This window comes from Hemicordylus capensis, chromosome 2, assembly GCF_027244095.1.
Source record: "Hemicordylus capensis ecotype Gifberg chromosome 2, rHemCap1.1.pri, whole genome shotgun sequence".
NCBI classification, from domain to species: domain Eukaryota; kingdom Metazoa; phylum Chordata; class Lepidosauria; order Squamata; family Cordylidae; genus Hemicordylus; species Hemicordylus capensis.
This window is the reverse complement of record NC_069658.1, coordinates 214,639,381-214,902,138: the sequence shown is the minus strand read 5'-3', so window position 1 is coordinate 214,902,138 and position 262,758 is coordinate 214,639,381. Positions and strand designations below refer to the sequence as shown.

The following is a 262,758-nucleotide window of genomic DNA, read 5'->3' as shown; positions in this document are numbered from 1 at the left end:
AACTCAAGTATGTAGTACACTGCTCTGGGCTCCTTGGAGGAAGAGCGGGATATAAATGTTAAAATAATAAAAAATCATCATCATCATCACTTCCAGTGCTATAAAATGGGCCTGGGTTAAATTTAGGTCTGGATGAGGCGGGATATTGTCAAACATAAGAAAAGCCCTGCTGGATGAGGCCCAAGGCCTATCTAGTCTAGCATTCTGTTTCACACAGTGGCCCACCAGATGTCTTTGGGATGCCCACAGGCAAGAGGCGAGGGCACGCCCTCTCTTCTGCTATTGCTCCCCTGCAACATTTTGTCTAAGCCCCTTTTAAAGCCATCCAAGCTGGTATTTAGAAACATCTAGCCTCTGAAGCTGGAGGTGACCTATAGCCCTCAGACTAGTAGCCCGTGATAGACCTGTCCTCCATGAATTTATCTAAACCCCTCTTAAAGCCATCCAGGCTGTTGGCTGTCACCACATCTTGTGGCAGAGAATCCCATAGGTCAGTTATGGGCTGTGTGAAAAGTACTTCCTTAGACTGTGGTTTCCACTGGGCAAAGACTGGGCATAAAGGGCACTGCGTAAGAACATAAGAATCAGGCCCAAGGCCTATCCAGTCCAGCATCCTGTTCCACACAGTGGCCCACGAGATGCCTCTGAGAAGCCCATGGGCAAGAGGTGAGAGCATGCCCTCTCTCCTGCTGCTGCTGCCCTCCTTCAACTGGTATTTTGTCTAAGCCCCTTTTAAAGCCATCCAAGTTGGTGGCCATCACCACACCATGTGGCAGATAATTTCATAGATTAATTATGCACTCGGTGGGGAAAAAAGATTTCCTTTTGTTTTGTTCCTAAATTTCCTGGCAATCAGTTTCATAGGATGACCCCTGGTTCTAGTTTTGAGAGGGAGGAAAATGCATCTCTCTCCATTCTCTCCACACCATGCATACTTTTATCAACCTCTATCATGTCTCCCCTTAGTCATTTCTTTTCTAAACTAAAAAGCCCCAGGTGTGGTAGCCTTGCGTCTTAAGGAAGGTGCTCTAGGCCCCTAATCATCTCTTCGTTGCCCTCTTCTTCACCTTTTCCAGTTCTACCATGTCAACGTTAGTGCGTTCTTTGTTATTACTTCCCATGAGCCATCAGGAGAGGTTTTTGGAGGTATTAACTGGCTCCAGTTTAGTACTGGAGAAAGATGCTCTGCGTGTGCTCAGAGGCACTCTTCTTTGCTATTGCTTCTCCAATCCCAAGGCTGAGCCCTGGTGCAAATTTAGTAGTTGGGGGCAGGGGAGCGTTCTTTACAAGCTAAAGGGCATTGCCTTCGTTGTGAATACAGTTGCTCCTTTCAATAATCTTCCTTCCTTCCTTCCTTCCTTCCCTTGGAATTCCCTCTCAGCCCACCTCCTTAGTGCTCCATATCTCTCTTCCTTCATTTCCCCCTTTGGCAGCCCACCTTCTCCATGAAGCCTTCGACATACAGTCAACCCTTGCCAGCCGCGGTTTTACCAACCGCCCGTTTTGAGTATAAGCGAATGGGGAATTGTGGGAGATCCTTGCCAGCTGTGACCCACGTATCCGCGGTTGGCGAGGTTTTTTAGTGCTTAGGTAGGGGTGGGGGGTTAGTGATTGTTGTGGGTTGAGGTTCAATCTGCTCATTCCTCTTGGTGACCCTTGCCAACCCCTAGCGATTTAAAGTGAATTTCAGTGATGGGGGGTGGGGGGTTCAAAATTTTTCCAAGAGGTTCAATCTGGAACATAGGAACATAGGAAGCTGCCATATACCGAGTCAGACCATTGGTCTATCTAGCTCAGTATTGTCTTCACAGACTGGCAGCGGCTTCTCCAAGGTTGCAGGTGGGAATCTCTCTCAGCCTTATCTTGGAGAAGCCAGGGAGGGAACTTGGAACCTTCTGCTCTTCCCAGAGCGGCTTGCTTCATCCCCTGAGGGGAATATCTTGCAGTGCTCTCACTTCTAGTCTCCCTTTCATATGCAACCAGGGCGGACCCTGCTTAGCTATGGGGACAAGTCATGCTTGCTACCACAAGACCAGCTCTCCTCTCCCATTCTGGAGAGCCTCTCCTCTGCTCATTCCTCTTGTTGACTCTTGGTGATTTTAAGGGATTGGGGGTAATTTTTTTTTTAACATTTCCCCTTTACTTTTAGGGGTTTTCATGGTTGCGGTTCCCCTAACTCCGTTTCCCACTAATTCCTATTGCTCGCTCACCGCGAGCATAACCCTCATAGAGGAATGTCTGTAATCCTTTCATCCTCAGCCCAACATGCCTAAGGGTGTGTGTGGCTGCATGTCCTCACCTCCATCCCTTGCAATCCTTGCTTCCCTCCCATTCCTCTCCTCCACACTGTTGATGTTTAGATGGTAAGCTCCTTGAGGGCAGAGACCTGTCTCCTTTGCTTTAGCTTTTCTTTAAGCACCATGAGAACCAAAGGAGTAATAATGCTGCAGCTAATAAAACTGGTGGTGGTGGTGGTGGTAATGGTTTTTAAGTACATATTCCAGAAACCGGATCTTGGGGTGGCCCCATGACAGACAGGATATACAGGTGAAACTCGGAAAATTAGAATATCGTGCAAAAGTCCATTAATTTCAGTAATGCAAATTAAAAGGTGGAACTGATATATGAGACAGACACATTACATGCAAAGCGAGATAAGTCAAGCCTTAATTTGTTATAATTGTGATGATCATGTCGTACAGCTCATGAAAACCCCAAATCCACAATCCCAGAAAATTAGAATATTACATGGAACCAAGAAGACAAGGATTGAAGAATAGAACAATATCGGACCTCTGAAAAGTATACAGTGTACTGTGCTTGATTGGCCAGCAAACTCGCCTGACCTGACCCCACAGAGAATCTATGGGGCATTGCCAAGAGAAGGATGAGAGACATGAGACCAAACAATGCAGAATTGCTGAAGGCCGCTAATGAAGCATTCTGGTCTTCCATAACACCTCATCAGTGCCACAGGCTGATAGCATCCATGCCACGCCGCATTGAGGCAGTAATTGCTGCAAAAGGGGCCCAACCAAGTACTGAATACATATGCATGCTTATACTTTTCAGAGGTCCGATATTGTTCTATTCTTCAATCCTTGTCTTCTTGGTTCCATGTAATATTCTAATTTTCTGAGATTGTGGATTTGGGGTTTTCATGAGCTGTACGCCATGATCATCACAATTATAACAAATTAAGGCTTGACTTATCTCGCTTTGCATGTAATGCGTCTGTCTCATATATCAGTTTCACCTTTTAATTTGCATTACAGAAATTAATGGACATTTGCACGATATTCTAATTTTCCGAGTTTCACCTGTATACATAGTGTGAGCTGTTTATAAGCAGGTAGCCTGCCGTGAACGTGAGGAATAGGCCCGCTTGAAATGGTGGCTCAGACTCCAAATGACAGTTCCAGTGTAATGGCTAACATAAGTCCTTTCTCACAATTCCGAACACCAGGAACAGGATCTTGGAGTGAACCCTATAATGGCCCTCCTGACAGGGTCGGATGGCTGGCCCCAGAACAAACCCCTTTGTACAACAGCACACCCCAAACAGCTAGGCTGTGGTGTTAATGGTGCTGCTCGTGGGGAATTGGCAGCCTCCCCTGACTAATTTTTGGGCTTGTGTGGGGAACTATCAAGAGTGAATAGAGCAGCCACCTCAGAATAAATGTGTGCAAAGCTTCGGTCTTGGAAAGAACTGACAGAGAGTTTGATGTTAAAAATAGAATAAGGTTTATTTTAGGATTTAGGGGTACAGGAAATAAAATATTGGTTATTAGGCAACACAATAGTAACTAGCAAAACTCACAAGACTAACAAATCAATAGGACTGAGTTATGGCTCACGAAGAGGCAATTTGGCTTGAGATCCAAATTAAGTCTGGTCAGTCAAGGCTGACCAGAGAAATTTACTTATTTATTATTTATTTATTTATTACATTTATATCCCAGTCTTCTTCCAAGAAATGGAGAACAGCTTTGGATTTTAGAGGGAGCAAGAAAGGAGGGGAGTAAGAGGCTTGCGGGCAGAGATTAGTTGTACTACTAACCAGCATAGCGTAGTCAGCATAGTATAGGGGTTGGACTAGGACCGGGAAGACCCGAGTTTGAATCCCTATTCAACTATGAAACTCACTGGGTGACTCTGGGCCAGTCATGTATCTCTCAGCCTAACCTACCTCACAGGGTTGTGAGGATAAAAATAACCATGTACACGACTCTGAGCTCCTCAGAGGAAGAGTGGGAAATAAACGTAATCAATCAATGAATGAATTCTTAAGTCTGTCCAGTGGGGTGCATGGACCCTTGCAGCTCAGCTGATGCCGAGAGGGACCTCTCTTCTCCAGGACAGGCAAGAAGGCAGAAGGCAGGAACGGGGACCCAAGGGCCAAGCGAGGGTCCAGGAACCAGGCGAAATCCAAAGGGTCTCTGATCTCAGGAGACCAATATATTGCAGGCTGCGCAGATTGGGCTGGAACAAGGGCTGATCTGGAGGCAACAGGTGGAAGGAGAGCAAAAGTCCAGGCAAGGCAAGGCAAGATGGAGTAGCCAAAGCCTGAAACACACTAACACACAACTAGTGAATCCGAGGAAGAGACGCGCTGATTTTTTTCTTGACTGGAAATAGACAGCATCTTTCTCTGAGGCGGAATGCTGACCACACCTTTCTGCTGAAAAGGTGGGCAATAGCTTTATTATTATTATTATTATTATTATTATTATTATTATTATTAATTCGATTTCTATACCACCCTTCCAAAAATGGCTCAGGGCGGTTTACAAAGTGAAATAACAAACAAATAAAATGGCTCCCTGTCCCCGAAGGGCTCACATTCTACAAAGAAACACAAGATAGACACCAGCAACAGTCACTGGAGGTCCTGTGCTGGGGGTGAATAGGGCCAGTTACTCTCCCCCTGCTAAATAAAGAGAATCACCACAGTAAAAGGTGCCTCTTTGCCCAGTTAGCCCGGCATAGACTGAAGAATACATCTTTGTTCAGTTCAGCATTTCTGGGTGTGCTCTGTGAGCACAAACAGTGAATAGGTTTGAGAAACCTGTGTGGGGTGACATGAAATGGGCACATCGGCACATCAGAGCTTATCTCTGTAGAAAGCCTTGGGAGCGGCTAGGAATGTTTTAACAAGCTAGCTTCCCACAATGGCCCCAAGCTACTAGCCATTGACACGTTTGTTAACAGAGGAGATGAGCTTGTTACCTCTTATCTGTCCCTTCCTGCCAAGGGGATAAGATTGAACTAATCCAGGGCTGGTCAACTTCAGCCCACCTGCAGATGTGGGCCTACTACAACTCGCATAATCCTGAGCTATTGGCCACTGTGGCTGGGGATTCCACTTAATAATAATCCACTTGTGGAATTCTCTGCCACAAGATGTGGTGACAGCCAACAACCTGGATGGCTTGAAGAAGGGTTTGGATAACTTCATGGAGGAGAGGTCTATCAATGGCTACTAGTTGGAGGGCTGTGAGCCACCTCCAGCCTCAAAGGCAGGATGCCTCTGAGTACCAGTTGCAAGGGAGTAACGGCAAGAGAGAGGGCACGCCCTCAACTCCTGCCTGTAGCTTCTAGCGGCATCTGGTGGGCCACTGTGCCAAACAGGATGCTGGACTAGATGGGCCTCCTTGGGCCTGATTCAGCAGGGCTGTTCTTATGTTCTTATGATTATGGTAGTCCAAAAACAGCTGCGGGGGGGGGGCACAGTTGAACAGGCCTGAACTAACCCGATGTGCCAACATAGGGGAGAGTATTTGGCTAGTTCTTGAGAAGCATCGTGCTTCATTAACCCGGGTCCACTCCAGCTTCCCCACCTGAAAGGCAATTAGGGAGACGAGCACAGGGATAGTCCTCCTACAGCGTCAGGTTAAACTTGACCTAGAGCTACTTTTTCCCAGGCTACATGCCAGATGACATACCCCATCAGTTAGCTTATGTGAACCAAATGGTGAGCCCACAATCCTGAAAGGCAAAAATGGAAACTAGAAGCCTGTAGCTCCAAACCAGGGATAGGGGTGCTCCTGCGAGCCCCCACCCCCAAGTGAGGCCCCCCAGGGATCTGTACTGGGACCGGTGCTTTTCAATTTATTCATAAATGATCTAGAAGTAGGGGTAAGCAACGAGGTGGAAACCCCCAACTCCAAGTATATGTTGATGGGATCTGAGCTGTCGGTGATTGACCATGAGAAAGATCTTGGGGTCATGGTGGACAGCTTATTGAAAGTGTCGACTCAATGTGGGCCAGCTGTTAAAAAGGCCAATTCCATGCTAGGGATGATTAGGAAGGGGACTGAAAATAAAACGGCTAATATTATAATGCGTTTATACAAAACTATGGTGCGGCTACACCTGGAGTACTGCATACAATTCTGGTCACCACATCTAAAAATGGACATTGTAGAACTGGAGAAGAGGGCAACCAAGATGATCAGGGGCCTAGAGCACCTTTCTTATGAGGCAAGGCTACAATACCTGGGGCTCTTTAGTTTAGAAAAAAGACAACTGCAGGGAGACATGATATAGGTCTATAAAATCATGCATGGTGTGGAGAAAGTTGAGAGAGACAAATTCTCCCTCTCACATAACACTAGAACCAGGAGTCATCCCATGAAATTGATTGCCAGGAAATTTAGGACCAGCAAATAGAGGTACCTTTTCACACAACGTATAATCAACTTGTGGAATTCTCTGCCACAAGATGTGGTGACAGCCAACAACCTGGATAGTTTTAAGAGGGATTTGGATAACTTAATGGAGGAGAGGTCTATCAACGGCTACTAGTCGGGGGGCTACAGGCTACCTCCAGCCTCAAAGGCAGGATGCCTCTGAGTACCAGTTGCAGGGGAGTAACATCAGCTGAGATGGCATGCCCGCAGCTCCCGCCTGTAAGCTTCCAGTGGCATCTGGTGGGCCACTGTGTGAAACAGGATGCTGGACTAGATGGGCCTCCTTGGGCCTGATCCAGCAGGGCTCTTCTTATGTTCTTAAAGCTATCTCGGTAACAGTGGGCAGTTTTGGAATTAGGCACACTAAGGCGGAACCTTCTCTGTGGCTGCCCCAGGACTTTGGCATGCTCCATGTCAATACAAGAGTTTCTCCATATCTGGCTGCCTTCAGAAAACCACTGATGGCACATCTGTTTCCTCAGGCCTTTGGCAAAAACTATTTTTAAACATGTTTTTTGTTAAAACTGTGTTGTTTTTTAATTCATTATTTTAACGTTGTTTTAATAGTTTTTACAGCATTATTTATTGTTTTAAGTTGTGTACATCGTCTTGAGACTTAAGTGTGGAGGAGAGCTGGTCTGTGTGGGTAAGACCTGGTCCACCCTGGTTGCATATGAATGGGAAATTACATGTGTGAGCACTGTAAGATATTCCCCTCAGGGGATGGAGCCGCTCTGGGAAGAGCAGAAGGTTCCTAGTTCCCTCCCTGGCTTCTCCAAGATAGGACAAGATTTATTTATTTTTTATAGGACAAGATTTTTCATTGAACCAACAAACTACCAAAGCATACAGTACATTGCCAAAGCACAATTATATACGAAGTGGTTGTTTGTACATGATATATCTACAAAGATTTACACACAAGGATTTGGAAACCCACAAGGTTATGAAATATATGCAGGCAGTACCGTAACTCGGGGGTGGGGGATTTCAAGGCACATCAGGTAATGGGGTTTTTTTTACGTCCAACGTCCATTTCCACAATTTGTTCCATTGCTGTTTAGAAGAGATACTCTTGTCTTTTTGCACATAACCATACAAACTTTTCCAGAAGAGATTTACTGTCTCATCTGCGTGAACCTCTTGGTCGCGTCTTCCCTCCCTATTCCTATGCAGGAGCATTGCATAAATGACATACAGGTTTACTAACCTGATTACGAGGAGGGGAACATTCCAATTCCCTAGTATGGGGGCACCCGTTCCGTCCCGTTTCCTTGAAGGTTTCTTTCTGGGACCTCGAAAGGAGGTTCTATCGCTCAAACCCAAGGTTAGTTCTTCCCAAGTCTGTTTTTCCAAATCAGGCCACTCTTGCTTACTCCCTGCCAAGATAGGGCTGAGAGAGATTCCTGCCTGGAACCTTGGAGAACCCGCTGCCAGTCTGTGAAAACAATGCTGAGCTAGATGGACGAGTGGTCTGACTCAGTATATGGCAGCTTCCTTTATTCCTAGTTGTTGTGAGGTTAATAAAGATCATACATCCATGAGTGGTTTATTTTAGCAATGGGGTTGTGTTTGAAGAGGAGATGGGAGGGGAGGAGAAGTTACATCACTGCACATTAAACCAAAGATAATCAGGAAGCTAACTAGCCTGAACTAGCAGCAGATCCGTGTGGCCTAACCCAGGAGTCAAGTGAGATTGCATGTTGCATCTGTCTCCAAGCTCCACCAGGCAGACGGACTCCTCCTTCCCCTGAGTTAGACGCTTCCCTTCAAAGTCTACAGCAGGCATCCCTGTGGGCAGGGGCAGGGCCCAGCCAGCCAATCCCTGCAAAGCTGCATCCAAGGTTTTGATTGCAACATTTTGCTAAACACAGGCCAGTGCAAGTATTTAGGACTTCATTACAGCGGCTAGCCACCCCTGCCTCAGATCAAAAGCTGCTTCTACTACCCCAATGTATTCCTTGTGTTTGCTCAGGGGCTCCCCCTGCTGCAGGCTTGTGGGATCATCAGACATCTCTCTCACCTAGTTTCAAAGAGTCCAGGTAATAACAGAGGTAGGAGGTTGCCAGGTTTCGGAAGGCTGCCTTGCCAGCCATTCCTCAGGATTGCAACATCTGCCCTTCTGCCGCTCCATCGTGACTGGGCAGACCAGAGAAGGCGAACTCCTGGACCGGCTTCGCCTCTTCCCCCTGTCACATGTCGGACAATTACCTATATTAGAAGGTGTGTCAGCAGGCAAAGTTTGCAGCGGAGCCCAAGGAAGGGAGAAGAGCAAAGGTAAGCTTCTTGTAATTTCCATGTACTGGGAGATATCGGGTGTGCAGTTGTGTCCCTTGGTGTCCGGGACAAACCAAGGGATTGCGGTGCCTAAAGCAAGGTACGAAATGCCATCGTGCCCCGGTGGGGGCTGCAGGATCCAGAGGAAAGAGTCGTGGCGCAGAAAGGGTCAGGCGGCGGAGTAGAACCAAGAACTTTAATCGTTTGAGATAAGCATTGGTGCCAGAGGTGCTCTTACCCCTGGACTTCAGGGCAAAGTCCAGGGCCTCCACAGTCCCTGGGGGCCCCCAAATCCTCTTTAGTCTGTCCTGGGTGGTGCGGTTGCCCGGTGGAGCATGATGATGCTTAATTTGCAGGGGACAGGGGCCTCCAAAGGCCTTTAGGTCCAGGCTCCAAAATTACCTAGGCGCACCTCTGATTGGTGCTTGCTGTAGCTCCTTGTTTGTCTGTCCCACCTCCAGCCCAGGACTGGACTAAAAAGTAACTAAAGGACCAGTCAAGAGTTGGCCTGGATCAAGGAATGGGTTAACCCGAAACAGCACATCAACCAGCTCCCTTGCAGGTCTGGAAAGAGCACTGGGGGGCAGGGGGCGGTTTCCAGCAGTCTCCCCTACTCTCCTGGTACTCTTTGCAAGCTTTTCGAGGAGTGTGAGGAGAGAGGTGCTCCTTGCTGAGCATGCCAAGGTCGGATCGGTCCCAGTCGGATCGGGCTGTGATGGTGATGCTGGGAGCGGGGGGGGGGGGCCTTGCCGCCCTGCTGGCTCTCCAATAATCTGCCGCCTGAGGCAACGGCTTTGTCTGGCCTCGTGGAAGGGCTGCCCCTTCTTGGTGTGCAAGAACCAGGAGACCATCCATCACTCACTCAGAAACTCAGCTTCTAGGCTGAAAGAATTCTAGTATACACACTAAAAAAAAAACCCCAAATATTAGACAGGTATATTCCTCTCTACAAAAAGATATCCAAAGGAGAGGTAAAGTAATACCAGGGTGTCGCCAAACATGAGCTGCGAAGCTTAGTCGTTAAGAGTATTGGTGATACTCTTAAAGTATCGGACTAGAAGATCTGGGCTCGAATCTCTGTTCAGCCTGAAGCTTGCTGGTTGATCTTGGACCAGTCACCATTTATTTATTTATTTATTTATTTATTTCCCAGCCTAACGTCCTGTGGGCTTCCCAGCTTGGGAAGTCTGGTGGGCCACTGTGTGAAACAGGATGCTGGACTAGAAGAGCCTTGGGCCTGATCCAGCAGGGCTCTTCTTCCCTCTCTGAGTTGTTTTGAGAATAAAATCAGAGGGGGACATGTGTGCTATGCAGACCTCCTTGGAAGAAAGGCAGAATAAATATGCAGTTAAACCATAAATTGATCTGGTCACCATAATTCACGTCCTAGTCACATCCAGGTGAGGCTGGTCCTCATGGGGGTTGCCCTTGAAAAGAATTTGGAAACGACAATTTGTCCATTATTAACTGGAGGGTGACAACATGGAAGAGATGAGAACATCAGAACAGCCCTGCTGGATCAGCCCAAGGAAGCCCATCTAGTCCAGCATCCTGTTTTGCACAGTGGCCCACCAGATGCCGCTGGAAGCCACAGGCAGGAGTTGAGGGCATGTCCTCTCTCCTGCTGTTACTCCCCTGCAACTGGAACTCAGAGGCATCCTGCCTTTGAGGCTGGATGTGGCCCTCAGCCATCCGACTGGTAGCCATTGATAGACCTCTCCTCCATGAAGTGAGCCAAACCCCTCTTCAAGCCATCCAGGTTGTTGGCTGTCTCCACATCTTGTGGCAGAGAATTCCACAAGTTGATGATGTGTTGTGTGGAAAAGTGCCTCCATTTGCTGGTCCTAAATTTCCTGGCAATCAATTTCATGGGATGACTCCTGGTTCTAGTGTTATGGGAGGGGGAGGAGAATTTTTTTCTCCACACCATGCATGATTTCATAGACCTCTATCATGTATCCCTGCAGTTGTCTTTTTTCTAAACAAGCCCCAGGTGTTGTCGCCTTGCCTCATAAGAAAGGTGTTCTAGGCCCCTGATCATCTTGGTTGCCTTCTTCTGCACCTTTCCCAGTTCTACAATGTCCTTTTTTAGATGTGATGACCAGAATTATACGCAGTATTCCAGGTGATACTAATTGTTCCATTATTAACCGGAGGATGACAACATGGCACATACCTCCAGCTGGTGTCAACTTCATGGGCTCCCAATTATTTTCTGAGACCACTCCAAGCCCTGATTTTGACCTCTAAAGCCCTAAATAGGGAGGGACTGCTGTCTCCCATATAAACCACACTCACTTATATTATTCCTGAGGCCCTAATGCACACCTCTCCTCTTCTGGAGGTTCAGTGTGTTGCTATGCAAGATGAAGACATCTTGGTACCCGAATCTAATAAGCTTCAGCTGGTCCAGAATGCTGCCACAAGAATGCTCATGAGTTCTATCTATCTACATTTATATCCCGCTCTTCCTCCAAGGAGCCCAGAGCGGTGTACTACATACTTGAGTTTGTCTTTCACAACAACCCTGTGAAGTAGGTTAGGCTGAGAGAGAAGTGACTGGCCCAGAGTCACCCAGCAAGTCTCATGGCTGAATGGGGATTTGAACTCGGGTCTCCCCGGTCCTAGTCCAGCACTCTAACCACTACACCACGCTGGCTCCAGAGTTCTAGTCACTGTTCAAGTATTACACCCATCCTAGGGAAACTTCACTGACTGCCAGTTTGTATCCAGGCTAGATTCAAAGTCCTGGTTTTGATCTTTAAAATCCGACACGTTGTATTCTGTTTTATCTAGTAATATTTTATGTTGTGTTGTTGAGAAGTTTGTCCCAGTAAGGACTCTGTAGAGAGTGTGGGGAGTGGAGTCAGAAAGAAAAAGGGAGGAGAAGGAGAAAATGGAGTTGTTTCTGAATAAACCTTTAGTTAAATCTACATAAGATTTGCATCTATGCGGGAAGCCGCTATAAAACACACAGCTTGGAGCTGGGGTATCTATCAGACCACATTTGCCCATTTGAATTTGCCAGTGTCCTTTGCTCATCATCTTGAGCCCTGCTTGCGGCCCTACCATAAACTGGGATTCAGTTGGTGGGGACAAGAGACAGGGCCTTTTTGGTTGTGGCCCGTCGGCTTTGGAATGCCCTCCCAGAAGAGCTTCAGCATGCTCCTTCCCTTAGGGTTTTTAAAACAGATCTTAAAACTTACTTTTTAAAAGAGGTTTTTTTAATGTGGCTTACTACAGTTTGGTGGGTTTTTAATTTTAATTGTGTTTTATTATGTTAAATTTTATATTACTTATTTTTATTGTTGTGAGCCAGCCCTGCTAACTGGGCAAAGAGGCACCTTTTTAATGTGGTGATTTTCTTTATTTAGCAGGGGGAGAGTAACTAGTCCTATCCACCCCCAGGACAGTACCTCCAGTGACTGTTGCTGGTGTATCTCTTATGGGTTTTTTTTTAGATTGTAAGCCCTTCGGTGACAGGGAGCCATCTTATTTATTTATTATTTCTCTATAATTAGGGATAATTAGGTGTCCCTAAGCCCTAGCTGGCGTTGCTACATTCCTTTTGCTGCTGCCGATCTTGTAATATTGCTGTTTCGTCATATATGTAGTGGTTTGTTTATAAATTGTTGTGAAGTCATCTTGTGGATCCCAAAAGGTGGCAAGATGAAGCAGAAGTACTGCATTCTAAATAGAACATAAATGAATCTGAGCCAAAAAACTGAATATACATTCTCAGACTAAGCCCCTGTGGGTGGTTTGGTGAACACAGCTCTCCAGTGTGGAACATAGGAAGCTGCCATATACTGAGTCAGACCATAGGTCCATCTAGTTCAGTATTGACAACACAGGCTGGCAGCAGCTTCTCCAAGGTTGCAGGCAGGAATCTCTCTCAGCCCTATCTTGGAGATGCTGCCAGGGAGGGAACTTGGAACCTAGATGCTCTTCCCAGAGTGGCTCCATCCCCTAAGGGGAATATCCTACAGTGCTCACACTTCTAGTGTGAAGCAGCAGTTATAGCTGAGGACCTTCTCGACTTCTACTTCCAAGAGGTTTTTAGAGGACATGGAGGAAGAGAAAGGTGATACACAGTGAGGACTGAGGAAACAGGAGGAATTCCGGCCTCATTCTGAACATAGGAGCTGCTGCTCTATGCTGAATGAGACCATTAGTTCGTTGAGGCTAGTGCTGTGTACCGCTGCATTCTCCAAACACCTGGTAAAACCCACTTGAAATTGGAGCTTCGCTAGTATGCCCCAGTTGACAAAGAATGTTTGAGAGTAAGAATTGTCCAGCCATAGACAAATTGAATGATTGAGGAAGGGCTAGATCTCACTGGCACAGGACCCACTTTGCATGGAGAATGTCCCAGGTTCAATCTCTGACAGCATAGGAACATAGGAAGCTGCTATATACTGAGTCAGACCATGGTTCCATCTAGCTCAGAATTGTCTGCTCTTCTCCTCTTCCCAGAGCTAAGCAGAGTCTACCCTGGTTGCATTTGAATGGGAGCACTGTAAGATAGTCCCCTTAGGGGATGGAGCTGCTCTGGGAAGAGCTACTAGGTTCCAAGTTCCCTCTTTGGAATCTCCAAGACAGGGCTGAGAGAGATTCCTGCCTGCAACCTTGGAGATGCCGCTGCCAGTCTGTGTGTAGACAATTCTGAGCTAGATAGACCAATGGTCTGACTCAGTATATGGCAGCTTCCTATGTTCCTATGTCGTTCAGCAACAGCTGGAGAACAAAGTTTGCGCACCTCTGCCATACCCTGACTGGCCGCAATTTTCCAGGGTTTCAGGTAGAGGTCTTCCTCAGCCCAACCTGGAAAACTTCCAGGGGATGAACCTGAGATCTTCTGCATGCAAAAAAGGTGCTTTACCACTGACCTACTACGGAGGTTCCTCCCAGCCATTATGCAACACTATAATTATTAAACATTTTCACATGACCAGCGTCCCTTCCATCTTCAGGAACCTTGTGAGCTCCTGATTTTCAGTGCTAGGTGAGTAAAAAGCAAAGTTGGAGGTAGGGAACGCGATTGTCTGCTAAGTCCCAGCTGGGTAGAAGGAGCAGACCCTACCCAGATTCCATCTCCAGCTTTTGAAGGGGGTAGAAGGAAAAACTGCCCTCTCCGGCTGACGCTTGGCAGATGAGAAGGACAGGCTGAAAGCCCACCTAGTCCAGCATCCTGTTTCCCACAGTGACCCACCAGATGCCTCTGGGGAAAGCCCGCAGGCAAGAGGTGAGGGCACACCCTCTCTCCTGCTGTTGCTCCCCTGCAACTGGTATTTGGAAGCATCTTGCCTCCGAGACTGGAGGTGGCCTATAGCCACCAGACTAATAGCCATTGGTAGATCTTTCCTGCATGAATTTATCTAAACCCCTCTTAAAGCCATCCAGGCTGTTGGCTGTCACCACATCTTGTGGTAGAGAATTCCACAAGTTGATGATGCATTGTGTGAAAAAGTACTTACTTCTGTCGGTCCTAAACGTCTTGCCAATCAGTTTCATGGGATAACCCCTGCTTCTAGTGTTGTGAGAAAGGGTCAAAAATTTCCCTCTATCCACTTTCTCCACACCAGGCATTATTTTATAAACCTCTACCATGTCTCCACCTAATGGCGTAGCGGGGAAGTAACTTGCCTAGAGAGCAAGAGGTTGCTAGTTCGAATCCCCACTGGTATGTTCCCCAGACTATGGGAAACACCTATATCCGGCAGCAGTGATATAGGTAGATGCTGAAAGGCATCATCTCATACTGCGCAAGAGATGGCAACGGTCAACCCCTCCTGTATTCTACCAAAGACAACCACAGGGCTCTGTGGCCACCAGGACTCGACGGCACAACTTTACCGCGTCTCGTCTTTTTTCTAAAATAAAAAACCCCAGGTGCTGTAGTCTTGCCTCATAAGGAAGCTCCCAACCTTCTAGCTTGCTTTTGCTAACACGCAGCTGAAAACTGGGAGCACCCACAGCTCCCAAAGTGGGGTAGGATGCTTTACCTACCCAGTTAACAATCATGTGAACAAGCGTACCCAGTTCTATGTTGAATTGTTGATATCTGCAGTAGAACAATTATGGCCTGGTTCACACAGTAATTTGAATCTAGATGTAAGCATAAGCATGCTTATGTGAACCCACACCAAGGTGGTTTTTGCCCTGAGATGAGTCTGAGATTCCTGCTTTGGTGTTGTTCACACAATTGCGCTATTGCCAGTGACCCACATTAAACCTAGATTAAATTGATTGCGGGAAACAGGCCTGAGTTTCCTTTCCCTCACCTTAGTGTATCTTTAACGAAATGAACAAATGCCCTGTGGGTTTAGGACAGCACAGCACAAGCCATAGCGAACAGCCCATGCAGTGCCAGAGAAGAAGGATCTTTACCAAAGTATGATGGTGTGGGTGTGGGTGGGTGTCCAGGCAGTTATTTTTGGCATAAGAATTGGGACGGATTACGAAGGTTCACTTGTGGGATGCTGAAGGGTGTTGCCACACTTGAAAACAAAAAACTGAGTTGCTTACTTAATGAGGTCTAGTAGCCCATTATATAAACTGGGGCATCAAGGTGGGTGGTATGGGTGTGGCGCCTTGGACAACAAAGGGCACGTTATGAAGTCACAGGCCGTGTGCCCACAGGTCTCCACCGAGCACTCTCTGCTTTCCCAACCACCCACCCACCCACCTTCCTCAGGCTGAGTAGCTCCCTGACAATAAAACCCATGGCATCATGATACACTCTTTTGGGCAGTCCAATCACACCCCTATCAGACTCCTCTGACTTTAGTCCATCTAAGTCAGTGTTGTCTGCTCTGGCTGGCAGCAGCTCTTCGAGGGTCTTTTGCAACCTAGCGGGAGAGGCCCAGGGTTGAACTTGGGGCCTTCTGCATGCAAGGCAGCGGGTGCTCTACCACTGAGCAACAACGGTCAGTCTAAAGAGCAGGAGTTCAGTTCCCCATCTGCCGTAGATGCAACTACCCACTGCCTCAACCTCAGAGCAGCGTTGCATGTGGTTGGGATGTGGGGAGGACTGGGGAAGTGCCTGTCAGTTTGGCTTCCTCTTTTTTGCATCGCTGAGCTACTTTCTCTCCTGTGAACTGAGGTTTGGGCAGAGGGCTCTTTAAGCTTTTCACAGTGGCATCCGCAAGAAAGCCTCTCCAAAACCCTGTCCATACTTTGCAGCTCAGCCACTCACTGCCCTATGAGAGGAGAGCCGGTCTTGTGGTTGCAAGCATGACTTGTCCCCTTAGCTAAGCAGGGTTTGCCCTGGTTGCTTATGAATGGGAGACTAGAAGTGTGAGCACTGCAAGATATTCCCCTCAGGGGATGGAGCCGCTCTGGGAAGAGCAGAAGGTTCCAAGTTCCTCTGGCATCTCCAAGAGAGGGCTGAGAGAGACTCCTGCCTGCAACCTTGGAGAAGCTGCTGCCAGTCTGTGTAGACAATACTGAGCTATATGGACCGAGGGTCTGACTCAGTATATGGCAGCTTCCTATGTTCCTAAAACTCACTCTAACACTCTGCCACAGTGTGTAATACGGGCAAAGGGCGCTGCCAAAGCTTCTGTTGCTGTTTGTGCTGGAGAGGAGTGGGGAAGAGCCCTTTACCTTGGGATTCAGAGTAGACAGAGCCACTATTGCTAGCCTGTAAATGACTTGCCTAGCAAGTATGACGTTGCCGGTTCGAATCCCCGCTGGTATGTTTCCCAGACTACGGGAAACACCTCTATCGGGCAGCAGCGATCTAGGAAGATGCTGAAAGGCTTCATCTCACACTGCGCGGGAGATGGCAATGGCAAACCCCTCCTGTATTCTACCCAAGACAACCACAGGGCTCTGTGGGCGCCAGGAGTCGACACTGACTGGACGGCACACTTTACCTTTAAATATGAATCGTTGCAAAGGTCTTCAGGTTTTCTGCTTTTTGGCTTCCTCTACAGTTGCATTGGACTTCGTCATGGCTACCAACTTAGGAGATAGCCAAGAGGCTCCAAAGATCGAGGTAAGTATATCCACACCCCATTATTGTGTGTCAGACATATGACCCCGAAGCAAAGGTGGAAAGACTAGACAGAAGGAATCATTAAGTGCAGATCTGACCCAGAGGGTGCAGCCTATCAGGAAGAGTACGACACCTTCCTATTGAAATGCAGAAGAGCAGCCCGTTTTCTGAGAATCCAAAACAAAAGGAAGTTTCTAGTCCTTAAGACTGAACGTATGCGGCGGGCAAGGGTGGCCCAGGTTATTGTGGCAGCTCCTGAGGCGAGGTGCAAAATACTGCTTTAGCCCACAACCCTGGGCAGGCCCCTTTCAAAACCAACCCTAACAAACTTTGAAAGTGCGTGGGGGGCAGGGAAGGGGGAAGGCTTTCTGCAAGGGGGTGAAGTTGTAAGAGGGTGAAGGCGTGTGAAAAAGAGGTACTCCTTGCAAGGGTCAGATCAGTACCAAAGAGATGCTCTGAGAGCAGCTGCAGCAGCAGCAGCGGGAATCTTGCTGATCAGCCACCCGAGGCAAATGCTTCATCTCACCTGATGAAAAACCCACCCCTGAATGGGGGCATTCATCTGATCAAGGGAGAAGGGGAGGGGGGAACAAGCACAGGAAGGAAGGGATGAAAACCACGGAGCACAACGTTGATTGATTCTGCTCAGTGTGTTTGGATGAAAACTCTTCATCGGGGGGCACTCCAGAAACAACTCGCCGTGGGTCTCCCACCAGCTAGATTGGGGTGGGGAACACAGGAAAACTGCCGTATATTGAGCTACCACAAGACCAGCTCTCCTCTTCAAAAACATAAGACAGACACCAGCAACAGTCAAAGGAACATCGGAAGCTGCCATATACTGAGTCAGACCCTTGGTCCATCTAGCTCAGTATTGTCTACACAGACTGGCAGCAGCTTCTCCAGGGTTGCAGACAGGAGTCTTCCTCAGGCCTATCTGGAGATGATACCAGGGAGGGAACTTGGAACCTAGATGCTCTTCCCAGAGCAGCTCCATCTCCATATCTGACAGTGCTCACACATGTAGTCTCCCATTCATATGCAACCAGGGCGGACCCTGCTTAGCTAAGGGGACAAGTCATGCTGGCTACCACAAGGCCAGCTCTCCTCTTGCAGCAGGAGGTGGGGGAGGTGAGAAGAGAGGTGATAGGGGTTGACTGCTGCCTTGGAGGGGCTGCACAGATCTAGGAAGGAGATCCTCAGGAGCTCAGGGGAAAGGAGATCTTGACTGGTGTCCTGGGTGATCTTGACACTCTTGTGCTCTTCCTCCTCTTAGAACATTGTGACCAGGGTAACCAGCCTCCCCTTGGTCAGTTCGGCATACGACATCTGCAGCTCCTTGTATAACTATGCCAAGGGGACTCATCCATACATCACCACCGCCTGCAGCATCGCAGAGATGGTGGTGGCCGTAGCCGTGGGGGGCGCCATTGGGGGCGCACAGCCGCTCATCAGCCATTTCGAACCTCAAGGTGAGTGCCAAGGCCTCGGCAGCCAGTTAGAGGGTGAGGCAGCCCCACGATCCTTGCCCGAAGCCTTGGAGTTAGAGAAGACAATACTGGACTAGATTGACCCGTGGCCCAGTTTGGCAGCCCTTAATGGAATGACAAGACGAAGCAGCTCGCTTCTCTGAAGTTCTGCTCAGTATGCGGCGCACAGTGCCAAAACTGCACCGCCAAGGTGCTAGCCCTCATGTTTAAAAATATACAGGCAGTGGCTTGTACGGAGGCCTTGCCACTCTGCTGCTTATTGAGTAAAAAAGCACCTAATTCTAAGGCTATGGCTCTCTCCCTTCTGTCTTTGCGATGTAACTCTGCAGTTTGGACTCTCAGTTTCACACTGATGGATGTTTCCTAAACATTATTACCGCAGCAGCAAAAATAGCCCAGTGTGTGGGGCAGACGTCAGTCTTGTTACTAGCCTCAACTTCCACTCACTGAGTTGCAACGTTTGCTATCCTAACCCGGTTCAGAGGTGGCAACTCAAAAATGTGCCTATCTCTTTCTGCCCAGTTGCAGCAGCGAATGAGTATGCCTGCAAGAGGCTGGATGACCTCGAAGAGACCCTGCCATACCTTCACCAACCAACTCACCAGGTAATTGTGTCCTAGGCAGTTCTTGTGAAGGATGCTTACATGCTTTCTGTGTTGGGTCTATGATGTTGTATTTTAATTATGTTTTATTGTAACCCACTCTGAGACCTGCGGGGAGACATGAAAGAGGTCTATAAAATCATGCATGGAGTGGAGAAAGTGGATAGAGAAAAATTCTTCTCCCTCTCACATCACACTAGAACCAGGGGTCATCCCATGAAATTGATTGCCAGGAAATCTAGAACCAACAAACAGAAGTACTTTTTCACACAACACACAACACATCATCAACTTGTGGAATTCTCTGCCACGAGGTGTGGTGACAGCCAGCAACCTGGATAGATTTAAGAGAGGTTTGGATAGCTTCATGGAGGTCTATTATCATCTATCAGCGGCTACTAGTCGGAGGGCTATAGGCCACCTCCAGTCTCAAAGGCAGGATGCTTCTGAGTACCAGTTGCAGGGGCGTCACAGCAGGAGAGAGGGCATGCCCTCAACTCCTGCCTGTGGCTCCCAGTGACATCTGGTGGGCCACTGTGTGAAACAGGATACTGGACTAGATGGGCCTTGGGCCTGATCCAGCAGGGCTGTCCTTATGTTCTTAAGCAAGGCAGCCAGAGACACAAGCCCACAAAGAAAGCTGTTGAACCAGCAAAAGGCTGATGCCCACTGCAGGTATTATATAGCTGCTGCTACTATGAATATTTATGTTGGGGGTTGTAATTTTTACCCCCAAGTAATTAGCAGAGCACTAAAGAATCTACCCACTCCAGTTACAGAATAGTTGCAGAGTTTTGTTGTTGCAGCTATTTAGAGAAGATACATGGAGATCCTTGTAGAACTAAATACTAAGTATTAATCGGTGAAGTACACTTTGGATAGGAAAGACCTAACCCTAATATATAGAGCTACATACTGAATAGGTAGGGAGAGAGAGAGAGTTGTTTCCATCTGCTCTCTAAGAGGAAAAGCCGGGATTTTGACTCTCAACAGGAAATACCTGAAGAGTCAGATCAGGGGTCATAGAGTAGAGACAGGTAGAACAGCTAGGGAGACCCTTACTCACTATCTCTACACCATGCAAGCATGACTTGTCCACTTAGCTTAGCAGGGTCCACCCTGGTTGCATATGAATGGGAGACTTGATGTGTGAGCACTGGAAGATATTCCCCTCAGGGGATGGAGCCACTCTGGGAACAGCATCTATGTTCCAAGTCCCCTTCCCTGGCAGCATCTCCAAGATAGGGCTGAGAGAGATTCCTGCTTGCAACCTTGGAGAAGCCGCTGCCAGTCTGTGAAGACAATACTGATCTAGATGGACCAAGGGCCTGACTCAGCAGAAGGCAGCTCCCTATGTTCCTATCTTCTGACGTTACCATGTGAGGGGACTAGGACCTCTTGATCTGAGCCTTCGGGGAGAGCTGGGTGGTCCCTCCCCAGGGTTGGGCTTTCTAATTTCCTGGGTCAGGGTGGGACACCCCTCGTCTGAGGTTGGGTCTGCAAGAGGCAAAGAGTCTAACTGTGGTGTGACCAGGGGGTCCAGTCAGTGGGTTCACATCCAGGGGGTCTGCTGCCCTCCTCAGGTGTGCAATTTCATTGGGACCCTCTTTAGCTCCTGTCCCCTGTTGGGAATTCTCTCTGGCAAGAGATACCCTTCTATTACAGCAGAGTGCACAGTGGCAAAACACAGCAGAGTCTGCCTGGGCATGTGTGTTTGCTGAGAGCAAAAGAAACTTGGAGCCAGTTCATAGTTTCAAATCAATATAAGGAGTCTTTATTGGAGAACTCCATTCTAGATAGGAAAGTGGAGAGATAGGATCTCTAATCTAGCTAGCTAGCTGGATGCAGAGAGATGGTTTCTGCATCTCTGCACACGTGGTGCAAGGAGAAAGGAGGGTGCATGTGTGTGGCAAAGGAGAAGAAAAAGGGAAGAGGAAGAGGCAGGTAGGCAGGAAGTCCCTGAGAGTAGCAATCTACATATCAAAGGGATAGTGTCAGAGCAGTAGAGAAGGGATGACCAATGTCTTGACCTCTCTAGCCCTCTGACTCACTAGTCTGTCCCCCTCTGTCATTGAGACATGAGACAGTGCAGAGTCCTTCATTTCCAACATCCCCTAATCTTGCTGAGGCCCCTCCTCATCCAGGAGCTCTCTCAGGGCCAGTTTGGAGAGTGTGTTTGAATCACTCTCTTCCCTCACCTCCTCCTTGGGGGAACCAGGGTGGATCCTGACACTGTCGTCCCAGCCATGTGGTACCTGAGAGACAGTCCTACAAGGTAGGACTAGATGGATTGTGGAATGTGCTCCCTGCTGAGTTACGATCCTCCCCATCTCTGGCTATTTTTTTTTAAAAATTGAAAACTTTTTTTTTACCCAAGCCTTCTCAGGTTTTTAATTAAAAAGTACTGTTAATTTTATGGTTTTTAAATTAAGGTATTGTTTTAACTTTTATATGTGTTATATGTTTAACTGTTTTAACTTTTATATGTGTTTTAATTGTTGTTAGCTACCCAGAGACGTAAGTTTGGGCGGGGTATAAATTTAACAAACAAATAAATAAATACATATTCTCCTCCTCCCGCCTGAATATTCTGTTGCCTGATGCTTTGTCTCCTTCTCCGCTCCACCTTTCTAGGTCTTTGAAGATGGTGTCAGCTTGACCAAATCAGTGGTCTCTTCCACAGTCAACATTGCCATGGACGCTGCCAATGTGGCCAAGGAAATGGTGACCGAGAAAGTGACCAAAGCTGTGGACCTCAGCAAGGACATCGCCCAGGACAGCATCACGTTGACCAAATCGGTGGTCAACAACGCCGTAAATGTTGCCACCGAAGCCAAGGACCTGATGACCCATAGGGTGGCTGATGTGGTCAATTTGACCAAAGAGACCGTCCAGGACAGTGTCGACTTGACCAAATCAGTGGTGTCTTCCACAGTCAACACAGCCCTGCAAACGGCCCATGGAACAAAAGATGCTGTGACCGGCAAAGTGAACAGGGCGGCAGGGAAGCGCTGTGGGGCCATCCAAGAAGGCCTGGAGATGACCAGCTTCATGAGACAGAGGGTGGCAAAGAGAGTGGATTCCATGCTGGAAAAGACGGAGGAGATGGTGGATCACTATTTGCCCATAACTGAGGAGGAGCTGGGTAAGAACAGGGTTGGGTGCAGGGGTGTAACTATGATAGGGCAAGGGGAGACAGTTGTCTGGGGGCCCACTGCCTTGGCCCCCGCCCCCGAGTCAAGTCATATGACTGACTCCCCCAGCTGTGCACCCGCCTGGGCTTCCTTCAGTTGTATTCATCCTCCGAAATTGATGTGAGTGTTAAGACCAGAACAGCTTGTCTTTCTCTAGTACCATTTAATGACTTGCATCATCCACAATAGATTTCTTTACTTCATGAGCTGAGCTTCAGTGATGGGGGCCCATTTTAAAATCTTGTCTCTGGGCCCACTCCAACCTTGCTACGCCCCTGGTTGGGTGCTTTGTACTGGCCAACAACAGTGCCGTCATTTTATGTCTTCTAGATTGAAATGCAGCTGTGGCCTCGTTCACATACATCCGTAGTGGTGTGGGAACTGCTTCTCCTGGTGTGATCCCACCCTAATCTGTCGCAACCCTTCAGATTCTATCCTGTCCCTGCCCTCCCCACAACCAAATTCCTTTATGCTCTGCCCCCCACGGTCCCCCATGCGAGTATTTTAAAAATCAACTCTTCAGAGAGCCTTATTTGCTGTTCTTTCTTTCTTTTGCAGTGAAGTTGTCCACAGAAGTTCAGGGCTTCGATACGGCTTCTGCGAAGGACCAGAAGCAGCAGCAAAGTTACTTCGTCCGGCTGGGGTCCCTCTCCAACAAAGTCCGTCATCGGGCCTACCTGCATTCTCTGGACAAGCTTCGCCTTCTTAAGGAAAATACTCAGGATACGCTTTCCCAGCTCCAGTTGGTAATTAACCTGGTAAGGCCTGCTTCTCTAACCATTTCTCCTCCTGACCAAGGACAGTCTCAGTTTCTTGGCCAGCAGAGCCAGACAATTTGGGGGAGGCCACAGGCAGGGTATGAAACCAGCAGCTGTCTTCCATTATCCCCCCCACCCCCAGCAACAGGTATTCAGAGGCACACTGCTCCTGAGCATGGAAGCTCCATTAAACTATCATAATTATTAGCCAGCTGGTGGTCTTTAGGTTGCCTTTTGTACTCCAGCCTCAGGCTGGTACTACACTCTTTTTGTGTTTTGTAATAAATGTTTTAATTCGTTTTAAAATTGTTTTAAATGTTTACTTTAATGTTTTAATTGTTTACATCTGTGTTTGCTTCCTCCCTGGTGTTTTTTTGTTTTTTTACCAACTTATAGCTCTTTATTTGTTCTGTCATATTTTAGCCTATGTATTTGTTGTTGTTTATATTCTGCTTTTAACAAGAAGTCTTCTAAGCAGTTTATGTAGGGGAGATAAGAAGAAAGGTAAGCAGCTTCGAAAGGCGGCTCCAAAATTCATAGCTGCATGCATGCATTGCTATTCCCTTTGGCTGTTCCTACCCACTGCTTTCTTTCTCTACCTTGGCAGATTGAATATGTGAAGCAGGGTGTGGGGCAGCAGTTCCAAGACGCCCAGCAGAAGCTGCAGGAGCTCTTGCTCCAGATCCAGCCGACAGAAATCCAGGCCACAGGAGACACACCGCCAGAGGTATCCCTTGTTCCAATGAACGTTCTGCAGGGATACAGAAAGTCCGTCCTAAAATGTCCTGCCCGTCCTGGAATTGAGTGTAAAGGGCCCCTCAAAATCAAACATCCCTCTAGTTTTAATAGCTTTATTTTTACATACAATGATAACCCGCTCTTGGAGGCTCACTTGGAGAGGGTTGCAGTTCAGGCAAAGATCAGAGCACAGGAGCATTCCCTAACAGGACATTTAGCTCGCTTCTCCACCAGAATGGAACGTAGGAAGCTGCCATATACTGAGTCAGACCCTTGGTCTACCTAGCTCAGTATTGTCTTCACAGACTGGCAGCGGCTTCTCCAAGGTTGCAGGCAGGAATCTCTCAGCCCCACCTTGGAGATGCTGCCAGGGAGGAGACTTGGAACTTAGATGCTCTTCCCAGAGCGACTCCATCCTCTATGGGGAATATCTTACAGTGCTCACACATCTAGTCTCCCATTCATCTGCAACCAGGGCCGAAGTCCAGGGCCTCCACAGCCCCTGGGAGCCCCCAAATCCTCTTTAGTCTGTCCTGGGTGGTGTGTTCACTGGAGGAGCATGATGATGCTTAATTTGCAGGGGAGGGTGGGGGCCTTCCAAAGACTTTTAGGTCAAGGCTCCAAAATTACCTAGGTGCACCTCTCATGGAAGGTGTGCGTTCACACATTGGTCGGATTCATGCTGAAGTCCGTGCTTTACTGCAGGTTTACTGTGAGACTTTACTGTGAGTTCGAATTTGCCCCAAAAACCCAACCCAAAACCGATGCAAAAAGCGAATATCTTTACCCCAGACATAAATCGGGCTAGACTCTAATGCGCAATGAAAAACCTGAATGTGTGTGAAGTGCTCCTCAATATCTCACACATACCCAGCTGGGGTACGCCTCTTCTCTCCCCCTTTCCCCCAAGGGACACCCCTTCCGCCACTGCCTGGCTTGGTGCGTCGTCTGAGAGCACGTGTGTGGCACTATCGGTGCCTTGGCAGATTAGCCAAAGGATTCTGAGCATCCACCTGCAGATGTGGGAGGGACCTCAGGTAGCAAAATGCCCTGGACTGCCTCAGAAGCGAGAGCAATGCTTAAAGAGCATAGGAAGCTGCCATATGAGTCAGACCCTTGGTCCATCGAGCTCAGTATTGTCTACACAGACTGGCAGCAGCTTCTCCAAAGTTTCAGGCAGGAGTTTCTCTCAGCCCGATCTTGGAGATGCTGCCAGGGAGGGAACTTGGAACCTTCTGCGTGCAAGCAGGCAGGGGCTCTTTCCAGAGCAGCCCCATCCCCTCAGGGGAATAACTTACAGTGCTCACGCATGTCATCTCCCATTCATATGCAACCAGGGCAGACCCTGTTTAAAAAAGGGGACAATTCATGCTTGCTACCACAAGTCCAGCTCTCCAATATAGGGGTTCAGACCCATGAGGAGTCCTGTGTTTTTCATATGTAAAAGTACGAGGAGAAAGTTGCAGTTTATTTCTTCATTATACTTATATCCCACCCTTGTACCCTCAGCAGGTCGAGTCGCACACTCTAGTGCTGCTTCGTGTGATCACCCAAGACCTGGGACCAACCTTCCAGAGGATGGTCTCCATCATTGAAGGCCTCCCCAAGAACATCTATGAAAGGCTGGACCAAGCTGTCCACAACATCCATCAGCTTCACACTTCTTTCTCCACCGTCGCTTCCTTCCAGGACTTGACCACCACTGTCCTGACTCAGAGCCAGGAGAAAATTGCCCAGACCCGCGAGGCTCTGGACGCCCTGGTAAAATACGTTGCAGAGAACACGCCCCTGAACTGGGTGGTGGGACCCTTCTGGCCCTCACCAGTTGCGGCCACTGAGAAGCTGATGGAAACGGAAACGTCCAAGTCTGACAGTCAGGAGATGGCAAAGACGACTCCTCAGGATGCAGGGGAGGCAATGACTGAGATGAAGGAGGTTACGGCCCCCAAACCGATGAAGGTTGTGCCCAAACCAGCAAAGGAGAAGGAGAAGGAGAAGGAGGAGAAGGCAGGGGACGTGAGAGAAGGGAAGGCCAGAGAAAGCACCAAGGCCTTGCTGGAGGAGGCGCCGTCTGATGTGCCAAAGAAAGCAAAGAAACAGATAACAGAGGCGGCAGCAGAGAAGGCAGGCAAAAGTTCTCTGAATATGGCATCCGAAGCTCCAAATGAGGGGCCATAAATGTTGCAATGATTTCAACAGGAGTTGCTGCCTAAAAGGAACGGGCTTGTCTTTCAAAATGACAGTGTAGACCAGGCATGTGTCTCGATTATTCTCCTATTGTGTGCCGCGCAAGAACAGCCTATGCAATCGGCCCTTTCTGCCCCTTTCACCTGAAGCCCCCTCCGACACACGTCTAAAATTTCTGCTACCTAAAATGGCTCTGCCCTTTCTCCCTTGCTTCCCCTTATGCCTGGAACTCCCTTCCAGGGTCCTCATAGAGTTCCTGCTCCTTTAAATTGCTCTCCTTTCTCTCTTGCTGCCCCATAGGTCTGGAACCCCCTCCCAGAGCTTTATTATTACTATTATTATTATTATTATTTTTACATTTATATCCCGCTCTTCCTCCAAGGAGCCCAGAGTGGTGTACTACATACTTGAGTTTGTCTTTCACAACAACCCTGTGAAGTAGGTTAGGCTGAGAGAGAGAAGTGACTGGCCCAGAGTCACCCAGCTAGTATCATGGCTGAATGGGGATTTGAACTCGGGTCTCCCCGGTCCTAGTCCAGCACCCTAGCCACTACACCATGCTGGCTCCCTTAAATGAGACTACCCACTCTCCCTTCCTGCCCTTTATGCCTGGAACTCCCTCCTGGAGCATCTGTCTGGTACTACCTTTCTATTTGCCTCCAAATCTGCATAGCCCACCGTTTAACCTCTTAGCTCACACTCTCAGCTTCAACAAAGGCTAAAGTAAATGCATCCTGCGTCACTATTGTCTCTCCCTTATTTTTCATTTCCATTGGTTGGCGGCCTCCCTGTCGGTTGGGGGGTGGGGGGGATAGATTGTAGGGCAGAGAATGTGCCTCTCCAGGGATGTCTTTTACATAGTTAGCTGCTTGATGGTGCCATATATTATAATATTATAATAATGTACCCCATGTCTACGAGTCTGTCTTTCTCCTGAGTTGCTTGTTGGTGCAGGTGGCAGAAGTACTTTCTGAAGGGTGCGGGGGAGATAACAGACTGTATTTGGGGAACCTGCTACATTTAGTCTGGAGGAAAGCCCCCCCACACCCGATTCACCTTATTTTCTGGTAACTGTGTAGAAGAAATAGCAATCCTTTCTCCTGCTCTAGGTAGACAGAAGTGCCTTTGTGACACTAGCCGGTCCATACCTTCCTCTCAGGTCTATCTGCATGTCCAGCAACCAAAGCACCACATATGAAGAGGAACAGAGTTTCATGCTTAACAAGAACAGAAGCAAATACGGACAGACTAACATGAGCACAGCTATTCAAAAAGGATTCCCATGATTTGGTGCGCGTTTGACCAGTAAATACCAAACTACTGGTTAGTCTGGGGAACTGTTCATACTAAAAGGATGTACAGAATCCTATGAGCAGGATTTATTGTGACAGCGGTGAATTTGGCCCTGTGTGTGTGCACAGCACTGTCCAAGCGTTGCCCACAATTTCCCCTGTGTCTGCCATTCAGATAGGCACGCACAACATGCCAGCATGGTATGACACACTGCAAAATAAAGTCGCTACTGCTTTGAAACGAAGGCCTGTCATTTTCTTTCTATTGTCCAGCTTGGAGTTTGTGGGAACCTGGTAGGGAAGAAGGGGGAAAGTTCTGGTTCTCACTTTAAGGGAGATCCACAGTGCAAATTGTCGGTCCATGCCTGTTTAGGTAGGAAGAAGCTGCCTGCCTTATACCAAGAGCTCAGAATTGTCAGCCCTGCACATAAGGCCCAGGGACCAGATCCGGCCCACAAGGTCATTTTTGATGGCCCAAGTAGCCAGCAACAGCAGGAGCCCCAAACATTTGTGCCCACTGACTGAACAAAGACAGGGCTTATTTTCTGACCACTGTCCTTGGTTAAAATGGTGGGTCCCTGCAGAGAGGGAATGATCTACAACTAACTAGTAATTGCTTTAATATTTAATTAATGTTACTGAAATATTCAATGCACTGAAAATTGACTTCGCCCCTTCCCCCCCTATACATAATCATTTTTTTTTCCTGGCCCACTGGGACATGTGAGTTGTGCACCCCTGGACACTGGCTGGCAGTGGCTCTCTCAAGGTTTCAGGCAGAAGTCTATCTTCGCTCTACCTGGAGCTGTGACTGGGGATTGAAGCTAGCATCTTCTGCATGCCAGGCGCATACTCTGCCACTCAGATCGGGAGTCTCTCCTAAACAGATGAAGTCACCGTGCACTGAGTCAGGCCCTTGGTCCATCTAGCTCAGTACGACCTACACTGACTGGCAGCATCTCTCCATAGTTTCCGACAGGTATCTTTCCCAGCCCTAACTGAAGGTGCCAGGGATTAAACCTGGAATCTTCTGCGTGCAAATCAGGTGCTTTACCACTGCGTTATGAATGTTCCTGATGAACACATATGGAATCAGACCCTTGGTCTGTCTAGCTCAGTAGTGTCTACACAGCCTGGCAGCGTCTCTCCAAGGGTTCAGGAAGGCGTCTTTCCCAGCCCTACCTGGAGATGCTGCCTATCTGTATGGTTGCTAAGAGTCGACACTGACTTTAAAAACTATATAAAACACCATTTCTATCTGGCTCTTCCTCCAAGGAGCTCAGAGCAGTGTACATGCTTATTTCATCGACACCAACTTGACGTCACTTAATCAATCAATCAGTCTCCCACTCATAGGAACATGGGAAGCTGCCATATACTGAGTCAGACCATTGGTCCATCTAGCTCAGTATTGTCTTCACAGACTGGCAGCGGCTTCTCCAAGGTTGCAGGCAGGAGTCTCTCTCAGCCCTCTCTTGGAGAAGCCAGGGAGGGGACTTGGAACCTTCTGCTCTTCCCAGAGCGGCTTCATCCCGAGGGGAATCTCTTGCAGTGCTCACACATCAAGTCTCCCATTCATATGCAACCAGGGTGGACCCTGCTTAGCTAAGGGGGCAAGTCATGCTTGCTACCACAAGACCAGCATCTCCTCTCCAAGCTCTCAATCACCCATCAGCACTTGGAGAAGGAGGCACCCCTCTGGAGGAGGGAAAAGGGAAAGAGAGGCAGAGATAGGAATGAGTGAGTAGCTTGAACAGAGAAAAGGTTTCTAGTTGGGAGTCAGCTGAAGCTAGGGTACAGCTTTTTGGTGCCAACTGTGCAGGCTGCTAAAAAAAGCGAATCTGTGCTCTGCTTGCACATTTGTAAGCCAAGCAGATATTCTAAGGACTTCAGAAGTCTCTAACGTGCTCCTATCCAAACTCCGCAACTTTTTTGCAGCCCTTGGGGAAGTGAGGAACAAATGCCGCCTCCCAGGATTGATTTCTCCTGCAACAGAGTTGCAAGCCAAATTTCAGCAAGGGTGCAGACTATGGCGGATTAACGTAGTAGCAAATGTAGCATTTGCTGCGGGCCCTGCGTTTCCGAGGGCCCTGCACGCCTGGCTTCCAACTGGGAATTAAAGTTAAAACTTTACCGGTTTTATTTGGTCCATGTTAGATAAAATATCCCTTTTCTGCTAAATGTGCCTTTTAAGAGAAGGCCCAGCACAACATCTGTCTAGTGGCTGTCGCTGGTGCCTACCACAATTTTTCTTTTTAGAGTGTGAGCCCTTTGGAGACAGAGAAGCATCTGCCCGCTCTTTATTTTTCTATGTAAACCACTTGAGAATTTTGATTGAAAAACGATATATAATAAATGTTCACCGTTGTTGTAGTAAGTGTGAGTTTGTGGCTTGGTCTCCCATACTCCCAAATATAGCAAATGAAAAAAGTGAATCACTTTACTATGCAAGTAAATAATTTATGTCTTAATATTTATGTGCATTAAAAAAAAAAATTAGGGCCCCTTTATAACATACGCTGCAGGCCCCGCACTAGCTCACATGTGGCACCCCCCCAAAAAAGAAAGTTGTTTGCACTTTAGGGAAGGGAAACCCAGGTCCAGTTCGATTCCTGCCGCTGACTTGTTCCTGTTGAATCACGACTCCCTCTTAGCAGCACCCTGTCACTGCTGCTGCTCAGTGTGGGACCAAGTTTGCCCGCCAACTTCCGCCTCTCAGTTCCTCCTCCTCCGCCGCCCAACTGGAGCTTGAAACTTTGCAGAGGAAACTGACCATCCCCTCCATGGCCGCTTGGCTTTGGACTGCCAGGTAAGTCAATCTGCTTAGCGGACCCCAGGAGAGGGCGCGGGGCGCGCGGTATGTTCCCCACCCCCCTCCCTCTGGGTACAAGATTCCCTCCTTTCTCCTCCTCGGGTAGGAAAGTGGACGTGACTCTTTTAAGGAATTGGAGTGTGCGTGCGTGCGTGCGTGCGTGATATAGATCACAAGATTATCAGACAAAGAAATCTTTAAAAGTGGCGGGGAAAGGAGAGAGAGAGAGAGAGGGCTGAGTGTATGTGCCCGCTCCTGACGTCACTCTTCACCCAGATTTGCCTCCTTTGCGTCATGAGTGTGATGGATTGCCCGCCCCCCCCCCTGCCACCAGCCCAGAGTTCAGACGGAGAATTGAGGACGGAGAAGCAACCCCGTCCTCAATTAAATTCCTGCGGGAGAGAGGAAGGACACTTTGGGAAAGAGGGGAAAACGTGTTTTGGGGGCTGAAGATAAAGGCCCTTAAGCTTTGGCAGAGGAGGGAGTTCAGCAAAACGAGGGGAAACTCTTCAAATGGTTATTAATTTATTAATGGTGATGGTGATGATGATAGTTCGATTTCTATACCGCCCTTCCAAAAATGGCTCAGGGCAGTTTACACAGAGAAATAACAAACAAAAATTAAATGGCTCTCTGTCCCCAAAGGGCTCACAATCTAAAATGAAACATAAGATAGACACCAGCAACAGTCACTGGAGTGCTGGGGGTGGATAGGGCCAGTTGCTCTCCCCCTGCTAAATAAAGAGAATCACCACGTTCAAAGGTGCCTCTTTGCCCAAGTTAGCATGGTTGGTGGTGGGATGGGGGGGGGGATATCTGCATCCCTGCCCCCCCTGTCATTCACTGCACCAAGTCTTTGGATAGTTTGTAGCCACAACTGGTAAATTGAGCCTCCATGGTCAGAGGCAGGCTACCACTCAACACCAGCTGCTGTATTTGGTCTCACACATTTATAACCAGGCCTTCCTCCAATGATCCTCCCCACCCATTTTATCCTCACACCAATCGTGTGAGGTGGGGTAGGCTGTGAGAGAGGGGTTAGCCCAAGGTTCCCCCACTGAGCTTCATCTGAACCCAGCTCCCCTTCACTGCACTGCCTCTGTATTGCCTGCAACATGCCCTGCTGATGGTTTTCCCATCAGCCGTGACAGGAGTAGACTGCCTTTTGCCCTCACCTGCCTGCCTAGATTTCGTCAGCGTGGCAAAACACAGGAACATAGGAAGCTGCCATATCCTGAGTCAGACCCTTGGTCCATCTAGCTTAGTATTGTCTACACAGACTGGCAGCAGCGGCTTCTCCAAAGTTGCAGGCAGGAGTCTCTCCCAGCCCTGTATCTTGGAGATGCTGCCAAGGAGGGAACTTGGAACCTCAGATGCTTTTCCCAGAGCGGCCCCATCCCCTAAGCCAGCATCGCATAGTGATAGGTGTTGGACTAGGACCAGGAAGACCCAGGTTCGAATCCCCATTCAGCCATGAAACTCACTGGGTGACTCTGGGCCCATCATGTATCTCTCAGCCTAACCTACCTCACAGGGTTGTTGTGAGGATAAAAATAAGCATGTACTCTGAGCTCCTTGGAGGAAGAGAGGGATATAAATGTAATAAATAAATAAAATAAATAAGCAGAACATCTTTCAGTGCTCATACATGTAGTCTCCCTTTCAAATGCAAAACAGGGTAGACCCTGCTTAGCAAAGGGGACAATTCGTGCTTGCTACCACAAGATCTGCAACCCCAAGTTACCCTGCCTCTATCCTGTTGGACTCGCAATGTGGTTAAAAAAAGGGCAAAAAGGATGCATTTCTCCAACCCTTTTCAAAAGGGTGTCATATAAACTAGCGCGACATTGAAATTGAATTAAATAAATAGGGCTTCAGAGACTGAGCTGCAGACCAGGAATTCATCTGCTCCGAATCTCGCCTCACGGCCACTTGGTGCATCTCACGGACAGATGCACCCCACTTGCAGTACCACCTTACAGGGTTGTTGTGAAAGCATGTAGGTGCAGAGCACTGGACACTCAAGAGAGCTGTGAAAATGAGCGGAGGCAGGATGGGTGGGTTATTGCTTTTATTATTTATTCTAGTCGGGGCAGGGCTGTGGCTCAGTGTTAGAGAACCTGCTTTGCAGGCAGGACAGGAGGTGACAGATCTGAAACCCTGGAGAGGTGTCATCCATCTGCGCAGACAGTCCTGGGGAAAAAGAAAGAAATTGCTCTGCACGGGGTGGTGACATTGACCACGATCCTGCTAATCGGAGTGCCAGGACAGAGTACCAGCCACAGGGGCAGGGGGTGGACACAGCTGGCTTTGTACACTACACATGCAGAGGTCTCCAGGTTAAATTCTCAACATCTTCAGGGAGAGCTGAGAAAGCTCCCCGTCCCCGATAGCAGTTGCCAGTCAGTGCAGGCAGAGAATAAGGCAACTTCACACGTTCATTTTATCTTTGCGGGAGGTTTTCAGATGGAGGCCCGGCAGCCATCTGTCAGGGATGCTGGAGCAGATTCCTGCCCCGAGCAGGGGGTTGAGCTACAAGTCCTCTAGGGTCCCTTCCAACTCCAACATTCTATTATTCTATTATTAGTTCTAAAACATCTTCTCTCTCTCATACAGTATATATATATAGTTTCTTGCACAACAAAACTAAGTAACACCATCTAAATTCATTAAAACGGCATTAAATTGCTCTCAGGTATTTTTTGATTGGTTTTAAATGGCTCTGAAATGTTTTAAATTTGCTTTTATGTTGTTTTAAGCAGTTTGTTTTAATGGGTGTTTGTTTTGGGTTATTTATTTATTTATTTGTGGTGCACTGCTCAGAACCTTTGGATGGGGCGGTATTAAAATAATTGATTAACTAAGCTGTGCAAGATAACTGTGGAATGACAAAAATCACAGTTTAACAATTAAAAACGAGTCACTGAGAAAAGGTCTTTGCCCAGTATAAAAAAAACAGTAGAGTAGGAACAATGGGAGAAAGAATGCCCTAAAGGGGGCACTGAAAATGGCCATTCTTGAGAAGTGTGTCCAGAATGGGGTATTCTTCTGTGTTGCATGCCAGAGAGATGTCTCCAAAGTTTTCTGCTTTTTAATTGCAGGTCTACAAAGCCACAACGAGAAGCACATTGGCAGATTCCACCCACCACGCCCCCATTCCACCCACCGTACCCACCCCACCCAGGAACAGTGAAGATCTGAGCGAGACAACAAGAGGAAATCTCCCAGGGAGCAGGCTGATTCATCATGCATAGCCTCCCCAGTGCCTGTACAGAAGTGAGCCTCTCCTCCACTTTGCCCATCCAAGTTGTAACATGCTCTTCCCGTGGGGCGTTGCTTCTCTGAATCCTTGGCAAGATGGAGGAGAGCTCTCAAGCTCAGCCGAGCATCGAGGGGATCTTCCGGATCCTAGCCACGATCCCAGACGAGGGGCTGGTCAACTACAAACACAGACTCAAGTGCAGCCGGCAAGACAGGAGAAGCTGCCAGCTCCTGCAAGCCATGATCCTGCTGACTTTGAAGCGGGAAGCAGAGGCCAGGAATCACTTGGATGCTTTGCGGGAGGACGTCACAGCAGCCCACCTCTGCAGAAGTCGCTGGGGCAATGCTAGGGCAAGGAACAGTGATCCAATGTCCCCGAAAGAGGAGGCAGAAGTGGCACTAGCCATGGCTCAGATGTACTCACTTTTGGCTGACGAAAAACTGTGCGGTTCCCTGGCCAGGGAGGAGGCCTACCGAGCGGCTATTGAAGCTCTTCAATCCAGCAACGGGACCCAGAAGACCAAACTGGCGAGCCTCTTGGCGGAAGCTCGGGATAAGTGTGGGCTGAATTTCACTCCTAGAGCGGCCGGCAACAATTTCGGGGCTCTAAGATCCGATGCAGGGAAATTCCCAGCCCCGGCTTCAAGTGCCCCTCTGCCAATTAAGAACCCATCAGAGCCTCACTCCCTGCATAGCATCAGCCCTTCTGGCTCCTTTGCCAGCCGCCTGGAGATCAGCCAGTCCCCAACGGTGCCGTTTCTCACCCGTTCTATTCACCGGCGTGGGATCCCCGGGTCAAGCAAGCAGTGTGGAATGGCCTCCAGCCAGTTGACACCGCAGGGCGAAGCGGGAGGCAGCCTTGAGTCGCCCGCGGAGTCCCAGCCCGAGAGCCCAGTGGACTCCTCTATGCAAGACAAGCTGGAAAGCAAAGGAGATGGCCGTCTCCAAGGCCACGACACTCCCGGCTGGGTGGTTTCGCCTAACCTGGAGGAGTCCGTGCAGCACTCTTTGGAATGTACTGAACCCCCCACCACAGTGGCAGAAGAACCACAGGATCCTAAAGGAGGAATGCCCCAAAATCCGCCAACCTCACCCATTCCACAAACGAGCTCAGCTGCTGGAGAGTGCAGCCAAAAACCCATCGGAAAATCCAATTCCCCAGCACAGACCACTGAACTGGGACCTCCTTCGCCTTCAAACTCCATCCCTGCTCCTCTTTCAACAGACTCTTCCACCCTAAAGCCTCAGTATGACGAGAGAGAGTTCTTCACTTTCGTAGTCCTCCATGCTGGCGAAGACGAGACCCTTGCTTGCCAAGTGAAGGATCGGCTAGAAAGCTTGGGCGTCTCCAACGGGGCCACGCTGAGCGAACATTTCCTGGTTCCCGGACACTCCCAGCTCTCTTGCTTCCAGAATGCCTTGGACAACTCAGCTTTCACTCTTCTGCTCCTGACACAGAACTTCAATAGCCGGCTCTGCAGGTACCAGGTGGACGTTGCTTTGATGGACTCCCTCACACGCTCCGTCAAGTCCGATTCGGTGATTCCTTTTGTGCCCAAAGAGAGCCCCATCAAGAAAAAAGAGATGCCCATCCTGCTGAACGGGCTCGTGCCCCTAGACGAGAACTCGCCCGTTTTCATCAAGAGGGTAAAGAACACTTTCACGCCAACGGTGCTTAAACAGAAGAGGGTCCAGTGGAGCTACATGCGGGAGATCCAGGAGAGAGAGAGGTTGTTGCTCCAGCAGGAGCAACATCGGACTTATCAGCAGATGATACAGCATCTGTCCACACTCCGCCTCCCACCTCAAATGCCTTTTCCAGCACCGCAGGCCCACTTCTCCGGATTTCACCACGCCCCAGCTGGAGGCATTCCACAACCGTTTCTTCCTCCCAGCTTTCCTGCACCCGGAATGCCACAGCCTGGGCCTGCCCAACCCTCTCTGCCATTTGCGGTCCCCTTAGGCCCTCCCAGCCTCATGCCGGGGGCAGCTCAGCCCCACCTCATCATTCAAAACGCCCAAATGATTCAGATCGGAGACTACAACCAAATGCACGTAGAGAGGACCCAGGCAGCACTCGGCATGGCCGGTGAAGAGGTTGGCGAGAACTTGTGAACAGAATAATTTGTTGCAGGGAAGAGACGCAAGGGTTGGAAACAAAACACCCACCATCTATCAAGTTGCTACACAAATCTGTGGGGTGGCCTCACTTAGGATACTGTGCACAGTGCTGGTTGTATCATCCCCCCAAAGATTTGGGGCGCCCATGGGTGGGATGGGAACAGGGCTGTAGCTTGGGTGTAGAGCATCTGCTTTGCATGCAGAAGGTCCCAAGTTCAGTCCCTGGCAGCATCTCCAGGTAGGCCTGGGAAAGACTCCTGCCTGAAACCCTGGAGAGATGCTGCCAGCTAGTGTACACAAGATAAACTCATGGTCTAACCATTGACCACGAGGCAGCTCCCTATGATATTAATGGGAAATAAGAAGAGGGTTATAGAGCACTAGCCAAAAAAGAAAAGACGGGGTGGAGTTCTGGGTATAATATGCCAATCATTACCTTAAAGAGAGTTCTCTCATTTGAAGGTGCCTTCTACTGAGACAAACCATTCTAGTTCAGAATTGTCTACTACACTGACAGATAGGGAGTTCTCCAGGATCTCAGACATGGTAGGGTCATTCCCAGCCTCACCTGGAAATGCTGCCAGGGATTGAACCTAAGACTGATTGCATGCAAAGCAATGCGATCCCGAGTCAGACCTTTTGGGCCATCTAGTTTGCCCTGCAAACTGAGAAGAGAGGCACCTTTTAAAAGTGGTGGTTTTCTTATATTTAGCAAGGGGAGAGCAACTGGCCCTATCCAGCCCCAGCACAGCATCCCTCCAGTGGCTGTTGCTGGTGTCTATCTTACGCTTTTGTTTGTAAGACTGTGAGCCCTTTGGGGACAGCGAAGCATTTTATTTATGCTGTCTGATTTTCCTGAGTAAACCGCTTTGAAAACTTTGGTTGATAAGTGGTATATAAACATGCGTAGGAGTAGTTTAGAGTTGTCTGTGCTGCCTAGCAGTAGCTTCTCAAGCTCTCAGAGACGGTTTAGGAACATAGGAAGCTGCCATATACTGAGTCAGACCATTGGTCTATCGAGCTCAGTATTGTCTTCACAGACTGGCAGTGGCTTCTCCAAGGTTGCAGGCAGGAATCTCTCTCAGCCCAGAGTCCAAACTGAAGTGGGTAGATACAGTAAACATTTTGGGGATTGAATATGGGATTAAGGAAAAAGTATGAGGGGGAAATTGGACAGATTGGGAAGAAAAAGTAATGCTTAAAATCACCATGTCGAAAAAATGGAGCCTCACCATGTGCCAGAAAGCAGTTTACATCCGGACTTACCTAATACCCCCAGTGCATAACCTGGCAGTAATCTATCCTCCCCCGCTCGATCTCCTTCGGAGAGTTGAAAGCCAGATCTTCCGTCTAGTATGGCACACAGCGTCCTTCCCTTTGGCCCGTGCGGTAGCATTCAAGGAGGTTGAGCGGGGAGGCCTAGCCCTACCTGTCCTGCAACCCTATTTTGTAACTGAATTCATGTCCTACAATTTTGGAAACTGGATTTTCGTGAATGTCCATCCTCCTGCAAAAAACCTGGGTCTCGCTTTTCGCTCTGCGTTGGTGCAAGTCAGCATGGGGCATACCATGGTGGGGGAAAGGATCTTTCAATGGCAATATTACACAAGTATTAAAAAGAGAACACCCGGACTACTTGAGAGATTTGTTATTCACACTTAAAAAATGGAAGTTTGAACCGGATCTATTTAAAGGATCCTCCTCAGTTAAGCAGCTAAGGAAAACAATTTATGGAGAGATTCTAGAAGTGGGTTTCTTAAAACCTGATTTAGAACGTAAACGCTACAAACAACGCACTTCACAGTACTTGTTGCAACCCGATCACCCTATCGCTCTCTTTAAAGAGAAAAAAGTCCCTTTCCATTTATGGGAAACAAGGTGGCGCTTATACCATCAAGTACTACCACTTAATGCGGCTAAGCCATGGCTCCCAGAGGACCAGCAAGAGTGCCCTAAAATCACCTGCAAACAGAAAGCTAGTGAGCTGGGCAAAACATTCAGGGAAACCCACTCACATTTCTTAAAAGAGTGTGTGGTAGCCAAAAGAGTGTGGCAGGGAGTAAGCAAGCTGTTAGAGTGGCCTGATTTGGAAAAACAGACTTGGGAAGAACTAACCTCGGGTTTGAGTGATAGAACCTCCTTTCGAGGTCCCAGAAAGAAACCTTCAAGGAAACGGGACGGAACGGGTGCCCTCATACTAGGGAATTGGAATGTTCCCCTTCTCGTAATCAGGTTAGTAAACTTGTATGTCATTTATGCAATGCTCGTGCATAGGAATCGGGAGGGAAGACGCAACCAAGAGGTTCACGCAGATGAGACAGTAAATCTCTTCTTGAAAAGTTTGTATGGTTATGTGCAAAAAGACAAGAGTATCTCTTCTAAACAGCAATGGGACAGATTGTGGAAATGGACGTCGGACGTAACCCCCCCCCCCCCCCGATTACCTGATGTGCCTTGAAATCCCCCACCCCCGAGTTACAGTACTACCTGCATATACTTCATAACCTTGTGGGTTTCCAAATCATTGTGTGTAAATCTTTGTAGCTATATCATGTACAAACAACCACTTTGTATATAATTGTGCTTTGGCAACGTACTGTATGCTTTGGTAGTTTGTTGGTTCAATAAAAAAACTTGTCCTATTAAAAAAAATAAAAATCTTGCCCTATCTTGGAGATGCTTCCAGGGAGGGAACTAGGAACCTTCTGCTCTTCCCAGAGCGGCTCCATCCCCTGAGGGGATATCTTACAGTGCTCACACATCAGGTCTCCCTTTCATATGCAAGCAGGGTGGACTCCGCTTAGCTAAGGGGACAAGTCATGCTTGCTACCGCCAGACCAGCTCTCCTCTCCAAAAACTGGTTGGAGACTGGTTTCCCCCAGCCCTATCTTGAAATGCCAGGTATTGAACCTTGGACCGTCCTCCTCCCCACCATGCAGAAAAAGCACTGCAGGCACTTTGCTCATCTTCAAAGCGCACACTTTAAAACATTCTTGCAGGGTCTAGGTTAATTTTGTAAGCTTGCCACACCTCTTCTTAGAAAGGCATGCTATCTTGATATTATTCCTCATATGGTGCGGGCCTCATTCTAGTGAGGCCAATGAAGCTTAGGTAGATGCGCGCACATACACACACACACACACAGCTGCAGAAATCCACTAGTCTACTACTCTGTGACGAGTGAAAAATGATGCTGGATGAGTGAAAAAAGTCCTGATGAGCAATGTACCAACATAGCTTGACAAGTAAAATATTTTGTCTGGCTGATAAACTGAGTCAACATTTCTTCACCCCTGTGTGTGTATCTCCCCCCTCTCTGTTTCTCAGAAATGAGGAGCAGACAGGAATTGCACTGCTTTGCAGCATTTTCAGATCTCTCTCCTCTGGAGAGGGAATTCAAAGCCATCAGCAGCAACCTAATTGCAACCTCATTGCCATTCGCTTCCAGTGTTCTCTCTAACAGGGATTCCCAGATGTTGTTGACTACAACTCCCAGAATCTCCAAGCAAAAGCCATTATAGCTGAGAATTCTGGGAGTTGTAGTCAACAACATCTGGGAATCCCTGTTAGAGGGAACACTGTTAGGTTCCTTGCTGTGGATTTGAGAATTGATCTGAAGCCAGAGTTGGGCCCCTGGTTCGAAGCCAGTGTCCTCTTTCTTAGAACCACAGTGGGGGTCAGTGGTGGGTGGGAAGCTGTGGCTGATCGCCTAACACATGAGAAAAATAATTTGTAGTGTAATGTCATTCATTTATGGGTGGAAGCAGCTATTGCCAGATAGATAGCCCCTTCCGGGAACTTTTCATCACACTTGCCTGTGTGATAATGTGTGTTTCCCCACCCTCTTCCAGCAACCCTGTGGACTGGAGGTTATTTAATACAAAATTTCTATTCTGCTCCTCCCCTCAACAGAAGGTCCAAGGAGACTCCCAGAACAGCAGCTGCAGAAAGTGCAGAGAAAGCTTTAAAAAAAAACACAAAACACCAACATTTAATGGAGGGCAGACAATTTATGCGTAAAGATCAGTGTCTTCTTTGGCCTCTGCCAGAATATAGTCAAAGAGGGAGCCAGTGTCACCTCATGTGGCAGGGAGTTCCACAGGGAGGGGGCCACCAGAGAGATGGCCCGCTTGTATGTCACTGCCAATTACACCAGAAGGGAATGAAACATGCAAGAGGGCTTCCCTCTTGGATCTTAAGGGGTGAACAGACTTGTGGGAGAACCAGTGCTAGTCCGTCAACAGTCTCTAAAATGTCAAAAAATGGGGACGTATCCCTACATAGTACAGAAGGAGAACTCAACACCAGGTTGCTGGTACAGGCAGCTTCTAGGAATGTCTGTCATCCTGCCTTACTAATAAACCCGAGTGCTTAATTGGATAATAATAATAATCCTCACAGCAGGAGTAGTTGCTGAACTAAACAGCAGTGTGCTGCATAACAACCGTCCCACAAAGCTTACAAATGTGCTGCATAACAGCAGTCCCACCTTGATGAGTGTGGCGCTTTACAGAGTAACAGCAGGAGGACAAGTCCCTGCCCCAAGGTGTTTACAATCTAAAATTCAACAGAGGTGGAGGCAGCAAAGGGAGAAGACAACAGAGTAAAAGGTACTCAGATCATACTTAAACATTATATAGCCATAAAGGCCAGTCACGATTATCTCCATCCCATAGTGGGGGTGAAGGTAAGAGGCAGTAGGGCTGGTCTCACAAGCAAAACAGGGTAGGAGGAGTGCCCTGCCAGGGTGGGAGGGCCACCATGGGTGCAGGCAGTCTGGCAGTTGTGTGCTTGCAAAGAATTTATTTATTTATTTATTTATTTATACATTTTATCTCCCGCTTTTCCTCCAAGGAGCCCAGAGCGGTGTACTACATACTTGAGTTTCTCCTCACAACAACCCTATGAAGTGACTGGCCCAGAGTCACCCAGCAAGTCTCATGGCTGAATGGGGATTTGAACTCGGGTCTCCCCGGTCCTAGTCCAGCACCCTAACCACTACATCACACTAGTGGGAGGAGGGGAGAGTGAATGTGTGGGAGCCGGGTGGGATGGCTTTTGGCCCTCCCTCGATGCATGCCCGGGACAGAATGGGGGCTGGCCGTGCCCGTCCGAACCCAGCTCCTGCCTCCCACATGAATGATCTCTCCCCTCCTGCTACCTTGGTTTTTGAATTCGCATGACCGCAGATCAGGGGTGTGCAATGCATGGCTCTCCTACAGCTGTGAGGATAGCCCTCCTGGCTTGCTTAGGGAGACCTTATCAGCTGGTGACGGGAGGTGGGAACTGGGGACCTGGCATCTTCCAGACATGGCTGCATGCTGTGAAACGCATTGTTTGGCTTTCCAGTTTATTGGATTTTTAATTCCAGCGGTGGGGAGGGGGAATCAGGATTCAGAACATAAGGCGTGTAGGGATTACATCGCTCTCTCCGGCCACAGTCCTGCAGAAAATCCCCCTCCCCGTCACTGCCTGGCAGCTAAATGACCATGAGGGAAGCTGTCGCTGGCTCCAGCGCTAAGTAGCTCTGCAATACTTGCTATTCTGCATTCACTGGTCTGGAATGAAGGAGGTTTCCGTAGGGAACTCTCCCTGACCAGATACACATAGGAGGAACACAAAGAAACTCGAAAAAGGCAGGGGGGCGAAAAGGGTTCTTCCAGCCTCTCCTCACCCATGGCCAAAACACCACTTGCACCCAGTTTCTTGTTTCACAAGCAACATCACGGTTGCTTGCTCCAAATTGGGCCCAGTCCAGCACCACCGTTATTTTTAACTTCTTCGACCCAGCGAAGGTGAACGATGCCGGTCACCCAATATAGCTGGCACTCTGAGCTTCCAACTGGTGCGTTTGGAAGCGAGAGGAACTCTTCCTTCTCTGAACTAGGCAGGGTGTTCCACACGGCCAAGCACCATCCTTCAAGTTGTCCTTTGTGTGTGTGTGCAATCCATTAGCTCTGGCTAGCTATCCCAGATGCTGCCAACTGAGTTGAGTGAGACCACCGGCCCGTCTTTCTCAGGATTGTCTGCACGGACTGGCAGTGGCTCTCCCAGGTTCCAGATGAGGGTCTTTCCCAGTCCTAACTGGAGATGCTGCCAGGGATTCAATCAGGGACCTTCTGCATGCCACTAAGATATGGGCCCACTCCAAAATATATGACTTACAAAGCCGCTTTATGCGAAGCCAGATCCTTGATCCTGGCAACAGCTCTTCAGAATTTAAGGCAAAGAAACATCTTTCTCAGCCTGAATCCAACAGTAAGAGCAGAGTATGTGTAGGATTTAGAAGAGAAGGCTAAGGGGCCATGACAGCAATAGCCACCTTCAAATAGCTGAAGGCCATTCTATGAGAATGGATGCAATCTTGTTCTCCGTTGCAATCTTGCAACGAGGATGCAATCTTGTTCTCCGTTGCTCTGGAGGGCAAGTCTGGAACCAATGAATTGGAATGGCAAGGAAGCAGATTCAGGCTAGACATTTGGAGGAATTTGTGGACAGCAAGAGGTCTGCTTGACAGTGGAAATGTCTGCCTTGGGCAGTGGTGGGCTCTCTTTTGCTGGAGGTTTTCAAACAGAAGCTGGTTAGCTATCTGTCAGGGATAGTTTAGCAGTTTTGTACGTACGTACTTACTTAGTTTCTAGAGCAGCATATAAATATCCGTTGTCATCATCTCCTGCACTGAGCAGAGGGTCCCTTTCCGTTCTAAAATTCTATGATCTAGTGATGGCTGTTATACATGGAAGCTAAACGGAACCTCCATGTCCAGAAGCACTCTACCTCCAACTGCCAGATGCTGGGGACAGGGTGAGGCTGGCACTTTCAAGCCCTACTCTTGAGCTTCCTGGAGAACCTGGCCAGCTCTTTTGGAAACAGTATTCACATACAGGACTAGATGGACCCTCAGTCTGACCTTGCAAGTTGATTCTTCTGCTCTCAACCAGCTTTCCCATGGATCTGGATCCTCCTGCCAGATAAAATACACCTCCACGACATTAAGCAAGACACACCTTTGCGCGCACACGCAATAACAAGCAAGTCTGAGGCGCCTGTGTTCTTAGCAGCAGGTTTCCTTTTAAAGTGTCGGTTTATTCAGTTCAAGTTAGGAGCATCGGCTCACGTGTTTAACACATTCTGCTTTTGCAGTTTAAAAAGTCTCTCTCCCCACCCCCCACCCCAAGTTGCTAAATTAACTATTTTTATTTGCAGCAAGACAAAAACAATAAACAAAACCCGAAACCACCTCGCTTTACAAATCAAACTCTCAAATAGTTGCTTGTTTGTTTTTCAACACTGCAGGAACGAAACAGGCCAGTTCTTGGGATCCTGTGGAAATGCTCAAAGGGCGGAAAAATTGAGGTTTATGGTTCAGCTAAGCCGTTAAGTCACAAGCAGAAAAGCAGTTAGCAGTTTAGCCTACAGAGCACCTGCCTAACCTCAGAGCCGTGAGTGGCAGGGGGAGACGCAGGGGGTTGGTTGGCATCCCTCTCTCACAAAGCGGGCCCCACTTTACTTAGTCATTTAGTGCACAAGTCTTGTGCCCACACAACGTACCAAAATCTTTCTACGCAGGTTCATACTCCAACCCAACCTGATCTAACCTTCTGGCGGGCAGCAGAGCTGGCAGAACTTCCTTTCTGTCTCCCCATCTACCTTCCAGTGCTGTGATTTCAGAACTTTGTTTTCGCCCCCTCTGGACGCCAGCCTGTGAGTCCCTCAGCCACAGAGATGGATCTGTGTGAAGCCCTTATCCCCCACCGATGGGGAGCGGCTGCACTTTTATACTGAGCCCAAAGGGACCCCGTGCCCAATGCTGGGACAAGTGTCACAGCTTTTGCTTTGACGATGGACTTGGGTAAGTGTCAAAAGTCAACCGGCTTTGGAGAGCCTCACGCACTGGATTGTTGTGGACCAATCTGCACACTCCCCACCCTCGACGTACAGCGTCGCAAAAGTGAATTCAAAATGAGAGATTAGTTGTTCACTAGAATTCCACCTCCTCTGAAGCCAACGCAAGGGAGGCTCTCTAAAGGGCCAGATTTCAGCAATTCATACTCTCTGGGGTGACAGAATATGTGACTTGGTGTACCGCACTGTATTGGTGGTCTCTTCCTTCCTGACCCCTACATGGCCTACCTGAAGTAGCTGGCCCAGAAGACCCCACAAAGCAGCTGTGGGAAAGCCTGAACAAGAGCGACAGATGCCCCGTTTCTGACAGGAGAAGCCTCTAAAAACAGTGCTGGCAATTATGCCAAAGCCTGTCACCCCACCCCCAGCAAGTATGCCTGGGGTTTGCTGGGGCTCAGCCACACACAAGCATTGTGGGCCCATCAACACAATGTGACACCAAGTTCCTTCCTTGGCACACCTTGCTTTGTTCTCCCTCTCCCTCTCCAAAGCAGCACTCGCCTTCCTTTCCCCTCTCAAGACACAACATAAACCCCCAAGGCACCTTCGCGACCCCCTTCTTGAGGATCTGAGAACAGGAGAAAAAGAGGCAACTCTCCTAGGAAGATTTTAAGCCTGGTGCTTCCCAGTGGTTGGTGGCTGGCAGAACAAAGGGTGGGTGCAGCTCTTCTGAAGAACGATGGCCTTTTCCGGACACCTAATCACGGGCCTCTCTACAATCCGTGCAGCTCCCCCAAGTTGTGACCCACGGAACCAAACCTGGCCGCACTTCAAATGGTAGTCCTTGGGCATCTGAACCACCCATCCCTGCCCAACACTGCAGAGTCAGGGGGCTATTTGGCAGCCCCAAATCCACTCCTGATGAGCCGAGTTTGGTTTCGGGGGCCACACGCCTTGTTACAGAACAAGATTTCATACCGGAAAGCAAAGACAGCATACAGGACACCTTTTCTTCTGTTTCCTGGGCGCACCACTTCTCACCTGCTGCAGTCACCGGGCAAAGGAGGAAAAGCACACAGCAGCGTCCACTAGGCACAGCAGCTGTTGAAGCAGGGAAGATTCCCCCCTGAACCAACCACCAGCCATCCCAGAGAACACCCCCACAAACAAATTGGCTTTGTGCTCTGTGGATAGGACCATCTCAACAGGAAGCGTTGGTAGTGATTGCTGCTAACACAGGGGCAAGAGTGGACAGGATGCAGAAGGCCCTTGCTGGGAACTCCTGACATCTCTCCCAAAAAACATCGGTACATGTGCAGGAGGTCTGGATTGGGGTGTGGTGTGGAGGCCAGAGGGACTAACCCTTGGCCCTGAACCAAATCTCCTCCCTCCCACTCCCTGACTGCTATTGGCTACGGAAGAGGCATTGTGCCTGTTAACATTGTGCCTGTCAAGGTTTCCCGTTAGTAGGGGAAACAGCAGCTCAGGGGGATTGGTTTAAGTTAGGGAAAAGAATAAATGGGAAGAGATTAAAACGCCCCTCACCTTGATCAAACCACCATCACCACTGACTGCTTTTTTGGGGGAAATCCAGTGACATAACTTCTACCCGACATCTAATGTGGGCCTCAAAGCAATCCATTAGAGACTGATCCTTGCTTGCAAACAAGCAGTAAACAAGACACTGTCCTAGCAGTGCCCTCGCTCTCGCTCTCAATTTATTTATTTTTGGTGGGGCACAGGATGGGGCAGGTGCTCCTCAACCCAGCTCCAGAGCCTGGGGCAGGGACAGAAAAACTGTCAAGGAAATGGGGGGAATCAGCCTTTTAAAAAGACAGCCAGCAAAATCTTAGCAATACCACACGGCCATGAAAAACAAGAAAACCAGAATGCAACCAAGCCTCACCACACCCAGCTTGTTAACGGCACAAGGAGCAGCTCAAGAACCTTCTCCAGAGCATCAGCCAACCAGCTCTCTGGCTTATGGGCTAAGCCCCAAAAGAAAGGGCGACTTAAGACTGAGAGCTGTCTTGTGGACTGCCTTGCACCCTTCTCGCTTTTGTTTCTGTGTGTTCAGAGAAGGGAGAAGGTTTGCTTTCCCCCACTTCCTCCCTAAAACAAGCTATTCCAAAGAGTAATATTAGCAGGCTGAATTTCAAAGAGCAGGATATCAGACACACTTAAAGAACTGTGATTTCCACCCTGCTCCTTTAAAAAAAGAAAGAAAGAATTAGTTGGCAATGAGGGGCAGCCCCAGCAGCCTGACCTCCCAGCCACCCCCTAGTTGGCACAGGACCCTGCCAGCCAGGGCTTGGGCGAAGAACAGCCACCTTGCATCTCCGTGCTCCGCAGCTGGGTGGGGAGACAGAGGGAAGGGATGGAGGTTGTAACCTGGCCCAGGGCAAAGCCACATTTTTAGAACTCTGGGCACAGGCCAACTGGGACTCCCACTCGCCCCACCATTCCCCACCATGATCTGGCTACCGGGGCTGCGGCCCTCTTCCCTAATGAAGTTCAATGAATGCTTCGAGCTCTTCCGGGATGAAACCCTTGTAAGGGATCTTGTGTTTGTCCAGGGCCCGAGCAGCAAGGCACTGTAAGGTGATGTAGTTGAAGGGCTGCATCATGGCCTTGGTGAGGAGCTTCTCATCCAAGAGCTCGTACGCCGTCTGCTTGAAGGCGTTGGTGGCGTCCATATGGGCTCCGGCCTCCATGAGGGTGCTCATGATGAGGGGGCAGTTGTTCCGGGCCGCCACGTGCAGCGGGGTGTTGTTGTCGTAGTCGCGGCCGTCGGGGTCAGCCCCGCACTCCAGCAGGAGGTTGACCACGTGGAGCGAGGGGAACTTGCCCACGGGGTAGCGGCCGACGGCCGTGGTGTCCTTGTCCACCGCCATGTGCAAAGGAGTGAAGCCATTCTTGCCCCGCGGGTTGCACTTCAGGAGGCGGTAGATGGTCTGGCGCTTCTGGTGCTCTTGGTCTGGGGTGCACTCCACTTTCTCCAGCAGGAAGACCAAGTGCAGGATGATGGCCAGGGCCTTGGTGAACTGAGCATAGTCTGCCACAGGGTCCTTGCGATGCAGCAAGGCCCTTTCGACCTCACGGACCCCTTTGCTCAGAACCCCCATGAGGTCAGAGAAACCCAGCTGGGTTGCGATGCTGCCCTTTGACCGATCCTGGAGCACGTACGAGAAAAGCTCCGCAAAGGAGAGGAAGCTGCTGGCCGTCATCGGGCTCAACGGCTCCAAGTTGCCTTGCTGCATTTCCAAGGCGTATTTCCACAGATTAATGCAGCGCTCAAAATTGCCCGAATCGGCATAGACGGCCCCCCGGTAGCGAATGTAATACGAGGTGTCTGGATGAGACGGGCCGAGGATACGCTCCCGGATCAAAAGGGCTTGCATCCGCATCTCATCCGGATCCGTCACCAGGGATTCCAGCTCCTCCATCGTGCTCACCTCCCGGGAATAGTCGTAAGCCAAGACCAGCTGCCGAGGCTGCGGTTTGGTGAGGTAATGTCCGCCTTTGTGCCGGAGGTCCATAGCCCTCCGCCAGTGCTTGAGAGCCCCCAGCAAGTCACGCTTCTTGTCCACAAAAGTGGCTCCCAGGAGCTCCAGTGCTTCCACCGCAGCTTCCCGAGTGCAATATACTTGGCGCAGGTCGTCACACGGGGCAGAGCAACTGTCGTGGTCTTCCTCGCACCCCACCCCATTGCAACCAGCCTCGCTCTCTTCCCCCTCTTCCTCGTGCCCCGCCGCCGGCTCCTCCACGGCTCCCTCTATGAGGTATTCCACAATATTGGTGTGGCCAGTAACACTAGCAGCCAGCAGCGGTGTCATTCCGTAGCCGTCCTTCTCCATGCGTGCTTTGGAGCCAAGCAACAAGCGCAGGATCTCCAGGCTGCCGGATTCGGCGCAGTCGTGCAGGGCGGTGTTGCCTTTGACACTGCGGCGGTTGACGTCGGCCCCTCTCTCCAGAAGGTAGCGGGCAATCTCGGAGTGCCCTTTGTAGCAAGAAATCATCAGGCAGGTGTGGCCATGGCGGTTGGCCACCTCCAGGTCGGCGCCCCGCTCCCCAACCAAGTAGCGCACGATCTCCAGGTGCCCGTCGAAGCAGGCAGCCCGCAGCGGGGTGGAATTAGTCAGCGTGGTCTGGTTCACCGAAGCCCCCCGTTCCAGAAGGCTACGGACCACCTCCAAGTGCCCGGCGGCGGAGGCCGCCCACAGTGGCGGGGCGCCCTCGATGGTCTCACCGTCAAAGTTGACCGAGCCGCCCACGTCCACTCGGGCGCCGCAGTGATCCAGCAGGTACTCCACCACTTCCCGGTGCCCATGGCGGGAGGCGATCAGCAAGGGGGTGCCCCCTGCGCCTTCTCCCCCACCGGGGCCCGCCGTCAGCTCTTCCAACTCCTCACGGCTCCGGCTTCCCAGTAGCTTCTGGAGGAGTTTCAGCTTCCCTTCTCGGGCTGCGTTGTAGACCGCCATGCGGAGATCCATGGTGACAGTGCTGGCCACGGGGGCCACCCCTTGCCCATAGGCCAGCTGTGGCTCTGCTTGTTCCTCCACAAGGGATTAAGGGGCTAAGGCTAGAAAAGCCTGTGTGTGCATATATACTGCATATACTCTCTATATTTATATATTTATAGGAAGGCTTGCGGGGAGGGGCGTGTTAGGTGGTAACCTAGCAACGGAGCCTTCCCCTTCCTCTCCGGGCAGCAGCTGCTGAAGCTTCACCAGCAACCTTCAGCCTCCCTCTCCACCACCGCCGCCATCTTAAGCAATCAGGCGAAACAAAATGGCTGCCCCTCCTCCCTCCCAGGAGAGCAACAAAAAAAATTGGCACGAACAGCATGCTAGGAATTGTAGTCTGGCTCACCGGTTCTGCCTCATTGGTTTCAAAGCAGTCCCCGGCAGAAAGAAAACTACATTCCCCAGAAGGTCTAGGAACCGGTAGCAGGGGCGGCCGGATGGGCTGCTGGGATACTGACGCGCAAGGTCCCCTGGGGAATGTAGGCCAATCGCTGCGTATTTACCAAACACGGCTCGTAGGAGGGAGGAGCCAGGGGAGAAGCAAAGGATTGTGGGACATCGAAGGGCGCGTAAGACTGGAGGCTCATGGGAAGAGTAGTCCAGGGCTGCTCTGCTTCTAAGACGGACTGGTTCGAGAGCAGATGTGGTGCTCTTTTAATTTCTTCTTTTTTAAAATGCCGCTTCGCAACAATGACCCCACTTTGGGGCGCTTACAGTGCAATCCTATGCATGTCTACTCGGAAGTAAGTTCTATTGAGTGCAATGGGGTTTACTCCCAGGTAAGGATGCATACGACTGCAGAGTTAATTCTACGCGAGTCTTAAAAAGGAATTAGCGTGCATGGAATCTGCCCTCCTCTAGAAGCATCAAATGACCTGACGGCCATGAAAAGCTGCGGGACTCTTTCGTAAAGACGTATCGCTGCGTTCCCATCCGAAACCAGACCCCAAAAGACCATCTGGGCCAGCAGGCTCCTGTTTCCCGAGAGACCCTTTAGACGGGATGGCTGCAGAGAGCCCGCAAGCAGCGCATCAAGGCAACAGCCCATCCCTGTTGCTGGCCCAAAGCAGCTGGCAATCGGAGGTAGACTGCCCTTGTGCGTGGAGGTTCCATCCAGCGATTGTCACTAACAGCTATTGATAGACCGATTCACAGCACATTTTGCCGCTCCCTGGCTGTTTTCCTGCCCAGGGGGTAATGTAAGGGGAAAGCAGGAAGAAGAGAGAAAGCAGCCCAAAGGGCTTTCCCAGCATCAAAACTTTGCAGTCCGCCACCCGCCCCAGCAAATCTATCTTCTGCCAAAGATAGTTTCCCCAAAATAAGCACACCTAGGAAACGATCAGAGCACTCAGGAACTGCATGATTGTAGCACACCCTCCTCAGGCCCTCTCCCATTTATACATAAATCCACTGTGCATGTGTCAACGAAAACAGAAATGGATCAGGTTCAACATGGGATTCGTAGAGCACAAAGGTCCCCCTTCTAAAATATTTGTCTGAAGAAAATAACCGTGCCACAATATATGAGGAGAGAGAGCAAACAAAGTAGACTCAAGGAAGACAGTTCTGGCACCACCTGCTAGCCATGACTGCTGAATGGAACCTCCATATTCAGGCGCAGTGTATCTGTGAATCCCAGACTGGTGGGGGGGGGCAGACTGTTGCCTTCATGCCCTGAATGTGCGATGTCCAGGAGGCATCCAACTAGCCACTATAGAAAAAGGATGGTGGTCTAAAAATCACATTTTGGTTTGACAGAACAGGGCTGCAAAGCATGTGATCTGCTTCTGGCATGAGGAAGGACCAGAACAGATTCTCTATTACCAGCTTCACCCAGAACAAGCCACCCAAGTCTGCGTATGAGTGCATTTCAAAGTTTATCCTGCCACTGCAGACCTGTCTCTCTTGGGGAGAATGTTCTGAGACCTCTTCTGCTCGTCCCAAACTCTTCACCGTTATTTTATCCATTGTTAAATTTGTATACCAACTTCCATTAAAACAATCCCAAGGCGGTTCACATACAGAAAAATTAAAACAAGCCTATAAAAATTACACAAAATATCCAGCTAAGAAATAAAAGCAGAGATCTAACCAAAAAGATTTAAAAATACATGCATAAAATAACCATACAAAATGCAAAGAAGCAGCAGAGGGGACAATCACATAAAAGCCTGGGTAAAAAGTCAAGTTTTCACATGCTTTCTAGAAGCCATGATGGAGACTGAGGAGTGAATAAGCACCGGGAGAGCATTCCAAAGTCTGGGGGCAGCAACAAAGAAGGCCCTGTCCCACGTGCACGACAACTGAGCCTCCCTCATTGTCGGCACGCAGAGCAGAGCCCCCTCAGATGACCTCGTCAAGCGGGCAGCAACCCTTGGGAGAAGGCGGTCCCTCAGGTATCTCGGGCCCAAACCATTGAGGGCTTTAAAGGTCAAAACCAGCACCTTGAATTGGACCCAGAAACAAACTGGTAGAGAGTGCAACTCTTTCAAAATGGGTGTGATGTGATCCCAACGGGCAGCTCGAGATAAAACCCTAGCTGCCACATTTTGCACTAGCTGCAGTTTCTGGTTTCTTCAAGGACAGCCCCACGCAGAGTGCATTACAGTAATCCAGCCATGACGTGACTAAGGCGTGGGTAACCGTGGCCAGATCTGCCTTCTCGAGAAAGGGACGCAGCTGGCGCACTAGCCAAAGCCGTGCAAAGGCACCCCTGCCTACTGCCTCCACCTGAGCTTCCAAAAGCAGAGCCGGGTCCAGCAATACCCGCAAGCTGCCTACTTGCTCCTTCAAGGGGAGTGCAACCCCATCCAGAACCGGTAGAATCTCCTTGTCCCGATTGGCTCTCCTCCTGACCAACATGACCTCCGTCTTGTCCGGATTCGGTCTCAGCTTCTGTCTCAGTTCTTCCGATAGCAGAAGAGGCCTCCCTGCCTGAGTGAGATAATATGATTCAGTATTGGGGTCGGGGTTGGTGTCCATACCTATTGATTCAAGGAGGCGAAGTGGGGTGCACAAGGCTCCAGATGTGGAGGAGAAGCAAAAGGTTGGAGCAGAGAGGATGGGGAACTCTCGCTGTAGTGCTGCAAAGGGTTGACCTGTCGAGACTGACCCATTTATATATATATGAGGCTCAGATAAAAAGACAATTCTTCGCTAGGTGGCAGCAGACCAAAAGAGTTGCAGTTAGTGGATATTCCCCCCCAGCAGAGGCCAGCAGACAGAAATAAAAGGCGCAGACAACTACTGTAGTAGATTTGTTCTGCAGATGGCAGCATTGCAACAGTTGGAGGAGGAAGGTCTCTTTGGTCTCCAGAATCCCACACGGGTTCCCTGTGTCAGTCTAAGCTTGAAGGGGCTGGCTACAGAGCTTGCAAGAAAAGCTCTTGTTTGTATGCTGAACTGGATAAAGACGCTTTCCCAAAGCTGAGGCAGACAGGCTCTCTGGACCTGGAAGGCTTTCTTACAGGTGGCCAGAAGTGCTTTTTGTCAGCTTCAGCTGATACGTCGGCGACGTCCATTTCTAGAGGCGAATGAACTGAAAACAGTGGTACGTATGCTGGTAACCTCCAGGCTTGACTACTGTAATGCGCTCTATGTAGGGCTGCCTTTGTACGTAGTCCGGAAACTACAATTGGTACAGAATGCGGCAGCCAGATTGGTCTCTGGGACAACACGACGGGATCACATCACTCCGGTTTTGAAAGAACTGCACTGGTTGCCGATATGTTTCTGGGTGAAATATAAAGTGCTGTTTCTTACCTATAAAGCCCTTAACAGCTTAGGTCCAGGCTATTAGGAAGAGAGCTGGTCTTGTGGTAGCAAGCATGACTTGTCCCCTTAGCTAAGCAGGGTCTGCCCTGGTTGCATACAAAGGGGAGACTAGAAGTGTGAGCACTGGAAGATATTCCCCTCAGGGGATGGAGCTGCTCTGGGAAGAACATCTAGGTTCCAAGTGCCTTTCCTGGCATCTCCAAGATAGGACTGAGAGAGACTCCTGCCTGCAACCTTGGAGAAGCCGCTGCCAGTCTGTGTTGACAATACTGAGCGAGATGGACCTATGGTCTGACTCAGTATATGGCAGCTCCCTATGTTTCTATTAAAGAGAGGGCCTCCTTTGTCATAAACCCTGCCTCCTGTTACAATCTTCTGGAGAGGTCTGGTTACAGATGCCACTAGCTCGTTTGGTGGCGACCCAGGACTGAGCTTTCTCTGTGGCTGCCCCAGGGCTTTAGAATATGCTCCCTGCTGAAATAAGAGCATCTCCTTCTCTGTTTGTTTTCAGGAAGACCCTCAAGACTTTGGCAGGCTTTAAAAAAATCATTTTAGTGGTTAGAGTGCTGGACCAGGACCGGGGAGACCCGAGTTCAAATCCCCATTCAGCCATGAGACTTGCTGGGTGACTCTGGGCCAGTCATTTCTTTCTCAGCCTAGCCTACTTCACAGGGTTGTTGTGAAAGAGAAACTTAAGCATGTAGTACACTGCTCTGGGCTCCTTGGAGGAAGAGCGGGACATAAATGTAACAACAACAACAACGATTTTATTCTATTGTTTTTATTGTCATGTATTTTAATCTATGAATTTTAAATATTTTAAATGTTGTACACCGCCTAGAAATGTACATATCTGTCGGTATAGAAATAGGATAGATAGATAAATAAATAAATGTCTAGCCTGAATCTGCTTCCTTGCTGTTTCAACACATTGACTCCCGTACTGCCATCATGTGCAACAGAGAGCAAGTTTGGTCTGCCTCCTATCTGGCAACCCTTCAGTTATCTGACGACAGCTACCATTATCTTCCCTTAGTCAGATGAACTGAAGAAACTCCATCTAATTTGATTCAACACCTGAATTCAGCCATGCAGCACATGTTAGGGCCCAAGTATGAGGTCTCTGCATTTCACAGCCTCAACCTACTTGGCCTCTCCAAGCTCCCTTCCTTTGTGTTAATGTCCCACATCTACGACTACCAATATTTATACTCCGCTTTTGAAATGTATATACCGCTTTTGCTAGTTGCTCAGCTCTGGAGTCAATCATGACGGTGTGTTTCAGCACCAACTGCTCCAGCCTTTTCCCATCAAGTGAAGGGTCAGATCCTGTTACTAGAGTCTCTTAGTAAGATAGGTTTGGACAAAAGGATAGGTAAGTTAGGGCAGAGCCAGGGGGCACAAATTCATGGAGGACAAGTCTATCAATGGCGACTAGTCTGAGGGCTATAGGCCAGGCACAGAGGCAGGGTGCTTCTAAATTCCAGTTGCAGGGGAGCAACAGCAGGAGGGAGGGCATGCCCTCACCTCTTGCGTGTGGGCTCCTCAGAGGCACAGGAAGCTGCCATATACTGAGTCAGGCCATTGGTCCATCTAGCTCAGTAATGTCTTCACAGACTGGCAGCAGCTTCTCCAAGGTTGCAGTCAGGAGTCTCTCTCAGCTCTATCTTGGAGAGTCCAGAGAGGGAACTTGGAACCTTCTGCATGCAAGCCTGCAGATGCTCTTCCCAGAGCGGCCCCATCCCCTCAGGGGAATATCTTACAGTGCTCGCATATAGTCTCCCATTTGATTGCAAACCAGGGCAGACCTTGCTTAGCAAAGGGCACAATGCTGGACTGGATGGACCTTGAGCCTGATCCAGCAGGGCTCTTCTTATGAGTTTAATGAAAAAATAGATGCCAACTCACAAGAGAGGGTGCTATGTACAAATTATGGGGCTATATACAAGTTAAAGGGCCTGATAAGGAACCCAAATATTGTGAGGATAGCCTTTTTTTTTTTTTTTTAGTATATACAATACAGTCATCCCTTGCCAACTTTTTCCAAACGCGGTTTTGAGTATCCGTGACCAGGAAATTGTGGCAGGTCTCACCAACTGCAACCTGAGTATCTGCGGTTTGGTGAAACACCATCACCACCCCAATTTTGGGTTTTTTGGGGGGGTGATTTTCAGGGGTCATGATTTTTGGGGGTTGGGGTCATTTTCAGGGGTCCCCTTCACTCCTCACTGACTCCTGGTGATTTGGGAGGACCCCCCCCATTTTTTTAGTATATTTTGCAGTCTTTTCTCGACCACAATTCCCCTACCCCCCTGCCTGCCATTGCTTTCAATGGCTCTCCAACCGTGAATTTGCCAACCACGAGGTTTTCCCGAAATGGAACCCTCACGGTTGGCAAGGGATGACTGTATTCCCAGGATAGTGCCATGGTTAGATTTCTAGACACCGTGGCTCCTTGCTGCCTGGGATTTGTCAAGCCCTAGTGTAGGCAATCCTGAGCAAGATGAACCAAAGGTCTGGCCGGGTATAAAGCAGTTTCCTATGTATGCATGTCCCTATGGGTAAGTTGTTCGGGGTTTTTTGTTAAGGGTTTTTCACTTGGACACTATCCATGGGTTTAAATCTTTTACTGATGGTTGACTTTGGGCCTGTCACCTGTTTCTCAGCCTAACCTGCAGCTCACAGGATTGTTGGGAGGATAAAATACACATCACCTTGAGCTCCTTGGAGGAAGAATATGATAAAATGAATATATGGTCGCTGCAGCAGCAGCAGCAACATCGTCTAGACCTTCAAGAGACTCACTCCATTACCAGATTACAGACTGGCAGTGGCTGGTTCAGAAGGCAGGGCAGGGGCCCAATCCTGGTAAGGCTGAATTTGTGGGTGTTTGGAAGGAAGGAAGGGATTCTCTTAAAGAAATCTGTAGTTGCTGATAACAGCTGCCCCTCAAGATGCAAGGATTGCTTATGACAGGAGCAGGGGTTGGGTACTTTGGGAGCGACTGGTAGCTTCTGGGCATTTCTGGAGTAGTTCTCCAGGCACTTGGGTTTGCTTTGCTTCTCCCTCCCTTTCCTTCCAGCCAATATTGCAAATCTGATTAGCTGGCTAAGCAGAGACGTGGCTGACCCTTTCTCCATCCCTCTGAGCCAGGTCTCACGATCCGTGAGACCCGGTTTTGCAGGGTGAGCGAGATGGAGCCGGCGGGGGCTAGGGGGAGTGGGGGCCAATTGGGCTAGCGCACAGGGCATGCTGGCGAGACCCCCGGAGCCAGGAGGGGGTTTTTCGCCTCCCCTCTGGGGGTCTCCTCATGAGTAGGCGTAGCGCAAAGCCACACCGTGGCTACTCATGATTATTAAAACCAGGTTTGCAGAGCGCTCGCTCTGCAAACCTGGTTTTAGGGCAGGGGTTCTTGATAGGGATGTGCATGGACCGGTTCGGAGGCCATTCTAAAGGCCTCCAGACCGGTCCGGACATGGGGTGGTTCGGTTCGGGAAGATGCGGTGGGGGGTTCCAATAAGGACGGGGGGGCCTTTACTGCTCCTTTTAGAAACTGGGCGGCAGGAGAACTCCCTTCTTAGAAGCCATTTGCAGCCGAGCAGGCAAAGGGGTGGCAGGGAGTTCTCCTGCCGCCTCTTTGCAATGGGGCACTGGGGAGAAGGGGGCAGCAGGGGTCTTGGGGGCAGCAGGGGTCTTGAAGGGGGCGGCCGCCAGCCGAGCGGGGTTTTGAAGGGGGCGGCAGGAAGGTATCCTGCCGCCTGATTCTGAATACTTCAGGAGGAGCCACAGCCAAGCGGGGATTGAAGCGGGCGGCAGGGAGGTATCCTGCCGCCCGATTGCTCTAGGAAATACGGCGCGGTTGTTGGGAGGAGTAAGTAAAGTCCCCCCCCGTCAGTGCTCCACGGTTCTGTGCACACCCCTAGTTCTTGAGCGGGTTACCTGCTCCAGAACCACCAGGCTCGCAGCTGAGCCCGGTAGTTCTTACAATCGGCAAAAAGCCTAGCCCGATTTTTGCCAGTCGTCAGAATAGCCCCTCTGTCTTCAAGTGAGCATAAGTACAGCCCTGCTGAATCCAGCCCTAGAAGGCCCATCTAGTCAAGCATCCCGTTTCACACAGTGACCCACCAGATTTATTTATCTAAGTACTGCCAAAATGCAAGAACATCAGAACAGCCCTGCTGGATCAGGCCCAAGGAAGCCCATCTAGTCCAGCATCCTGTTTTGCACAGTGGCCCAACAGATGCCGCTGGAAGCCACAGGCAGGAGTTGAGGGCATGCCCTCTCTCCTGCTGTGACTCCCCTGCAACTGGTACTAAGAGGCATCCTGCCTTTGAGGCTGGAGGTGGCCTATAGCCCTCTGACTAGTAGCCATTGATAGACCTCTCCTCCATGAAGTCATCCAAACCCCTCTTAAAGCCAGCCAGGTTGTTGGCTGTCACCACCTCCTGTGGCAGAGAGTTCCACAAGTGGATCACGCGTTGTGTGAAAAAGTACTTCCATTTGTTGGTCCTAGACCTCCTGGCAATGAATTTCATGGAGTGACCCCTGGTTCTAGTGTTGTGTGAGAGGGAAAAGAATTCATTTTCAGCACTTCCTGCTGAGATTAGAGCTGCTCCATCCCTGTAGGCTTTTAAAGGTAAAGGAAAGATTGTGCCGTCGAGTCGGTGTCAACTTGTGGCGACCACATATCCCTGTGGTTTTATTTGGTAGAATACAGGAGAGGTTGACCATTGCCATCAACTCCTGCGCTGTATGAGATTATGTTTTTTAGCATCTTCTTATATTGCTACTGCCCGATATAGGTGTTTCCCATAGTCTGGGAAACATACGAGTGGGGATTTGAACCGGCAACCTCTGGCTTGCTAGTCAAGATTTCCCACTGCGCCATTAGATGGCTGTCTGTAGGCTTTTAGGAAACAACTAAAGACACATCTCTCCAGCCAAGCTTTTTAGCTATTTGGTAGTTTTTATGGGTATTTTAATTTGATCGTTTTATATATATTAACTGTTAATATTTCTTGGTTTGTTTTATTGCTGTAAACTGCCTAGAGACTTTTTTAGTGGGCGGTATACAAATATGTTAAATAACATAACATAAATAAAAAATTTTAAAAAAATTCTCTCTTGTTTCTTCTCTCACTCCCCTCCTGTCCTGCATCAAAGTTCTCCCATAAATTCAGGAGGTTCTGCCTCCTCAAGCCAATATTTTGTGACTGACTCCTTGAAGAATTTCCCAATAATCCTTTTTTGTTCTGGTGGTGCCCAAGGCTGCAGTTAAATAACAACAACAGCAACAACTAGCTGGGCCGGGTGCTGAGCATCTGCATCTCTAGTTTCCCCTGCCGCTGCTTTCTTTCCCAGCCCACCGCCGCCACTTCTTTGTTCCCACACCCTCTGCCGCTTTCTTGCCTGCTGCCGTCATTTTCTCCCCGCCTGCCCCTGCCACCACTGTTACCATTTTCTCCCTCTGCTGCTGCCATTGCCATTTTCTCCCCTCTCCCCCACACTGCTGTTTTGCCCCCCGCCCACACACACACACACCGCCGTTAGTTCCTGCCTCACCTCCAGTGCCTCTGCTTTCCTCCTCCCCTACTGGCAGCTTGCTTGCGAACTCTCACGAGAGCTGCCACACATGGGATTAGTAACAGGTACACCTAAGAGATATATATATATATATATAGAGAGAGAGAGAGAGAGAGAGCGAGAGCACCAGTGTGGTGTAGTGGTTAGCGTGCTGGACTAGGACCGGGGAGACCCGAGTTCAAATCCCCATTCAGCCATGGTACTAGCTGGGTGACTCTGGGCCAGTCACTTCTCTCTCGGCCTAACCTACTTCACAGGGTTGTTGTGAGGAGATACTTAACTATGTAGTACACCGCTCTGGGCTCCTTGGAGGGAGAGCAGGATATAAAATATAATATAGATAGATACATAGAGAGATATAAATAGAGCTCCCACCAACCTTAAGTCTGCCCATGCTTAGACATAGTAGAGACCAAGAGCAACCAGACAGGTACTTCAGCACTCTGGACAGATCCCAGGGAGCAGATTGTTCAGTGAGTTCCCAAATCCAGCCAAGGCCTTATCTCCTCCTCTGACTTGGCCACCTTTCCCAGTCTCTGCCCCCTTCCTGAAGTGAGGAGAGCCTTAAAGGCGTAGTAGCCCCTGGCCTGGAGCCAGACACTCCATTGCCCTTCTGCAAGACGAAGCTGGAGATTGGCAGGCTTTTGGTGATGAGAGTGATAGATCCCCAAGGGTGGATTTCACAGCCTAAACCCACTGGGCCTCTCCAAACTCTCTTCCTTTGTGTTAATGTCCCACCACAACTACCATTATCACTACGGCTTCTATTATTTGGATAAACCAATCGATTTAGAATGCTCCAACACAAGCGAAGTTTATGAGTATGCATTGCTCCTGGCCGAATTTCCTTCAGTTTAAGTCATATATTTTTCATCCGGATATAATAAAGTAAGCTAATAGAAAACTGATTATGTTTGAAGTATTACTACTAGACATTCCAGAGTCCTCTAAAGGCCTAATTTCTAAGTTGTATGATATTATAATAAATCAAATGAATAATCCTTTAATTGGCCTTAAGCCGAGCTGGGGAAATGATCTACAGCAGATTATTAGGGATCTGCTAGGGAACAAGATCTGGAAATGGAAGACAGTGGCTTCGACCTCAGCCCGAATTAAGGAGAATTCTTAAAAACCTTTCCATAGGTGGTATATGACCCCTTCCAGGTGGTATAACATGACCCCTTCTTATATCAAAAAAAGTGTTTCCCCTCTCTGTTGGAATGGTTGTGGGTCTAGGGGGGACATATTTTCACTTATGGTGGTCCTGCCCACCATATTTTATTTATTTATTTGTTTATTTGAAAGATTTAATATACTGCCCACTCCGAAGACTCCGGGAGGTACACAAAAACATGCAAATCAAAACAACACTAAAAATTACATTCTAAGTTAAAAACTAAAGTAACTAACTCAAAAAAATCAAAAACAAATAAGTAAACTACAGGGCAAAAGCCTGGCAAACAAGAAAAGTCTTCAACAGAGATTTAAAAATCAGTAAGGAAGGGGCTCAACAAATCTGAAGGGGAAGAGAGTTCCAAAGAAGTGGGGCAGCAACTGAAAAGGCCCCTTCAAATATTTTGTTCTGGTGGTGCCAAAATGACATGTTCTTTCATTTTAGACAGATGTTTTCTCAGGTATGAGTAAAATTATAAGGCAGAGGTTAAGTTTTAGTCCAGAGTGGGCATATCTATCTATCTATCTATCTATCTATCTATCTATCTATCTATCTATCTATCTATCTATCTATCATCCCTGCTAACTGGGCGAAGAGGCACCTTTTAACGTGGTGATTCTCTTTATTGAGCAGGGGGAGAGTAACTGGCCCTATCCACCCCCAGCATAGTACTTCCAGTGACTGTTGCTGGTGTCTATCTCATTTTTCTTTTTAGATTGTGAGCCCTTTGGGGACAGAGAGCCATTTTATTTATTTATGATTTCTCTGTGTAAACCGCCCTGAGCCATTTTTGGAAGGGCAGTATAGAAATTGAATAAATAAATAATAATCTATCTATCTATCTATCTATCTGTCTGTCTGTCTGTCTATCACCCCTGCTAACTGGGCAAAGAGGCACCTTTTAACGTGGTGATTCTCTTTATTTAGCAGAGGGAGAGTAACTGGCCCTATCCACTCCCAGCATAGTACCCCTCCAGTGACTGTTGCTGGTGTCTATCTCATTTTTCTTTTTAGATTGTGAGCCCTTTGGGGACAGGGATCCATCTTATTTACTTATTATTTCTCTGTGTAAACCGCTCTGAGCCATTTTTGGAAGGGCAGTATAGAAATTGAATAAATAAATAATAATCTCTCTCTCTCTCTCTTTCTCTGGTGGGGGGAGGGTTAACTCAGAGTTGTCATCTAAGGACTTGACAGTATTGATGTGAACAGCTGCCAGATTGTCTATTGCACAACACTGTTGGTAAATTTCCAGAGCAGACCACAGAGGTGCCTCGTCAATGCCACTTGGCATATGAGCAACTTCCATTGCAACCGTTCCTTATTAACCATGTACTCACTGCCCAACTGAAACTCTACTCCGTGGTCCTCCTGACTGCTATTATCTCCCCAACATCCTTTCCAAGAAAGTAATCTTTGTACTGATCATTGCTGCGAGCCCTGAAGAGATCGTAGATACAGGAGCAGGAAGATGAGGAAGCCACGCCACGCAGTTCCCAACCAGCACTGGCGGGTCTATAAAATGTAGAGACGTAGGAAGAGGGCAAACGTTATCTTGGTCCAGTGGTTCTGGAGGAGGCAGAAATGGAGCCGCTTCGGAGTCTGTGCTTCTTCCTTACAGCACTATCGTGCATCCAGTTGGCATCTGGTGGTGAGTAATAGATGCTTCTGCTCCAGCCTCGAGAGTTGCTATTAAGGAATGATGTGATAATTCTCACATTATGATCCTACTCTGTTCTTCGTAGGATACATAATGGAAATCCTTTAGGCACACAGGAAGCTGTCTTATACTGAGTCAGACCCTTGGTCCAGCTAGCTCAGTATTGTCTACACAGACTGGCAGCAGCGGCTTCTCCACGGTTGCAGGCAGGAGTCTCTCTCAGATCTATCTTGGCGATGATGCCAGGGAGGCAACTTGGAACCTTCTGCATTTGCAAGCAAGGAGGTGCTCTTCCCCAAGCAGCCCAGACCCCTAAGGGGAATATCTTACCGTGCTCGCACATGTAGTCTCCCATTCAAATGCAAACCAGGGTGGGCCCTGCTCAGTAAAGGGAGTGATGTTTGCTTGCTACCACAAGTCCAGCTCTTACCACAAGGTACAGGTTTGGCCAATAGCTTAGACAGCCCTTTAAAGAAAAATTAGATAAAATCATGAAAGACAGGTTGACAAGCCTCAAACAAAGGAAACCCAAAATGCACGCTTCTGTGTCTCCCAGGCACTCTACGCAGCCAGATTGTTGGAGGACATGAAGCCACGCCTCACTCGCGACCTTATGCAGCAGCCCTGAAAGTGGATGGAAATTTTGGCTGTGGAGGGTTCCTAATCGCCCCCCAGTGGGTGATGAGTGCCGCCCACTGCAATGGGTAAGTTGCTACCTTGAGCCCCAAACGCCCATCAGGTGGCAGCCACTGTCTGTAAGAAGGGGTGGAGCAGGGGCGACCCTTTCATGAGGTGAGGTAAGGCGGTCGCCTCAGGCAGCAGATTTCTGGGGCCCCACCAGCTGCCATCACAGCAGTTCTGCAAGGAGCACCTCCCCTCATAACCTGTGCAATGCTTGCAAGGGTCAGTTCTGGAAGGGAACAGGCCCCATCAGGGTTGTGGGGCAATGCAACGTTTGGCACCCGGCCTCAGGTGGCGCCACGCCTTGGGACACCCTGCGGTGGGGGGGCGGCGGCATCCATGAGTGTGGCACAAGAAGATAAAGAGCAGTGGTTTTGGAGTTCTGGGTGAAAGTCCATCACGACGGTGCAAAAGGCATTTGGTGCAAACAGTTGCAGGCCAGAGCTTGGAATCAGCCCTGCCCTTTTGTGTTTCCGTTACTGTGCGCAGAGACATCTCAGTCATTCTGGGAGCTCATGATTTGGATGCCGTAGAAGATACCCAGCAAGTGTTGGCAGTCGAAAGCTCCCACCCACATCCAGGGTATAAGATCGTGTACGGCACACCGTTTAATGACATCCTTTTGCTGAAGGTAAGCGGGAAAGGGGAACGAACGGCCACCAGCTGGTGCCTCATTCCTCACCACCTCTTTGAATATAAGTTGGAGACGGCTCAGCAATAGGAAGTTCTAGGCAGCATTTCTGCCAAAGTCACTGTGAGAGGGGTGTGCTGGAACTCCTGATAGATAGCTGCATCGGAAAGGGGGAAAGAAACGCGTAGAAGATCGTGAGGACATTCGCACAATCAAAAATGGTGTTCTACCCGGGTTTGGGAGCTGTGTGTGCTCCCAATTTTCAGTTGTGTGGAAGCAAGGGAGGAGGAAAACCTGGATAGAAGTGATTGTGTGGAAGCAAGGGAGGAGGAAAACCTGGGGAGCTATCCCTCCTACCAAGCTTGCTTCCACACAATCACTTCTACCCAGGTTTTATTCCTACTTTGCTTCCACAGAACCAACAATTTGGAACGCACACAGCTCCCAAACCTGGGTAGGACACAGTTTTTGATTGTGTGAATGAACTCAATGTATAGCAGAGAGTGAGGCTCTTCTCATGATCAAGTGAGAAGAGCCAAATCGGGTTTGCGGGGAGAGAGGGCTAAGCCCGCTCTCCCTGCAGACGATCAGTAAGCCCTCCCTGGGCAGCCGCAGCAGCCGCCCACATGACTGCCGGCTCCGTCACGGAGCCCGTGGGGGCTTGGGAGTTCAGGGGCCATGTGGTCCGCTGAAGTTCCGGCATGCCTTGGAAAGACCCCGCAAGCCGGGAGGCTGTTTTTTAGCCTCCTGGTTGGGCGTCTACTTGTGAGTTGCTGCAGCACGGAGTCGCGCCACAGCAACACACACATAAAAAAACTTGCGGAGTGCTCGCTCCGCAAACCCGCTTTAAGGGCAGGGGCAATTCAGTGGGTTACCCGCTTGTAAGCCACCGGGCTCGCCTGCAAGCCCAGTGGTTTACACGACCAGCAAAAATAGGGCTAGGCTCTCCTAGCCCGATTTTCGCTGTTCGTGAGAATAGCCTCAATGTGTAGGAAATAATGCACATTATGAGTTTGTTAAACTGCTTCTGGAGCCCACTGTGCTTATGACATTGGGGACCAATCCATTATGGGTCTTGTTTCATCTCCAGCAGCGATTCCATAATAATGAACCAGGGTCCCCTAGAGAGCACATGTGAGTGGCTAGCTTGCCGGCCCATGGGGATACATTAAAGCCTCCTTTGGTTCCCAAGAGGGCTCCCACAGAGAAGCCTGCATACTGTGTCTCTGAGTGATCCACTGCTCTGCATTTCCCCGCCTTCCCGTCCGATTCTAATTCAGCCACACCCGAGCAAGCAGCTGTGACCTCGTGACCCAACCACCTCGGAGGCATCGCCACAGCAGAATCCCCCCTCACACTGGGCCGCTGCACCTCCGTGAGGCTGTTCGCACGTGCCGCCTAACCCCATGGAGAATCCTGCCTCCTAAACGAGGCTCCCTGTTTTCTTAATTGTGTGCAGCGCCAGCTCCTTTTAGCTAGCTCTGTAGCAGGGACAGGCGCTGCAGGGATCCCCACAATGCCCTGCACATCACGTGGAGCATTATGGGATGCGTCCCAGCCCCTGACCCTCCACATTGCCTGGGGCACCGGAGGATCGTCTGGGCATGTGGTCATCTGGGCATGCACGTCTGGGATCGTCTGGGCATGCACGCCCAGCAACGGCGGAGTGGTTGTCTGCAGGGTAGGTAGGTTTAAGCAGCCTTCCCCACTGCCTGCCTGGTAGCCCTCTCACTCAATTGTGCGAACGGGCTCTGTATGTCATAGTTCTGTGTTGGCTTCCTTCCGGTCAGGAGCCACATCCAGGTCAGTAACTCCTGCAGGAACATTGGGAGTAGATTCCTAAGAGGGCATGGAATTCTTGCATTGAAACAGGGCTTCACAACTTTGGCCCTCCAGCTCTTCTTGGACTACAGATCCCATCATCCCCAGCCGTAGTGGCCAGTGGTCAGGTATGGTGGGAGAGCCGAAGCTGTGCAGCCCTCCTCTCAAAGCAGATCTCTAGGCGTAGGGAGGAGGAAGGAGAGCTGGTCTTGTGGTAGCAAGCATGACTTGTCTCCTTAGCTACGCAGGGTCTGCCCTGGTTGCATTTGAGTGGGAGACTAGAAGTGTGAGCACTGAAAGATATTCCCCTTAGGGGATGGAGCCGCTCTGGGAAGAGCAGAAGGTTCCAAGTTCCCTCCCTGGCAGCATCTCCAAGATAGGGCTGAGAGAGATTCCTGCCTGCAACCTTGGAGAAGCCGCTGCCAGTCTGTGAAGACAATACTGAGCTAGGTTGACCAATAGTCTGACTCAGTATATGGCAGCTTCCTATGCCCCTATGTAGCAGGTTCCCCGTTTTAACTTTGCTAGCAGACTGAAAAGAGTGGCCTAGAATAAATATCCTCCGCCCTTCCTTTCTCAAAGCTGGAACGCGAAGCTGAGCTCAACCAGTACGTCCAGCTCCTTCCTCTGCCGAAGACCGACAACTTCCTCCCCAAGGGCACGCGCTGTTTTGTAGCGGGATGGGGCCGCATCGACGCCAGGTGGGCACCTTCATCCAAACTGTTCGAGACCAACGTCACCACGCCCAGCCGCAGGACATGCCTCCAGTTCTTCCCAGAGCTCACAGACGAGATGATGTGTGCGGGGAACCGCGCCAGGCTCTGTGATGTCAGCAACGTGAGTGCTTCCGTTTTGTCGTCCTCTTTCCCCTACCATGCAAAGCTTAACCAGCCAGAGGCTTCCCTTGGGGAGGAGGCTTCAGGAGTTAAACTCACGGGATTTTGGAGTCTGATAGGACCCTAGGAAGCTGCCATATACTGAGTCAGACCATTGGTCCATTTAGCTCAGTATTGTTTTCACAGACTGGCAGTGGCTTCTCCAAGGCTGCAGGCAGGAATCTCTCTCAGCCCGATCTTGGAGATGCCGCCAGGGAGGGAACTTGGAACCTAGATGCTCTTCCCAGAGCGGCTCCATCCCCTTAAGGGGGAATATCTTGCAGTGCTCACACATCAAGTCTCCCTTTCATATGCAGCCAGGGTGGACCCTGCTTAGCTAAGGGGACAAGTCATGTTTGTATAGGTAAATCTAAAGTTTCATCTCAAAGAATAGCTCAGTGGACGTGTGTTGTAGGAAAGACCGCAAGACCAGCTCTCCTCTCCTTGGAGGTCCTTGAGTCCCACCCTCCTGCTCACTGTAGGAATCTGCTACACAGAATCCCTAGCAGGTGGTCTCTGCTTGAAAACCTACTGTGAAGGAGAACCCACTACTGTTCCCCTGTCAAATAACTCTTGTAGTCAGGAAATCTTTCCTAATGTCTAGCCTAAGTCTGCTTCTTTCTATTGTGTTGGTTCAAGAGTGTGGGGTGTGTGGGAAATGTTGGTGGCAGGACCCATCCAGGACAGGAGACCCTCTAGGACAGGGCTGCTCAACTTTGGCCCTCCTTTAGATGCTGGCCTACAACTCCCATAATCCTTGGCTATTGGCCACTGTGGCTGGGGATTATGGGAGTTGTAGTCCATAAACAGCTGAGGGGCCTGTTGAACAGGTCTGCTTTAGGAGAAGAAAGGAGAGCTGGTCTTGTGGTAGCAAGTATGACTTGTCCCCTTAGCTAAGCAGGGTCTGCCCTGGTTGCATATGAAAGGGAGACTTGATGTGTAAGCACTGCAAGATATTCCCCTCAGGGGATGAAGCTGCTCTGGGAAGAGCATCTAGGTTCCAAGTTCCCTCCCTGGCAGCATCTCCAAGGTAGGGCTGAGAGAGATTCCTGCCTGCAACCTTGGAGAAGCTGCTGCCAGTCTGTGAAGACAATACTGAACTAGATAGACCAATGGTCTGACTCGGTATATGGCAGCTTCCTATGTTCCTAACATGACATCCTGAATTTTAGAGAGGAGAGCTGGTACTGTGGCAGTAAGCATGACTTGTCCCCTTAGCAGGGTCCGCCCTGGTTGCATATGAATGGGAGACTTGATGTGTGAGTGCTGTAAGGTATTTTCCTTAGGGGATGGAGCCACTCTGAGAAGAGCATCTGCAGGCTTCCATGCAGAAGGTTCCCAGTTCCCTCCCTGGTGGCATCTCCAAGACAGGGCTGAGAGAGATTCCTGTCTGCAACACTGGATAAGCTGCTGCCAGTCTGTGTAGACGATACTGAGCTAGGTGGACCAAGGGTCTGACTCAGTATATGGCAGCTTCCTATGATCCTATGAGGAGGAGGAGCACAGCTTGATTGCAATCCCTGGAGCTTTCCCAGACAGCAGGCTTCACCGCAGGTTTTCTACGAGGCTTTACTGCAAGTTCGAAGTTGCCCCCCAAAACTAACTCAAAAAGTGGTGTGTTTTTTTAAAATCACAGATATAAATTGGGCTACATTCTAATGCACGATTTAAAAACCGAACTGTGTGTGCAGTACTCCCCGATAGCTCTCAGGGACCTTGGGGTAAATGTGGCTGACTAGTGAACGCACACCCTCCATTCTGGAGGAGATGCAAACTAAAAAGCCGGATGTGAAAAACTTCCAGGCCCCAACAAAAGCCTCCTAGATCCATCAGACCGCCCGCCCCCCCCCAGCAGCCAGAGCTTGTCACTTCTTCAGTTGACCCCTCATACGAGTGGCGTCCCATTGCCCCCCAACAGGGCTCTGGCCCTAGTCCTCTACCCCCCTCCATCATTCCCGCAGGTCTCCAGGAGCAGTGGTGATGGTGTGCAGGGCCCAGGCAAGCGGCAGAGTTGCTATTCCTGCTATGAATATGTATATACCACTTTTCACCCAAAATTCTCAGAACAGTTTACACAGAAGAAATACAACAAACAAGGCAGTTCTCTGCCCCTAAGGGTCTACAAGCTGAAAGAAACATAAAGTAGGCATGAGCCACAGCCCCTGGAGGGATGCGGTGCTGAGGCCGGATCGGGCCAGTTGCTCTTCCTTTGCTAAAAATAAGAAAACTACTTCTTTAAAAGATGCCTCTTTGCTCAGTTAGCAAGGTTGCTCAGGGCCTCCCAATTATTATTATTATTATTATTTTATTATTATTATTATTATTATTATTATTATTATTATTATTATATTTTATATCCCGCTCTTCCTCCAAGGAGCCCAGAGCGGTGTACTACATACTTGAGTTTCTCCTCACAACAACCCTGTGAAGTAGGTTAGGCTGAGAGAGAAGTGACTGGCCCAGAGTCACCCAGCAAGTCTCATGGCTGAATGGGATTTGAACTCGGGTCTCCCTGGTCCTAGTCCAGCACTCTCACCACTACACCACGCTGGCCCCTCAGGAGGAGAGAGAGGCCAGCTTAGGTGTCAGCTTTGCATCAAGCCTGCCTTAGAACCAGGGACAGGGGAGGCTTCCTGGCTACTCTATTACGCTTCTATTTGGACCTAGGCTTTGCTGAGTCAGCAGTTCTTTCACGGATTCAGTTGTTGCCATCTACTGAGTCAGACCATCTAACTCAGTATTGTCTGCTCTGGCTGGCAGCAGTTCTCCAGGCAGGAAATGACTGGCAGAAACTACCACTGAGCTACAGCCTCATACCCCTTGCTGGACCCAGGCACAGAGAGGTGGCCACCAGCAAAATGGCAGCTAGGCCCCCTCCTTTCTCTCCAGGCAGCCTGAGGGTAATAATCGGGCTCCAGCAGCAGCTGTTGATTGTGGGCTTCTATAGAATGCCAGGTCAGGCTTTATCCGCCAAAAATTGGCTTCCAAAGCAGGTTAAAAACTGGCACAGTGTGCTAGGGAGAAGAGTTCTCAGCTGGGCCTGGATATGCTGTCCTGTTTGTGAAAGCAGTTCATAGATCTATGACCGAATTCGAATGAACAGAGTACATTATGTGAGAGGGGACATGCATAAAAGATGGGGTTATTACCTTCAAAGCCCTGGATGGCTATGGTCCAGGTTACCTTAGAGAGCATTGCCTTCTTCTCTGCATGATCCCTACCGCACGTCAAGGTCATCTGAGGAGGTCCGTCTCCAGTTACCACTGGTACGTCTGGTGGCGACTCAGAGGCGGGCCTTCTCTGTCGCTGCTCCTGGGCTCTGGAATGCACTCCTGGCAGAAATCCGTAATCTGAATTCATCATTGGCCTTCAGGAGAGCCCTTAAAACTTATCTGTTTGGCCTGGCCTTCCAGGGTTTTTAGTTTGTTGTAAATGTTTTTAACTTGCTGTAACCTGGTTTTCCATGGTTTTTAAACTGTTTTGAATGTTTTAACTGTTTTATGGTGTTTTATAGTCTCTGTTTTTAGTTGTTAATTGATTTTAATTGTTTTGTTTTAATGTAAAGTGCCCTGAGCCATTTTTTGGAAGGGCGGTATAGAAATAGAATGAATGAATGACTGAATGACTGAATAAACTAATTTCACATCATCCTAAACCTGAGTTTCCCCCCTCTCCTCTCTTTTGCTTAGGGGGATTCTGGAAGTGCCTTGGTGTGCAACGGAGTTGCCCATGGAATTGTTTCCTATGGCTTTCAGGTCCCACCGTCTATGTATTCACGGGTTGCTGCCTTTCTTCCCTGGATCAAGGAGGTTATGGGGTGAGGGCTGGAAAGGAGATACTTCACAGGGTTGTTGTGAAAGAGAAACTTAAGTATGTAGTACATCGCTCTGGGCTCCTTGGAGGAAGAGCGGGGTATAAATGTTAAATAAATAAATAAACGAACAAATAAATAAATAATTTTTAAAAAACCCCACCATTGCAATTCCCAGCTTTTCTATGTCTGTGAGGTTATCTACCCAGCTTTTCCTTATCTGCTAAATTATCTGTCCCTGCTAGGACCTGGGAGAATGTGAACAGATGTGATATGCAAATCCTGTAATAATTTCGAGTCATCCTGTGAGCCAGGCGGCCTCCTGTTTTCATAATTTGTGTGAATGTTTTATTGTGACCAGCTGGGACAGACCTCACTCCTGCTCCTCTCCAAATGCTGCCTTGAAGTGCCACATATATATCTATTAATGTATTCGCTGACCAACATTATTTTTAAAAAACATACAAACCCTGAAAAAGTAACTTCTCTGGGGATGGCAGTGAGGTGTTTTGGTGATGCAACAGGCACTAGCCAATTGGCCTCCCTCCAGGACTGTCTCCCTCCCCTATTCAGAGCTTGATCCTGAAAGGGACCACTTGTGTTTCTCGCAGATGTGCACCTAGGTAATTTTGGAGGGGCCCCACCGCTGCAACTGAAACATCATACACACACACACACACACCGTGACACACACAGTATTTTTAACACATGAGTTCTTGAGGGCACAAACAACTGAACTCACAAGAATGTAAGAATATAAAACAGGTCTATTTGTGCAAACATGCATTAGCAGAAACAGTTCAACACACAACTTAACATGTCTCTATCCCACATATTTCTTTTCCCACTCCCTGCTCTGTCTCTAAAGCAGAGGTCATCGCTTGGTGCAGGTCACGGTCACACTCAGCTGTGCAGTGTGGCACGGCAACCACACCACCCGGGACAGACTAAAGAGGATTTGGGGGCCCCCATGGGTGTGGAGGCCCTGGACGTCCACCTGGAAGTCCAAGGGTAAGAGCGTCTCTGGTTCCTAGTGCTGAATACAGCAAGGGCCCTTTAAAACTAGACTCATGCTGAACTGCAAACGTAGTTATAGCCATCTTTAACTTGTGCCCATTTCTCCTGGGAACTGCTATTTGCTAATGAACAGTTCTTGAAACATGTTCTGTACCTGAGAACAAAATACCTTTGCATTGTGCCAGATATGAAGATCACATGCAAGCATCAGTTGGGGCATCTCGCTACAAAATTCTGTCTGCACAGACACACTTCTGGTCCTAACTTCAACAGGAGAGGAGAGTTGGTTTTGTGGTACCAAGCATGAGCTGTCCCCTTTGCTAAGCAGGGTCCACTCTGGTTTGCATTTGGATGAGAGGCTACATGTGAGCACTGTGAGATATTCCCATTAGGGGATGGGGCCACTCTAGGAAGAGCACCTGCATGCTTGGAGGAAGAAAGTTCCAAGTTCCCTCTTTTGCATCTACAGATGGGGCTGAGAGAGGCTCCTGCCTGCAACCTTGGAGAAGCCTCTGCCAGTTTGTGCAAACACTCCTAAGCAAGGTGGACCAAAGGTCTGACTCAGTATATGGCAGCTTCCTTTGTTCCAGCACTAACGGCATCAGTCTTTATTGCTATACTTAACTAAAGAAACAAAACCCCTGCAGTCCAATTCTCAGTGTGCCTAATGCTTTTTCTGCTGTTCCAGGTTCTCTCTCATCTTCTTAGGCTAGCGTTTCCCAAACATCAGAGAGCTAAGACACACTTCCCCCTTAGACGCACACTAAACTAAGGAGCACACATGAACACTTGCACTTTAAAAATGTTAATTTTGGAGTTCGTAAGAATATGCATTACCAAATAAGCGTATGCGTTTGTGAAACACTGTCCAGAGCGTACCACTTTTCATCAGACGGGGAAGGGCTATTCTCACGATTGATGGGAACTGGGCTAAGGGAGCCCAGCCTGGATTCCATCGATGGTGAGAACCACCAGGCTTGTGGGCGAGCCTGGTGGTTCAGTGGAGGCTAGCCTGCCTAAATAAAGCACTCCTTTAACCTTGTTTTCATGATCGCAGCCGCGGCAGACACACTTGGGGCTGTGTATTCCTGGGGCTTCAGGGGCTGGGGCGCCACATGGCAGCGCTCCCCGACTCCCAGAGCTCCCTCAGGAGTGCCCGACCCCTCAGGAGTGCCCGAATGAGGCCACCACTCATCTGAACAGCGGAATCAGCTGCCCAGCAACGAATTACTGCTCCTCTGTGGGGAGAGTGGGTCAAGCCCACTCTCCCCGCAGAACCCCTTAAGGCTCTATACACTAAGAACATAAGAACAGCCCTGCTGGATCAGGCCCAAGGAAGCCCATCTAGTCCAGAATCCTTTTTCACACAGTGGCCCACCAGATGCTGCTGGAAGCCTACAGGCAGGAGTTGAGGGCATGTCCTCTCTCCTGCTGTTGCTCCCCTGCAACTGGTACTCAGAGGCATCCTGCCTTTGAGGCTAGAGGTAGCCTTTAGCCCTCTGACTAGTAGCCGATGATAGACCTCTCCTCCATAAAGTTATCCAAACCCTTCTTAAAGCCATCCAGGTCGTTGGCTGTCACCACATCTTGTGGCAGAGAATTCCACAAGTTGGTTATGCGTTGTGTGAAAAAGTACTTCCGTTTGTTGGTCCTAGATTTCCCGGCAATCAATTTCATGGGATGACCCCTGGTTCTAGAGTTATTGGAGAGGGAGAAGAATTTCTCCCTATCCACTTTCTCCACATCATGCATAATTTATAGACCTCTTTCATGTCTCCCTGCAGTTGTCTTTTTTCTAAATGAAAAAGCCCCAGGTGTTGTAGTCTTGCCTCATAAGAAAGGTGCTCTAGGCCCCTGATCACCTTAGTTGCCCTCTTCTGCACGTTTCCCAGTTCTACAATGTCCTTTTTTAGATGTGGTGACCAGAATTGTACACACTACTCCAGGTGTGGCCGCACCATCGTTTTGCATAAGGGCATGATAATATTAGCCGTTTTAAGGCTCTACACACTGATTGTGTGTAGAGCCTTGGAATGTCACAGGGCTGGCAATTCTACAACAGGGAGTTACCAGTGCAAGGACTGACAAGTCTGACAGTGTGCACATCCCTCACATCTGCATTGAGAGAAATGCAGAAAGAACTACAGGAAAGCCATCTGTTTCTAGCACAGGCCAGTTTAGAAGACAACAAGGCAGAGCGGAGATTCATGCACAGATGTGGCAGGAACCCTCTTGTTGTGTATTTAGGTACATTGTGCTTTCAGTAGAGTTTAATTACTTACCTTTTTTTTTTACCACAACACACAGGCATTTCTGTTGAAGCACATAAAAGTTGGAAACAACTATCAAAGTTCAGTAGTAAATTCTGTCGTGTGCAAGCTATCAAACTCTGTACCTAGCCATAGCAAATAATGAAATCAAACAGCTTGAGATGTCAAACACATACCATTTCTAAAAAAGCAAAACAAGGACAGCCGCTTCCCAAGAACAGATACCAAAACACTGAGACGTTATTCATGCTTTTGTTGGCATTAGCTTTTGCCTCTAGTACTATCTCCACTTCTTTTCCAAATGGCCTCAGCAGGGAAGGTAAACTTGATTTCCAAATCTCTGGGGCCCGGAAAGGACTGGAAGTGGGACAGCCCCACACATTGCAGCACGTGAGGCAAGGCACCAAATGCTGCCTTGCTCCACAAACCTGGGAGTCAGGGCCTTTTCCAAACCAATGCTGCAGGCTTTGGAAGTGGTGCAGGGAGGAGGGAAGGTTGCCAGCAGCCTCTCTTTTCTCCTTGCGCTTATTGCAAGCTTTGCCAGGAGTGAGTGAGAGAGAGAGAGATGGGACTTTTAGGGATGTGCACAGAACCGGCGTGGGGAAGTCCGATGCCTTTAAGGGCGGGGGAAGTTGCACTTACCCCTCCACATGCTGGGCACTTCGGCTTACTTCCGGTCCGTTGTGGGGACAGGGCAGCAGGGAGGTACACTGCCGTCCTGCTGGACTGGTTTACAATGCAGCGCCGGTGGCAGGAAAGCGGTGGGAGGGGTAAGTGCACCCTCCGCTGCCCTTAAAGTAATCCCCCGCCTCCGAACCGGAGTTCGGACCGGTTCGGAGGCCCATAAAGGGGCCTCCGAACCAGTTCCGTGCACCTCCCTAGGGGCCATAGCTCAGTGGGAGAGCATCTGCATGCCAAAGACCCCAGGTTCACCCCCTGGCAGCATCTCCAGGTAGGGCTGGGAAAGGGCTCCTGCTTAGAACTTTGGAGAGCCACTGTTGGTCAGTGTGTGAACAATACTGAGATCGATGGACCAAAGACCTGATTCAGTATAAGGCAACTCCCTATGTCCTTGTGCTCCTAGCACAGCTTGCAACAAGGGTCAGATATCAGATTGGTCCCAAAGGGTTGCTCTGACAGCAGTTGTGTAGGGCATTTTTGCCACCCTGGTAGCACCTGGGTAATCTGCCACACCTTGCCTCACGAAAGTGTCGCCTCTGGCTGGAGGCAAAGCTACATCATGCCCAGGCCCTGCATCAGTGGTTCGTATGGCCAGGGACCTAGTGATGTACCAGCCAGCGTGGTGTAGCGGTTAGAGTGCTGGACTAGGACCAGGGAGACCCAAGTTCAAATCCCCATTCAGCCATGAATGGTTGACTCTGGGTCAGTCACATCTCTCTCAGCCTAATCTACTTCACAGGGCGGTTTATTTATTTAGCATATTTTTATCTTTCCCTTCTCTCTCTCTTTTTGATTGGGAGACTCTTTGGAGCAGGGAGCCATCTTCTCCTTCCTTCTCCTACAGGAGCTGCTTTGGGAACCTTTTGTGCTGAAAAGACAGACTGGACAGTTTCTAATAATAAATAAGTACCTCTCTCAGGCAGGGTTAACCTCCTTAAGTGGCCCAAGAGGCACCTTTTTATTCTTCTATTTAGCAGGTAGAGAATAACTTTACCTATTCAGCCCAAACTATCATACTTCGGACACATTCTGCGAAGACCCAGCTCCCTTGAGAAGTCCATAATGCTGGGAAACATTGAAGGCAAGAGAAGAAGAGGACGACCAGCAGCAAGTTGGATGGACTCAATGACGACAGCCATGAATGCACCACTGAGAGACCTTCAAGGCCAAGTTGAAGACAGATCATCCTGGAGCGAATCTATCTATGTGGTCGACACCGACTTGACGGCATTTAATCAATCAATCAATTCAGCCCAGCATAACTAACACCCTCCCAGCAGCCATTGATGGGTTCCTATCTATCTATCTATCTATCTATCTATCTATCTATCTATCTATCTATCTATCTATATTATTTATACTGCCCAAAACTTACATCTCTCACCAGTTATGGGTTTCTTTTAATATTCCAAGTACTTTTGGGACAGGGGACCACTTTTTCTGCTGCGTAAGCCACTTTGCAAGGGTTTTTGTTGGAAAGCAGCAAGGTTGCCGGTTAGAATCACCGCTGGTACTATATCGGGCAGCAGCGATATAGCGGGGGCATAGCTAAAATTGAGCGAAAGGGTTCAAAGAACACGGGCCCCCAGTTCCTGAGGGCCCTCCAGCTCCATCCCTCCCTATTATCTCCGTCACTCTGGGAGGCCGCCAGAGAGAGGGATGAACACGGGCCCCCTCTCCCCTACCTATGCCCCTGGATATAGGAAGATGCTGAAAGGCATCATCTCATACTGCATGGGAAGCGGCAATGGTCAACCCCTCCTGTATTCTACCAAAGACAACCACAGGGCTCTGTGGGCACCAGGAGTCAAAATCGACGTGATGGCACACTTTACCTATTTACCATACCAAACTGATAGGGCCTGACTGAACCTTAGTCACTATCCCTTCTAGACTCCATTAGTCCCACTTATGGGGGTGGGGGCTTAGTATGTTAGCATGCACAACCCCCCCCAAAAAAATTCATACCTCCTCTCCTCCATCTTTTAACCTGGCCCCAAAGAGAACAGAAAGTCAGTCTGTAATTTTCAGCCAACGGCCTAATCAACTGTTGGGGCCCTGCTCAGAAAGAGCTCAATCATAAAGAGCAGACCTCGGATATCTGCAAAGGTTTATCGGTGAAATCTCATGATCTTCAGAACTCTGCTTTGACAAGGATCTGCTCAAAAGTTCTCTTCACAACCTCCAAGATATTTTTGACATTAAACTGTTAAAGCAACGCCAATATGTTATCAGTTCTAAACAGATCTGTTCTCACAGATGGCATGCCAGACACAGTGCACACTCTATAGACAAATATATTTTAGGGTTTGGGTTTTTTTGCAGAAAGAAAATGACACTGGGGTGGATGGCTTCATCATTATCTTATAAAATGAATGGTAATATGAAAGAGAAATTATTCTGTCTTTCACAGTTCTAAGAACATAAGAATATAAGAACAGCCCTGCTGGATCAGGCCCAAGGCCCTTCTAGTCCAGCATCCTGTTTTGCACAGTGGCCCACCAGATGCCACTGGAAGCCACAGGCACGGGTTGAGGGCATGTCCTCTCTCCTGCTGTCACTCTCCTGCAACTGGTACTCAGAGGCATCCTGCCTTTGAGGCTGGAGGTGGCCTATAGCTCTCCGACAAGTAGCCGTTGATAGACCTCTCCTCCATGAAGTGATCCAAACCCCTCTTAAAGCCATCCAGGTTGTTATCTTGTGGCAGAGAATTCCACAAGTGGATTATGCGTTGTGTGAAAAAGTACTTCCATTTGTTGGTCCTAGATTCCCGACAATCAATTTCATGGGATGACCCCTGGTTCTATTGTTATGGGAAAGGGAGAAGAATTTCTCTCTATCCACTTTATCCACACCATGCATGATTCTATAGACCTCTATCATGTCTCTCCGCAGTCGTCTTCTTTCTAAACTAAAAAGCCCCCGGTGTTTTAGACTTGTCTCATCCACTTGGGCTTCATCCAGTTGATAATTTGTGCTGTGTTCAGGGCGAAGGGAAATACTTCTCCCCATAGCACCCAATTATAATATGGAATTCCCTGTCAAAAGATTTTTTTTTAAAAAAAGAATTAGACACATTCAAGGCAGATGAGTTGTCTTTCAGCAGACATTGGCCATGATCAGGGCATCAAGCCATAAAATAATTCAATTCCGTTCTGGTTTGAGTTCATCAGTATTTTATTTCAGCTCTTGTTCAACTTTAAATTTAAATTTAACAGGTTCCACAAAGCCCTGTGGTTGTCTTTGGTAGAATACAGGAGGGGTTTACCATTACCTCTGGGAGGCTGAAGGCATGCCCTCTCTCCTGTTGTTGCTTTATTTACCTAATGGCTAATAGCCAGTCATGGAAGCCACCTAATGGCTCAACGGGGAAATGACTTCATTAGCAAGCCAGAGGTTGCCGGTTTGAATCCCCACTGGTATGTTTCCCAGACTATGGGAAACACCTATATTGGGCAGCAGCGATCTAGGAAGATGCTGAAAGGCATCATCTCACACTGCACGGGAGGAGGCAATGGTCAACCCCTCTTGTATTCTGCCAAAGACAACCATAGGGCTCTGTGGGCACCAGGAGTTGACACTGACTCGATGGCACAACTTTACTTTTAATAGCCACTCATAGGCATATCGTCAGAGCTGGATTAACCTAGTAGCAAAAGTAGCATTTACTACAGGCCCCACATTTTCGAGGGCCCCGCACTAAATGTTTGCAAGATTTTCTCCTATTCCTATAACCTCCTCTCGTGTCTGGAGATCTCTCTTCCTCTCTGTTTCTGCAATTCACCCTAGGCGGGAAAAGAGCTGTTGTGGTCTTAGTGCTCATCGTCACCCAGCCCTCGCAGCTTCACTCATTCCTGTTGGAAGGGAAAGTTCGCTTTTCTGCCCAGGCAGTGCTCCAAATGGCAAAAAGCTGGGGCTGGCCGCAGCCTGAAGGATAAAGCCTGTCCATTGGAAATTTCTTGTCACGCTCACTTTAGGGCCCCTTTATAACACATGCTACAGGACCCACACTAGCTTAATCCGGCCCTGCCTATCGTCCAGGAATATACAGCATTCCTGTTTAAATCTGTCCTGTGTCAAGCTACACATCACTTCAAGGACATGCTACATCCTTGAAATCTAGGACCAAAAACACAGTGGAATTCTCTGCCACAGGTTGTGGTGATGGCCACTAGCTTGGCTGGCTTTAAAGGGGGCTTAGACAAATTCACGGAGGACAGGTTTATCAGCGGCTACTAGTCTGGTGGCTATAGGCCACCTCCAGCCCCAGAGGCAAGATGCCTCTCAATACCAGTTGCAGGGGAGCAACAGCAGGAGGCTTTATACACAGGGGTTCTAACCCGAATCTACTTCAGAGGAGAGTGTGTGTGTTCACACACCAGCCAAACTTACCGCAAAGTCGCTTCCAGATTCTTGGACCCACTCCGCACACAAATCAGGCTTTGAGATGCAAATTCTATCTTATCTTGATGTGTTTCCAGATTTTTAAAATGCTGCTTTTAAGCTACTGTTTCTGAAAACACCTGAGCGGATAGAGAGAGGCACTGATGTAGAATCATTAGCATGACAAGAGGGATGTTCTCTTTAGAAATGCAGATAATATCACTCTTAAGGAAGCCCTCTCCCCCGCCCCTTCATGGGCTAGAAGGAAAGCATGGAGCATGCCATGTGAACTTGTTTCAAAACAAAAATCCGAGAGCAGAGAGCTGCTTCCCTCAATGCCACGAGTCTAGTTCAAAGTGGCTTCACTCAACATTTACCCCGAAGCATGAAGCTATGTGCGAATAACTCCCTGGAGAGAGGGCACGCCCTCACCTCTTGCCTGTGGGCTTCTCAGAGGCCGCTGGTGGGCTACTGTGAGAAACAGGTTACTGGACTAGATGGGCCTCCTTGGGCCTGATCCAGCAGGGCTGTTCTCATGTAGCTGCATATCTGTCTGGGGATTCTTTTGGTAACATGGTAGGAGGAGACCCAATGCAGATTTGGTCAGTGGTAGGTGGAAGGGGGGTGAGGGCTTTAACCTGTTGCCCTCACCGTGACCCCGATCAGACACTGTCAAATGTGTGTGGGGGGGTCTGTTACATTCTGTGTCAAATGTACCTTAATGCTGATTATCTAGTATTTGCACATCTCTAGATATAGAAACACTCAAAGAATAATTGCCTTCCACCCTGTCAAAGGACGCTGGTAGTGCTCACTTTGCCTAAGAGTTAGGCAGGTCCTGATAAAACCTGAAAATCCATGAAACACCACCCCGCCCCCCGCCCCGCCGAGCAGCAGCTTTCAATACACATTTTCTGACTGTTTTACCTAGCAGGTAAAGATTACTGTGCCTAAGGCACGGGAGCATGGAAGTGGTAATCAGATCACAGTGTGTTATCCATTCAAGATATTAAAACAAACAAACAAAAAAAAACCACCTGCAACTTTTTGGACTCATCCTGCCTAATGCTAAGACCACTCCTGAAAAAAGAGAATAACTCTTAGAAGCAGAACAGGAGACACACTTTCTGAAAGTTTTTATCTAGCGTGGTTGATCTGTACACGACTTTCAACGTCCCTGCCCCAAGGGGCTTACAATATATAATTTGACACAGGGTAGGCAGGGGAAAGAGACAGCAATGAAGGCTGGGTAAGCAGGGGAATTCAACACATTTATTTCAGTTAAAACATAATTAGCTTAATTACACTGGGGCCTGAAGCAGAGAAATGGCACTTAAGTACGGCGAGATGCATTTTGCTCTTACACATTTAAATTATAAGCTTGGGCCAGCCACTTGTCTAACTCCTTTTGTTACTCCACAAAACATCTTGTATGTTGATGGCCCTCTTGTCCTGAAAAGCAGTAGTGGTGGTAACTGTTTTCCCGTTAACAATTCTTACAGATCCTTTGTGTAGTCAGATTGTTGATGGACACGAAGCTATGCCTCTCTCCTGGCCATACATAGCAGCTGTGAAAAGGGGCCAGTTTGGGTTGTGGTGGATCTCAAGCGCCCCCACCCTGCCAGTGGGTCTTGACTGCAGCATACTGCCTGCAGTGAGTACAATGCCAGTTCCTCCCCTTTCTAGTGGCCATAATGGCTGATAGCCATAAAGAATTTTTATTTTTGAATTGGAAAGTCAAAGAGGAGGTGCTATTCTTTGGCCTATATGGAGGAGAAGCCGATTGCTTAAAGAATTTTGAATTATGCAATGATGTGCATGCCAGGAGATTTTACAGACAGGGCTGTTATCCCAAATCTCCTGCGGAAGAGAGTGTGTGCGTTCACACACCAACCAAACGTACCCCGAAGTCCATTCGAGATCCTTGGACCCACACCACACACAAAGCGGGCTTTGTCTTCTGAATTCTAGCTTATCGTGATGTATTCCTGGGTTTTTAAAATGCTGGTTTTAAGGGAGTTTTTCTGAAAACGCCCGGAGCAAAGAGGGAGAGGCACTGAGGTAGAATCATTAACATGCTAAGAAGGATTCAGTCTTTCGGAATGCAGATATAGACTTTAGAAATCTATCTCCCCCCCACCGCCCCCATTGGCTAGAAGGAAAACACAGAGGCATGCAGTGTGAACCTGCACCAAAATAAAACCCGAGAGCAGAGGGGAGGGGCCACTTCCCTCAATGCCACGAGTGCAATTCGAAGTGGCTTTGCTCAACCTCTACCCCAGAGTATGAAACCATGTGCAAATAACTCTCAGAGTAGATAACCTGTAGAAGTGATTGTGTGAAAGCAAGGTAGGAGGAAAAGCTACCCAGGGTTTCCTCCTCCCTTGCTTCCACACAACCAAAAATTGGGAGCACACACAGCTCCCAAACCTGGACAGAACATAGTTTTTGATTGTGCAGTCTCCAAAAAAATCCGTGTGTGGTGTTGGAAATCCCAGCCAGAGGACGGGTAAGTGACCGTGTGTGAGGGGGAATTGGGCATCACATCTATTTATTTTATTTATTTATTTCATTTATTATATATACCGTCTGATATATGCATCCCTAGGTGATGTGCGTACGTTAAAATACAACAAATAAAAAACAGTATAGAATGATTAAAACAATTTTACGATATAAAGACAAACCTTTTAACATGAATTAAAAGCCTGAGAAAAGAGGTGTGTCTTATGGGTCCCCTTAAAAACAGCCAGAGATGGAGAAACTCTGATCTTGATCTGGAGTGCTTTCCAGAGCCCTGTGGCAGCCACAGAGAAGGCCCATAATAAATAAATTATACAATTTTATTTCATTTATAACATTTATATACTGCCCCATATGAAATCTCTGGGCAGATCTTCAGAACTCTGAGCTTTGACAGCCTTCCACTCAAAAGGTCTTCACATCCTCCGCAAGATATTCCTGACTTCCATGTTAGGGCTATCTCCCACTATGACCCCATTACTAAACAGAATTGCTCTCGGATATCATGCCACCCTCTCTATAAATGTAAATATATTTTAAATCACATTCTTGACAAGAGGAAAATGAGGACTAAGGCAGGGCATGGCAGAAGCTTATAAATTAACAAGGATTGATTTGTATGTCTCTTTCACTGTTCCAGAAATCACAGAGTGTGAGAGCTGGAAGGGATCCTAGAGATCTTCTAGTCCAACCCCCCCTGCTCCGTGCCGGAATCTGCTATAGCATCCCTGACAGATGGGCCATCCAGCCCATCAGTCAACGACCCTTGTAGCTGAATGGATGGGCATATTTTCCCCCAAGTGATTTCTATCTCTTTCCCATAGCCCTGATTGGATTGCTGACACAGGGCCTATTCCTGATCTGCTTCCAGACCTATTCAAGATACTGTTGTGCTGCTAATATTTTGTGAAGTTCCTGTAACCCTTGCGAATTCCCTCCTTGCCCCCTCCCCACGACCCTGCTCCAGAATACGTTAGCTGTGACTAAGGCTCTTTGGTAGGGCTTAAGTTGACTAATTCATCTCCTTGGTTTCAATGGTGCTCAGTCATGACTGACCAATCTGGTTGCTCCCGGTTACTTCTAAACTATAAGTGAACGGGAACAACCAGACTGTATACTCGGCTTATGAAAAAATAGTTCTCAAAAGCAGTTTGCATAGTAAACGAAATGAAAAGATGGTTCTCTGCCCCAAAGAGCTTCCAATCTAGAAAGAGACACCAGCAACAGCTACGAGAGGGGCATTGTGCTGGGCTGGAAAGGCACAGTTGCTTCCCACTTGCTCAATAGAAGAGAGCCCCCACTTTCAAAGGTACCTCCTTGACCAGTTGGCACAGATGAACCTCAAAACTGTGGGTCACAACAGGGCCTGAAGATGATTCCCTGCCCTCAAAGGACTTACAATCTAGAAACACAAGGAAAATATCAGCGACAGCTGCTGGTGGGGTGGGACGCTATGCTGGGCTGAAGAGGGACAGTTGCTCCCCTCTTCTAAACAGAAGACCACTACCTCCTCCTCCTCCTCCTCTTCTTCTACTACTTATATAACGCTTTTCAACAAAAGTTTGCAAAGCGGTTTGCATAGAAAAATAAATAATAAGATGATCCCCTATCCCAAATGGCTCACAATCTAAAAATAAACATAAAGGTAGACACCAACAGTAGCCACTGGAGGGATGCTGTGCTGGGGCTGGAGAGGGCCAGTTGCTCTCCCCCTGCTAAATATAAGAGAATCACCACTTTTAAAAGGTGCCTCTTTGCTCAGTTAGCAGAGGTCTCTTTGATTTCACTTGTAAAGCTACCTCCATGCTGACAAAGCAGCCACGACCCTGAGCTCTGTGTGCCACCAGAGCACCCGAAGATAATTCCTTGTCCCAAAGGGAAATCGCGGTCTAGAATCACGAGGCAGACACCAGCAGGAGACATGAGAAGGGATGCAGACGACTACCGTATTTTACGGACTATAAGACGCTACGGACTATAAGACGCACCTTAATTTTAATCCAGTTTTTCAGAGTTTTAACATATTAAACTGTTAAAACATATAAGACGCTCCTGAATTTTGGCGGATATTTTTTGAGGAAAAAAGTGAGTCTTATAGTCCATAAAATACGGTAATTAATTTCAGAGAAAGATGGCTGTGATGAAACAAAATAAGAGAAAGTCACACGTTTGCATGAATATATTCAGGGGGCAGAAACTTCACTAGCTGGATGTCAATGTTGCCTACACAGCAGGCTTCGGATCTGGCACATTAGCCGCAGGGTATAAAGCTGAAGCCACCTTGCTAAAGCTAAGTAGAGCTGGATCTGGTCAGTGCCTAGATGGGCGGCCACTGGTGTGCTACCTTTAATTCCATGAGGCAAGATACGAATGCAGTAAATAAAATACACCCTGCTGCCTGGATCCCAGCACAATAAATTGCATGCATGTGCAAGCACACACACACACAACACACACACAAAACACACACACACACACATACACACACTATCAGATTGCCATTTAAAGAAGGACTATTCCATGTGACCACCCAAAAAGATGGCACACAAGTTAAGCTGCCTGAAATCCTGCGATTAGATTGCACGTGCAGCCCTTGCGGCTTCCTTGCGGGTGAGTCAAGTTGAAGGGTCGCTATAAATCCAATGAGGTGGAGCAGCTGAAGTCTTAAGCACTTTCCCGCCTGGGAAAAACTGGACATCGAGATGAGCCAACTCCTCTGGCCTCTTCTGCTCCTGCTGTTGTTCTCCTCGCAGGCCCAGCCTGGTAAGTTGTGATGAAAACTTGTGAGCTCATTTCTGCCATCGGAATGGGCCAAGGGAATATTTTCTTGTCTTACTCTAAACATGCTATGGGGCAAGAGTCCCAGGTGAAGGCAGGCATAAGAACCTGAGTCCAGCTGGATCAGACCAAATCTAGTGTAACATGCCATTTCCCAGCAACTAGATTCCTCTAGGAAGCAATAACCCACAGCTGGCGTTGACCACGATTCAGAGGTAGACTGCCTTGGGACATGGGTGTTCTACTTAGCTATAGGATTGCTCATCTTCTGGGTAGCGCTGCTGCCACTAGGGGTGTGGCTATAATTGAGCAGATGGGTTCAAAGAACCCGCCCCCCACCTCCTCCACTCCCTATTTTCTTCATTATCTCCTTCACTCCAAGGGGCCCCTGGGGATAGGGGTGAACACAGGCCCCCTCTCCCCTAGCGAAATTCCTGGCCGCCACAACACAGGCTCTTCGACCCTCCGAGACAAATATTATTATTATTATTTTACATTTTATATCCCGCTCTTCCTCCAAGGAGCCCAGAGCGGTGTACTACATACTTAGGTTCCTCCTCAGTCACAACAACCCTGTGAAGCAGGTTAGGCTGAGAGAGAAGTGGCTAGCCCAGAGTCACCCAGCAAGTCTCATGGCTGAATGGGGATTTGAACTCGGGTCTCCCCGGTCCTAGTCCAGCACTCTAACCACTACACCACCCTGGCTATCACAGGTCTTATGAAAGACTTGCAACAGAGCTTATTGATTCTATATTATAATTCTCCAGTATGATAAGTTACTGTGGCCTGTAGTTTGGCGAAACACTTCTGATGAACGTGGGAGAGGAAAGGAAGCACTCTAGCAACTTGGTAACACTGAAGAAACAGGTTTTATTCTATGTTAACTTGTTCAGACGACATTGAGCCAGTTCTTATAAATGCAATGCTATCAACATAAAAACTGATAACTTAAAACATGTTGAAGTTTTATGAGGTTTTAATGGTAAGATTCCTTCTCTGTGATTTTCTGTTTTAGGGTTAAGGTGACTTGCTTGTTTATTTATTATTTATTTATCATATCTATATACCACCTGATACAGTATGTGTATCTCTGGGCTGTGTTCACAATTTAAAGCACAACCAATATAAAGCAGAGTAAAAAAAAACAATTTAAACAATTTCACAGAATAGCAATAGCAATAGCACTTACATTTATATACCGCTCTATAGCCGGAGCTCTCTAAGCGGTTTACAATGATTTAGCATATTGCCCCCAACATTCTGGGTACTCATTTTACTGACCTCGGAAGGATGGAAGGCTGAGTCAACCTTGAGCCCCTGGTCAGGATCGAACTTGTAACCTTCTGGTTACAGGGTGGCAGTTTTACCACTGCGCCACCAGGGGAATAAAAAGTTTAAACAATTTCATGAGATAAAAACAATTAAGCCATTTAATTAGATACTGTTTTAATTTTGTTTTAATAGTTTTCACTTTTAAATTTTAATTGTTGAAATGTTTTAATCTTTTTATTGGTTGTTTTTATTCTCTTGTAAAATGCCCAGGAACTTGCGTTTTGGGCGGAATAAAAATATGTTAAATAAATACATACATACATACATACATACATACATACAAATTAATTTCTGTTAAAAGCCTGAGAAAACAGGTGGGTCTTGAGAGTCTTTGTTTTGCTTCTCACTGATTGTGAGAAGAGCTTCACAGTTTTCTGATCCAACATTTTTTTAACCCATCCAATCATTACAAATAAAAATTCCCTCCATTTTTCAAAATCTCTTTTCCCTCTAAAATAAAACTGCCAAACTGACGTTCTAACTGTGAAAACACACACACACACACACACACACACACACACACACTTTTGACCCTGCCAGGTTTTTTCATGCATAGGGATTTGCAAACACAGCAATCCGATTCACAATAATGCAGAGGTTTTTAAGAATCTTAATGCAATTTATAACTTATTTTTAATACAAGGGAAGTAAGAAGTGGGGTCCCCCAGGGATCGGTACTGGGACCGGTGCTTATTAATTTATTCATAAATGATCTAGAAGCAGGGGTAAGCAGCGACGTGGCCAAATTTGCAGATGATACCAAACTCTTCCGGGTAGTAAAAGCCAAAATGGATTGTGAGCAGCTCCAAAAGGATCTCTCCAAACTGGGGGAGTGGGCGACAAAATGGCAAAAGCGGTTCAGTGTTAACAAGTGTAAAGTGATGCACATTGGGACAAAAAAACCCAACTTCAAGTATATGCTGATGGGATCCGAGCTGTCGGTGACAGATCAGGAGAGGGATCTTGGGGTCATGGTGGACAGCTTGTTGAAAGTGTCGACTCAATGTGCGGCAGCTGTGAAAAAGGCCAATTCCATGCTAGGGATCATTAGGAAGGAGATTGAAAATAAAACGGCTAATATTATAATGCCCTTATACAAAACTATGGTGCGACCACACTTGGAGTACTGCGTACAATTCTGGTCACCACATCTTAAAAAGGACATTGTTGAACTGGAAAAGGTGCAAAAGAGGGCAACCAAGATGATCAGGGGTCTAGAGCACCTTTCTTATGAGGCAAGACTAAAACACCTGGGGCTTTTTAGTTTAGCAAAAAGAAGACTGCAGGGAGACCTGATAGAGGTCTATAAAATCATGCATGGTTTGGAGAAATTGGAGAGAGAGAAATTCTTTTCCCTCTCACACACACTAGAACCAGGGGTCACTCCATGAAACTGATTGCCAGGAGGTCTAGGACCAACAAATGGAAGTACTTTTTCACACAACGCGTGATCCACTTGTGGAACTCTCTGCCACAGGACATGGTGACAGCCCACAACCTGAATGGCTTTAAGAGGGGTTTGGATAACTTCATGGAGGAGAGGTCCATCAAAGGCTACTAGTCGGAGGGCTGTGGGCCACCTCCAGTCTCAAAGGCAGGATGCCTCTGAGAACCAGTTGTAGGGGAGTAATGGCAGGAGAGAGGGCACACCCTCAACTACTGCCTGTGGCTTCCAGCGACATCTGGTGGGCCACTGTGAGAAACAGGATGCTGGACTAGATGGGCCTTGGGCCTGATCCAGCAGGGCTGTTCTTATGTTTTTATTTCCAAAAAAGAAGAGGTTTTGGAATATTAATGCAACAACAATACAGGGGATTATTTACCAAGAGGGTCTAGCCTTCATTCCTGCACACTCCGCCAGAGCATTGATGCTGGTCTCACCCACTCTCATTTCCCCCTTCCTTTGATAGCTTCCCACAAATGACCCAACGTCAGCTTTTGCTCACAAGCTCACTGGAGTAACTTTTTCGTTTTTCTCCCAAATCTTCCAGCAACGGATAGGCAGCATCTTAGAGGGGCGTTAAAAAAAGAGAGTAGACAAATTAATGGAGAGCTATCAATGGCTCATCAATAGAAACCCCATGTTCAGGAGCAGAATACCTTTTAAGCCCAGACTCTAGAGACAAAAGACAGGGGAAAGCTTTGCCTTCCTGCCCTACAAGTAAGGATTTTCATGGGATCATTGAATTATAGTGTTGGAAGGGAGCCTGGAGGTCTTCCAGTCCATCCCCTTGTTCAGTGCAGGTATTGGCTACAGCATCCATGACAGGTGACCCTCCAGCCTCTGTTTGGAAACCTCCAGCAAAGGGTGGTCCACCACTGCATGAGGCAGGCTGTTCCACTGTCTAACAGCTCATACAGTTAGGCAATCCCTCCCAATGTCTAGCTCAAATCTGTTTCCTTGTCATTTTGTCCAGCTGGGTCTCATCCTGACCTCAAGAAAAGAGAACGACTACTACTAGTAGTTAAATGCCACTTTTCAACAGAAGTTCTCAAAGTTTACAGAGAAAAATAAGCCCACTCTGCCCTCCACGTGACAGCCCCGCAGATATCTGAAGGCAGCTCCTGTATCTCCCTTTGGTCTTCTCCTGAGAAAACAGGATAACCGGCAGTCCCTTGGAGAGAGGGCACGATGCACATTTTTTTGGAAGGCATTATTATTTATCTAGGACAATCGCTTTGCAAAGCAGAAAAGGATAGATCTGTACCCTAAGGGCTTTGCTATTATAATTTGATACAGAATAGACAGAGGAAGGGACGAGAAGTGGAGGAAGGGTAAACAGGAGAAAAATACACATTTATTCCAGTTACGCTGACTGAGCTGCTTTACACGGGGCTGGAGGAGATGAGCTATTTATTTATTTTAAATGTTTATACCCTGCCCTTCCAGTATACTACTGCTCAGGGCGGCTCACAACATCAACAAAACAGATACAGTATAAAGTAAAATTTTAATAAAGTTAAACAAGTGTATAAGACCAAGCTAAAACCACATTTAAAATTACACTTTTTTCTTAAAATTAAAAGTTAATAAAAAGCTAAACAACAACAACAACAACAACAACTAGGGGAGGGGGAGCATGGTAAAGCTCTTCCTGGAGGGTGTTCCAAAGTGGAGGGTCCACAACTGAAAGGACCCTGTCTCTAGCCCCCGCCTACCGGATCTCCCTGGCAGGTTCATATGGGCAAATGCGGGCAAACAGGTACCCCGGCCCCAAGCCATGTACAGCTATAAACGTCAAGACTAGGACCTTGAATGTAGCCCGGAAGCGGACCAGTAACCAAGGAAGCTGCCGCAGGTTGGTTGTGGCACTCATGAAGCGACTTGCGCCCACGAGCATCCTTGCAGCAGCATTCTGGACCAGCTGAAGCTTCCAAGCCGCCTTCAAGGGCAGCCCCATGTAGAGCATATTACAGTAGTCCAATCTGAACTTAACCAAACCATGAGTGACTGAAGTCAGGTCCGACTTCTCCAAGTAAGGTCGCAGCTGGCGCACCTCTGCACATCACCACTACCTGTGCCTCCAAGGACAGCATTGGGTCCAAAGCACCCTCAAGCTGCAGACTTTGCCTTTCAGAGGAAGGGGCTATTCACACGATTGTAGAAAATCGAGCTAGCCTCCGCTAGCCCAGCTTTCTACAACCGTGAGAACCACCTGGCTCGGCTGCGAGCCCGGAGGTTCTTAAGAGGGTCACCCGCTTCTCTAGCCCGGTGCTTAAACCGGGTTTGCAGAGTGGGCGCTCTGCAGACCCAGTTTTTGAAATCGTGAGTAGCCATGAAGTGGCTCCGCGCTGTGGCTACTCACGAGGAGACCCCCGACCGGGAGGCTGAAAAGCAGCCTCCCGGCTCAGGGGTCTCTCTACACTTGCGCAGGGCATACTGAAGCTTCCAGGAGCCGCGCGCCCCATGATCCTCCCAGCCCCTCCCAGCTCCGTAACGGAGCCGATGGTCCAGGGCCGTCTGTGGGGTCGTCTGTGGGGTCGTCTGGTCGTTTGTGGGGAGATCCGGCTTAATCTGCCCTCCCCTCAAACCCTCCCCTCAGACCCGCCTCGTTGTGTGACTCCGTTCAAGACCAGAATTACCTCACTAGCTGGATGATCAGTTTCACCAACCCAGAGCACTTCCGTCTTATCTGGATTAAGTTTCAGCTTCTTTGCCCCCATCCATTCCAGAACAGGATGGTTCTGGCTTGGACGAACTGAAGCTTAAGTATGCTGCATTGCATCTGTTCACACTCTCATCCTCTGACCTTCTTGCTTCCCTTCCCTTAACTCTTTAATGCATTGGGAAAACTGATGATTGTATGTTCCTTGGGGCAGCAACCTATCTAATTTTGCATGTGCTATTCTACAAATCGTCTGGTACGCTGATGGCCATCTAGAACCAACAAGCAGGAATATGGGACTCACTGACCGTTGATCATGGTTCCCATAGATCGTCAGAGGAGTCGAATAATTGGTGGCCATGAAGCTAAACCCCACTCCATAGATCGTCAGAGGAGTCAAATAATTGGTGGCCATGAAGCTAAACCCCACTCCAGACCCTACATGGCTTCCCTGAAGAGGGGTATCCAGTTAAACTGTGGCGGATTTCTAGTGGCACCCCAATGGGTCATGACTGCAGCACATTGCATGGGGTGAGTAGCAGTCATGATTTCCGATATACCAATGAGGACACAATTAAATTACTGGAAGGGTCAAAGGGGCAGGTGCTATTCTTTTGCACATCTGGTGGGAAAGCCTATTGGTTAGAGCAGGAGTTGTCCAATGTGGGTCTCCCACATTTTCAAACATCTGGGTCCCCCAGATGGTTGGGCTGCAACTTCCATAACTCCCACCACAAAGGCTGAAGGGATGGGGCTGCAGCTCAGTAGCAGAGCCCCTGTTTTGCAGTAAGAGGGTTCCAGGTTCCGTCCTTGGCTGGCTGCAGTTGATCCCATTAGGGCTGGGAAGGACTCTGGCCTGAAACCTTGAAGGACTGCAACCCCCCCCCCCCACCACAAGGGCCAAAGCTCGGTGGTAGAATCCCTGCTTTGCAAGCATGTTGGGAAAGCCCCAGGTGCGATTCCTGGCATTTCCAGGTAGGGCAGGGAAAGACTCGTAAGATGACTTCAGCTAAGGACTGGAGATGCTGATAACACATTGATTTGTTGGACCACACCTATTGCGGCTTATCAGAGTTCACAGGCCTGGTGGCAGCAGGCAGGAATTGTCCCCTTTGCTAAGCAGGGCCTGCCCTGGTTTGTATTTGAATGGGAGACTGAATGTGAGCACTGGAAGATATACCTCTTAGGGGATGGAGCCACTCTGGGAAGAGCACCTGTACGCTTGCATGCAGAAGGTTCCAAGTTCCCTCTCTGGCAACATCTCCAAGACAGGACTGGGAGAGACACCTGCCTGAAACTTTGGAGAATTGGTAGACCAGTCATTGTAGACCGCCAGATCTTGCTGAACTATAACTCCCATCCCCCCAGCCACAGTAAATTGTGATTCAACCTGAGCAGGATCTAAAATTAACTGAGCAGACATCAAATAACTTGTGTTGTGTACAGATGCAGATGAGCACACCTTAGATGGAGCACTGCCTGGAACCCTGGGAAAGGCTGCAAGGCCGAGTAGACTGTACCTACTCAGCAGAACAGAGATCCATATGTTCACCAGGATCGACTCTTTTGCAGCACTGAGGGACAACACCTTCATCCACATTAGAGGGGAAATACCTAGAGATTGACTCCAAGACCCTCCCAGCTCTGACATAGGAACAAAGGAAACTGCCATATACTGAGTCAGACCATTGGTCTATCTAGCTCAGTATTGTCTTCACAGACCGGCAGCGGCTTCTCCAAGGTTGCAGGCAGGAGTCTCTCTCAGCCCTTTCTTGGAGATGCTGCCAGGGAGGGAACTTGGAACCTAGATGCTCTTCCCAGAGCGACTCCATCCCCGAAGGGGAATATCTTCCAGTGCTCACACATCAAGTCTCCCTTTCATATGCAACCAGGGTGGACCCTGCTTAGCTAAAGGCACAAGTCATGCTTGCTACCACAAGACCAGCTCTCCTCTCCTGACATATGCACCCATGCTCCACTTCCAGAGATATTACTGTCATCTTGGGAGCGCACAATGTCTACCACATCGAAGACTCTCAGCAAGTGATTGGCGTTCAGTCTTACTTCAGGCATCCAGAATATGACCGGTGGACCACCGCAAATGATATTCTCCTGCTTAAGGTATCATAGTCCACGCCCCCTGAGGGCAGGGGGACAGGGAACTTCCTGTATAGTACACAAATAGACTAACACACAATTTGGGGTCCAAATTCTGCCCCCAAGGCAGCCATTTCCCAGGTACCTGCATCATGAAATCTAGGCAAGCATAGCATAGCATGCACACCTGCTAACTGAGCAAAGAGACCCCTTGCCAAAGTGGTGATTCTCTTTATTGAGTGGGGGAGAGCAAATGGCCCTCTCCATCCCCAGCACAGCATCCCTCCAGTGGCTGTTGCTGGTGTCTACCTTTTAGATTGTGAGCCCTTTGGTGACAGGTAGCCATCTTTATGTGTTTATTTATTTTTCTCTATGTAAATCACTTTGAGAAATTTCATTGAAAAGGAAGTATATAAATATTCTTCATATTCACCTCTGATTTTTTGTGGGGCAAACAGCAGCCATATTGACGGTCCCATAGATAGTGGTAGCACTTAGATTCAAGTTCCCCCCTTCGTTCATGGTAACCAGAAAAAAACGCACATGAAAAAAGCCCACAAGAAAATTGTGCACACTAAAAATCCCACTGTCATAAAAGCGTACAAGAAAAATGCACACAGAGAGCATTGCTCACACGGAAAAATGCACACATGGAAAATTACTCACACGGAAAAATGCCCATATGGAAAAATGCCCACATGGAAAAATACGCCCCTATATACTATGCTCCACCACAATAATTTTTCTGTGTGGGCATTTTAACATGTGGGCATTTTTCAGTGTGAGCAATTTTCCGTGTGGGTAATTTTCTCCCTCAGAAGCAGAAAGGGTTGTGACTGTCTTGAGGGAGTATTCTTCAGCTGAGAAATTTCCCGCTCCTTTTGTCCTATCCTTCCTCCTCGCCACTGAGTTTCATTAGCTCCGCCTGCCTGCCTGTTAACTGCACTCTGGGTCTGTGAACATTCTGCACCATTAAGTTACATTGGGGCAGTTTGGGAATTTTCAGCCCTTTCAGATACTGGGGAAACCAATGCATCTGCAGGTTACCCTAATTCTGCTGGAACCTCCTAATCAGCCACAGGTGTTCTGGTTTTGTGTCCAAAAGGAACCAGATGGTTTGGAAATAGTTATAAGAAGAGAGCCCATGAGGATTATTGACACCTTAACCCCCACCTGCAGTTTGGCTCCCAGTTGCACATTTCTGCAGTCACCAGGACTAGAAACCTGCTTATTTTTAATAAAAACCTAGTTCCCTGCATTTCCTCTTGCCTGCAAGGAGTTCCCAGATCCCCCTAGGAGCCTCCTACAGCAATAATGGATCATTCCATCTTCCTGCCTGTTCTTCTCCTTTTCCCAGCTGACCTCAAAGGCCACTCTAAATAAGTATGTCCAAGTTGTGCCCTTGCCAAAGTCGACCAGCGACCTCCCCACTGGCACACCCTGCAGCACAGCTGGATGGGGCCTCATCGATGAAAACCAGGCCACGGAGAAGCTCTACGAGACTAACATCACCATCTACAATCGTAAAAAATGTAAGATTCTCTTCCCAGAACTGGATGATGGGATGATCTGCGCAGGCAGTGACCACCAGCTGCGAGACTCAAGCCAGGTCAGTATCATCAGAATCACATTAGCTTACCAAATTAAAAGCAATAGTTTTGAAGCAAGAAGCAAGAAGCATACCTGTTGAGTTTTAGAAGTGATTGTAGCGGATTACAGCCTTTGTCTCAGAAAAAGCTCATGTGAGGGACAGAAATACTGAATCATCCCTGTTGAGCTGCCTTGAAATGCTTCTCCTAAAACTATTCTATATTCCCGGTTTAAAATGCTGCCGCCGCCGCCACCACCCACTTTTGTCTACAGAAACTCTCTGGGCTTGGGGTGGGATAATCCCAGAGAAAACTTTCTTAATTTGGCTCTTGGACAAGTACAAAAATCTTCAACATGTAAGACTACATGATAGCTGATAAACTGATAGCTGCTGAACATTAGAGGACATGTTTGCACCAGAGAAATCTTCCTTCATTCCATCCCTTTTCCTGAGTTAAAAACCAATTCAAAGAGGTTTGTAAAAAGAAAAGATCAGTTTTATTCAATTACTACAGACTGCTTCCATCTGAGGCTTTCTCAGCATTTAGATACAGTTAAAAATACTTAGTAAGATTACAAAAATAGGTTGACTTAATGCACACTTAAATGTTTACAGAGGCTTTTGCAACACCCTAGGTGTATTGAGCATAGGCTGGTGTTTCTTATTTCAATTATGTTGCAGGTAAATTATAATAGAACAGTATCCAGAATATGCAGAGCACACACATCAAAGAAATATAACATCCCTAACACAAAGTCTGACTAAATAAACTTTTCCCTAGATTAAACTTCCCTTTTCATTGAACTCACCAAACTCCTGATGAGACTTCAAGCCTCCTGTAATCCCGTCTTCCCAGGTTTTACAGTTATCTTCCTGCAACCAGGTTTTACAGTTATCCTCCTGGAACCTCGACGGCCACATGTCCTCCTGTGCACCTCCAGCCTAGCCTCTTCCTTTCTTGTTCTCAGAATCCCCAGCATCAGCTCTCTAGGTCCCCTCTGCTAACCTGGTGGACTGATTGGGCGATCTCTGTAGGTCACCAGACTGTCAGTCAAGACAAGGGTTCACTTCCGGTTAACGCTTTAGAGGGAGGGGAGGCTAATCACTACAGTTATCTTGGCAATCCTCATCTTAGAAGAGGCATTCCCTTCTGTGAAAAAGAAGAGAAGGAATGCCTCTCCTAAGGCAACACGTGCCATCTCATACATATACTGTGGCCAGAACCATCTTAGAAGAGGCATTCCCTTCTGTGTGCGAGAAAACTGGCATTTGTTAGCTGCGCACATTTTTGTGGACATATTAAAGAGAGATCCCCTTCCAAGAGAGAAAAAGGGAGAAACTTCTCTTAAGATGGTGCTCTCCATCAGTAATTTGTATTAAAGAGAGCAGGTTGGTAGTCTTTTTAAATCTATTCTGCTGCAATTAACTGTGGCCTCTTCTTAGCCTTTTCTAATATATATTATATTTAAAAATCAAACATCATTGAACTGATTAACGCTCCAGCCCTAGTTGTAAAGTACTCAGAAAGCAGATTTGGGGAGTTGATACTCTACTATCATTCCCTTGAGTTTAAACAACCAAGGTTTACTTTTTTAAAAAGTGTCTCCCGAAAAGTATACAGAAGGAACTCAAAACCTTAACTGTCAACAATAGAAATCTGAGCTTAGACATTTGCAGAAATGGTCCTTCACATTTTAGTTTTGGGGAAAGCGTTTGGGAGAATTTCCATTTACTGTTAGCCAAGCCAAGATGTGTCTTTAAAGCAGCTGTGGCAGACCTAGCCCCGGAGAGAGTGTTCTCCAAATCAAGATCCCTTGATGTCCTTGCCCTGCAAGTGGCAATATTGGCCCTTGAAAGAACCAGCAAGTTTCCGGGGTGGGTGGGCTTGGGTTCAAGGAATGGAGGGCAGTGTTCCCTCTAACAGGGATTCCCAGATGTTGTTGACTACAACTCCCAGCATCCCCAGCTGCAGTGGCTTTCGCTTGGGGATTGTGGGAGTTGTAGTCAACAACATTTGGGAATTCCTGTGAGAGGGAGCCCACAAAACCATACTCTGTTCATTGAAGCTGTACAACTATGCCACACGTGTCCTTATCAGTCACCAGGTAATGCATCTTTTCACAATACCTTGCCTGCAGGTGGAACAAACAATACTGTACACAAACACACACACACACACACACACACATTGCATACTTGCAAAGAACAACTTCTAACAATTCATTTTGAATGACTGGGAAACCAGCTTTTGCCTTCCTCCACCAGCAATGGGACTGGGGACACAACCAACCGGGCCAGTAGTAGTTTCCCAGCAACCCTTGGCATCTCGTAGCTGGAGCAAGCCACGGAAAAGGGTCCATGGGCCAGGGGAAAGGGGGCAGCCGGGTTTTTCTGCCCTACTAGTCTAGAGGCTTCTTGCTCAGAGCTGCTGCCTCTCTTGTCTGAAGGCGGCTATGCAGGCTGCGGGATGCACCACAGAGTCCTCCCCTAGGCTCAGGGTGAGCCCAGGCGATGGGGTTCAAATCCAGGGCCCCGGCCAGCTGGCTCCCCATCTCCTCTGGGCTCCTACCGATCTTTCTTCTCTCTCCCCAGGGGGATTCCGGGGGTCCCATGGTCTGCGGCGGTGTGGTGCATGGAATCGTCTCGTTCGGCTATGACTTCCCGCCTGGGGTGTACGCGCGTGTTGCCCACTACCTGCCCTGGATCAAGGAAGTCATGGGGCCCGACCTGTGAAAAGGAGCACTATTGATCTGGGCTGGGGGGCCGCCATGTCTTTCATTTGTGGAATGTGTGGCTTGGCTTGCCTTCTGCTACTTCTCCCACCCGCAAGAGGCTCTGTTGCAAAACAACACAAGCCACACAATCGGAATGAGCCAGTCCACGGGAGGTTTACTATGCAATTGCTATTTTATTGCACCTACACGGGCACCTCATCCCTTCCTGCACCCAGAGAAAGTTCCTCAGCCTTGTCCCGCCCTATCCTGCCCTACCCTTACTTCCCCATATTTACACCCCTACTTCCCCATGCACCCCTTCCCCATGCTTCCACCCTTACTTCCCCAGACGCCCCTTCCCCATGCTTCCACCCTTACTTCCCCAGACGCCCCTTCCCCATGCTTCCACCCTTACTTCCCCAGACGCCCCTTCCCCATGCTTCCACCCTTACTTCCCCAGACGCCCCTTCCCCATGCTTCCACCCTTACTTCCCCAGACGCCCCTTCCCCATGCTTCCACCCTTACTTCCCCAGACGCCCCTTCCCCATGCTTCCACCCTTACTTCCCCAGACGCCCCTTCCCCATGCTTCCACCCTTACTTCCCCAGACGCCCCTTCCCCATGCTTCCACCCTTACTTCCCCAGACGCCCCTTCCCCATACTTCTACCCTTACTTCCCCATACGCCCCTTCCCCATGCTTCCACCCTTACTTCCCCAGACGCCCCTTCCCCATGCTTCCACCCTTACTTCCCCAGACGCCCCTTCCCCATGCTTCCACCCTTACTTCCCCAGACGCCCCTTCCCCATGCTTCCACCCTTACTTCCCCAGACGCCCCTTCCCCATGCTTCCACCCTTACTTCCCCAGACGCCCCTTCCCCATGCTTCCACCCTTACTTCCCCAGACGCCCCTTCCCCATACTTCTACCCTTACTTCCCCAGACGCCCCTTCCCCATACTTCCACCCTTACTTCTCCATACGTCCCTTCCCATGACCTTTCCTCCTCCCATCTTTAACACACTCACGTGCCCCAGAGCCTTCTTCCTTAAACGATTCTCCATCCACTCTCTCTTCCTGCCCCATATGCCTGGAACAACCTCCCAGCACACCTATATTGGTGCTACCCACTCAACACGCCTTTCAAAACCTTCTTTGGCCTCAGCTGGGTGGTAGCACACAGGCTGAGCACTCTTCTTGCATTCCTCCGTCGTCACCCATTCAAAACCTCCTATAAGCTTGCCGATTGACTGATGAATTGTTACGGGTAGCACAATTTTTTTTTTTAAGGATCCCGTGTCTCTCTTGTGCGTTTTACTTTCTGCAACGATTAAAAAAATAAATAAAAGTAATTTGCATGGCATGCATGTGTGTGAGAAAGGCAGGCATTAACGTCCTAAGCCCTGGAAGAGTCAGATGATTCCAGCAGTCGTTGGAAGCATTGCTGCTATCTGTGTCCCGTGGATATAACGGAGGCTGCAGCCAAGATGGGAAGCCAGAACCCAAGTCCCTGGTCATGGCATACAGATACAACAAAGCTGAAACCACCACGAAACTGATGAGGAGGCTGCTGCAGATGGTTTGTCTGCCGTCCTGCAGTGTGTTTTTGGATAGTTGAAGCCAAGCCCTTTAGGGATGAGGAACATGGGACTTCGAAATCCCATCCATGGGTGCTGCATGTGGTTTTTTTTTAGAAGATCTCAGCTCTTAGATGTCACTCACTCCACAGGTCTGCAGAGGACAGGTCCATCTTACCCAGGAGTGGCCGGGTGTGGTGGTCACCTCAGGGGCAGGGAGGGGTGTCGTGGGCAAAGTGCCAGGCGCCTGCCAGCACGGGCACGGCCCTGTGGGTACCACCCTTCCTCACCCAGCTGGGGCAAAACTGTTCATTGATGGGGAGGGGATCCTATTTCCCACAGGCAGCAAAACATCTTGGACAGCCCCTGATCTTACCTCTCGGTTTCCCAAGGGGAGAAGCCATCGGGGGGGAAACCCACAGCACGTTCTTCCTGCTGAGTTAATTGGTGCGTTGGCTTGCTGCTATCCTTTGCGAAAGGAGGGGAGGGTGAGGCAGTTCACTCTGGAGAGCAGAGTGACCTTGGCAGAAAGTTAGCCTGCTCCAGTCAACTTACGGGGTCTTTAGTTAGGGAGGGTGGGCATCATCTGCTCCCCTTTCCAATGTGCTTGTTAGGAGCCAGATCTATGGGCATCTAGTCCTCTGTCAACTAAGTGACCTGTCCCATGTGCCATAAATGGAGAGCGCATGATGCTGTGAGACTCCTGAGCATGTCAAGAGTGAGATCTCCAGGCATGGAGACACAAACACATAGGAACATAGGAAACTGCCATATACTGAGTCAGACCATTGGGCTATCTAGCTCAGTATTCCCAAATACTGATGCCCCAGTGTGCATCATTTAACACTTGCTTACATTGAACCGCATTTGCCATTTTGTCGCCCACTCCCCCAGTTTGGAGAGATCGTTTTGGAGCTCTTCACATAAGAACATAAGAACAGCCCTGCTGGATCAGGCCCAAGGAAGCCCATCTAGTCCAGCATCCTGTTTCGCACAGTGGCCCACCAGATGCCGCTGGAAGCCTCAGACAGGAGTTGAGAGCATGCCCTCTCTCCTGCCATTACTCCCCCGCAACTGGTACTCAGAGGCACCCCACCCCGAGGCTGGAGGTGGCCCACAGCCCTCCGACTAGTAGCCATTGATAGACCTCTCCTCCATGAAGTCATCCAAACCCCTCTTAAAGCCATCCAGGTCACAATCCATTTTGGATTTCACTACCCAAAAGAGTTTTGTATCATCTGCAAATTTGGCCACCTCACTGCTTACCCCAACTTCTAGATCATTTATGAATAACTTGAAAAGCACTGATCCCAGGACAGATCACTGGGGGACCCCAATTCTTACTTCCCTCCATTGTGAAAACTGTGCATTTATTCCTGCCCTCTGTTTCCCTTCCTTCAACCAGTTACCAATCCATACATGAACCTGTCTCCTTATCCCATGACTGCAAAGTTCACTTGAGCCTTTGGAGGGGAACTTGGTCAAAAGCTTTTTGGAAGCCCAGCTAGACTATGTCAACCGGATCATTTTTATCCATGTGCACGTTGTTACTAGTAGTGCTTTTCTGCCAGCTCCCAGAGCCCCCTTGTTTGTGGAGAGAAGAGCTGGTCTTGTGGTAGCAAGCAAGCATGACTTGTCCCCGTAGCTAAGCTGGGTCTGCCCTGGTTGCATATGAATGGGAGACTAGAAGTGTGAGCACTGGAAGATATTCCCCTCAGGGGATGGAGCCGCTCTGGGAAGAGCAGAAGGTTCCAAGTTCCCTCCCTGGCTTCTCCAAGATAGGGCTGAGAGAGATTCCTGCCTGCAACCTTGGAGAAGTCGCTGCCAGTCTGTGTAGACAATACTGAACGAGATGGACCAATGGTCTGACTCAGTATATGGCAGCTTCCTTTGTTCCTATAGTTTCAAATCATTGTATATGGCATTTATTAGAGAACTCCATTCTAGATAGAAAAGTGAGGAGTTAGGATCTCTAATCTAGCTAGCTAGCTGGATGCAGATGGATTCTGCATCTCTGCACACATGGTGCAGGGAGAGGAGCTTGCCATGTTGCAAGGTAGAAGGAACAGGAAGAGGAGGGAAGAAGGAAGGAAGTGGCTGGAAAGAAGGAACTCCCTGAGAGTAGCAATCTACATTCCAAAGGGATAGTGTCAGAGCAGTAGAGAAGGGATGACCAATGTCTTGACCCTCTAGCCCTCTGACTCACTAGTCTGTCCTCCACTGTCATTGAGACAAGAGACAGCGCAAAGTCCTTCACTTCCAACAACTTCCCTTCCCCTCCCCCCTCCCCCCTTTCCCCTCTCCCTCCACTAACTCCTGATTCCCAACCATCCCATTCCTGAGTGCCGTCCTTATCTCTCCTGCCCCCTTTCCTCTTTCCATCTCTTTCTGATTTGTGTTAGGTTTTAGGAAGATTTAATACTGACCTTACATACATCCACACACATGGGATAGAGACACTGAGTTACTGTTATTACTAGCTATCATTGAAATATTACTAGTAGCTCTGATTGATTGTTCTGTTTTCTGCTCAGTTAGGTTGATGCTGTTGCTCTTTTATACCCAATAAAGCCCATTGAATTATTTGGGAGTGTTTTGGTTTTCTTTCAACTTTCGTATCCAGACTATACATGGTCGCCGTATAAAGAAATGGTCCCTTTGTGACACAAGGGAAGGAGGGGGTGAATTCATATATTGGCCAGATTTACCCTGAAGTCCCTGTGAGCTATTGGGGAGCACTTCACACATGATGCGGGGGTTTGCACAGCACATGAGAGTGCAGCCTGGATTCTATTTGGGGTAAAAAAAAACCCCAACCCACTTTTTGCATCGGGTTTTTGGGATAACTGAGTTCGCAGTGAAGCCTCACAGAAAACCCGCAGTAAAGCCGGCCGGGTGGAGAACTCCCGCGACCTTGGTTCTGGCTTCCCGTCTCAGCTGCAGCCTCTATTATATCCATGGGACACAAATGGCTCTGCATCCAACCCCGGTTGGGAACTGACTCTTCCAGGGTTTGGGACGGTAATGCTTGCCCTTTTCACACACATGCGTGCCATGCAAATCACTTTTACTTTTTGAAGTTGCTGTAGAAAGTAAAATGCACAAGAGAGATACGGGATCCTTTTTTATTGTGCTATTATTTATTTGATGTAGGAGATGCGCCAGCCTCCCAGCTACACATAACTCTTCATCAGTCAATCGGCAAGCTTATAGCAGGTTTTGAATGGGTGACGATGGAGGAATGCAAGATGAGTGCGCTGCCTGTCTGCTACCACCCAGCTGGGGCCAAAGAAGGATTTGAAAGGAGCACTGAGTGGGTGACACCAATACAGGTGTGTTCCAGGCATATGGGGCAAGAAGAGAGAGTGGACGAAGATTCGTCTAAGGAAAAAGGCTCTGGGGTATGTGGGTGTGTTAAAGGTGGGAAGAGGAAAAATCATGGGAAGGGGTGCATGGGGAAGTAGGGGTGTAAGTATGGGGAAGTAAGGGTAGGGCAGGATAGGGCGGGACAAGGCTGAGGAACTTTCTCTGGGTGCAGGAAGGGATGAGGTGCCCGTGTAGGTGCAATAAAATAGCAATTGCATAGTAAACCTCCCGTGGACTGGCTCATTCCGATTGTGTGGCTTGTGTTGTTTTGCAACAGAGCCTCTTGCGGGTGGGAGAAGTAGCAGAAGGCAAGCCAAGCCACACATTCCACAAATGAAAGACATGGCGGCCCCCAGCCCAGATCAATAGTGCTCCTTTTCACAGGTCGGGCCCCATGACTTCCTTGATCCAGGGCAGGTAGTGGGCGACACGCGCGTACACCCCAGGCGGGAAGTCATAGCCGAACGAGACGATTCCATGCACCACACCGCCGCAGACCATGGGACCCCCGGAATCCCCCTGGGGAGAGAGAAGAAAGATCGGTAGGAGCCCAGAGGAGATGGGGAGCCAGCTGGCCGGGGCCCTGGATTTGAACCCCATCGCCTGGGCTCACCCTGAGCCTAGGGGAGGACTCTGTGGTGCATCCCGCAGCCTGCATAGCCGCCTTCAGACAAGAGAGGCAGCAGCTCTGAGCAAGAAGCCTCTAGACTAGTAGGGCAGAAAAACCCGGCTGCCCCCTTTCCCCTGGCCCATGGACCCTTTTCCGTGGCTTGCTCCAGCTACGAGATGCCAAGGGTTGCTGGGAAACTACTACTGGCCCGGTTGGTTGTGTCCCAGTCCCATTGCTGGTGGAGGAAGGCAAAAGCTGGTTTCCCAGTCATTCAAAATGAATTGTTAGAAGTTGTTCTTTGCAAGTATGCAAAGTGTGTGTGTGTGTGTGTTTGTGTACAGTATTGTTTGTTCCACCTGCAGGCAAGGTATTGTGAAAAGATGCATTACCTGGTGACTGATCAGGACACGTGTGGCATAGTTGTACAGCTTCAATGAACAGAGTATGGTTTTGTGGGCTCCCTCTCACAGGAATTCCCAGATGTTGTTGACTACAACTCCCACAATCCCCAAGCGAAAGCCACTGCAGCTGGGGATGCTGGGAGTTGTAGTCAACAACATCTGGGAATCCCTGTTAGAGGGAACACTGCCCTCCATTCCTTGAACCCAAGCCCACCCACCCCGGAAACTTGCTGGTTCTTTCAAGGGCCAATATTGCCACTTGCAGGGCAAGGACATCAAGGGATCTTGATTTGGAGAACACTCTCTCCGGGGCTAGGTCTGCCACAGCTGCTTTAAAGACACATCTTGGCTTGGCTAACAGTAAATGGAAATTCTCCCAAACGCTTTCCCCAAAACTAAAATGTGAAGGACCCTTTCTGCAAATGTCTAAGCTGAGATTTCTATTGTTGACAGTTAAGGTTTTGAGTTTCTTCTGTATACTTTTCGGGAGAGACTTCTAAAAAAAGTAAACCTTGGTTGTTTAAACTCAAGGGAATGATAGTAGAGTATCAACTTCCCAAATCTGCTTTCTGAGTACTCTTAAACTAGGGCTGGAATGTTAATCAGTTCAATAAGATTTGATTTTTTAAAAAATATTACAAAAGCCTAAGAAGATGCCACAGTTAATTGCAGCAGAACAGATTTAAAAAGACCACCAATCTGCTCTCTTCAATAAAAATTACTGATGGAGAGCACCATCTTAAGAGAAGTTTCTCCCCTTTTCTCTCTTGGAAGGGAATCTCTCTTTAATATGTCCACAAAAATGTGTGCAGCTGAAAAATGCCACTTTCCTCATGCACAGAAGGGAATGCCTCTTATAAGATGGTTCTGAATCTGGCCACAGCATATGTGTGCAGATGGCACACAGTCATGAGAAAGGGGGACAGGGTCATGTGTGGATTGGACAGGAAAAGAGGGTAGAATAAATGGACAGTTTTCACCGTGGAGAGAAGTAGGAAGTGGGGTCCCCCAGGTATCTGTACTGAGACCAGTGCTCTTTAACTTGTTCATAAATGATCTAGAAGTTGGGGTAAACAGTGAAGTGGCCAGATTTGCAACTGACACTGAACTATTTAGGGTAGTGAAATCCAAAATAGATTGTGAGGAGCCACAAAAATATATTTCCAAAGGGAGTGGGTGACAAAATGGCAAATGCGGTTCAATGAAGGCAATGTAATGTAAGCAACTGTAAAGTGATGCATATTGTGGAAAAAACTCCAACTTCACATATATATACTCATGGGATCTGAGCTGTCAGTGACTGACCAGGAAAGAGATGTTTGGGTCGTGGTGGACAGCTCGTTGAAAGTGTTGACTCAGTGCATGGCAGCAGTAAAAAAGGCAAATTCCATGCTCAGGATCATTAGGAAGGGGATTGAAAAAATGCTATTATTATAATGCCCTTATGCAAATCTATGGTGTGGCCACATCTGGAGTACTGCATACAGTTTTGGTAACCATTACTTAAGAAGGATGTTGTAGAACTGGAAAAGGTGCAGAAGAGGGCAACCCAGATGATCAGGGGCCTGGATCACCTTCCTTATGAGGCAAGGCTACAGCATCTAGGCGGGCTTCTTAGTTTGGAAAATAGGTGACTATGGGAAGACATGATAGAGATGTATTAAATTATGCATGGAGTAGAGATAGTGGACAGAGAGAAAATTTTCTCCCTCTCTTACAACCCAGAACCAGGGGTCTTCCCATGAAATTTAGGACCTACAAAAGGAAGTACTTTTATATACAGTACATAATTAATCAATGGAATTATCTCCCAAAGGATGTGGTGATGGCCACTAGTTTGGACAGCTTTAAAAGGGATTTGGACAAATTCATGGAGGACAGGTCTATCATTGGCTACTAGTCTGGTGGCTATGGGCCACCTCCAGCCTTAGAGGCACGATGCTTCTCGTTACCAGTTGCAGGGGAGCAACAGCAGGAGAGAGGGCGTGCCCTCACCTCTTGCCTGTGGGCTTCTCAGAGGCATCTGGTGGGCCACTGTGTGAAACAGGATGCTGAGCTAGATAGGCTTCCTTAGGCCTCAAGATCTAACAGGGCTGTTCTTCTGTTAAACCACAAACAAGAGTCATTTCGTCCCCTGCACATCTTAAAGGCGCCAACTGTTTTCTTTGTCAGACGTTTAATCACCTCCTCAACCCAACAATAGCTTGCAAAGTTTATTGCATTTTTTTTAAAAGCTGGCTGGTCTTGTGTATGAGGAGTACTCATCTTCCATTTCCGGTAAAAACAGATCTTTTTTTTCACCATTTTCTCTTGCCATATATTTACAAGGAGCTTTGAGGTCCTACATTCAGGATGCTGGACTAGATAAGCCTCAGGTCTGATCCAGCAAGGCTGTTCATTGTCACCTTAAGAAAGGTGGCTGATACTGACCTGGCTCGTGTCCCGCAGCTGGTGGTCGCTGCCTGCACAGATCATCCCATCATCCAAATTTGAGTAGATCATCATACATTTTTTATGGCTGTAGATGGTGATGTTGGTCTCGTAGAGCTTCTCTGTGGTCTGTAGTTCATCGATGAGGCCCCATTCAGCTGTGCTGCAGGGTGTCCCAGTGGGGAGGTCGCTGGTCGACTTTGGCAAGGGCACAACTTGGACGTACTTATTTAGAGTAGCCTTTGCAGTCAGCTGGGGAAAAGAGAAGAACAGGCAGGGAGAAGGAATGATCCATTATTGCTGTAGGAGGCTCCTAGGGGAAACTGGGAACTCCCTGCAGTCAAGAGAAAGTGCAGGGAACTGAGTTTTATTAAAAACAAGCAGGTTTCTAGTCCTGACGACTGTGGAAATGTACAACTGAGAGCCAAACTGCACATGAGGGCTAAGGTGTCAATAACCCTCACGGGCTCTCTTCTTATATCTATTTCCAAAAGTGCTGGATCCTGAGGTGTGCCAGCTCAGAACACTTGAGGCTGAGCATGAGGTTCCCGCAGAATCAGGGTCACCTGCAGATGCAACGGTTTCCTAGAAATCTGAAGGGGCTGAAAAATCGAAAACAGCCCCAATGCAACTCAGTGGTGCAGAATGTTCGCAGACCCAGAGTGCAGTTAACAGACAGGCAGACGGGCCTAGCTAATGAAAGGCGGGATGGGGAGCTTGGACAAACGGAGTGGGAAATTTCTCAGCTGAAGGATACTCTCACAAGACAGTCAAAACTCACAATCCATACACATCTGTACTGGGCGGTGGGGAGACACATGGCAGTAAGGGAAGGGGGCAGGTCTTGAATCCAAGCACTACCACTATCTTTTGGGACCTTCAACATGGCTGCTGTTTGCTCCACACAAAAAGAACTAATTGGTACACAGGTGTGCATGGAATGCCTGCCTAGAGTTCCTGATTTTATTTTTTATTTATTAACACATTTTTATACCAAAACTTATGTCTCTGGGCAGTTTACAACTCGCTTCATGAGTGTCACACCCAACCTGTGGCAGCTTCATTGGTTACCAGTCTGCTTCTGGGCTAGATTCAAGGTGCCGGGCTAGATCTTTTAATCTCTACACAGCTTGGGGCCGGAGTATCTGTCAGACCGCATTCGCCCATATGAACCTACCAGGGCCTTCCACGCATCATTTCAGGCTCTGCTCAGGCAGGGCCCCACCACTAATGGGGTGGGGACTAGAGACAGGGCCTTTTCGGTTGTGTCCCCTTGGCTTTGGAACACCCTCCCCGAAGAGCTTCGCCATGCTCTCTCCCTCAGTGTTTAAAAACCCTCAATTAACAATCCATCTTTTTAAAGCGGCCTTTTAATATTTTATCTGCTACTAATATCTGGTAGTTCTTAGCTTTTTATTAACTTTTAATTTGAAACTTCAAAAACAATAGTAATTTTAGCTGGTCTTTTAAATCTTTTATATTGGATTGCATCTATTTTGTTGATATTGTGAGTCGCCCTGAGCAGTAGTGTGCTGGAGGGGCAGGGTATAAACATTTAAAATAAATAAATAGTTCATCTCCTCCAGCCCCTTGTAATGCAGCTCAGTCAGTGTAACTGGAATAAATGTGTGTTTCCCCCCTGTTTACCCTTCCTCCACTTCTCGTCCCTTCCTCTGTCTACTCTGTATCAAATTATAATAGCAAAGCCCTTAGGGTACAGATCTGTCCTTTTCTGCTTTGCAAAGCGATTGTCCTAGATAAATAATAATGCCTTCCAAAAAAATGTGGCGGTTATCCTGTTTTCTCAGGACCCCCTTTCCCCTTTCGACGGGGCGGGTCCTCCACCAGGCACAGGTGGGAGACCTCAAGGCCACCCTGGCAGGAGAGGAGGCTGTGGACTGTTCCTTACGGCCCTTTGCAGGCGTGATCTTAGGCGTGGCCTCCCTTGGAGTATGGTGTCCATTTCTGGGCCCTGCATTTTGGAAAGGGATGTTGCTTAGACCCAAAGGGGTTCAGATGACTGCATCCAAGATGGTGAGGGGGCATGAGACATAAGTTCTGCGAGAACTGGGTATGATTAATCTGGAAAAGAGAAGACCAAAGGGAGAGACAGGAGCTGCCTTCAGAGCCAGCGTGAGCATGGTGTAGTGGTTAGAGTGCAGGACTAGGACCGGGGAGACCCGAATTCGAATCCCCATTCAGCCATGAGACTTGCTGGGTGACTCTGGGCCAGTCACTTCTCTCTCAGCCTAACCTACTTAATATAATAAATAAATAAATAAATTCTCTCTCTTTCTCTCTCTCTCTCTCTCTCTCTGAAGGGCTGTCACATGGAGGGCAGAGTGGGCTTATTTTTATCTGTAAACTTTGAGAACTTCTGTTGAAAAGTAGCGTTTAAATATTTGTAGTAGTAGCAGTTGTTGTCATTGTTGTTATCTATTCTTGAGGTCAGAACCAATAGGACAAAATGACAAGGCAACAGATTTGAGCTGGACATTGGGAGGGTTTGCCTAACTGTTTGAGCTGCTGGACAGCGTAACAGCCTGCCTCATGCAGCGATGGACCGTTCTTCGCTGGAGATTTCCAAACAGAGGCTGGAGGGTCACCTGTCAGGGATGCTGCAGCCAATACCTGCATTGATCAAGGGAATGGACTGGAAAACCTCCAGGCTCCCTTCCAACACTATAATTCAATGATCCCGTGAAAAATCCTTACTTGTAGGGCAGGAAGACAACAGCATTCCCCTGCCCTTTGTCTCTAGAGTCTGGGCTTAACAGGAATTCTGCTCCTGAACATGGGAAGTAGCAACTTCCTTCCTCCACGGAGCAGTGGGGCTGAAGACCTCCAGGGTCCCTTCCCTCCCTAATATTCTATGATTCTGTGGGAAAAATTATTTGCAGGGCATGAAGGCAACAGCCTTCTTTGTCTCTTTATTTATTGGAAATATTAATACTCCGCCCCTCCACGACAATACTGCTCAGGGCGGCTCATAGCATTAATAAGATAGATACAATATAAAGGGTTTTTAAAAAATAAAATTAAACAAGTTAAAAGACCAAGCTAAAACCGCATTGAAAATTACAAGTTTTAAAGTTTCAAATTGTTTTTAATAAAAAGCTAAAAACGAGAACTAAAAAAACCTACCAGATTTAAGCAGCAAATAAAACATTAAAAAGCCTTTAAAAAAAAGATCTCTTTGTTTTTTTCAAAACATGGATGGAGGGAGCATGGCAAAGCAGGTATTCTGCTCCTGAATATGGGCTCTCTATTGAGCTATAAAGGAAAAGCCATAGATAGCTCTCCATTAATTTGTCTACTCTTTTTAAAAAAAATACCCTCTGAGATGCTGCCTATCTGTTGCTGGGAAGTCTGGAAACCAATAAGGGTCACAGTGTACTTGTGGGCAAAAGCTGTTGCATTGTTTGTGGACAGCTACCAGCCACCTAAGGATGCAGCGGGAAATGACTTGATTATCAAGCCAGAGGTTGCTGGTTCAAATCCCCACTGGTATGTTTCTCAGATTATGGGAAACACCCATATTGGGCAGCAGCGATAGGCATAATCTCACACTGTGCGGGCTGAGGCAATGGTCAACCCCTCCTGTATTCTACCCAAGAAAACCACAGGGCTCTGTGGGCACCAGGAGTCGAAATCGACTCCACGGCACACTGTACTTGACTTGACTTTGCCATGGGAAAGGGGAAACAAGAATGGGTGGGTATCTTGTGCAGGTATCCTGCAGGTATCTTGTGAGATCCTACCCTGCAATATGAAAATAAATACAGAACACACTTCCTCCCCAGAATTCTTCCCTGACAACTTGCAAAGCTAACTCTCTGGTCTGAGTGTTCTGCTGCTGTGCAAGTGTCTGATAATCAGCATTAAGTCTATAACTGCAGTAGCTGCAGTAGCGAAGTAAAAACCCCAGCCTCAGAGGCAGTCTACCTCTGAACAGAACTGATACATACACTTGGTGACTGTTTTGTGCTTTGTTTTGCAGAGCAAAGACCGTAAATAAAATTCTGATCTGTTCTATTCACTTGTTAGCAGTCAGGAGAGCTATTGTTAGGAGAGATACCATCAGGATGCTTTCCAGATAAGCCCCTCAAAAGTGGCTAAATGCCTCCTTCTGGCAAATTGCATTCAAAACATAATTTGAATGGAAAAAAACCCACCCATTTAACGCCGGATATACGAGATCCTACGGTAGCTCTGTATTGCAGCGATTAAATTCGAAACAAGGCCTTGGAAATGTGAATGGCACCCCACTGTCCACGTAGGGACTGCGGCGTCACAACACAGGAAGTGTGGAAGCACACTTCAGAGATCCAAGGTGACCCTGTTGCAGGGTCTAATCTGGAAAGAGCCCAGGAGAGGGCTATCGCTTCCTAGAGGCCTCTGGCTGGCCAGCTGCTGGGAGATGGGATGTGGCCCTTGACTAAGGCAAGCTGCACAACTTTGCCCCACCAACTGTTGGACTACAATGCTCCTCATCCCCACCCAATGTAACCAGCAGTCGGGGATGATGGCTGTTGTAGTCTGGCGGGTCGAAGTTTTGCAGACCCGCACTAAATGGACCATTTGGTCTGATCTATCTGGGTTCCCTTCATCTTCACCTGGTACCTTCCGTCTTCACCTGGTACCTCTGTCCAAAGCACACTTAGAGTAAGACAAGAGAATGTCCCCTTGGCCCAGTCGGGTGCCAGAAATGAGCTCACCGGTTTCCATCGTGATTGACTCACCAGGCTGGGCCAGTGAGGAGAACAACAGCAGGAGCAAAACTGGCCGGAGGAGACGGCTCATCTTGAAGGCTAGTTTTCCCAGGTGAGCAAATACTTAAGACTTCAGCTGCTCCACCTCACTTGGATTTATAGAGACCCTTCAATTTGACTCACCCACCACAAAGCCGCAAAGGCTGGGCTTGCAATCTAATAGCAGGATTTCAGGCAGCTTAACGTGTGGGCCATCTTTTCTGGGTGGTCATGGAAAAGTCATCACTCAAACAGCAATCTGATAGAGAGAGAGACTCTGTGTGTGTGTGTGTGGGGGGGGGTTATTGTGCTGGGATCCAGGCACAATATTACTATAAGAACAGCCCTGCTGGATCAGGCCCAAGGAAGCCTCTCTAGTCCAGCATCTTGTTTCACACAGTGGCCCACCAGATGCCTCTGAGAAGCCCACGGGCAAGAGATATGTGCATGCCCTCTCTCTTGCTGTTGCTCCCCTGCTGCTAGTATTGAGCGGCATCATGCCTATGAGGCTGGAGGTGGCCTATAGCCCTCAGACTAGTAGCTATTGACTACTAGTAACCTAGATAATTTTGGAGCCCGGACCTGAAGGGCTTCACAGCCACCACCCCCGGCTGCTTGAGGGCTGGGGTGGAGGGGTCGGGGGGGGGAGTCAAATATTTTAAAATAAACTTTTTTAAAGTGCCACTGTGTAACAGGGGCTGCCAGTGGGTGGGTGTGCACTCAGGGGAGATGGCAAGAACTCTTTCTCTGAGCCTGCCTGCCTCCCAAATGACAGATGGGGCTGTTTTTGGCCCATTGGAGAAACACCACCACAAGACCAGCTGAAGAGGTCCGTAGACGTCTCTGCCAGGCCTTGACCATTCAGACCTACGAGCCAGCCCAAAACTTTAGGAGCCAGACAAGGTTCACTGGGCAAAACTGCCAGACTTAGTGACAAACACTGTGCGTGGGCTGAGAGGCTAAATGGACTTCTCTGTATCCTGTAGAAACACAAGCAGTGGCCTTATACCAAGCCTGCCCCTTGATCGATCCAGCTCAGTGTGGTCTACTTTGACAGTGGCTTTCCAAGGTTTCAGGTGGGAGCTTTTCCCAGTCCTACCTGAGGAGATGCTGCCAGGGATCGAACTTGAGAGCTTCAGCATACCAAGCAGATACTTCCCCACTGAGATATTTATTTTTTTAAATTATTTTTACATGTATATCCCTCTCTTCCGCCAAGGAGCCCAGAGCAGTGTACTACATACTTGTGTTTCTCCTTACAACAACCCTGTGAAGTAGGTTAGGCTGAGAGAGAAGTGACTGGCCCAGAGTCACCCAGCTAGTTTCATGGCTGAATGGGGATTTGAACTCAGGTCTCCCCGGTCCTAGTCCAGCACACTAGCCGCTACACCACGCTGGCTCCTTTAAAGCTGATGAACTATTATTTACATTTTATATCCCGCTCTTCCTCCAAGGAGCCCGGAGCGGTGTACTACATATTTAAGTTTCTCCTCACCACAACAACCCTGTGAAGTAGGTTAGGCTGAGAGAGAAGTGACTGGCCCAGAGTCACCCAGCAAGTCTCATGGCTGAATGGGGATTTGAACTCAGGTCTCCCCGCTCCTAGTCTAGCACTCTAACCACTACACCACGCTGGCCCCATCCCCTTGACAAGCAATGTACTTAGAAGAGAAACTAGGCTGCCTAGGACAAATGAGTAGGTAGAGGTAAAATAAAGAGGTATTAAATAACTCTGCTTCTGAATATCCTAGTCTAGGTGCCACCACAGTTAAATTTTAGGCGTCAAGGGCTCCCTGGCACATTTCTAGACAGATTTCTTGTATGAGCTGCTTGGCCATCTGGACCTCTGTCCTGGAGCCTGGAAAGGGATGAAAAACCCCAACATTTAGGCTAGTTGAGTTTTGCCTATGAGCAAACAGCAGAACCATAAAATGTGAGAGAGGGAAGGGACCTTGGAAGCTGGTCTTGTGGTAGCAAGCATGACTTGTCCCCTTAGCTAAGCATTTGAATGGGAGACTTGATGTGTGAGCACTGCAAGATATTCCCCTCAGGGGATGGAGCCGCTCTGGGATGAGCAGAAGGTCCCAAGTTCCCTTCCTGGTAGCTTCTCCAAGAGAGGGCTGAGAGAGAATCCTGCCTGCAACCTTGGAGAAGCCGCTGCCAGTCTGTGAAGACAATACTGAGCTAGATAGACCAATGGTCTGACTCAGTATATGGCACCTTCCTATGTTCCAACCCGCTGCTCAGCTCAGGAATCGGCTGCAGCATCCCTGAGAGGTTCCCTCTCCAGCCTCTGTTTGGAAACCCTCAGCAAAGAAGAGCTCACCACTGCATGAGTCAGCCTGTTCCACTTACTCCACGAGGAATGGTATTTTATGCACTTTTAGAAACCCAAGAACTACTATGAAACGTTATCAGTGTTGGCAAATGAAAATTGGCAGGAACAGCCTCCAAAGGTCACTCCATGGAGAGAGCACGACAATTTGTTCATTGCTGCCTTGACCCTAACCCTTTACTCTGTGCAAAAATGACTGCAATTTTACCCTGAGCAGTAAAACCTTTTACCCTTTTCAGTAGGGATCGAAATGGGCGACAGGAAACTAGATAGACAGGAAGGGAGGGTAGATATTGCTCATGTATTAAGTGTCCCACAGTCCTTATAGAAAGGAAATCCTTCCTAATGTCTAGCGTGAATCGGCTTCCTTGTAATTTCAATCCACTGGTTCTAACCCTGCCCTCAGGATCAACAGAGAAGATTTCCATGTTTCACTCCCTTGCCTGTGGGACAACCCTTCAGGTATATGAAAACTGCTATAATCTCTCCCCACCTCCTTATGGCAGTCATTTAAGTCATCCACATCATGCCCCGGGATACAGCATGCTTGCATGGCAATGTGGATAAGAATGCCTGCCACAGTTTTTCCATACCTGCTCCCACTGCCACCCACCCACCCCACTTTTCTTTTTTAAAACCCACACTGCCTCCTCTGACAAAGCTGCCTCCTCTTTCTGGTCCTTCCCTGACTGGAACAAGAAAAGAAAAAGGGAATCTCCTCCTGTGAGCTGAGGCTGGTTTCTTCTGGGCCACAGGAGCAAGCAAGCTAGCCATCTTGAGCTTAGCTATGAAGCAAGATAGAAAAAGTTTCGACTCTTTCAAACTTTGGTGCTGGAGAAGACTTTTGAGGATACCAATGAAAAGAAGACTTTTGAGAAGCCAGGAAAACAAACAAATGGATGGTTGGACAAATCAATGCAGAATTTCACTCGAGGCACAAATGACCTGGCTCAAACTATCATACTTCGGACACATTCTCAGCTCCATTGAGAAGTCCATAATGCTGGGAAAAGTTGAAGGAAAGAGAAGAAGCCGACGACCAGCAGCAAGGTGGATGGACAGCAATGCGGAGAGACCTTACAGGCCAAGTGGAAGACAGATCATCCTGGAGAGAATCTATCTACTGTATGTGGTTGACATCGAATTGACAGCATTTAATCAATCAATCAATCAATCAATCAATGTATGCACTGCTTCCAGCCCCATGGATTCTTGAGTTCTGCTCCTAGACCCCAGCTATTTGACAACTCTGGAGCCACTTGAAGTTATGGTCAGCTACTTCCGGGCTCTCAGTCACATGGACGTGACTCTTGTACCGAAGTGTGGCCCACCATCAAAACAAAGAATTCTTACATTCTTACATGTGTTCCTGAGGGCACAAACAGCAATTGAAGTCACAGGAATGTAAGAATATAAAACAGGTATATTTATGCAGTGGCTACCACACCATCCAGAACAGACTAAAGAGGATTTGGTAGGCCCCCCCAGGGGGTGTGGAGGCCCTGGGCTTCGGCCCCAAAGTCCAGGGGTAAGAGTGCCACTACTCCCCCCCCCCGGCCCCCACACCTGCCACTAGAGAGCAGATCTAGTCCATCCATCACACTAAGATTCAGGAGCTAACTGAGGTTTGGCAGTTATTCCTCCTGCAGTATGTTAAGCCCTAGAATGTCGATAATTTGTAACTCAATGGATTCATGTGTGTTCTCTCTCCCCCTTCCCAATCCCACCCCTGCTCTTGTGACAGCAAGCATGAATTATTCCCTTTGCTAAGCAGGGCCCACTCTGGTTTGCATTTGAATGGGAGTCTACATGTGTGAGCCCTGTAAAATATTTCCCATAGGGGATGGGGAGTGCACCTGAATGCTTGGATGAAGGAAGTTCCAAGTTCCTTCCCTGGCAGCAGCTCCAAGATAGGGCCGGGGGAGACTCCTGCCTGCAACCTTGGAGAAGCCGCTGCCAGTCTGTGTAGACAACACTGAGCGAGATGGACAGACTCGGTACAAGGCAGCCTCCTGCGTTCCTAACAGATATCCTTTAGGAGGTCATCTGTGAAGCTACACTGGTTCCCTTGAGACTTTCAGCTTTCAGACTACGGCCTGCCAGGAACTCTGGTTGGGGAAAAAAGGAAGTATCAAAACCACCGGCTGTTCAATATCTGCAAAGAGTTATCAGTGAAAACTCTTCCTCTTCAGAACTCAGAGCATTGTGAGCCATCCGCTCAAAACGTCTTCGTGTCCTCCGCCTGATACATTTGACCTCAACGCTAGGGCCGTCTCCCACTATGACCCAGTGATGCTATCTGCACTAAATGGAATTATTATCTTTGATGTTATGCATGTGCTCTTTCTGTGTAGATATATTTCTAATCACGTAAAGCACTGAGGGCCGCCCAGACTTTGGGAGAACTTCCAGTGAAAGTGAGCCTGCCATGGCCTGAGTAGGCTGGTCCACTGTCCAACAGCTCCTGGAGTGGGAAACTTCTCCCCAGTGTCTAGCCTAAATCTGCTTCCTTACCCAATTCCAGCCCATTAGTTCTAAGTCTTAATCTCAGCAGCAACAGAGAATGGACATTTATTTATTTAACATATTTTTATACTGCCCCAAAACTTGCATCTCTGGGCGGTTTACAGTTAAAATTGTTTAACACATTAAAACAATTGAAATCATCTAAACAAACATTAAAGTCATTTAAAACCAACATTAAAAATTAAAACCATAAATATAATAATAATGATAATAATAATAATAATAATAATAATAATAATAATAATAATAATAATTTGTTTTATATTGTTTTTATAATGTTTTATGTATTTTAACCTGTGATTTTAATGTTGGGATTTGTACACTGCCTAGAGATTTACATATCAGGCGGCATAAAAATATTTATTTATTTTATTATTTTTAAAAAATAAATATATATATATAAAATTTAAAAATAGATAATTAAATATGATAATTAATTAATTAATTAAACTCCTAGGTGAATAAATGTGTCTTCAGTGCCTTTTAAAAAGTTGCCAGAGATGGGGAGGCTCTTATTTCAACAGGGAGCACATTCCAAAGTCCAGGGTCTTCAACATTCCCAAAGTAGCCGCCAGACAAGTTGGTGGCAACCACAGACGAACCTCTCCAGATGATCATAACAAGCAGTGGGGCTCATGGCGAAGAAGATGTTCTCTTTATTTCCCAGGGCCTAAGCTGTTTAGGGCTTTATAGGTAACTAGTGAATTTTGGCCCGTTGAACAACGGGCCCTAGTAATGGCTCTCCTGTCCCCCTGCTGCCATTCCGCCCCCTCCCTCCCTCCCAGCTGACCCCCCCCCCCATTAAGGGCCAAATCGGCCCAGCCACTTGCCCCCGCAGCTTCTGCTGCCGACCAACCGGCCGCCCACCCAGCTGCCGATACCTCCTTACCGCCGGCACACGTCCTCCGCTTGATCCGCTGATCAATTAACAGAAGGAGAGAGGTGCTTGCATGCAGAGCTCTACTCTCTTTAAAGTCTCTTCCCGAACTGGCGGTTTGGGCGGCAAGGACGCAAAGCGCCAGTTCGGGAAGAGACTTTAAAGAGAGTGGAGCTGTGCATGCGAGCACCTCTCTCCTTCTGTTAATTGATCAGCGGATCAAGCGGAGGACGTGTGCCGGCGGTAAGGAGGTATCGGCAGCTGGGTGGGCGGCCAGTTGGTCGGCGGCGGAAGCTGCGGGGGCAAGTGGCTGGGCCGATTTGGCCCTTAATGGGGGGGGTCAGCTGGGAGGGAGGGTCGGCGGCATCGGCCGCGGGTGCCTTTTTTTTAATATTTAAGTGGCCTCCGCTCCGCCCCCGGCCTCCGTCTCTTTTGGCCAAGGCAGCAGCTCCGCCGCTGCCTCGCTCAGTTTACCCCGGCGCCGGTTTTCTGGCTTCTTCGGGGCGGCCGCTTCTGGCTGCCCAAGATGGCTGCCGGGTACCGGCGAGCGTGTCTCCCTTGCCCTGTTCTGGGCCTGCGCTTTGCGCAGGCGCAGAACAGGGCAGGGAGGCACAGACACACGCTTGGTGTCCGTCCACAGACGGACACCAAGCGTTTTATTAGAGAGGATAGCCATCACCTTGTATTCTGCCTGAAAACATATCGGCAGCCAGTGTAGCTCTTTCAACACAGGAGTAATATGGTCTCTCCGAGATGATCCAGAGACCAACCGGGCTGCCGCATTCTGGACCAACTGCAGTTTCTGGACTACATACAAAGGCAGCCCCACATAGAGCGCATTGCAGTAATCCAGCCTATAGGTTACCAGCATATGTACCACCATTTTGAGGTCGTTCATCTCAAGAAACAGATGCAGTTGGCGTATCAGCTGAAGCTGATAAAAGCACCTCTGGCCACTGCCTCAACCTGGGACAGCAGGGAGAGGTTCGGGTCCAGAAGCACCCCCAGACTGCATACCTGTTCCTTCCAGGTGAGTGTGACCCCATCCAGAACCAGCAGATCAAAATCGTCTCCTGAGTTCTGACACCACACAATAAGTACCTCCGTCTTATCTGGATTCAGCCTCAGTTTGTTATCCCTCATCCAGCCCATCACTGCCTCTAGTCAGGCATTTAGGGAGGTCATGCCTTCTCCTGATGATGTTGACATGGAGAAATAGTTTTAGGTGTCATCAGCATATTGATAACACCCTGTACCAAATCTCCTGATGAACTCTCCCAGCGGTTTCATGTAGCTGTTAAACAACATCGGAGACAATATGAAGCTCCGAGGGACACCATACAAAAGTTCAGAATTTGAAGAACAGTCTCCAAGGGACACCATCTGGAATCTGCCCGTAAGGTAGGAGTGGAACCACTGCAAAGCAGTGCCTCCCAGCCCCAACCCCCTCAGACGCTCCCGAAGGATACTGTGGTTGATAGTATCGAAAGCTGCTGAGAGATCCAAAAGGACCAACAGAGTCACACTTCCTCTGTCAATTGCCAGTTGGAGATCATCCACCAGGCCGACCAAGGCAGTCTCCACCCCATAGCCTGCCCGAAAGCCGGTTTGAAATGGGTCTGGATAATCAGTTTCCTCCAAGACCACCTGGAGCTGGGAGGCCACCACCCTCTCAATCACCTTGCCCAACCATGGAAGGTTGGAGACAGGCCTGTACTTGCTTAACTCTGAGGGATCCAAGGCAGGCTTCTTCAGAAGCAGTCTAATGATTGCCTCCTTAAGACAAGGAGGCATCCTGTCCTCCTTCAGAGAAGCATTTATAATCTCCACCAGGCCCTCTACAATAGCTTCCCTACCAGATAGTATAAGCCATGTCGCACAAGGATGAAGAGGGCAGGTGGTAGGCCACACCATTCCAAGCAACCTGTCCACATCCTCAGGAGTCACAAACTGAAATTGATCCAGAGTCGTCACATAAGAGGAGTTGCTGGACACCTCAGCATCAGACTATGTAACGATAGTGGAGCTTGAATCTAAGTCATTATTAGTCGTACATTAGTCCTACACTAAGTCGTACATTAACAAAGGAACATAGGCGCAGCTGCCATATACTGAGTCAGACCATTGGACCATCTAGCTCAGTATTGTCTACACAGACTGGCAGAGGCTTCTCCAAGGTTGCAGGCAGGCGTCTCTCTCAGCCTTATCTTGGAGATGCTGCCAGGGAGGGAACTTGGGACCTTCTGCTTTTCCCAGAGCAGCTCCATCCCCTGAAGGGAAATATCTTACAGTGCTCACACATGTAGTCTCCCATCCAAATGCAAACCATGGCCAACCCTGCTTATCAAAGGAGACAATTCATGCTTCCTACTGCAAGACCAGCCCTCCTCCCTAAGCTTCAGTGGTTTGAAGCATGACACATTCCAGGCTGACATGTCCTTTCAATAGGTACCAGACATGATCAGAAATCAAACCATCAAAATTCTAGGTTCCATTCGGGTTTAAATTAATCAGAGTTTTTTTTTTAAAAAAAAATATTTTAACTCTCCAGCTAAGTAACAAGTTAAATGTTAAACCAGTCTTCCCACATGATCTTCTAGCAATGGAGCTGAAAGCAAGACCTAGTGAGTCAGTCAAAAACCCTAATAGCTGAAAGGAAGGGCATATTTCTTCCCAAACTATTTCTGTCTCTTTAGTTAACAACAACAACAAACAAGTTTATTTGTTAGCCACCCCATAACAAATTGTTCTCTTGGTGTCTCACAACAGAGGATTAAAACATACAATTAAAAAAACATAACACTTTGTTTATTTATTTATTTTAAAAAATCATATATGCCGCCTCCTCCAAAGTCTCTAGGCAGTGGACAACAACAGTACCAACCACAATCACGAAGTCCAGGGCCTCCACACCCCCTGGGGGCCCCCAAATCCTCCTTCGTCTGTTCTGGGTGGTGTGGTTTGTGCCCTCAAGAACCCACATGTTAAAAAATGATGCTTGACTTGCAGCAGGAGGGGAGGAGGGCAGGCTCCAAGGCCTTTAGGTCCAGGCTCCAAAATCACCTAGCTGCACCTCTGGGGAGGAGATATGCAAGAGATACATGCAGAAAACCCATGCCTGGATCCCAGCGCAACACCCTCCCACACACACACACCCCCACGCACACACACACACAAACTATCAGATTGCCGTTTGAATGAGGGCTGTTTCATGTGACCGCCCAGAGAAGATGGCCCACACGTTGAGCTGCCTGAAATCCTGCGATTAGATTGCAAGCCCAGCCTTTGCGGCTTTGTGGTGGGTGAGTCAAATGGAAGGGTCGCTATAAATCCAAGTGAGGTGGGGCAGCTGAAGTCTTAAGCACTTTCTCGCCTTGGAAAACTGGACGTCAAGATGAGCCGTCTCCTCTGGCCAGTTCTGCTCCTGCTGTTGTTCTCCTCACTGGCCCAGCCTGGTGAGTCAATCGCGATGGAAACCGGTGAGCTCATTTCTGGCACCCGACTGGGCCAAGGGGACATTCTCTTGTCCTGCTTTGGACAGAGGTACCAAGTGAAGATGGAAGGAGCTGAGCCCAGCTAGAGAAGAGCAAAAGGTTCATTTAGGGCAGGCCTGCAAAACTGCGCCCCCCCCCCGCCAGCTGTTGTTGGACTACAACACCCATCATGCCTGACTACTGGTTACAGTGGGTGGGGATGAGGAGCGTTGTAGTCCAACAGTTGGAGGGCCAAAGGTGTGCAGTAGCCAAGTGCCACATCCCATCTCCCAGCAGATGGCCTACCCGATGCCTCTAGGAAACAAGAGCCTTCCGCTTATCTAAGGAATAACTCAGATGAATTATTTGCTCTAACTTGGGAACCTTTTATAAATTTTAATAGAGCATCTGGTGAACATCAGCACCCACGATCTGGGATTTTTTTTTAGTATGAGATTGATTAATTCATTGTTTTTTCTTTCTCTGCAATATCCCATGTGAGGGGGAGAGTTGGCAAAGGGAGGCAGCAGAATTTGGGATTGTTACTTATAATTTCTGGATGTTCAAGAGATGTTGCTGCATACATACAGGAGAGCTGGTCTTGTGGTAGCAAGCATGACTTGTCTCCTTAGCTGAGCAGGGTCTGCCCTGGTTGCATAAGAATGGGAGACTAGAAGCGTGAACACTAGAAGATGATGATGATGATGATTTTTACATTTATATCCCGCTCTTCCTCCAAGGAGCCCAGAGCGGTGTACTACATACTTGAGTTTCTCATTCACAACAACCCTGTGAAGTAGGTTAGGCTGAGAGAGAAGTGACTGGCCCAGAGTCACCCAGCTAGTCTCATGGCTGAATGGATATTCCCTGAGGGGATGGAGCCACTTTGGGAAGAGCAGAAGGTTCCAAGTTCCCTCCCTGGCTTCTCCAAGATTGGGCTGAGAGAGATTCCTACCTGCAACCTTGGAGAAGCCGCTGCCAGTCTGTGTAGACAATACTGAGCTAGGTAGACCAAGGGTCTGACTCAGTATATGGCAGCTTCCTATGTTCCTGCATGTCATTTTTATTTCTTAATAAGCAGCAGCAGCAGCAGCAACAACAACAGCAAGAAGATCCCTCGCCTAGGCGGTTCCCAGATTACGCGCTGCAACACTTTTGCAACGTGCCCACTAGGTGTGCTTCATTACTGCCTGCATTCCGACATCACTGTCAGTGAGGGGCCGTCTATATTTCTGATGCCCTATTTGGGGTTTGATTGTTGTGGTGCAGCGGTACAAGGTTGCATCTGCCTTGCAGGAAAGTAGCAGTATTTTTCCGTTTTAGGAGGGTTGCAACGATGTTTCCGCAGTGTGAGTGGCGTGGCGTGGACGGCTCATTCAGCAAGGGGGGTGGGCGGCGATCTATTATTATTATTATTATTATTATTATTATTATTATTATTATTAATTCGATTTCTATACCGCCCTTCCAAAAATGGCTCAGGGCGGTTTACACAGAGAAATAACAAACAATAAGATGGCTCCCTATCCCCAAAGGGCTCACATTCTAAAGATAGATCACATGGAACTATCCATTGTATTGCCCCTTCCCGCTTTGATTTTAATTTTCACATTTTTATTTTATCTCTTATTTCTTCTTATTTTTCCTTGTGCAAAGGGGGAGCAGCAAGAGGGCGGGTGGCCATCCCTCCTTGCTGCCTTCTGGAGCGCTCCCACCTCCTGCCTCCCCAGGACTCAGGGAGAGGATCAGGCAACAGTTCTTCTGAGCTCGCTGCAAGCGAAGGCGGCTGTTGAGGCAAGGGGGGCCCCGAGAGGCTCTGCCCAGGCTTTTCGGGGGCAAAGTAAGGGGACCGCAGCCTCGCCTCCCCCGCCACCAGCCTCTCTGCCCTTGGTTTTTGTTTGTTTGTTTTGCTGGAGCGCTTGCGCAAGGGTGCAATTCTGCAATTAAATTTTTGTTTTGAGACGGCACTTTGCTCTCGGCTTTGCACAAGGCAGCCCAGAATATTATTTTATTTTGAAGGCCGTCACGTCATCCCCTCCCGCACCCTCCGCAACCTCATTGGTCCGTCTGCAGTTGCCACTGGCTCGTCTGGTGGCTACTCAAGGACGGGCCTTCTCCACTGCTACCCCAAAGCTTTGGAAGGCACTCCCTGCTGAAATAAGAGCCTCCCCATCTCTGACAGCTTTTAAAAGGGCAGTCAAGACACTTTTGTTCACCCAGGCTTTTAATTAGACGCTGTTTTAATGGTGTTTTAATAGTTTTAACTTTTAAAATTTTAATGGTTGAAATATGTTAATCTTTTTATTGGTTGCTTTTATTGTCTTGTAAACTGCCCAGAGAACTTGCATTTTGGGCGGTATAGAAATATGCTAAATAAATATGCTAAATACCGTATGCTAAATAAATAAATAAATAGGCCCAAAATGGAGCAGGAGGAGGGGCAGAGAGGATGCATTTCAGGTAGAATATGGACACCCCCTGCCTGGAAAACTCCTTGCAGTGGAGGGCAATAGGGAGGGTCACAACCCTGTCACGATGCATTGGAAAACGTGGTTGCAAGCCGTTGCCTCGTTCCGTCGCACCTTGCAACACTTTTACCGGCGCAAAACTCGTAACCTGGAAAACGCCCAGGTGGTATGTCTCCTAACAACAGCTTTCTCCTGACTGCTAACAAGAAAATAGGACAGAATCTTATCTACGGTCTTCGGTCTGCAAAACAAATCACAAAACAATCACAAAGCATACAGTATGTATCAGTTCTGTTCAGAGGTAGACTGCCTCTGAGGCTGGGGTTTTTTCTTTGCTACTGCAGCTAACTTGCCAGTTATAGACCTAATGCTAATTATCTGACACTTGCACAGCAGCAGAGCACTCAGACCAGAGAGTTAGCTTTGCAAGTTGTCAGGGGGAGAATTCTGGGGAGGAAGTGTGTTCGGTATTTATTTTCATATTGGAGTGTGGGATCCCACGAGATACCTGCAGGGGGTGCTCCCATCCACTCTTGCTTCCCTGTTCCCATTGTAGCTGCCTACAAATGATGCAACAGCTTTTGCCCACAAAAAGCTTCTCTGTGATAGCACAATAGAGAGCCCATGTTCAGGAGCAGAATACCTGCTTCACCATGCTCCCTCCCTCCCTTGGTGTTTTGAAAAAAGAATTAAAGACATCTTTTAAAAGAGGCTTTTAAATGTGTTATCTGCTGCTTATATCTGGCAGGTTTTTTTAAAAATTCTTAGCTTTTTGGTAAGAACTTGATTTGAAACTTTTATAATCTGTAATTTTAAATGTGGTTTTCACTTGGACTTTTAACTTGATTTGATTAATCTTTTACTTTATGTTTTATCTGTTTTATTGATGTTGTGAGCCGCCCTGAGTAGTAGCGTCCTCCAGTTGTGTACTGGAGGAGCGGAGTATAAATATTTTCAATAAATAAAGAGACAAAGAAGAGAGGAAGGCTGTTGTCTTCATGCCCTGCAGAATCATAGACTATTAGAGTGGGAAGGGACTTGTGAGGTTGTCTAGTCCAGCCCCCTGCTGAGTGCAGGAATCTGCTTCAGCATAAGAACATAAGAACAGCCCTGCTGGATCAGGCCCAAGGCCCATCTAGTCGAGCATCCTGTTTCGCACAGTGGCCCACCAGATGCCGCTGGAAGCCACAGACAGGAGTTGAGGGCGTGCCCTCTCTCCTGCCATTACTCCCCTGCAACTGGTACTCAGAGGCATCCTGCCTTTGAGGCTGGAGGTGGCCCACAGCCCTCCAACTAGTAGCCATTGATAGACCTCTCCTCCATGAAGTCATCCGAACCCCTCTTAAAGCCATCCAGGTTGTTGGCTGTCACCACATCCTGTGGCAGAGAGTTCCACAAGTGGATCATGCGTTGTGTGAAAAAGTACTTCCATTTGTTGGTCCTAGACCTCCTGGAAATCAATTTCATGGAGTGAACCTTGGTTCTAGTGTTGTGTGAGAGGGAAAAGAATTTCTCTCTCTCCAATTTCTCCAAACCATGCATGATTTTATAGACCTCTATCAGGTCTCCCCACAGTCATCTTATTTCTAAACTAAAAAGCCCCAGGTATTGTAGTCTTGCCTCATAAGAAAGGTGCTCTAGGCCCCTGATCATCTTGGTTGCCTTCTTCTGTACCTTCTCCAGTTCAACAATGTCCTTTTTAAGATGTGGTGACCAGAATTGTACGCAGTACTATGTCAACTGGATCACCTTGATCCACACACTCGTTGACACTCTCAAAGAAGTCCAAAAGGTTGGTGAGGCAAAATTTACCTTTGCAGAAGCCATGCTGGCTCACTCCCAGCAGGGCCTGTTCTTCTAGGTGCTTTACAATTTTATCCTTGAGGATGCTTTCCATCAATTTGCCTGGAACGGACGTTAGGCTAACCAGCCTGTAATTTCCCGGATCGCCACTGGATCCCTTTTTGAAAATCGGTGTTACATTTGCTACTCTCCAGTCCTCTGGTACAGAGCCCAATTTCAGGGATAAGTTAAATATTTTAGCAAGGAGGTCGGCAATTTCACATTTGAGTTCTTTGAGGACTCTTGGATGGATGCCATCTGGCCCTGGTGATTTGTTAGCTTTCAGTTTTTCCAGACAGTTTAGAACATCATCCCTTGTCACTTCTATCTGACTCAGCTCTCTAGCCTCCATCCCTAAAAAGTCTGGTTCAGGAACAGGTATATGCTCAGTATCCTCTGCCATGAAGACAGACGCAAAGAACTCATTCAGTTTCTCTGCAACCTCCATATCCTCCTTAATAATCCCTTTCACTCCCTCATTGTCTAATGGCCCAACCGCCTCCCTGGCAGGTTTCCTGCTTCTGATATACTTAAAGAAGTTTTTGTTATTCCCCTTGGCTAAATGTTCCTCAAACTCTCTTTTTGCCTCTCTTATTGACACCTTGCATTTCTTTTGCCAGAGTTTGTGTTCCTTTCTGTTCTCTTCGTTTGGACAGGCCTTCCAATTTCGGAAGGAAGTCTTCTTCCCTTTTATGGCTTCCTTGACGGTACCCGTTAGCCATGCTGGCATCCTCCTGGACTTAGTGGTATTTTCCCTCCTTTTGGGTATACAATCTGTAAGCATCCCTTACAGAAGGCCATTGAGCCTCCATTTGAAAACCTCTGGTCAAGGGCAGCCCACTACATCATGAGGCAGATTGTTCCAACAGCTCCTACTGTCAGGAAATTCCTTAGTGTCTATCTAGCCTGAATCTGCTTCCTTGCCATTTTGACCCGTTGGCTCTAGTCCTGCCCTCATGAACTACTGCTACTACTACAACAAATATTTAAATACCACTTTTCATCAGAAGTTCTCAAAGTTTACAGAGATTAAAAATAAGCCCGCTCTGCCTTCCACATGACAATCGTGGAGGTCCCGAGAAAACAGGATAACTGCCAGTCCCTTGGAGAGATGGCACGATGCACACTTTTTGAACGCATTATTATTTATCTAGGACAATCATTTTGCAAAGCACAAAAAGGACAGAACTGTGCCCTAAGGGGCTGGCAATTATAATTTGATACAGCATAGACAGAGAAAGGGGTAGGAAATGAAGGAAGGGTAAACAGGAGAAAAATACGCATTTCAGTTACATGGACTAAGCTGCATTACAATGGGGCCCAAAGAGATTAAATGAGGCTTACAATAGGAACCCCATTTGCTCATACTCCTATCCTTGATCCTTTTGCCTCCCTGCTCTTCCCTGTTTTCCACATTGGGGAACTTATGACTGTGGGGCTATTCTGACGATCACAAAAATCGGGCTAGGAAAGCCTAGCCCGGTTTTTGCGGATCGTCAGAACCACCTGGCTCGCAGCCAAGCCTGGTGGTTCTGGAGCGGCTAACCCGCTCCTGTAGCCCGCCCCTTAGCCGGGGTTAGGGTTAGGGCTCCGCAAACCCGGGCTATCTACTCGTGAGTAGACCCCCAACCAGGAGGCGAGAAGCCGCCTCCTGGGTCCGGGGGTCTCCCCAGTATGCCCTGCGTGCTCGAGAGATACGCCCTGACCCCGTCGCAGGGTCTAGTCTGGAAAGCGTCTGGGAGAGGTGGCCCTGAAGATAAACAGGCGCTAAACCCTGAAGGGTTTTAAAGGTGAGAACCAGCACTTTGAATTGGACCCGGAAGCAAATAGGTAACCAGTGCAGCGACCTCAAGAGAGGTGTCACACAATCATATCTCCTAGTGTCCATAAACAGGCAGGCCACCGCATTCTGGACTAACGGAAGCTTCCAGGTCGTCTTCAAAGCAATCCCAGGTAGAGCGCATTAAAGGTAAAGTGTGCCGTCGATTTCGACTCCTGGCGCCCACAGAGCCCTGTGGTCTTCTTGGGTAGAATACAGGAAGGGTTGACCATTGCCTCTTCCCACACAGTATGAGATGATGCCTTTCAGCAAATTCCTATATTGCTACTGCCTGATATAGTACCAGTGGGGGTTCGAACCGGCAACCTTCTGTTTGTTAGTCAAGCATTTCCCTGCTGCGCCACTTAAGGTGAATCCAAATGAGCGATGATGAGGGCATGATTTACCGTTGCCAGGGCCTGCCAGTCGAGATAGGGCCGCAACTGGTGGACCAGCCAAAGCTGGGTAAAGACACCTCATGGCTGTTTAGAAACAACGAGTAAGAGTGGTTCTCCCTGACTTTTGATAATAATAATTATTATTATTTTTACATTTATATCCCGCTCTTCCTCCAAGGAGCCCAGAGCGGTGTACTACATACTTCAGTTTCTCTTTCACAACAACCCTGTGAGGTAGGTTAGGCTGAGAGAGAAGTGACTGGCCCAGAGTCACCCATCAAGTCTCATGGCTGGATGGGGATTTGAACTCGGGTCTCCCCGGTCCTAGTCCATCACTCTAACCACTACACCACACCGGCTCTGATGATCCCCGCAGGTCACCTGAGGAGTCGAATCATCGGTGGGCATGAAGCGAAACCCCATTCCAGGCCTTACATGGCTGCCCTGAAGATCGAGAACGACATGGGCTGTGGTGGATTCCTAGTGGCGCCCCAGTGGGTCATAACTGCAGCACACTGCATAAGGTGAGTAACAATCGTGGTTTCTGAGATATCACTGAGGACAAGATTAAATTACCGGAAAGGTCTAAAGAACAGGTGCTAGTCCTTTGCACATCTGGTGGGAAAGCCTATTGGTTAGAGCAGTCGTCGTTAAATGGGGGTCCCCCAGGTGTTGTTTGACTACAACTTCCAGGGGGGTCGTGAAGGGGGGACGTGCAGGGACAGAGCACTGGTACTTCTCCGTTTCTCTGGCTGCTGGGGTGGGCAGTGGCCACGGGGGCTCTTGTGGACAGTGCCCGCCCTTCTGAATTTGCAAAGGCATCACTGGCCACTTTGATCGCCTCTACTGCTAAAGGGCAAAAGGACAGGGTCGTAGCTCAGTGGCAGAACATCTCCTTCGCATGCAGAAGAAGCTCCCAGGTTCAAACCCTGGCAGCATTTCTAGGTAGGGTTGGGGATTAAGACTCCTGCCTGAAACCCTGGATGGCTGCTGCCAGTCAGTGTAGGTGATACTGAGTTAGATGGAGCAAGGGTGTGACTCAAAATAAGGCAGTTTCCTAGGTTGCTATCTGGGGATCCAAGTTTGAAAACCTTTGAGGCAAATAATTTTGGAAATACACAATACATACATTATCAGCGTAGGAAAAGGCTCAAGTTTGGTTTGTTCATGGTATGGGTGAGGGACTTAAAGATCTTTGCAAGAGAACTGCCGGGACCAAAAGGCAGTTGGTACCACGAAGATGACAGACAGGGAAGTATTAAGTATTAGTCCACTTTGTTGATTTGGTTGAAGAGGCTGAATATGAACATAAGAACATAAGAACAGCCCTGCTGGATCAGCCCAAGGAAGCCCATCTAGTCCAGCATCCTGTTTTGCACAGTGGCCCACCAGATGCCGCCGGAAGCCATAGACAGGAGTTGAGGGCACTTCCTCTCTCCTGCTGTGACTCCCCTGCAACTGGTACTCAGAGGCACCCTGCCCTTGACGCTGGAGGTGGCCCACAGCCCTCTGACTAGTAGCCATTGATAGACCTCTCCTCCATGAAGTCATCCAAACCCCTCTTAAAGCCAGCCAGGTTGTTGGCTGTCACCACATCCTGTGGCAGAGAGTTCCACAAGTGGATCACACGTTGTGTGAAAAAGTACTTCCGTTTGTTGGTCCTAGACCTCCTGGCAATCAATTTCATGGAGTGACCCCTGGTTCTAGTGTTGTGTGAGAGGGAAAAGAATTTCTCTCTCTCCACTTTCTCCACATCATGCATGATTTTATAGACCTCTATCATGTCTCCCCGCAGTCGTCTTTTTTCTAAACTAAAAAGCCCCAGGTATTGTAGTCTTGCCTCATAAGAAAGGTGCTCTAGGCCCCTGATCATCTTGGTTGCCCTCTTTTGCACCTTCTCCAGTTCAACAATGTCCTTTTTAAGATGTGGTGACCAGAATTGTACGCAGTACTCCAAGTGTGGTCGCACCATAGTTTTGTATAAGGGCCTTATAATGTTAGCCATTTTATTTTCAATCCCCTTTCTAATGATCCCTAGCATGGAATTGGCCTTTTTCACAGCTGCCGCACATATGTAACCTAATATGACTTCAAAGGTGGACTGGGACTCCTGAGAGCACACTGATAGGGCGGACACCTTCTGTGGCTTATCAAGGAAGCAAGTGCAATTTTCACAGTTCTAGAATCTCCATTTTTCTGGTCTGCAGTTTAGCTTCATAGCCGTGGATCTGAACCCAGATTTCCCTGCTCAGGTGAGACACACCGAACTGGGAAAGTCCCTACCAGTGTTCCCTCTTCCAGGCTTGCTCAACTTAGGCCCCCCAGCTGTTTTTGGACTGTTTCAACTCCCATAATTCCCAGCCACAGTAGCCAATAGCCGGGGATTATGGGAGTTGTAGGCCAACATCTGTAGGAGGGCCGAAGTTGAGGAGGCCTCCAAGGTGTGCCCATGTGCATCCACTCACAGATTTTTTGATGTCTGCTCAGTTAATTTTAGATCCCGCTCCGGTTTAATCAGGAAGGCTGCACCCTGAATGCATTTGCGCACACACTGCCTTGGTACTGCTGCCCAGAACAAAATCCATTCCTCACACAAATGACAAAAATTAGAAAGAACATTGGGCCCCACCAGAAACCCAGGAAAAAGCTGCTAAGCAGGGCAGACAATAATTATTAATTAATTAATTAATTATCAATAATTCGATTTCTATACCGCCCTTCCAAAAATGGCTCAGGGCGGTTTACAAAGAGAGATAACAAACAAATAAGATGGCTCCCTGTCCCCAAAGGGCTCACATTCTAAAAAGAAACATAAGACAGACACCAGCAACAGTCACTGGAAGTACTATGCTGGGGGTGAATAGGGCCAGTTACTCTCCCCCTGCTCAATAAAGAGAATCACCACGGTAAAAGGTGCCTCTTTGCCCAGTTAGCAGGGTGGAAAGAAGATTAATACGTCCACCAGGAACGACATGTTTTCATCCTCTTGTGCTGCAAGGCGGCCTAGAAGCGTCATCCAAGTATCTAGGGATTTGCTACTAGATCCTTGACCTGTGTGCCCATGCGCCATTTCCAGCGAGATCACTGTCATCTTGGGAGCGCATAATGTCTACCAGATTGAAGAATCTCAGCAAGTGCTCGGCGTTGAGTCTTACTTCATACATCCAGAATTTGACCGGTTGACTGTTGCAAATGATATTCTCCTGCTTAAGGTATCGTAGCCCAAGTCACCTGTAACTCTAACCACCTCTTAGGGCAGGGGGTCTTCTGCCAGAGGACCCAAAGGGAATTCCCTGTCCCCCTGTATAATACCTGTTGGAGGCCCCCATGGGTAGGTGGTGCTTGGATTCAAGGCCCTCTTTTCCCGCTGCCATGGGGGCCAGCTTCATTACATGCTGAAAAATGAACAAAACCCGTGTGGAATGGGCAAGGCAAAAAAATGCAGAGGCACAATTGGAAGTGAAGAAATACTCCACGTATGATCACAAATTATAGGCATTCAAATGACAACAGCAAATAATTACAACAGTGTGGGCTGTTAAAAACTCCACAAATTCAGGAATGTATGATTACATTCATTCATTATTAATTAATTATATTAATTAAATTAATTAATAATTACAATCATTTCCACCCATCATGTGACTGACTGATTTTTGTGGAGAGAATGTAACTCCAAGGTTAAGTTTGCTCAATAAGGAGTATAGCATGTTTTAGCAGGCACTATGGTGCTGCTCCTAACGACATTTCCTCATATAAGGTTGCTGTGGCGGCATTTGCATTATATAATTTTATTATGTACTTTGCATCATGTTTATTGATGTATAGACATTCGGTACTTCTGACGAAGATGTGTTCGAAACGGACTATCATCTAGGGAGTCTGTCACGTTTCTAGTGCTTCAAGCTTCAAGCTTCCAGTGCAGAGCTTTCAGTTTTTCAAGGTTTCTGCGCAGAGGGGATTACCTCCATATGTTGGAGGATGGACTTTCAACAAACTGGCACCAGCAGCTTCATATGAGTTTATTTGCACCATTAGTATTCCTATCATTGTTGCTTAGGATTACATTCCTGCATTTGTGGAGTTTTTAACAGCCCACATTGTTGTAATTATTTGCTGTTGTCATTGGATGCCTATAGTTTGTGATTATACGTGGAGTATTTCTTCACTTCCAATTGTGTCTCTGCATTTTTTTGCCTTGCCCATTCCACACGGGTTTTGTTCATTTTTCTTGTTCTTGTACCCATGTTCCCCTCTTGTTTCTTTCGTGTATACCTGCTGCGCATGTGTTACCTCACATGTAGTGCCTGATGGTGAAACTGTTAGGCACCTTTCCTCCTGAAAAGCAGGAAGAGTTGTGACTGTTCTGAGGGAGTACTCTTCAAGGTGAGAGATTTCCCCCTCTTCTTGTTCAAGCCCCCACCCCTCCTCCTCTCCACTGAGTTCTATTAGCTCCACCCACCTGCTTGCCTGTTAACTGCGCTCCAAGCCCATCAACATTCTGCACCTCTGAGTTACTTTGGGCCAGCTTTGGGGTTTATTTGTGTGGTCGCTTAAGTTCTTTCTTCCTCTTGTTTTTGGAAAACAAATGCATCTTCAGGTTACCCTGGGTCTGGTAGTTCCTCCCCTCACTGACAGGCGCACCTGTTGTGCGTTCATTAGGATCATAACATTTCCAGCTCTTGGAAATAGAAGAAAAACACCCATGAGCATTAGTAGCACTTTAACTGGCACTTGCAGTTTGGCTCTCAGCTGCACATTTGTGCTGTCATCAGGACTAGAAACTTGCTTGCTTGCTTTTAATTAAACCCCTAAGAGCCTCTTATAGCAAGAGTGGATCATTCCATCTCCCTGCCTGTTCTTCTCCTTCCCCAGCTGACTGCAAAGGCTACTCTAAATAAGTATGTCCAAGTTGTGCCCTTGCCAAAGTCGACCAGCGACCTCCCCACCGGCACACCCTGCAGCTTGGCTGGATGGGGCCTCATCGATGAAGACCAGGCCACGGAGAAGCTCTACGAGGCTAATATCACCATCTACAGCCGAAAAAAATGTATGACGATCTACTCAAATTTGGATGATGGGATGATCTGTGCAGGCAGCGACCACCAGCTGCGGGACACGAGCCAGGTCAGTGCCAGCAGTAGCAAGTCTTGGATTTTGAGTAGGACTGCTTAAAAAAAAGAAAAAATCTCAATCAATGCATCAAGCCACCAAAACTGAGTTAGCACCCAAAACTCAAAGCCACAGTTCTGAAGGAAGATAGTACTTGCTTGGTTTTAGAGATGGTGCAAAGAGGCAAGCATCATCTTAGAAGAGGCATTCCCCCTTGTGCATGAGAAAACGGGGGAATGCCTCTCCTAAGGTGGCACTTGCCATCTGCACACATATGCTGTGGCCAGAACCATCTTAGAAGAGGTATTCCCTTCTGTGTGAGAGAAAAGGAGAATTCCTCTTCTAAGGTGATACTTGTCATCCGTGTACGTTTTAGCGGGCATGATATTAAAGAGGTATTTCCTTCCAAGAGATTAAAAAAAAGGAGGAACATCTCTTAAGATGGTACATGACATCTGTAATCATTATTAAATACTTGAACTAAAGAGACAACTAGTTCCCACCCACCCACCCCACAGATTAGCTCTCCAATTAATAGAGGCATGTTTTTTAGTCTATTGTAAGACTTTAAAAAAAAATCTAATTGAATTGAATTGATTGCAGCTCTGTAGGGCTATTTTCCAAGCAGTCAGTTGAGGATGAGCTTCCCAAATGACTCCATGAAGTCATCCAAACCCCTCTTAAAGCCATCCAGGTTGTTGGCTGTCACCACATCCTGTGGCAGAGAGTTCCACAAGTGGATCACGTGTTGTGTTAAAAAGTACTTCCGTTTGTTGGTCCTAGACCTCCTGGCAATCAATTTCATGGAGTGACCCCTGGTTCTAGTGTTGTGTGAGAGGGGAAAGAATCTCTCTCTCTCCACTTTCTCCACACCATGCATGACCTTATAGACCTCTATCATGTCTCCCCGCAGTCATCTTTTTTCTAAACTAAAAAGCCCCAGGTGTTGTAGTCTTGCCTCATAAGAAAGGTGCTCTAGGCCCCTGATCATCTTGGTTGCCCTCTTCTGTACCTTCTCCAGTTCAACAATGTCCTTTTAAAGATGTGGTGACCAGAATTGTACGCAGTACTCCAAGTGTGGTCGCACCATAGTTTTGTATAAGGGCATTATAATGTTAGCCATTTTATTTTCAATCCCCTTTCTAATGATCCCTAGCATGGAATTGGCCTTTTTCACATCTGCCACACATTGAGTCGACACTTTCAACGAGCTGTCAACCACAACCCCAAGATCCCTCTCCTGGTCCATCACCGACAGCTCGGATCTCATCAGCATATACTTGAAGTTGGGGTTTTTCATCCCAATGTGCATCACTTTACACTTGCTACATTGAACCGCATTTGCCATTTTGTCGCCCACTCCCCCAGTTTGGAGAGATCCTTTTGGAGCTCCTCACAATCCGTTTTGGATTTCACTACCCGGAAGAGTTTGGTATCATCTGCAAATTTGGCCACATCGCTGCTTACCCCTGCTACTAGATCATTTATGAATAAATTAAAAAGCACCGGTCCCAGTACAGATCCCTGGGGGACCCCACTTCTTACTTCCCTCCATTGTGAAAACTCTTCATTTATACCTACCCTCTGTTTGCTGTCTTACAACCAGTTTGCAATCCACACATGTACTTGTCCCTTTATCCCATGACAGCTAGGTTTCCTCAGGAGTCTTTGATGAGGAACTTTGTCAAAAGCTTTTTGGAAGTCCAGGTAGACTATGTCAACTGGATCACCTTGATCCACACACTTGTTGACACTCTCAAAGAAGTCCAAAAGGTTGCTGAGGCAAGATTTACCTTTGCGGAAGCCATGCTGGCTCACTCCCAGCAGGGCCTGTTCTTCTAGATGCTTTCCAATTTTATCCTTGCGGATGCTTTCCATCAATTTGCCTGGGACGGACGTTAGGCTAACTGGCCTGTAATTTCCCGGATCGCCCCTGGATCCCTTTTTGAAAATCGGTGTTACATTTGCTAATCTCCTGTCCTCTGGTACAGAGCCTGAATTCAGGGATAAGTTAAATATTTTGGCAAAGAACATTTGAGTTCTTTGAGGACTCTTGGATGGATGCCATCTGGCCCTGGTGATTTCTTAGCTTTCAGTTTTTCCAGACACAGTTTAGAACATCATCCCTTGTCACTTCTATCTGACTCAGCTCTCTAGCCTCCATCCCTAAAAAGCCTGGTTCAGGAACAGGTATATGCTCAGTATCCTCTGCCGTGAAGTCAGATGCAAAGAACTCATTCAGCTTCTCCGCAACCTCCATATCCTCCTTAATAATCCCTTTCACTTCCTCATTGTCTAATGGTCCAACCGCCTCCCTGGCAGGTTTCCTGCTTCTGATGTACTTAAAGAAGTTTTTGTTATTCCCCTTGATACTTTTGGCCAAATGTTCCTCAAACTCTCTTTTCGCCTCCCTTATTGTCACCTTGCATTTCTTTTGCCAGAGTTTGTGTTCCTTTCTGTTCTCTTCGTTTGGACAGGCCTTCCAATTTCGGAAGGAAGTCTTCTTCCCTTTTATGGCTTCCTTGATGGTACCCGTTAGCCATGCTGGCATCCTCCTGGACTTAGTGGTACCTTTCCTCCTTTTGGGTATACAATCTAACTGGGCTTCTAGTATTGTGGTTTTGAGTAAACTCCATGCACTCCGGAGCGAAGTGACTCTCCTGATTTTCTCCCTCAGCTTTCTTTTCACCATACTCCTCCTTTTGGAGAAGTTTCCTCTTCTGAAATTCAAAATATCTGTGTTAGACATCCTTGGTGATTCTCTCCCCGCATGTATGCTGAATTTGATGGCACTGTGGTCACTGTTCCCTAAAGGGTCGATGACACTGACATCACGCACCAGGTCCTGGGTGTCACTCAGGATTAGGTCCAAGGTCGCCTTCTCTCTGGTCGGTTCCATGACCAACTGTTCTATGGCACAGTCATTTAGCGTATCTAGAAATTTGACCTCTTTGTCCTGACTTGAATGTGAATTTACCCAGTCTATGTGTGGGAAGTTGAAATCACCCATAATTACAGCCCTGCCTCTCCTTGATGCCTCCCTGATTTCCTCCTGCAACTCCCAGTCACTGTCGGCATTTTGATCCGGAGGGGGATAGCACGTCCCCAGTAGCACGTTTCCTTTCCGGCCTTGTATAGTCACCCACAGGGTTTCTGTGGAGGACTCCAGTCCACTTAGGTTTTCTAGCTTGTTAGATTCTATCCCTAACATACAGTGCTACCCCTTGAACTTAGCAACAAAGATTTAAGTTTTAGAATGTGCCTCCTGGGCAAAAAATATATGTAATCTCAGAACCTTATAATGCCAACACCAGAAGTTTCAGGTTGGAAGCTCTTAACGGGTCTCACTGAAATTTCAGTTTTGGATAAAAACGTCTGGAAGAACTTCCATTTCCTATTAGCCAAGCCAAGATAGGGCTTTAAAGCAGTTATGGCAGCAGAACTAAACGCAGAGCTTGTGTTCCCCAAATCAAGGCCCCCTGACACGAGTGCTTGAGCAGCAGGAGGGATGATCAGCTCCTGAAAGACCAAATTCTTCTCCCAGCAAAGCTCCAGACTGGGTGGGTTTGGGAATAATACAAGCAGAAGCGCCCATAGAAAGCCTCCTAGTTCAAAGGTGTACAGCTATTCCACACATGTACAAGTCCCTGCCACCAGTCAATGCACCTTTTCACAATATGTGGATCAATAGTGCACAGACACACTCGCACAAACAGGTATGCACACAGCCTGCAGAAATGTACAGAATTAAATCATGTGAAGCTTTTAAAAAAATCATTCCGAATGCCTGGAAATCCAGCTTTTGCCTTCCACTACTGGCAACATGGGTTGGGCACCCAATCAACCAGGCCAGTAGTTTCCCAGCAACCTTTAGCATCCCGTAACTGGAGCAAGCTGCGGAAAAGGGAAAGGGAGCTGGTCTTGTGGTAGCAAGCATGACTTGTACCCTTAGCTAAGCAGGGTCTGCCCTGGTTGCATATGAATGGGAGACTTGATGTGTGAGCACTGCAAGATATTCCCCTCTGGGAAGAGTAGAAGGTTCCAAGTTCCCTCCCTGGCAGCATCTCCAAGATAGGGCGGCGGGAGATTCCTGCCTGCAACCTTGGAGAAGCTGCTGCCAGTCAACTTCCTGTGATTCCTGTGATTCTATGTGATTCAACTTCCTGTGATCCTATGACCAGGGGAAAGGGAGTGGGGGCCAAGCCTTTCTGCCTTACCAGTCTAGAGGCTTCTGCCTGCCTGCCCATGGCAGGGTCTGCCCTTGCTCTGGGCTGCTGCCTCTCTTGTCTGAAGAGGGCTATGCAGGCTGCGGGATGCACCACAGAGTCCTCCCCTAGGCTCAGGGTGAGCCCAGGCGATGGGGTTCGAATCCAGGGCCCCGGCCAGCCGGCTCCCCATCTCCTCTGGGCTCCTACCGATCTTTCTTCTCTCTCCCCAGGGGGATTCCGGGGGCCCCATGGTCTGCGGCGGTGTGGTGCATGGAATCGTCTCGTTCGGCTATGACACCCCGCCTGGGGTGTACGCGCGTGTCGCCCACTACCTGCCCTGGATCAAGGAAGTCATGGGGCCCGACCTGTGAAAAGGAGCACTGTTGTTCTATCTTTCACATCGTCTGCTCTTGGAATGAGCGGCTTGGCTTGCTATCTGCAATTCTTCTCTCTCCCAAGTGGTGCTGTTGCAAAGAAACAAGCCGCACAATCGGAATGAGCCAGTCCAGGAGAGATTTGCTGTGAAATTGTTATTTCCTTGCACCTACACTGTCACCTCATCCCCTCCTGCATCCAGAGAGTTCCTCAGCCTTGTCCTGCCCCACCCTTATTTCCCCATACTTCTACCCTTACTTCCCCATACGCCCCTTCCCCATACTTCCACCCTTACTTCCCCATACGCCTCTTCCCATGACCTTTCCTCTTCCCAACTCTAACACACCCATGTGCCCCGGAGCCTTCTTCCTTAAACAATTCTCCATCCACTCTATCTTCCTGCCCCATATGCCTGGAACAACCTCCCAGCACACCTGTATTGGTGCCACCCACTCAGTGCTCCTTTCTAATCCTTCTTTGGCCCCAGCTGGGTGGTAGCAGACAGGCAGCGCACCCGCCCTGCTTTCCTCAAGTCATCCGTCCGAAAACTGCTATGAGCTTGCAGATTGACTGATGAAGAGTTATGTGTAGCTGGGTGGTTGGCGCACCTCTTACATCAAATTAAAAACAGCACAATAAAAAAAGAGTCCTTTTTTCTCTTACTTTCTACAACAGCTTTTAAAAATAAAAGTAATTTGCATGGCATGTATGTGCAGCTTGACAACTTGTGGCAAAGAGTTACCTCTAATTTTTTTTATCTGTGCACAGAATGAGTCTTGTTCTGAGTGGCAGTATCAAGACAGTGTGCGCGCGTGCACATGCGCACGCCTTAGAGGGAACACTGCACATCTCCTCCATCCATCAGAAATGAGCACAATCACACAAGCATTTCCTTGCCTCTCTTTGTACATTTTATTTTCTGCAACAACTTGCTTCTTTTTTTAGAAAAGTAATTTGCATGGGGTGCATGTGCGTGAGAAAGGCAGGACTTGCCTGTCATTTTGCAGTGCATTCTGGGACAGTTCATGCCAAGCCATTGAGGGACGAGAAAAACGGAACCTGGAGATCACGTTCATAGGTGCTACATGTGGGGCCCAGGGTGGGGGTGGGGTGGGATTTCAACTCCTGGGTGCCTCTCAGTCCACAGGTCTGCAGACAACAGGTCCATCTTACCTCTTGGGTACCCAAAGAGAGATGCCATGATGGAAGAACTCTGCACTTGCAACATGTTCGCCCAAGTCAACAGCCAGTATACCATCCATCGCACGCTGAACTCCTCCTTGTAAACAGCCAAGTGGCTTTGTCCCTGCCACAGAATCCACGCGGGGGGGCTGGTGGCTCTCGGCCCTTTAGGTCAGGTTGAACTCCTCCAGGTAGCTGGCCAAGACCGCATCCTGAATGTCATCAAACACCGTGCAAATGTTCTGCGTGTCCGTGGCACAGGTGTAGTGAGGGAAAAGGAGCCTTGGTCTCTCCTTGAGCGACCCCATGCTGGAATGGCAATCCATGAACGTGACATGTGTGAAGACGTCCATGTACATGTCCAGTATGAACTCCTTGGCAGCTTTGGCATCTTGTCTAGGACCTGGAAATGGACGGGAAACGCCAGATCAGCTCACACAGTCAGCAGATGAGCAAAGCTAATGAGCATTCTCGTTGATTTATTTTATTTATTTAAGACATTTCTATCCCGCCCAAAACACAAGTTCTCTGGGCGGTTCAAAAAACAATAAAAACAACCAATAAAAAGATTAAACCATTTGAACAATTAAAATTAAAAAGTTAAAACTATTAAAGCACAATTAAAACAGTAGACATAAGTTTGGGCGGGGTGTAAATTTGAGAAATAAATAAATGAATAAATGAATAAATAAATAAATAAATAAAAGCCTGGGTGAACAAATGCGCCTTGACTGCCCTTTTAAAAGTTGTAAGAGATGGGGAAGCTCTTATTTCAGCAGGAAGTGTCTTCCAAAGCCTTAGGGCAGCAATGGAGAAGGCCCGTCCCTGAATAGCCACCAGAGGAGCTGGTGGCAACTGCAGATGAACCTCTGAAGTCTCCAGATAATCTCAGTGAGTGGTGTGATTCATAGCAAAGAAAGGCATTCTCTTAAATACCCAGGGCCCAAGCTGTTTAGGGTTTTATAGCTAATAACCAAAACCTTGTACTCTGCCCTTGTACTCATCCCAGGGGTGCAAGTCACAGATTCAGGTGCTCTCCATAGCAGTGCTCATAGCCACGCCCACCACGAGAGCCAACACCTCACAGCCACACTTTGCTAGGATGCAATGATTTAAAAACCAAAAACCAAAGATAGTTCCCTAGTCCTTCAGAACTTGAGCCCTCATGTGGTTATTCACCCACAAGAGCAGTCTGGATGGTCAGCCACAAAAAGGGTGGAGGAGGATACTCCTTGTAAGAGAAGACGAGAAGAATGGCTGTCAAATCAATGGCCAAAAAAATCTTATGTGGGCTTCCCAGGGCTTTGCATCCCTGCTGAAACCCTGGAGGGAGAGAAGTACCGGCATTGCGGCCCTGCAGCGCTATGACACTGCCTCCATCAATAAAACAAGTCAGGGCAAGGGTTTTCAACCAGGGGTACTTTAAAGCCTTGTAGGGGGTACACAGAATCCTCCCACCTCTCTGACTCACTTGCATGCAATGCCCCTGGCGCTCTCTTCAGGAGGGGAGGGGGAAGAGTGTCAGGCAGCACCCCTCCCTCCTCTCCACATGAATGGCTGGATAGGTTCTTAGGCTCATCCTAACCCTCCCTCAGCTGCCTGACAGGCTCAGTAGCCAGGGTTATGCTGGCTGATGGGCTGAGCCTGAGCATCTAACCAGCCAGTCATGTGGAGAAGAGAGGACGCTGCTTGACACTCTTCTCCCTCCCCTCCTGGAGGTGTCACATGCAAGCATGTTTTTCTCCCTCTCTCATAACACTAGAACCAGGGGCCCTCCCATGAAACTGAAGGCCAGGAAATTTAGGACCAACAAAAGGAAGCACTTTTTCACACAGCACATCATTAATCTATAGAATTCTCTGCCACAGGATGAGCTGATGACCACTAGCTTGGATGGCTTTAAGAGGGGTTTAGACAAATTATTGGAGGACAGGTCTATCCATGGCTATAGGCCACCTCCAGCCTCAGAGGCAAGATGCCTCTAAATACCAGTTGCAGGGGAGCAACAGCAAGAGAGAGGGCGTGCCCTCACCTCTTGTCTGTGGGTTTCCCAGAGGCATCTGGTGGGCCACTGTGTGAAGCAGGATGCTGGACTAGATAGGCCCTTGACCTGATCCAGCTGGGCCGTTCGTATCAGTGAGCCAGGGAGGAGGGAGAGTTTGTGTTCTGAGGAGGAGCAGGGTTAGGTCAGGGGTATACTCTGGTGGCCTGGCCATGAGGCTCCATAGGACAAGAAGAGGAAGGAAGCCACAGCATAGAGTTGGGGGTTTGGGGTGTTTTTCTTGCTGATGCTGTTTGATTTCAGGGCCGATGTATTTATTTCCCACCAATTTTGGCAGGTTTTACTTCTGGAAATCACAATTCTTGGCGGCTTATATGGGGTACCTGTAGCTTTGAGCTATGCAGTAAGGGGTTTTCACCTGTTAAAAGAAGTTGAAAAAACCCCACGTTAGAGTGTTGGACTAGATACCAAGGAGTCCTGGATTCAAATCTCCACTCATCCAGGAATCTCACAGGTGACCTTGGGCCAACCATCGTCTCTCCACGGGGTTGTTTTCAGGATCAAGTGAGCAGGGGCAGAGGAGAACTACACCCATTGCTTAAGCTCTTGAGAGGGAGGGATAAACAGGCCATGATGATGATGGCCAGTGAATACAGTTCTGCGCCAAGAAAGATAATCCAAATTCTGCAACCCGAACAAAAGCAAGCACAGACCAGATCTCTCCCATTATGCATGATTTAGCTTGCTTCTCCCAATTGTGGGGAGAGGAGAGGAACTGCACAGATGAGATGACTGCGGCCCTCAACAACTGGAATTTTTTATTATGCCTCCCCTTTGGGTCTCAACTCCTGAGATGCCACCAGATATTGCTTGCACACACCTGCTAGACACCTGCTTTTTTAAAACGATCAAAGGGGTTAATAGGAAGCTAAATTCAGCAGCTAGCAAGCCAGGAGACCACACTGTGATTAGCAAGGGTGCATTCGTTTCAGGACAAATGGAACCAGATATAAAAGGACCCTCACCCCCCACCCCCACCATTCACACTTGGTTCCATCCACTCTGAGCACAGCTTCCTCCTTCCTTCCCAGTGCAAATTCATGTTCTATTCAGATGCAGAGCAGGAGGGCTGACAATGATTTTTGTATCTTGACTTCTGAGAAGCCCTTTCCTGTATGTGTCAGAGAAACGTAGTGATCAGCTTTCTTTTTTTTTTAGGAAAGCAAGAGGAGGCCAGCAGGTGGTGCTGCAAGAATCACTGTCCCTTTGAGCAGAGCATGAATTTGCTCTGGGGAGGAAGACGGAAGCCTACCAGGAGCGTGGATAAACTCGTGTGCTGGGTGCAAGCTTCTCATGCCATGCAGCAGCTTAGTGCAATCTGGAAGGACCAAAAGCCTAGACATTCAGGAGAACTGGAACACAGTCCAGGAACATAGGAAGCTGCTATATATTGAGTCAGACCATTGATCCATCAAGCTTAGAATTGTCTACACAGACTGGCAGCGGCTTCTCCAAGGTTGCAAGCAGGAATCTCGCTCAGCCAGCTGGTCTTGTGCAAGCAAGGATGAATGGTTCCCTTTGCTAAGCAGGGTTCACCCTGGTTTGCATTTGAATGGGAGACTACACGTGAGCACTGTAAGATCCCTTAGGGGATAAGAACATAAGAAAAGCCCTGCTGGATCAGGCCCAAGGCCCATCTAGTCCAGCACCCTGTTTTGCACAGTGGCCCACCAGATGCTGCTGGAAGCCACAGGCAGGAGTTGAGGGCATGCCTGCTCTCCTGCTGTTACTCCCCCGCAACTGGTACTCAGAGGCATCCTGCCTTTGAGGCTGGAGGTGGCCTGCAGTCGTCCGACTGGTAGCCGATGATAGACCTCTCCTCCATGAAATTATCCAAGCCCCTCTTAAAACAATCCAAGTTGTTATCTTGTGGCAGAGAATTCCACAAGTGGATTATGTGTTGTGTGAAAAAGTACTTCCGTTTGTTGGTCCTAGATTTCCCGGCAATCAATTTCATGGGATGACCCCTGGTTCTAGTGTTATGGGAGAGGGAGAAGAATTTCTCTCAATCCACTTTCTCCACACCATGCATGATTTTATAGACCTCTATCATGTCTCCTCACAGCTGTCTTTTTTTTCTAAACTAAAATGCCCCAGGTGTTGTAGTCTTGCCTCATAAGAAAGGTGCTCTAGGCCCCTGATCATCTTGGTTGCCCTCTTCTGTACCTTCTCCAGTTCAACAATGTCCCTTTTAAGATGTAGTGACCAGAACTGCACGCAGTACTCCAAGTGTGGTCGCACCATAGTTTTGTATAAGGGCATTATAATATTAGCCGTTTTATTTTCAATCCCCTTCCTAATGATCCCTAGCTTGGAATCATGGATGGGGAATCATGGAGGGGGCCGCTCTAGGAAGAGCACCTGCCTGCTTGCATGCAGAAGGTTCCACATTCCCTCCCTGGCAGTATCACCAAGCTAGGGCTGAAAGAGACTCCTGCTACCTGCAACACTGGAGAAGCCATTGCCAGTCTGGGTAGACAATACTGAACTAGATGGACCAACAATCTGACTCAGTAGAAGGCAGGCAGACATTTAAGGTCCAAATACTTGTAAATGGTTTATTAAGCAAGTTACATACTTGGGTAAAAAAGCCTGTGTCCCTGAGCTTTCTACACCTTCATAGTGCAGGAGCAGGACAAGGAAGGAAGGAGGTAAAATGCAACAAGCAGGAGAGGGTAGCTGGTCTGGCGGTAGCAAGCATGACTTGTCCCCATAGCTAAGCAGGGTCCACCCTGGTTGCATATGAATGGGAGACCAGAAGTGTGAGCACTGTAAGATTTCCATCACTTAGGGGATGGAGCTGCTCTGGGAAGAGCAAAAGGTTTCCCTCCCTGACTTCTCCAAGATAGGGCAAGGAGAGATTCCTGCCTGCAACCTTGGAGAAGCCGCTGCCAATCTGTGTAGACAACACCGAGCTAGATAGACCAATGGTCTGACTCAGTATATGGCAGCTTCCTATGTTCCAAGAAGAGGAGTAGGGAGACAGTGGCATTCTTAGGAGCAGCTATTCAGTCCGAAGCCCAGCGTTAAGAATCAGTTCTCTCAATGAAATATCAATGAATACAAAAGGAACAAGCCTTTTCATGGGCCATCCCATGAAACTGATTGCCAAGAAATTTAGGGCCGAATAAAGGAAGTACTTTTTCACACAATGCACTATTAACCTGTGGAATTCTCTGCCACAGGATGTGGTGACAGCCACCAGCCTGGATGGCTTTAAGAAGGGCTTAGATACATTCATAGAGGACAAGTCTATCCATGGCTACTAGTCTGGTGGCCATAAGCCACCTCTAGCCTCAGAGGCAAGATGCCTCTAAACCCCAGTTGCAGGGGAGCAACAGCAGGAAAGAGGGCGTGCCCTCACCTCTTGCCTGTGGGCTTCTCAAGGCATCTGGTGGGCCAATGTGTGAAAGAGGATGCTGAGCTAAATAGGCTTCCTTAGGCCTGAAGATCTAACAGGGATGTTCTTCTGTTAAACCACAAACAAGAGTCATTTTGTCCTCTGCACATCTTAAAAGGTGCCAACTGTTTTCTTTGTCAGACATCTAATCCCCTCCTCAGCCCAACAATAGCCTTGAACCACGGACGAGGCCACATCACTTGCCAAGTTTATTGCGTTTTTAAAGCTGGTTGGTCTTGCGTATGCAGGGTACTTGCCTTCCCTCTTGTTTCTTGTAAAAACAGAACTTTTTTTCATCATTTTCTCTTGCGGTACATTTACAAGGAGCCTTGAAGTCCCACACATTACTGTTGGGATGGTGGTGCTGCTAATCAGGACACACAGTAAGAGGGGAGGCATGAAATAGCCTCCAATTCCCGGGACAGACCCAACACCATTAGGTCGAGGCCATGACGTTTTGGAGCTTGGATTCCTAGGAGCCTGGACCTAGAGGCCTTTGGAGTGCATCCCCTCACGCCATACACACACACACCCCTGCTGCTGCAAGTTAAGCATTATCCGCCCCCCACACACACAGACACACCGTGACACACTCAGGATTTTTAGCATGTGGGCTCCACAGGACACAAACAGCAGCTGAACTCACAAGAATGTAATAACATAAAACTGGTCTATGTATGTATTAGCAGAAATATGCATTAGTAGAAACATTTCAACATGCAACCTATCCCACATATTTAGTTCCCCATTCCCTACTCTGTCTCTAAAGCACCCAGGGCAGGTCACCATAACACTCGGATGCCTGGCCCAGGACAGACTAAAGAGGATTTTGGGGGGGCCCCAGGGGGTGTGGAGGACATGGACTTCGGCCCCCATGTTCAGGGGTAAGAGCCCCTCTGGGGGCGGGGGGGACCGACCCGAGTGTAATGTCTCAGTCTACCCATCAGAAGCCAGAGCAGAGAGAGCGCGACAAGAAGAGTGGGCAAAAAGAGGAAGAGCTTTGCTTACAATCTCTATTCCCAACCAGAGGTGCACCTAGGTAATTTTGGAGCCTGGACCTAAAGGCCTTTTGCCCCACCCCCACCCCACCACTACCGCCACCATCACCGCCAGAGAAGAGACAATGAGCTATTTTTTGCATCTGAATATGCTTGGGGAAAGCTGGTAATTCTTTTTAATTTTATTTTTTTATAAGAGATTCCGAATAAAATATTTATTTGTTCGATTTCTAGACTGCCCTTACAGAGTAGCTCAGGGTGGTTCACAAATATAATAAAACAGCTAAAATCAATCAATAATCGGGAATAAAGATTTTAAAATACAATAAAGCAGCTAAAAAAAAAATCAAAACCTTATAAAAACCCGATACATTAAAAACCCTTTAAAACAATCTAAAAACCTTGGAAGGCCAGGCCAAACAGGTAGGTCTTCAGGGCTCTCCTAAATGACTATAAAGAATTCAAGTTATGGATTTCTGCCCACTGACTTGCAGAGAGATGCCACATTTTGCATGCCCAGCATTGGGAGGCTCACAGGACAGCATGCGGAGGCCCCCCACCCCCCCAGGCCTGCACGGGACTGGACCTCTGCCCGGAAGTCCAGTCCAAAGAACACCACTGTTCCCAACGTCCCTAGTGGTCTGCAGGAAGGTGTAAAGAATCAATGCTGCTGGGTGCGCATCTCCAACATGAATTATCTAAATGGAGGGTGGACAGCAGACCTTGGAGCGACATAACTGACAGTGGGACGGGTTCGGCTTCCCTAGGTCATTATTCCCACAATCCGAACTGAAATGCCTGCAGGCCCATCCTTTGACCAGCAGCCCTGGTGGCAGAAGAAGATTGGTTGCTGGGAAATTTAGGACCAGCAAACGGAAGTATTTTTTAACACAATGCATAATCAACTTGTGGAACTCTCTGCCACAGGATGTGGTGACAGCCAACAACCTGGATGGCTTTAAGAGGGGTTTGGATAACTTTATGGAGGAGAGGTCTATCATTGGCTACTAGTTGGAGGACTAAAGGCCACCTCCATCCTCAAAGGCAGGATGTTTCTGAGTACCAGTTGCAGGGGAGTAACAGCAGCATGCCCTCAACTCCTGCATGTGGCTTCTGGCGGCATCTGGTAGGCCACTATGTGAAACAGGATGCTGGACTAGAAGGGCTTCCTTGGGCCTGATCCTGCAGGGTTGTTCTTATGTTCTTAAGATGGCCAAGGCCCGACAGGAGGGCTGGGACAGAAGGCCTCACAAGCCTTCTGCTCTGTGGCCTGGAGGGGAAAGTGTTACCTGGGAAGCTGGGGAAGTAAGTGGCCAGATCGGAGCTCGCGATCTTCTCCTCCAAGATGTCCGTTTTGTTGAGGAAGAGGATAATGGAGGTGTCCCAGAACCAAGGGAGCTCCAGGATAGTCCTGAAGAGATCAAGGCTCTCCTGCATCCGATTCTGCAAAGGGAAGGGGATAGAGACAACTATTTTATTAACGGTGCAACAGCATGGGTTAATGCACATACGAGTTGAAGCAAGGGGTGTGTGTGCGTGTGAATAGAGGGAGGGGAGGTGAAAAGCGGATGGCGGAGGAGAGGTCTATCATCAGCTACTAGTCGGAGGGCTACAGGCCACCTTCAGCCTCAAAGGCAGGACGCCTCTGAGTATCGGTTGCAGGGGAGTAACAGCAGGAGAGAGGGCATGCCCTCATCCACCTCTTGCCTGTGGGCTCCTCAGAGGCATCTGGTGGGCCACTGTGCAAAACAGGATGCTGGGCTAGATGGGCTTCCTTGGGCCTGATCCAGCAGGGCTGTTCTTATGTTCTTATGAGAGGGTGGTGGCCTCCCAGCTCCAGGCGGTCTTGGAGGAAACTGATTATCCAGACCCATTTCAAACTGGCTTTCAGGCAGGCTACGGGGTGGAGACTGCCTTGGTCGGCCTGGTGGATGATCTCCAACTGGGAACTGACAGAAGGAGTGTGAGCTTTTGGTCCTTTTGGATCTCTTAGCAGCCTTCGATACTATTGACCATCGTATCCTTCTGGAATGTCTGAGGGGATTGGGGGTGGGAGGCACTGCCTTGCAGTGGTCCCACTCCTACCTCACGGGCAGATTCCAGATGGTGTCGATTGGAGATTGTTGCTCTTCAAAATCTGAACTTTCGTACGATTCCCCTCAGGGCTCCATATTGTCTCCGATGTTGTTTAATATCTACATGAAGCCGCTGGGAGAGATCATCAGGAGATTTGGTGCAGGGTGTTATCAGTATGCTGATGACACCCAAATCTATTTCTCCATGTCAACATCATCGGGAGAAGGTATAAGCTCCCTAAATGCTTGCCTGGAGGTGGTGATGAGCTGGATGAGGGTAAAATGAGGCTGAATCCAGATATGACAGAGGTACTCATTGTGTGGGAACGGAATTCGGGAGATGATTTTGATCTGCTAGTCCTGGATGGCGTCACACCCCACCGGAAGGCTAGGTATGCAGTCTGGGGGTGCTTCTGGATCCGAAGCTCTCCTTGGTGTCCCAGGTTGAGGGAGTGGCCAGAGGTGCCTTTTATCAGCTTTGGCTAATACACTAGCTGCATCCTTTTCTTGAGATAAACGACGGAACGGTGGTACATATGCTAGTAACCTCTAGGCTGGATTACTGCAATGCACTCAAACCTGAAATTCCGGGTGGCATGGCAACTCTACTCCCGTGGAATTGGCAGAAAAGGGACAAGCAATAAACTGAAGTTATCCTATTTCACTTGTTCATATTTAACACCTCTGCCTCAAAACCAGTTGGCAGGAGTTCCAAGTGCTGGATTTCACACAGACAAGAAAGAGCTGTCAATCTGTCAATCTTTTTCCGCTTGAGGATGTCTTTGGGACCTAGGAACCAGATATGTGCAGCTGGTGGACGTTCACAATTCCACTCACCCACCACGCAGGGTCTTGGCAGGTCCCCATCCAACTCAGCCTAACGTTGGCACTTTGGAAGTTTGGATTCTGTCCGTTTGTCTGAGCTGAAACAAAATGACATGTCCAGATAGATGAGTTCCCTCTCACCTCACTGTTGTTCTCCTCCAGGCACTGGTCATATTCGCTGAGGGAAGCCAGGTAGATCAAGGCCATCACGTTTTCAAAACAGTGGATCCATTTGCGACGCTCCGATTTCTGCCCACCGACGTCAACAATTCTACATAAAGCCAAAGAGGAGGTCATGTTAGTGGTTTCTTTGCCACCACTAACGCCATTCAGGCTACAGTCAAAGGATGGATCCCCAGTGAAACTGAATCCCCATTCATTCATTCATTCATTCATATGCTGCTTTTCCAAAACGGATGCCATGCAAAACAGCTAAGCAACTCCTGCTAGCTGCATATTGCAGAAGAATCTGTTTGCATATGAAAGTCCATGCATCACCCAAGACCCACACAAATCAGAATAAGTCCTACTGAGGTTAACAGAATGCCTCTCTGGCACTAGCTTTCCTATTTTTATTTACATTTATTTATTTATTTATTTGATTTCTATACCGCCCTTCCAAAAATGGCTCCTATGTCAGACAAGAACTCCTCGCATGCAGAAAGCTAGCATGTCCAGGGAGAAGGGGCCAGACTAGACTTCTCTGATGCAATAGGTTTCTACTTGCAGGAGTTTCACACATATACATACCCAGGGGAGCAGTATTCCATGTGGTACTGGAGAACATGCAACTTGGCCCTAAGAGCTTTTAGGAGCAGAGAGCTGGTCTTGTGGTAGCAAGCATGACTTGTCCCTTTAGCTAAGCAGGGTCCACCCTGGTTGCATTTGAATGGGAGACTAGAAGCGTGAGCACGGTAAGATATTCCCCTCAGGGGATGTAGCTGCTCTGGGAAGAGTATATAGATTCCAAGTTCCTTCCCTGGCATCTCCAAGATAGGACTCCTGCCTGCAACCTTGGAGAAGCCGCTGCCAGTCTGTGAAGACAATACTGAGCTACAGGTGAAACTCGGAAAATTAGAATATCGTGCAAAAGTCCATTAATTTCTGTAATGCAAATTAGAAGGTGAAACTGATATATGAGACAGACGCATTACATGCAAAGCGAGATAAGTCAAGCCTTAATTTGTTATAATTGTGATGATCATGGCGTACAGCTCATGAAAACCCCAAATCCACAATCTCAGAAAATTAGAATATTACATGGAACCAAGAAGACAAGGATTGAAGAATAGAACAATATCAGACCTCTGAAAAGTATACAGTGTACTGTGCTTGATTGGCCAGCAAACTCGCCTGACCTGACCCCATAGAGAATCTATGGGGCATTGCCAAGAGAAGGATGAGAGACATGAGACCAAACAATGCAGAAGAGCTGAAGGCTGCTAATGAAGCATCCTGGTCTTCCATAACACCTCATCAGTGCCACAGGTTGATAGCATCCATGCCACGCCGCATTGAGGCAGTAATTGCTGCAAAAGGGGCCCAAACCAAGTACTGAATACATATGCATGCTTATACTTTTCAGAGGTCCGATATTGTTCTATTCTTCAATCCTTGTCTTCTTGGTTCCATGTAATATTCTAATTTTCTGGGATTGTGGATTTGGGGTTTTCATGAGCTGTACGCCATGATCATCACAATTATAACAAATTAAGGCTTGACTTATCTCGCTTTGCATGTAATGCGTCTGTCTCATATATCAGCTTCACCTTTTAATTTGCATTACTGAAATTAATGGACTTTTGCACGATATTCTAATTTTCCGAGTTTCACCTGTAGATAGACCAATGGTCTGTATATGGCAACTTCCTATGTCCCTAGTTTAACAACTCCTCCTCCCTGGTCTTGGGACTGGGCTAACTGGCAATAATCCAACCTGATCCTTTTTGAACTTTGCTCACCTTAATGTTACCTTCTGCACCGAAAAGCAGTATTCATTTATTCCGGTCGTCGGCACGCGGGCCCGCAGGATGTCCTGTGCGCTGGGCACGTAGCCTTCCGCTGCAATCCGGTCCAGGTTGGACAGGAAGCTAAGGACACAGACCAGAACCCAGGAGGATTCTAATAAGACCGTGACTGCACGACCCAGAACCACACGACTTAGAATTTGTCCTTGGCGATTAAAAGGGGCCCTGCGTTGATCCACTACTGCAAGCTACATTTCCCAATGAGTGGGAACCTGAGCTGCCACTTATGCACCTAATCCTAGACAAACTACAGTCCATGAAATTCAGGCAACCTTTTTAGAAATAGCTTTATTACTGTATTCACCCAAATAGAAGACTCCTCTGAATTTAAGATGGCACCCTTTAAAAAAAACACCACACACAACAGGTTAAAATTAGGCTAGACCAGTACCTATATTTACCCAAAAGGAAGAAGGCTCTGAATTTTAGACAGCCTCCCAATTTCTAATATCAAAGAACTTGGGCGGGGGGGGGGGGGGGCGGGACCCAGTCTTGGATTCAGGTAAATACAGTGTTAAAACTGCCAATATATCATTTTCACTTTTCAAGGCACCCCTTACCACTTTAGAACAGTTATTAACAGCATTAGAATACACCTACTCACTCTTCCATAATTATGAACACAACACAAATAACAGTCTTACAGTTCAGGAAAACAATGATTAAGTATGAATAGCTTCTGCCTTTTAGGATCGACCATCAACAGTAAAGGATCCAGCAGTCAAGAAATATGCCACAGACTAGCACTTGGTAAGGTTGCAATGAAGGCCTTGGAAAGGATATTTAGATGCCATGACATGTCTACACCTACAAAGATTCGAATTGTTCGGACCATGGTTTTCCCCGTGACACTCTATGGATACGAAAGCTGGACTTTGAAGAAGCAAGATAGAAAAAGGATTGATGCTTTTGAACTTTGGTGCTGGAGAAGACTTTGGAGACCACGGACATCCAGGAAAACAAACAAATGGATCATAGAACGAATCAATCCAGAATCTTCACTCGAGGCACAAATGACCAGGCTCAAACTATCATACTTTGGACCCATTATGCGAAGACCCAGCTCCTTGAGAAGTCCATGGTGATGGGAAAAGTTGAAGGAAAGAGAAGAAGAGGATGACCAGCAGCAAGTTGGATGGACTCGATTACGACAGCCATGAATACACCACTGAGAGACCTTAAGGGCCAAGTTGAAGACATATCATCCTGGAGAGAATCTATCTATGTGGTCGCTAAGAGTCGACACCGACTTGATGGCACTTAATCAATCACTCAATCAATCAAATGCTGTTTTGATACTACATTTCCCCAAGGAACTATTGTTCTAAATTGAACCGTTACAAAGTAAAATTTCTTGTTTATATTTTTAAAAAGCTGTAGCTTCTGTCTGTTTTCTCCACCCAATGCCTAAAGCCTTTGACACATCACTTAATTTTTAATACAACAGAAGTCGGAAGGCTGGTTTCTGTAGACTCAGCCAGAGAAAGCCTAAAAGTCTACTTGGTGGCAGTGGTTAAACATAAAAATCACGGGGCAGGTTGAGACCAGGCCATGACACATGGTGGCAGGATGGGGGGTGTGTGGAATCCATGATACCCTCCCTTGGTGAATAGCAGCCAGGATAGGAAGAACTGGAAAATAGGGGTTGCCCCCAGTAAATAGGGACAGGCCCCTGCTAACTTGGCAAAGAGGCACCTTTTAACATGGTGATGCTCTTTATTTAGCAGGGGGAGAGTAACTGGCCCGATCCACCCCCAGCATAGCATCCCTCCAGTGACTGTTGCTGGTGTTGATCGTATGTTTCTTTTTAGATTGTGAGCCCTTTGGGGACAGGGGTCCATCTTATTTATTTGCTGTTTTTCTGTGTAAACTGCCCTGAGCCATTTTTGGAAGGGCTGTATATGAATGAATGAATGAATGAATGAATGACAGCTGAAGTGTAAACACTCACTAGAAAGCAGAGTCCAGCAAGTGGTATTCTCTTCGCCTCTGGTAGCAACTTCTTATCCCAGCATCCTTCCACAGGCTTTCAATCATGTCCACGTGGTGGGCCTCCATGACGGTTATTTTGTAAGTATCCACTCCCACGAGATCCCGAGCATTTTGCTAGAAGAAAGAGGGGAGAATATACATACAGGGGTGTAGTTATAATTGAGCCGGTGGGTTCATAGACGGGTTCATAGAAGGTCCCGACCTCCCAAGGACCCCCCAGATCCACCCCTCCCTATTTTCTTCATGATCTCCCTCTCTCAGAGAGGCTGCCAGGGAGAGAGGTGAACACAGGCCCCTTCTCCCTAGCTACACCCCTGCACAATCTCTTCCTTGCCCCCAAAAGTCTTCGTGATACATCAGTATTTCCCGGCTGATGTGCTGTACCAACTCACTCCAAGTCAGCTCCAAAAACAGGGAGCTTAAGAGACTTAAGTACATGTCCCCCAAATTCCCTCAGGGCCCTCTCACCATAACATCCCTGGCCATGGGCCTGAAAGAACATTTAACATTCCAAGTTTCTAGTCCCAATAGCAGCACGAAAAATCTCCCACTGGTAGTCAGTGGGAGCTGCTAACATTCCAAGTTTCTAGTCTCTGTAGTAGCATCAAAAAGAGAGTTCGCCTTCGTGTCCACAGAAGCTTTTTTCTTTTGACAAACAGCCGCCAAGCGTGGCCTATTCAGATCACAGCAAGGGGTAGTGTGTTGAAGCTTCCCTCTCCAGTCCCGATCTGCAGGGACCCAATCAAAGCAACGTAAGAGGCACCCAGTTCAACCTTCAGCAAGCATGAATCAGAGAACATCTATTTGAAAACACACACTGAGATTTGGGCAGGGGGGCACTCACCACGTTCTCTGGCTGAGCGTAAGAAATATGGAGGGTCTCCATAGCTCTGATCATTGCCTGGATGCAGGTGAAGATATTCTGATAGACCACCCTGGCAAATCTTCTCTGGTCCTCTTCCGTGAAGCCCACCCCATGGATTATCCGCATTTGTTTTATAAATGTGCTTTTCCCACTCTCTCCGGTACCTAAGGGCATCACATAAGCAGCACACATGACCTCAGTGTATTAATTAGATTTATATACCGCTCAACTGCAAACGTCCTCAAAGCAGTTTACAAAAATGAACATTAAAGCCAAGATCTCACAAAATAAAAACAAAAATAAAACCAACTCTAAAATAATTAGAACAGCCAGTAAGCCGATGTCAAGAGAACAAGCAATTACACCATTAAAGGTTTGCCAGAAGATGAAGGCATTCACTTGGCCCCTAAACGCATACAAAAACTTCCAGGGTTTTAAAATTGTTTTAAAGGGTTTTAATTGTACCTGTTTTTCAGAATTTTAAAATTGTTTTATTGTTTGATGTTTTATGATATTTTATAATTTTAATTGTTGATTGTTTTTAACTGTCTTTGTTTTATTGTAAACCACCCTGAGCCAATTTTGGAAGGGTGGTATAAAAATTGAATGAATGAATGAATGAATGAATGAATAAATAAATAAATAAATAAATAAATGCATAGAAGGAAGACGCCAGATGGGTTTCTCTAGGGAGAGTAGTCTATAGACTGTACCACTGTGAAGGGGTGGCACCTAGTAGAGCTTCTGAAAATGGTCTTAAAGAACAGGCAGGTACTTATTGGGCATACCAGGGACAAAGCTTTATTTTCTGATATCCACCCCTGGAAATCAAAAGGAAAGGAAAGGTTGTGCCGTTGAGTTGGTGTCGACTCCTGGCGACCACAGAGCCCTGTGGTTTTCTTTGGTAGAATACAGGAGGGGTTTACCATTGCCTCCTCCCACGCAGTGTGAGATGATGCCTTTCAGCACCTTCCCATATCGCTGCTGCCCAATACAGGAGTTTCCCATATTTTGGGAAACACACCAGCAGGGATTCGAACCCACAGCCTCCTGCTCTCTTGGCAGGTTACTTCCCCGCTGCACCATTAGGAAATCAACCACCTCCATTTTCAGATTTCTGGATGGAACAGTGGTATTCATCTCCATTTTGAGACCCATGTGAAGCAGACTTTAAAAGCGTTAAAACCTTTAAAAGCCAAGTGTGTGCACATAGGTTTCTAGGGACATGCAGAACCCTCCTTGGGAAATCTCAGTTCTTTTATAGCAACTTATTTCGCTGCCCTTGTAATTCTGAGCTGTCTCCCTCCTGGGTTCCTGAAAACCCACAAACTTCACTTCTTGAAAGGGGCGGGGGACAGTACCAACTCTACAGTAAAGTTCCTGTTCCTTCCCTTACACGCTACCCCCTGCCCATGAATTGCTAATCCTCTGAGAAAATGAAAATACATCTTGATTCCAGTATATGCAGCTGCAAATGTGTACACCACATCTACAGCGCCAAGAAATCATGCTGCCTTCTAACAGTCAGACTCTTGGTCCATCTAGCTCAGTATTGTCTACCCAGACTGGCAGCGACTCTCCTGAGTTTCACGCAGGAGTCTTTCCCAGCCTACCTGGAGATGCTGCCATGGCGTGAACCTGGGGCCTTCTGCATGTAGAGCAGAATTTGAGCTATGGCCCGACCCCAATACTCCCCAAATTCTCCTAGGCCAAATTTATCCCAATATCCTGGCGTTCCAAAAATCACACAGTCTTGTTTCCAAAGCAGAACTGGTGCATTAGAAATAGCCCATAGCTTCGTTTTGAAACATTCAACCTTTGTACACTAGACTGTGCATTCACAGTCCACACCACAGCTTTGAGTTCATTCATAACTTCCCACCAGCACGTGGACATATCGACACCACCACACTGCAAAGAAAACCAGTTGTGATAGGATTCTACCTATGATTATGATCAAGACTTTGTGTGTGCACGCGCCCAAGGTGTCACCGATGTGCACAGGCATATTTCCCCATTGGCAACACACACTGGGAGGGGCAGGGAATGCTTAGAGGATGCCCAACATGGCTTTTTGCTGTGTTCTATCCAGTGCCCACCAGAACCTAGGATGGGAAAAAATTGAATGAACCCAAACCCTTTGTGAGTTGTACTCACTCCAATTCGGAAGTTAATTTCAGAAGTTCCCCTACTTAAATCAGAATGGAAGAGGAGTAGAATACAGGCCGAGGGAATCAGAGGCACAGAATAGAAACAGAAATGGGCAATTGCCTCATCCTTACACTGTTTATGTCTGTTTATTTCATGGAACCGAAGCTCCTTTTATCATTCGAACCCACATCACTGCACTGATCATGGTTTATTTATGGTTGCCTAGCCAAGATGGCTGCCAATATGTTTCCGGGCAAAATACAAAGTGCTGGTTATTACCTTTAAAGCCCTGAATGGCTTGGGTCCGAGGTATCTTGGAGAGCGCCTTCTTCTGCATGATCCCCACTGCACGCTAAGGTCATCTGAGGAGGTCCGTCTCCAGTTACCACCAGTTCGTTTGGTGGCGACTCAGAGGTGGGCCTTCTCTGTAGCTGCTCCCGGGCTGTGGAATGCGCTTCCAGGAGAAATTCGTAATCTTAATTCTTTGCTGACCTTCAAGAGAGCCCTTAAAACCCATTTGTTTGGCCAGACCTTTCAGGGTTTTTAATTTGTTTTAATTGTTTTAATGCTGTAACCTGGTTTTCAGGGTTTTTTTTAATTGTTCTGATTGTTTAATTGTTTTTTATGATGTTTTAATTGTTAATTGATATTTTACATTGTTTATATTTCTGTTTTTAACTGTTATTGGTTTTAATGGTTTTGTTTTAATAGTAAACTGCCCTGAGCCACTTTGGAAGGGTGGTATAAAAATTAAATGAATGAATGAATGAATGATCTGAACCCTAGGTTTGAAGGGCGTGTAGCAAATCTAATGGTAGTTCCATGTTGCATCCAAACCCACCTATGCCTTAGGTGGCAAGATTGATTTTGTTGACATCTTACAGCAGGGGTTTTTAACCTTTTGCTAACAAGTGTAACCTTATCTGTGAGGAGAGGAGAGCTGGTCTTGTGGTAGCAAGCATGACTTGTCCCCATAGCTAAGCAGGGTCTGCCCTGGTTGTGTGTGAATGGGAGACTTGATGTGTGAGCACTGCAAGATATTCCCCTCAGGGGATGAAGCTGCTCTGGGAAGAGCAGAAGGTTTCAAGTTCCCTCCCTGGCATCTTCTCCAAGATAGGACAAGATTTTTTTTTTTAATAGGACAAGATTTTGTTATTGAACCAACAAACTACCAAAGCATACAGTACGTTGCCAAAGCACAATTATATACAAAGTGGTTGTTTGTACATCATGTATCTACAAAGATTTACACACAAGGATTTGGAAACCCACAAGATTATGAAGTATATGCAGGCAGTACTGTAACTCGGGGGTGGGGGATTTCAAGGCACATCAGGTAATGCGGGGGGGGGGGTTACGTCCGACGTCCATTTCCACAATTTGTCCCATTGCTGTTTAGAAGAGATACTCTTGTCTTTTTGCACATAACCATACAAACTTTTCCAGAAGAGATTTACTGTCTCATCTGCGTGAACCTCTTGGTTGCGTCTTCCCTCCCTATTCCTATGCAGGAGCATTGCATGAATGACATACAGGTTTATTAACCTGATTACGAGAAGGGGAACATTCCAATTCCCTAGTATGAGGGCACCCATTCCGTCCCGTTTCCTTGAAGGTTTCTTTCTGGGACCTCGAAAGGAGGTTCTATCGCTCAAATCCGAGGTTAGTTCTTCCCAAGTCTGTTTTTCCAAATCAGGCCACTCTTAACAGCTTGCTTACTCCCTGCCACACTCTTTTGGCTACCACACACTCTTTTAAGAAATGTGAGTGGGTTTCCCTGAATGTTTTACCTAGCTTACTAGCTTTCTGTTTGCAAGTGATTTTAGGGCACTCTTGCTGGTCCTCTGGGAGCCATGGCTTAGCCGCATTAAGTGATAGTACTTGATGGTATAAGCGCCACCTTGTTTCCCATAAATGGAAAGGGACTTTTTTCTCCTTAAAGAGAGCGATAGGGTGATCGGGTTGCAACAAGTACTGTGAAGTGCGTTGTTTGTAGCGTTTACGTTCTAAATCAGGTTTTAAGAAACCCACTTCTAGAATCTCAAGATAGGGCTGAGAGAGATTCCTGCCTGTAACCTTGGAGAAGCCACTGACAGTCTGTGAAGACAATACTGAGCTAGATAGACCAATGGTCTGACTCAGTATATGGCAGTTTCCTATGTTCCTAAGCTTCCACTCAGATACCCGCTATAAGCAGCCAAGAATTGTGATCCCCCTCCCTCCAAAGTAAATCTTGTCATAGCTGGTGGAAACAACATTAAGTGAATCTGCCCTGGGAAGGAGAGCTGGTCTTGTGATAGCAAGCATGACTTGTCCCCTTAGCTAAGCAGGGTCCACCCTGGTTGCATATGAATGGAAAACTACATGTGAGCACTGTAAGATATTCCCCTCAGGGGATGGAGCCGCTCTGGGAAGAGCGGAAGGTTCCAAGTTCCCTCCCTGGCTTCTCCAAGATAGGGCTGAGAGAGATTCCTGCCTGCAACCTTGGAGAAGCTGCTGCCAGTCTGTGAAGACAATACTGAGCTAGATGGACTGATGGTCTGACTCGGTATATGGCAGCTTCCTATGTTCTATGTTCCTATGAATCAGGCAAATGCCAAAGAAATCCAAACTCCTAGCACTACACTGTGGTTTTCTTTCTCCTCCTGTTCTCTTGAGCCTCATAGCCAGGGCTTCGCACCTTAGCCTTGATGTGACTCCTCCCGCTCCTCACATGACTGGCTGGCTAGGTGCTCAGGCTCAGCTCACCCCGCTCTCAGGCTGACTGGTGGCTTGGCAGCAAGGGCAATGCCAATGCTGAGCACCAGCCAGCATTTCCCTCACTGCTGAGCACGTTAGTCAAGCTGAGGGAGGGCTGAGCTGAACCTGGTTACCTAGCCAGCCAATCACATGGAGGAGAAGAGAGGGAGGGAGGAATGAGGGATGCTGCCTGACACTCCTCCCCCACCCCTCCCGGAGAGGGAGCCAATGGTGTAGCATTCAAGTGAGCCTGGTTACCTAGCCAGCAGGGGGGAAGGATGCCACCTGACACTCCTCCCCTCCCCGAGAGAGAGCCAATGGTGTAGCATTCAAGTGAGCCTGGTTACCTAGTCAGCCGGTCACATGGAGAGGAGGGAGGGAGGGAGGGATGCTGCCTGAAACTCCTTCCTCTCCCCTTCCAGAGAGGGAGCCAATGATGTAGCATTCAAATAAGCCAGGGAGGTGGGAGCGTTCTGTGTACCCCCTACAAAGCTTCAAAGTACCCCCAGGGGTTCAAGTACACCTGGTTGAAAACCCCTGCCTTATAGGAGAATTGTTTTTTCTAGCCGACTTTAGCCAAAAAGAACACACATTCCCTTTGCTTTTAAATCATGTGAGTAGACCCAGATTGGGCTCCTTCAGTGTTTCTCAACCACCAGTCCGCGAGGCATAGGGTACTGGTCTGTGAGGCATCACTAATAAAAAATCACCACCACCACCCAAAAAACAAAACCATTTTGGGCTGGCGGGGGCCACCAGGAGCTCTCCAGAGCTCATTTCCAGGCAGCTGTTGTTGCTGGATAACATTCATTTCACTTCCTTGAAATGAACATTATCCAGCAGAGAGGGCTGCCTGGAATTGAGCTCCCGAGAACTGCCCGAAATGGGTTTTTGGGAGGTGCCTGGGTATGGCTTAAAGAATCTCATGCACTAAACAAGAGGCACTGCAGAGAAACACCGAAAACACCACTTGGAAAAGCTGCGGCCTAAGCAGTTATTACAGTTTTTGAAATCAGAATGTGAGTCCAGTTAGCAAAGCACTTCCCAGTTCTAAAGTATGGATAAATTGCCACTGACTTCACTAAAGTTATTCTGCTGCTCCTAGGGTTGGGGGTGAGGGGGTGAGCCCCTTACTAACGGCTGGTCCAGGAAACAGCGCATGAATAATGTACCAGTCCATGACTCCAAAAACTTTGAGAAACACTAAACTCATGCCAGCATGCTGTTTCCCGTCATCCATCCCCCCGCCGCATCCCTAGTCTAGACAGTAAACACTGCCAAGCATGTTTGAGTTACAGTTGGCATATCATGCATACAACCAGATTCACTGCAAGATTAAATATTCAATGAATTGTTCTTCAAAACTCAGAAAACATGTTTGGCTTGCAAGCTCACCCCACTTCGGAAGCCGGCTTATGAGAGTCTGTTGCAGAGCATATAATTACAGGATACAGAGAAGGGCTTCCTGCAATTGGTTGTGGTGGTGGTGGGGTTCTGTTGTGAAAATAGGGGGCTCACAAGTACGCAAGAGTATCCTGATTTTTGCTCGACTTGGTTATGGTCACTCATGCCTTGGTAAGCATCCAGACTGGTCTGGAGGACTAGACTACCACAACTAGTTATCTACCTGGGGCTGCCCTTGAACACTGTATGGAAATTTCAGTTGGCCCAAACAGAACTGCAAGGCTGTTGAGAGGGGCTGGCAGAATGGTGCTCTGGTACTGTTTAATTTATTACTTACTTGTTCATTTTGGCCCCAGTCCAAAGTCCTGGTTTTTACCTTAAGGTAAGGACCTGCTGGCTTTAAGAATCCCACACTCTGTACGTTAAGAAAAGGAAGCCTATCTAGTCCAGCATCCTGCTTCACACAGTGGCTCACCAGATGCCTCTGGGAAGCCCACTGGCGAGAGGTGAGGGCATGCCCTCTCTCCTGCTGTTGCTGCCCTGCAACTGGTATCCAGAGGCATCCTGCATCTGATGGTGGAGATGACCTATAGCCCTCAGATTAGTAGCCACTGATAGCCCTGTCCCTCCATGAATTTATCTAAACACTTCTTAAAGCCATCCAGGCTGTCACCACATCTCTTGTGGCAGAGAGTTCCATAGATGAATTATGCACTGTGTGAAATTTCTCAGCAATCAGTTTGAGGGGATGACCCTTGATTCTAAGGGTTATGCGAGAGGGAGGAAAATTTCTTCCTATCCACTCTCTCCACACACCTCGATCATGTCTCCTATCCACTCTCTCCACACACCTCGATCATGTCTCCGTCTTTTTTCTAAACTAAAAAGCCCCGGGTGCTGCTGCCTTGCCTCATAAAAAAGCTGCTCAAGGGCCCACCCCTGATCATCTTGCTCGCCCTCTTTCTGGGGGCAACCTGGGCTTGTTGACCACCAAGTCCCAAATCCGTGTTTCTCCACAAGGGCTTGCCAGTGGGCTTCCTGGGGCCCTTCTGCATCCTGCTCCACATGGAGCATCCTTCCAGGGCAGAGATCAGGAAGTGTACCAAGTCTCGGATAGTTCCGGGGGAACCAGTTCAGGCTCTGGGCCAGAGCTGTTGAGGAGCTGGGAGGCGGGGTGGGAGGGGCAGGGGGGCGGAATACAGACGGCTCCAGCCCTTCCTTGCAGTGGTCTGCTGGGTCATGCGACTGGCTGGCTAGGTAACCAGGTTTGGCCCGCCCCTCGCTCAGCTGGACTAACATGTTCAGCAGTGAGGGGGATGCTGGCTGGTGCTCAGCACTGGCATTGCCCCTGGTGCCCTGCCATCAGGACGTTTGGGTTCTTAAAGGGGCCTTGCCTGGGGCTGCAGTGGCGGGTGTGTGTGTGTGAACAATTCAGGTCCCACTGGTTCACCGGTGCGGGGGGTGGGGGTGTCCCAAGGGTGCAGGTTCACCCTGTGCTCAAGTCACCAATGCCTCCCACTCCATCTCCATCCCCTCCCCCGGACTTACTTCACTTTATTTAATTTTAATTAATTAATTAAGCTGATTTATTGACCGCCTGACTTCCACAGACTCGAAGCGATTTACATAAATTAAAACAACAACAATGAAAACAAGACACACACACACATTAAGAACTAAAAGTCTGGCAAAATAAATACATTTTCAAAAGCTTCTTTAAAGGACAGAAGGGAGGGCAGGGGTGTAACTATAATAGGACAAGGGGAGACAGTTGTCTGGGGGCCCACTGCCTTGCCCCCCCCCCAAGGCAGGTCACATGACTGACTCCCCCAGCCACGCACCCGCCCGGGCTTCCTTCAGTTGTATTCATCCTCCGAAACTGATGTGAGTGTTAAGACCTGGAGCTACCAGAACAGCCTGTCTTTCTCTAGTACCATTCAATGACTTGCATTGTCCACACTTGGCAAAACCTTTAAAAAAATAATTTAGGATGATGTTCTATTGTGGCATATATATAAATTTGACTCTGCTTTTTGTTGCCACTATTCAGCCTCATTTAAGATTTCTTTACTTCATGAGCTGAGCTTCAGTGTGGGGTGGGGCATTAGTACAGACCCCTGGGGGACCCCACTTCTTACTCCCCTCCATTGTGAAAACTCTCCATTTATACATACCCTCTGTTTCCTGTCTTTCAACCAGCTCTCCTACCTAATGGGGAATCTCCAATGGGGAATGGACAGAGTGGGTGTGGCTTTTTTTGGTCCTTTTGGATCTTGGTGGCTTTTAATACTATCAAACATAGTATCCTTCTGGAGCTTCTGAGGGGGTTGGGGGTGGGAGGCACTGCTTTCCTATGGTTTTGCTCCTACCTCTCGGGCAGATTCCTTGGAGACTGTTGCTCTTCAAAATCTGAACTTTTATATGGTGTCCCCTCCCCCAAGGCTCCATACTGTCTCCAATGCTTTTTAACATCTACATGAAAATGCTGGGAGAAATCATCAGGAGATTTTAGTGCATGGTATTATCAGTATATTGATGACACCCAAATTTATCTCGCGAAATGCCTGCCTGAAGGTGGTGATGGGCTGGATGAGGGATAACAAACTGAGACTTAATCCAGATAAGACGGAGGTACTTATTGTGTGGGGTGGGAACTCGGGACATGATTTTGATCTGCTGGTCCTGGACGGGACCACACTTCCCCTGCTGGAACAGGTATGCAGTCTGGGGGGTGCTTCTGGATTCCAGCCTCTCCCTGGTGCCTCAGGTTGAGGCATGGCCAGAGGTGCTTTCTATCAGCTTCAGCTGATACATCAGCTAAGTCCGTTTCTTGGGATAAACTACATCAGAAAAGTGGTACATAAGCTGGTAACCTCCAGACTTGACTACTGCAATGTGGTCTATGTAGGGCTGCCTTTGTACATATTCTGGAAACTACAATTGGTACAGAATGCGGCAGCCAGGTTGGTCTCTGGGTAATCTCAGAGAGACCATATTACTCCTATACTAAAAGAATTACAGTGGCTGCCGATAGGTTTCCGAACAAAATACAAGGTGCTGGTTATCCTATATAATAAAAGGCTAAGTGAGTGGCCGTGGCTTTGGAACGTTGGGGATCTGCGTCCCTGCCTCCCTGGGCTGTTCTGGGCCTGCGCGAAGCGCAGGCCCAGAAGAGCCCAAGGGACACAGGACTGCAGACACCAGTGTCCCACAGCCACGGGCGGCCATTAGCCGGTGTGTGACGGCGGGGGAAAGTGGGAGGGCAGAGCCGCCGCCTCGGCCATGAGCTGCGGCACGGCGAGAGGAGGCCGAGGCAACCAGAAGCGGCCGCCCTGAAAAAGGCGAGGGCAATGGCGGCGGGGGAAGACCAAGACGGGGGACAGGGAAGCTGGGTGAGGTGGCGGCAAAGCCGCCAACGAGGCCCCCGCCCGCTCACAGCCGTCGCCCCCGCCTGCTCACCCGCCCTCCCAGCTGCCCAAAATCACCTTCCCCGCTCCCCCCCCAAAAGATTAAGGGCCAAAATGGCCCATGAGAAGGTCGCCGCCCCCGCCTATCGCCCTCCCACCCACCCAGCTGCCGAAGACCACCTTACCCGCTCCAGCCCGAGGGAAAAGAGAGGAGCTCACGAGCAGAGCTCCTCTCTGTGCTAAGTCACTGCTCAAACTGCCGCTATGGACGCAAAGGACGCCTATTGCGTCCATTGCGACAGTATGGGCAGCAGCTTAACACAGAGAGTAGCTCTGTTCCCGAGTTCCTCTCTTCTCCTTCAGGCTGGAGCGGGTAAGGTGGGCTCCGGCAGCTGGGTGCGCGGGAGGGCGATAGGCGGGGGCGGCCACCTTCTCATGGGCCATTTTGGCCGTTATTCATCCACACACACACCCCAAAAGTATAAGCAAAATAAGGAAGAACAAAAACAGAGACAACAACAACAACAAAAACAAAAAGAGAGAGGGGACAAGGGGGGGGAAAAGAGACAGAAACAGAGAGAGAGAGACAGAAAAGACGGGATAGAAAGCTAGCGCCCGTTATCATAACGGGCTTAAAAATACTAGTAACTTATAATGCCCTAAACAGGTTAAAGGTAAAGTTGTCACGAGCTCACTCGATGGAAGACGCTGGCCAGAAATATATGACGCTATAGCGCAAGTTCCAGCTTTACTGCTAAACAGTCAGGTTTAACAGTTTCACCAAGAATACAGGAGTGAGAAGCCCAAATTCCAAAGTCACAATCTCTCCGACAAAAGCTCCAAGCAGATTTGACGTGTTGTTTCCAGCAGTTCGTTCAAGGCACAGGTTGCCCGATACATAGTCAGCAACCACGTGCACTTAATCAACACTCCACCCCTGCCAGCTGCCATAGATTCAATCCGGCTCCTGTCTTCTCGCCAGTCGACTACTCCTCCGTAATTCCCTCACCTGCTGTTGGTGTTTTTCCTGTCTGCGTTCTCCAGGAGATAGTGGCCGTTCAAAATCTGGCTCAGATCCTGACCCTTTTCTCCAAAGTTCACCTGGCCTTGCTGGCCCCTCCTGAGCCAAACACTCACCCTGGCCTGCCTCAATTACCTCCCCATTCACACCACCAGCCTGCACCTCCTCAGGCGCCTCCCCACTTTCTAGTAAGTCGTCTGCCTCCCACTCCTCTCCCATGCCCTCGCGTGGGGCATGACAAAATTGTGCCGTCAAGTCGATTTCGATTCCTGGAGCCCACAGAGCCCTGTGGTTGTCTTTGGTTGAATACAGGAGGGGTTCACCATTGCCTCCTTCCACACAATATGAGATGATGCCTTTCAGCATCTTCCTATATTGCTGCTGCCCGATATAGTACCAGCGGGGATTTGAACCTTCTGCTAGTTGTTAGTCAAGCATTTCCTCGCTATGCCACTTAAGGTGACCTAAACAGCTTAGGCCCTGGGTATTTAAGAGAACATCTTCTCCATGAGCCCCATTGCTCACTGAGATAATCCAGAGAGGTTTGTTTGCAGTTACCACTGGCTCATCTGGTGGTTACAAAAGGACAGGCCTTCTCCGTTGCCTCCCCGAGATTCAGGAATGCGCTCCCTGCTAAAATAAGAGCCTCCTCATCTCTAATAACTTTTTAAAAGTCTCTAAAGACACATATATTCACCCAAGCTTTTAACCAGACTTATGGTTTTAAGGTTTTAATTTTTGTTTTAATTTGTTTTATGTTTCTGTAAACTGCCTGAGGTTTGGGGTGGTGTACAAATATGATATCATCCTGGAGAGAATCCATCTATGTGGTCGCTAAGAGTCGACACCGACTTGATGGCACTTAATCTATCAATCATTCAACAAATATAACTAAATAAAATATTATATTCGACACCGTAACGGTTCCGTAACATTTGCTATTGTAAAACACCTTGAGTTCTTGAAAGAAAGACTGAATATACATTTTTAAATTCACGATATCTTGCTTCATTCCCAATTCTTAGCTTTACTTGAGTATGGACCTGTCCAAATCCTTTCATAGGATGCAAATTGTGATGTTATGTTATGCTGTAGTTGTGTCCAGCTTTGTGACTGTGTGTGTGAGATGTATGTTAGATTTGCCAAGATGTGTATAATCTGAGTATTGGCCTCTATAGATCTCTGCTTATGGTGTGAAATTGGTGGGTGCATAGGCTATGGAGACAGTATGGTGTAGTGGTTAGTGTTTTGGACAAAGTCTGGGGAGGAACATAGGAAGCTGCCATATACTGAGTCAGACCATCTAGCTCAGTAATGTCTGCACAGACTGGCAGCGGCTTCTCCAAGGTTGCAGGCAGGAGTCTCTCCCAGCCCTATCTTGGAAATGCCAGGGAGGGAACTTGGAACCTAGATGCTCTTCCCAGAGTGGCTCCATCCCCTGTGGGGAATATCTGACAGTGCTCACACTTCTAGTCTCCCTTTCATATGCAACCAGGGTGGACCCTGCTTAGCTAAGGGGACAAGTCATGCTAGCTACCACAAGACCAGCTCTCCTCTCAAGAACTTGAGTCCTAAGTTCAAATCCCTGTACAGCCATGAAACTCTATGGGCCAGTCACTTATTGCTCAGCCTACCTTACAGGGTGGTTGTGAGGATAAACATAACCACATGTCGTACACCACTCTGGGCTCCTTAAGGAAGAGCAGTATGTATATAAAAACAGAATAAAATAAAAGATATGGCAGGGTGTAAATTTGTGGTTGCGCATGCTGTATATGATTTTTTGGTCAACATGACTGGTATTTCTACCTTTTATTCTGTAGGTCTGAATTTTGTAAAAGGAAAGGGGGGGAAAGCAGCAGCACTTTGAATTGCCCTTGGAAACAAACTGGAGGGTTTGGAGAGTTCTAAGCATAGATGGGTTCTCATTGTGGTCCTAACTAACAGCCTAGTAACTACATTCTAGGCAAAGGGCAATTTTTTTAAAAAAATGGTGTGTGTGATATTATATAAAACAAATACATTTGGGAAATTTTAGAGGGGGTGGGGGTACAACATCATAGAGCTTATAAGAAAGATTCCTCGGCGCCTGACCACACAAGATGAACAGAAGAAGATGGATATGTTTAGCCAGGGAGTTATTTCCATATAGCTTCATGCTTTGGGGGTAAATGTTGAGCGAAGCCACTTCGAACTACACTTGTGGCATTGAGGGAAGCAGCCCCGCCCCTTTGCTCTCAGGTTTTGTTTTGAAACAAGTTCACATGACATGCTCTGTGTTTTCCTTCTAGCCAATGGGTGGGGGGAGGAGAGAGAGCTTCCTTAAGAGCAACATCTGCATTTCTAAAGAGAACATCCCTCTTATCGTGCTAATGATTCTATGGCAGTGCCTCTCTCTATTTTCAGAAAAAGTAGCTTAAAACCAGCATTTTAAAAATCCGGAAATACGTCAAGATAAGCTAGAATTTGCATCACAAAGCCCGATTTGTGTGTGGAGTGGGTCCAAGGATCTCGAAAGGACTTCGGGGTAAGTTTGGCTGGTGAGTGAACACACAAACTCTCCTCTGAAGGAGATTCGGGGTAGCAGCCCTGTGTGGAAAGCCTCCTCGAGAAGGCTGAAGAGAGCCATCACAATGCATCTTAAACAGACTCTCACATAGATGGAAAGGACTTGTTCTCCATTTTTCCTAGGGGCAAGGTGGGACTGGAACCAAGGGTTCTAGAAACAAGGAAGCAGGTTTAGATGAGGCATTAGGAGGCAGTGAGGAGGTGTGTGACAGCTGCACCGTCTGCCTCACACAAGGGTGGACTCTCTTTCTCTACAAGTGTTCAGATAGAAGGTGGGTGAACACTTTATGAGTTTCATGCACTAGACAGAACACCTCCCCAAGGTCCAGTGTTAAATTTTTACTATCCTGTGCAGCTATTTTGAGAAGCAGTTCCAGGCACAAGGGGCAGGCAGGGAGAAAGGAAAGGCAGTCATCCCAACAACTAGTAGCCCCTGCTTCAGGCCTTCTCTGGCTAGCAATAGCTCCTTCCTTGATTAATAATTTCTCATGCAGAGCACTACTCACCCAGCAGAAGCAACTTCAGCTCCCAGCGATCACGTTTCTTCTGCTCGTGAAGAAGCCGGTTTATCTCTTTATCAATTGCAATGGCTGTTTTCTCTTCTTCGGATAGAAAGCAGGGGCAGCAGACCATTGTGGTGGGAAGTGGGGGGCTCCCCATAGGGAGTGGACAAATAAGAGGAGGAAAAACCGCACAAGTACTTGAAAGGCGAGAGTGTGGGCTAATTTGTCAAGAACGCCTGCCGTTACAAGTGTTCACCCTCCCTGAGAGGAGGGACCCAGCCAAAAGCGAGTTGGGGGATCAAGTTTCAGCACCACCAAGTCAGTCACAGAAGTGCACAGAGATCCAGCATTAGGAATCCCACAGACAGCACGCTCCTCGCAAATATAGCGGATGTTGAAAGTGGCAGAAAACAGACTTCTCAGACGAGATCCGACATTAGCGTCCACTTGTGCAGCCGTGTTCCTGAATGTTTCTACCACTGCCCTTGCGCGATACCCCGTAAATCCATCTTTAATTTTGAAAGGGTACCTTAGCAGTATTCAAGGTTTAGCACTTAACATGTGCCCCAGGAACTTCTTGAAGTGAGAGACCAACATCCTCTCCAAAGCTTAAACTTTCCTCTTAAAACAAAAAGGAAAAGGAAAAGTTACTTCTCAAAATAGAAACTAAAAAACCTTCCAAAATTTTATTTTATTTTTCAAAATTCTACTGTATGTCATATTCTTGTCAGCCTTCCTTTCAAATAAGTCAAAATTGCTTTGAACCACCCAGAGACAGAAGTTTGGGGTGATATGCAAATAATAGAATTAAATAAATAAATAAACAAACAGAGCTGAAACTTTTAGAGCCATTTGTTTAAGAGTAGTATCCCGATTTGGGAGTTTTCTTATTTTTTTAATGAATATTTAAAAGAACTGCAGGTAGTGAGCACTGTTAACAAAAAGAGACATTCCCCTTTAGAAAAGGGAGGAAAGGCCTCTTCTTTGATGCTTGCTGTGACACTAGAGTGTACTTTCCAAGAAAGCCGGAGCAGAGTCACAATCAGGCAAACTTATTCAATGAACACAGGCCACCTGAGAAGAGGGCCTTTGGGTGGCTGGGCGTAGGCTAGCTTTGTTGGGGCAGAGTGGGCGGTGTTTGTGTGTGTGTTCAGGAGCGACTGGGATGGACCGGGCGCAAATGCCCTACTGCCTTGGCTGCCCCCCACCAAATATCCAATTGTGGTGCCAGCCACCAATGTCTGCACCATGTGTGCCTGCTCTTGCACAGCCTGGACGACTATCACCTCTTTGGCAGGCAGGTGGCCGGACTCTGACGGGCAGCAGCAAGGGGATGGGGTCTAGGAGCCTGATTCAGCTGTTCGGTGGGCGGGCAGCAGCTTGTCTTCATTTGGTGGGCAGCAGCAAGAGTGGAGGTATTTTTGCCTGCTGCTTCTAGAGCCGGAGAGAAACCGCCCCCCCCCAACCAAACCAAAACAAAAACCCCAACCGGCTGCATCTACAGCACTTCAAAAGCACACAGGAAAAGCAGACAGTCCCTGTTCAATTCTCGAACACAGGCCCCTTCAGATCTTGTTAGGCCCCTGCCAGAAAAAGAGCGCCTTTTGCTTCATATGCAAGTGGAATCAACTGTTGAATCAACTGCCCAGGCCTCAGTCACGCAGCTGGGATTTACTCTCTAGTAAGTGTGCCCAGGACGGCAGCCTAAACCAGCTGGCTGGCTGCAGTTTGCACCAGACAAAACTTTGATTGCACAACTGCCAGCCAAAACCTGCAGCCCGGTTCCACTGAACAGGAAGTCCTCTTCATAAATCGCATGTTCTGACACAAGCATGAACCGGGCGGTGACCCATCCATTCAGCTGACGCCCTCACAGTTTGCAGCTGGAGGAGAGCGGGAGAGGCAGGCACAGCTCTGGGCTGGGCGGTTTCTGCCAGCCAAGCAGGGGTGCAAGGAGGGAGCAGCCTGACTAATGGCTCTTCAGACATAAATTATGGATTTTATTTTTGTATCAAAGAGATGTATGGCTTTCAGCCTTTGGCAGATAGAACCCAAAGCAGCTTACGATGACAACACGGGCTAGAAGTAGGGATGTGCACGGAACCGGCTGGCCCGGTTCGGTTTGAGTCCGGATCGGCCTCGAACCTGACTGGACCAGTTCAGTCTGGCACCCCCTTGAAACCCCGCCCCCCGGTCCAGTCCGGTCCAGTCCAGGGGCAGTTTGTGAACGTTTTTGGGATTTAAAACAAAACAAACAAACAAACAAATAAATAAATGTTTTACCTTACTCCCTTCGGGGGAGTTCCTGGAAGGTGTGTGGGAGGGTGTCCTCGGAGGTTCCTCCTCCCCCCGCCAGCCTTCCTTATGCCCCCCTCCGGCCGGTTTGGCGGCCGCTCTTCGGCCGGTTTTTGGCCTTCTCCCAGCAGCCCGGTGGCCATTTTGGAGGCCACGCACCTGCGCGATGGGCCACACAAAGGGCCCTCGACCTCAGTCACAACAACCCTCCAGAGCTCTCAGACCCAGAGCTAGTTACCCCAGAAGAGCCCTGGATCACTGGGGACCTGGTGCTCCTCAGGAAGGCCCTTATCCCCTCCGTTACTCCCAGAGGTAATTGAGGTAATCTGGGAGCCTGGACCTAAAGGCCTTTGGAGGGCCCCCTCGATGTGGAGGGCCCCCTTCCCACTGCAAGTTAAGCATCATCCCCCTATACACACACACACACCCTGATTTTTAACACTTAGGGTATATTTATTATTTATTATTTATTTTATTTGCTTTATTTATTTGTTTGATTTGATTGTAAACCGCCCTGAGCCATTTTGGAAGGGCGGTATAAAAATCAAATCAATCAATAAATAAATTTATATACCGCCCCTCCAAAAATGGCTTATTTATGCAAATATGAACTAGCAGAAACATGTCAACACACAACTTAACATATTCTGATCCCACATTTCTCTTTCCCGACTCCCCGCTCTGTCGCTAAAGCACCCGGCACACGTCATAATCACACTTGGCCGCCCGGTGCAGTGCAGGCCATCAGTGACCACACCACCCAGGACAGTCTAAAGAGGATTTGGGGGGCCCCCAAGGGGGTGTGGAGGCCCTGGGCCTTGGCCCCAAAGTCCGGGGGTAATTGCACCACTGATTACCCCTAGGTCCACAGGGATGGAGGAGACGCTGTGGCAAGGCTGAGTTTCCTCTCCAAAAAGCTGAAGTGCTCACCTGGCTGTCCAGGGTTCCTTCCAATGGGCCTACTCAGGAGGAGGGGAAAGCCAGCTCAGGCCTCTAGAGCAGGGCTGTCCTGAAGAGACAGGAAGGTGCCTAGCATCTTCAGGAGGCACCATCCTTTCGCGGGTCCATCAGCTCCTTGTGTGAGCTACTGCCTTTAGCTGCCTTGCTAAGTCCAGGTACAAACAGCATGCTCAGTAGAAGAGCGTTTGCCCCGCAAGCAGAGCCCCAGGTCCAGTCTGGGGGATCTCAAGGTAGAGCTGACAAAGACCAACTCCGCCTGGAACCCTGCCTGTCAGTGCAAACAACACTGAGCTAGATGGCCCAAGGGTCTGACTCAGTCGAAGGCAGCTTCCGAGGGGCCGGCCCTTCTCTCTAAGCCAGGCGACAACTGAAGCACAAGCATTGCACTAAATTAGAGGGGGGTTTGTTTTTGTTTGAGAGAGGTGTGGGGATGCAGACCCCACCAGCACTATGCAATATTATTTGGGTCTATGTTTAATTTATCACTTTTTTAAAAAAACTCTATTTAAAATGCTTTGCTGCCTCAATCCAAAAAACTCTGATACAAACCAGAGCAGGGGTTCAAAGGAACACATTCAGGGGAAGAAGGTGGCAGGGGGGGAGGGAGGTCTCCTGGGAAAGGTAAAGATGGGAGTGTTGAGAGTGGCTTCTATAGAGGTCTTGGGAAGGAGGCCTATTTCTAAATGGGTTCCGTTTTCCAGCAGTGTCTTCTTCAGCATAACGGAGACACACTCTTGGAAGCCCTGGGGTCCGCCAGTGTTAGACACCATTCAAGGATGACCACAACATTCCTTGCATACGTAAGATGGGGAGAAGTCCTCTTTTCAAGAGGAAAGGCACTCAGACCTTGGCACCTAGGAGTAGAGTTGGAAGGTAGGAGGCGGCCTTCTACCGAGTCAGACCCTGGGTCCAAAGAGCTCAGTCCTGGCTGCGCTGAGTGGCAGCAGCTCCCCAGGATAGGAGTAAGGTAAAGTGTGTGCCGTCGAGTCAGTGTTGACTCCTGGCGACCACAGAGCCCTGTGGTTGTCTTTGGTAGAAAACAGGAAGGGTTTACCATTGCCTCCTCCTGCACAGTATGAGATGATGCCTTTCAGCATCTTCCTAGATCGCTGCTGCCCGATATAGGTGTTTCCCATACCAGCAGGGATTCGAACCGGCAACCTCTGGCTTGCTAATCAAGTCATTTCCCCACTGCGCCATTCAGTGGCTTAGGGTAGGGGTGCAGCTAGGCCATTTTGGACCCTGGACCTAATGAGCTGACCAGGGCTCCCCTGAAAAACAAGCATCCTCTCCGTACATATACACATTTTAGCACAAACCCACAGTTCTGGCCCAGAATGCATGGCAGGGTGAGACGGGGCGGGGATCATGCAGGCCCCAATGGATTCACACAGCTTCTCAGTCATTCACTAACTGTGACGCAACACATGTCTCTTGATCCACAGTTCTCAGGCAGACCTTTTGGATCACAAACCAACTTGAGGACAGTGTGTTTGTTTAAAACAAAACAAAACTTGGTTGTTTATTCTGATGTAACAGTTAGTTCCACTTTCACTAGGTCTGAAGTACTCTATGGATGGAGAACTCTTTCTGGCAGATTTATTGTAGGAGGGAAAGTTTTAACAAAAAATAAAATAAATCCCAGGATCGGCCAATTTCCCTGAAATAGAAATACACAGAGTCCTGCCATCTTGGGCTACACGTGTGCCTAATTTCAGAACTAAGTCCAGCCATTCTGGAAAATGTAAAGGGTTGGGCAAAAAGAGGGGGTGGGGCAGGTTGCACTTTTTAATATGAAGGCAAAGAACAGATTATTTCACATGGGGTGGAATGATGGTTGGTGGAGAGGGGGGCTTAGTTCCAGAAGTTTTTGTAGTTTTCTGCCACGAAACAAGCCACTTACATGGACTTTTTTGGGAAGTTTTTCTAAATTTTCACCAACAAAATCACAAAAAATCAAGACATTGACCAATCTGCTTCAAAACCAGTACACAGAGTCCACATAACATGTCCGACATCTGTGCCCAATTTCAGAATTCTAGACCAAGTTATTCCAGAAATAAAAAAGGGGCATTGGGGGAAATTATAGGGCCCTCTAGGAAAGTGGGCACACTGACCTGAGCCCCCAGGTCCAGGCAGAGGTGTAACTAGGGAAAATAGCACCTAGGGCAAGCAGTGAAATTGTGCCCCTGTCAAAACAGGAATGATGGGACTTGTAGTCAGCAATATCTGGAAATCTCTGTTAAAAGGAACACTGTACCATCTAGACATGGCTGTTGATCAAAACCTGAAAACATGAGCCATCTCTGTAAAAGACTTAGAACAACGGTCAGGAGTTATGCGAGGATTCCAAGTGTCATTTTCTCTGTCTCATCTCATTCTTTTTTAAAAACATGACTTTGTCCTAGAGGATCACCTGCCCAAATAGCCACTAGCAAAATAGGGGAAGAAGAAGGTGGTGGTGGTGGGGGCCTATAAACCAGTGAATGATTCCTGCCAGCCTTTGTCTTGTGATGACTGTTGGCTCATGATGGGGTATATGTGCATTCACCACACCAGTGCTTACTCTGACACCAAGAGGGAGGAGGATACATTAGTTTGCCACACTAGACAGAGGCATTTGCAACAGGAGCAGACAGCCAAGTTCTGCCAGGGCCAAAACCAGCCCCTGCCAGACTAAGAAATCATTGTAATTTGCCCCTTCCTGTCACAAGCAGCGTGCTGTTCTTTTATTATTGACTCTAACTCTCAAATATCCCAGTCATGGATGGAAAATTCAGGGTCAATTTACAAGAGACACATTTTCTACATGGGAGTTTCTTCTGTGCAGGTGTTGTGCAGAAACCCATGTGTAGTGACCGCCAGGGGCATAGCAAGGTTGGAATGGGCCAAGATGAGATTTTAAAATGGGCCCCCAGCCCCTCAAAGTCCAGGGCCTCCACACACCCCAGGCCCCCAAGGATTTAAGTCTGATATTTCAAAATAAGTATGCTGCCTGGAAATACATTTCACTGAATACACACATGCACACTTCACAGTATATAGTGATATACATTGAGTACTATAAGAACATAAGAACATAAGAACAGCCCTGCTGGATCAGGCTCAAGGCCCATCTAGTCCAGCATCCTGTTTCGCACAGTGGCCCACCAGATGCCACTGGAAGCCACAGGCAGGAGTTGAGGGCGTGCCCTCTCTCCTGCCATTGCTCCCCTGCAACTGGTACTCAGAGGCACACCCTTGAGGCTGGAGGTGGCCCACAGCCCTCTGACTAGTAGCCATTGATAGACCTCTCCTCCATGAAGTCATCCAAACCCCTCTTAAAGCCATTCAGGTTGTTGGCCATCACCACATACTGTGGCAGAGAGTTCCACAAGTGGATCACGCGTTGTGTGAAAAAGTACTTCCGTTTGTTGGTCCTAGACCTCCTGGCAATCAATTTCATGGAGTGACCCCTGGTTCTAGTGTTGTGTGAGAGGGAAAAGAATCTCTCTCTCTCCACTTTCTCCACGCCATGCATGATTTTATAGACCTCTATCATGTCTCCCCGCAGTCGTCTTTTTTCTAAACTAAAAAGCCCCAGGTATATTTGTGCCCAGGTATATTTGTGCTATATATTTGTGCTACTTTTAATGCCTAGAACACACTAGCAACGCTAATTATTGAAATGGCCCCCTCGCTGCAGATTAGCAAAGGAGACTTTCAACCATGCAGGGTGAGCCTATGTTTGTTTTCTCAGAATTCTGAACAAATTCAGTAAAGTTTGATTCCAGGAGGTTTTTCACACGGGGCTTTTAAAGCCCTTTAACACACATCTCCTCTGGAATGGAGGTGCTGCATTCACATGTTGGCCAGATTTACCTTGAAGTCCCTGCAAGTTATTGGAGAGCAGTTCACACACAAGAAAAATAAAATAAAATAAAAGCATAACACATGCTTCACAGTTCTCACTCAGACCTTCTGGGTTGCAAAACAACTTGAACATAAGTGCATTTATGAATGAATGAATGAATGAATAAATGCATAAATAAATAAATATTTGTTCCAGAAGTGTTTGTAATTTTCCGACATGAAACAAGCCACTTACAGGCCTTAGATAGTTTTTGTTTTTAAAGCCAGCACATTTTTCAGTCTGTTTTAAATTAAATATTCAGAGACTTTTCAGTCTCGCCCTACCCCCCATATCAAAGCCCTATGGCAAGCAGATCCCTATATTGTGGAGGGGGGGTGGGGTAACCACAAAAAGGAATTCACAGCCTACCTTGCAAAAGCTGTGCTGGATGGTCTGGTCTGCTGCAGGGAGCTCTGCCAGCCTCCTTCCTGGCTTGCTGAGGCCTGCGAGTTCAGGCTTCAGGGAGGCCTACTGGGAGGCCTCTCTGGAAGCCCTGCCCACCCGCCGATCAGCTGAGAGGTGGGGAGAGAAGAGCTCTGCAGTTTGCAGGCTGCTCCGATCTAGGCCTCACCAATCCTAGGCCAGAGCTGGGGGCAAGTGGCTGAGGGGCCCTGGGGCTGGGCAGGTGGGCAATGGGGTGGGGGTGGCAGGAACTGGCATGGTGCCCCCACCTCAGTGGCGCATAGGGCACGTGCCCTGCCTGCCCCCCCAAGTCCCGCCTATGGTTCTGGGCCCAAGGGCACCCCTGTTCCAAGGTTTCAGGCAGGGGCCTTTCCCAGCCCTATCTGGAGATGCTGCCAGGGACTGAACCTGAGCCTTTCCGTATGCAAGCAGATGCTCTACCACTGTGCTATGACCTCATCCCCTAGCTCTACAAGAGGGCCCTTCCGTTCTGGTAAATATCCAAGTTCCCTTCCTGTTTTGCTCACTCAACACAGCTGAGATGTGAAACAAACCAGACTTCCCCAGTAGTTCACTTGCAAAGGCAATCCAAAATGAATCCTGAAGGAAGTTCTCCTTCCTCCTTTGGCACCTTGCAAAACCACCTTTGCTCATTTCCATCACTTACAGGAAGTTACAAATGTTTGTCATCCTGCTCCTTCCACAACCTTTGCAAGACAGAAGTATCTGAAGTATAGAGGTACAGGTGATTGACACAAACATGGCAGTGCTACTGCTCCAACGAACAATTTTTCATCTATGTGCAGGCTCAAGCCGTGCTCAAATATGAATGTGGCTCAGAGCAAGTGCATATTAGGGAAGTGCAAATCAATTTGTGGCTGAATTGATTTGACTCAAATCTGGGCAATTCGAGTGATTTGACCTTGAATCGAATCACCCTTGAAGGATGCTTACCAGATTCGAGCTCGAATCAAATCACCTTTGATTCAAGCTCAACTCAATTCGGCAATTCGAGCCTCCATTTTGTTCCCAGCGATCTCCATTTTGTTCTCTCCAAGCTTCTGCCATGACTGCCAGGGGTAAATTTTTAGGAATTTTTATGTGTTGATTCTCATAGGGAACCCCTCATTTCACAACTGAGAATCCACACGTGAATATTCCTAAAAATTCACCCCTTTGCCCATTTCCTTTGTTGGTTGGGCGGCCCTGCCATCCTACCTGCTTTGGTGCCTCCAGACAGTCTTTAAGAAGTCGGCCAAATGTATTCAAATTTGAATTGAATTGACCCAGTTCAAAGCTCGAATCAGCCCAAAATAAATTCAAACTCGAATTGAATCACAAAAATCTATTCGTTCATATCCTTAGGCCTTCTCTATAGTCTCTCCTGGGCTGTGGAATGTGCTCTGTATAGACATTTGTGTCTTAACATCTTTACCAGCCTTTAAAAGAGCCCTTAAGGCACACTTTAGCCAGGCTTTTAGTAATCTCTGATTGTTTTACATTTTAATTGCTGTTTAAATGTTTAATTGTGGTAATCTTGAATGGTTAAAATTTTAATTGTTTAATAGTTGGTTTTATTCCGTTTTTGTCATGTTTATTTTTGTAAACTGCCCAGAGCCTTTGGAGTCAGGTGGTATATAAATTAAAATTAAAAATAAAATAAAACAAACAAGTGCATTTGTGCCAAAGCATGTCAGGCTATGAACAAAAGGGGAGCAAATTTCTCTAGGCCACTGAGGTCTGGGGGATGCTATGGTGCCCTACCCTCACCCTTGTCGCCCTCCCATACCCAGCTGAAGTGCTTACTAGCTGGGAGGGGCTAGGGGTGAGGGGCTGTATCCTCCCCCTTCCCCGGGGCTGGCCACACCTGCTACACTGGCATGTCTCTGGGACAACACGAAGGGAACCACATAACACAAGTATGCACGCCTGAAGTCTGTATAAGCTATAAAGGTAAAGTGTGCCGTCAAGTCAATTTCGACTTCTGGGCGCTTTCCAGACCAAACCCTACAACGGGGTCAGAACGCATCTCGGAAGTGTGCTTCCACACTTCCTGCATCGTGACACCGCAATGCCTACGCAGACAGCAGGGTGCCATTCAGGGGCGGAGCCACCATTGGGCCAACGGGTTCAAAGAACCTGGGCTGATGACCAATCAGGGGCTGCGAGAGCAGCCCCGACACGCCCCCCACGTCTAATGTCAGACACGGGGGCAGTAGTTTAGCTCCCGAGTGGGGGCCGTGCAGCCCCTTCGGGAACTAAACTAAGGCTGGTGCTGTGTTTGCAGCGCCAGCCAGGAGTAGCTCTTCCCTGCAAAGGCAGGGAAGAATCACTCCTGGCTTTCCAGTAGGCCTATGAGATCACCCAGCATTCTGTGTGTGTGTCCATCCGTCTAAACCAAATCAGGGTACGGTTTTAGGGACACCTCAATGGCGTAGTTTGTGATGATGTCATCCACCCCAATCCAAGATGGTGGTCACATGACCATCTGAGGTGCAAGCTGGCTAATTTGTGGACTGTCTAACCCATTTACACCAAATTGGGTACAGTTGCAGTGAGTGACACACAGGGACACCTCAGTCCATAGTTTGGGATGCCCCAATGGTGTAGTCTGTGATGATGTCATCCACCCCATTCCAAGATGGCGGACGCATGACCATTTGAGGTGCAAGAGATCTAACTTGAGGACCTCGCTTTGAACCACATTCATTCCAGTTGTAGAGACAGTGAAAGGAAAGTAGGCTGATTAGTTACTTGTTTGGTTTTAGATTGTTTGGTTTTAGATTGTGAGCCCCATTGGGACAGATAACATCATTTCAATTCATTTCCTTTGTTATGTAAGCCACTTTGAGAACTTGTTTTGCTAGAAAATGGCATATAAACCATTAGTAACAACCATTAGTAAACCATTATAATTATTAGTAAACCATTAGTAACAACAGTGAATGCACCACTGAGAGACCATAAAGGCTAAGTTGAAGACAGATCATCCTGGAGAGAATCTATCTATGTGGTCGCTAAGAGTTGACACGAACTTGACAGCACTTAATCAATCAATCAACAACCACCCCTGCTAACTGAGCAAAGAGGCACTTTTTAAAGTGGCGATTCTAATATTCAGCAGAGGAATAGCAGCTGTCCCTATCTAGCCCAAGCACAGCATCTCTTCAGTTTGTTGCCGGTGCCTAGTACCTTATGTTTTGATAGAGAGCCCTTTGTGGACAAGGAACCATTTTCTTTATTGCGTTTCTACATAAACCACTTTGAACACTTAAGAACAGCCCTGCTGGATCAGGCCCAAGGCCCATCTAGTCCAGCATCCTGTTTCACACAGTGTCCCACCAGATGCCACTGGAAGCCACAGGCAAGAGGTGAGGGCACGCCCTCTTTCTCCTGCTGTTACTCCCCTGCAACTGGTACTCAGAAGCAGCCTGCCTTTGAGGCTGGAGGTGACCTTTAGCCCTCCAGCTAGTAGCTGCTGATAGACCTCTCCTCCATAAAGTTATCCAAACCCTTCTTCAAGCCATCCAGGTAGTTGGCGGTCATCACATCTTGTGGCAGAGAATTCCACAAGTTGATGATGTGTTGTGTGAAAAAGTACTTCCGTTTGTTGGTCCTAAATTTCCTGGCAATCAGTTTCATGGGATGACCCCTGGTTCTAGTGTGATGTGAGAAGGAGAAGAATTTCTCTCTATCCACTTTGTCCACACCATGCATGATTTTATAGACCTCTTATCATGTCTCCCCACAGTCGTCTTTTTTTCTAAACTAAATAGCCCCAGGTGTTGTAGTCTTGCATCATAAGAAAGGTGCTCTAAGCCCCTGATCATCTGGGTTGCCCTCTTCTGCACCTTTTCCAGTTCTACAATGTCCTTTTTCAGATGTGGTGACCAGAATTTACTCCAGGTATGGCCGCACCATCGTTTTGTATAAGGCATTATATTAGCAGTTTTATTTTCAGTCCCCTTCCTAATGATCCCTAGCATGGAATTAGCCCTTTTCACAGCTGCTGCACATTGAGTTGACACTTTCAAGGAGCTGTCCGCCATGACCCCAAGATCCCTCTCCTGGTCAGTCACCAACAGCTCAGATCCCATCAGCGTATACTTGAAGTTGGGTTATTCATCCCAATGTGCATGACTTTACACTTGTCAACACTGAACCACATTTGCCACTTTGTCGCCCACTCCCCCAGTTTGGAGAGATCCTTTTGGAGCTCCTCACAATCCGTTTTGGATTTCACTACCCGAAAGAGTTTGGTATCATCTGCAAATCTGGCCACCTCGCTGCTTACCCCTACTTCTAGATCATTTATGAATAAATTAATAAGCATCAGTCCCAGTACAAATCCCTGGGGGACCCCACTTCTTACATCCCTCCATTGTGAAAACTCTCCATTTATACCTACCCTCTGTTTCCTGTCTTTCAACTAGTTAGCAATCCACACATGTACTTGTCCCCTTATCCCATGACCGCTAAGTTTCCTCAGGAGTCATTGATGAGGAACTTTGTCGAAAACTTTTTGGAAGTCCAGGTATACTATGTCAACTGGATCACCTTGATCCACACACTTGTTGACACTCTCAAAGAACTCCCAAAGGTTCATGAAGCAAGATTTGTTGAAAAGTGCTGTATAAATATTTGTCATAACAGTGTGTTGCAACTGGATTCCAAAACATAAAGGGCAGTGGCTCAACTTTTAAATGCTTCACACTGAAAAGGGGACAAACTCTTTACATAACGTGGAGTTTGGCCCTAGAAACAGGGAGCTTATGTTTAGCCTGCAAAAGAGAGAACTAAGACAGACAGACAGACAGGAGAGCAGTCTTCAAATATTGAAGGGCTTGTCACAGAAGGGGAAGCTGGAGGCTTGTTCACTGTTGCTCCTGAGGGCAGGACTAGAGCCAGTGGTTTGAAATGACAAGGAAGCAGATTTATTATATTCAAAAGAAGCAGAAAGAAGAAGAAGAAGAATTAGCCAGCCCCTTGATGAGCCTCTTTGCAGTTCAACACAAAGGCTGTTCGCTCTGCATCTAGGAAGACTTGCATTTTGGGTGGTATACAAATGTGTTAAATCAATGTAAAAATAGGAAGCATTTCCTAATTGTAAGAGCTGTTGGGCAGTGGAACAGCCCGCCTTTGCTGGAGGTTTCCAAGTAGAGCATGGGCGGCCACCTGTCAGACGTAAGTTTTGGGCGGTATAAAAATACGTTAATAAATAAATTTTAAAACAAATGCTGCAGCCAATTCCTGCAGTGAGCAAGGGGTTGGGCTAGATGACCTCCTAGGTCCCTCCCAGGTCTTAATATTCTATGAGGGAAAGAGGCAGAGACCTGAAGGAGGAAAGAAGCAGGCATGGGTAATGGAGGAAAGGTCTAGCCAAGAAGTTGTGCAGGAGACCCTCTAAGAAGGGTCTCTATTTATATCTATGTAAACCGCTTTGAAAAGCATCATGTAAATATTCATCATATTTTTTTCGTATAGGGTCTACAAAGCAGCTGTGTGTCATAGCCAACCACAGATAGGCAAGAGAGCAGGGAAGAAGACTCTGCCTAAAAGAGCCACCACGCTGAGCTAACCGGCCAAATCTGCAGCAGCAGGCTTCGAAGTCCAATTAATCTTGGTACCGACATTCACCTTCTCCAAGCAGACATACTTTTAATTGCTGCTGTTCCACTGGCCCAGCATAAAGCACCTTCCTTTGACACATAAGGGTATCAAACATGCACCAGCAGCCAGCTTGAGTGATCGCAGGGAGACAAGCTATTTCCTCAGAAGGAAAAGATTAAATATGTAGGTCACCCTATTGTCTCTGAAGCCGAGCTCATGAGTATTGGGCAAGTCCCACCCAGAAGAAACAGGGACCAACCAGTAGCAAGAGGCAAAGAAGATTTATTATATTCAAAGAAGCGGAAAGAAGAAGAAGAAGAAGAATTAGCCGTCCCCTTGCTCAGCCTCTCCGCAGCTCAACACACAGGCTGTTTGCTCTGCGCCTGGTTGTTTATAAGAAGGGGTAATGTTTAGAGAACTTGCGTTCTTCATTGACAGCAGAGAGGAGAAAGGAAGGCCGAGGAAATCCAGATCTGTGTTGTCTGTCGCTTTTCAAAAGTACTAGAATTCCAAAGAAGAGCACTGCTTGCTAAAAACCTCACCACTTGGGCCACCCACATTTTTTAAACGCCCAGAGCTGTACTTTGAATTCAACGTTGTGTGCAGTAGTATTTTATTTTGTCTGGTTTGAATTGACAGTCAATGTTATGACTGTCAATTCATAAGGAGACCCCTTATTCTAGCATAGAGAAAGATTCGCTCTTCCATACTGTTTTTTTGTTTTAATGAAACCTCTTTGTCAAACTATTTCACCTGCCTAAACCTATTTAGTCTTCAGTCATCACAGATCCAAGATCTATCTAACTTGTAGTGGTTAGAGTGTTGGACTAGGACACCGGGAAGACCCAATTTCAAATCCCCATTCAACCATGAAACACACTGTGACTCTGGGAGAGTCATGTATCTCTCAGCCTAATCTCTCAGCCTACCTCACAGGGTTGTTGTGAGGATTAAAAAAACATGTACAACACTTTGAGCTCCTCGGAGGAAAAGCAGGATATAAATGTGACAGACAGACAGACAGACAGATATTTGATTTCAAAAGGGCTGGGGGTGGGAATCCACTTCATATTTGATTAAAAAAAGAGAGGGGGGGGAGAGATCATGTTCTATTACCTCCTCCCACTTTTAAAAATGGTGGATTGGTGCACTGATATTTATTTAATTTACATACCACTTTTTGTTTACAATATAGTTATGACCCAACTTATCTTGGAGCACAACTCACCTGCTAAAGATACTAAAGTCTGTCTTTGAGCACTTAAAGCATGTGGTGGTGGTTACTAGGAGCCAGCCTGCATTTGTCAAGAATGAAACCAACCAGGAGACTAATGGTATCTCCTTCTTTGAAAGGCTTACAAGTTTAGTAGATCATGGGGATGCCATGGACCTAGTATATCTTGATTTCAGCAAAGCAGTCTTCCCATGATATCCTTGTTGACAAGAGAATAAAATACAGGCTGTTCGGTGGATTCACAGCTCGTTGAACGGTAAAAGACACTGTTCCGTGGATTCACAGCTGGTTGAACAATCATTCTCAACTGAGTGCTTATTAAATGGTTCCACATAAACCTGAAGGCAGGCACTGAATAGCATGCCACAGGCCTCCATCCTGGACTGTGCAATGCCTTTATAACTGCCTTGGATGAGGGAGGGAATGATCATCAAATTTGCAGATGGCACAAATCTGTGATGGTGGACATAACACTGTAGAAGTTTCAAAATGATCTGGACAAAACTTGAGCATTAGGCCAAAACCACCAAGATGACGTTCAGAAACAAATGTAGAGTCCAGAACTTGGGCAAGAAAAATCAAATGCACAAGTAAAGGATGAGAAAGACCTGGCTTGACAGCAGTACATGTGAAAGTGATCAAGGAATCTTAGTGGTCCACAAGTTGAAGATGAGTGAGCAATGTGATCTAAGCGAATGTAATAATGGGCTGCATTACACAAGGAGTATTAGTCCTAATATTATGCACTGGCCAGGTCTCACTTGGAATACTGTGTCAAACACTGCACACTGCATTTTAAGGAGGCCATTGATAAATTAGAACAGGCTCCAAGGAAGACCACAGAGATGATGAGAGGTTCAGAAACCAGGTTCTGACTGTGTTTCACCCAGAGAAGACTACGGCTTCCATCTTAAAATAAGACTGGCACACAGAAGATGAAGACAACTTGTTCTCTGTTGTTTCCAAGGACTAGATCGAGTGGACTGAGCCACTGGAACAGTCTGCCTCATCCAGTGGCGGGTTCTCCTTCACTGAAGTTTTCCAAACAGAGGCTGGACAGCCAACTGTCAGGGATATTGTAGTAGTTTCCAGCACTAAATTGGACTAGCAAACCTCCAAGGTCTCTCCCAATTCTACAATATGACTGTATGAAGCTGCCATGCCAAATCAGACTTTTGACCCATCTAGGTCAGCCCTGTGGCAGCCAACTCTCCAGGGCTTCAGGAAGAAAGGGAACATTCTTAGCTCTACCCAGAGGTGCCAGAGATTGGCCTGGGGGCCTTCCCCATGCAGGACAGGTGCTCTACCAATTGGCAACAGCTCAGAGTTTCTCACATTGGAACCAACAGCAGCCTAGTCAAGACCAACTCCTTGGCCCTTCCAGTCCTCCAGATGGGTCCTCCCAGCCCAACCTGGAGACCCTAAGAGCTGAAACGTGGGCTGTTGACTTATCAAAGCCAAACCATTGGTCCAAGGTTTCAGGCAGGAGTCTTTCCCAGGCGGGGGCATCGCTAGGGGAGAGGGGGGCCCCGTGTTCGCCCCTCTCCATGGCAGCCCCTTGAGGAGAGGAAGATCATGAAGAAAATGGGGAGTGGTAGAGCTGAGGGGCCCTCAGGAGTGGGGAGCTGAGGGGCCCTCAGGAGTGGGGAGCCCCCGGGTTCTTTGAACCCATCCACCCAATTATAGCTACACCCGTTCCCAGGCCTACCTGGAGATGCTGCCAAAGAGCATGGGGGTCTTCTGCAAGCACAGCAGATGCTCTACTACCACTGAGCCATCTGTCCGTCCCTGGGACCTTTTGCACAGAAAGCACATGCTCTTCTATGGAGCTTTGAGTCCCACCCCGTGGCCTGCACAGACTCCATCCGTTTACCTCTTAATGGCATCATATCCTCTCAAACTCTTCTTTCAGTGCTCTTTTCAGCACTGGGTGACTTTTGGTTTCACGCTACTACGCAGCTTTAGTTACGACCCACTTTGGACTGTGTTCCCAAGCAAGCTGACTCCAACTATCCGGCTCCAGGTCTACAGATCAGTAGTCTAAAGTGGTAGGTAGACTTTAATTAATCCAGGAGAGTTGGATCGTGGCAGAGGTGTGCACAGTATTGTTGCCGATGTCATTCTTCAGACACGTTGGCGGCGGTAATCGGCCAAAAAGGCAGCTAATACTATGAACAGACCCGACATGACCTAACCAACTTCCTGTTTATAACTGGTTCTACCCAAAGAAAGGCAGTCATAATGACTGATCACCACTGATGTCAGCGACCCAGGCAGTATTCATCATCGCTACTTTCCATGGGATACAACCCAAATCACTTTATTTGTACCCCATAGATCTTTCAAAGATTTCGGGCAGGCTTTACCCTCACAGCCCCATGAAGCAATGCGAAGAGAGGGTGGGTGTGATTGGTAAAAGGAACCGAGGAAGCTTCAGGTCTGATGGAGGATCTGAAACCTGGTCTCTCTCCAGCCCAACTATGACACTAACTGCTGCAGTATGAACAATAATCATAATAAGCAGATTTTTTAAACTCAACATTTAGTCTAGAAATTAATGTGGATGGTACAGAGTATTACTATATCACTAGGGGTGCCACTGACTCAAACACATCCGCCGCCCCTTTTCCAGAGAGGAGAGCTGGTCTTGTGGGAGCAAGCATGACTTGTCCCCATAGCTAAGCAGGGTCTGCCCTGGTTGCATATGAATGGGAGACTTGATGTGCGAGCACTGCAAGATATTCCCCTTACAGGGGATGGAGCCGCTCTGGGAAGAGCATCTAGGTTCCAGGTTCCCTCCCTGGCATCACTAAGATAGGGCTGAGAGAGACTCCTGCCTGCAATCTTTGGAGATGCTGCTGCCAGTCTGTGAAGACGCAGCTAGATAGACCAATGGTCTGACTCAGTATATGGCAGTTTCCTATGTTCCTATGTTTCCTAACTCCTACACCTAATGGTGTAGTTCAGCTCCAAGAACTGACCCTTCCCTTCATGCTAAGGTGGGCTGTGAAAAGAACAGAGGACCCTACCCCAGAGGTTCTACAGGACCCCACATGCTCTCCCACAGCTCTAGAATGCTTCAGTCATCAAGCCTTGGGGTGCACAATGTGTGCCCAATGGGCCCCTACCTTGAGTAGGTGAGACAGACCAGACGCTATGCAGCTTCTTCAAAGGGTGCAAGCAGAGCTACTCCCCAGCTTTCACGAACTTTTAATTCACATCCAAGTTTCTGAAGCATGGCTCCCGGGGACCTCTGATGTCACCACAGAAGCAAAACCGGGTGGGGGTGGGGGAACGGGACTAAGTGAAACCACCACTGATGGAAAGGCCCCTCCCACTTACTCATTCTGAAACCAAGGTGGGGGAAGTGGCCCCCACCATTCAGGCTTCAGGATCACCTACACTTCCCCTTTTCTCACGTCAATGCAATCGTTTTGGAGTGCATTTGTGTACGTGCAACTGGGGCATGAGCTCGGGTTGCCTTCCAGCAGCACTGCTCTAGACGCTGCCCTTTTGAGAATTGCATTGCTCCCTTCCGGGCCAATGCAAGTTTTAGACCTCTGAACTGCAAAGCGTGAGAAATGCCGCACAGCATTTAAGCAGAATGTCACCAAACAGATGCTCTCTAGCGACATCTAGTGCCCAGTTTGGAACAGAGGAATAAGAGGATACATCAGTCGGCAGCTTAAGGTTCAGGTGTCAAAATCGTGGCATGTGGAATGACGGAGTAACACTCACTAGGGAAGTGCACGGAACTGGCAACGGCTGGTTGGAGGGCAGGGGGTTACCTTTGAGCAGCATGGAGGGTGCTCCCCCTCCCCCACAGCTGCATTTCCTCTGCCAGCGCTGTGTTTAAAAATGGTCCTGCGGGGCAGCAGTATACTTCCTTGCCACCCAGTGCACATCTGACCAGAAGTGCCTGGTGCATGTGCATGATGTGCACATGCACACCAGGGTGGCAAGGAGGTATGCTGCCACCCCACAGGACTATTTTTAAACACAGCACCAGCAGGGAAAATATGGCGGCAGCGCGGTGGGGAGAAGAGCACCCTCCCTGCTCCTTAAAGGTAACCCCCTGCCATCGAACCGGCCAAACCTTCGAACCGGTTCGGAGGTCCGTAAAAGGGCCTCCAAACTGGTTCATGCACACCCCTAGCACTCACACCAACTCTTGGGAGGCTGAAACGCTGAGCTGAGCAAGATCCAGTTCTGTGCAGAAAGGGCCACAATGCACTTCTCCAGGTCTATTCTCTAAGGATGGACGTTAGTGGGAATTTCAGAAATTCTGCTTGCCCAGGAACCGAGCTTAGACTGGGCACCATTTTATTTTAAAGTTGTCAATTCCCACTAGATACAAGACAGAAAGGCAACTGAAATACCAGTGAGTTGCACTGGATCACACTGGACTGGTAAGATCTGCATTTCAATTTCATTAGGCATTTAAAAAACTTTACTTAAAATAGTTTAATTATATGTGGAGTCCTTCACATTTAAAATGTATTAGTGCTGGCATGTGAAGTCTAAGAGTGAATAGATGAAGACCTGGCACATCACTTCTGAAAGGTTGCCTACCTCTGATCTAGGCCAAGAATGGGTAGTATCCAAGCTTGCAGGATTTATCGCACCCCACAACCAGAATAACCCCAAGATCCACAAATCAGAGGCAGGGCCAAAATGATAGCTCAGAGGGCTGGCTGTAGATTTAGAATTGAGGAGAATACAAACTGGAACCATTTTTTGGTTAATTGGATTAGATATGATTATGAGAATATGCCAGCAAAATGGTGAGTTCAAAACTATGCAAACTAAACTGAGCCAGAGGTAAGCTAAGTAATTTTGGAGCCTGGACCTAAAGACCTCTGGAGGCCTCCCCTCCCTTGCAAATTAAGCACCATAATGGTCAGCTGGGTGACCACACCACCGGGGGCAGACTAAAGAGGATTTGGGGGCCCCCAGGGGCTGTGGAGGCCCTGGACTTCAGCCCCAAAGCCCAGGGGTAAGAGTGCCTCTGAACTGAACAAGAGCATTAGAGAACTGAGTGCCTCTGAGCACACCAAAACTGAACTCTCAGTCCTTCCACACGAAAACCCATTCCCGATTGCTCCTCAGTGTTTTAGCAATCTAATTTGATGGGGGTGGGGGGGAAGCCTGATACTATTAAGAGTTCTACCAGTAGATCTGAGCTACCTCACCTCCCTCCCTTCATCACAATCAAGATAAGAGAACTGTAGATCAGGCCCACCTAATATGTGTGCAATACCTGCACCAGCTCCTCCAAGACACTGTCTCCTCACAAATAGATCTGTAAGTTGGGACCTAGCATCTGCTTTGCCAGTTGCCCATCAATGCAGCATGTCGCCTCCATGCCCCAAATTCAAGTAAAATTGGTGGGCTTTTCAACAGAAGGGAATACTCCACCTCCAAACTTGTTTTGCTTATGATCAGTCCGTGAGCACAAGCACACACATGTGCATACTCCTGCCACATTGGGACAACCGTCAACTCTACATTTGCAGAGGATGCTGGGAAGAAATAGTGCAATTTTATCCTTGCAACAAGGGTGGGGTGAAAACTTTCACTCTGTCAAATTAATCTAGCCACCATGAGGGATCATTTTGAAATCCAATTGGTCTTTTATTTTGTCTGAAGTGTCTTAACCATGAATCCATTACCCTTTTCCTTTAGAAAGAAGCCTCCATATCTTCTAATTGCCAAGTTGATAAAACTTGTGCATAAATGATTGCTTTCTTCTTTCTGCATTTACACAAGTAGTCTTGTTGATCATGTGCCTATTGCAAGCACGTTGGCATCAACCTTCTGATTTTTCAACAAAAAGTGTTGATTTCTTCCATCTCAGGCTGTTGAATCTTCTGTCCTTCTGTACATACCAATCTGTATGAACACATGATGCTGCCTCATAACAAAAAACCAGATCCTTGGCCCACTAAGCCCATCTTCTACTCCAATTAAAAACGAACTTGGGTAAAGAACTCTCTCATCGCCTACTAAAACACCCATTTCACTGAGGTGCAGGCATTGAACCTGGCATCGTCTTCATAAAGAGCATGTGCTCTAACCCTGGAGCTGTGGATGTTAACAATGAAGACACAAGACTGCCTTCTACTTGTTCAGAGCCTTAGCCCAGGGGCTCTGAAGCTTGGGTCCACAGACGTTGAACTACAGCTCCCATGATGCCAGTCATAATGGCCAAAGGCCACCGTAGTCCACATTTGGGGACCCAAGTTTGAGAACTCCTGCCTTCACCGATTCAGCCCAGGCATCCATTCCAACTGGAAGCTCACCAGGATCCCAGGCAGAGGGTTTTTTGCCAGTCCTGCCTACCAAAGATTTGTGCCTCTTGAGACACCAGGAATTGAACCTGGGACCTTCTGCATGTTAAGTATGTTGAGCCCCTCCCCAATAACTTGTGGGCCTGTTTCCAGGCTTATCATTGAAACGTCTAAAGTCCTTCAAGGACTACTTCAGCATTAGCAACATAGATTGTACCAAAGTTCAAACTGCAAGAACAAATGAGCAAAGATTTTTTTTTTTTTGGTAGTTGTTTTTCTAAAGGAACAAATTTTATTCCAATTTCAAACAATTTATTTCAGGAGAAAGATATGAAAATCGATTTCCATCAGGTACTTCTAACAACGAGGGCCCAGCACCCAGCAGACGAGAGAACTGAAGTGTCCCGAGAACCCCCATTTCTGCCTCATGGACTGGAGAGAGACAAGTACATGGGCAAAATGTATCCCGGGCCACATAATTCGGAATCCCCTCCCCCTCCCAGACCTCCCCCCCACCCACACGCATAACACCACATGCAATTTCAAAATGACAAAAAGGTTTAAAAACAGCATTTTTATATAGTAGTTTTCCTTCCTTCTTTAAATAGGATAATGTTTAAATGTTTTGTTTTTTTTAAATCAGGATCTCTTATAATACACAAGTATAACCAAATAATCTTCCACCACACTGGTACTTTGTAAAAGAGTCTCTGGTACTAAAGAAAGAACAGGGCATTGGCACAAATCATAACGCTTAAAAAAAAGACACACACGCACACACAGAGAGAGTACTGAATTATAGACTTTAACCTCTGTTGGACTCAACCAACCTTCGCTTTTCTGTGAAGCGCAATACAATTAATGGCCAGTGTGCACGCCAACAGCACATGTTTTTAAAGTAGTAATAAAATGTATGATGGGGGAACACATACACACGCGCACACACACACACACACACAAAAGACACACAATTGAAGGCAACGACAGACCGAATAATTCGATTCCCGGGAAAGGGAAGACATGGCCAAAAGGGGAGGGGCAGTTGCTCGCTGTACAGCCAATCATTTCAAACTTCTCCAAGGAAATGGAATGATGCGTTTACAATCCTCTTCCTGCAGACAATAAGGTTTGAGAACAGGTTACTGTGTCTTCAGTAGGATTTCTCTCTCTCTCTTTGCTAAAGTGCACTGTGAACACAACTTGGTCAACAGATTGCTCCTTCATCTCAACTCTAGTTCTTCCACACATATGCATCATCTCAATATTCTGCATCCTCACTTCTGGCACATTTGGAACTTTTGAGCAGCTTCTCTCGGGAGAAACAGGAAAGGGGTGGCCTTGGTGGGTTTGGCACATTCATTGCAAGCAGTTGCCCACCCAAAAAGCTGGTCCACAAACGAATGCTTCACATGCAGGCGGTGGAAGTTGCTGGAAAGTGCTCACTGGACTAGCACAGCCCCCACACGACACTTTAAGTGCCCCCCTCTGCCAAAGCCACCACTGGCATTGACAGTTACTCGAAAACTCTCCCTCTGCGTGGACCAACAGCCTGTTCAGCAAGAAAGGAGATTTGACAGATCCAAGGTGCCAAACCTGATTCAGGAAGGGAGGTCCACCAAAAAAAATGGGGGGGGGGGAGAAGAGAAATCCAAAAGACATCTGAGAAGCTGACTTTCACGCTTCTCAATCTCATGGCTACAGGTCCAATGCCTGCAGTGGACGCTGCAGATAAAAAACAAAGGAGGGATTTGAATGATAAGGTACTCCAGGCATTGGCACATGAAGAACAGAACATTTCTTGCAGAACAGTAAGTGGATTTTGTTTTTGGCAAGGACACAAGATTGATGCAAAAGCCATCCTGACCCCAGCGGGAAGCCCCCTCCCTCACAGTCCCCAAGAACATTTAGACATAAATCAGGAATGTTGGTAATTCTACGAAAGCAGCCACTGCCCTACCCTCAGCTCCATCAACTTTGGGATGGGGATTTCTCCTCCTTCTTGGTCTCCCAGTTTTTTTAAAAAGAACTTGTCACTCCCATGTTGCTGGATGTGCAACTGTACCCAGGAATCCCTTTAAACGCAACACTTTGTGCTCACTGTCTGCTGTTGTGTTCTGTGGCATGGAGCAGTCCCCTCCGACCTGGAGGCAGCACCCCTATCCAAGCCCACCCCATCTGGAATGCCAGTTTCCACGTGTAATCAAGATTTGTTAGTGTTAAAAGACCAAGACCCATCGGAGAAGAGAAGAGATCCCATGAAGTCTTGTGCAAGGAAGTCCACTTAGTGTTGTTCTACGCGAGAGAAAAAGCATTTGACACTCCCTTCGGCAGCCCATGTGGTGGCAACTGACCTTTTTCTCTTTAAAGAGTCTCAAGCTGTACTCTGTCGCATCTGGAAAATTTGTGACCCTAAAGTCACATTAGTGTTGTCTGCACTTCTGGTTCAAGAGCCTGCCCTTCCCTCCTGCACCATTTGCTTTGCCCTGTGGCAATAATTCTCCCAGACGAGCAAGGGGTTTTTGGCACTGTCTCCTACTTTGGCTTCAAGGAGGTTTCGCAGGAACACATTTGGCACCAGGAATCCAGAACTGGAACCTTCGATCTGCGCACTGTGATGTCAACTGCCAGGGCAGCTGCGTTCTCCTTCAATACTGCACTGCTGGTTCTGGCTTTGGCTTGGTGTATGCTGCTCCCATAAAAACACATGTGGTGACCTCCAAGGTAAAATATCCATACAAATGTTTCCGGCAGAACAAAGCCTTCCAAAGTTTCACAAGCGGGAGGAAGAAGAACAGCTGCAGTTTACACAGGATGGCCCCAAGTGCATCTGCTAGGAGTCAGAGCCTTTGACCCCTTCCTAAAGCTTTTCCATGTGAAGACTCCACACACTCTAAAATGCACAGATTCAACCACTGTTTGCTCCGTTTTGAAGAATCACCACAGGTGGGTGAGAGGTTTTTACCCAAAATAATAATAAATGCTGGATCCTCAGACTTTTCCTCCAATCCAAAATTTGGGCTTCACCACCACCACCACCACCACCACCCCCCTGTGATGCCTTTACATCTCACACTGGATGAAGATTTCCCTAAAGTGAGCTTACTCTAACAATTAGAAAAAACATCAGGCACTTCCCCCAGGCTCGATAGCTATTGCTTGGTTTGTAGTCTATGAACAAAAATACAGCATGTATAGCAAACTATGTATAGAATAATAATTTAAAAAAAATCACAGTCTTCATATAACTTTCATAATTGATAAAGGACAAAAAAGAATCTAGACTAAAATGGTACAAAGAACAGAGGGGGAAATGGATGGCTTGATTTGTGCTACTGTTGGGAGAGCATTTGCTCCTTCCAAGGTATCATCTCATCTCGGTGCACCCTGGAGCTATCCTTTTGGCAGAGGATGCGCCAAGGGGCCTAGGGGAAGAAAGGTGTCATGGTGAACAAGTTACACCAGAGGAATCCTATGGCACAAAGTGGAGAAGCTAGTAACATTCCACCCTCCCATAGTCAAGCGAGTTCATGATCTGAGCTGGAAAGCCTGGGACTGATATACCACCAGAACAGAAAGGGAAAGTAAGAACTGGCTAACGCAACGTAACGACCTGTGAGAGGAAGCCGCCTTGACTGTTGGCAAGAAAGCAGGAAATTAACAAGGTGCCAGAGAGAGAGAATGAAACAAAACGTGTCCCCTGTTAAACTGAGAAATAAAAGCAAATTCGTTTAAAAATCAGCGGTTCTGTGGGGCAGACATGAGACTCCAAGATAACAGTGAGCAAAAGAACTCGCCACTCCACAGATCAGACAATTTGCAATCATTACATCATTAAAAGTTAAGATAGTTTTTCCTGTACATTTTTTTTAAATTCATGGGGTTCTCTCGTCTTACTTTCTTCACGACAAAAGGTCTCCCGAGGAGATCTAGGGAGGGGGTAGGGTGGGGAACAGGGTAGGTAAATCAAGGTCAGACTAGGTTATATTCCTTCAAGTTGAGCTGCAAGATGGTGTCCTTGACGGCAGCAAAGACAAACCGGATGTTTTCCGTATCTGTGGCACACGTGAAGTGAGAGTAGATAATTTTGTCGCTGTCGGGATTTAGATCCACAAACATCTTGAGGATGAATTCCCGGGCTGCCTGTGCGTCTCTTTGGGGGCCTGCAACAGACCAGAGGGTGGGGGGTGGGGGAGAAAAAAAAGGAGAACCAGGGTTACAATAAGGAGATTTCAACTAAGCAGCAGGGTAGCTAGCTCTTAAGGGGAAGACACTGTCTAAAACTAGCTTGTCTGAACCAACTGACAGACAGCCACTATCTTCCCATCAGGGAAATCCTACCAGCAGCTAGTCCCACTCTGAGTACAAGTACCTACCCATTACCGTGGGGAATATACAGTGGCCATGCAGCAAGACAGATTGCGAGGAGCTCAAAAAGGATCTCTCCAAATGGAGGAGTGGGCAACAAAAGGGCAGATGCAGTTCAATGTTCGCAAGTGTAAAGTGATGCATACTGGGGCAAAAAACCCCAACTTCACATATATGCTGATGGGGTCTGAGCTGTCAGGGACTGACCAGGTTGTGGTGGACAGCTCACTGGAAGTGTCAACACAATATGCGACAGCTGTGAAAAAGCCCAAATGCCTGGTACCATTAGGAAGGGGACTGAAAATAACCTCAGAAAGGACAGAGAACTGGATAAGGTACAGAAGAGAGCAACCAAGATGGTTGGGGCCTAGAGCACCTTCCTTAAAAGGCAAGGCTATAACACCTGGGGCATTTTAGTATGGGGGAAAAGACAACTGAGAGATGACATGAGGTCGATAAGATTATGCATGGTGTGGAGAGAGAGAATTTTTTCTCCCTCTTGCATAACACTAGAACCAGGTGTCATTCCATGAAACTCATGGCCATAAATTTAGGACTGACAGAAGGAAAAAAAATTCACACAACACATGGAATTCTCTGCCACAAGATATGGTAACAGCCGACAACCTGGATGGCTTTAAGAGGAACTTAGATAAATTCATGGAGGATAAGTCTATCAATGGCTACTACTATGAGGGCTATAGGCCACCTCCAGCCTATGAGGCAAGATGCCTCTAGATCAGGGTTTCTCAATGTGTGGGTCCCCAGATGTTATTGGACTTCAACTCCCCTACTCCCCAGCCCCAGCGGCCTTTGGTTGGGAATTATGGGAGTTGAAGTCCAATTACACCTGGGGACCCACATGTTGAGAATCCCTGCTCTAGATACCAGTAGGGGAGCAACAACAGGAGAGGGCATGCCCTCAACTCCTGCCTGTGGGCTCCCCAGAGGCATCTGGTGGACCACTGTGTGAAACAGGATGCTGGGCTAGATAGGCCTTGGGCCTGATGCAGCAGGGATGTTCTTACGTTCTCTGGCATTGATTGGTTTAGGGGGGCTGAGAAGTCAAATGTCACTGGCTGAACTACTCTGATCTAAGCAGTTTATTTCCACCTGATTGCAGCAGAGGGAGACAGCAGTGCCTATTCCACTTGGCGCCATCCCTCCCAGCGGTTTCCCCTCAAGGCGCATTCCATCTAGTCTCTATGCAACTCATTCATTCAAATTTATTTATTTATTAAAAATCTATATATTTAAAAGTATCTGAACTGGCTTGTTCTCCCTCTTTCCTCTTGTTCTGTGTCCATTAGATTGTAATTCAGTGAGCGGGGACAATTTTTAGCTTATGCATGACTAGAAACATCTAAGTGCTTTATAAATCAGCAGCCCCCACAATCCACAGTCCCTCTACCCAATGAGGGCTAGTCTTCTACCTGCCAACTCCTTATGGTTTTGAGGGACACTTTTAAAAAATAGAAATGTTTCCCACTACCTGCCCCCCACCTTGATAATGGCAGAACATTCAGTCTTGGGTTTCTAGTTGGGGGACTAGTAGTAAGGGCTGGCAAGCCCCTCAGCTGTCTGAGCACTGCTGGAATAGTTAGAAATAGCTCTCCCTGCTCCAAGAAAGAAACTTCTTACCATCAAACTCTGGAAAATAATCCACAAGGTGAGAATACATTATCTTGTCTTCCAACAGGTCTTTCTTGTTGAGGAAAAGGATGACGGAGGAGTTCTGGAACCAGGGATACGTGATTATGGTCCGAAAGAGGGCTTTGCTCTCTTCCATCCGGTTCTGTCAGAAGAAACAAGGTTTTTAGACCTCATGGATGCAACAGGCCAACAAACAAACCCTAATTGTCCTCCTTCTACATAAGGTTGCATCTACACAAAACTGAAGTGTCCTGGTAAACCAGGACCAAACACACTGATTATCACTACCAGGAAGAGAGAGACCTGCTCACTGTGGTTACTGGCAATGCCTGGGTACTTAAATAGTGCCAAACGGCCTTCAAAATGGCACATTTTCAACTATACCCCCCAATCAGCTTCAGCTGATACGCCAGATATGTCATTTCTGGAGGTAAATGACCTTAAAACAGTGTTACATATTTATTAATTTTTTATATAACATACTGTTATACTGCCCAAAACTTAGGTCTTTGGGCAGCTTACAACAGAACAAAACACAAAAAATTAACACATTAGCTAACACAATAAATGACTACAAAAATTAAAACATTGGAACAATTTAAAAACTTTTAAACAATGTTTTAAAACAGTATTTAATTAAAAGCCTGGGTGAACAGATGAGTCTTTAAACTATCCACACCCAGCACAGTACTTCCAGTGATTGTTGCTGGTGTCTATCTTCTGTTTCTTTTTAGATTGTGAGCCCTTTGGGGACAGGGATCCATTTTGTTTATCTTATTTTTTTGTTATTTCTCTGTGTGAACCACCCTGAGCCATTTTTGGAAGGGTGGTATAGAAATCCAATCAATCAATCAAAATAAAAATAAAAATAAAGTTTAAGAGTTATCAGAGACGGGGAGGCTCTTATTTCAATAGGGAATGCATTCCAAAACTTTGGGGCAGCAGCAGAGAAGGCTGTCCTTGACTAGCCTCCAGATGATCCAGTGACAACTGCAGACAGACCTCTTCTGAAAATCTCAATGGACAATTGGGATCATGATGAAGAAGATGTTCTCCTAAATACCCAGGGCCCAAGCTGTTTAGGACTTTACAGGTAATAACCAGCACCTTCTGTTTTGTCCGGAAACTTATCAGCAACCAGTGTAACTCTTTCAGTACAGGAGTAATAAAGTCTCTCCCGAGATGACCCAGAGACCAACCTGGCTACTGCATTCTGGACCAGCTGTAAAAGCTGTAGTTTCTGCACTACATACAAAGGCAGCCCCACATAGAGCTCATTGCAGTAATCCAGTCTGGAGGTTACCAGAATATGTACCACTGTTCTGAGGTAATTTATCTCAGGAAACGGACGGAGCTGGTGTATCAGCTGAAACTGACAGAAGGCACCTCTGGACACTGCCTCAACCTGGGATACCAGGGAAAGGTTTGGATCCAGAAGCACACCCTATAAGAACAGCCCTACTGGATCAGGCCCAAGGCCTATCTAGTCCAGCCTCCTGTTTCATACAGTGGCCCACCAGATGCCGCTGGAAGCCTACAGGCAGGAGTTGAGGGCAAGCCCTATCTCCTGCTGTTATTCCCCTGCAACTGGTACTCAGAAGCATCCTGCCTTTGAGGGTCCTTCTGGGGGAGTGTGACCCCATTCAGAACTGTCAGATCAAAATTGTCTCCAAAGTTCCAACCCTGCACAATGAGTATCTCTGTCTTATCTGGATTCAGCCTGTTTGTTATCCCTCATCCAGCCCATCACCGCCTCCAGGCAGGCATTTAGGGAGGTTATGCCCTTTCCCGATGATGCTAACATGGAAAAATAGATGTGGGTGTCATCAGCATACTGATAGCACCCTGCACCAAATCTCCTGATGATCTCTCCCAGCGGTTTCATGTAGATGTTAAACAACATCGAGACAATATGGAGCCCTGAGGGACACCATACACGAATTCAGATTTTGTAGAACAGTCTCCAAGGGACATCATCTGGAACCTGCCCAAAAGGTAGGAGGGGAACCACTGCAAAGCAATGCCCCCCTCTCCCAACCCCCTAGATGCTCCAGAAGGATACTATTGTTGATAGTATGGAAAGCCGCCGAGAGGTCCAAAAGGACCTACAGAGTTACACTTCCTCTGTCAATTCCCAATTGGAGATTGTCCATCAGGCTGACCAAGGCAGTCTCTACCCCATAGCCCAACCGAAAGCCAGTCTGAAATGGGTCTAGATAATCGGTTTCTTCCAAGACTGCCTGGAGCTGGGAGGCCACCACCCTCTCAATTACCTTGCCAGCAACGGAAGATTGTAGACAGGCCTGTAATTACTCAACTCTGAGGGATCCAAGGCAGGCTTCTTCAGAAGTGGTCTAATAATTGCCTCCTTAAGACAAGGAGGCATCCTGCCCTACCTCAGAGAAGTGTTTATGATCTCTACCAGGCCTTTTCCACAACTACCCCCCTGCCAGATACTATAAGCCATGTTGGGCAAGAGTCAAGAGAACAAGTGGTAGGCCGTACCAGTCCAGACAGCTTGTCCACGTCCTCAAGAGTCACAAACTGGAATTGATCCAACCTAACCACACAAGGGGAGTCACTGGATACCTCCACATCAGACACTGAAGTAACAGGAGATTGAGTCTAAGTCAGCTCGAATATGAGTTTTCCAGAAAGAATTCACTAAACACATCACAGCGGGTAATCGATGGTTCCAGATTCTGATTCAAGGGAGGAGGGGCACATACTAGTCCTCTCACAACCCTGAATTACTCCGCCAGACGTGAACTTGCGAACAAAATACGGGCAGAAAAAAATAGCTTCTTTGTCATACATATTTTGCCTAAGCATAGATCTTTAAATGTGCTCTATGTTGTAATCTTTCAGATTCGAGTCGAGTCTTTTGCCGCTTGCGCTCCAGTCGTCTACCTTGCTGCTTCAACCCCCGCAGTTCTTCCATATACCAAGGGGCCAATTTTGCAGCAGGTCGGAGACGACACTTAGGAGCAATCATGTCTACTGCCCCGATGTGTTTGCTATTTCAGTTCTCCATCAGAGCACCAAAGGATCGCCGGCAGAGCCAACACTAAATCCCTCCAAGGCTTCTTGGAATCCTCTTGGATCCAATAATCTTCTCAGGCGGACCATCCTAATAGGCCCTTCAGCCCTGCAAAGGTGGGAAGTGACTGTGAGCCCAACCTTAACCAGATGGTGGTCCATCCATGACAATGGGGAAATCTCAGGAGTCCCCACCCATGGAAGACCACCCTGATCAGAATGAAAGGCCAAATCAAATGTGTGACCCTCAATGTGCGTTGGTCCCAAGACCACTTGGGATTGGCCCATAGTTGTCATGGCAGCTATGAACTCCTGAGCTGCCCCGGACAAATTAGTCCTGAAATGAACACTGAAGTCCCCCAGCACCATGCCCAGGAGACTCCAATACCAAGCCTGAGACCAAGTCCGTCAGCTCAGTTAGGGACTCTGTTGAGCAGCAGAAATCCAATCTATCCCTGGTCCCCAAACTTAGGTACACACATTTGATATGATCCGGCACTTCAACAGGGATCCTGCTAAGGGAGATGTTATTCTTATAGAGAACAGCCACTCTACCTCCCCGCCCCTGGTCCCTCACCTGCTCCTCAACAGAGTACCCTGAAGGCAGAAGTTGGGACCAGACCAGGCCACCAGCCTCCCCCAACCAGGTCGGCTCCTTCATCCAGAATCAGATCATGAATGGTTTCTGATTTGTTCTGGAGCAACCTGTCATTACCAAGGAGCAAGGTGAGGTTCCAAGGGTGGTTGGCACTACTCCCCAAGGTCAAAGAGCTGGCAGGGCAGCTGGCAGGGTAAACAGCTACTAGGTTTCTGATTCCCCTTCCCCTGTAATGACCTGCCAGCATTACTTGTTCCCCACCACTATGGGAATTGCCACCTGATAATCAGGGGACACGCCGTGTTTCCCCATCTCCAGCCAAACCTAGACACATAAAACAATCTCACCCAAGTATCAATTAAAAACAGAAGCCACTCTGTTAAATGCCCACCCGCAAGTGCACACTTAAGCCAGGAGGCCTGGCCCTCGCCCTCATTGTCCCCCAAAGGGGCGACCCCCTTTGGTGTCACCCCTTCAGTGGTGATCCAGCCGGTGGTAGGCCCGTTGCCACTGGCAGCACCCTAAATAGCCCTGAGTAGCTAGCTCTAGGCAGATGGGATTCAGGAAACTGCCAAGTCACCCCCTGGGCTCCAGTCCTGCAAAGCCTCACCACAGTTTAGCAGCCAGTCTGGGGGGGCAGATAGCAAACAGGGGCAGGGGCGGGGGCAGAAGCAGACAGGCAGGCACCCAGTCCCTCACCCTGGGGTCTGCCTTTAGCAGATGTTGTTCCTCCTCTTCTCTCTCCTGCATGCTTCTGGGGGGCTGAAGTCACTGGCAGCACCCTAAATAGCCCTGAGCAACTAGTAATCTCTAGGCTTGACCACTGTATATGCTCACATATGCTATTTGCTAGTAACCGCTAGGCTTGACCACTGTAATGCACTCTTTGTGGGGCTGCATTTGTACATCATCTGGAAAATACAACTAGTATAGAATGCAGCAGCCAGACTGGTCTCCAGGTCAACCTGTAGGGACCATATAACACCGATTTTGAAGTAATTGCACTGGCTACTGATATGTTTCCGAACAATACACAAAGTGCTGGTTATTACCTATAAAGCCCTCAATTTCTTGGGTCCATGGTACTTAAGAGACCACCTTAAGGGTCATGAACCCTGTCGCCTATAAGAGCATCTCCTTCTCTGCTTGTTTTTAGGAAGACCCTCCGGATGTTCCTGTTTTCCAAGACATTCAACTGAAGTTTAATTTTTGATGTTTATACTTACTGAGATGGTTTTTATCTGTTTTATGGATTTTTACTGTTTTCTATTTTCATATTTGTCACTGCCTAGAGATGTCTATATCATGTGGTATAGAAATATGAAAAAAATTGCCCATGGCTTGTTTCTACAATGGTGCAGCACAATCTCCCCCCCCCATATATAATGTAGAGAAGGAAGGAAGTTATGCAATCTTCCCACTCACCCCCGCTTCCATGTATTAAAGTTTCCCATTTTTTTCTAGGAGTCTGGCTTTCAAACCAACATTCCCAGCTAAGGATGCCAGTAAGGCAGCCAATAAAGACTTTTAAAAGAGTATATGTGTTTGGGGGAGGGGGGAGACAATTCAGCAGGACAACTAGTTAGGAGAAAGATGGTCAAGAAGATATAACACTGGATGATCTGCAGTAGATTGTCAAAGGTTTCCAAAACCCAGCTGTTTAACAGCAGCTACAAAGAGGCCCTTCCCTCCTGCTCTCAAAATTAGGCTGTTAGAATCTTTCATCTGCAGTCACCCACATGTAGATTTGTATGAGCAGGTCATCCCAGTACTCATGGGACAGATAACTAGTTTTGCCCATCCTCCTGTTTTGAATCTGGCTCTACTCCACCCCACTGAATGGCCACAACACAGATGGTTCTGGTTGATGGACCTCAGGATGCTATTAAACAAATGCCCTGCCCCACAAGACCCAGGGCAACAACACACAGCTGACATTATGCAGAGACATCAACATCAGGAAATTGGACTTCTGCTTACTTTGGGTCCTTCTTGGCTTCAAAACATGAATCTTGTCTTTCCTTGAGGGCATAAATGGTCACCTTGAAGGCCCACTGTCCACCTTCGGCCCTCAGCCTCATGACCCATGCCCCTCCCCACACAGGAGGGGAACAAAATGCTTCTCCCAGCACAAAATGAAAGGTTGCCATAGAGACCTTTGAGATGCCCATCCCAGCATGAACTGAAAGGATGCCTGCCATGTCAGAAGCAATGCACCACTTCATGTGCCATTTTTGGCTGGAGACACGGTTTGCCAAATGATACAGGTCTCCTCCAGAACATCCTCTCTTCTCGTGCTGCAAGGTGCAGCTGCCATATTCTTCGGTTGAGTGCTGGGAGCCTCTACTATTCTTGGCAAAACTGCTCAGGGCCAACAAAAATTCTGCAGCTCAGACTGGCCCTCTCAATTGGCAGTGGTCAAAGCATTAGATGATCAGGGAGAAGCAGACTGTGGGCCAATTCTAGGCAAGGGTGCTAGCTAGGCTTTGGACTGCAGCCGGTCCAGACATGCAGAATGCTGTTCCCCATGACCTGCACCTTGCTTACCTCATTATCAGACTCCACCAGAACTTGGTCATATTCGCTAAGGGCTACTAAGAACATGATGGAGGTGACATTTTCAAAGCAGTGTATCCATTTCCTCCGCTCTGACCTCTGACCCCCAACATCCACCATTCTGAAGGGACAAAACAAGGAAGACCTTGACCATTCACATTCAATCAATAATATGCTTTACCTCTCTCTCTTGATAGGGTGGGGAAGAAGATGACCCAAGAGCACAACATCAAAGCTACATTTCATTTGCTCTTCATAGAGAGGTGCATTATAAAGTACTGACAGCATAGCTCCTGGAAGGGCCTACACCAGCATGGTAGGGAGCTGCATTGCCAGCCCCCCCGCCCCTTTAAAGGTTACCAGTGAAGCAAAGGAAGGAATAGAAGCTGCACTGGCACCCAAATTGTGGAGGTCATGTTGGAAGGCACCTGCAAGGGCCTCAGGCTCCCTGGTATTTTATCCAAACCCTACAAAATACCAGGGGAGGGTCAGCCTGCTTTAGTCTCCTGCTCTGCAAGGACAACTGCAAAGACCAGTGTGGGACATGCCAGCTACATAGGTAACACTCCTGAAGTGGACCAAGAAGTGCCCGTTTTCCAGAGACACTGCCTCACTTGTGCTTATGAACCAATCCAAGCACTTTAAGGGCTGCTGCACTGATGTGCCTTGCAACAGGGGTGGGCATTAGGCAGTTGAGGAGCCACTGACAGCTCCCAGGCTGATCTGAAGTAGCTCTCCAGGCTTTGGGTCTAGCTTCTGCCTCCCTCACCTGGGAGGGAGATACTGCAAATCAGATGGGCTGGCCGAGTGCAGGCGTGGCCACACCACTTTTAATCTCTCTCTGGGTGCCCAGGGCTGCTTTTACTTTCTCTTCCATTAATTTCTCTCCAGTTCTTCTGCCACAAAGCAGCCTCTTTTGCTCCCCTTCTGTCCTGCAGCAACATTCTCCTGGAACTCAAGGGTTAGGATGTTAAAATCCCTTCTATTTACAAAGCTACCGTTATGCAACAGGTTCCTCTGCCCCAAGCCACTATTCTGCGACTGGTTCTACTTCCATAGGCTACTATTTTCTGGTGGTAACTCCCACGGCTCGGGCCAAAGGAAAAAAGTAGAAGAGCAGCTCCCGGAAGTTTAAGCCTGCCCAGGCTTGCTCTACAAAGCAGTTACTTGGGACCAGTTTCTACAACAAAGCAGAACAAAAGGGTAATACTTCTGAACTATACCACTGCAGGAGAGGAGGTTGCTTACTTGAATGCTCTCTCATGATTAACACTCCATGCAGCTGGGAGAACCAGAATGTCAAGAAGGGCTTAGACTAGCTTCATCCACAACATACCATATTTCCCCATGTTCAGTTTGATGATTTAGACTTTGCCCTTCTGCACTGAACTTGCACTCAAGGCAGCTACATTCAAGATATATTACAGCTCCGTCCCGCCTTGCCCCCACCATAGGGGAGAATCTCTTTACATGCAACGTACCTCCCACATTTAGCAGTCTAGAAAAGTAACTGCCCCTTGCTTCTGCTGACTGTACAACCCTCCATCTCTCCCCCACCCCAACTGGTTAGGAAAAGGTGTGGGGGGGGGGGGGGCAACATGAAAAAGGAAAATTTGGTCAGTGGCACATGTGTACGTACCCAAGAGGGGAACAGTATTTTTATTTTATGCTTCTATGCAGGTCACTCCTGAGTGTGTGAAAAGAAGCATTTAAATACATGCAATCATTAAAGCGATGGAAGTTACCTGAAGATAATGTTCTCTAGGTCGAAGGGGTACTCTATGATCCCAGTTGTAGGAACTCTGACCCGCAGAACGTCTTGCTGGGTTGGGAGGTATCCGGGGGTGGCAATACGGTCCACATCAGTAAGGTAACTGCAAGAAGCATATGCAGGTTAGGAGGGTTGAGGAGAGAAGAGAAAGAAAAGGATGAAGCCTGGAACCTGGGAAACCTCTCCGGCTACATGCCATGCTCTATGAACTGTGGGATTTTGAGTGCAGAATCCTAAGTTCTATTTTGCTTTTAATTTATTCTAAGGATAGGGAGGGCAAGGAGCTATGCAGAGCCCTAAAGTCTCTGCCACCAAGAGCCCTTGTTCAGTTTCCAAGATAAGTCATAAGGCCCACACCTTTTTCTCAAGGCTATCTTGCTTCTTGCAGAGAAGCTATCTTGCTTATTGTGAACTGTCCAGGGACTTTTTTGTATGGGGTGGTATATAAATGTACTAAATAAAAAATTAAGAATAATTCTGAACCCCATGCTTCAGCTCTGTACTTGCATAGTGTCACTGCAGTTTACTCTGATCATACAATGTTGGTAGAAGAAGGGGAACAGAACACAACACTACCCAACTCTGCTAAAGGTGCCAAGCTTAGATGGCTCCTAAAGGAGCTTCTGATGCCAGATTACGAGGCATTGCATCCCTCTTTGCAGGCTTATTCCCAAGAATCCAAAATTGTGATTCCTGACTCCTCAAAGGAGCACTTTTCTAGCCTTTTTTTCCTGCTTCCTACTGCCCACCTAGATATGCAGTTCAGATACCCTGAGGAGCAAAAAGTGAAGGACATACTTAGAAGTCCTGGTCAGCAATCCAGTTATCTTTAATGGGGATTTTATTCCAATTTAAGCAGAGGGCTGAAGAGTCTGAAATACTGGCTCTGCCTGTCAACTGACCCAGATAAGCAGACAGAGGCAAAAGTCTCTTTCTTCTCCAGGGCATCTTGAGCCATTTGCTTGAGCCTTCGCTCTCCCAAGAGACTGAGCAGCCAAAGTGCATAATGCTGTAGCAATACTATCTCTTAGCTGCTCTTCTATTTGACACTGCTCTAAGTAATCACTCTATAGACCCTTCAGGTAAAAAACACATGGTAGCAACAAATAAAACAAGACGACAATTCTGGCACATCCTCTGCTACTCATACTGGGGAGGATGGCGCTAAGAGCCCTCTGCCTGCATCTCAGCTTACTTGAGAGGAAGCACCAAGGTCTAGAATCCAGGGGTGGGGAGAAGTATCAAACAAGCCTCCTGACTGAGCCTCCTGGGCCATCAGGTGCTGGGAGGGACAGCTCCTGCCAAAGCAAACATTGGAGATCAAGTGGCTTGGGGCTCCAGTAACTAACTTGGGCTCCAAAGATTTTCCTATTATGTTGCCCCTCCTCCAGAGTTTTCCACAACTTGAGCAAGCTTTTCTTGGGCCCCTCCCCTGACCTTCCTCACAAACCAACTCTAGCAGCATCTTTATGCAATAGCATCATATTCCTTTACTTATATACTAGCCTGCAGAGGAAAAGAGCTAGATAAGAAGTTCTCCCAGGCTCTTTCCACTATTTAGAAGTTTCACCTTGCAACTTGGCCATCCTGAAGGTTTTCAAGAGGGCAAGATTAAGTAGTATTATCTCCATTTATAACTCACCTTTTGACACACAACCCTGAACAGTGGGTAGCAGTATAAAATTGCTTCAGGCAGAGATTCTCAAATCTGTGCTGATTTGTCCAGGTGTTGCTGGACAATTCCCATCACTGATTCGGCCACTGTGGCAGGAGATGGGAACTGTCGTCCAAAAACACCTGGTGACCCAAGTTTGAGAATCTCTGCTTAATAGCCACAATCGCTGAGCAATGAAAGACACTGAGAAGTTCTTTCTTTAAGGTAGCAGCAAGAAGAAAAGTGACCACTTCTGCCTCTCTTCAGATCCAGGTTGGGCATTTGCCTAGTCACAAAAGATTTAGTCCAACTGGCTACAATACTGGTCAGGGGATTTTAGAGCATTACTTTTGTTAAAACAAGAAGAGATTCCTTAATAAACCAACTTGATCCTTCTGGTATACAAAAATAAACTAATTCCATTGTATCAACAAACTGTACATTTCTAGACCTTAGCCCAATCCCTCACATGAGTGGTGTGGAGCAGACACTCCTCTGGGGGTGGGGTGGGGGGCTGGTTCCTGCAACCAGCAAGTTGAAGAGTGGCAGTGCCCTTTAGCACTGGGGACGGCATTGGTGTTTGCTATGCTATTGCCCTCAAATGCTGCAGGGAGCAAATACTCCTGCTAGCAGAAAACACCATCGTATTTTTAACAGCAATGTTCTGGGCTTCATAATATTATTTCAGTGTGGACAAATAAGGGGCATTAAATTGCCTTATCAAAGCCCTGTTCTTTTTTCACAGAAGTTCTTCCCACCACACACACCTTCAGAAAGAGGACCCCAGCAAGCAGACACACTACTACAAGAGTGCCAGCATCAAAGAGCCCGAAGGCCACACTTACTGAATCTTACTCATCTACTTCTGACTGATTCTGGCTGTTCACTTGTTTCAATGTGGAATGTTATTTCTGACTATGTATGCTACCCTGTGAGGTTACTGAACGTAGCCACATTCTCAACTAAATGTGCTTACTATTTGGCAGAGTCGGAGAGCTGGTATTCTCGCCGCCGGTCATAACACTCCTGGATTCCGGGATCATTCCACAAAGTCTTAACTGCACTTACATAGGGCTGCTCGAAGGATGAGACCTTTTCTACATCCACTTCCCGGAGCAGCTGTGCATTGGCCTACAATGTAGAGTGGGTGAGAAAGCAAGACGTTTAAAAATATATATATCTACCACCCCACCAATCATTAGTCCTCTCCCATCCCATTACCCCTGCTTCTGATATTCTTGGTAACAGCTAGAGGTCAGATCCTGACTGCCACAGATTCCTTTGAATGCTACTCTCATAACCACGCACACACGTGTGTAAGAATACATAGCATTTAACAACAGCAGCACACCAGTCACCCTGCCACATCTTTGCCCTCCAAAGCCTCTTAGATCCCTGGGCAGCATCGAGTCTAGACAACCCAATAATGTACCATGTGGGTCCCTTGCCAAGCTTGGGAGTACTGCTGAACCTGGCTCTGCTTTTGGATGCTCAGGTGGAGGCTCTGGCCAGAGGTGCATTTGCACAGCTTCAGCTAGTGCACCAGCTGCATCCCTTTCTCGAGAAGGCAATTCTGACCACAGTTACCCAAATTTTAGTCACGTCATGGCTGGATGACTGTAATGTGCTCTAGGTGGGGCTGCCCTTGAAGAATATTCAGAAATTGAAGCTAGTGCAAGATGCATCAGCAAATATTTTATATGGACTGCCTGCTGGGATCATATTACACCCATTCCGAAAGAGCTGCACTGGCTACAAATTTGTTTCCAAGTCCAATTCAAGGTGCTAGTTTTGATCTTTAAAACCCTGGAGTTTGGGCCCTGGATACCTGAGGGATTGCCTGCTCCAAAGGGTTTCTGCCTGCTTGACAAGATCAGAGGAGGCTCTGCTTCACATGCCAACAGTGAGGGAGGCTCAGCTGTTGAGCAAATGGGACAGGGCCTTCTCAGTCATTGCCCCCAGGATTTGGAATGCTTTCCTGGCTAGCATCTACTCTCCTCACAGTTTTTAGAAAAAAAGTTAAAACTTGGCTCTTCACCTTCACTTCTTATGAAAGAACTGTTTTTTGCTGCTGGTTTGTGTTTTGGGTTTTACTGTTTTATTTTATATAAGTTTTTAAACCTTTAAATATAAATGTATTTTTATATTTAAATTTAATTTGTACTTTTAATTGTGTATTTTTTATTGTTCATTCTTTTAATTATATTGTAAAGTGATTTGGGAGTATTTTAATGAAAGGTGGTATATAAATTCAAAAATACAAGAGGTGGAAAGAACTACAGGTTGCTTACCTGTAACTTTAGTTCTTCTAGTGGTCATCTGTCCTTTAAAAAAGGAGGGGGCTATGCACCTGCGCAGAGACCTCATTGGAACCTAACAAGCTCAATTCTCTTGCTTTGGGTGGGAACCCCACACCCAGCCGCTATATGCAGCTGCGCCACTCCTCATCCCCTCAGTCACAGAGTCCAGCTTCAGTAGACCCCGCAGGGAGGATGTGTAAAAGGACAGATGAACACTAGAAGAACCAAAGTTACAGGTAAGCAACCTGTAGTTCTTCGACATGATCTCTGTCTTTTACACAAATGAGTGCACAACAAGCTAGCACCCAAGGAGGAGCGAAGAAACAGAAACATGTAATCTGCCAGAAGTATTTATTTCAGAAACAAGTACATCAACTGAAAATGGACTGCAGGACACTTCTGCCAAACACAGCATCATTCCATGCCCTGGCATCAATAGCATAATGACGGATAAACAAGTGGGGCGAAGCCCAAGTAGTTGCCTGACAGACAGCGTCCAAGGGGATTGAACGATAAAAGGCAACAGAGGCTGCCATGGACTTTAACGCTTTAACGGTTGCAGGCAACTGCTTATGAGCCAGTTGATATTGAAGCTCAATTGTTGAGACTATCTAGACATGGATTGGGCAGACATTTGGAAACCTTTACGTGGCCCATCATAGAGAACAAACCGGGAAGGAGCTTTCCTCCACTCAGAAGACGTCTGGTCATAGGATAAGGCCCTTCTAACGTCCAAAAATGTAACCTGCGCTCCGCGTCTGAGGAAGGGTTCTGGAAAAACACAGGTAAAGTGAGTAAAAAGGAACGGTGAAACAGAGACCACCTTAGGAAGGAACTGGACATCCGGCCTGAGCACAACCTTGTCCTTGTGAAACTGGGAAGTATGGTGGATCAACCCTCAGAGTCTGCAATTTACTCACCCTCCTAGCGAAGGTTACGGCCACCAAAAAAGCAACCTTCCAGGTCAGGAGACGGGGTCAACTGAAGTGAAAGGCTCAAAAGGAGGCCGTAGCAAACCAGCCAAAACCACAGACAGGTCCCAGGCCAGAGACATAACAGGGTTGTCCGGAAAAACATGGGACAACCCTTTCAGAAAGTTTTAAACTAACGGGTCCTTAAACCAAGAAACCTGGGTTGTCGGGGAATGCACCACAATGGTAGCCAAATGGACCCTAAGGGATGAGAGTTTCAAACCAGACTCTTTAAGGAAGAGGAGATATGTACAGGCATCCTGCACAGAGGGGTTAAATGCATCAAATCCATGCAGTGAAGCAAGTCCACTTATGGCCATAGGATTTTCTTGTGGACTGCTTCCTGGCCGCAAGCAAAATGCTCCGAGTCTTAGCAGGAAGTCGGCAGGACCCTCCAGGCTGTCAGGTGCAAGGGACGAACATCCAGGTGGAGCACCCACCCCACCCCCCACCCCGCGACACAGGTCCGGAAGGGCAGGGAGGAGCATCCAAGCCACTGCCAGCTGCCTCAGGGTCGGAAACCAAGGCCTCCTGGGCCACCATGGGGCTATCAGGATGGCCCTGGCACAATCTGCCCTCAGTTTGTACAGGACCCTTGGAATGAGGGGGAATGGCGGGAACACGTAGAGTAGAGGGCCCATCCAAGATAGGACAAAGGCATCGCCTAGAGCAGGGATTCTCAACCTCGGGTCCCCAGATGTTATTGGACTTCAACTCCCATAATTCCCAGCCCAAAGGCCTTTGGTTGATCCCCTGAGGGCACATCAAGCATTGTCCGGGGAAGCAAATAGATCCAGAGTTGGAACACCCCATTGTACAAATAGGTCCCTGAGAACGCCATGGTCCAATGCCCACTCATGGGAGACAGTCTTCATTCGGCTCAACGTGTCCGCCTGGACATTCAGGGAACCCTGCATGTAGACCGCATGAGGCGACACCGCATGTGCCACACACCAGTGCCAAAGGTCCAGTGACAGGAACAGAAGGCTCCTTGAAGACATGCTGTGCTGCCCTGCCGATTGACGTAGACTTTTGCCGCAGTGTTGTCTGTATCATCACCGAGCAACCCGCAATCATGGGCAAGAACCCTTTGAGTGCATTGAATATGGCCCCAAGCTCCAAATAGTTGATGTGCTGGGTCCTCTCCCTGGGGGACTAATGTCCACTCAGGTGAAATCCGCCCAAGTGTGCTCCCAAACCAAGCTCCGACGTATTGGTCATAATCACTCAACGTGACCGGAGAGCCTAGAGAGGGGTGCCAACATTCAGATGGTGAATCTTGGCCACCATGCCGCAGTCACACCCAGAGGGGGCGTGCGCTTCAAACAAGCTGGATCCCGAAGGGGATCAAATACGTCCAAGAACCACCTCTGAACGATGCGCATCCGAAAACACACTTGAGGGAGCATGTAAGTGGTGGCAGCCATATGCCCCAACAAGCGCTGTACAGAGAACATAGTCTGTGGGCCCCTGGCTTGAAAATGGTGGCAAGCCACCTGAGAGTATGTATGCGGGTGTCCAGGAGGAAGATCTTCTCCAAGGCCGTATCGAAAATCAGCCCTATGAATTGTATCCTGCAGTTCGGTTCCAGCTGAGATTTCTTGAAACTGATCTGGAAACCCAGAACCTGTAGGGTATCTACAACCATCTCGAGGGCATCAAGAACTGCTCCTCTGGTGCTCACCAGGACAATCGTCCAGGTACGGCAGGACAATCGTCCAGGTACGGCAGGACAATCGTCCAGGTACGGCAGGACAATCGTCCAGGTACGGCAGGACCTGTAACCCTCGTTCCTACAGGAAAGCCACCACCGGGGCCAGGCATTTTGTAAAAACTCTCAGTGCCATCGTGAGACCAAATGGCAAGGCTTTGAATTGATAGGGGATCCCCCCTATCTGGAAGCACAGAAAGCATTGATGCTGAAAACAATGAGACATGATAGTATACATCCTTCAGGTCTAGGGAGACCAGCCACATGCCCTTTTCCAGGATGGCCAGTATGGTTGGTACCGATAGCATGCAGAAACGTCTGTACACCAGGTGCCTGTTCAGGGCCCTGAGGTCCAGTATAGGACGCTGACCTCCCCTCGGTTCTGGCACGACAAAGTACCTGGAATAGAAACTGGGACTCTCTGGATTGGTGATTCGTTCTATCGCATCTTTCGAGAGGAGACCTCCTGGTCCAATTCTGGAGTATACGGAGTAGTCACAACCCCAGACATGGGTGGTGTCCCAATGAACTAGAGAGTGTAGCCCAAATGTATGACTGTGAGGATTCACGGTCCATGGTCACCATGTCCCAGCTCGCCACAAATGGGGCCAGGAGAGTCCAAAAGCACCCCGATTCATTGTTTCTTTGGAAAGGCATTGGGGCACTCTTTCTGAAAGGCTGGAGGTCCGACTTGTATCGAGACTGGAACCTGTTGCCACGAAAAGAGTGCTCAGACGAAGCTTGCTGCTGAGAAGAGCCCTTCTGCTGTTGATAAGGGGACCACCTGGAAGACTTCTGTGGTTTGGGTGTCGAGGAAGAATAAGACTTGGACCTCACCATGCTCCTCAACTTCTGGACCTTTTGGAGCATGTTGTCCGCCTGATCCATGAAGAGGCTGGAACCGTCAAAAGGGAGGTCCTCGACCCTGGCACAGGCCTCATAGGTCAGGCCAGAGGAACGCAGCCAGGCATGCCACCTGAGCCACAGGCCTTGGCCGCGCACTCCACCGAGTGCCTAGCTGAGTAGAGCTCCCGTTTCACCACCTGTATCGCCTCACGGATAAATGCCTTAGCCAGATCGTGTTTGTCTTGTGGCAATAGGTCCAAAAAAATGGAGCCACCTTCTCTCACAGAAAGTGGTTATAGCAGGCATTGTAGGCCTGATAGCTGGCCACCCTTAAGTGAAGAGCCGAGGCAGAGTAAAGCCGCCTTCCAAAGAAGTCTAATTTTCTGCCCTCCTTGTCACCTGGAGCCAACTGGCTGTAACCTCTGGCCTTCTGTAGAGACTCCTCAACGACAATAGAATTTGGGGAAGGATGATTCTTTAGAAAAAAACTTATCATCCTGCAGTTGTACCCTACAAAAGTTCTCCAAGCACCTATTCGGTTGAGAAAGAGTGGCTGGCTTTTTCCAATGGCCTCACATGACCCCCAATAATGCCGGGTTAAGAGGTAAAGCTGCCAGTACCTTGGCCTCCATGTCAATAAGGCTAAACAAGGGATCTAATTCCCCTTCTGCTGTGTACTGAGGCTCATACCCAGGGCAGAAGCCATGTGGGCCACATACGCTGGGTACTGCTTATACTCCTCAGACAGAGAAACAGGCTTCGAGTCCGACTGTATGTCCAAAGGGGACGACCCGGGGGAAGCAACCTCCGATCCCGGGGAGCTAGGATTGCTCTCACAGTTCAATTTGGGAAGCGCCAAAGAATCTTGGGCCAAGGTTGTCGAAATAGTTGGGGAACCCATCTTGCTTCCTACAATGTTCAGTACCAAGGCTGGAGGCTCCGTCGGCGGTACCTGAGCAGGCTGCGATGCCTATTATGGAAGGCGAATTGCACCGCTCAAGCCGCCCTCGAGAGGAGCGTTGCGGGGATCGAGAGCAAGGCCTCCCTTCTGAGTGTGAGGGGGACTCACGCCAGTCCCGAACAGTTCTGGGTCTCCCATACGTGGGATCCTCCAGGTATCCAGAGCCATATCGAGGCCCAGCACAGTCTGAGTAGTACAAACGATAAGTCTACTTGGTAATGTCCATAAGCTCCCGAGTCCTGGCTCTAAGCACCATAAGAGGATGGCTCAGCCTCATGCAAGGGGGAGCGGCGTTCTGGCATACGATACTGATACGTATACACGGACTCACAACAGTCCCAGTCTCGATCCTGTCTATAGTCAGAGGAGCGGTCATCCAATGGGAACTCCGATCCCTAGGAGGAAGATGCTCCTGGCGCGGCAGAGGGAGCAAATGACGACAAGGCAGCCACGTTGCGTCTTCTGTGGGCTTGTCAGGGGAATACACCTCCTCCTCGGATGAGGCATGTCCAGGCTCGTCAGTCGCCACCAACAGTTCTCTGTTCGTGCGGGCACGATCAGGCACCAAGGCGAAGGAGTCCCCGGCCTGCGGCGAGCTAGGTCAAACTGAGATTAATGACTTTGATACTGGTGGGGCCGAAGCCCTTGCTAGGCAATCCAGGGAGGCCTGGTCCATCTTAGCCTTCTTGGCCAACGGGGCCTCCGAAGTAGGGACCGACGCAGTCTTCTTTTTCTTCGGGATAGGAGGGAGGTGTTGACCCGCCAGCAAATCATGAGGAAACCTCATCTTTTTCTTCAGCTTCGACATCGAAGTAGTCAGAGAATGATCCAGCACCGCGGGCAGAGGACGCTGAGGCAAGTCCTCATGATGCACTGAAGCACTCAAAACCATCGAGGGATCGACAACCGGACACACCAAAACCGGTATCGAGACTGGGTTTTCGACCTCCATGGAAGTGGTTTCTGAACACTCCAACTCTGCTGAAGAAGCCATCTTAATGGACCGCTTCAACGATAAGGCTTCTGAAGAATGGAGAGCCAAGTCCCACAGGGCTACGTGCAGGCAAAAAGCCCTATTCTTGCGAGCCTGCTTTGTAAACCTCTGGCAATGATAACAGGTCTTGACAATGTGGGATTCCCCTAAGCAGAGAAGACATTTGGTGTGAATATTGGGGGAAAGGATCTTAGATCCGCAACTAACGCATTTCTTTAAGTTCGTCATGCCTGACATAAACGCTGTAGGCCAGTCAGCCACCACGCTCCATCCCAGCCAGGATCGGAGCTCTAAAGAAGGGGGAAACCCGTAAATAACAAAATGCCAAGAAAAAAACACTACTATGCGAAAAATAAGAAATAAAGAATATGAAAGAAAAAACAAGGGGATAGAATATTCCTACTTGTTGCTGAGCTACAGATTCTACAACGTCTACTGAAGCGCAGCTGACAGACTGAGGGGATGAGGAGTGGTGCAGCTGCACAGAGCGGCTAGGGGTGGGGTTCCTGCTCAAAGCAGGAGAATTGAGTTTGTTAGGTTCCGACGAGGTCTCTGAGCAGGCGCAGAGCCCATTTGTGTAAAAGACGGAGACCACATCAAAGAACTTAATTTGAGCTCCTAGAGACTGAAGTATTTTCTGCTATCTTCAGATCCAACAAAAGCAATGCTGGCTCCTGAACATTGTTTCACATAAGTAGCAAAGCTGCCCCATGAAGTGGTGGCAACATTGGTTTATTTTAACTTCTCTGTTGTCATTTTTTGTTGTAAACTGCCCTGGTGTTTAAACTGGTGTTGTAAACATAAGGTTTGGGTGGGATAAAAATAGGTTAAACACACACACACCACCACCACATAGCATTTGTATACTACTCTGGAAAGTCCAAAGCACTTCACAAAGTCTTATGTTTTTGAAATCCTTCAAATAAAAGTGTGCCGTCGAGTCGATTTTCGACTCCTGGTGCCCACAGAGTCCTGTGGTTTTCTTTGGTAGACTACAGGAGGAGTTTACCATTGCCTCCTCCTGTGCAGTATGAGATGATGCCTTTTAGCATCTTCCTATATCACTGCTGCCCGACATAGTACCAGCGGGAATTCGAACCTGCAACCTTCTGCTTGTTAGTCAAGCATTTCCCTGCTGCACCATTTAAGGTGGTCTTAAAATCCTTACAACTCAGTAAAGTAGTATTAGTGCAACTGGGGGAGCTGAGGTCAAAGAGGAAGTAGCTTGGCTAAGGACTTTTCGTGAGTCTATAGCAGAGGCAAGATTCAAACAGAACAAGCTTGGCCTCTTCATCACCAGCACTCTGCACCAATGTATTATGTCACATAATCTGAACAGCAGGGGATGAGCGCACAAAACCATCTGCTGGCAACTCCAGGTCTTGGACAACAGGACAGAGAAATGGGGCATGTGATGGGGGTGGAGGAGGAGTTTGCTCACCTTGTTCTGTTCATACTTGTAGAGGATCTTCAGGGTCTCCATGGCCCTGATCATTGACTGCATGGCAGTGAAGATGTTCTGGTACACCAGCTTGGTGAAACCCTTCTTGTCCTCCTCAGAGTAGCCCGAGCCGTGGATTATCCGCATCTGTTTAATGAACGTGCTCTTCCCGCTCTCTCCTGTGCCTGAAAGAAAGGGTGGGGTAGGGTGAGGACAGACAAAACTACCACTGCAATGATCACAATGGGAGTTGAAAAGACACCACTTGCCAGAACAATTCATATAAAAGGCGGAATAGAAACATGATAAATAAATAAATAAATAAATAAAATTTTGAGCAGTAGAAAAATATACCTTATCTCTATTGTTCATATCACTACTTCAGTGAGGCATTAAAGGACTACTACTCTTCTTTGCAAGCTGAGGGAATTGAAAAGAGCAATAACTGCTGTCCTATATTCCCTTCCCTTGAGGAAACAAAGTTACATTTTCCTCCTAAATAGAGATATCAACCAATTAAGGGGGGCAGGTAGTTAATGGTGGAGGAAATGTATTCTGCTCATTTTCAGAGACACACTATCTGCATGTTCTCAAACCAAGCTCTGCTACTGAAAATAATTATAGGGCTCAGCATTAGTGACCCATGGCCCAAATTAGACTCCTGGGCTCCACATCCAGGGTATTATAGTTTTTAGGAAACACACAAGTACCAGGACTGACAACCAGTTAACGAATTTTAAGTGACCTGCCTTTTGATCAGCTACTATTTAGTTTGTGTGTTCCGAGAACTTTGATATAAAAACCTTTATTGCAACAACATAGTAAAAGGAACACCAGGAGATTACTTCCAGTTTAACAAACTGTTAGAGAGACCCGTCTTAAGGTTTTTGTTCCCTATTGCTCAGTGACACCCGAGCCAGCCTAGAATTTACAGTGCTTTGTCAATAACCACCAACAAGAGATGGTGTGATACAATGGCCGGGAATGTGGGAATTCCCTCGTTCAAATTTCATATCACCTAAACATTATTTAGAAGAGGCGCAAATTTATTTAGAAACAGTGAATGCGTGTTTAAGCTTCAAGATCACACTCCTAGGTGCCTGCAAGAAATGAGCGCTAGCATTCCCCCCAAATCTGCCTTGGAGTGGACTATGTGCAGCACCCCAGTGCTTTAAAGGGTCTTGCTCAAATCCTAGAACTACAACTCCAATTTGAAGTGTGTGTGGGGGGGGGGAGATCCAGCGGTCACAGTTAGAAGTTGGCAGCCTTGCAGGCAATTACTTTAGAAGAAAGAAAACAACCTTCCAGCTCACTAAAAGCTTTCAATCACTCACCCCTCATCCCTCCTTGTGTACCTGGGAGGCTACCTGCTGGCAAGGAATTCTTATCTTCCTGGTTGGGCCATCAGGTCACTCTGGCGTGACTTATTCAAGCCTCTCACCTGCCAATCCCTGCCTTAGAGCACTCAGTTTTCTACTTGCCACTTGCCAAGTACCCTGCTGACTTCCCTGCCTCTCTTCCTGCCGGGGATTAAACCTTCTGCATGTAAACCAGGCGCTCTACCACTGTGCTATGGACTCACCCCCAAACCTCTCCTACCTTAATACTTCCACCTAGATCCAACACCACTGTAGGCATTGTATATATTTGTGACATTCTATAAGCAGGGCTCAACACCAACACTCAACACCAATGAACACCTCTACTCTTCTCCACAACTTCAAGAGGGGTGACCTCTTGCAAAGCCTCACCACAACAAGCTCCCCCCACCTTCAAATCAGTTGTATGGAGGAGGGTGGGGCCTGCCCTCCACAGTCATACTTGGGCAGAGGCATTTAGATATCCTCTGGCACTCCACACAATAGCACAGACAACATAAGAACCTAACAGCCTAGCTGGACCAGGCCCAGGGCCTCTCGAGTCCAGCATCCTGTTTCACACAGTGGCCCACCAGATACCTCTGGGGAGCCCACAGGCAAGAGGTGAGGGCATGCCTTATCTTCTGCTGTTACTCCCCTGGAACTGGTATTGAGAGGCATCGTGCCTCTGAGGCTGGAGATGGCCCACAGCCACCAGACTAATAGCCATTGATAGACCTGTCCACCAAGAATATGTCTAAGCCCCTTTTAAAGCCATCCAAGCTATAGTGGCCATCACTACATCCCGTGGCAAAGAATACCATAGATTAATTATGCACTGTGTGAAAAAGTACTTCTTGTCAATCCTAAATTTCCCAACCTTCAGTTTCATGGGCTGACCCCTGGTTCTAGTGTTGTGAGAGGGAGAAAAATTTCTCTGTCTACCCTCTCCACTCCATGCAAGTCTACAGGCGGTTCACAACAAAGCAATGCAAACAAATAAAAAGGTTAAAACATTACAATAATTTAAAATTAAAACATTAAAAACTATTAAAACCCATCAAACTATTAAAACTCTGGGAAGGCCACAGGCAAGAGGGGAGGGCATGCCTTGTCTTGCTGTTGCTCCTCTAAAACTGGGATTTGGAGGCATCTTGACTCTTGAGGCTGGAAGTGGCCCATAGACACCAGATTAGAAACCACTGATAAGACCTGTCCTCCAGGGAATTGACCTTTTTAAGGGCATCACCATGTCTTGTTGCAGAGAATTCCATAGATTGACTATGGGCTGTGCAAAAAAAAAACTTCCTTTTGTCAGTCCTCAATTTCCTGACCTTCAGTATCATGGGATGACCCCTGGTTCTAGTGTTGTGAGGGAGGAAATTTCTCTCAGTCCACTCTCATGAATAGTCTCCATAGTCGCCTCTTTTCCAAACTATAAAGCCCCAGATGCTGTAGCCTAGCCTCATAAGGAAGGTGATCCAGGCCTCTATTCATCTGGGTTGCCCTCTTCTGCACCTCTTCCAGTTCTATAATATCCTTTTCAAGATAGGGTGACCAGAACAGTATGCAGTACTCCAAATGTGGCTGCACCACAGATTTGTATAAGGACATTATAATATCAGCATTCCTATTTTCAACTCCCTTCCTAATGGTTCCTAACATGGAATTTGCCTTTTTCACAGCTGTCACGCACTGTCAACACTTTCAATTAGCTGTCCACCACGACCCCCAAGATCTCTCGCCTGTCACTGACATTTCAGATCCCATCAGCAATATGTGAAGTTTTGGGTTTTTGCCCCAATATGCATCACTATACACTTGCTTACATTGAATTGAATTTGCCCTTTGTCACACACGCACCCAGTCTGGAGAGATCCTTTTGGAGCTCCTCACAATCTGCTTTGGATTTCACTACCCTAAGTAGTTTAGTGGCATCTTCAAATGTGGCCACTTCGCTGCTTACTCTAACTTCTAGATCATTTATGAACAAGTTAAAGAGCAATGGTCCCAGTACTAATCCCTGGAGGACCCCCACTTCCTTCCTACCTCCATTGTAAGGACTATCCATTTATTCCGATCCCCGTTTCCTGTCCTTCAGCAAGTTACCAATCCACACATGAACCTGTGCCCTTATCCTATGACTGCTAAGTCTATTCAAGAGCCTTTGGTGGGGAATGCAGTCAAAAGCTTTTTGGAAGTCCAAGTATACACAACACATTTTTTAATCAGTTCAGCTGATATGCCAGATACGTCCATTCTTGGAGACTAGTGACCTTAAAACGGTGGTACATATGCTGGTAATCTCTAGGCTTGACTATTGTAATACACTCTACATGGGGATGTCTTTGTACATAGTTCTGAAACTACAATTGGTACAGAATGTGGCAGCCAGACTGGGTTTTCCCAAAGGGACCATATAACACCAATTCTAAGAGAACTGCACTGGCTGCCGATATGTTTCCGAACGAAATACAAAGTGCTAGTTATTACTTATAAAGCCCTTAACGGCTTAGGTCCAGGGTATTTAAGAGAGCTCCTTCTCTGTTGTAAACCCTGCCGCCTATTAAAATCATCTGGAGAGGTCTGGTTACACAGTTCCTGCAAACTCCTGGTGGCGACTCTGGACAGGGCCTTTTCTGTGGCTGTCCCGGGGCTTTAGAATGTGCTCTCTGCTGAAATAAGAACATCTCCTTCTCTGTTTGCTTTTAGGAACACCCTGAAGACATACCTGTTTCCCCAGGCCTTCAACTGAGACTCAATTTTTTTTAAATTTTAATGTGTTAATGTGTTTTTATCTATTATGATTTTATCTTTATGAATTTTAATGTGTTATGTTTTAATTCTGTACATCACCTAGAGATTTTTATACTAGGCACTATATATACTCAATAAAAAGCCATGTCAACCAGATCATCTTTATCCACATGCCTGTTGACACTCTCAAAGAACTCCAAAAGATTAGTGATTCAAGACTTGCCTTCTAGAAGCCACGCTGGTTCTCCTTCAGTAAGGCCTGTTCTTCTGTGTATAACAATTTTGTCCTTAAGTATGCTTTCCATCAATTTACCCAGCACAGAAGTTAAGCTAACCGGCTTGTAATTTCCAAGATCCTCCCGGATTCCTTTTTAAAATTGGGAGTTACATTAGCTACTTTCCAGTCCTCTGGTACAGCGTCTGATTGTAAGTTACATATTTTTCCTAGGAGATCAACAATTTAACATCTGAGTGCCTTCAGAACTATTGGGTGGATGCCATCTGGCCCTGGCAATTTGTTAATTTTTAGATTTTCACAACAGTTTAGAATATCTTCCCTTGTCACCTCAAGTTGGCCCAGTTCTTCAGCCTCCAACCCCAAGAAGCTGAGTTCCACAGTGGGTATATGGTCAGTATCCTCCCCAATGAAGACAGATGGAAAGAACTCATTCAGCTTCTCTTCAATCTCCATATCCTCAATAATCCCTTTCACACTCATCAGGTAAGGGTCCAACTGTCTCCCTGGCAGGTTTTTTGCTTCAGATATATGTAAAGAGGTTTTTGTTATTCCCCTTGACACTTCTAGCTATGTGTTCCTCAAACTCTTTTTGCATCCCTTATTGTCTCCCGGCATTTTTTTTGCCAGTGTTTATGTCCTTTCCTGTTATCTTCATTAAGGCAGGACTTCCATTTTCTGAAGGAAGTCTTCTTCCCTCTTATTAATTCCCTGTCTCTAGTTTTTAGTCATGCTGGTCTCCTCCTGAACTTGATGGTGCCTCTCCTCCTTCTTTCCAATTGACCTTATATTCTTGTAGTTTTTGAACAAGTTCCATGCTTTCTGGAGTGATCCTGACTTTCCCTTTCAGCTTCGTTTTTACCAGTCCCCTCATTTTTGAGAAGTGTCCTCTTCTGAAGTCCAATGCGTCTGGTGTTGGACTTCCTTGACAATGCTCCACTTGCATAGAAGCTGAATTGGATCACACTATGGTCACTGTTCGCCACTGGTTCTGCAACTCGCCCCAGGTCCTGGGCACCACTCAGGATTAAGTCCAAGGCTGCCTTCTCTCTGGTTGTTTCCATGACCAACTGTACTAAGGCACAGTCATTTAGCATGTCTAGAATTTGGCCTCTTTTATTACCTGAATGAGAATTTACAGGAGACTATTACTACTCTATTAGGAGACTTTCCTAGTATTCTCTCAACTTAGTGAAACTGATTTTTAATATTCTTGGAAGTATCTTATTTTGAGTTTCATAGGGTACCCTTTGTATACATCAAGTTTTGTGCTTTTACCACAGAGTGTACAATTCAACTCTTACTGTACCTTATCTAGCTCAGCATCATCTATGCTGACTGGCAGCAGCTTCTCCAAGGTTTCAGGCAGGAGTCTTTCCCAGCCCTACCTGGAGATGTTACCAGGGACTGAACCTGGCGTGGTCTTCTCTAAGCAAAGCAGATGCTCTACCACCGAGCAATGGCCCCATCCCCAGCAACAATCACAAGCGTTAGCACAGCCAGTTAGGGATTTCTGGACCCTTGTTAACAAGGCTTTCTAACACTTATGAAACCGATTCTGGTTACCGTTGTTAAGAGAGAACCGACTCTCCTTGTGTCAGCGAATCCTTGCCAAATTTATTCACATTTAACATTTCTTCCCTGCTTCTCAAAGACTCCCAAAGCACCCAGCATTTTAAGCACCATGATAAAAATCAAACGTATTAAACCAAGGTTTGACAAATCCCAGGCACCAGGGAGTCATGGCACCTAGAAATCTACTGGTGGCATCTAGACTAGGTTATTCAGAAGCAGAATTATTTAATCAAATATTTATTTGTCCAAGGTAGCCCTGTTTCTGTTCTCAGGATGTTACTTGTAAACAGGATAAAGAGAAGTCCATTTTCTTTCCCCTTCCACAATGTCTGCCACTATGTCCGACAGTTGTCAGCAGTCCAGTGTCCAGCTCCTAACTTTTTGAGCTAGATTCAAAGAATATTAGTTGAGGCCTGTTCTAAACAAATACTTCAGCAAAACCCATCATCCCTACAAAAGGACACAATGAATTAACTAGTGAATACAATAAAACAAGCAACCCAAATAGCTCATTTATATTTACACAGGGGGAATATTTCCAAGTCCTATTAACTAGCCTCTAAAGTTTTAGGAGACAATATCCTTCTCTTCTCCCGGGGGAACCATCCTTGCTGGAGACTGAATAATTGCTTCAGGTTCATAGATGCCAGTGTCAAATTGCTAAGCTCCTAGGCCCCTGAGTATCTAAGCCATAATCTGTGTCAGACCCAAGATGGACTTTTCAAAGATAGTAAAAGTTCAGTGTACCATTTAAAGGAGGTTCTGCTATCACCAATAGCAGGGTGGACAACACTGATCCTAGAATAAAGCCTTGCACAAGTTCTTAGGGGAATCCTGAAAATCCTAGGTCAGAGGCGAACAGCTATAATGTTTCTGGGAGCCGGGGGGGGGGGGGGGGTGTCAGACCCTTGGGAGCTGCCACCACAGAACAGCTTGGGGAGGTGGAGCCAGTTGCAAAGTGGCCGCTTGTACAAAACCTAACACCAACAGAATAGATGATTTTGACAACAAGTTTGTATATGTAGTATGTATGTATGTATGTATGTATGTATGAATGTATGTCTAGTATGTGCCCCTCCTCCCTTGAATCAAAATCTGGAACTATTGATTACCTACTGTGATGAATTCTTTGTGGGGAAAATCTCTAGTATTCGGGCTGACTTAGACTCAGTCTCCACAATTACTTCAGTGTCTGATGTGGAGGTGTCCAGCGACTCTTGTGTGGTTAGGTTGGATCAGTTCCAGTTTGTGACTCCTGAGGATGTGGCCAAGCTAATTGGAATGGTGTGGCCTACCACATGTTCTCTTGACCCTTGCCCAACATGGCTTATACTATCTGGCAGGGAGGTTGTTGTAGAAGGCCTGGTAGAGATTATAAATGCGCCTCTGAGGGAAGGTAGGATGCCTTCCAGTCTTAAGGAGGCAATTATTAGAACGCTTCTGAAGAAGCCTACTTTGGATGCCTCAGAGCTGAGTAACTACAAGCCTGTCTCCAACCTTCCATGGTTGGGCAAGGTAATTGAGAGGGTGGTGGCCTCCCAGCTCCAAACAGTCTTGGAGGAAACTGATTATCTAGACCTATTTCAAACTGGCTTCCGGGCTGGCTATGGGGTGGAGACTACCTTGGTCGGCCTGATGGAGGATCTCCAACTGTGAATTGAAAGTGACCCTGTTGGTCCTTTAGGACCTCTTGGCGGCTTTCGATACTATCGACCATAGTATCCTTCTGGAGCGTCTGAGGGGGTTGGGGTGAGAGGCACGGCTCTGTAGTGGTTCCGCTCCTACCTCTCGGGCAGGTTCCAGATGGTGTCCCTTGGAGACTGTTGTTCTTCAAAATCTGAACTTTCGTATGGTGTCGCTCAGGGCTCCATATTGTCTCTGATGTTGTTTAACATCTACATGAAACTGCTGGGAGAGATCATCAGGAGATTTGGCGCAAGGTGTCATCAGTATGCTGATGACACTCAAATCTATTTTTCCATGTCAGCATCTTCGGGAGAGGGCATAACCTCCCTAAATGCCTGTCTAGAGTCGATAATGGGCTGGATGAGGAATAACAAACTGAGACTGAATCCAGATAAGACAGAGGTACTCATTGTGCGGGGTCGAAACTCGGAGACGATTTTCATCTGCCTGTTCTGGATGGGGTCACACTTCCCCAGAAGGAACAGGTACACAGTTTGGGGGTGCTTCTGGATCCAAGTCTCTCCCTGGTGTCCCAGGTTGAGGCAGTAGCCAGAGGTGCCTTCTATCAGCTTCGGCTGATAAACGAGCAGCGTCCGTTTCTTGAGATAGATGACCTCAAAACAGTGGTACATCTGCTGGTAACCTCCAGACTGGATTACTGTAATGCACTCTATGTGAGGCTGCCCTTTTACGTAGTCCGGAAACTACAGTTTGTTCAGAATGCAGCAGCCAGGTGGTCTCTGGGTCATCTAGGAGAGACCATATTACTCCTGTATTGAAGGAGTTACACTGGCTGCCAATATGTTTCCAGGCAAAATATGTTAGTTATAACCTATAAAACCCTAAACAGCTTGGGCCCTGGGTATTTAAGAGAACATCTTCGTTATGAACACCACCACCCATTGAGATCATCAGAAGAGGTCTGTTGGCATTTGCCACCGGCTCGTCTGGTGGCTACTCAGGGACAGGCCTTCTCTGTTGCTGCCCCGAGGCTTTGGAATGCGCTCCCTAGTGAAATAAGAGCCACCCCATCTCTGACAATTTAAAAAAAGTCTTTAAAGTTGCATCTGTTCATCCAGGCTTTTATCTGATATTGTTATGATTGTTTTTAATGTTTTAGAATATTGTTTTAATTTTTTGTTGTGTTTTAAATTTCTTGTTTTTGTTTTTAATTAATGTTTTAATGTTTTATCTTGTTGTAAACCGCCCAGAGACGCAACTTTTGGCCAGTATAAAAATATGATAAATAAATAAATACTCACTCCTGAATTCCAGGATAATTTTGGTTCAGTACAGGAGGGGAGCAAAGAAGCTGGAGAAAAACTAACAGAAGTAAAAGCAATCCTGGGCACCTGAAGAGACAGAGGTAAATTAAACATGGTGCAGCCATGCCCTCATTCAGTCAGGTTTGCAGTACTGGTTGGTAGGGAAGGGAGGGATCAGCAGCCCAAACACCTGGAGAGCTACTTCAGATAAGCCCAGAAGCTACCAGTAGCCCCTGAGCTACATAATGCCTGCCCCTGTCCCAAACGAATATATTCCTACTCTTTATGGTTATATCCAGCACCACCTAGGATCTGCAAAATATTTTAACAAGAAAACTTTACCATATTTACTGTGTGCCCTTACAATGTTGCAAGCTACTAAGGTCTGTGTGGAGCTCAGGTACTGGCAGGCAGTTTGAGGCGTATAGATCAGCCAAACCTGGCATAAATATGAGTCTGGCCTTCTGCCTTTCTTGGTCAACAGAGCAATGCTTCCTGCCCATTGTACTCAAACACCATCTATCCCAGTTTTTGTCTGTGCTGTCCTCCCCTTTGCCCAATTAGAGCTCAAAGACAGAACTAAGTTCTCTAGTGTTGCTTCAGGGATTCCCCCACCTCTGGCAGCTGAAGGGCTGGGCAGATAGGGGGAATGGCCATGTGTCTTTACTCCCCCTCCTAGGACGCATGCACACATCCAGGGTTGATTTGATTTACAGCAAATCAGTTTAAATCACTTTACAGAAAGACCCAATTTTAATTATTTAGATCATCACAATTTAAATCACTAGTCAGGAAGATTCTATTTAATCATTTTCTAGTAAGAGTACATTCTTGTAGTCTAATATAACTTTAATACATATTCAGAAAGATGTAGGTTTCATTTTTATAAGGTAGGTACACACTTCTCATAATGCTATTTCATTCAAGCAACCAAGCCTTGCATTTTTTTGTTGCACTGTATTATCCTCAGGTACAGGAACTTCATTAAAATATTCCAATAACCCCAGCTAACCTGGCAAAGAGGCACCTTTTAACATGGTGATTCTCTTAATTTAGCAGGGGGAGAGTAACTGGCCCTATCCACCCCCAACAGAGCAACCCTCCAGTAGCTGTTGCTGGTGTCTATCTTATGGTTTTTAGATTGTGAGCCCTTTGGGGACAGGGATCCATCTTATTTATTTATTATTTCTCTGTGTAAACCACTCTGAGCCATTTTTGGAAGGGCAGTATAGAAATCGGATGAGTGAATGAATGAATGAATGAATAAATAGAGTGGGATTTTTTAATGCTGGCTGCCATGACACAGATTTCCCTTCAACAATGGAGGATACATTAGCAAAAGGTTTCCTCAGGACTGCAAGAATATGTTCTGTTCACTTTTGGTTTCACTTTATATTCCCCTCCCTTATCTAGCAACAGTAGCAGAGAAAAAGGTGCAGGTATTTAGAGGCATCCTTACTGGCAGGACACCAGCTCTCCTGCCCTCAGTGCCAACCCTTGTAATCAATGCAAGCTGAAACAGAGATTCCCCGCTTAAGACGCATGGCTTGCATATTGCAAGTGCCTTAACAGGCTTTTAATTAGAATGTTATTAGTTTTAATAATTGTCTTGTGCTACTGTTTTAATTGTTTTGTGTATTTTACTCTGTGCTGATATTTAAATATTGTTTTAAATTTTGTACACTGCCTAGAGATGTATACATCAGGTGGCATAAAAATATGATAGATAGATAGATAGATAGATAGATAGATAGATAGATAGATAGATAGTATTTTCATGTAGAAGAATGAGCCTGCCCTTCATAATTAGCATGCATCTTATTAGGACAACAGCTCATCTATGAAGTTCTGTTATCCTGCTCATGTCAAATGTTCTCCAACAGCCTTGCAGATCAGTCAACAAACATTCTAAGCTTGCAAAAGCATTTAGTAACCCAGTTGCCCCAGCACTGGTTATAACCTAAAAGGAAACATTTTTGTAAAAGTTCCCTCCCAGGTCACCTGATGGGCTTCTTATACATTCCAGGCAAGGGGCTATTTACAAGTCGGCTTTTGGCTATTCCTCTCCATAAGGGATAGAGTTCCACTCTCAGCCAGATCACATGAACTCAACAGCCTTACACGTCATTCATGAATAAGCACACCTGTATGACCCAAGATAGCCAAAAGGCATCCCCTGTAAGTCAGCGCTTGACAAATCCCATGCACCAAGGTACCTAAACTAGGATACTCAGAGGTATTTGTCCCAAGCAGCTGTTATTTCTCTTCTAAACATGTTATTTGGAACCTCCCCCTCCTGAGTGTCTGCCACTAAGTCAGATAATTTTATCACATATCCATTATCTGGGTCTAAAACTTTGGGGCTGGCTCCAAAGAAAAATTGTCAAGGTGTAAAGGATGAGGCTGTAGCCGAGTGGAAGTGAAAGACAAGAGCAGGTCTTCTGGTAGCAAGCATGACTTGTCCATGGAGCTAAGCAGGGTCTGCCTTGGTTGCATTTGAATGGGAGACTACATGTGAGCACTGTAGGATATTCCCCTTAGGGGATGGGGACACTCTGGGAAGAGCATCTAGGTTCCAAGTTCCCTCCCTGGCAGAATATCCAAGATAGGGCTGAGATTCCTGCCTGCAACCTTGGAGAAGCCGCTGCTAATCTGTGTAGACAATATTGAGTTAGATAGACCAATGGTCTGACTCAGTATATGGCAGCTTCCTATGTGCATTTTCCTTCCGTACAGAAGGCCTCAGGTCCAATCCCTGGTACAGTCTCCATACCAGGGAGGGCTGGGAAAGACTCCTGCCTGGAATTTTGTAGAGCCACTGCCAGACAGTGTAGACAGTACTGAGCTAGATGGATCAGTAGTCTGATTCAGAATAAGGCAGTTTTCAATGTTCCTAAGCAATTTATTCCCAAAATTTCCAGTTTATAGTCAACAGTTGCTTAAAAAAAAAAAAAAGGTTGCCAGTTTCCTAAAAGCCAGCCCAGGACAGAAGAATGAAAACATTGTAATGGGAATGTTATGCTGCGTCAAGTGAGGAGAGTGAAACATCTCTAGATTTTTGTTCAGCTAATTGCTAATGATGCTTCTTTAATGGGCACTAATGGCTAGAAGTGGCTTGCCAAATAGGTTGATTGTTGGTGGCTACTAGCTACTGGAAACACCCTACCTGCTTTGGTGGTAGCTGGACTCTGGAGAGCAATACCCTGGCAATTAGAACACAGCCAGCAGAGAAAGAAGGCAGGCATTTGCTTTTGGGGAAAGCTAATGCTGCTTTACAAGATGAGCACCATATCTGGAGGCCTGCCCCACAACAAAGATTGTTTAAGGAAATCTATCATAATGACATCAAGTCCCTGGTTCTCTCTCATCACAAGAAAAATGACCCTGTGGCTGCTGCATCCTCAAACTTACTATCACTCTGAGAAGCAGAGCGCGCAGTGCAAATATTTAATCTGCAAGCATTAGCACGTTCTTCACAGCTTGGGCAACAAATACGTGGGATTTTCCAGCCTTAGCTAATGACTGGGTGCAGGTGGACCCTGGCATAAAAGGTAAAGCACATAACCCCAGGTTGGATTCATAGCACCTCCAGTTTAAAACTCGTCTCAGGAAACCACCCTATGACAGACCTCAACGTGAGAATCCGAAGAATCGCTGCCATTCAGGGGTGAACAAACCTGATCACTGGTCTACCTTAATATAAATCAGCCCCACATGCTCTAAGTGCAACAGCCACCACACACTGCTTCAGATTCCCCAAAATTCCCTAGCTTCACTTCCACAGAAGTGGCACAGATTGGTCTCATTGTGAAACACATGGCAATGTATAAGAAATCTCCCTTTGAGGATCACAAATATCTTTTTAATGTCTCCAAACATTAACTACAATGCATCAGGTTTATCAAGAAGACTGTTCGCTCTGGAGATGCTGAAATGAGAACCCATTTAGGGCTTAAACTGAGCCAGAGCATAATTCCTGCACTCAGTCATGTCAGGAGCGAGTTCTGGAAGACAAATGAGGTACTATTTGATCATGAGCAGAGTGCCTTTTCTTTACTGCTGGTGGTTACTACAACCACCACCCCTACAAACAGCAGAGAGAAGAGCTTCCTGAACACAAGACTTCTCATTCTAGAAATCAAGCACTGCTCTTGTGACATTTTTGCAAGTTCCAAACTGGTGAGTGGTGCCTCCCGGAGGCAGAAGCTGGCCAAAATGAACTACTTCCGGTCTACTCGGGGCATGCCCCAAAACACAAGCCACTATGACAGATGGACTACCGTCCCTGGTGGGGAAATTGTTCTGTATTCTGTTAACACCAGTTCTCAGTTAGAAGAACTAGTAGCTGCAGGACGAGAGATGTGACTAAAGCATAGACCTCCTCCTTTCAAAGCCAGCTCCTTAAGCATTAAAAAATAATAATTAGGAATTTTAGACACTTTCCCCACATCTGAAGAGATGCAGCACATGGCATCCGAGATAGAGATGGTGAGAAGAAAGAGGAAAATAAAGACGGGCACAAGCAGTACTCTATAAAAGTGTACATGGTGGACCAATATAGAATATGGTGCTTGGTCAGGAATCCCAAAGGGGAGATGGAATTGTTAAAAGTTAAAGCACATGAAGAGGAATATGAGGTGGGAGGGAAAGAGCTGACAAGACAGATGAGAGGGGAGAATTCCTTAAAAAGTAAGAACTGAAGGAGCTAGACATGGGAGAATTGTGTGTTTCAACATGATGGGCATGTGTCAGGAGAAAGAAAGTGATCAGAAGGCTGAACTTGCACACACGTCCAAGGTCTTCAGGAAACACACATCACCCCTCCCTGCAGATCATGGCAATGATAAAGGAGGGGAGTATCTTTAGTTGGGAGAGGGGTGTGTCAAACAGAATACAAGATCTAGAAACAGCAATAATAAAGGGCTGAAAAGAAAATTATTAAAGAGGCATCTTTAATGGGGTAGGGTAGATATTGTCAATTCTACAGAAGAGGGTTATTTTTTCATACAATACAGAAATTATAAAATGATAAAGGGATAGAGGTTATGACAAAGAACCCCAACAAGTCTCATTGGGTACAGAGTGGAATATAAACCACAAAAATATGTAACACCGATTCTTGGATTTATTTTCTGCTCTCCACCCAATAAAGTTGTAGGGACTCTACTTCCTGGCAACTGATCCCCATCCCTCACTTTCAATTTAAATACACCCCTTGCTGATCATCTAAACCTCAGCCTTTTGGACCACTCCTTCAGGAATACAATTGTATCTTGGATTTATATCCTGCTTGACCAGCAAGATTCTACTTTCTACCACCCTCTTCCCTCATCCTCATGGAACACCATCCCTCCAGCATTCCTCATGACCTTATTCGCAGCCTAATAAAATGAGGGGGGAGAACCAAAAAGGACTGGAAATTATGTGGACAGAGATGGAGATGTGTCCTTAAAGTATGCACATGTTTGCTAGGAGGATGGAAAACTTCAGTAGTTTGGGACTGGAGTAAAATATCTAGAAATAGTTGTACTACTTGGTAGTATTCTTATTCAAACAGGAATGGTGAAAAGAGCTAAGAATTACCTAATATGGGAAGGAGGTCCTCAAGAAAAGAGCTTTATTCTGGAAAGGCCATTTGCCCCTGGTAGCTGAGCAAAGAGGCATCTTGTCAAGTGATGACTCTCTTATATTTAATGGGGGAACAGCAACTGTTCCTCTCCATCCCTAGCATAGCATCCCTCCTGCAGCTGTTACTGATGACCACCTTGTGTGTTTTTGTTAGACTGTGAGATCTTGTCGAACAGGAAGCCATCTTATTTTTCTATGTAAACTACTTTGAGAACTTTTGTCATGTATAAAAATACCTATAGCTGCATATAAATATAGTAAATCAGATTGGAAATTGTCAGTGTCAGAAAGAAGCAGCTTAATTATTAGGGAGCAGGCTAAAAATCCTAAGAAACCATTGATCGACAAATTACTACTGTTAGAGAAGGGGTCAAGGGAACTGGAAATGCCGTGGTCCAGGTGAGCCAGGGAGTCCTTAATGGAATGGAAGGTGGCAGGAAGGAGAGCCTTTTTGGTGAAGGAGCAGGGTATAAAAAACTAGGAACAACTGAAGAAGTTTGTCACAGGGGGAGAAATTGCACAATCAAGAGTGTGTGTAGGGTGGTAGCTGTCAAGTAAAAGCCTTGCTAGTTTTGCAAGCAGCATACAAGGCCTAGAAGTTGTTTTCTAGGAACCGGACAACAACTGTATGCAAATTGTTAAACACAGAGGGACTTATGAGTAAAATGCATAGGATTACACTTTCCAGCCCACTTTGACCACTCCATTTCCAATAGTTCACTAGTGTTAAATACAAGTTTTTATTTAACTGTCAAGGCAAGTAAGGAGCAAGTTCGGTATGTTGCTCCTTAACCAATAAGGCTACCTGGACAATAAAAAAAATATTTCTACTTATGTGAATAAAGTATTGTTGGAGGAGGGGTAGTCAAAGGAGGCTAAAAATCACATGAGGATACGGATACAGTGAGGTTCTTAAAGGGAATGGAGGTAGCAGGAAGGAAAGGCTTCTTAAATTGGGAGTGACATATATACATCCTAGGAACAATGCCCACATCACTAATACTACCTATCCTAATGCAGAACTGGTTGAAGAGGGGCTGGGAGATTTGTGCACAGGCATGAGGTAGGGTGGGTGATATCTTTTCTTTAAGTTGTTTGTCACTCTACATGACAGGATAGAACATTTTGAATATGTGGGGCAAGGCGAGGAGCTGGGAGGACAAAAGATGTGGGAAGAGATGGGAAAGCAAAGTATCAATGAAGAAGTCCCCTCCCTCTTCTCCTGTTGAGTAAAGGCAAGCAGAAGCCACAGATGGAGCATGCAGAAGCGGAAGATGTCAGATTTCTAGATTGTTAGCTCCTTGGGGCAGGGATGTATTCTTTAATTCATTGAAAGTACCATTTATACAGATGGTGGGTGAGTGTTTGTTTGCACACACACGTGTGTTATCTCTGTGTGTGTCTACATGTGTTAGCTTCCTCTATACAGTTCTGCCACAAGGGACGTGCACAAACTGAGGTTCGTGCACAGCAGGTTCAGATGCCATGTGTGGCAGACGCACACGTGGGTTCTTGAGAGGAGGGCCGCTGCAGCAAGAAGCTGCATAGGGCGGTGGAGAGCAGGTAAGGACCTCCTTTTTAAAGATCCTACTCACCTTTCCCCCCACCCTGCGGCGCTGAACCAGTTCGGACCTGTGCATGAACCTGTTCGTGCACATCCCTAACACACACAAGTAATATTCTGCCCATACTCCAAGTCAGACCCTCAGTCCATCTAGCTCAGGACTACAATGACTGGCAGTGACTCACTGGAGTTTCAGAGGGTCTTTTCAAGCCCTACCTAGAGATTCTGTCAAGGACGGAACCTGCAACTTCTGTATGAAAAGCAAATTTTATACCAATGACCTATGGCTCCTTTCCAATATACATGCATGCACAAATAGATATATGTCTGTGTGTACAAATATTCAAATTAGTTATAATTACCAACATGCTATAATTAACTGTTATTGTATAACAGTCAACCACGGAAACACACATCTGCCTCAACTGTACCATTAACTACACAGTTACAGTACAACACATGCATATCTGTGTTTGCATATGTGTGAGAGAGCTATAAACAAACACATACGTAGGATGTCTATATAAGAGTTACTTCGCTACCTTGGCAAAGAGAACATTCTGAACTAGTGGCTCCCTTCTATTAGCAGGGGGTGGGGGAAGAGCAACTGTCCAGTCCAGCATAGCATCCTTCCCAGTGGCTGCTGCTGGTGTCTCTCTTCGGTTTTTGTTTAAGACTGCAAATCCTTTTGAAACCGAGAACCATCTTCTCATTCCTTTTGTTATATAAACCACTTCAATAGCTTTTGCTGACAAGCAATACATAAACTTTCTTAGAAATACTAAAAAATGTGTTTACATGTGCAAACACATGTGCATATACACACAAAGTAATAGGTAGGATTCAGACTTAAGTCAGACTAGCGCAGTGGGGAAGTAACTTGCCTAGTGCAAGTTACTGAAACGCATCTCATATTGCGCGGGAGATGGCAAAGGTAAACCCCTCCTGTCTTCTACCAAAGACAACCACAGAGCTCTGTGGTCACCACGAGTCGACACCGACTCAATGGCACAACTTTACCTTTAATACAAGTACCATTAATTACAATGAGACTTCGTCATGACTAACTTGTCTGGATCTTGCCCAATACATATGTGTTATCTATGTGCCAGCATACAGACACACAGACCAAAAAATTCATTTTACACCACAAACATTTTACGTCTAAGCAGACACCCTATACATGTGTGCCTAAGAACACCCAGGTGCATGCACGTACTCGCACATAGCCCCCTCCATAACACACCACCACATCAGAAAGGAGGCAGATAAGTCTGCATGGAAACGAAGAGCAAGGATTGACCTGTTAGGACTCAGGGGTAAAGTAACATTCTGCATATGCCCAGAAGCACCCTTCATGACTCCAGACTTCACACCTCCCAGTCTTTAAGGGGAAAACCCAGGACTATAATCCTCCTTTGGCTCAATCGGAGACTTGCTAATTTCCCTGCCAACTGGGCAAAGAGGCACCTCCACAAGTAGTGGCTCTCATATTTTGCAGAGAGGACAACTCTCCTTATTCAACCCAGCACAGAATCCCTCCCAGAGACAGTTGCTGGCATCTCCCCTGTCTTTTTAGATTGTGGCTTCCTTGTGATAGGGAATCATCTTCAGGCCCTCTTAGGGCACAGTTTGAGAATCACCCTTGCTAACTGGACAAAGAGGCACTTTGCGATGTGGCCTCTCTTCTGTTTAGCATGGGGAAAGCAACCTGTTCCTTTCCAGCTCTGCACAGTGTTTCTCTCAGTGGCCGTTGCTTTTCAGATTAAGAGCGCCTTTGGTGACAGAGGGAACCATGGCCTTATTCTTCTTTCTAGCCAACCTGCCTTGAACAATTTTGTTGAAAGACTACATACAAGTATACAAACAACGACTCTGCAAATCCCCAAAACATGGCCTTCATGTTGTTGTCCCTTCTCTACTTCACAACTTTCTCTGTAAAATCACATTGAGAGCTTTGGTAGAAAAGCTATACAAAAAGCTATGCAGAAGTAGATATATAATAATTCTAAAGGTCCCCCTTGAAGCACATGAGGCACCCCCCACTCCAATTTCAGCTCCCCATCAAATCAGATAATAGTTTCCTCCCCCTAAAACCATCTTGCTTCCCTCCCAAGATATTTTTTTAAGGAAGGGACTACTCCTCAAGCGTTCCCTCTATCTGCACCCTTGCCCTGGCTCACCTGGAACCTTCACAGGGCTCCTTCTCTATAATAACCCTCAACAACAGCAGTGATAAGAGAAGCAAAAAAACATACACTTGATCTCTCTAGCTTTCTCCTTCTACCTCCACCTTAAGCCAGGGCAGGCCAGCTTTGGCCTTCCAGCTGCTGCAGGACTGGAACTCCCAATCACCCCCAGCCACAGCAGTCAACAGCCAGGAAGGGTGGGGATTGTAGTCCAACTTCTGCGGGGGCGGCGGTCTGCGGGGTGTGTGTGTGTGTGTGTCTTGAGCCAGGGTTCCTCAATCGTGAGTCCCTAGATGCTGTCAGACCAACTCCCACCATCCCCAGCCACCACAGTCAACAACCAGAGGGGGTGGAGTCCAAAACAGGTGTGTGTGTTTGTGTGTCTTGAGCCAGGGTTTCCCAAAGGTAAGTCTGCAGATGTTGCTAGACTACAACTCCCATCACCCACATCTGCAGAAGTCAACACCCAGGGAGAATTTGGGGGGTGGAGTCCAACATCTGTGGGGGCTGGGACTTGAGCCAGGGTTTCTCAGATGGGAGTTGTAGTCTAGCAACATCTGGAGACCCACATCTGAGAAACCCTGGCTCAAGTCCCAGCCCCCACAGATGTTGCACTCCATCCCCCAAATTCTCCCTGGGTGTTGACTGCTGCAGATGGGGTTGATGGGAGTTGTAGTCTAGCAATATCTGAGGACCCACCTTTGGGAAACCCTGGCTCAACCCCCCCCCCCAGAAGTAGGACTACAATCTCTATCCTCCCTGGCTGTTGACTGCTGTAAATAGGGGTGATGGGAGTTGTAGTCTAGCAACATCTGGAGACCCACATCACCCCTATTTACAGCAGTCAACAACTAGAGGAGATGGGGATTGTAGTCCTACCTCTGGGGGTGGTGGCGGCTGAACCAGGGTTTCCCAAAGGTGGGTCCCCAGATATTGCTAGACTACAACTCCCATCACCCCCATCTGCAGCAGTCAACAGACAGGGAGGATGGGGATTGTAGTTCAGCTTCTGCGATGGGGGTGGGTGAATGGGGTCCTGAGCCAGGGTTTCTCAAAAGGTGGGTCCCCAGATGTTGCTAGACTACAACGCCCACCAGCCACAATGGCCGGGGATGATGGGAGTTGTAGTCCAGCAACACCCGGGGACCCCCGTTGGAGAAATCCTGGCTCAAGCCCGTCGCCCTCCTCTGCTTCCGCTCCCGGAACCAAAAAAAAAAAAAGTCCGTCTGTCCGACAACCACCAAGAGATACATTGCGGGGGGAGGCGCGGAAGGGCCGCGAGAGTGCGCAGGCGCTGGGCAGGGCCGCCGCCTCCGCCGCCTCCCTCCCGGGGCCCGCCCGCGTCCCCCCCGCCGTCCCTCTCTGTCCCCCCCACCGGCCCAGGGCTCGGCCGGCCGGACTGACCGAGGAGGAGGAGCTTGAGCTCGCGCCGGGCGTCGCGCTTGTCCCTCCGCAGCTGCTTCTCGATCTCGGCGTTGATGCGCTTCGACTCCTTCACCTCGTCGCTGAGGCAGCAGGCCATCATGGACTCCAGCGTCATGGCGGCGGCTGGGACGGAGGAGGAGGAGACGGCGGCCCCCCGTCGGCCTGGCCTCGCCTGCCCGGGCCTTCTCCTCAGGCCTCCGCCTCCCTTCACAGCGCCGCGGACACAGCCCGGCCGCCGCCTAATCTCGCGAGCGACGGCCGCCGCGCCCAATGGGGAGGCGGGGGGAGGCGGGCCGGCGGTCCCGCGCCGACTCCCCATTGGACGCGCGGCCTGGCCAATCGCCGAGCGAGTCCCCTCAGGCGGGAGGCGGGGTTCGTCGCCGCCCGCGCCGAGCGGATTGGCCGCCGCCCTCGATCTGGCCAATCCAAGGATGGCGGAGGCGGAGTCGGAATCAATAGCGTCGGGTGTGTGGGAAGATGGGTTTTCTTTTTTTCTCCCTCCCCCCCCTTCGTTGCCCCGCCTTTGGTTCGTCAAGGTTGGTTGTTAAGAAGAGGGGGGTGGGTGGGGGGAAGCATAATCGGCGGCCCGGGCGAACGGGCTGAGCTCGGCGCATGCGCAGAGCGGGGAGTGGTCGCTGAGCCTTATGGGAGGATGGAGGACTTAGGGCGAGAGAGCAGGCGGTGGCTAGAGTGGTTTTATTATTGAATTTAAACAAAGAAGGGGGCTTATATAGTCTTTCTATAGGGGTTCTTTCTGTTGAAGCAGGACTGAGAGCTGAAGTCTTCGTGAGGAAGGGTGCTTCTGAGTGTATGCAGAGTGCTTCTGAGCCCCCCCCCAGCCCTGCTTCCCTACCTGCAATTGAGGTTTCTAGAGCAAAAAGGGCGCGACTATCTAGAATTAAATATAATGCGGGGCAGTTTTCCCTGTAAGAGAGATTCCCAGATGCTGTTGACTACAACTCCCATCATCCCTAGCTGCAATGGCCTTTGGCTGCAGATTATGGGAGTTGTAGACAACATCATCTGGGAATCTTGCAGGGAACATTGATGGCTGGTGGGGGGGAAGGGCAGTGTGAGAATTGCAGGGTTTTTATTTTGTTAAGGCTCAGTGAAAATTAAGAGCCCGGCTGCAGTTCTGTGCACACAGCTTATAGGAGTAAAAACCCCACTGAGCAGCCCAGCCTGTGAAGTGGGTGACTTCGTGCAGCCTTGCTGGCCTATCAGAAAGTTCAGTGTTTGGGTCAGATGTAAGTTTATGTTACTGAAATACAATTTAATGGAACTTTCTTCCAAGGAACACAGAGCAGCAAGGAGGGGTCTGTGTCTTCCCCCATTTTATCCTCACAACAGTCCTGCAGAGTGGGCTAGGCTGTGAGAGCTAGGCTAGGCTTTTGGAAGGACAGTATAGAAATCCAATGAATGAATGAGAGAATGACTGTCCCAAGATTGTCCTGTGTGCTTCACGGCAGAACAGGGATTTGAAGCAGGGTCTCCCAAGGCCTGGTCTGACAGGTGCCCAAGGTACCTGTCAGGTATCCTGGGGTACCCAGCCTTGAGTCCCCAGAGGTCATTGAACTACAGCATCCATCATCCTTAACTAGTGTGGCTGGGGATGATGGGAGTTGTAGTCTAGCAACCTCTGGGCACCATTTGAGAACCTCTGCTATTTATTTGTCATATATTTCTATCATAAATATGCTATTCAAAATCATTTTGCCATTTTTGGAAGGGCGGTATATAAATCAAATAAATAAATAAAAGATAAAATAAGTATGATTTTTGATGTATGCACATATATGCTTAAATAGCCCTTCTGTTACAAATACAAACCAAAACCATTCAGGGTGAGTGATATTAAGGAAAGGGGGAACCACCTTATTTTCAGAGTAATGCATCCAATTTTTAAAAGCAGTAATGCTATTAAATTCTTGTTTCTTTTAAATGATTCACATGTAGCACAGTGGCGGTTGCGGCAAGCTGGGGGTGAAGGGATTGTAGTCCCAACAACATCTAAGGATCCAAAGTCTGGAACTTTGCAGGGGAGTAGAGGTAGGGAAAAGGGCCTGCCCTCACCTCTTGCCTGTGGACTTCTCTGAAACATCTGGTGGGACATTGTGGGAAACAGGAGGCTGGACTAGATAGGCTTTGGGCCTGATCCAGCAGGGCTGTTCTTATATTCTAATCCCTGCTCTGGGCTAAACATAATATAACCAACTCGTTTGACCATTCCTCATAGGAGTTGGTTTCCAGACCCCTCCCCTTCTTAGTTACCCCTCCTCTGAACCCTGTCCTGCACTGTCCTGGATCAGGTCAAAAGTCCATCAAGCAAGCTCAGCAGTCTGTTTCCAACAGCGGCTGACCAGTCCCATGGAGGTCATGAAGATAGCTCTCCCCTGCTGTTACACACACACAGCTGGTTTCCAGAGGTATATTGAATATAAAGGTAAAGTTGTGTAGTTGAGTTGGTGTCGACTCCTGGTGACCACAGAGCCCTGTTGTCTTTGGTAGAATACAAGAGGGGGTTGCCATTGCCATCTCCCGCGCAGTATGAGATGGTGCCTTTCAGCATCTTCCTATATCGCTGCTGCCCGATATAGGTGTTTCCCATAGTCTGGGAAACACACCAGCGGAGATTTGAACCGGCAACCTCTTGCTCCCTAGGCTTCCCCGCTGCGCCATTAGGTGGTTTATATTGAACATAGCCATTACTAATAGCTAGAAATAGGTGTTTCCTCCTCCATGACTTTGTCCTATCCCATTTTAAAGCTCTCTAACCTACTGTCCATCACCACATCTTGTGCCAGGGAGTTCCGCTAGTTAATTATGCACCATATCAAGAAGCACCTCCTTTTGTCTGTCCGGAATCTGCTGCTAAACGTTTTATCGGCTGTATGATGAGAAAGGGAGAAACCCTTCTTTGGAGTTGTACCCCAACATCTGGGGTCCCATGTTTGGGAATCTCTGATCTATAGAATCCCAAGCCATGGCTGAGGTGAGGTCTGCAGTACTCTTCTGGCTCACAGCTTCCACTCTAAATTACACTGTTCCTTGTGCGATATTCTCATCTACTGTGAAAGTTCGTCTTGGCTGCTATTATGATTTCACATTTAGAAAGCTGGCCACACCTTTTAAAAAAATTTCACAATGCTCTGGAATTGGATGCATAAATGTTTTCAAATATGTATGCCAACAGTCTGCTCCTTACCAACTGAAAACCCCTTTTAAAATATCCACATCTTCTTCTCCTATAACTGTCTCTCCAGGCAGTAAATTTTGCTGAATGTGCTTGTGAAGAATTCACTTGCTTTAGTTTGGTTTGTATAGAACTGTGGGTGTTTAGTTACAATGAGAGCTGACCTCTCTGTGCACTGAGACAGTTGGATTATGAACAAGAAAGAGTCTGTTTCCTTGGCTGGCAGGTTCTACCACAATTTGCAGGAAGGAGCTTGACTTCCACGGCAGTTTGGTGGCATCCAAGAACTGTCCAGTGAGAAGGGTCCATCTGAGGTGAGTCCCGTCCAACTGAACTAATGCAAAAAGAGCCCCACAAGTGAAGGTTTTCAAAGGTGATGGCTAGTATTGCCTACCTGAACATTCTGGGGAGTGGGGATCCTTCAAAATACTCATGACAATTACTCTCTATCAATTCTATATTTTGAAGAGTGTGTTTGTGGATTTGTTTGTGCAAAATAAAGTCATACTTTGCTATTACCTGATTGACTGAGTGCCGTCAAGTCGGTGTCGACTCTTAGTGACCACATAGATAGATTCTCTCCGGGATGATCTGTCTTCAACTTGGCCTTTAAGGTCTCTCAGTGGTGCATTCATTGCTGTCGTCATTGAGTCCATCCACTTTGCTACTGGTCATCCTCTTCTTCTCTTTCCTTCAACTTTCACATCTGGACTTGTTGACTGTGAAAAGCGGTAGTAACGTCCACGCATGTGCCCACCACTGATTCACTCGCGCCACACACGTCACACGCTGCGCGGCACGCACGTCAGCAGCGGGCGCCTTCACGGAAGTTACTTCTGCTTTTCGCAGTCAACAAGGGGGCAGGGGCGGCAGGGAGGAACATTGCCGCCCCGAAAATTTCACTTAAAAATGGAGTGCCAGAGTGGGGAAAGCGGTGGGAGGGTTAAGTACAACCCCCCGCCCTTAAAGCGACACACACCCCCGGGGTCGAACCACTGGACCGGGCCACTTGCAAACCGGTTCGCAGGCCTCTAACATGGCCTGCGGACCAGTTCATGCACATCTCTACTATAGATTCCAAATTTTGCATATGCAATACTGCCACTTAATTTAGTTTAATGTACTGCGTTTTACACCGGAATATGGTGGGTGAAAAGTTTCAATTTATTTATTTTTTAGAAGACATTCTGAACATAATGCCAATAAGTAGTGCTGAATGGACTACTTTTTACACAGAATATGCTCGGTTAAAATACAAATTATTGGGGTTTTTTTGGTAATTTTAAGAAAAAATTCTGAATGTCGTACCTTATTTATTTATTTATTTAACATATTTTTATACCGCCCAAAACTTACGTCTCTGGGCGGTTTACAACAAGATAAAAACAACATTAAAACATTAGTTAAAAACAAAAACAAGAAATTTAAAACACAACAATTTATTTTTTTTAAAAATATATATTCTAAAACAACATTAAAAGCAATCAAAACAGTATCAGTTAAAAGCCTGGGTAAACAGATGCATCTTTAAAGACTTTTTAAACATTGTCAGAGATGGGGAGTACCCCCATACTTCCTGGTTATCCACCGATACAAAATTTTGCATGAATAATCCTGACCCTGAAATTAGCGGAATGCACTACATTTTGCACCAGAATATGCTGGCTGAAAGTTTCAGTGTTTTATTTGGTATTTTTAAATAATAAATTCTGAAAATTATCATCATATGATAATTGAGTTTGATCAATGAGTTTGATCTGCCTGTTCTGGATGGGGTCACACCTCCCCGAAAGGAACAGGTCTGGGGGTGCTTCTGGATCCAAGCCTCTCCCTGGCGTCCCAGGATGAGGCAGTGGCCAGAAGTGCCTTCTATCACCGTCCATTGAGATCATCAGGAGAGGTCCATCTGCAGTTGCCACTGGCTCGTCTGGTGGCTACTCGAGGATGGCCCCAAAGCTTTGGAATGCACTCCCTGCTGAAATAAGAGCCTCCCCATCTCTGACAACTTTTTAAAAGTCTTTAAAGACGCACCTACTCACCCAGGCTTTTAATTAAATATTGTTTTAACAGTTTTAGCATTGTTTTAAAATGTTGTTTTAATATTTGAGTTGTAATGTTTTAACTTTTACTATATCGTTTATTTTGTTTTAACTACTGTTTTAAGTTTTTGTTGTTATTTGTTTTAACTAATGTTTTAACTTTTTGTTTGCTTCTTGTAAACCATGCAGAGATGTGAGTTTGGGGCGGTATAAAAATATGTTAAATAAATAAATCGTATTTTAACCATCATTGTGTTGGAGATGAACTTCCAGTGCATCAACCTTTTGCACCAATTGTCCTAATGACCACTAGGGGCATTGGGAGTAGAGACAGTGAGTCAGGGTCTCGCTATCGGTCCCTACTCTATGACCCCTGAACTGACTCTGCAGCACTTCCTGTCCTGAGTCACAATCCTTCCTTTCCTCCTAGAGAGCAGATGGAAACATCTCTCTCTCTCTCCTTACCTATCCACTATGTAGTCCTTTAGATTAGAGATAGGTCTTTCCTATCTAAGTGTATTTAACCAATAAATATTTAGTGTTTAGTCATATAAGGATCTCCATGTGTTTTCTCTAAATAGCTGCAATATCCAAACCATCCTCTGCTACCTACTCTGTAACTGGAGTGTGTGCTCATTCCTTAGTGCTCTGCTGTTTTAACTATTGTGGGTAAAAATCAAAAACCTCTAACACATTGTTCTCAACAGATTTTTAGAACTCAGTAATCAGATCAATAATTCCAAAATGACATCATGCCCAAGAGAAGCAGAAAATCTTTCTCATAGTGGTTACAGTGTTGGTCTAGGACTGGGAAGACCCGAGTTCGAATCACCATTCAACCATGAAACTCACTGAGTGACTTTGGGCCAGTCATGTATCTCTCAGCCTAACCTACCTCACAGAGTTGTTGTGAGGATAAAAATAAGTATGTACACTGCTCTGAGCTCCTCAGAGGAAGTGCAGGATAAAAGTGTATTTGAATTTGTTGGTTGGTTGGTTGGTTTGTGTGAAATAAATTCATACTTCCCAATGACCTACAGATACCAAAATTTGCATACACAATGCTGCCACTGAAATTAGGTGGATGCATTATGTTTTATATCAGAATATGCCCGGTGAAAATTTAAATAAATAAATAAAAATGTCCTATGACTCAAAGTTACTATGTATGGTAATTAATGGTGAATAATGTTTGAAGCTGAAATCCCGCAACTAAAACTGTTCTTTTACTACCCTTTTGCAAACACATTAATAACAAATTCTATCTTTTATATATTTTTAAGAATTTGTTGGTTGGTTGGTTTGTGTGAAATAAATTCATACTTCCCAATGACCTACAGATACCAAAATTTGCATACACAGTGCTGCCACTGAAATTAGGTGGATGCACTATGTTTTATATCAGAATATGGCCGGTGAAAATTTAAATAATTTATTTTTTGTATTTTTCACAATAAACTCTGAATATCATATTTCCTGGTCACCTATAGATACCAAATTTTACATGAAAAATCCTGCTACAAATTAATCTGAATGCTATACTTTCTATATTGGAATATTTATTATTGTAGCAAATTAAAGCTTTTGTCTCAGAGCAAGCTCACGTGAGAGAAATAAATGTTGAATCATCCCTGCTGAGCTTTCTTGCAAAGGCTACTCCTAAAACTTCCATATTTCTGGTAGGTTAAAAAATGGCTGCCACTACCACACCTCTCTATTACAGAACTTGAACCTCCCTGGGCTTGGAGTGGAATTCCCAGTACAGAATTCTTCCATATGCAAGCCTACATGTTGTGAGAACACTGATAGCTGCTGAACACCCAAGGAGACATGTTTGCACCAGAGAGAGAGAGAAAACCCTTTCAGCCCCACCTTTCTCCTGAGTTAAAAATCTACTCGGAGAGGCTTGTAAAAGAAAAGAACAAAAATAAAAACAATTTTATTCAAATTCTACAGACTGCTTCTGTCTGAGGCTTTCTCAGCTTTTGGTTACAAGATAACGTCAAAAAGCACCCCAAGTGATGTTTGGGCGGCACGCTTTAAAACCTCCCTGAGCCATTTTTGGAACGGCATTATATAAATCAAACAAACAAACAAAATGCCCAGTTGCAAGGAACAGCACAATTAAAAGCTTACAGAGTCCTTTGTAATGCCCTGGCTGGCTGGGCAAAGGCTAGTGTTTCTTAATTTAGATATGTTACAGGTAAACAATAATAGACCAGTAGCCACCTAATGGCGCAGCGGGGAAATGACTTGACTAGCAAGCCAGAGGTTGCCAGTTCAAATCCCCGCTGGTATGTTTCCCAGACTATGGGAAACACCTATATTGGGCAGCAGCGATATAGGAAGATGCTGAAAGGCATCATCTCATAATGAGCGGGAGATGGCAATGGTCAACTCCTCCTGTATTCTGTCAAAGACAACCACAGGGCTCTGTGGTTGCCAGGAGTCAACACCAACTGCACAGCACATTTTACCTTTATCAGGGATATACAAAGCACACACCAAAGAAAACAGAATGTCTAATGCAAAATCTGACTAAACAAACTTTCCCTAGACTAAACTTCCCAAAGCCAATGCCTAGGTTTCTTTTTTTCTTGAACTCTCCCAAACCCTGGTTGAGAATTCTGTTGCGAATTCTCTCTGGTAAGAGATACCCTTCTAATATAGCAGAGTGCATAAAGGCACAACACAGCGGAGTCTGCCCAGGCATGCATGTATGCTGAGAGCAAAATAACTTTGAGCCAGTTCATAGTTTCAAATCAATATAAGGAGCATTTGTTAGTGAACTCCATTCTATATAGTAAAGTGGAGAGATGGGATCTCTAATCTAGCTAGCTAGCTGGATGCAGATGGATGCATCTCTGCACACATGGTACAGGGAGAGAGGATCTTGCATGTTGCAAGGGAGAAGGAAGGGAAGGGAAGAAGGAGGAAGTGGCAAGGCAGGAAAGAAGGAAGTGTCCCTGAAAGTAGCAATCTACATATCAAAGGGATAGTGTCAGAGCAGTAGAGAAGGGATAACCAATGTCTTGACCTCTCTAGCCCTCTGACTCACTTGTCTGTCCCCCTCTGTCACTGAGGCATGAGTCAGCGCAGAGTCCGTCACTTCCAACAAATTCAAGCCCTTGCAGTTCTATCTTCCAAGAGCTGCAATCTGCAGACATCCTACAACCCAGCTTCTTCTAACAAAGAAATTCCCCTTCCTTACAACGGTTTTCTAGGTCCCACCCTCTTGGTGGGCTGTTTGGCTGATCCCTGGAGTTCATCAGCCTGCCAGTCAGGACAGGGTTCACTTCCAGTTAACTCTTTTGGGGAGGGGTGACTGATAACTACAATTATTTTATTTATTTATTTACATTTACAAACTGCTTAACACCTAGATCTCAAGGTGGTGTACACAATTTAAAACAATAAATAAAACTATAAAAACAATGTTAAAGCTTAAACATTTAAAAATCGTTTTAATTTAAAAAAAAATAATTTTAGCAAAAGGCTTAAGAGATTTTTGTCTTAAGAGATTTTTTAAAGTCAGCCAGAGATGGAGAAGCTCTTATGCTGATAGGGAGCACATTCCAAAGCCCTGGGGCAGCCACAGAGAAGGCCCAGTTTCTCATAGCCAGCCAACGAGCCGATGGCATTTATAACCGAACTTACCCACATGATCCGAGTAAGCAACAAGGTTGGGAGAAAGAACTCTCTTAAATACCCTGGACCCAAGCTGTTAGGGGCTTTATAGGTAAAACCAGCACTTTGTATTTTGCTCGGGAAAATATTGGCAGCCAGTGCAGTTCTTTTAAAATTGATACTATATGGTCCCCTGAGGAGACCCCGTGGTCCAATCTGGCTGCTGCATTCTGCACCAATTGCAGTTTCCGAACTACACACAAAGACAAGCCCATGTACAGCACAATACAGATTATACATATATTATAGAAATCTAGAGATAGATTGTAGTGACCAGTCTCCCCTCCCTCTAAAGAGTTAACAAGAAGTGAACCCTTGTCTTAACTGACAGGCTGGTGAACTCCAGAGCTCAAGCAAGGTGGGTGGGACCTAGAGAGCTGTTGCTTGGCATTCTGGGAAGAAGAAAGGAAGTCTGTGCAGAGAGTGCGGACTAGCATGAGGTTGGATGCCTCATGGCTGGAGGCTGCAGGATAATCTCTCAGGGTGAGAGATCTGCGGGAAGCTTGATTTCTCATCAGTTTGGGTGAGTTTTCAAGGAAAAGGGAATCCAGCATAGGGAACAGTTTGTTTAGTCAGACTGGGCATTAGGAACTTATTTTTCTTTGTATGTGTGCTTTGTATATCCCTGATACTATTCTATTATTGTTTACCTGCTACGTAATTAAAATAAGAAACACTAGCCTACGCTCAACCCACCTAGGGCGTTGCAAAAGACTCTGTAAACATCTAAGCGTGCCTAAATGCAACCCAGAACTGAAGCCTGACAGCCTGTTTTTGTAGCCTACCAAGTATTTTTTGAGTGTATCTAAACCTAAAAGACTCAGATGGAAGCAATCTGTAGTAACTGAATAAAACTGGGTGTTTTTGTTCTTTTATTTTTACAAGCCTCTCAGAGTTGGTTTTTAACTCAGGAAAAGGCAGGGTCAGAAAAGGGCTTTTCTCTGGTGCAAAAGCATCCTCAAGCACTCAGCAGCTATCAGTTTTTCTGACAGGCATACACATGGAAGTTTTTTTTTGTACTTGTCCAATAGCAAAATTAAGAGGGTTTTCCCTGTGATATTCCACCCCAAATCTCAGGAGAGTTCAGGCTCTGTCAATAAGGGGGGTGGCGGCGGCAGTATTTTTAAATCTACCATAAATACAGAAAATAGTTGTATTTAGACAGCTCAGCAGGGATGACTCGGCCTTTTCTTTCCCTCATGTGAGCTAGATCTGAGGCAAAGGCTTTAATTCCTAGATGTAGATACATTATATGCTTGCTGAAAGGTTTAAACGTTATTTTTTAAGATGAAATTCTAAAAGTAATCACATTTTGTTATTCTCAACAGATTGTTAGCACTCAATAGTCAGATCAATAATTCCAAAAGGACATCATGCCCAAGAGAAGCAGAAGATCTTTCTCAGATTGAAATGTATTATGATTCAAACTTACTATTTTAATATTTAATTCTCTAAGACATACCTTTCGCTAATCCCATGTGTGGCAGCTCTTGCAAGAGTTCGGAGAGCTGCCAGATAGCCACGGGATGGGTGGGGGGAAAATGGCAGCAGTTAACAACAATAACGGTGGGCAGGAAGAAGCCGGCCGGTGGGTGGGGAGGGAGGAAGAAGCCCTGGCCGGCCAAGAGGAAGAAACCAGCTGGCGGGCAGGTGGGGAGGAAGAAGCCGGCTGGCTTCTTCCTCCCCGCCCAGTTGGGTGGGTAAAGGAAGAAGCCAAGGGGAAGAAGCCAGCCAGCCGGCAGGTGGACAAAGGAAGAAGCAGGCAGGTGGCCACGTGGGCGAGGGAAAGGAAGAAGCCAGTGGGGCAGGGGAGGGAAAGAAAAAACAATGGCAGGCAGGCAAGTGGGGGCGGGCAGGCGGGGGGAGGTGGGGGCGGGCTGTCGGCTAGAGGCACAGATGCTCTGTGCCTGGCCCAGCTAATTTGTTTGTTTGTTCATTCATTCATTCATTCAATTTTTATACCACCCTTCCAAAATGGCTCAGGGTTGTTCACAATTAAAACAAAACCATGAAAATCAGTTAACAATTAAATCAGAAATGATTTTTTAAAAAACGTAAAACATCAACAATCTATCTATCTATCTATTTATCTATCTATCTATATATATATTTCTCCTGGGTGTGCCAGGGAAAATGCATCCCGGCAGCCCAGCTGATTGGCTGGGCTGCGGAGGCGCCTGATTGGCTGGCACACCCAGGAGGAGAAGGGTGGTGGCTGCGGGCATCGATACCGGGGCAGAAGGTGGGGGTGGGGGGAGAGGTGTCCGGCCTGTGGCAAGCGGCTGGCAAGCGGCGGCAGCAGCGGGCATGGCAGGCTCAAGAGGCGGCTCTTGGCCAGGTGGCGCCGGGAACGGCTGCCGAGGCCAGGAGGAGCCCGTGGGAGACTGGGGTGGGAGGGAACCGGGTGGCAGGACTTTCCTGTTTGCCGCCCAGGAGGAGGAGCGGTGGCGGCAGCCCGGTAAGTAGAACTTTTAAAAATGCAGGGGGAGGGGGAAGAGGGAGAGGGAGGGGAGGGCAAGAGGGAGTGGGGCGAGGGGGAGGGCAAGAGGGAGTGGGGCAGGGGGAAGGGGGAGGGCAAGAGGGAGTGTGCTGGGGAGGGCAGGAGAGAGGAGCAGGGTGGAGGGGGGCAGGAGAGACTGGGGCAGGAGGGTGAGAGGGAGGGGAGGGTGAGAGAGAGGTGTGGGAGGGGGAGGGGAGGGCAAGAGGGAGTGGGGTGAGGGGGAGGGCAAGGGGGAGTGGGGCAGGGGGAAGGGGAGGGCAAGAGGGAGTGGGGGAGGTTGAGGGCAAGAGGGAGTGGGGCAGGGGGGAGGGCAAGAAGGAGTGTGCCGGGGAGGGCAGGAGAGAGGAGCAGGGTGGAGGGGGGCAGGAGAGACTGGGGCAGGAGGGTGAGAGGGAGGGGAGGGTGAGAGAGAGGTGTGGGAGGGGGAGGGAGGGCAAGAGAGAGTGGGGTGGGAGGGAGGGGGAGAGAGGCAAGACTGTGGGGCAGAAGGGAGGGAGGGAGAGTGGGGCAGGAGGGAGAAGGGAACAGCCAGCCCCAAAGAGCGCACAGGTGCTCTGTGCGGGTTGGCTAGTTAACCATTAAAACATCATAAAACAGCTATTAAACAATCAGGCCACTCTGGGAAGAGCACCTGCCTGCTTGCATGAAGAAGGCTCCAAGTTCCCTCCCTGGCAGCATCTCCAAGATAGGGCTGAGAGAGATTCCTGCCTGCAACCTTGGAGAAGCTGCTGCCAGTCTGTGAAGACAATCCTGAGCTAGATGGACCAAGGGTCTGACTCAGTATATGGCAGCTTCCTATGATCCTATGAACCCAGTTTTTGAAACAAACGGTTATGATTTGGGGTGCCAACTTTAATCAATGGGCTGGACAAGGGTTGCCACCCTTTGGTCATGCATATGTTGTTGGATTACAACTCTCATCACCCACAGTCACATTTGGCCATTGTGACTGTACATGATGGGGGTTGTAGTCCAATAACATCTGGGGGCCCAAGGCTGGCAACCCCTAAGGCTCCTCCAAAGACCATTGTAGCAGGGGATGATGGTTGTTGTGGTCCAACCACATCTGGGAATCCCCAGCCTAGAGGGGGTGAAAATTATGTGGAGATATGATAGCTCTTTTCAAACATCTGAAGGGCTGTCACACAGGAGTGGACCTGTTCTCTGTTACTCCTAAGGAGACAAACCCATGGACTGAAATGGCAAGGAAGCAGACTTAGGCATTCCTGCACTGAGCTGGAGGCTGGACTAGAAGACCTCTGAGATAAATTCCAACTGACTTCCTATGGTTCTTGGGAGAGATCGTCAGGAAGTTTGGTCTGGGATGGCATGCTATCAATATGCTGATGACACCCAGATCTATTCCTCCGTACCAGCTTCATCAGGAAATGGCATGACGCCCCTAAGTGCCTGCCTGAAGGCGATATTGGGCTGGATGAGGGATAACAGGCTGGTTGAATCCAAACAAGATGGAGGTACTGTCTGTAGTGGGTCAGGACCTGAGAGATGGTTTAGATCTGCCTGTTCTGGATGGGGTTACACTCCCCCTAAAAGATCAAGTAAGTAGCTTGGGAGCGCTCCTGGATCCCAAACTCTCCCTGGTTTATCAGGTTGAGGCTGTTGCCAAGAGTGCTTTTTATCAGCTTTGGCTGATATGCCAGATATGTCCATTTCTGGAGACAAATGACCTTAAAACGGTGGTACATATACTAGTAACCTCTAGTCTTGACCACTGTAATGCATTCTATGTGGGGCTGCCTTTGTACGTAGTTCAGAAACTACAATGGGCAGAAACTACAATTGGCGGCAGCCAGACTGGTCTCTGGGTTTACCCGAAGGGACCATATAACACCGATTCTAAAAGAACTGCACTGGCTGCCAATATGTTTCCGAATGAAATACAAAGTGCTGTTTATCCTCTCTAATAAAAGCCTTGGTGTCCATCCGTGGACGGACACCAAGGCGTGTGTTCGTGCCTCCCTGGGCTGTTCTGGGCATGCGCAGAGCGCATGCCCAGAACTGCCTGAGGGAGACAGGACTGCCAGCACCCGGCGGCCATGTTGGGCAGCCAGAAGCGGCCGCCCCAAAGAAGCCGGGTAAGCGGCGGCGGGGGAAACTGGGGGCCAGAGGATGCGGCGCGGCCGAGGAGGCAGCGGAGCCATGACCGAGGCCTGGCCGTGCCGCCGAAGCCGGGCGGGGGGAAGAGGCGGCGGGGGAAGCCGGCCAAGGTGGTGGCGGAGCCGCTGCTGAGGCCTGGCGGCGCCGCCAGAGCCGGGCGGGGGGGGGGAATTTGGGGCCCTTGCCCGGCCGGGGAGACCGGCCGTGGCATGGAGGCTGGCAGTGGCGGCGACAGTTGTTGGTTGCGGGGCCGGACGCGGAGGCAAGTGGCGGGGGGAAGGTGCTAGCGCCTGTTATTACAACGGGCCTGAAAACACTAGTTACTTATAAAGCCCTTAATGGCTTGTGTCCAGGGTACTTAAGAGAGCGCCTTCTCTGTCGTGAACTCTGTCGTCTATTAAGATCATCTGGAGAGGTCCGATTACGGTTGCCGCCAGCTCGTTTGGGACTGGGCCTTCTCTGTGGCTGCCCCAGGACTTTGGAACATACTCCCTACTGAAATAAGAGCATCTCCTTCTCTGTTTGCCTTTAGGAGGATCCTGAAGATGTACCTGTTTTCCCAGGCTTTTAACTGAAATTTAAATTTTAATGTGTTTTTATCTATTGTGATTTTTATCTGTTTTTATGAATTTTAAATGTGTTATATTTTACATTATGTTTTAATTTGTACACTGCTTAGAGATTTCTATATTAGGTGGTATATAAAGTCAACAAACAAACAAACAAATACATAAATAAAGTTTTGATGCAGGCTTTTTAACAAAGCAAAGCTCCCACCTTTTCCTTTTGAGCCTCCATGGCCTGGGGCATTTGATTTACTTCTCCTGCACTCTGACTTTCGCTTGCTGTAAAACTGCATTTTACTCTTCTTTCCTATCTCTTGAGAATACAAGAGAGAGCCTGATCCGCATAATTCAGATTTATTTTTTTACTTGGAAAAGAATGTAAGCAACCTGGCTTGCTGCTGTGAGTAATAACGATATTCCTGCTCTTATCTGTCACGCACAGTCCAAATTCCAAAGCTCAGGATGATAAGATATATGTGGATATCAACAAGCAGGGTTGGGGTAGGAGATTGGTTTCTATTTGTTCCTTTTGAATTGTCCTGTTCATTCGTATATGCATGGGTATCTCATTCACATATATATATACGCATGTGCATGCTTGGAAGCATTCTGTCCTGACAGGGGAGGGGAGGGAAGGGAGTTTCTTTTGCACAAGAAAAAGGAACTCTGTACATGCACAAGGAAAAAAGAACTCTGTACATGCTCAAAAGTACTCTGCTCTTGTATTTCTTTGTGTTTGTGCACAGTCTCATGAAGACCACATGGCAGTCCCTTGGGGCTGTACCATTTCAGACTACTGGGGGGAGCACTTTTTTTATTATTGCCTCACTTCAGAAATTCCTAAGCAAGCTAGCACCTCAGACAGGCCAAAGATCCTAGGGACATAGGAAGCTGCCTTCTACTGAGTCAGACCATTGGTCCATCTGGCTCAGTATTGTCTACACCAGGAATTCTCAACGTTGGGCCTCCAGATGTTCTTGGACTTCAACTTCCATAAACCCCAACCAAAGGCCACTGGGGCTGGGGATTATGGGAACTGAAGTCCAACAACATCTGGAGGCCCAATGTTGAGAATTCCTGGTGTAGACAACATTGAGAATCCCTGGTCTACACCAGGCCTACTCAACTTTGCCCCCCCCCCCCCGCCAGCTGTTTTTGAACTACAGCTCTCATGATCCCCGTCCACAGTGGCCAGTACTCAGGGATTATGGGAATTGTAGGCCAACATCTGCAGAAGGGCTGTGGAGTTGCAGGCCTGGTCTTCACAGACTGGTAGTGGCTTTTCCAAGGTTGCAGGCAGGAATTTCTCTCAGCCCTATCTGGAGATGTCAAGGAGGGAACTTGGAAGCTTCTCTTCCCAGAGCGGCCCCATCCCCTAAGGGGAATACCTTGCAGTGCTCACGCATGTAGACGAGAGGAAGAGAGCTGGTCTTGTGGTAGCAAGCGTGACTTGTCCTCTTAGCTAAGCAGGGTCTGCCCTGGTTGCATATGAATGGGAGACTTGATGTGTGCGCACTGGAAGATCTTCCCCTCAGGGGATGGAGCCACTCTGGGATAGACCATCTAGGTTCCAGGTTCCCTCCCTGGCAGCATTTCCAAGATAGGACCAAGATAGATAGTAAAAATTCAAAGATTTTTACTTTTTATTTTTATTTTTTAGGACAAGATATTTTTTATTGAACCAACAAATTACCAAAGCATACAGTACGTTGCCAGATAGGGCTGAGAGATATTCCTGCCTGCAACCTTGGAGAAGCCGCTGCCAGTCTGTGAAGACAATACTGAGCTAGATAGACCAATGGTCTGACTCAGTCTATGGCAGCTTCCTATGTCCCTATGTAGTCTCCCATTCAAATGGAAACCAGGCTGGACCCTGATTTTGGCACACACACACACACTCTGAACCATACAGGATATACATTTAACTAATTGGGGAGGGCACTGCCCAAGTCATACTTGGTGGCTGGCTGGGGCAGAGAGGAGGAGTGAGGATGCCGCTTCTACCTCTTAAAAGTGCCCAAGATGTCCTGCCGCTGCCCACTTCTGTGCAGAGCCCCCGCCCCAAGCCACTGCGCACCCCCCCACCCGCCCCCCGCTGCTCAGCTGGCCCAGCTCATGCGTGGTGGCCATTTAAAGGTTCAATCCAGCAGAGTTTTTTTACTGGACTGCCCCCCCCCCCCGCGCCAATAGCCACCATGTGAGTGCATCAGCCAGCTGAGCAGGGGGGGGTCCAGGGGGGGCAGACTCTGCATGGAGCAGGCAGGGTGGGCAGCGACACAGCAGGAGAGGGGGATTTTAAAGGTACGATCTACTTTTTCACTGCTCTACCTTTCACGGTGAGCTGCAGTGATGATGATTCCCAGTGAGAGCAGAGCTGAGGCTTTGGAATATGCTCCCTGCTGGAATAAGAGCCTCTCCTTCTCGGTCTGTTTTCTGGAAGACCCTCAAGACTCTCCTGTTCTCGCAAGCTTTTAGTTAGAATTTTAATCATTTCTGATCATTTGTTTTATATTGTTTTTATCGCGTCTTATGTATTTTTAACCTAAGATTTTAATGTTGGGATTTGTACACCGCCTAGAGAGTTACATATCAGGTGGTATAAAAATACGATAGATAGATAGATAGATAGATAGATAGATAGATAGATAGATAGATAGATAGATGATCCCCCCCCAGCTGCAACCCCCCCCCAATATTTGGCATCCTTGGTGATCTCCTAGCTATGTTCCCTCTTACAAGGATTCCCAGATGTTCCTCATGACAGCTTCCAGCATCCCCTGCTGCAATGGCCTTTGGCTGGGGATTATGGGCATTGTAGTCAACAGCATCTGGGAATCCCTGTTAGAGGGATCACTGCCTCTTAAGTCCACCTCTTAGTGCATGGGCTGGCCCTGACCTCAGGGTAAAAAGGTCCTGATCATGTCCTCTCCCTGGTGCGTTCGTCTTCTTGGTGGTGGAAGTTTCGGAATGTGCATGAACATTCTAGGGGCCAACTGAAGGCATACAAGTCTCAGAAGGACTCGGTCGTGTGATATTATTGGCCACGAAGCATAATCCTCTTGGTCCCTATAGAATCCGCCTGTGACATCTGAGCACCCCTAAATGGATACCCAATGGTCTGCTGAGCAGGTCCCAGGTGGCTCGCCAATCCTTGTGCCACCAGTTCAGAAAAGAGAGCTGCAAGTGTGCAGACACTGTGACTCTTGATCCCAGAAATCAGGAGCAGAACAGGGTTGGGGGTGGGAGGGGAGGAGCGGTTTGCCTTAAAAAGACCTAAGAGCAGAGTGTTCCTGAGCATCTGCAGACTTCAGATGGCGGGGAAAGGCTACCATTTTCTTAAATTCCATCTTTCAGACAAGAAGGACTTTCTCTTCTGAACGTTAGAAAAAGTGATATAGTCCTTTTCCGTCATCTGAAGGCATACATCCCCATGGACTCTGCCATGTTATTTTGTAGTCAGAAAGATTCCACCATGTGAGGAATTGGGCCAGCCCTCTTAGCTTTTCAGTCATTGATATATGAAAAAGGTTTTTTTTCCCTTTTGAACACAACAGATTTATTTTTTTTAAAAAGAAAAATCCTAAGAACACAGTGTCTTACAAATGGAAGTACTTTTTCACACAATGCATAATCCACCTGTGGAATTCTCTGCCACAAGATGTGGTGACAGCCAACCACCTAGATGGCTTTAAGAGGGGCTTGGATCACGCCATGGAGGAGAGGTCTATCCACGGCTACTAGTCGGAGGGCTACAGGCCACCTCCAGCCTCAAAGGCAGGATGCCTCTGAGTACCAGTTGCAGGGGAGCAACAGCAGGAGAGAGGGCATGCCCTCAACTCCTGGCTGTAGGCGTCCAGTGGCATCTGTTGGGCCACTGTGTGAAACAGGATGCTGGACTAGATGGGCTTCCTTGGGCCTGATCCTGCAGGGATGTTCTTATGTAATGTGCAGAGCAAAGATTTTCTGCAAAGATCTTTCTGCAAACATTTCATCTCCCCGCCCTTTTTAAATCCCAAAGGCAGGTAAGTAACGAGCAAAACATGGGTCTCCCCTCCTTTGATCATTGGCTCCTCTAACCAGTTTGAAAACAACCTGATGAACAGAAGGGACCAGGCAAGGGAGGGGAAATCTCTTTAGCAGAACTTAGCAAGTTGAAGCAAAAATCTCTCTTCATGTCTTCTGCTCTGTTCCTTTATGCTGGTGGCTGCTGTTCCAGGTCTCAACCAGCAGAGGTCACTGTTGCTCTTCCATGTGGACAATGTACTCTTCAGTTCACAGAAAATAAGATTTCTCATTTTGAAATTAAAAATCCGTCCTTGCTGACCAACCCTTATGAGGCATTCCACACAATCCCACGGCCTTCCCTAGTTGTGTCTGTTTCTTATTTCAAGGTATTCTGAGGGCATTCTTGCAGGGCTGTGTCCTAGGCTGTGCACCCAGAAGCTTCTGAACACCCGAAGTGGGTACCCAACCACTGATCTGCTGATCAGTTGCCAGCCAAACAGCTGCCCAGCCCTTGTGCCGTCAAGTCAGAAGAGAAAGTAGGAAGTGTGCAGGCATCGTAGCCCAGAATCCTCCTGGTCCCAGGAGTCAGGTGATCTGGGACAGCCAATCTATGAGATCCATAGGGACATAGGGAGCCGCCATATACTGAGTCAGACCATTGGTCTATCTAGCTCAGTATTGTCTTCGCAGACTGGCAGCGGCTTCTCCAAGACTGCAGGCAGGAATCTGTCTCAGCCCCATCTTGGAAAAGTCATATAGGGAATTTGGAACCTTCTGCTCTTCCCAGAGCGGCTCCATCCCCTAAGAAGGGGAATATCTTCCAGTGCTCACACATCAAGTCTCCCATTCAAATGCAACCTGGGCAGACCCTGCTTAGCTAAGGGGACAAGTCATGCTTGCTACCACCAGACCAGCTCTCCTAGGAACATAGGAACTGGCTTCAAGCGGCAGAGGAGCAGATATGCACCTGCTCTCCTCCATTTTAAAGGTGCCAAGGATGTGCTGCACACTGCTCTTCAAATTGTGATTTGTGCACATTCCTATCAGATTGTCAAGCTGAGATCAGATCATGATTGGTGATCTTAGCTTCTTGGTGGTTTAGTGCAGTTAGGTTGCCAGAGGTTGTTGAGCTGTGGTCGGATGAACTTCTACCACTACTACTATGGATATTTATATACCTCCCTTCAATCAAATTTCTCCAAGCGGTTTACATAGAAAAATAAATAATACATAAATAAGATGGTCCCCTGTCCCCAAGGGGCTCACAGTCTAAAAAACCCAAAAAAACCATTGGAATGGGAGACTACATAGGACATAGGGAGCTGCCATATACTGAGTCAGACCATTGGTCCATCCAGCTCAGTATTGTCTTCACAGACTGGCAGCGGCTTCTCCAAGGTTGCAGGCAGGAATCTCTCTCAGCCCTATCCTGGAGATGCTGCCAGGGGGGGAAGCTGGAACCTTCTGTTCTTCCCCAAAAGCGGCTCCATCCCTTAAGGGGAATATCTTGCAGCACTCTTCACACATCAAGTCTCCCTTTCATATGCAACCAGGGTGGACCCTGCTTAGCTACGGGGACAAGTCATGCTTGCTACCACAAGACCAGCTCTCCTCTCCAAGGCCTGCCCATGTCACCGTGTGGGTGGGCTGAGGATTGAGTTGAGGGCTGTGGGGTCCCCTGATACGGCAGCTTCCCCAGTCACGGGTGGGTGGCAGCCTTGGGCTGTCCCTGGGGGCGATCCCCATCTGTGCTGACTTCAGCAATGGAATCCTCCTCCTCCTCCTCCTCCTCCATTTCAGGGTCTGCGCAGATGGGCGTCCTTTTCATCATTGGCTGGATTCTGTAGGGGTAGCCCTTTCATGAGGCAAGGTGCAGCGGTCACATCAGGCGGCGGATTTTTGGGCAGCAGCAAGAGATCCGTCTAAGCCTTGCCGGGCGTGGGAGGAGAGGCACTCCTTCCAAGGCTGAGATGCAAGAGGAGAGAGGCGGCGGCGGCGGCGGCTGGCAACCTGGTCCTCTCCCCACCCTCTATGTCACTTTCAAAACTCAGAGCAGTCAGTTTTGAAAGGGGGCTGGCTGCTCTCAGGGATGTGGGACATAAGAAGATGCCATATACTGAGCCATATGATAGACCTATGGCGTGGCTCAGTATATGGCAGCTTCCTACGTCCCACATCCCTGAGAGCAGCCAGCCCCCTTTCAAAACTGACTGCTCTGAGTTTTGAAAGTGACATAGAGGGTGGGGAGAGGACCAGGTTGCCAGCCGCCTCCTCCGCCTCTCTCCTCTTGAAAGCGTCCATCTAGCTCAGTTTTGTCTTCACAGACTGGCAGCGGCTTCCCCAAGGTTGCAGGCAGGAGTCTCTCTCAGCCCTAATTTGGAGATTGTTATTTATTTTATTATTATTATTTACATTTTATATCCCGCTCTTCCTCCAAGGAGCCCAGAGTGGTATACTACGTACTTAAGTTTCTCTTCACAACAACCCTGTGAAGTAGGTTAGGCTGAGAGGGAAGTGACTGGCCCAGAGTCACCCAGCAAGTCTCATGGCTGAATGGAGATTTGAACTCGGGTCTCCCCGGTCCTAGTCCAGCACTCTAACCACTACATCACGCCGTCTTGGAGATAAGAGATGTTGGAGGAGAGCTGGTCTTGTGGTAGCAAGCATGACTTGTCTCCTTAGCTAAGCAGGGTCCGCCCTGGTTGCATATCAAAGCGAGACTAGAAGTGTGAGCACTGCAAGATATTCCCCTCAGGGGATGGAGCCGCTTTGGAAAGAGTAGAAGGTTCCCAGTTCCCTCCCTGGCGGCATCTCCAAGATAGGGCTGAGAGAGATTCCTGCCTGCAACCTTGGAGAAGCCGCTGCCAGTCTGTGAAGACAACACTGAGCTAGATACACCAATGGTCTGACTCAGTCTATGGCAGCTGCCTATGTTCCTTTGTTGTGAGTCCGGTTGCTGTTTGTGCCCTCAAGAACCCATGCATTAAAAATTCTCTGTGTGTCACGGTGTGTGTAGGGCGAATGATGCTTCACTTGTGGGGGTAGGGGCAGGCTCCAAAGGCCTTTAGGTCCAGGCTCCAAATTTACCTAGGTGGGTCCCAGGTTCAATTCTTGGCCAGGGCAAGACTCCTGCCTGAAATCTTGGAGAGTTGCTGCCAGTCGGTGCAGACAATACTGAGTTCTGCAGGGGCCAAGGGCCTGACTCAGTCTTCAGGAGCTCTTCAGTGCTGGTGGTGGCACATCTGCTTTGCATGATGCAGAAGGTCCCAGGTTCAACCCGTGGCCGCATCCAGGCGGAGCTGAGCAAGACCTGAAACCTTGGGGGAGCTGCCAGTCAGCGCAGGTAGTCCTGCTGAGCTGGAGGGCCTAAGGGTCCGACTCGGTAGAAGGCCGCTCTCCCCGCCCCCACCCCCCACCCCCGCTCCTAAGCCTGGGCTGCGTCTCCCCTCCCTTCGCCAACCGCAAGATGACGCCGCTGGCCCCGTGGTGGATAGCGGGCGGCTCAGCTTGGGAGGCCGCCTCCGTCTTCCATCGCCTGGGGGCGGGCGGCCGCTGCGGCTCGCGCGGGGGAGCCACGCCGGAGGGGGCGCGCTAACTCTGCTCCCTTTGATGCGGAGCTGCTGCTCCCACGCTGCTGCCTGCCGGTTTCCATTTTAGGAGGAGGAGCTGCGGCGGCTGCTGCCCGCCTGGGCCCACCTGGCTCTGCCTGCGATTTGACGATCCTCCGTTCCGCCCGCCCCTTTCATGCCTTGGCGGCGCGCAGCGAGGCCTGTTTCCATGGGGGATGTCTGCCCTCCTGCTGCCCCCTGATCAAACCGGCCCAGTGACCCAGGGAAAAGTCCCGGCAGAGATCAAGGGGCAGCCGCCTCTGGCGCGACCTGCAGGGCCGGTACAGGCGACAAGCCGCCGACCTCCGCTGAAGCCGCAGGCAGGAGAGGGGCGCACAATTGCAGAGGAATGGCGCCTTCACTCCCCACCAACCCGGCGTCAGCCGCTGTGGTTCCAGGGATGGGGGCCCCCAGGCTCAGTGGTTAGAGCACCCGCTTTGCGTGCAACCCCTGGCAGGCAGCAACTCCCAAGTAGGGCTAGGAAAGGCTCCTTCCTGAATCCTTGCAGAGCTGCTGCCAGTCAGAGTAGACGGTGCTGAGCTTGATGGAGCAGTTGTCTGACTCAGTAGAAAGCAGTGTGTCCTGTGTTCCTAAGTTGGGGGTGGAGTTTGTAGCTCAGCGGAAGAGCGGTCCGTTTTTGCGCACGGAAGGTCGGCCTAGCAAAGGTGCCTTGCCTTCCAGAATCCTTGGAGAGCTCCTGTCAGTCAGGGTAAAGTGTGTGCCGTGGAGTCGATGTCGCCTCCTGGCACCCACAGAGCCCTGTGGTTTTTCTGTGGTAGAATACAGGAGGGGTTGACCATTGCCTCCTCCCGCGCAGTATGAGATGATGCCTTTCCGCATCTTCCTACATCGCTGCTGCCCGATAGAGGTGTTTTCCCATAGTCTGGGGAACACACCAGCGGGGATTTGAACCGGCAACCTCTGGCTTGCTAGTCAAGTCATTTATTCTGGACCAAGGGCTCACTATATACGACAGCTTCCTGCATATTTTCAATGGGATGGGGACCCCTGGCCCAGTGGCAAAGCATCTGCTTTGTATGCGAAAGATCCCAGGTTCCCTCTCTGGCAGCATCTCCAGGTAGGGCTGAGCGAGACTCCTGCCTATAACCTTGGAGAGCTGCTGCCAGTCAGAGTAGACAGACAATACTCGGCTAGATGGACTAAGGGACTGACCGGACATAAAGCACCTTCCTTCTGTCTAGCCATCCACTGCCACCAAAATTAGCTTGTGTCACTGGTTCCACTCCCAGTCACTGAACCCTCTGCCTTTCAAAAACAATATCAGAACTCAGTAGTGCAGTAAATAAAACGGGCAGGTAGGCGTGAGGTGGGACTAAAATAACAGACAGAGACATCGGGAAAATAGTATAAAACCAAGAACAGGTGTACTAGCTAACTGAGCAAAGAGACACCTTTCAAAGTGGTAGAGCAACTGGCCCTATCCATCCCCAGCACAGCATCCCTCCAGTGGCTGTGGCTGCTATCTGCCTTGTTTCTTTTTAGATTGTTAGCCCTTTGGGGACATGAAGGATGATAGGCCACGGGAGCTCAATGGAACTTCCATATTCATAGGCAGTCTACCATTGAGTCCCTGATGTTGGGAACAAACCACCAGGGGAGATTTTTGCCCTCCTTGAGGGACCTCCTAGAGACATCTGGGTCCAGATGTGGGAAGCAGGACGGCCATCTCTCAGGGACGCTGCAGCAGACTTCTGCACTGAGCAGGGGGTTGGTCTAGAAGACCTCCAAGGTCCCGTCCAACTTTCACATTCTACACATCTGTGACGAGGCAGGCCTGTGATCTAATCCAGCAGAGCTCTATGGGTGTTCTTAAGGCTGGACCGAGATTCAAACCTGGGTCCTTTGGTTCACGCCTCGCCTTCCTCCCTGCTAAACAGCAGGGACAACATATTTTGTCTGCAGTTGTGGAGGGACACACACACAAGAGACCGCACGGCTTCCTGTCAGGAGTGAGAAATATCCTTCGCATCTTTGCAGTAAATGGGTGATAATTACAGCTTAATCAGCGAGCAGTGCAAATTTTCTGTTAGAGAGAGAGTGAGAGAGGGAGTGAAATGGGGGGGGGCATAACAGAGGGAGTTGTCTGCCGCAAAAGACTTATGAGGCTTAATTATTTCGAGTCACAGATAAGGGAGAGGAAGGCAAGAGGAAATGATTTGTGGATATGTGTTCTCCATCACCCCTCAGCGGGTTGGGCCCATCCTCATCCCCTTTCGCCTCTTAACTAGTGGGTACCTCTTCCTTTCTCGCCAATCCCCCCATTTTAGCATTTATCTGAACAGGCAGCAGATACACGCCACACACCAAAGTGGGCAATTTTAAATTAGCGATGTTGGCGGATTTAATTTTTGCTTAATAGCGGCAGGCGAGAAGGTTCTTATTTATTTAGCTGTCTGCAATAATAAAATGCTACTTAGGCACGGAGGTTTTTATTAGCGCCAAGCATCGAGGAGTATTTTACAAGCAATTATTAATTAATTAAGCGTTGGAGACAGCAGGGAGTGATGTGGCGATGTGGGGGGGGGGCGGGAGTATGCAATTCACTAGTTCTGGCTGTTATCTGCTGCCCTCTGCTGGGTGGTGGGAGAACTGCCTGAGCCATTTTTGGAAGGGCGGTATAGAAATTGAAATAATAATAAATAATAATAATAAATTGTGCGAGGGAAAAGACGTTTTCCAGAACATACTTTTAAGTTGGATTTTTGCTTCCATATGTCTGGATATTAACTTCTCTTGCTTGTAATTATTTTCATTCTTAATTGTGGGCACTGATAAATATTTATTAAAGGGGCAAGGAGGATTCCTGGTTATTATTTATTTATTTATTAGAAACTTTTAATATACTGCCCACTCCAAAGGTGGTGTACAAAACATGTAAATAAGGCAGCATTAAAGATTGCATTCTAAATTAAAAACTAAAGTAGCTAACGGAAAACAAATGAAGTAAACAACAGGGCAAAAGCCTGGCGAAAAAGAAAAGTCTTCAGTAGAGATGCGAAGATCAGTAAGGAAGGGGCTAGACGAATCTGAAGGGGAAGAGAGTCCCAAAGAAGTGGGGCAGCAACCGAAAAGGCCCTTTCACGGGTCCTAGAACTCCCAACCTCTCAAAAATCAGGGACCGACCTGAATAGGGGAAGGGGCTGTAGTTCAGTGGGGCATCAGTGCTTTGCATGAAGGAGGTCCCAGTTTCAATCCTTGGCAGCATCTCCAGGTAGGGCTGGGAAATACCCATTTGAAGATGCCAGGGAATGAATCTGGAACCTTCTGCATGCCAAGAAAAGGCACTTCCAATGAGCTATGGACACTTTTGATGAACATGTGAAGCTGCCATATATGGAGTCAGACCATTGGTCCCTCTAACCCGGTATTGTCTGCACTGACTGGTAGCAGCTCTCCAGGGATTCAGATGGGTCTTTCCCATCCCTACATGGAAATGCTGCCAGGGACTGAACCTGTGATCTTCTGCATGCAGAGCACATAATCTTCCACTAAACTATAGATGCTTTTGATGAATATATGAAGATGCCTTCTCCTGAGTCAGACATCTGGTCTATCTAGCTCAGTAGTGTCTACTCTGACTGGCAGCAGCCCTTCCCAAGTTTCAGATAGGGGTCTTTCTGTTGGGATTTTGCCATAGATATTGTCTCAGTTCTTTGTAGGGGGCATGCTTCTTTATGTGCATGTCTCTATGTACTGGCTTGGGGGTAGAGTCACAGTTTGTTTGTCTGCTCCTTTGTTTGTCTTACTTGCTGCCTTAAATTTAAAACTGAGAGATTCTCCCTCTCACTACATAAGAGACTGTTAGCCTGTCTATTGTTTTCTTAGCCTACGTTTCAGTTAGTAATAAATATCAAACTCTTGTTTCTCAGTTAAAGTTGCTTCCTGTACAATTACTTATAGAGGATGAGTAATTTCTCTGCAACATTGATTTGTGGGCCCAGTTGTGAAGCAATAGGTTGTGAGATAACAAGGAGTTTGTAGGCAAGACAGCTGGACAAGATGGCTATTTTTGCATCTGTGGGGAGGCATCCCCCTGTTGAATTGCTCAATGTAACAAACTACAGAAGATGGTCCTTCAGAGATAAGATGAACAAAGACCAACAGAGAATGAAGAGAAACAACAAGAATTGGATTCTGCAAACAAGCAAGACATGAGACACAAATCTCTGACTGTAAGCGATCAGTTAATCTATCATATAGAAGGCAAAAATACAGCAAGAGAGATGTGGGAAAAATTGAAGGAGATCTTTCAGCAAAGAACCATGAATAGTCAAGTTTCTCTTATACTGCAGTTGTGTAGTAAAAAGTTCTAAGGGGGAAGGAGTTTGCAAGGGAACATATGCTCATTTTTGGGGAATACTGAGAGAGTAGGAGCTACAGGAGTAAATATGCCTGAACCAGCAAAAAATGGACTTTTTCTTAATACCTTGCCTAAAGAATATGAAAATATTGTCAATTTCCTGCAATTTAAAGAAAATGTGACTTTGAATTTTGTGCAGGAACGTTCACAAGGGTTTAATTTGAAAATGCAAACAGAAAGAGAGGAATCAGTTAAAAACCAAGCCTACAAGGTTGCTGATGGTAGGCAATGTTTTATATGTGGAAACACTTTGCATTTGAAGAATGCTTGTCCTAGTAAAGAGCAAGAGAATTATTCTCAACAGAGAAAACGGAATAAGACTAAACTGCAGCAAAATGGATTTTCTAACAAACAAACTTGCCTATGCAAAAGTGAAAGCAATGGAAATAATGCTAAGAAAGATGGAAAATTGTGTGCTGCAAAAGAAATCATCTGCAGGGTTGTTGCAAGTCAAAGTAGAAGCTAAATATATTTGGATAGTGAAGCTGCTTCACATGTCTTCAGTAATTTTCAAGATTTCTCTGAGATAAGCATGGAACATAAAAGTCCTATATACCTTGTGGATGGGCAACAGAAGGAAAAGGGACAGATTATCTGAAGTATAGTCTTGGTGCAAACAGAGTGAATGCACACCCAGTATTTCCAGCCACTTCTGGCTGAAGAGGGGGAAGGGGCGGCAGGGAGGTACACTGCCGCCCCAGAGGCTTTTATGGGCAATTAGTGCCAGCGGGGGAAAGCAGGGGGAAGGGTAAGTGCACCCTCCCCTGCCCTTAAAGTGGCACCCCCACACTTCAAGCCACCCCCGCCCGGTTCCGTGAACATCCCTACACATGGCATGGATGTAGATTTCTTTTCAGAAGGGACCATTGTTTTATTTTCAAAGGAGGAAAGCTTCTGATGAAAGATGGTGACATGTATGAAATAGATTGCAAACTAATGAAATAGATTGCAAAAAGAGAGCAAACTAATGTTGCAAGTGAGTGTACACTCACAGATGGCATGAGTTTATAGCATCGTCGATTTGGGCATCCAAGCAAGGAATGCATTTCAAAATTATTAAAATAACAATTTGCAAGAAACCTACAAGTTAAACCATGCAAATCTGAAGTCAAATGTATTGAATATGTTAAAGCACATGCAAAAAGGGGCACATATTCACCAACTACAGGAAGGCAATCCAATTAGGTTTTAGATTTGATAAACAGTGATATTTCAGGACCCTTTCCAGTAAAGACACCAGGAAATAATCTCTATTTCCTGACTTTCATAGATGATTTTTTTCACTAGACTTACACTTACCTTCTCAAAGAGAAAAATGAGCTGTTGCCAAAACCTAAAGAATATGTGGTTAGAGTACACAACAAGTTTGGAAGAAAACCTAAGGTTTTGCACATTGTTAATGGTGAGGAATATGCTGGGAAGGATACTGAGCAATACTTAAAAGAACAAGGAATTATACATGAAGGAACAGTACCTTATACTCCAGAGCAAAATGGAGTGGCAGAGAGAAAGAACAGAACTTTGATGGAAATGTCTAGAAGTATGCTTCTTGATTAGGGTCTTGAAAACAAGGACTGGGGAAATGCTGTAATGACTGCAACTTATTTGCAGAACAGACTTCCAACCAAAACTGAAGGAGTGATACCCTTTGAACTGTGGAATGGGACAAAACCTAACCTGAAACATATTAGAGTATTTGGATGCAAAGCATATGCATATATTCCTAATGAACTAAGAAGAAAACTAGTTTGCAGAAATGAAGAAGGACTATTCATAGGAATATGCTCTGAACAGCAAAAGCTACAGAATACTTGATCCTATCACAGAGACTGTGCAGTGTTGCATATTTTGATGAGAGGCAAAAGTCAAATGCCAATGTGATATCTGACCGTGACCTGGATTTTCCAATAAGTGAAAGGGCTGAACAGCAGTCACAGCAACAAAATGAACAAGTAATCATAGACTACGATATAACAGAGAGACTTCTTAGAGAAGGCGAGATTGAGACAGAACCAGAGAGATCCTATCAAGAAGGGGAGACTGAGATGGTGCAAGAAGTGAGACACTCATGCAGAATTAATAAAAGGATTCCACCTAAAAGATTGCCACTGGCAGCCAGAGAAGAGCAGGGGGAGATGCATATCAAACTCTTCTTTCTCAGTTAAAGTTGCTTCCTGTACAATTACTTATTTCACAGCCCTACCTGAAGATGTGGAGGATTGAACCTGGGAGCTTCCCCATGTCAGCAGACCCTGTGCCATTGAGTTATGGTACCTCAGTATAAGTTGCTATCTACTGAGTTGAGCCCTTGGTCCGTGGAACTCAGTATTGTCTACTCTGACTGGCAGCATTTCTTCAAAGTTTCAGATAGGGGTCTTTCCCAGGCCTACCTGGAGACGCTGCCAGGCCTTGAAACCGGGACAGTCTGAATGAAAAGCAGGGCCTCTGCCACTAAGCTATGATTGTGGAAGGAATGCCCTCGGGGTAAAAGCAGAAGATCATTGAGGCACTTAGCCTCCTTTATCCCCATTTATTTATTTATTTATTGTTGCATTTCTATACCGCCTTTCGTTAAAAGACAACCCCAAGGCGGTTTACAAAAGTTAAAACATACAATAAAAAGACAATAAAAATATTAAGCTTAAAAGTATAAAAACAAACCAGATTTACCCTTGTGTGCAAACCCTTGTGTGCAAATGGCTTGAATTTCACCTTGCCTATCCCTGGCCCTGCAGAGGAAGAAGGAAGTTTCTCTTTGCAGCCGATCCTGTTCAGCTAGCAGGATGTTAAAAAAAAAATGAATAATTTACAAACCCTCTTCATTAAAACGGATTTATTTTTGGCAGCTTCCTCAGTCTCTCCCTTTTAGGAACAAAGCACATCCTGATGGGGCCTCATTAGACAAGCCTGAGCATTAACTCTTTCTTCCACAAGCAGGGTCTATATCCCATAATTTCAATACCAAACAAGAGGAGGCTGAGTTCAGCAGAGAGACTTGCTTGTTCATTGTCAAAAGAGTGAAAGCTTAAAAGAAAGAAAGAAAGAAAGAAAGAAAGAAAGAAAGGCTATCCAGAATTAAGAAAACAAGAAGAATCCCACTCGATTAGACCAAATGTCCAGCTTCCTGTTTCTAACAGCTGCTTATCAGATGCCTTCAGGAAGTAGGGTGTGAAGACACCAGCCTTCCCTTGTTCTGTCCCAAGCTTCTGGTGCTCAGAGGTATACTGTGTCTGAACAGGAAGGTTCCACACAGCTGTCATTACTAATTGCCAGTGTTAGATGACTCTCCTCCTCCTATTTGCCTCATCTCCTTTCCCAGTCATCTTAGCTAGCAGGCTTCACAACTTGTAGCAGTGAGTTCCAAGGATTAAGGGTGCATTGTGAATAGGGGAGATGCTGTGCTGTGCAAAGTGACTGCAGCGAGCCATTGGGATTTCATGGGAGCTAGGGCTTAGCTAAATGGCCAGGGTTGTGTCACGGGATAAGTGATGGGGTAACTAACCAAGGATGACTCGGAGCACACACAAAATAGTTAATCCAGGGGCCTTCAGCCATTGGGGCTGAGAATGATGGGAGTTGTAGTAGTACAACAACGTCTGGGACCCAAGATTGGGAATCCCTAGATTAGACACTTTCCCTAACGTATTTATAGTCTGTTTTGATGCTTTTTGTAACTGTAATTGTTCTCATGCTTTGTCTTCTTGCTTTTGAAAGTCACCTGGACCCTTTTGAGAAAGGCGGGCTGAGCATCTTTTAAAGTAAATAAATTTGTGCCAGATAGGTAGATCCAACAGCTAAACTGAACCTCCATATTCAGAGAGAGTCTCTCTCTGCCACAGCAAGGACCCCGTTGCCTTCCCCACCTTGCTGGCGAGCCTTCCAAGGGGTATTCGACTGTCCCCTGTTGGAAACAGTACGTTGGGCCAGAAGGACCTTCAGTCTGATCCTGCAGAGTAGTTCTTATGGAAGACAGGATTTATCAACAGCTGTTAATCAGGATAGCGAAATGGAATCTCCAAGGAAGGACAGAGGCAGTCTGCCCCAAATTACCAGATGCTGGGGAAAGATGAAAGAAGGATGGCACTCTCTTCTCAGCCAGAGGTGTCTGGCTGGCTGGCCACTGCTGCTGGAGACAGTACGGCGAGCTAGACGGCTGGAGGGAAAAGATCAATTCCTCTCGGAGCCTTGAGTAGAAACCGAACCTCCATGTTCAGGGGTAGTCTACCCCCCGCTCCTTCTCAGACGGCAGCTCCCTCCCCAGTGCCTGATCATTCTCCTGCTTTTGTGGCCACGAAAGCTTTCAGTGATGGTGTCTTATCACAGATGAAATTTAATAAAACAAGGGCTCCCACAGACAATCTGTTAGTGAAGCACCGCTGGCATCGTTCAGCCGTTTGGTGCCAAAAGCCTGCATCGTGTGGTGGGCGCCGATCCCAGTTGCCAGCCTACGCTTCCGAGACGGGGCGAAATGGCACGGCTTTAAAGCAGCAATCTCCAGACTCTCCCAGCGCCGCGGAAAAGAACTGCCAGCGAGCTGCCAGCCATAAAGAAATCAAATGGCGAAAGGCTCCTGCGCGTCCCACATTGCTGCTGAGGGAGGAATCTCCCTGTTGTGTCTCTGCATGAGTCTGTCTCCTCCAGTCTGCTTCCACGGGGGGATGAATAGGTCTGCCGGCTGCCGCTCCTACGTCAGGTGTGACGGTGGGGTAAAAGTTTGAAAGCGGGGGGCAGAGGCGTCGCAAGGTGACGGAGAGCTGGTCTTCTGGTAGCAAGCATGGCTTGTCCCCATAGCTAAGCAGGGTCTGCCCTGGTTGCATATGAATGGGAGACTTGATGTGTGAGCACTGGAAGATATTCCCCTCAGGGGATGGAGCCACTCTGGGAAGAGCAGAAGGTTCCCAGTTCCTTCCCTGGCAGCATCTCCAAGATAGGGCTGAGAGAGATTCCTGCCTGCAACCTTTGAGAAGCCGCTGCCAGTCTGTGAAGACAATACTGAACTAGATAGACCAATGGTCTGACTCAGTATATAGCAGGTTCCTATGTTCCTATGTTCCTAAGGTTGGATTGGGCCCAGAGACAAGATTTTGAAATATGCCCTCACCTCACTGAAACTCAGCTCATGAAGTAAAGAAATCTTAAATGAGGCTGAATAGTGGTAACAAAAAACAGAGTTTTGTAAATTGTGGACGAAACAAGTCATTTAATGGTACTAGAGAAAGACACGCTGTTCTGGTCTTAACACTCACATCGATTTCGGAGGATGAATACAACTGAAGGAAGGCCGGGCGGGTGCGCGGCTGGGGGAGTCAATCATGTGACTTGTCTCTGGGGGGGCCCCAGGGTAGGGAGCCCCTAGACAACTGTCTCCCCTTGCCCTATTATAGTTACACCCGGGGGGGGGAGAGAAGAGAAGCAGATTGTCTATTTCATTTTTCCTTGTTTTATTTTCCTTTCTTTCCTCCCCCCCCACTCCACTGTTTCTCTTCTCATGCTTTTTAGTATACTTTTTGGGCGGTGGTTGTTTCTGAAAAAAGAAATAAACGATATCCTGCTTTTATTAGGAGCTTGGACGCTCAGCTGTCTCTTTTCAACCCCGGCATCAGGTTTGATGCCCCACTCCAGATCTCCTGGTCCTCCTGATGTTAAAAGGCAGAAGAACCACCCACTCTCTGAAGTGGCTTCCTCCTTCCTGCTTCTGCCCTAGCTCTGCTTCAGGAGTGTGGGTGAATCATACAGTCACTCCCAATGCAGCGATACGGAGGCTGCCTGGTGCCCCTCTGAAGGAGTCACAGTTCTGAGTAGGCCAAGATCGGGGATCCATGCCAAAACATGGGGTATAGAATCACAGAATGTCAGAGCTGGGAGGGACCTTGGAGATCTTTGCTAAGCAGGGTCTGCCCTGGTTTGCATTTGGATGGGATGTGTCAGCACTGTGAGATACTCCCCTTAGGGGATGGGGCTGCTCTGGGAAGAGCACCTGCATGCTTGCGGGCAGACGGTTCCAAGTTCCCTCCTTGGCCGCACCTCCAAGATAGGGCTGGGAGAGACTCCTGCCTGCAACCTTGGAGAAGCCGCTGCCAGTCTGTGAAGACAATACTGAGCTATATAGACCAGTGGTCTGACTCAGTATATGGCAGCTTCCTATGTTCCTATGCCTTCTAGTCCAACCGCTGCTCAGAGCAGGAAATTGCTACAGCATCTCAGAGGGAAGACTGTCCAGCCTCTTGATTGGGGAACCCACGACTCCACACAAGGTTTCACTGCTGAATGGCTCTTATAGCACTTAGCAATAGCAATAGCACTTACATTTATATACCACTCTATAGCTGGAAGCTCTCTAAGCGGTTTACAATGATTTAGCATATTGCCCCCAACATTCTGGGTACTCATTTTACCGACCTCAGAAGGATGGAAGGCTGAGTCAACCTTGAGCCCCTGGTCAGGATTGAACTTATAACCTTCTGGTTACAGGGCGGCAGTTTTACCACTGCACCACCAGGGGCTCTTTTCTTATAGTCAGGAAATTCTTCTTAACTTCTAGTCTAGATTACTTCTTGCCTCTGTTGTTGCGGCCTAAGGTTGTGTTTGCCTTTTTAGCAGCTGCATCACATTGCTGGCTGTTCAACTTGACCGTTAAAGCACCTAGGTCCTTTTCACATGTGTACTTACTTACTTGTGTAGAATTCAGGGGCGGAGGGACACATTTGCCCTAATGTTTTGTGAATCAGAACTTTGGAAAATGCTGGGAGTTCAGAATCAAAAGTCTAGGGAATCTAACATCCATCTCATCCAACATCCTGCTCCCCATTTTATTTTCATATATATTAGAGATACTGTTAGCAAAATCTTAATAACCCGGAAATTACCAGGATCATGGAATGGAGCACATATAGAAGTGGTAGCAAAACAGAAGAAAGATCCAGAATTAGTAACTTCTTCTTTTTTTGAAAAAATAATGATGGTTATTAAAATAATCAGAAGGCAGATCTGGCCACTGTTACCCATGCCTTAGTCATGTCACGGCTGGATTACTATAACATGCTCTACGTGGGGCTGCCCTTGAAGAATATTCGGAAACTGCAGCTAGTGCAAAATGCGGCAGCTAGGATGTTGTCCGGAGCTGCCCGCTGGGACCATATTACCACCATTGTGAAAGAGCTGCATTGGTTGCCAATCCGTTTCCAGGTTCAATTCAAGATGCTAGTTTTGATCTTTAAAGCCCTACATGGTTTGGGCCCCGGATACCTGAGGGACCACCTGCTTCCAAGGGTTTCTGACCGCTCAGCAAGGTCATCAGAGGGGGGCCTGCTCCATGTGCCGACCATGAGGGAGGCTCGCCTGTCGTGTACACAGGACAGGGCCTTCTCAGTCATTGCCCCCAGACTTTGGAATGCTCTCCCAATGGGCCCCGCTCCCCAGTCTCCAATGCAGTTCTTAGAAAGCAAGTAAAATCTTGGCTTTTTTGCCCAGGCTTTTAAATGAGCATCCTGTTTGCTGCCGCTTTGTATCTTATGGTTATATTATACATGTTTTTAAACTTTTAAATTAGATTTGTATTTTTATATTTGATTTGAATTTTTACTGTGAAGTTTTTTTATGGTTTTATTCCATTTTAATGCTTATTGTGTAGTTTTTCCATGGTTTTAGATTGTTTTTAAATGTTTTGTAAACTACCTTGAGATTATTTTAATGAAAGGCGGAATAAAAGTTATAATAATAAATGAAAAAAAAATTAAATGAAAAAATCTTGATTTCCTTCTTAGCAACGGGAGCACATTATTTCACAGTTATGTTCCTCTGGATCAGGCTGAGGGTTTTCTGTTTAGTTTTCATTTTAAGTTTTATATCACTTGATAGATAACATGAGGAAAAAGCTTAACAGGATTAACTACGTAAAAGAAAACAGTAGCAGGTCAGTGGTCATGTTTTTAGAAGTAGAAAAAGCATTTTGACAAGGTCGAATGGCCATTTTTAAAAAAATACAGAAGTTGCGCACTTTTGTCAGAAAATTTCAGATGGAGCCTAGCCATTCATAACACTTAGAGCTAATATTTTTACTGCAAGGGTTCCCTGTTGGACTACAACTCCCATCATCCTCAGCTGGGAATGATGAGAGTTGGGGTTCAAAAACATCATGGCACCCAAGATTGGGAATCCAGTGGGAAATGACTTGACTAGCAAGCCAGAGGTTGCTGGTTCAAATCCCCGCTGGTATATCACTGGTATATCAGGCAGCAGCGATATAGGAAGGTGCTGAAAGACATCATCTCATACTGCGCGGGACTTCACAATGCCTGGACCAATTTGAACCAAATTTGGTACTACTGAGGTGACACATAGATAGAGATACCTCAACAGTGTAGTTTCTGATGATGTATGTATTATTTCTCTATGTAAACCACCCTGAGCCATTTTTGGAAGGGCGGTATAGAAATCGAATAAATGATGATGATGATGATGATGATGATGATCTCATCCACCCTAATTCAAGATGGCAGATGTGTAAACGTTTGAGGCACAAGAAGGCTAACTTGTGAACTGCCTAACTGATTTGGACCAAATTTGGTACAGTTGTAGTGAGTGACACACAAGGACATCTCAACAGTGTAGGTTGTGATGATGTCATCCACCCCATCCAAGATGGCATACGTGTGAACGTTTGAGGTGCAAGTGGGCTAACTTGTGAACCGCCCACCCAATTTAAACCAAATTTCAAACAGCTGGAGGGACACATAGGGACACCTCTATGTAGTTCGTAACGATGTCATCTACCTCAATTCAAGATGGTGGATGCGTGAAGAATGGGCTAACATTAACTATGTGTAATGAGTGGCACATAGGGACACCTCCGTGGTGTAGTCTGTGATGGTGTCATCCACCCCAATTCAAGATGGTGGACGTGTGAATGTTTGAGGCAGAAGTTAGTAATTATCAATTAAGAACAGAGTAAAAGGAAAGCAGGCAGATTAGTCCTTACCAGATTTTTTTTTTTTTTAAGGTTGTATATGGTTTTGGAAACTTCTTTAAAGGGAAAAGTGAGGTAGAGATTTTAACAGACAAATAAATAAAAATTGGGATTAAAAAACAACAACTTACAAAATGTACAGGACTTGGTGAGCAACATCCAACCTAAGTTACTCAACAGCATGACTCTATAACAGGAGTCCCCAAATTTGGGTATTCTTATGTTCTTATAGACAAATTCATGGAGGACAGGTCTGTCAATGGCTACTAGTCTGGTGGCTATAGGCCACCTCCAGCCTCAAAGGCAGGATGCCTCTGAGTACCAGTTGCAGGGGAGCAACAGCAGGAGAGAGGGCATGCCCTCAACTCCTGCCTGTGGCTTCCAGCAGCATCTGGTGGGCCACTGTGTGAAACAGGATGCTGGACTAGATGGGCCTCCTTGGGCCTGATCCAGCAGGGCTGTTCTTATGGGTGCCCTGATGTGGTTGGACAACAACTCCCATAATCTTCAGCCTTCAGCAACCTTCTGGGGATCCAAGGTTGGGAATCTGTAGCAGGGGCGTAGCTATAATTGGGTGAACGGGTTCAAAGAACCCGAGCCGTGCCCAATCAGGAGCCGCCATTCGCAGCCCTGACACGCCCCCCACGTCTGACCTCAGACGCGGGGGAGGTAGTTTAGCTCCCGAGTGGGGGCCGCGCGGCCCCTCGGGAGCTAAACAAAGGCTGGCGCTGCGTTCGCAGTGCCAGCCAGGAGTGGCTCTTCCCTGCAAAGGTGCAGCCCTTTCCCTGCAAAGGCAGGGAAGAGTTGCTCCTGGCTGGCGCTGTGAATGCAGCGCCAGCCTAACTAGCTCCTGAAGGGGCCGCGCAGCCCCTTCAGGAGCTAAGACTGGTGCTGAGCTGCTCCTGGGCTGCGCTGCGAACGCAGCACCAGCCTTTGTCTAACTGCCAAAGGGGCCGCGCGGCCCCTTCAGAAGTTAAGCTGCTCCGTTCGGGAGCCAGACCATGCCCCACCCACGTCTGATGTCAGATGCGGGGGGCATGGCTATCCCCTGCGTCTGATGTCAGATGCAGGGGGCGGAGCCATCAGGGCGCCCGCCGCAGCCGCATACAGGCCACCGGCGGGCTAGCTACGCCCCTGATCTGTAGGACTACTTAATTTCAGTAAGACTTCTCAGGAGTAATTTAGTCTGGATGCTGGCCCAGTTTTTAATCAATGAGGAGTTTTTTTTTAGGTTCCAGGGTACCTGTGCAGGAATGGCAAATAGGTTTTTCAGAGTACATTAAACCCTGTGGAGAGCCGTTCTTTCAATAGCGAGCATGGATTGTCCCCTTGGCTAAGCAAGGTTCACCTTGCACTGGTTCACTTCCCGGCTCCTGCCTGAAAAACCC

The 262,758-nt window shown here is 47.6% G+C and overlaps 10 protein-coding genes across 22 annotated transcripts; 6 read left to right on the top strand and 4 right to left on the bottom strand.

Moving 5' to 3' along the window:
* The first annotated feature begins 8,928 nt into the window (after window positions 1-8,928).
* On the top strand, window positions 8,929-27,471 carry LOC128345847 (perilipin-3-like). Its single transcript, XM_053298417.1, has 8 exons — window positions 8,929-8,969; window positions 16,910-16,971; window positions 18,248-18,443; window positions 18,984-19,066; window positions 21,698-22,208; window positions 22,816-23,015; window positions 23,623-23,742; window positions 25,263-27,471. The coding sequence occupies exons 2-8, from the start codon at window positions 16,927-16,929 to the stop codon at window positions 25,929-25,931; spliced, it is 1,824 nt and encodes a 607-aa protein (XP_053154392.1). The 5' UTR covers window positions 8,929-8,969; window positions 16,910-16,926; the 3' UTR covers window positions 25,932-27,471.
* A 5,770-nt stretch (window positions 27,472-33,241) lies between these two features.
* TICAM1 (TIR domain containing adaptor molecule 1) lies at window positions 33,242-35,669 on the top strand. Its single transcript, XM_053288799.1, has one exon. The coding sequence runs from the start codon at window positions 33,402-33,404 to the stop codon at window positions 35,418-35,420; it is 2,019 nt and encodes a 672-aa protein (XP_053144774.1). The 5' UTR covers window positions 33,242-33,401; the 3' UTR covers window positions 35,421-35,669.
* Window positions 35,670-42,475: 6,806 nt separating this feature from the next.
* FEM1A (fem-1 homolog A) lies at window positions 42,476-48,204 on the bottom strand. The gene has a single exon (XM_053299834.1). It carries the CDS (start codon window positions 47,762-47,764, stop codon window positions 45,776-45,778), a length of 1,989 nt encoding a protein of 662 aa, XP_053155809.1. The 5' UTR covers window positions 47,765-48,204; the 3' UTR covers window positions 42,476-45,775.
* An 11,671-nt stretch (window positions 48,205-59,875) lies between these two features.
* Window positions 59,876-67,969, top strand: LOC128346716 (mast cell protease 1-like). Its single transcript, XM_053300315.1, has 5 exons — window positions 59,876-59,979; window positions 60,545-60,692; window positions 61,159-61,300; window positions 63,704-63,958; window positions 67,686-67,969. The coding sequence occupies exons 1-5, from the start codon at window positions 59,913-59,915 to the stop codon at window positions 67,815-67,817; spliced, it is 744 nt and encodes a 247-aa protein (XP_053156290.1). The 5' UTR covers window positions 59,876-59,912; the 3' UTR covers window positions 67,818-67,969.
* Window positions 67,970-81,367: 13,398 nt separating this feature from the next.
* Window positions 81,368-93,943, top strand: LOC128346093 (mast cell protease 1A-like). The gene is made up of 5 exons (XM_053298997.1): window positions 81,368-81,444; window positions 87,227-87,428; window positions 88,883-89,018; window positions 90,352-90,603; window positions 93,178-93,943. The coding sequence occupies exons 1-5, from the start codon at window positions 81,384-81,386 to the stop codon at window positions 93,316-93,318; spliced, it is 792 nt and encodes a 263-aa protein (XP_053154972.1). The 5' UTR covers window positions 81,368-81,383; the 3' UTR covers window positions 93,319-93,943.
* Window positions 93,944-98,617: 4,674 nt separating this feature from the next.
* Window positions 98,618-102,566, bottom strand: LOC128343769 (mast cell protease 1-like). Its single transcript, XM_053293205.1, has 3 exons — window positions 102,462-102,566; window positions 101,681-101,932; window positions 98,618-98,758 (listed from the first exon to the last, which is right to left on the bottom strand). The coding sequence occupies exons 1-3, from the start codon at window positions 102,564-102,566 to the stop codon at window positions 98,618-98,620; spliced, it is 498 nt and encodes a 165-aa protein (XP_053149180.1).
* A 12,985-nt stretch (window positions 102,567-115,551) lies between these two features.
* On the top strand, window positions 115,552-132,515 carry LOC128346451 (mast cell protease 1A-like). The gene is made up of 5 exons (XM_053299792.1): window positions 115,552-115,624; window positions 122,546-122,693; window positions 125,246-125,381; window positions 127,045-127,296; window positions 131,720-132,515. The coding sequence occupies exons 1-5, from the start codon at window positions 115,564-115,566 to the stop codon at window positions 131,858-131,860; spliced, it is 738 nt and encodes a 245-aa protein (XP_053155767.1). The 5' UTR covers window positions 115,552-115,563; the 3' UTR covers window positions 131,861-132,515.
* A 237-nt stretch (window positions 132,516-132,752) lies between these two features.
* On the bottom strand, window positions 132,753-178,723 carry GNA15 (G protein subunit alpha 15). 7 transcript variants are annotated; one of them, XM_053303462.1, is made up of 8 exons: window positions 178,605-178,723; window positions 161,087-161,704; window positions 147,270-147,454; window positions 146,385-146,539; window positions 144,368-144,496; window positions 142,548-142,677; window positions 140,796-140,949; window positions 132,753-133,449 (listed from the first exon to the last, which is right to left on the bottom strand). In XM_053303462.1, the coding sequence occupies exons 2-8, from the start codon at window positions 161,238-161,240 to the stop codon at window positions 133,214-133,216; spliced, it is 1,143 nt and encodes a 380-aa protein (XP_053159437.1). In that variant the 5' UTR covers window positions 161,241-161,704; window positions 178,605-178,723; the 3' UTR covers window positions 132,753-133,213. The 7 variants fall into 7 exon arrangements, with proteins under 7 accessions (XP_053159437.1, XP_053159440.1, XP_053159436.1 ...); XM_053303465.1 differs by lacking the exon at window positions 178,605-178,723 and adding an exon at window positions 169,300-169,316; XM_053303461.1 differs by lacking the exon at window positions 178,605-178,723 and adding an exon at window positions 168,600-168,737.
* Window positions 178,724-182,035: 3,312 nt separating this feature from the next.
* On the bottom strand, window positions 182,036-226,585 carry GNA11 (G protein subunit alpha 11). The gene is made up of 7 exons (XM_053294420.1): window positions 226,288-226,585; window positions 206,627-206,811; window positions 198,379-198,533; window positions 195,723-195,851; window positions 193,969-194,098; window positions 187,773-187,926; window positions 182,036-185,926 (listed from the first exon to the last, which is right to left on the bottom strand). The coding sequence occupies exons 1-7, from the start codon at window positions 226,421-226,423 to the stop codon at window positions 185,736-185,738; spliced, it is 1,080 nt and encodes a 359-aa protein (XP_053150395.1). The 5' UTR covers window positions 226,424-226,585; the 3' UTR covers window positions 182,036-185,735.
* Window positions 226,415-240,608, top strand: LOC128344393 (uncharacterized). 7 transcript variants are annotated; one of them, XM_053294422.1, is made up of 5 exons: window positions 226,415-226,773; window positions 228,265-228,357; window positions 229,728-229,815; window positions 236,556-236,639; window positions 240,378-240,608. In XM_053294422.1, exons 1-5 carry the CDS (start codon window positions 226,422-226,424, stop codon window positions 240,418-240,420), a joined length of 660 nt encoding a protein of 219 aa, XP_053150397.1. In that variant the 5' UTR covers window positions 226,415-226,421; the 3' UTR covers window positions 240,421-240,608. The 7 variants fall into 7 exon arrangements, 5 of the variants coding, with proteins under 5 accessions (XP_053150397.1, XP_053150398.1, XP_053150399.1 ...); XM_053294423.1 differs by having other exon boundaries at window positions 240,199-240,608; XR_008315830.1 differs by lacking the exon at window positions 240,378-240,608 and having other exon boundaries at window positions 228,545-229,815; window positions 236,556-236,787.
* Window positions 240,609-262,758: the final 22,150 nt, after the last annotated feature.

What these genes read in the sequence shown, in the direction of transcription:
- LOC128345847 (XM_053298417.1), top strand. Translation starts at nt 16,927, where the DNA reads ATGGCTACCAACTTAGGAGATAGCCAAGAGGCTCCAAAGATCGAG. An exon ending in AAGAGGCTCCAAAGATCGAG is followed by an intron (nt 16,972 to 18,247) that starts GTAAGTATATCC and finishes TCCTCCTCTTAG; the next exon opens with AACATTGTGACCAGGGTAAC. An exon ending in TTCACCAACCAACTCACCAG is followed by an intron (nt 19,067 to 21,697) that starts GTAATTGTGTCC and finishes CCACCTTTCTAG; the next exon opens with GTCTTTGAAGATGGTGTCAG.
- TICAM1 (XM_053288799.1), top strand. Translation starts at nt 33,402, where the DNA reads ATGGAGGAGAGCTCTCAAGCTCAGCCGAGCATCGAGGGGATCTTCCGG.
- FEM1A (XM_053299834.1), bottom strand. Translation starts at nt 47,764, where the DNA reads ATGGATCTCCGCATGGCGGTCTACAACGCAGCCCGAGAAGGGAAGCTG.
- LOC128346716 (XM_053300315.1), top strand. Translation starts at nt 59,913, where the DNA reads ATGGAGCCGCTTCGGAGTCTGTGCTTCTTCCTTACAGCACTATCGTGC. An exon ending in ATGACATCCTTTTGCTGAAG is followed by an intron (nt 61,301 to 63,703) that starts GTAAGCGGGAAA and finishes CCTTTCTCAAAG; the next exon opens with CTGGAACGCGAAGCTGAGCT. An exon ending in GGCTCTGTGATGTCAGCAAC is followed by an intron (nt 63,959 to 67,685) that starts GTGAGTGCTTCC and finishes TCTTTTGCTTAG; the next exon opens with GGGGATTCTGGAAGTGCCTT.
- LOC128346093 (XM_053298997.1), top strand. Translation starts at nt 81,384, where the DNA reads ATGAGCCAACTCCTCTGGCCTCTTCTGCTCCTGCTGTTGTTCTCCTCG. An exon ending in CTCCTCGCAGGCCCAGCCTG is followed by an intron (nt 81,445 to 87,226) that starts GTAAGTTGTGAT and finishes TGGTTCCCATAG; the next exon opens with ATCGTCAGAGGAGTCGAATA. An exon ending in ACTGCAGCACATTGCATGGG is followed by an intron (nt 87,429 to 88,882) that starts GTGAGTAGCAGT and finishes CTCCACTTCCAG; the next exon opens with AGATATTACTGTCATCTTGG.
- LOC128343769 (XM_053293205.1), bottom strand. Translation starts at nt 102,566, where the DNA reads ATGTTGAAGGTCCCAAAAGATAGTGGTAGTGCTTGGATTCAAGACCTG. An exon ending in AGTACAGATGTGTATGGATT is followed by an intron (nt 101,933 to 102,461) that starts GTGAGTTTTGAC and finishes TCTTTTCCCCAG; the next exon opens with CTGACTGCAAAGGCTACTCT. An exon ending in AGCTGCGGGACACGAGCCAG is followed by an intron (nt 98,759 to 101,680) that starts GTCAGTATCAGC and finishes CTCTCTCCCCAG; the next exon opens with GGGGATTCCGGGGGTCCCAT.
- LOC128346451 (XM_053299792.1), top strand. Translation starts at nt 115,564, where the DNA reads ATGAGCCGTCTCCTCTGGCCAGTTCTGCTCCTGCTGTTGTTCTCCTCA. An exon ending in CTCCTCACTGGCCCAGCCTG is followed by an intron (nt 115,625 to 122,545) that starts GTGAGTCAATCG and finishes TGATCCCCGCAG; the next exon opens with GTCACCTGAGGAGTCGAATC. An exon ending in AGCTGCGGGACACGAGCCAG is followed by an intron (nt 127,297 to 131,719) that starts GTCAGTGCCAGC and finishes CTCTCTCCCCAG; the next exon opens with GGGGATTCCGGGGGCCCCAT.
- GNA15 (XM_053303462.1), bottom strand. Translation starts at nt 161,240, where the DNA reads ATGGGGAGCCCCCCACTTCCCACCACAATGGTCTGCTGCCCCTGCTTT. An exon ending in GCTGAAGTTGCTTCTGCTGG is followed by an intron (nt 147,455 to 161,086) that starts GTGAGTAGTGCT and finishes TGATGCCCTTAG; the next exon opens with GTACCGGAGAGAGTGGGAAA. An exon ending in ACGCTCAGCCAGAGAACGTG is followed by an intron (nt 146,540 to 147,269) that starts GTGAGTGCCCCC and finishes TCTTTCTTCTAG; the next exon opens with CAAAATGCTCGGGATCTCGT.
- LOC128344393 (XM_053294421.1), top strand. Translation starts at nt 226,422, where the DNA reads ATGGCGGCGGCTGGGACGGAGGAGGAGGAGACGGCGGCCCCCCGTCGG. An exon ending in GTCGGAATCAATAGCGTCGG is followed by an intron (nt 226,774 to 228,264) that starts GTGTGTGGGAAG and finishes ATTCACATGTAG; the next exon opens with CACAGTGGCGGTTGCGGCAA. An exon ending in AACTTTGCAGGGGAGTAGAG is followed by an intron (nt 228,358 to 228,544) that starts GTAGGGAAAAGG and finishes CATTCCTCATAG; the next exon opens with GAGTTGGTTTCCAGACCCCT.
- GNA11 (XM_053294420.1), bottom strand. Translation starts at nt 226,423, where the DNA reads ATGACGCTGGAGTCCATGATGGCCTGCTGCCTCAGCGACGAGGTGAAG. An exon ending in GCTCAAGCTCCTCCTCCTCG is followed by an intron (nt 206,812 to 226,287) that starts GTCAGTCCGGCC and finishes CCTTTCTTTCAG; the next exon opens with GCACAGGAGAGAGCGGGAAG. An exon ending in ACAAGTATGAACAGAACAAG is followed by an intron (nt 198,534 to 206,626) that starts GTGAGCAAACTC and finishes TCTACATTGTAG; the next exon opens with GCCAATGCACAGCTGCTCCG.